At 52.8% G+C, this 252,349-nt stretch overlaps 1 protein-coding gene across 13 annotated transcripts; it reads left to right on the forward strand.

Moving 5' to 3' along the window:
* The first annotated feature begins 25,914 nt into the window (after positions 1-25,914).
* On the forward strand, positions 25,915-242,972 carry DAB2IP (DAB2 interacting protein). Of its 13 annotated transcripts, XM_058446093.1 has the most exons (18): positions 109,635-109,700; positions 125,614-125,987; positions 127,305-127,451; positions 136,764-136,867; positions 157,625-157,758; positions 214,508-214,661; positions 216,413-216,511; positions 217,397-217,951; positions 221,031-221,175; positions 221,261-221,405; positions 224,025-224,261; positions 225,951-226,152; positions 228,064-228,242; positions 230,161-231,049; positions 231,816-231,968; positions 233,744-233,937; positions 238,902-238,989; positions 239,790-242,972. In XM_058446093.1, exons 4-18 carry the CDS (start codon positions 136,832-136,834, stop codon positions 239,955-239,957), a joined length of 3,378 nt encoding a protein of 1,125 aa, XP_058302076.1. In that variant the 5' UTR covers positions 109,635-109,700; positions 125,614-125,987; positions 127,305-127,451; positions 136,764-136,831; the 3' UTR covers positions 239,958-242,972. The 13 variants fall into 13 exon arrangements, with proteins under 13 accessions (XP_058302075.1, XP_058302074.1, XP_032020922.1 ...); XM_058446092.1 differs by lacking the exons at positions 109,635-109,700; positions 125,614-125,987; positions 127,305-127,451 and adding an exon at positions 25,915-26,069 and having other exon boundaries at positions 239,790-239,860; positions 240,988-242,972; XM_032165030.2 differs by lacking the exons at positions 125,614-125,987; positions 127,305-127,451 and having other exon boundaries at positions 109,432-109,700; positions 239,790-239,860; positions 240,988-242,972.
* Positions 242,973-252,349: the final 9,377 nt, after the last annotated feature.

The raw sequence follows: 252,349 nt of genomic DNA on the forward strand, positions 1-252,349 counted from the left end.
TTGAAATGAACAGGACTGCTCCGACCAGCTCACAGAAGGGGAAGTGGATGGCACAAGCACAGGTAGGGCAGCCAGGGAGCAGAGATTCTCTCGACACCCCCAAATCTCCAAATCAGGGTGCCCTGGGATGCAAATGGCAAAAATCCCAAGCTAACCTCGAGCAAAAGAAGGAAGAGGAGGAGGTATTGGCTTATGCTGACTTCAGGTACTGCTGGATCCAGCACTCCATCTTGCTTCCCTCATCTGCCTCCTCCCTGCTCATTCAACGTCTGGCTCATTCCCACCCTCTCAGCTGCCAGTGAGCAGTTTTTCTCTTCTTATCAGTTCTAACCATGGTCCCAGCCAGACACAAGTCTCACTGAGCCAGATGAGGTACCCAGCCCTTCTCTGAACCAATCACCACAGACAGAGGGAAAGAATTACACTGATTGCCTAGGTCTGTGTCTCCACCCACTTCTAGGCAACTCAATCCCCTAGACTAAGGTTTTAGGAGTTCCTTAGGGAAAATAGACATCCAGAAGAGAGGCTGATAGGCAGAGACAGATCCATCCTTTCTATCCAGGAAGCCCAATACCTCTGGGCTCCCAGAGCCAGGGAGCTGGTGGGGGGCTGAGGTGGGCCCTGCAGGGCTATGGCATTCTGCTTCTCTCCTGTGCCTTTCCTCTCCTTTCTTTGGTGGCCCTTCTATTTCCCCTCCTAGTTCCTAGTCTGCCAATATGGAGACCCAAGCCACCCCAGGGCCAGGTGACACAAGCTCATGGAGTCAGTCCATCTGGGTTTGAATCCTGGCTCTGTGTTTCTTAGCTGAGGGACTTGGGACACTTCACTTCATCCGTCTGAATCTCATTGTCCTCCCCTGCGAAGTGGGCCAAGGACAGGGCCAGCCTCGTGGGTGGTGGCTGCCAGAGCTTCATGAGATAAGGCATTAAGAACATTTAGCAGAAGCTGCTGTGGAAAACAGTCTGGCGGCTCCTCAAAAAGTTAAACATAGAATTACCATATGATCCAGCAATTCCACTCTTGGCTATAGACCCAAAATAATTGAAAGCAGGGACTCAAACAGCTATCTGCACACCATCATTCATAGCAGCATTAGTTACAACAGCGAGAAGATGGAAATAACTCAAGGTCACCAACAGATGAATGGATAAACACGATATGCTAATATTGACAGGGCCCAGGGCAGGACACCCCCGATATGGCATCTTGGCTTTTTTTTTTTTTTTTTTTGAGAAGGAGTCTTGCTCTGTCACCCAGGCTGGAGCGCAATGGCATGACCTTGGCTCATTGTAACCTCCGCCTCCCTGGTTCAAGTGATTCTCCTGCCTCAGCCTCCTGAGAAGCTGGGATTACAGGTGGCCACCACCATGCCCAGCTAATTTTTTGTATTTTTAGTAGAAACGGGGTTTCACCATGTTGCCTAGATTGGTCTCAAACTCCTGACCTTGTGATCCACCTGCCTCGGGCTCCCAAAGTGCTGGAATCACAGGCGTAAGCCACTGCGCCAGGCCCATCTTGGCATATTGACTATTTCAAGCTGAAGGAATTTGAGAAATGGCATGTTCAGGAAAGACTTTCTGACCTTTCCCTGATCAGGTTATAAGACCCACTTGTGAGAGGTGCCCTCTCTCTACCCGGAGGAAAGGAGCCTCCTAAACTCTGAAGACGAAAGGATGTCAAGAGGAATCTGAATGAACAGGCCTCGGTAAATTTCCCCCAGCTGATTACACTCAGCTCTTTGTCTATCCCATTCTTCCATGACTTTCTGCTCTTCGTCGAACCTACCATCAAACCAGCCTGGGCAACACAGTGAGACCCCCATCTCTACGAAAACACAAAAATTAGCTGAGTGTGGTGGCACACATCTGTAGTCCCAGCCACTATGGAGGCTGAGGTGGGAGGATCACTTGAGCCCAGAAATTCAAGGCTGTGGTGAACCATGAGTGCGCTACTGCACTCCAGCAGACAACAGAGCAAGACTCTGTCTCAAAAACAAAAAATAAAAAACCTAGCATAAAAACAGTCAGGTTTAATGGCTTCTTTGGGTCTTCATTTCTTTATGAAAGCTCCTGCATTACGTAGAACTTACATAAAACTCATATGAAATAAATTTATATGCTTTTCTCTTTTTTTTGAGATGGAGTCTTGCTCTGTTGCCCATGCTGGAGTGCAGTGGCGCAATCTTGGCTCACTATAACTATTGCTTCACGGGTTCAAGCAATTCTCCTGCCTCAGCCTCCCAAGCAGCTGGGACTATAGGCACAAACACACCACCATGCCTGGCTAATTTTTGTATTTTTATTAGACAGCGTTTCACCATGTTGGCCAGGCTGGTCTCAAACTCCTGACCTTGTGATCCACTCGCCTTGGCCTCCCAAAGTGCTGAGATTACAGGTGTAAGCCACTGCACCTGGCCCTGTTTTTTTGGGACAGAGTCTTGTTCTGTCACCCAGGCTAGATTGCAGTGGTGTGACCTCGGCTCACTGCAGCTTCTGCCTCCTGGGTTCAAGAAATTCTCCTGCCTCAGCCTCCTGAGTAGCTGAGACTACAGGTGCCCGCCACCACACCCGGCTACATTTTTCTATTTTTGGTAGAGACAGGGTTTCACCATGTTGGCCAGGCTGGTCTCGAACTCCTGACCTCAAGTGATCACCCTGCCTTGGCCTCCCAAAGTGCTAGGATTACAGGCATGAGCCACTGTGCCTGGCCAGTCTCTTAACTTTAACATATCTATCTATCTATCTATCTATCTATCTATCTATCTATCTATCTATTATCTATCTATCTATCTATCTATCTATCTATCTATCTATCTATCTATCTATACACACACACACACATACACATACACATACACACATACACACACACATACACATACACATACACACACACACACACGCAGACATAAATTCGTCAAGGTTCTCCAGAAAGAACTAGTAGGATACGTGTGTGTGTGTGTGTGTGTGTGTGTATATACATATATATATATGAGTTTATTAGAAAGATAAACTTTCAGTTTAAAAATCAGGAAAGTCCTGGGCAAGGTGGAGTGCTTGGTCACCTGGCCTGCTGCTCAATTCTCTTGGTTTCCCAATTCCACAACTCAGCGGGATATTGGTTTGGTTCAGCTCATTTTTCCTAGCCAAGTCACTCAGGTCACTAACAGACCTGCAAGGGTGTCCTTGGGGCAGGGGCTCGCCCCTGGTAGGGGGTCTAGGGTCACTTGGTGGGGAGGGGGGTCCCTTTGAAGGGCCTGTGGGTGAAGCAGAAGCAGAATGGCTTCAGGGTAAGACCCCACCTGGGGAGGTTGGTAGCCACTGACCTCAAAGCTAGCACTTTGGAAAGCAGCCCAGTGGCGAGGGCAGGGGGACATCAGGCTTTCTATCTGCCCGGCTCAAGCCTGTGTTCCTCAGCCAGGTGCGGTGGCACCTGTCTGTGGTTCCATTTACTTTGGAGGCTGAGGCAGGAGGATCACTTGAGGCCAGTTAGAGACCAGCCTGGGCAACATGAGGACACCCCGTCTCTACAAATTTTTTTGTAGTAATTATCTGAGAATGGTGGTGCACACCTGTAGTCCCTACTACTGGGGAGGCTGAGGTGGGAGGATGATAGGATCCCAGGAGTTTGAGGCTGCAGTGAGCTGCTACACTCCAGTGTGGGGGACAGAGGCAAGAGCCTGTAAAAAAAAAAAAAAAAAAAGGCCAGGTGTGGTGGCTCATGCCTGTAATCCCAGCACTGGGAAGCTGAGGCCAGCGGATCACTTGAGGCCTGGAGTTTGAGACCAGCCTGGCCAACATGGCAAAACCTTGTCTCTACTAAAAATACAAAAATGAGCCGAGCATGTTGGCAGGCGCCTGTAATCCTAGCTACTTGGGAGGCTGAGGCGGAAAATCGCTTGAACTGAGGTGGAGGTTGCAGTGAACCGAGATGGCCCACTGCACTCCAGCCTGAGCAACAGAGCAAAGACCCCGTCTCAAAAAAAAAAAAAAAAAACATGTTCCAATTCGTTTACCGGTCCCTTCTCCCACCCTCCTTTGCCCTGATATCACAACTTTGCCCAGAAAGGACCCAGAGACCCCGCCCCTGTACTTGGGCGTGACAGTGCCCTGGTGTGAGGGGGCATCTTCCGCTGACCACCCGACTGACCGCATCCTCTGGTCCCTACTGCACGCTGTGAGTTACAACAGAGACCATGACCATAGGGCCTGCTATGTGCAGGGTGCTCAACAGCCCTCACATAAGTGTCACAACAGTCCTGGAAGGTCCCTCACAAGCGAGGAAACTGAGGCAGGAGCCACGAGATCACTCGCCTGTCTGTGGCTGAGCCAGACTTGAACCTGGTCTGTCTGACTCCAGAGCACGTGCTTTTTCCCACTTCCTGCCCCCCAGAGTCACCCCACTCCGGAATCCAGGCTCTGAGATCCCAGGGCCTCAGGGACGGGGCACCCTCCCCGCCAACCACCGCCCAAGAGTGGGCGTTTCTACAGCCTCCTCCGTGGGCCTGCCACCCCCAGTGCGAGGGGAGGGCCGCTGGGGGCTCTGGAAACCCCCTCTTCCGTGGGTGCGAGGTGAGGAGCTGAGGCGCAGCGCTGGGCTGGGCCCAGGCCAGCTTCGCCCACACGTGGGATGGAGGCAGAAGCGCTCCGGGTGTTCTGCAGGCGGGCGGCTTTCCCACGCCCCTGGCCCCTCACGTCCGCGCATGCTCATGGGATCCTCACGAGGAGCCCGTGAAGTGGGCTCCATTCTTACTCTCTCCCCTGGCAGGAGGCGAGCAGAGGCTCCGGACTCCACAGGTGGTGCGTGGTGAGCAGCCAAGATTAGCTCAGGGAGCCTCTCCAAAGCAGGGGCGCTAACCCGGCCACCTCTCAGGCCCTGGCCCCCCGCTGGCCCTCTCCACCCCTGCCCGGTCCCTAAGGCCACATCTCTCCCTCCTCCTCGGCCAGCTCAGCCCAGGCCGTCCCTCCCTACGCCCGCCAGGGGGAGTGCGAGCTCCTTGCAAAGACCTCAGGAGGCCGCGGGGGAAGGTCGGGACAGGCCAGGCGGGGCGGGAAGCAGGTGGACCCGTGGGTCGGGGACCGGAGCCGCTGGGAGGCCGCCCAGCTTGACGTCCTGGTTCTGCCCAGGCCTCGCCAGGCCCCGGCCCTCCGCAGGCCTCAGTTCCCTTCTCTATAAAATGGGAGGTGGGGCCATTGGGAGCAGAGCTGCTCACCTTTTAAGAGCATGTGAATCACCTGGGAATCTTTTTAAAGGCAGATTCTGATGCAGTGGGTCTGGAGTGGGGCCTGGGAAGCCGCATTTCTAATGAGCTCCCAGGTAAGGTCCATGCTGCTGGATCCTGGATTCATCTCTCTTTTTTGTTGTTGTTGTTTTGTTTTTTGAGACGGAGTTTCACTCTGTCGCCCAGGCTGCAGTGCAGTGGCGCGATCTCGGCTCACTGCAACCTCTGTCTCCTGGGTTCAAGTGATTCTCCTCCCTCAGCCTCCCGAGTAGCTGGGATTACAGGCGCCTGCCACCATGCCTGGCTAATTTTTGTAGTTTTAGTAGAGATGGGGGTTTCAGTGTGTTGGCCAGGCTGGTCTCGAATTCCTGACCTCAGGTGATCCACCCGCCTCGGCCTCCCAAAGTGCTGAGATTACAGGTGTGAGCCACCGCGACTGGCCTCTGGATTCATCTCTAAGGGACCTGCCAGCTCTGATGACAATTTGGTTTTTTGGGTTGAACGAGGAAGACCTACCCGTGTCCCAAACCCTTCTGAAGAAGTGGCTGTTGATGTGGTCATTAACTTATTCCCTCATTCATTCATTCAACAAGCAACCTCTGAGCCTCTCTCTGTGACAAGTCCCTGCCTGGTGCCAGGGATATAGAAATAGACAAGATCCTGTCCTGCCCTTGAGGAACTCATGGACACAAGAACCAGAGATTAGCACCCAACGTGATCGGTGCTGGGGGAGAAAGAAGCCCAGGGCAGAGGCGCGAGAATACCAGAGGAGCCCCTCACTAGACATGTGAGGAGGTCAGGGAAGGCTTTTGGGGGAGAAGACCCCTCCCCCTCCATTGTTTTTTATTTTTGAGAAAAGATCTCACTGTCACCCAGCAATCACTGCTCGCTGCATCCTCAACCTCCCAGGCTCAAGCTCAGCCTCCTGAGTAGCTGAGATTACAGGTGAGTGCCACCACACCCAGCTAATTTAATTTTTTTTTTTTTTTGTAGAGACAGGGTCTCACAATGTTGGCCAGGCTGGTCTCAAACTCCTGAGCTCAAGGGATCCTCCTGCCTTGGTCTCCCAAAGTGTTGGGATTAAAGGTGTGGGCTCCACCTCCTCTTGATGAATGGGCAGAAGAGCACCAGGCAAAGGGGAGGGGAGGGAAAGGGTTTTCCAGCAGAGGAATGGGCATATTTGAGGCCCTGAGCAGAGAAAGCCAGGCCGTGGGGGTAAAGTGGTTATGCAGTGAGAGGGGCTGCACACAGACACACAAGAACACATAAACCCCTCACACAAAGCAAACACACAAACACATCAGCACATACATACACCCCCTCAGAGGTGCAGATGTGGGTAGGAAGCCGCACCCTGAAAGAGAAGAGAGTTCTTATTCGGGAACTTCAATGAGCTCCGATTGGAGTGGGTTGTTGTAGGATGGTTTCCTTAGCAACCCCCTGCTCTCCTCCCCAAATACTCTGCAAGGATGGCTTCCAGCGCTCCTTCAGCTCCACGGCTGAGGCTCCCCCGGCTGCCAAACTCCAGAGTCTACCACTGCCCCATCTCCCTTCTCCACTCCTATTCTCAACCCCGGGCCTCCAGCTCTGAAGAACTGACCCCAGGGAGTGTCCTGTCACATACGGGCCCACTCCCATCCCCACCCCTCTCTGCCCCAGTAGCTACCTGCTTTTCCCTACCCCTGGCCCCATGCTGTCCCTCCAGCAACTTTGAGGGGCAGATCTGATTTGCACCTTTGTTTTTGTTTTTGTTTGAGATAGGGTCTTGCTCTGTCACCCAAGCTGTAGTGCAGTGGCGTGATCTAGGCTAACTGCAACCTCCACCTCCCAGATTCAAGCAATTCTGCCTCAGCCTCCCAAGTAGCTGGGACTACAGGCTTGCGCCACCATGCCCGGGTAATTTTTGTATTTTTAGTAGAGATGGGGTTTTGCCATGTTGGCCACGCTGGTCTTGAACTCATGACCTCAGGTGATCCACTCACCTCGGCCTCCCAAAGTGCTGAAATTACAAGTGTAAGCCACTGTGCCTGGCCTAGGCCGCTGGTCTTACTGTTTGTTTTCTATTTGTCCCACTTACACTGTTACTTTTCTCTCTTTTCTTGCCTTCTCTTGCCAGGCTACACCAACGTACCCAGCAAAAAATACTCTTCAAAAACAAAGGTAGCCTCTTCTAGAAGATCTGATTTTATAAAAAGAAAAAGAAAAAAATTTTTTTTAATTCAAGTGAAACCGAGACATTTCATACAAATAAAAATGGAAAGAATTTATCACCAGCACATCCCCATCAAAGAATTAGCAAAGGGTGATTTTCAGGCAGGAGAAAATGGATCCCAGATGGAAACTTGGAGATTTGGGAGGAAATGAAGGCCAATGGAGAGAGAAAATATTTGGTTAATCTAAACAAATATTGTCTGTATAAAACAATAATAATTAGGTCTTGTGGAGTTTGAAATATATAAAGGATTCAAATAGCAGATGGTAACAGATGACAATAGCATCCAAGTCAGGAGGGGGTAAATGGAGTTTTAAGTGGTCTAAGCTTCCTGCATTTCCCTACGAGCAGTGAGAGTTTGTCTGTAGCAGACTTTAATAAGTCAAGGATACGCATTATAATCTTTAGGATAGCCACTAAAAGAAAGGAGTACTAACAAATTAATAAAGCAATGACATGGATTAATTAAAAGTACTGTATCAGTCTGGGCTCGGTGGCTCATGCCTGTAATCCCTGCACTTTGGGAGGCCAAAGTGGGCAGATCACTTGAGGTCAGAAGTTCAAGACCAGCCTGGCCAACATAGTGAAACTCCGTCTCTACTGAAAACACAAAAACTAGCTAGGCGTGATGATGGGTGCCTGTAATCCCAGCTACTCAGGAGGCTGAGGCACGAGAATCGCTTGAACCCAGGAGACGGAGGTTGCAGTGAGCGAGATCGCACCACTGCACTCTAGCCTGGGTGACAGAGCGAGACTCTGTCCAAAAAAAAAAAACCCACCAAAACAAACAAACAAAAAAACCCATATCAATCCATAATAAGGTGAGAAAGGAGGGAAAAATATATATTTTTAAAAGAAACTTCAGGGTAATTAAAATGTTCTTAAATTGGACGGTGGGCACACAGTGTCCCACTTCAACCTGATTCATATACCGCACATATATTAAATAAATTTTTTTTTTTCCAGACGGAGTCTTGCTCTGTTACCAGGCTGGAATGCAGTGACGTGATCTCAGCTCACTCACTGCAACCTCCAACTCCCTGATTCAAGCGATTCTCCTGCCTCAGCCTCCCGAGTAGCTGGGATTACAGGCACATGATACCATGCCCAGCTAATTTTTGTATTTTTAGTAGAGACAGGGTTTCACCATGTTGGCCAGGATGGTCTCGATCTCCTGACCTCAGGATCCGCCCACCTCGGCCTCCCAAAGTGCTGGGATTACAGGTGTGAGCCACCAAGCCCAGTCTAAATAAATATTCTTTTCTCCAAACTCCACAGTTGATAAAAATGTTTAAAAAGCAAAGCAAGTGGCAGAACATTAGGCATATGCAATATGACCTCATTTGTGTGCGTGTGAATATATAAATATATATATACATTATATATATATACACATTATATATACACATTATATATATATACATTATATTCTGAGCTGGGCATGGTGGCTCATGCTTGTAATCCCAGCACTTTGGGAGGCTGAGGCAGGAGGACTGCTTGATCTCAGGAGTTTGAGACCAGCCTGGGCAACATAGTGGGACCCTGTCTCTACAAAAAAATAATAAGAAGAAAACTACCTACATATGGTGGTGCGTGCCTGTAGTACCAGTTACTTGAGAGACTGAGGTGGGAGGATCAGTTGACCCAGGGAAGTGGAGGCTGCAGTGAGCCATGATCGCTCTGCTGCACTCCAGCCTGGGTGACAGAGCGAGACCCTGACTTAAAAAAAAAAAGAAGCCAGAAAAATAATCTGAATCCTGTTTGCCAAAATGCAATCAGAGATTGTGGTGGGGATGGAATTTTGCAGGGAAGCTGCCCATGCCTGCCTTTTTCTATAGACTATGGAGTTTGCATGTTATTTTCAGTAAGTATATTATTACTTAATAATTACAAGTCACAAACAGGCCGCAAATATGCTTCCGTTTTGAAAAAATTAATTTGAAACTATGTGATGAGAATAGGATCGATGATTGCCCTGGGGTCCCCAACGCCTGCCGATCCCTTGGTGTCCTCAGCTCTCCCCAGCGCCAGCACCTCCAGCTGAGCGCCCCGACCACCTGCCGTCGTGACCCGCCTCGCCCACACGGTGGCGCTGCGGGGACGGCTCAGCCTCTCCAGGCTCCGAGGGCAGGGGACTGTCGTGGCAGGGAGGGGGCGGCGCGTCTTCGGGAATTGATTGATTTCTTCGGCCTCCCGCCGACAGCCTTACCAGGTGGCATCCGGAGCGCACGCTCGCAGCAAGTCAGTCGCCTCCGTCGGTAGCTCCGGAGCATTCACGCGGTGGTGCCACCCAGCCCACCTCGCCGCCCGGAGTCAAATGGGCTCGTGTCTCCCGGCGACAAGACTGGATTCCCAGAGCAGGCCTGGAGGGCTCTCATGGCACTTGTTAGGACAGGCTTGGGGCCTGCCTCCAGAGGCCCTTAGGTTCGAGTCCTTGGGGGAGTGCAAGCCGTGTTGACCCACCTCACGCGTCAAGGGAACTACAGAGGAGGGAGGGGGGTCTTGCGTGGGTCCCTCTGGGCTGAGGTTGGGTGTTTCTGATCTGTCTCTGAATTCTCCCACATGCAAATCTGAGCAAGCCACTCCCTGCCTAAGACACTCAATGGCTCCCTATCGCCCTCAGGAGAAGGTCCAAGTCCCTAAGCCTGACTCCTGAGGTTCCTTACCACCGCCAACACCCAGTGCTCCATCTCACCTAACCCCTTCATTCCCTTCAAACTGTCAGGCGCTTTCTTACCTCTGAGGTTCCCACAGCGGTTCCCATTCACTCAAACACCTTTTCACTCCTTTTTCTTCTTGGCTAACTCTGACTCATCCTTCAGACTTATAGTTTAAATGTTGCCTCCTCCCGGAAGCGCCCCCCCCGCCCGCCCAGCCCCCAAAGGTCCCCCAGGCTTCCCTTTCTCAACGTCACATGGAGTCTCGCTGTGTCACCTAAGTTGGAGTGCAGTGGCACGATCTCTGCTCACTGCAACCTCTGCCTCTCAGGTTCAAGCGATTCTCCTGCCTCAGCCTCCCAAGTAGCTGAGATTACAGGTGCGCATCGGCTAATTTTTGTATTTTTAGTAGAGACGAGGTTTTGCCATGTTGGCCAGGCTGATCTCGAACTCCTGACCTCAAGTGATCCTCCTGCCTTGGCCTCCTAAAGTATTGGGATTACAGGCATGAGCCACCATGCCCAGGCTTCACACTTGATTCTAATGATGGGTTTATTGCCTGCCTCCTTCACTGGACAGGGTCTGTCTTCCTGGGTCATTACTGCTCTCTCAGGGCCAGGACCATGCAGCACTCAGCAGGTGCTCCATAATTTGCTGTGTCATGAGCAAATGTTCATGAGCATGCATCTCCTGGTGGCGGGTGCTTGAGGGATGTGCAAAGACACTCTGTGGCCTGTGGGTGGGTGGAGGTGGCAGGGATGAGGCACTGTTACCACAGCCTGTCTAAGGAACCACTGGGCTTCCCTTGGACTCCTGCTGTCTGGAGAGAAAAACCACAATGACTGGTGGTTGCCAGGCCCCTCCCCAGCACCCAGAAAGTGGCTGGACACAGGCTGACCTCAAGCGGCACCAGAAAGAGATGAGCATGTGGGTCCCTTCACCCAGCCCTGTCTGTCCTCCTCCCTGTGCACGCGGTCACCTCCCAGACTCGATGCCCAGCCTTCATGCCCAGCTGATGATGGACATCGCCTCAAACGTCCTCCAGCATCCTAAAGTCATCTGAATTCTCATCTTCCTCAAATCGCTTCCCTTCCTGGTTCCCCATCTCAGGAATGGCTCCACCATCTCTCTAGCCACCAGCCCACTTTCCTCCCTCTACCGTCACCCACCCATCACCAAAGTCTGGTCTCTAATTGAGGACCCCACCATCTGCTTTGCTGATCTCTCCAGGGTTCTAAGAATAACACCCTCGCCCCACCCCTGAGCCCTCCTGAGCCCCATATCACAGCCAGGCTTATCTACTTTCAGTTCCCCAAATGAGCTGTGCCTGCTCTCTGCTCCTGGCCTCTGTCTGTGCTGTTCCCTCAGCCTGGCCTCCCCATTTTTACCTGGGGAATGTGTGTGCACCCCTCAGGTTTCTGCTTAGACATCCCTTCTTCTAGGAAGTCCTCCGTGATTGGGTGCCCCTCCTTGGGGCTCCCACGGTCACCTGGGCTTCCCTGGTCTCTGCCCTCATCGCACTGTGTTGCTGTTGCTTATCATCTGTCTTCTTGTTGCCAAATCTTGGGTCAGCGGTCAGTCCTCAGCACACACAGCTGCTCAGCCTTGCCTGACCCAGCCGGCCACGCCCTCCTTGCTGAAAGCCCTCCTCCCATGGCTTCCAGGTCACTACTGTCTCTGAGGTCTCCTCCTGTTGGCTGGCTGCTCCTACTCAGTTCTCTTGGCCGGTTCTTCCTCATCTCCTGCCCCTAATGTTGGTGTCTCCCAGGACTGGCCCGGGACCTCTCCTCTCCTCTGTCTACCCTCCTTCCCTTTGCGCCAGCCTTCAGATGCCTGAGTTTCAATCCCATTTGCATGCTGACAGCCCCTGAATTCTGTCTTCAGCCTGAACCTGTCCTCCGGCTGCTCCTCACCTCTCCACTCGATGTCTAACGGACGCCTCCAGCCCAGCAAGTTCACATCCAGCTCTCTGCTCGAACCCCTTCCTCCACTGACTCCTCTTCTGGGACCCTCATCCTTCTGTTCAGGAAGCCAAAATGCTTGGTGTCATCGTTCACTCCTTTTTCTCACCCCACGTCCAATCTGTCAGGAAAGCCAGTAACCACCTTCAATATACACCAGAGTCCCACGCCTTCTCACCACCTCGCCTGGACCACCTGGTCCAAGATCTCTTGTTAAGGCAAGTGCAGTGGCCTCCTGGTCCCATCACTGCTTCAGCCCTGGCGCCCTGCATTCTATTCCCAACTGGCGCCTGGCCTGGAAGTGAGGCCACGTTCACCCTCAGGCCCTACCTCATTTGGAGTAACAGCCAAGCCCTTCCCTGTCTACGAGACCCTCGGGGGCTGACCTGTTCTCCCACCACTGCTGGCCTCAGAGCCTTTGCACTGTCTGCTCCCTCTCCCTTTGAAACTCCCCCCATCATATCTGCACAGTGCCCTCCCTCTTGCTCTCATCTCTATTCACGGAGGTCTCCCCTGGCCAATCTGCATGCAGATCAGGTCTCCGGTACTTCCCATCTTAGACATGTGTTTATATGTTCCTCATCTGTCTCCTCTACTAGAAATAAATCTGTGAGGGCAGGAATTTCTTTCTCCTGTGTTCCCTGCTGTATTTTCAGTATCTAGAACGGTATCTGGCATGTAGTAGACCCAGATAAATATTTGCTAAATAAATGAATGAATGAACAAGTGCCTCCTTCACCAGACAGTGAAGATTAAAATGGCAGACACATGATCGTACTCACCACCATAGCCCGAGTACTTGAGCCTAATCAGGGCTCAGGAAATACTTGTTGAATGCATGGGCAGATGGATGGATGGAAGGATGGATGGATGGATGGATGGATGGATGGATGGATGGATGGATGGATAAACTGTCCCCAAGGGTTGCTACCAAGACAGGTACCCAGCCCAACTTTGCAGGAGGAGGCAGGTCTGTCCACCCTGGTGATGCCTGAGCCCTAGAGTCTCCTAGGGGCATCTGAGACACTGAGGTCCCAGCTCCTGACCACCCCATAGGACTTCTCCAGGCCCCAGAGGGTTTGCAATGCTTGTTCCTGGCAGCAAGACAGGAAACTGCTACAGGATGCCACACTGATCCAAAACTTCAGTTCTTGTGCCCTTTAACACAGCACTTTTGCTTCAGAGAATCTTTTTGGCTAAAAGGCTAGCAACAGTGCACAGAGTCAGACCGCATGTTGTAGGGTCACAGCAGCATGGCTGGTAATTGCCTAGAGAAGGTAGCAGCCTGGATGCCCAATGGTAGGGGACCGCCTGGGTGCAGGGTGGCACAGCCTGCCACGTGATGCTTGGTGGCCAATACAAAGATCAAAGGGGATGGATCCAGGTGCTGAGATGGGAAGACACAGGGAGTTGCTAAGTGACAGAAGCATGTCACGGAACCGTCGTGTGGAATGAGCTATGTGTGGTGTGAATAATGAAGCCTGTGGGTGCATGTATGCCCACGTATACATGTCTGTGTGCATTGGAAAGGGGCTGGACTCACAGTCACCCACCTCCTAATCAGGTCACCCCTGGATGGGGAGCAGGATTTGAAAGGACACTTCCACTGACTGGCCTAGATACTTTTTTTTTTTTTTTTTTGAGATGGAGTTTCGCTCTTGTCGCCCAGGCTGGAGTGCAATGGTGCACTCTCGGCTCACTGCAACTTCTGACTCCCAGGTTCAAGCGATTCTCCTGCCTCAGCCTCCCTAGTAGCTGGGATTACAGGCATGCGCCACCAGGCCCAGCTAATTCGTGTATTTTTAGTGGAGACGGGGTTTCACCACATTGGCCAGGCTGATCTCAAATTCCTGACCTCAGGGGATCCACCTGCCTCGGCCTCCCAGAGTGCTGGGATTACAGGTGTGAGCCACCATGTCCGGCCCTTTCCTTCTTTCTTTCTCTCTTTCTCTTTTTCTCTCTTTCTTTCTTTATGGAGACAGGGTCTCACTTTGTCACCCTGGCTAGAGTGCAGTGGTCTGATCTTGGCTCACTGCAGCCTTGACCTCCCGGGCTCAAGCAATCCTCCACGCCCGTCAGCCTCCTGAGTAGCTGGGGACTAAAGGTGCACACCACTTTCCTCGACTAATTTTTGTATTTTTGGTAGAGAAGGGGTCTTGCTATGTTGCCCAGGCTGGTCTCAACCTCTTGAGCTCAATGGATCTGCCTGTCTTGGCCTCCTAAAGCCCTTTTTTTTTTTTTTTCTTTTCTTGATATAGTGGCTCACTCTGTTGCCCAGGCTGGAGTTCAGTGGTGTAATCATGGCTCACTGTAGCCTTGACCTCCCAGACTCAAGCAGTCCCCCCATGTCAGCAGCCTCCTAAGCAGCTGGGACTACAGGTGCATGCCACCACACCTGCCCGACAAATTTTTTGTTTGTTGAGATAGGGTCTCATTATGTGGCCCAGGCTGGCTTTTTTTTTTTTTTTTTTTCCAAGAGACAGAGTCATCCAGGCCTTGGAAGACAGTGGCACAATCATAGCTCACTGTAACCTCAAACTCCTGAGCTCAAGGGATCCTCCTGCACACACCACACCTGAGGCTCACTTTTTTATTTTTTGTCCAGATGGGGTCTCACTATTTGCCTAGGCTGGTATTATTAGTATTATTATACCAGGGTCACAGAGTGAGATGGAGTCTCACTCTGTAACTCTGGCTAGAGTGCAATGGTGTGATCTTGGCTCACTGCAATCTCCTCTTCCCAGGTTCAAGTGGTTCTCCTGCCTCAGCCTTCCAAGTAGCTGGGACTATAGGCACACATCACCACACCCGGCTAATTTTTGTATCTAGGCTGGTCTTGAACTCCTGGCCTCAAGCAATCCACCTGCCTCAGCTTCCCAAAGCTCTGGGGCTACAGGCATGAACCAACACACAGGACCTGTTTTCACATTTTTAAATAGTTGGGGGGAAAAAATCAAAATAATACTGTACTGTTTTATGACACAAGAAAATGACAGGAAATTCAAATTCAGTGTCAACAAATAAAGTTTTATTGGTACACAGCCATGCTCATTCATTGACATATTGTCTATGGCTGCTTTTAAGCTACGGTGGCGAGTTGAGCAGTCGCATCCATGACTACATGGCTTGGAGCACCTAAAATACCACCTGGCCCTTTACAGAATAAGTTTGCCAACCCCGACATATAATATCCTGCTTGGGGCCAAACAGTAGCTCTGTGGCCTGTCTGGCTTTTTTCTCTTGTGTCCACCTATCCTAAATGCCCTCTCTGTCACTGGGAAATTACCTACCCTAAAGGATCCTTTCAAACCCTCCCCTCCACCAGGTGGGCTCACTTTGCTGATCCAGCCCCCTCCTGGCTGATGCCTCGGGTGTCCCTCCCCACCCTCCCAATCCCCATGTGAGTGGACAGCCTCACGGGCAGTGACTGACTGATTCATCTCTGTGTCTCCAACACTTGGCATAGTCCCTGGTGAAAGTTTGCTGAATTGCATGAACTGCTGTCATTGCCGGGTTGGTGAAATGCTTCCAGGCTTCTTGAGGTTTATCCTGACTGACCACAAAACCTGAAAACTAGCCAAGAAGCATGGGGAAGGGTGGCTGGGGAGGAGGGTCAGGTGGAATGCAGAGAGCTGAGCTCATGTGGGGAGTTCTGATGACCTCAGGGGCTTCCCTGGGGCAAAATCACTCCCTGTGACCACAGAGAATAAAACTAGGATGAGAGATTAGTTATTGAGTAAAATGGATGTTGTTCACATGATGGATACCCTGTAAGTATCCCTGACTTGACCGCTACACAATCTATGCATGTAACAAAATTGCACATGTACCTCATACATTTGTACAAATGGAAACAAAAAAGAAAAGCTAGGGCAGGGTGCAGTGGCTCATGCCTGTAATCCCAGCACTTTGGGAAGCTGAGGCAGGTGGATCACTTGATGTCAGGAGTTCAAGACCAGCCTGGCCAACATGGTGAAACCCCATCTCTACCAAAAATACAAAAATGAGCCAGGCGTGGTGGTGTGTGCCTATAGTCCCAGCTACTCAGGAGGCTGAGGAAGGAGAACCGCTTGAACCCAGAAGGTGGAGGTTGAAGTGAGCTGAGGTTGTGCCACTGCACTACAGCCTGGGCAACAGAGCAAGACTCTGTCTCAAAAAAAAAAAGAAAAGAAAAGAAAAAAAAGAAAAGCTAGGACCAGGTTTGCCTGGAGGTAGGGAGCTCCCCATTTGGGGAGGTAATCAAGTGGAGTTTAGCTCAAGGATGTCATGGAGGAGACAGCTGCTCTGTTGGAGGGTTTACTGGATGAGATCTCCAGTTGCTTCCAGCACAGAGCTCAGGAAGCCTGGGGTTCTCTTGGATAATGGCCAGGCCCTTGTGCCAAGGCCAAGCTCTGGGGGCTGGGAAAAGGGACAGAGAGCCCTATTCCTGTCAGCTGCTGAAGATCCCACTCCATCCACACAAGCCTGTGTCTCATCCCTGCCTTGACCTCCTACAATTGTGTGCCTGCTACGGGAATCCAGGGAACAGCTTCCTGGAACACGAGGCAGGGCCATGGGACCCAGCAGCCGAGACATCTCAAGTCCAGCCCCATAGTTCATCATGAAACTGATGATTTCCAGGAACTTTGAGGACCCTAGACCATCATCTCCGTCCACTCAGCCCTGGAAATCCCCTAACTCCAGGCATTTATTTATAGCTCGCCTTCTTTCCTGGAAAGGTTTGAGGTTGTTTAATAATTCCACCTCACATTTGTGCGGCACTAGGAGGAGGCCACAGGGCATTGTGGTTGAGTCTGGGCCCTGGAATCAGCTGTGTGTTGGGGGGAGGGAGTGCCAAGTTATTTAACTTCCCCAGCCGCACCACAGCGGAGGACTCAAATTTCTAACCCAGCCCCAAAGCGTGGTGCCTGTCACATCCTCCCTCTGTGAGGCCGATTAGCCACTTCCTCCTCTGAGGCCGGGTTTCCTTGGGACAGTTGGGATTCCCTGAGGGGACGTGGGAACTCACGAGGACCCTAGGCAAGCACACACATGGGGCAGCTGGCTGGCTGTGGCCCCTGCTTGCCCTGGGGAGCCGATGACAGGGCCGCCGGCAATGCACCCTGGTCCCCTGGGGCTGGCTCAGAACTCCTAAGGCGGTGCCAACCCTTGGTTCAAGGCCTTTGGATGAGTCAAGAAAGCCTCTGTAGAACAAACCCTTGTGACATGAGTTTACCCGTATAACACATCTGCACATGTACACCTAAACCTAAAATAAAAGTTTACAAAAATAATAATAAAGCAGAGCCCACCGCCTCCCTAAATGCAGGGGCTGGAGAAGGACAGTTGCGGGAGGGGCCCGGGATGTCAGGTGAGACCACCAGGGAGCAGACCAAAGCATGGCTCAGACATTCCTCTTTGAAGGCCCCTTCCCACCTCCGCACCTCCCTGCCACCCCCACCCAGACATACTTCTGCCCTCCTTGGCTAAGAGGCACTGGGTGTTTACTGGGGGCGAATAATGACTTCCTGTCGGGCGGACTTGGATTCAAACCCCAGCTCTGCTGCTTCTCAGCCCCTTGAACGCTTCTCAGTTTTCCCATCTGTGAAATGGGGCTCAGAAGACCTTTTTAGAAGGTTGATATGTGAGGTGCATGGAGAGTACCAGGCCTCTCTGAGTATAAGACCCTCTGGTCTCCCTCCTCCCATTCTGGCCCCCGGGTAGCAGCCCTGAATGAGAAGTGGGGAGGACCCAGTCCAACCAGAAAAGCATTAAGATGCAGGGAGGGCCAGGCACGGTGGCTCACGCCTGTTATCCCAGCACTTGGGAGGCCGAGGTGGGCGGATCACTTGAGGTCAGGAGTTTGAGACCAGCTTGGCCAATGTGGTGAAACCTTGTCTACTAAAAATACAAAAATTAGCTGGGTATGGTGGCCCGCACCTGTAATGCCAGCTACTTGGGAGCCCGAGGCAGGAGAATCGCTTGAACCTGGGAGGTGAAGGTTGCAGTGAGCCGAGACTGTGCCACTGCACTCCGGCCTGGGTGATAGACAGGGAACCCAGTACCTCAATAAGGGCGCCTGGATGGAGTGCATACAAGGCAGGAGGGAGTGGGGAAAAAAATAACAACTCAGCCAACGCTTAGTCATTCCACAAATACTTTCTTTTTTTTCTTTTGAGACAGGGTCTTGCTCTGTCACCCAGGCGGAAGTGCAATGGTGCAGTCATGGCTCACCGCAGCCTCAACACCCCAGGCTCAAGTGATCCTCCCACCTCAGTTTCCTGAGTAGCTGGAACTACAGGTGTGTACCACCAAGCCCGGCAAATGTTTGTATTTTTTGTAGAGATGGGGTTTTGCCATGTTGCCCAGGCTGGTCTGGAACTTCTGGGCTCAAGCGATCCACCTGCCTCAGCCTCCCAACGTGTTAGGGTTACAGGCATGAGCCACCACACCCAGCCAAATATTTTATTCAATACATGTTTATTGGGGGCCGACTGTGCTGAGCACTATTCTAGGTGCTGGGGATACAGCCTGGAGCTTCCATGAAAGCAGGGGCTAGAGAATGATACACAAATAAATATATAAATAATGTCAGGTGGCATCTGAAGGGCCAGGAAGAAAACTAAAGCTGAGACAGGGGCAGATAGAGCAATGGGAGGGGCAGGGATGCAGGGGTCATGATGTCTTAGAGAGGGTGATCAGGGGAGCCTCTAAAGGAGGCAGCATATGGCCAGGACCTGAACGTGGGGGAGGGGCTCTCACCCCAAGCAGAAGAAATAGAGGGACCTGTAATCCCAGCATTTTGGGAGGTGGAGTTGAGCAGAGCATCTAAGGTCAGGAGTTCCAGACCAGCCTGGCTAAAATGGTGAAACCCGTCTCTACTAAAAATACAAAAATTAGCCAGGCATGGCGGCACACACCTGTAATCCCAGCTACTCAGGAAGCTGAGGCAGGAGAATCGCTTGAACTCGGGAGGCAGACGTTGCAGTGAGCTGAGTTTGCACCTCTGCACTCCAGCCTGGGTGACAGTGAGACTCCGTCTCAAAAAAAAAAGAAAAAAAAAGAAAAGAAAAAGAAAAAAAGAAATAGGGAAGCCCTGAGGTGAGATGCCCAGGGCAGTGCAAAGAAAAAAACTGGGAGGCCCGTGTGGTTGGGAGAGCGAGGAGAGGGAGAGGGAGAGGGAGAAAGGAAAAGGAGAGAAGGGAAAGGAGGAGAGAGGGAGGGAGACAAGGACAGAGGGGAAAGAGATGGGAGGAGGAGGAGATGAGGTGGTGGGCAGATTTTGCAGGGCCTGGCAGGCTGTGCTATGTGCTATGGATTTTAGATTCACTGAGCACCTCCTCTGGTCCAAGTTCTATTTTTTTTTTTTTTTTTTTTTTGAGTTGTAGTTTCACTCTTGTTGGCCAGGCTGGAGTGCAATGGTGCGATCTCAGCTCACCGCAACCTCCGCCTCCCGGATTCAAGTGATTCTCCTGCCTCAGCCTCCTGAGTAGCTGGGATTACGGGCACCCGCCACCATGTCTGGCTAATTTTGTATTTTTAGTAAAGACGAGATTTCTCCACATTGGTCAGGCTGGTCTCGAACCCCGACCTCAGGTGATTCGCCACCTCAGCCTCCCAAAGTGCTGGGATTATAGGCATAAGCCACTTCTCCTGGCCCCAAGTTCCATTTTAAGTTCTACCTGAATTAACTCATTAGTTCTCCTAACGGCCCTCCAGGCATGGCCTATTTTTATCCTCGATTACAGATGAGGAAACAGAGGCACTAAGGAGTGAAATCATTTGCCCAGGGTCATCCAGCTGGAAAATGGGGAGCTGGGATTTGGACCCAGGCAGGCTGATGTCACATCCTGAGCTCCAAATCACTAAGCTCTGCTGCCTGTCTTCGGGGTGAGAAACCCAGCCGGGAGGCACTGGAGCCAGAGCCGATGCTGGATTACAGCCCACATGGGTCTGGCTAAATGGCTAGGGTCTGTGTCCTGGAGACAGGTGGTGCTGGGTTGAGGAAAGTGCCCCAGCCTTAGGTCAGTCTTCACCCTGGCTCAGAATCTCAGGAAGAGTAAGACACTCTGAGCCCTCTACGGGTTCCATTTGGCCTTCAATAGCAGGATGTAGCTAGGAAATCAGTGGCTTACATCTGTAATCCCAGCATTCTGGGAGGCTGAGGCAGGCAGATCCCTTGAGGCCAGGAGTTTGAGACCAGCCTGGCCAACATGGTGAAACCCCATCTCTACTAAAAATACAAAATTAGCCAGGTGTGGAGGCGTGTGCCTATAATCCCAGCTACTTGGGAGGCTGAGGAATGAGAATTGCTTGAGCCTGGGCGGCGAAGGTTGCAGTGAGCTGAGATTGCGCCACTGCACTCCAGCCTGGGGCACAAAGCAACAGTCTGTCTCAACAAAACAAAACAAAACAAAAATCAGAACTCACGGCAGGAAAATAACCTGAAAGCATACACAGCCAGGCTGTCACACATTTGCATGCCTTGATACATAGTAGTGCCACATGCCCGTCCTCCTCTAGTCTGCCTGCTGAACTCCTCTTCATCCCTCATAGTCCAACTGGGCTGGCCCCTCCTCTGCAAAGGCTTTCTGGATCCGGCTCAGCAGATCACTCCTCTCTCATGCTGCTCCTTTACCCTAGACCTGTCTTCTTACAGCTTGTAGGCCCCTGGGTTTTGGTTTCAATTATTCCTTTGTGTCTGGCTCCCCCATCTCCACCCAGCCCAGGCCTTGGCAGGGGCAGAGAGGGTGAGTGGGGCAGATGCCACATCTCGCTGTGCCACCCTCGATGGCCGCATCCTCCCCAACAGGGCAGCCAATGAACAAGCTGGCCACCAGGTGCTGCTGTCTCTCCCTGATGCCCACTGAGGGACCCTGGTCCACCCACTCCTTCCTGCTGACATCCCTCCACGCAGCCAGACTCGGGGGGCCAGCTGCCACCAGTGACTCCTCAGCTCCTCCCTTTACATGGAATGACAGGTCATGTCTGGAACCTGGGAATTCCTGCTGCTGCTGCTGGAACAGAATCATGCAGTGGGCTGGTGGGAGCTATGGCTCCCAGATCTATGCCCTCTGTCCCCACCACTCCACTGAGCTCTGATCCCGCAGCCAGTAGTGACCTGCCGGACATCGCCACATGTCTGTCTACATTTCTCAAACTTAACGCCACCACAGCAGAGTTCCCTCTGCCCAGCCCTACCCCTCTCCTTCTAGCCTCTCCCAGCTCCATGGACCAATCCAATTGCCCAGACCAAGAGACCCAGAGTCTGCCTGGACACGTTTCTTTTTCCTTCCTCCACATCTGTCAGGCTGTGCCTGAGGTCCTCACATGTATCTTTATTTATTTTGTTTTTTTGAGACAGAGTCTCACTCTGTCACCCAGGCTGGAGTGCAATGGTGTAATCTCAGCTCACTGCAACCTCCACTTCCTGGGTTCAAGCGATTCTCCTGCCTCAGCCTCCCAAGTAGCTGGGATTACAGATGCCCACCATCACGCCCAGCTAATTTTTGTATTTTTAGTAGAGACGAGGTTTCACCATGTTGGCCAGGCTGATCTCCAACTCCTGACCTCAGGTGATCCGCCTACCTCGGCCTCCCAAAGTGCTGAGATTACAAGCGTGAGCCACCGAGCCCGGCCCCCACATGTATCCTGAATCTGTTTACTTTTCCCCACCTTTGCTACCAACACCCTGGTTGAGGTCTTTCTCCTTAGAGACCACAGCAGTGTCCCACTGGCTTCCTGCATCCTCTTTGGCCACTCCTCCGGCCACCTTCCGCTTGTAGCCAGGGAACCTCTCATGTCACTCTCCTGCTTCAACCTGCAATGGCTCCCACATCTCCTGACCCACAAGGTCCTTGGAGAGGTGGCCTTCCCCTCTTCTCCTGGACTACTCTTCCAGCTGTTCCCAGCCCTGGCCATGCTGGCCATCGTTCCTACCCTCCTGCTCAGCCAGCTCACTCTCACCCCAGCTTTGCAGCAGCTCTGCCCACTCCTGGATGCTTGGCCCCTGAACTCTGCATAGCTGGCTCCTGCTTGCCTGGCAGGTTGCTGCTTGGATATCACCTCCTCTCTTGTGTGGCCCCCATTTAATTCTCTGAATAGCACTCCTTTCTACCAGACAGCGTGCATGTCTCCCCCCGGCTAGAGTGGAAATTCAAAGCAGCAGGGACACCCACCATCCCAGGCCTTCTACAGGGCCAGGCACAAAATCAGACTCAATAATGGCTGGTGGAATGAATAAAAGAACAGAGGGGGCTTGCATGCGCTTTGCCGCCACACTGGGAGTTTTGCAAACACAGGCGCCTTTTGACCCAGCAAGTTGGCGTCTAGGGTTTTCCCCTAAGGAGATCAGTAGACAGATGCGCACAGAAGTACAGTCCAGATAGTCCTTGCAGTGTTGCTTGTCATCATGACGACTGGCAGCAATGTAGGTGTCCATCAATAGGGGACTGGCTCAAAGCAGGTGTGGCACAGCCAAAGGGTGGAAGGTTATGCAGCCACTAAATAGATGGGTCTCTTATCACAAAGGGAGGGAAGCAGAGCCTAGTGCCCAATGTTCAATATGATTAATCCCTGGAGGGTAGGAGCTGTGGTTGTACTTAAACACGTCTAATTCATAACAAGAGGGAAATGGATTGGGAGGTGGGAACTGTCAGGGTCGTCCAAGTCTGTACCTTGACTGGTGAAGAAAGTGAGGCCCAGGGAAGCAAGACCCTCTCCCTAGGTCACAGCACTGCCTGGAGGCACAGCCAGAGTTGGGGTCCAGATCTTCCTCCCACTAAGACCTACTTCTGTTCTCAGCAGGTTCTGGGGGTACAGCCAGCCAAGTGAAGGGTGCATCCTGAGCCTCCATGTAGACCCTCAAGTTGAGTCTTTTCTTTTGGAGCCTCAGTTTCCTCATCTGTAAAATGGGCCCGTGTTCTCCCACGCTTCCTTTACTAAGCTGTGGAGATGATAAAATTTGTATGAGGAAGAGCATTGCCCATTACTGAGTGCTTAAGACACACCCAGACCTGCCCTAAGGCTTTGATGCACATTACCCCATTTCATCTGCACGACAACTGTCTGAAGTAAGGGCTCGAGTAGCCCCATTCTGCCAAGGCGACTCACAAGAGTTGAGTAACTCACCCAGTGGCACCCAGCTAGTTGGTGGCAGAGCCTGGATATAAATCCAGATGGTCAATTTCAGCCCCATCCTGCTAACCACCACACTCTATCTGAAAAGAGACCACGTGTGCATATGTACAAATGGGCACGCAGATCCCCTGGGGCCTTGGAGGACTAGGGAGACCTGGACCTGAATCTGTCCACTGGCTAGTGGTCCAAGGACCTGATTTCCCCTTTCTGCCTCCTCAACTCCCAGCCTGCCCTACCCACTGATTAGAGCCAGGGAGCCTGGTGCCTGCAGCTAGCCTGGGTAGGGCCAGTCTCCCTGTAATTAAGGCAGCGGGAGGTTGGGAGCTGGGATCCCTGTCATCCGAGGTGGGGGAGGAGGGGTGACGAGTGACTGAAGGAGCCTCCCTGTAGCCAGGCCAACCACGTCAGCAGCCACTGGCTGCTCTGGGGGCCTCTGGGCAGCAGTGGGTGGCCAGGAGCAAGCCCGGCGGGTTCTTACCTCCCTGCCACCCCTGGCCCGGACCCTCCTGTTAGCCTCCTGCCTTCACTCCCTGTCTCCCTGTATCTCCCTTCTCTAAATGTCTCCTCCACCCCAGCACCAGAGCCATGTCTCCAAAAACCAGGTCACCAAGGCTGGCTTCTAGTGTTCCAGCCATGCTGTGGGGACAGTGGATTTCTCCTGCTCTCAGAGCAGAGCGTTAAGAAGGCTGTGGGGAGCCGCTTGCAGGAGCTCCCAGGCAGCCATTGAGAAGGAGGTCATTTCCCTGGAACAAATGCCTGCTAGGGCTGTGTGTCACCCTCTGGAGCACGCCCACACCCCCAGGCTGGCACTCCAGGCCCTTTCTTGATCTTGCCCAAACCTGCTTATCAGCCCTGACGTCCTCCCAGTCACCTGTCATTTCCATTGTGTGTTACCTTCTTGCCTCCACGCCTTTGCTTGTGCCATTCCCTCTAACTGGGACGCCCTCACTTTTCCCTGCTTGGCCCATCAAATTCTGCTCTTCTTTCTCTGCCCAGCTGAAACAGCTCCTCCTCTCGGCAGCCTTCCCTGATTGAACCCAAATGAAGCTGTCTCCCATAAGCCCACGGTACTGCCCTGTGGCCTGGGTGGGCTTGTGGGAGAGGGAGATGCAGATTTTTTTTTTTTTTGAGATGGAGTCTCGCTCTGGTGCCCAGGCTGGAGTGCAGTAGCACGATCTTGGCTCACTGCAACCTCCACCTCCCGGATTCAAGTGATTCTCCTGCCTCAGCCTCCCAAGTAGCAGGAATTATAGGCACACACCGCCACACCAGGCTAATTTTTTGTATTTTTAGTAGAGATGGGGGTTTCACCATGTTGGCCAGGCTGGTCTCGAACTCCTGATCTCAGGTGATCCACCCGCCTTGGCCTCCCAAAGTGCTGGGATTACAGGTGTGAGCCACCACACCCAGCCAGGAGATGCAGATTGAATGCAGATTGATTGAGATGCATCTTTGTCCTCCCCACATCCCAGCACCAAGGCTGTGCCCTCTCTGGGGTCCAGGCCTGCCCTGGTGGTCACTCCCAACTGTGGCCTTGGTCAAGTCACATCACCTCTCTAAACTGCATTGTCCCCATCTGTAAAATAGGAGAACCAGAGTTTCTCCTGGAAGGGACTATAGTGAGGAGTGTATGAGACAATGTGGGCAAATACTTGAAATGGTGCCTACCTGTAGCTCCTGCTTAATAAATAGCACCCAGGGTTCCTACAGCTGTGGCTGTGGAGCTTGCATCTCCCTCTCCCCTGGTGGCTTACCCTCTTTTACAAGGTCACCAGGGAGGCTTTCCCAGAGGACAATCCAGATCATGTCATTCTCACAGACCCTCCTCCGGGCAGGCCTGGAGCCATCCCCAAAGGCCCTGTCCAACCCACTCCTGCCTCTCTCCCTGGCACCCCCGTCCCATCTCTCACCAGCCCTGGCATCATTCACTCTACTCCAACTACCTGGAACTTATTCGGGGGGCACTGAACGCCCCATGTACCCTTTCACCTTAGGGCTATTGCACAGGTCACTCCCTCCTTCTGTACCTGGCTAATTCCTGCTCATCCTTTAGGCCCCAGCTTATGTACCCATTCCTCCAGGAAGCCTTCCCTGACCACCTCTTCCATCCAGGTGAGGCGCCCCCTCTCTGTGTTCCTGCAGCTCTTGCACCACACACTGCACTGCAATGACCTGTTTTCCTGTGAGCTCCAAGAAGCCAGGCACTGTGCCTCACTCCCTGCTGCAAACTCAGCACCGGGCACGGTGTCTGGTGTGGACTAGATGCTCAAAAAATATTTAGTGACTAACTGAATGGATGGATGAGTCAATTTCTGCATCCCCCACACTGCGGGAAATGTCTGTAGAACAGATTTGAGTGGGAGGTTCCAGAAGGGCCTGGGAGAAGCCCCTGGGGTTTGGGCACTGGGGGTAAACAGAGCAGACCCCCCAACCCCTCCCCTGGGGGGCTGGGCTCCCTGCTTCCTGCAAACCCCCAGGGCCCCACAGCCGGCTTCCAGATGCTAAGCCCGTCTCAGCCTCACCTCTTAGCTTTTCCATCTGCACAGCCGGGCCAGATCCCCGCAGCCAGCATCACGGGCAGCCAGGCCAACCGTCCCGGCGTCTTCCTATTTTAGACATCTCGCTGCCTCAGTCCCTTCTAATGTTTCCAGCCAGGCTGCGGGGGGAGGAAAAAGAGGTTACTGCTACTTTAAATGTACTGTATGAAGGCGAGGGCTGGAAAGGGGCCTGCTTGCAGGAATACCCAGTCATCTAGTTGGAAAAGCCGCCAGATGGAATACAAAAGGAGGAACCCAGACGCTCATGGAGACAGCCTCGGTTCATAAATCAGGTGGGGCCAGGGGCTGGGGGCCCACGTGCCATGGAGCCCGACTCCCTCCTGGACCAAGACGACTCCTACGGTAAGACAGTGCCGGCAAAGTGCAGAGTTGGGGGTTTCAGCCTCTCTGCTCAACGGACTTTTCTCTGCTATAGGAATCTGAGTTGAAGTGGGGAGGCGGTCAGGCATCTGGGCACTGTCTGGTCTTGGGACCCATGGGTGGGCATGGGTGCCTTGGACTATGAGGCTCAGGGCTGGAGGGTCCCTGGAGCGGGCAGCACCTCAGACTCCAGGCATTGACAAGGTCCAGGGGAGAGAGAGAGAGTTTCTCAGCTGCTTCTGTTTTGCTCCTGGCCAAGAAGGAAAGGAAGGAAGTTTTGCAGCCCCCCTGCCTGTCTGCCTGCCTCGCTGTTCGCCAGGCCTGCCCTGTGCTGTGGGGAATTCAATTAGTGCGATCCTGCAGATAAATATAGATGGAAGAGGCAACAGGAACATACCTTGTAATTAAAGGCCAGGGCTCATGCTGAAAGCACTCCCCGTGTGACAGGGCCCCAGTGGCTGCCACCGGGGAGCTGCCCCCGTGCAGCTGCCTAGGTCACTGGAAGCCCTGCATGCGTTATTGGGGACAAGTTGCTTGGGACAGAGCCCATGCAGAGTCTGGAACAGGGATTTATAAGACTGGGAAGGGTTCCTTCGTGGCGGTTTCTGCAGGCCTGGGGCTCCAGGGATGCAGTAACTCAGCTCCTGCACTGCTCAGCCTGGCCAGAGAGCTCACCTTTGGCTGGGATGCCCCGCACCGCCTGGCTGTCTCTGGACAACCAAGCAGGGACGCAAGAGTGCAAGAGTGTGGCCGAGGGACTGAGGCTGGGCATGGGGGGGGTGGGGCAGCAGGTTTTAGGACTCACCAGGGAGAAGGCCTGTTGGCCTCGGAAGAGGTGGTAATTGCAGGGTGACCTCATCCCAGCTTGGGTCAGGTCAGCCTTCCAGGGGCTCAGGTCCTCCTGAGATCACAGTTCTACTAAGAAAACCAAGTTCTTGTTTCTCTGGACTTTCCCCCACTCCATCCAAGCCTGGCTGCCTGGCACAGATTCAAGGCCAAATTTCCTTCCTCCTGCAGGAGCTCAGCCCTTTCCAAGGAGAGGGGCCCTTTGCCACGTTTGGAGCTGCAGCCCTCAGGGAAGCTTGGCAAGGCCCAGCCCACAGACCTGGCATCTTTGGGCCCGGGGGCAGGGGGGAGTTGATGTATGCAGAGTGACCTCCATGTGCCAAGCCCTGTGTCAGGGTCAGGGGTGTGTAGGAATGAGGAACTCAGTCTTAACAAATAGTTGGTGCTTAGTGGATGGAAGGAGGAGGAGAATACAAAGGGAGGAGAGAGGGAAAAAAATAGGGAGAGCAGCCCTTGGCCTGGAAGAGTTCCCAGTCTGGAATGGGAGACAGACAAACGATCCCAGACTAAATTCAGAGTGATGCGGTCCCTGGGGAAGCCAGGGGCAGACAGCCTGAGGGTGTGGGACAGGCCTGCCTGCCTCCAGAGCTGTTCACTGGAAGCTTGGCATCGGGATGCGTATGGGCTCATTGGATGTCTGGATGCTCCCCTAGGGAGGGCACTGACCTTTGAAGAGGCAGGTGAGGGGGTGGGGAGGCCCAGCCCCAGCCAGGGATATCTCAGGAACCCACAGTCCTCACTTGCTGTCCTCCAGATTTGCTAGTAGCAGCCTCTGGGCTGGGCAAGGCTGGAAACTGAGGCTGCCTCCACCCTCATGGAAAGGCCCCATGCACAATCAGCTCCTTGTCCTGGCCTGTCACGAGGCCGGTTGCTGATCTCCTGGAAGCTGGCCAGGCAGGGAGGTAAGAGATTCAAGAGGAAGAGGAAAGGGACAGAGGGGGCCTTAGGAAAGGGGCGGGCAGGCATGGAGTGGAGCCCAGGCTCTCTCTGGGAGCAATCCCAGGCCCAGCTGGAGAGGGGTCGGCCTTTTCCAGCCAAGGTCTCCCACCCAGCCAGCCTCAGGGGTCCAGGGCTGAAGGAGGCCATCCTGGGTCAGGGCAGCACAGGAAAACTGCGGTCTCAGTGAGTCACTTCCCCAGTCTGAGCCCTGGTTCTATATTCATTCATTTAACACTTACTTTCAGGTTCTGGACTGGGCTTTGGGGTTCAAGAACAAATCAAACCTTGTGACATTCCTAGGCTAATCTGAGAGAGAGGCAGGTGCTCTGATGGGGGAAGTCAAGGCATGTGGAAGCCCTAACCCCATACTTGGAATCCAGAAAGGCTTCCTGGCAGAGGTGACTCCTCCACTGAAGAAGTCAATGATTCCCTCTATATTGGTCAGCTCAGGCTGCTATAACAAAATAGACAAGGTGACTCACACAACAAAGGTTTCAGAAACAGAAATTAAAACAGAAGGCTGGGCACAGTGGCTCATGCCTGAAATCCCAGCACTTTGGGAGGCTGAGGCAGGTGGATCACTTGAAGTCAGGAGTTTGAGGCCAGCCTGGCCAACATGGTGAAACCCCATCTCTACTAAAAATACAAAAAATTAGCCAGGTGTGGTGGTACATGCCTTTAATCCCAGCTACTCTGGAGACTGAGGCATAAGAACCACTTGAACTTGGGAGGCAGAAGCTACAGTGAGCCAAGATCATGCTGCTGCACTCCAGCCTGGGCGACAGAGAGCGAGACTACGTCTCAAAAATAATAATAACATTTTGCAGTGATGTGATCAAAGGTCACTGCAGCCTTGGACTCCTAGGCTCAAGGGATCCTTCTGTCTTAGACTCCTGAGTAGCTGTGATGACAGACGTATGCCACCACACCCCACTAATTAAAAAAAATTTTTTTATGGAGATGGAGTCTTGCTATGTTGCCCAGGCTGGTCTAGAACTCTTGGGCTCAAGCAATCCCAATGCCTCAGGGTCCCAAGTGCTGGGATTATAGGCGTGAGCCACAGCAATCAGCCCTTTCCTCTCTCTCTTCTTTTTTTTTTTTTTTTTTTGAGATGGGGTCTTACTCTGTCACCCAGGCTGGAGTGCAGTGGTGCAATCTCAGCTCAGTTGCAACCTCCACTTCCCAGGCTCAATCCATCCTCCCACCTCAGCCTCCCGAGTAGCTGGGACCACAGGTGCACACCACCATGCCCAGCTAATTTTTTGTATTTTTGGTAGAGACAGATTTTCACCATGTTGCCCAGGCTGGTCTCGAACTCCTGAGCTCAAGTGATCCACCTGCCTCAGCCTCCCAAAGTGCTGTGATCCTTTTGTCTCTTCTTATAAGGACACTAATCCTACTAGGGCCCCATCCTTATGACCTCATTTAACCTTAATTATTCCTTAGAGGCCCCATTTCCAAACAGAGCCACATTGGGAGCTCAATATATGACTTGAGGATGGGAGGGACACACATGTTCAGTCCACAACACCCTCCTTTTTTATTGAGACAGGGTCTCGCTCTGTCACCCGGGCTGGAGTGCAGTGGCATGATCACAGCTTACTGCAGCTTCGACCTCCTTGGTGTAAGCAATCCTCCTGCTTCAGCCTTCAGAGTAGCTGGACTATAGGTGTGCACTAGCATGCCTGGCTAATTTTTGTTTTTTTTTGTAGAGACAGGGTTTGCCCACGTTGCCCAGGCTGGTCTCAAACTCCTGGGCTCTCTCAGTCTGCCCACCTTGGCCTCCCAAAGTGCTAGGATTACAGGCATGAGCCACAGTGCCGGCCTGGCTTCTGGGACAGGCTGCTCTCGGGGTTTCCTCCAATTATCTCTGGCTGGCGCCTTCTCCTGGGGCTCTCTCTGGCTGCTCCCCACAGGGTCTCCTCTCTGCTCCTTCATGATTGAACTCTTCCTCCTTCACCCCTCACTCTCTCGCTTCCCGCCATCGGATCTGACCTTCCTCATGCCCCCAGGCTGTCTCCCCTCAGGGACTTTGAGCACCCTTCCTCTTTCTCTTCCCTGAGCTAACTCCTCCTCCTCCTCTTCCCAGTATCAACTGAAAAGTCACCTCCTCAGAGAAGCCCTCCTTAAACCATGTTCCCCCAATGCGTCACTCTCATAGCCCCTCTTTTCCTTTATGGATGTGTTCGTATGTGCACTACACATTATTGCATGCTGATGTATTTCACCTGCATCTCCTGTGAGTCTCTAAGCAATCTGGATCCCCAGAGCATAGTTCTCCACCTGTCAGGAGTAAGCATCCAACAAATGCTTGTTGAATGAGTGAGTGAACAAATGCAGCTGGTGCAGGCAAAGAGGCGAGGAAAGGCATTCCAGGGCAGAAGGAACAGCAGGTGCAAAGGCATGGAGACTGGTGATGCTTTGGAGCATTCTCTGATACTGACAATCTTGGTCAGGGGTTGGCAAGCTGAGCTCCTTTACGGGGCTCAGGAACACTGATGGGGATGGGGAAGGGTTGGGAGCTGCAAAGCTGGGGGTGAGGCTCTGGACACCTCTCCCTGCTTCAAGCTGAGCAAAGCGCCTTTCGTCTGGTGAGGATCCCAGCTCCGATAGCATCCATCAGGTGTTCAGAGGCTGAAAGGGTTCAGCCATGGCATGGTTCCACAGTCACTGGCACTGAAGTTCTGGAGGCCTAAGCCTCTTAGCAGGCAGAACTGAGCAGAGCCCTATTGGGTGGTCTGGCGGTAGGAGCCCCTTAGAGCAAGGCCAAGAAGGGCTCAGACACGGCTGCAGCGAGCAGCAGACACGGGCACAGAGGTTCCTTTTACAGGACAGTCAAAGGCAGGAAGGTGAGGAGAAGAGAGCTTGGAAACTCGGCACTAACCCCTGCAGAGCCCTTGTGACTGGCCTTACTTTCCCTAGGTGTAAATTGGGGTGACGGCCAGACAAGATGTGACTGTCCCCCTCTGGTGCCAGCTCCTTGGAGCTGTGTGAAAAATCCAGCTTAGAGAAGCATGTCCTTTCCATCTGCCTTGTGATTTCCAAAGAAGGGGGCAAGAGGGAGGCCTGTCAGTGGCCAGCATAAGAGAAAAAGCCCTGCCCTGCAAAATAGACTTTCTCCGGGTCCTCTTGGAGTCCTGCTGTTTCTCTACTTCATGGGTACCGTCCTCCCACCAGGACAGCTCCTGGGGCTTCCTCCGCCAGGGTGTGTTTTCATTGCCTGCTCACTGGCCTGACTCCCACATGAGACTATAAGGCCCTGAGGGCAGGAGCTGTATCTTGTCTGCCACTGGGTTCCCAGGGTGTTGCACAGCACTGGTCCTGAGAAGGTGCTCAATACATACTCAGTGGATGAATGAATGAATGAATAAGTGAGCGAGAGTGAGTGAATTAATGAGTGGCATGAGCTGGATCCTGCCCTTAACTTGCTCTGCATCCTTAGGCATCCTCCCCGGCTCTGGACTTCTGGTTCCTTGGCTGTCGGCTGAGGGTGCTGGACCCCATGCCCCAAGAGAGCAGGCCTGCATCTCATCCCAGCTCTCTCTGTTATTGGGTGGCCTGGACCGAGTCCCTGCCCTGACTTAGCCTCAGCTTCCTCATCTGACAAATGGGCAGACTCAGCCCTGCCCTGCCTGTTTTCCAGGTGGTCTTGGAGCTCTGGAGGAGTAAGGAGGCAAGAGAGTGTGAGGCTGGACACCTGTTAGGGGAGTCTGTGACTCATACAGGAAGGAGTTGGGCTCAGACAGCCCGCTGGGATAAACCCTCCAGAAGGGGGTGGTTGCTTTGGATATCATGGAGGTGGAGCAGGCAGCTCAAAAGCTCAGAACTTTCCATTTCTTCCTGATGACAACCAGCATGGGCATCTACCCCAGGGTTGTTGGGAGATCTCAGCAGAGAAGCAGGTGGATGTGAGTTTGTAAACTTCCAAGTGCTACTGCTGTAATAACCAGTACCATTCGGTAAGCACCTACTCCATGCCAGGATCCAAAGACACTTTATCTGCACTGTCTTCTGTTTTGGTTTGTTTGTTTGTTTGTTTTTGAGATGGAGTTTTGCTCTTGTTGCCCAGGCTGGAGTGCAATGGCACAATTTCGGTTCACTGCAACCTCTGCCCCCTGGGTTTAAGCGATTCTCCTGCCTCAGCCTCCCAAGTAGCTGGGATTACAGGCATGCACCACCAAGCCCAGGTAATTTTGAATTTTTTGGCAGAGGCGGGGTTTCTCTATGTTGGTCAGGCTAGTCTCAAACTCCCAACCTCAGGCGATCCAACTGCCTTGGCCTCCCAAAGTGCTAGGATTACAGACATGAGCCACCGTGCCCAGCAATTTTTTGTTTTGTTTTTTGTTTTTTGAGATAGAGTCTCGCTCTGTTGCCCAGTATAGAGTACAGTGGCACGATCTTGGCTCACTGCAACCTCCACTTCCTGGGTTCAAGCAATTCTCCTGCCTCAGCCTCCTGAGTAGCTGGGACTACAGGCATGCAACACCATGCCCAGCTAATTTTTCTATTTTTGTAGAGATGGGGTTTTGCCATGTGAGCCAGGCTGGTCTCAAACTCCTGACCTCAGGTGATCTGCCCACCTCAGCCTCCCAAAGTGCTGGGATTCAGGTGTGAGCCACCGCATCTGGCGTACATTGTCTTCTGAATCCTTGCAATACACCTGATGGGTTGCAGTTAGCCTCATTTTCCAGATGAGAAAATTGAGGGCCAGGGAGGTTACATGACTGGCCCTGATCACACGGTGAGTGCACTGATTCGAACCCAGCTTGCTCCAGCTACAAAGCCTGATGTCTTTATTTTGCTGCAGTCCCGAGAGCCATTGTGTGCCAAAGCTGCCACCTGGAGGCCCCTCCCTGTGCCCGTGGAAAATCCTCTCTCCCGGGGAGCGTTCACTGAAGCAGCTCAGAGATGTGGCAGGAGCCATGTCAGCTCAGTTGGCCAAGGCGAGAGGCAGACTCAGCTGTGGGACAGGGATGGTCTAAAGAGAGGACAATTTGAGGCCAAAATAGCCTGATGTCATCAGGGGGCCTGATATCATGACTCCCTGGGCCTTCCTTTGAGAGGCAGAGGGATTAGCTTCAACTGGTGACAGATAGATAATAATTGTAAAAAATAACAGCTATGTGTCCAGCCACTGGCCTCCCATTCATCATCTCGCTTCCCCTGCTTAGGCCTGCCCTCCCTCTGAGGCCTCCTCCTGGCTCTGCCACTCGGCTCACTCAACAGGTGCCAGCCAAAGACCTGGGCTCTTGTCAAGCCTCCGTTTCCCCATCTGTGAAACTGACACCAGCCTAGCCTGCCTGGAATGGGGAAGGGATGCCAGAATCTAGATTCCTTCCATGTTGTTCGAGGGCTCTGTCCTAGACCAGGCTGCCTGGGCCTCAGAAAAATTAAGGAAGAGAAGCCACATTCATACCTGGAGCCCTTCTATAAGGGAAATAATTAGGCCAAGGAGGCAGAGCTGGGGTCCTATTTATGAGCATTTACTGTGTGCCTGGCTCCCTGCTAAATATTCTCCATTGACTCCTCACAGAGGAAGGAACAACCCCACAGCTCAGATGAGACAATCAAGGCTTAGAAGGGCCCTGCCACACAGCGAGTGAGGAACACTTGTGATTCAAACCCAGGACTCCCAGACTCCTGTGCGCTTTCTCCACTTTGGGCTGCTCCCACCACCTCCCTGGGTCTCCTGGCCCCCAATCCAGGGCCCTTTCCCATGCCCAGGGGGGCCTCAGTTCTGCTGGCCAGCCATGCGGGGGGCTTCTGAACTTGCCCAGCTGGGCAGGTGGATGAGGGGTAGAGCCACACGCCCCCTCCCCTTGCCCTGAGACTCTGGGAAGAGGCTCGATCAGGAAGAACAGACAATAAAGAACAAAGAGGCCAGCTCGGGAGGGGCTTAGGTCATTTCCACACACAAGCCTGAGCAGCTGGCCTCATAACAAGGTCAGGGGCTGAGGCTGCAGTTGGGGGTGGCTGGTGAGGAGGGAGCCCCTGTGCCTGGAGCAGGGCGGGGAAGAACCAGGATAAAGCTCAAGAGAGGAGTTGGTGTCCCCAGAGAGAGGGACAGGGAAAGGGAGGGAGCGCCTGTGTGCGTAGGACGCGGACATTTCACTTCCCATAGGCTCCTGGAGAGCCCCTCCTGAACTGCACTTAACACCCCCAGGCCTGTGCTTCTATCTGCTGCGCCTCCATGTGACCTGTGAGCCAGGCCAGTTGATTCTCAGAGCCTTGGAGGGATGGGGACAGCAGCAGCCACTGCGCAGGCTCCTCTCTTGTGAGGACTAAGTAGGATAGATCCTTCCTTCTTCTGTGGTCCTGGACAGCCACTGCCTCAGGCTGGCTCCTCCGCCACAGGACCTGGTGCAGAGTCGCAGATCTTTAAGTCAATCAGTAGCATGATCCGGGTCCCCTAAGCTTTCCTACCACCGAATGTGTTTCTCGGTATATTGTTCAATTCCCATTTTACAGAGGAAGAAACTGACACGCTCGCTTGACTATTGGTCCTTCAGGTAATGGGGCCTGACTCATGCTCGGGTTGCTGGATGGCTGCCGCAGCCCTCCTTATTCCAAAGAGGCAGGTGGACCCCACACATCAGGTCCAGTGTGTCCCCAGCTTCCCCTCACTGGCCTCCCAAGGCTGACAGCAGGATATCCAGAGTCCAGCCCTCTGCTCCCACTGTCTAGTCCATTCCTTCTGCTGGGTGGATACGCCCTGGGCTGCTGAGCCCACCCTGGGCCTTCCAAAGCCAGAGCTGTGGTGCTCCCAGCTGGGATTCCTCCCAAGGTCTCACCTCTGGAAGCCCAGGGAGGCTGGAACAGATAGCAAGTGGCTAAGGTGTAGGGAGACCCAAAGGGAAGGGTCTCTTGAGGTCCTCCTGTCCATTACCTGTCAATCATGGGAAGATGGAGGTCAGAGAAGATGAAACCAGGCCCACTTACAGTCCATGCTACCTCCTAAGAGGTCCAGAGATCCAGCCCGACTCTCCATCTCCAGCCCCCACTTCAGGCCAGACCTCATCTTGGACACCTGCACAGCTGTCTTGCCACTTCCTGGGGCCTCTCCATCTCTACCTGTCCCCCCAACTCATCCTTCGTGCACAGCCAGAAGGGGCCACTCATAGGCATTCAAAAAACTTCACAGGGCCCACCGCTGCAGCAGAATAAAATCCAAACTAATTAACAGAGCTTAAGGCAGTTCATGGTCTGACCCTGCAGATACACTTCTGCTCTCATCTCCAAGCCACACCCCACTTTCTTGCCACTGCCATCATCATGAATTAATTTCTGCCTTGAATATGCCTCTCTCTCTCCCTCACCTTTGCACTTGCTGTTACCCCTGCCTGAAACACTCTTTCATCTCAGCCTTCCCTACTGCCCCTCCAACCTGGTCAATCCTGCCCATCCTGAAGTCTCAGCTCAGGTCACCTCCTCCAGGAAGCCTTCCCTGACTAGCTTGTTTGGGCTGCCTAGGCTCCCTGGGCTTTCTGCTATCCCACTGCACTTTGATGAGTAAAGTCCATTTGCTTTACTGCTTGTCCCCATCTCTGGGCTGTGAGCTGCTTGGTGAGCCACAGTGAAAACTTGGAGGAGAGGCTGCGTGGGTAAAGAAAGGAGTCAGGATAACCCTGATCTCTGGCCTGTGTGGCAGGAGATGTTGGTGTCCACACTGACAGGGGGACCTGGGTGGAAGGGCAGATTCTGGGGGGGAAGGGGGAACAATGTTCTGGGCTTGCTGTATCTGAAGGGCCTGCAGGGCCATCCAGTGGCTATCTCTAGAGAAGTTGGTGACGGTCACCTTTGAGAGAGGCCTGGATTCCGGAGGGGAGGGAGGGGAGCTGCTGGGGCCTTCCCAGCGTGTGTCAGAACCACTCCCTTTCCCAGGCTTGCAGAAGCCCTCACTCAACTGCCCAACCAGGGTCCTGTCACCTCCCCCAGGAAGCCAGCCTGGCCCTGACAAAGCAGTGCTCTGTTCTCCCCCTTGACCATCACTCGCCTCTGGTCTGAGGACATCTCTCAGGTTCTGCCTTAGAACTCTTCAAGGTGGGAGCCACATCCCTCCATGTCTTGTAGACTCCGCGTCGCCCACCACAGGGACAGACACAGAGAAGAAGCTGCATGGACAAGGAGCCCTGTCCCCTCCCCTGGACAGAGCCCCAACCAGTGGGATTCTGAGGGGAAGAAAACACAGGCCCCGAGGAGCTTTGGGTCAGATTGTCTCGGGAGAGCGGGGGAAGAGGCGGGTGGAGGGGGGTGGATTTCTGTCCAATCTGGAAGCCTGTGCTGGATGGCCGGATCACCAGCACCCCAGGCTCGAAGCGTTTCAGCCGGTGACCTACATTCCCAGGGCGCCTCTGTATGTGCGCACACGGGCAGGCGTGCGTGAGTGCAGGAGCTCCACGGTGCGCTGCCAGTGGGCCTCTGTCTCGGCAGGCTGTCTCCTCAGGAGCCCGTGAGTGAGCACGTGAGGGCGTGGGGGGCCCACACTCCCGCTCTGGGGTTCCACAGACTGCACCAGAAAGAGCTGGTCTGTGCCCCCAGAAAAGGCAGGGCCAGGGACTGCAGGGACTGACATGGTTGGGGGTGTCTGTTTCACCCGCAGCCCTGCCCAAGACCCTCTCTCTCTCCTCCCATGCTCTCTCTGTGACAAATGGCCTCACACCGCTCTTTGCTAATGGTGGGGTGTTAGGCATGGAAAATAGAGGGCACAGCTCTTAGATGGCGGTGGAGGGCGGGGACCTCAAACCACAGCCTGAGGCAGCCAGATGGCAGCCAGAGGTCAGTAGCGTGGGTGGCTCAGCAGAGGGAGCAGACACCAGGCTCTAGGCCTTGCAGCCCGAGGTCAGGGCGTCACTCAGGGGTCCTTGGGGGCTGTCCCGGGTCAGGATTCTCCTGCCTCCAGGCGGGGGTACAGGTGGAGACCTCTCCCTCCTGGGAAGGCCTGTCCTTGACTGAGAAGCTAAGCTGACTCTATGGTCCTGAAGCCAGGGCATCAGGGAATCTGGGGAGTGGGTGCTCTGCTTGGAGGCCCTTTAGTCTCTCCTTTGCCAGTTCTGTGGTGGGTGGGGTAGGAGTGGCTGTCCCCCAAATCCTTCTGAGCCTCTTCTTTCAGACTTGGTCCCTGACAGCAGGGAGGGGATGGGCAGTCCTTTCAGAGACTCTCTCTGGGTCTATCTCTGTCTCTTTCTGTCTCTCTATCTCTGTTTCTATCTCTCTCAGTCTTTCTGTCTCAGTCATCTCTATATATCTCTCTCTGTATCTCTGCCTCTCTGTCTCTCTCTTTCTCCCTCCTGCTGGGCTCCCCCTGGTCCCCCCTTCCCTCCTCTCCCCCTAGTGACTCCTGCAAAGCTCCCTGTCCCCAGCAGAAGGGGGAACACAGACTTGGCCGAGGGCCTACTGTGCCCGGCAGCAAGAGAGAAGTGAGACTCAAGCCCCCGACAGCTTCTCCGGGGCCCTTTGAAGCCCCAGGGGATTTTTGCTTCAGTTCTCCTCTCCCTCCGTCAATTCCCCAGCTGAGGCCAACCTTGCTCCCTGGGATCTGCACCTCCTGCCCACCCTCCTGCCTGTATGAGGACCCCCCCCCCATCGACCTCCCTTGCTGGCCCTTTCTCTGGCCCTGCAATGAGCCCAAGTCTCTCCCATCCCATCCTCACTGCCTCATCCTCTCTGGCCTATGTCCTTCTTTTTCTTGAGAAGAAGTCTTGCTCTGTCGCCCGGGCTGTAGTGCAAAGGCACAATCTTGGCTCACTGCAACCTCATCCTCCCAGGTTCAAGCTATTCTCCTGCCTCAGCCTCCTGAGTAGCTGGGATTACCAGCCCATGTCCTTCTGATCTCTGCTTCCCCACTGGCATTGTGCAACTCAACACCACTCCCTGCCCCAAAGCTGCTCTGACCGGGCCCACCAATGGAATACCAACTGCAGAATCCAGGGCTTTCTGTTAGGGCACCATCTTACCAGTCCCCTCGGCTGAGGGTCTGGTGGGGGGTAGGTCAGGGCAGGGTCCCTGGAGCCCCGCACCATCAGATCTCTGCCCCTTACCAGGGGAAATGATGTAACGTCTCTGAATCTCAGTTTTCCCACCTGTGAGATGGGATGGTTACCCTGGTACTCCTGTCACAGGTTATTGAGAGGAGTAACAGTGTTCATGCTTATTTTAAAAATTCTGAGAACTGATCTAGCAGAGAATGAGGCTTCAGTTGATCTTGGCTGTTGTTGTAATCATTTGTGTTTGCCATTGCTTGAATCTCTCTCCTACCCCCCCACCCTGAGGACCCCACAGTCTCCTCTCCTGGGTTTCCTCTCGCCTCTGTCTTCATCCCTTCTCGGTCTTTCCTGCAGGCTCCCAGCTAAGCCACCAGGTGCCCAGGCTAGGCCCTCTGCAGTCCCCACCGTCCCTCCTCACATCTATGTGTCCTCACACCCCTGCCCACTGCAGGACCAAGTCCACCTCTGCCACCCGCACCTTTGCCAGCCCCTACCTGGACCTTCTGCCTTGCCGGTACCACCCAGACCAGGGGACCTCCCTAACATAGGCTCAATACCCTCCTCCTCTGTGCCCCTGACCAGTTCTGCTCAGGGCTCTGGGGGCAGCCCTGTCACATCTTATGGCCTTGTTCATCAATCTGTCAGTCCACGTGCCTGTGTCTGCCACACATCTTGGAGCTTCATCTCTGTGGCCCCGGCACTTTCTGCTGCATATTTGTTGAATGAATAATGAATGAACGAATGACTTGATGCAAATCAAAGTACTTTGCAACCTATGAAGCGCTCCTCCAATCAATGCAACACACAGTGGGGTATTAAGGAGCACTCAAAGCCTCCCGCAGGACTTGGCCTCACCTTGCCTACTGCACCTGGGTCGGGGGAAGGAGACCTGAATCTTCCAGAAAGTTCTAATCCTTGATTTGCCTCAGGATCATTCTGGGTAGGAACGATGCCCAGCCTCACCCTAGAGATTTGGATTCAGTTTAGTGTAAAGGAGGCCTGGGTAATGGAATGTCTAAACTCCTCCTCCTTTTTCCCCTCCTCCCCTGCCCCACCAGGTGACTCTAAGGGGCAGCTGCTGGAATTAGAGGAGGAGCGTTGGAGGCCTGGTCTTTGCTCCCTGCCCAGGTTCACTTCTTTTAATTTGTGCCTTCTCTGTGCTAGCTCCATGCTGGGTGCTAGAGGGGAAGCACGCACCCAGGGAAGCATGAGGCTGGGTCTCTGCTTTAGGGAATAGCTTAGAACAGGCACTAAAGGCTCCAGTGACATCCCGAGGTGGAGAGGCCTCTGGGGGTAGGTGGGAAGGAGAAGATGCTGACCTTAAAGATAACCGGAGACCTAAGGCCAGGTACAGTGGCTCGCACCTGCTATTCTAGCACTTTTGAGAGGCCAAAGGAGGAGGATCGCCTGAGGCTAGGAGACCAGCCTGGGCAACACAGGGAGAGCCCATCTCTAAAAACAAAGCAAAACAAAACACCAGAGTTTGGCCTGGTGGATGGAGGTAGTGAACAGGCAGAGGGAACCACAGGGGAAAGGCCTGGAGTTGAGAACTACAGAGTAGCCCATCTAAGAACTATTTTTTTTTTTTTTTTTGAGATAGAGTCTCACTCTGTCATCCAGGCTGGAGTCCAGTGGTGCGATCTCAGCTCACTGCAAGCTCTGCCTCTTGGGTTCACGCCATTCTCCTGCCTCAGCCTCCCGAGTAGCTGGGACTACAGGCACCCACGACCACGCCCAGCTAATTTTTTTGTATTTTTAGTAGAGACAGGGTTTCACTGTGTTAGCCAGGATGGTCTCAATCTCCTGACCTCGTGATCCACCCACCTTGGCCTCCCAAAGTGCTGGGATTACAGGCGTGAGCCACCGCGCCTGGCCGCCCATCTAAGAACTTTGAGTGATTCAGTGAGGCTGCACTCCAAAATCCAGGTGGGCAGGCCTGGAGAGGTCGGCTGGGCTGGGGTAGCGGCCTCAAATGCCGAGATCAGGAGATTGGGCTTTATCTTGCACCGGGAGGAGCCATGAATAGTTTTAGGCAGGGGAGGAACAGGGTTGTACTGGGTCTCCCTGGAATTCCTAAGACCCAAACCACCCCTGAGCCAGCTCAGGTGAGGCTGGGTGGCTGCCCACCTCTGGGAGCTCACAATCCCAGCAGGAGAAGCCTAGCCCAAGGAGGGAGGCCAAGAAGACCCAGAGCCAAGGGGGCAGTGGGGTTCCTGGACTGGCTACCCCCCCAGACCTGCTCAGCCTCCAGTTCCCTATTTAGTGGCATTAAAGGTCTCCATCCCCCAATGTCCTTGGCAGCCCAGTGCACACTCAACTTGTGGAGGAGCAGGAGGAGGGCAGCTCTGACTATCTTCCTTGCACCTTGCACCTTCAGGAGGGGAGCCAGCCAGACTCTTAGGGAACAAGAGAAAGGGAAGGGAAGGTGCATGAGCATTTTGTGCCAGAGCTCCTAGAACTCTGGCTGGAAAACATAGCCCCATTTTACAGGGGAGGAAACTGAGGCACACAGAGATTTGTGATTTGCCCCTGGTTGTACTACCAGGAAGTGGCAGAGTCAGGACTTGAACTCTGGTCCTGCTGGCTTCAAAGCTCGCGTGCTTCCCACTGTGTGCATCCCTGCTCTGAGTCTGCACTGAGCAGCCCACGTGCCTAATCCTGCTCCAGGGAGAGGCAGGAGAGGCTGTGTGAGCGCTACAAGGAGCCTGGGGTCTCTGCTCACCTCAGCAGTCCCAGTAGAGTAGGCAGGAACCATGGGAGAGATTTGAGCAGGGGAGGGACAGGTCCAAAGCTGCAGCCAGAAATCGCCTGTGCTCCAGCCCTGTCCCCAGCCCCTCAGTGCCAACTCCCCATCCTTCAGCTGACCCCGGGCTCATTAAGTGCTAGGAAACTCCACCAGCAGCGGGTGCAGGGCTGAGGGCCAAGCTGCCGGTTGGAACAAAAGAGCTTGTGTTGGGGATAGGACCTCCCCCTCCCTCACCACGGTTGGGGGCCGTGGGGGGAAGTGAGGACAGTCATCTGGGGCCAAGAGGGGCTGCAGGGCTGGGGAAGGGGCTTGTCAGAGCCAGGATTCAGATAGAAAGGGCTGAAAGGGGGTTGGAAGCTAATCTGCCTGAGCGTCTCAGCACAAACGGGCCATTTTCAGAGCGCCCAGAAATCAAAACATCCCAGCTGGGGGAGAGCAAGCTTTGAACTTTTCCTGACTCGCGGTCCTGGAGGTGAAGAGGTCAGGGACTGACTTGAGGTGGGGGCCAGGCCAGGGTGGGATGAGCAGCCGGCAGCCCAAAGCCCCCTTCTTCTGTCCCCATGCTGAGTCTCAGAGGGAACCAGGGCTGCTCGGAGCATTCAGAGGAAGGTGCGGGCTGTGGGGGGTGAGAAGGAAGGGAAGCCCCATTTTCACTGTCTCCTCACCCCCAACTGTGAGCAGCCAGGTGCGCCTCTACATTGCAGGTCTGGCCCCACATCCCCTGCTGCAAACCTCCACTGGCGCCCCCATGACCCTAAGGATCTGTTCCCAGCTCTGGAACAGGCTCTCCCGACACCTGGCCACCGGCACCCTGGGCAGCTTCCCTTGTCCCACTCCTGATAGCCCCCCAATGACCACTTTATGCCTCAGCCAAATCTAGCTGTTGACAGCTCCTCAAACGCTTGGGCTGGCTAAGCCTCTACAGTTTCCATGACTCTCTTCTGAGCCAGAAACACCTGCCTCCTCCCTACGTGCATTCATTCCCGCCCCCGAAACGGGACAAACTCCGACTCACGTGCTAGTGCCCTTTTGCTCACCACTGCCTCCAGAAGCCTTCCCAGCCCCTGTGAATGAGTTCTTAGTGCAATGGTGGCCACAGTCACTGCGAGATGCAGCTGTCTCCAAGTGAAGGCTCTGCCCTGGGGGCAGCCCTCATGTTTGTCTCATTCCCCTGTAGCCTTAGGCTTGGGACAGAAAGCTTGAGACCAGTAACCAGCGAGCATTTGTTGAAAGAAGGAGAAGGGGAAGGAGAAGGAGCCATGAAAACAGAACAAAACAAAACATATTTTTAGAAAAGGGAGAAGCTGGTCGGCCGCGGTGGCTCACCCCTTAATCCCAACACTTTGGGAGGCCAAGGTGGGTGGATCACTTGAGGTCAGCAGTTCAAAACCAGGCTGGCCAACATGGCAAAACCCCGTCTTTACACAAAATACAAAAAAATTAGTCGAGCATGGTGGCAGGCGTCTGTTGTGTCCCAGCGACTTGGGAGGCTGAGGCAAGAGAATTGCTTGAACCTGAGAAGTGGTGAGCTGAGATCACACCACTGCACTCCAGGCTGGGCAACTGAGTGAGGTTCTGTTTAAAAAATAAAAAAGAAAAGGGAGAGGCCAAGAAAGAGAAAACAAATGGGTAACAGGGGTAGGGGAGTAGCCAGCTCTTTTGGCCGCTGAGGAACACAGAACAGACAGACTGCACACCCTGAGCATCAGAGCAGATACTGTTTCTTTGTGGCGAGACCCCTGGACAGCTCAGTGCCCCAGAGGCAGCGTCCTGGGCACAGGCTGGCTTTGCTGGCAGGCCCCTCTGCAGTTTAGCCAGCAAGAAAGAACAGCTGTTGGGGGGATGTCTGGGGGGTCCCAGGTGGGCATTTAGCTGCCCACATAGCACTTCAGGCATCACCTGCCATCCGTGGATCCCAGATTCCTGTCTCTAAGAGCCCCAAGAGACTATAGGCTCTGTCTAGACCAGTGGTTCTCCCGTCTGTCCAAGGAGAAGCTCAGAAATTGGCATGTAGGAGACACTTCCTTCCTTGAACCCAGCTTGGACTAGAGCAGCTCACCAGCATCTGATACAATACAAACATTGACGCCGGGCGTGGTGGCTCATGCCTGTAATCCCAGCACTTTGGGAGGCTGAGGCGGGCAGATCACAAGTTCAAGAGTTTGAGACCAGCCTGGCCAACATGGTGAAACCCCGTCTCTACTAAAAATACAAAAAATAGCCAGGCGTGGTGGTGCGCACCTGTAATCCCAGCTACTCGGGAGGCTGAGGCAGGAGAATCACTTGAACCTGGTCCCACGGAGGTTGCAGTGAGCTGAGATCGTGCCATTGCACTCCAGCTTGGGCGACAGAGTGAGACTCTGTTTCAAAATAAATAAATAAGTAAAAACTTTTTTGAGATAGATTACAGGCATGAGCCACCACGCCCAGCCTCAAAATAATAATAATAATCATAATAATAATACAAATGTTGGGCTTGCCCGAAAATTTTCATTTAAGTGATGGTTCTGGATCACTTGAGCCCAGGAATTTGAGGCGGCAGTGAATTATAATGTGATCGCGCCACTGCACTCTAGACAGGGCAACAGAGCAAGACCCTGTCTGTAAAAAAAAAAAAAATAAGTAAATAAAATGAGAGTTCCATGGCTCAAGTAGTTTAGAGAACACTGGTCTAACCTCTTCCCCTTGTCAAGACAAGGCCTAGGGACAAATAGGTTTCATCCCAAGTGCCCAGGGAGGACAGGGTGACAGGGCTACCTCTAGCTCCTGGCCCCTCCTGCTGGACCACACAGCCCTCTGTTGAAAGTATAAACATATGAGAGAATGATCAGGAATCTGAAAGTAGGTTTTGTTGGGTAACAGGGAATAGCAACAAAGGACACTTGGTTTCTGGGGCAAGGCGTGGGAAGTAGAGAAGAGCACCAAAGTGGGAAGCGGGGTGCAGAGTGGCTGGAGTGGGGTTTGTGGGAGGACAATCACTGTGCACTTAGTTAATTAATGATAGCTAGGCTGCTGCCAAAGCCATTCAAAAACACGTCATAAATTTCCCAGCGTTGGACAAGGCAGCACTAGGTTTATTTTTATTTATTTTTACTTGTTTTTAGAGGTGGGGTCTTTCTGCATTTCCCCAGCTGGAGTGCAGTAGCTATTCACAGGCACAATCCTAGCCAGCTGCAGCCTTCAACTCCTGGCCTCAAGCTGTCGTCCTGCCTCAGTCTGCTGAGTAGCTTGGACTACAGGCGTGTGCCACTGTGCCCAGCAGCACTAGGCTTAGAATCAGAATCTCAGGGTTCAAGTCCCAACTCCTCCATTTATCTACTCATTGCATTGACCTTGGCCAAATCAATGACATCTTGAGACTCAGTTTCTTCCCCAATAAAATGCGGCTAAGAACACCTCTGTCCCAGAATGGTGAGGGGTCAATGAGAGCACAGAGTTGAGGCTGAACAGTTCCTGGTGGGCTCAGGATTCTTCCTTGCATAGGAACTTGGGGAAGGTTCAAATCCCAGCTCTGTCCCTTACTAGATATGTGATTTGAGGCAAGTTTCTTAACCTCTATGCCTCAGTTTTCTCATCTGCAAAATGAGGATAATAGTAGCAACCACCTCCCTCATAGGATGTAATGAGTTGATACTGATTAAAGCACTTAGAACAGGGCTGCACGAGGGTTCATTATCATTATTTGGACTCTATTAATAACTGCAAAGATTAGGTCTTGCCAAGGAGAGATGGTAGAAACGGAATAAAAGAATGCACAAGATTGGCTGGGCGCGGTGGCTCATGCCTATAATCCCAGCACTTTGGGAGGCCAAGGTGGACAGATCGCTTTGAGCTCAGGAGTTCGAGACCAGCCAGGGCAGCAAGATCCCTGTCTCTACAAAAAAATACAAAAATTAACCAGGCATGTGGTGCATACCTGATGTCCCAGCTACTCAGGAAGCTGAGGCTGGAGGATTGCATGAGACCAGGAAGCAGAGGTTGCAGTGAGCTGAGATCGTGCCACTGGATTCCAGCCTGGGTGAGGGTTAGGGATTTAAAAACAAAATAGAATGGGTTAATGAATGAATGTAAGAAAAATTAGGGTTCTACCAGGAACCCTAGTTATGAATCTAACTTGACCCGATCCTAACCCATCAGTCTTCCAGTCATTCCTCTGGGCTGGGAGCCCACCCTGGCTCCCTGTCGCTGGGCCTCTCCCTGCATTTTTCTGCACACACATAGAGGGAGGATACCATTGCGCCCCTAGATGACTTTGGGTGATAAAGAAGTAACTTCAGCCTCCTTGAATTGAATCTTCTATCCAGAACGTGTAACAAACCTGGAAATTGGAATTGCCTTGAAGCTGATTATTCTGGGAGGGCAGCTCCTGGCATTAAAACTAAATTAGATCAAGGTACCTCTGTTATTAGCAAAATAATTCCCTATGATTACCGAACACAGCCATGAATCCTGATGGCAGATGACCTTCAGGTGACTTGCTTGAGACAAATAACTGTGCGAAAATCACAGGCTCATCGAATCGCTTCTCTGTAGCGTTGCAGTTGGGTAATTATGCTAATAGTTATAAGAAATCATCCTTTGTGGTCTGGGATTGGGAGGGCTTGAGATGGAAATGTGAGTGGCAGATATTACCTGCTTTGAGTTGGAGAGACTGGGCACCATGTTTGGGTCCAAAATGGGCCCCTTGCAGGGAGCTGGTTTGTCCCCTGTCTACAGGGGAGAAACCTGTTATGCAGCCTGAATTGCAGTGGCCTGGCACTTTGGGAGACTGAGGCAGGCAGATTACTTGAGCCCAGGAGTTCAAGACCAGCTTGGGCAACATAGCAAGACTCCCTTCTTTACAAAAAAAAATACCAAAATTAGCCAGGCAAGGTGGTGTATGCCTTCAGTCCCAGCTACTTGGGAGGCTGAGGTGGGAGGATCACTTGAGCCTGGGAGGTGGAGGCTATAGTGGGCCATGATTGTACCACTGCACTCCAACCTGTATGACAAAGTAAAAAAAAAAAAAAGAAAAGAAAATTGCAGTGGCCTCATTAAGCATCCCTTTTCAGATGATCTTAATACAGGAAATTGAATTTGTCCAAATTCCACTGTTGGGCATGGTAATTCCAAGAAGCAAGTTAAACTGTAAAAGCTCAGGACCTCTGAGTCAATTTGATTCAACAAACATGCCTCTGTGCCCACTGGGTGCCAGGCAGTGATCTAGGCACAGGCAGGGAGGGTGTCAGCATTCAAGGGTGTGTCTGATGGTTTCTTAACAGTCTCTTGTCCCCTCAGTAACCTGATGAAAGAGACAATATTGTGCCCATTTTAGAGACAAGGAGATGAAGGCTCAGAGAAGCGAACTGGTGCTACTGCTGCTAATCAGCGGAGATGACTACTTCCATCCACCCACAGGGAATCTAGATCTGGGAGACTTCCTGGAAGAGCGGATTTGGGAAAGTGCAGTGTAGGCAGAGGAAACAGCTTGAGGAAAAAACCCGGAGGCAGGGGATTAAAGTAGGGGTTCAAGAATGGGGTTGAGGCCAGGTGCAGTGGCTCATGCCTATAAATCCCAGCACTCTGGGAGGCTGAGGCGGGCAGATTGCTTGAGCCCAGGAGTTCAAGACCAGCCTGACCAACATGATGAAATCCTGACTCTACTGAAGAGACAAAAATTAGCCAGGCATAGTGGCACATGCCTGTAGTTCCAGCTACTTGGGAGGCTGAGGTGAGAGAATCACCTGAGCCTGGGAGGTTGAGGTTGCAGTGAGCCAAGATCTCATTATTGCACTCCAGTCTGAGCAATCAGAGTGAGATCCTATCTCAAAAAGAAAAAAAAAAAAAAAAGGAATGGGGTTGAGAGGGTAGCCGAAGGTCAAGAAACAGAGGGCCTCAAATGACCAATTGAGGGTTTGGACAATGGGGAGCCACCAGAGGTGGCTGAGTAAAGGAGGAGTAAGATGGAACCTGAGAATACCTGGGCAGGAGTGTGGGAGACCCACTGGTAGATAAGGCTGCTTGCAGGGAGGGGGCCAAAAGAGGATAAAAAAATGGATAGTTTTTTCAGTATAAGTGTGTCCCAAATATTGCATAGGATATACTTATACTAAAAAAATTCATTGTTTATATACAATTTACATTCACCTGGCATCTTGTATTTAATCTGGCAATCCTACCCCCATCTCCTCACATCAGTGCCCAGCTAGGTTCTCTGCCCATGATGATTTTCCCCTGTGGGCACACAGCCTGGTAAACTCCTATCCATGCATTGAAGCCCCGAACTCCTTACCACTGCTGTGGCAATAATTATCATGCACTACGGTGATTACTTTCTTAGGTAATTGTTTTACTATCTGTCCATCCCCTCAGCAGCAAACCTTACTTCTGGCTGCATAGGGAAAAAAAAGTCAAGACCGTGAGTCCTTCCATTTCCTGACCTCCTCCCCACCCCAAGTTGCTTCCAACTTCTGCTTCTGTCTCAAGAGGAGCCGGCCTCTCCACCCCTCCTGCGACCTTGCCTGATCCCTTGAGTACTGTACACCTCTCTCACTGGCAGCCCCAAAATCAGACATTCTGCTGGGTCATTCCCACCAGCTGGGCACCTAGCGAGTGCTTCCCATCCTCCTCATCCCCAGTGGGGTTCCCCAGGAGCAGGCTCTGAGAGGTATTCATGCATAGGAGATTCATCAGCGGCTGCTCTCCGGCTCAACACCTGTGGAAGGGAAGGGAAGGGAAGGGGGAAGGGTGAAGGGGGGGAAGGGGGAAGGGAAGGGAAGGGAAGGGCAGGGCAGGGCAGGGCAGGGAGCAGGACTGGGCAGAAGGAGGAACTGAGCTTCCATGCAGTCAGTGCAAGCCTCAACCTACCCTACACCTGGAGATGGGATGGCCCTTCAGAGTCATCCTAAGCAGTGCCAAGCTTTTATGACCCTGGGTTGGTCTGTCACTGGATGTAGGACACCCCAGGAAGGAGGTGTCATCTCTGGGGAGGTGGCTGTCTTCAGCCGAGGCAACCCCCAAGAGCTAAGCACTGAGAGACTACTTCTAGCAGCCTCCCCATACCTAGGGGAGTGAGACCTTTACTCCTGAAGAGTAGATCCGGGTTGCACATCACACCCCCTACCTTCCACCAAACCCAAGGCATTCCCCTCCAGCAACCATCCAATCTCTTATCTTCCTTCTGACCTAACCCTTCCTGTCCTCCCTTCCCTGCCTCCTGCTCACTCCCCAGATTTTTGTAAAACTCACGAGTTGGCTCTGTCCCTCCCGTGGGGTGATATGATCGCATCTGTGCTTTGAAAACCTGATAAGGAGAACTAGTAGACATGAACCCACATGGAGAGGGGCCAGTAAGATTGCTCAGTAGCCCCCTCAAGGTCTCTCAGTAGCTCCCTAAAGGCCAAGTTCCTGTGCATGGCATGTAGGGCCCCTCATGGTGCAGCCCTGCCTCTTCTCCTGCCCCCTCTCACAGCTGCTCCCCTCACTTGAGGCTCCAATAATACTTGACTGTAATTCCCCGAGCACGCTGGCTGTTTCATGGTGCCGTGTTTTTTCATGGGCTGTTTCCTCTTTGCCTGGCTAACTTTTCTGTCTCGCTTCCTTAAAGACACACTCAGAGGTCATCTCCTTGGAAGCCTTTCCTGGAGCCATTCCTGCCCTGCTCCCAAGGCTGGTAGCAGAGCCGCATAGCTGCCTACCTCTGTCTCAGCCATTACCAGCAGTGCTCAGCAGCATATGGGAGTGTCCTGCTTGGGGACAACTTGATGACATTGTTACCTGTCTCTTCCCCCTGAATCTGTGTCTCCAGCACCCAGCCCAGAGGCTGGCACAAAAGGAACAAAATGACATTGAGTTAGGCACGTGGAGAATCCATGGACAGCCACCTCCCCAGAGGTGACACCTCCTTCCTACACTGGTGTCCTACATCCAGTGACTGACCAACCCAGGGTCATAAAAGCTTGGCACTGCTCAGGATGACCCTGAAGGGCCATCCCAGCTCCAGATGTAGGGTAGGCTGAGGCTTGCACTGACTGCATGGAAGCTCAATTCCTCCTTCTGCCCAGTCCTGCCCCCTCCCCTCCCCTCCCCTCCCCTCCCCTTCCCTTCCTGGGGTATGAGAGAAACCGCGGAGGTGGAATCAAAGCATCTGAGAATGATTAGACTCAGACAAGGATGTGCCCCTTCAGAATAGGTCTTCCCTGGAAACAGCTGTTCTCCTGTTCAGTATCACCTGGTCCTTCCTCCATGCATAGTATCTGACATCATCTCATTCTCTCTGGGTATTGAATTCTCAGTGCCTCAGAGGCAGAAGTGAGGTGTGTGCATTTCTACTATTTATGCTCCGTGACCGTCATGCCCCACATGCACATTAGATCGGAGCTGCTCTCTCCTCCTGGCCCCTCCTTCCCACTCCTCCGCTGTCATTCATACCATCCCTGCTCCAGGGTCTTGTGGGCCTGGGTCTTCATCCTATGATGCTTCAGTCACTGCGGTTTTGAGTTTCACTTCCATCATGAGGTAAGGACCCACCACCCCAGCCTATCTGTGAAAAGGGTGTCGTGGTTACAAAACCCAGGATCTAGAATCAAACAGATGGGGTTTGAGAACAGGCTCTGTCATCTACATGCTGGTGATCTTGTGCAAGTTGCTTAAACTGTGAGCCTCAGTTTCCTCATCTGTCAAATGGGAATAGGTACTAGAATCTTTTCAGAGGCGGTCATAAGAATTAAATGAGAGAGCATCTGGCAAAGCACTCAAACTTGCATTCATAGCAATGGGCAGAAATGTAGACATTTCTAGCAACAAACAGTGTCCAACAACAATAAACAGAGCCTGTTGATGGATGTGGGCAAGCAGATGTGCCTTCACTCATTCATTCAACAAACATTCATTGAGCACCTACTACATGCCCTTGCTGAGGGTAGGAGGGGATACAACAATGAGGAAAACCAGGCATGATCCCTGTGTTCAGGGATGCCCAGCCCGGGAGCATGACACATCCATCCAGTGATCACACGATGAAGATGCCATCACCAACTGCAATGGACACCATGAAGGAAAGTGACTTGAGCCATGGGTGTGTCATGTGGGAGGCCGGGGAAGCCTTCCCTGAGGAAATGACATTAGGCTTCCATTGGGAGAAGTTAACTGGGCCAAGGAAGGGAGAAAAGTGTTCTGAAGAAGGGAAACTGGTATGCAAAGGCTGTGTCGTGGGAAGAAGCATTGCATATTTGAGGATCTGGAAGTTGGCTGGAGTGGCTGGAGACAGAGAGGGAGGGGGAAGATGGCAAGAAATGAGGCTAGGGCCAGGCATGGTAGCTCATGCCTGTAATCCCAGCACTTTGAGAGGCTGAGGCGGGTGGATCACTTGAGGCCAGGAGTTCAATACCAGCCTGGCCGACATAGTGAAACCCTGTCTCCACCAAAAATACAAAAATTAGTTGGTTGCAGTGATGCATGCCTGTAATTCCAGCTACTCAGGAGGCTGAGGCACAAGAATCGCTTGAAGCCAGGAGGTGGAGGTTGCAATGAGCCGAGATCGTGCCACTGCACTCCAGCCTTGGGCAACAGAGTGAGACTCTGTTCTCCTGCCAAGAAAAAAGAAATGAGGCTGGGGAGATGGGTAGGACCTGACCACCCAGGATCTGGGAGGCCACATGATGGCAACAAGGAACCACTGAAGCTTTGAACAGAAGTGAGGGTGATATGATTGGATCTGTGCTTTGAAAACCTGATGAGGAGCACTAGTAGATAGGGACCCACATGGAGAGGGGCCAGGTGGATGCAGGGAACCAGCTCAGTTCTTGGTGAAGTCCAGGCAAGAGACCACAGTGTCTGGACTGGGCTGGAGATAAACATTTGGGAATCATTCGCATAAGGACAGTGGTTGAAGCCACGGCCTGGGTGTAGTTCAAGTTGCCTGTAGAGAGAGTCTAGAAAAATAAGAGGGACTCAGACAGTCTCAAACTCCAACTTTTACAGCCCAGTGGAGTCAGATGAGGTAGCCAAGGAGGAGAAGTGACCAGAGAACTAGGGGACCAACTGGGAGAGTATGGTAAGATGGAAGGGAACAGAAGTTTCTGTGGGGTTAAGTATTGCCAAGAGATCAGGAGAGATGGAGTTGGAAATGTATCCTATGGTGTTACCAACAAGGTGGTCATTGGTGACCTTCCTGAGAGCCATTAGGAAATACTGCAGATCTGGCCAGGTGCCAGTGGCTCACGCCTATAATCCCAGCACTTTGGGAGGCTGAGGTAGGCAGATCACTTGAGATCAGGAGTTTGAGACCAGCATGGCCAACATGGTAAAACCCTGTCTCTACTGAATACAAAAATTATCTGGACATGGTGGTATGTGCCTGTAGCCCTGGCTACTTGGGAAGCTGAGGCAGGAGAATCACTTGAACCCGGGAGGTGGAGGCTGCAGTGAGCCAAGATAGTGCCACTGCACTCCAGCCTAGGTGACAGAGCAAGACTCTGTCTCAAAAAAAAAAAAAAAAAGAAAGATGCCAGATCTTAAGCTAGTCAGCTTCCTGCCTAGCTTGGCTGTTTGCATGGGACAAAGTGCCCCAGTGGCTAATGTCCATGTCACCAGGATAATATTACATTGTCCAGAGAGATCTGAACCAAAGAGGATTGGCACATTAGCTCAGAAAATCTCATCGGAACCCTTGAAGTACACGTTGTTCTTTTCCAGTGACCATATAGCCCTGTCAACTTTATATATTTGTTTGCTTGTACAACATGTGACATTAGGCAATTCATCGTCTAGAGTCTGAACCATAAGCAATTTGCTATCCTGTATGTTGCCTTGATGGAAGAACTCGACAAGTGGACATATGTGGATTTTGTAGATATAGTGCAGACGATGCCTTTGGTAAATCACTCCAGACGCGTCCCTTAGGGAAGGCGCTGCAGGCTCTGTCGCCCCTACAGATGGAAGCTGGCAAGGCAAAGACAGGTCCAGATTGGAATCCCTGGGCTACATGCAAGAACAGACTGGAGGGAGCCAGAGCGGATGGGCAGACAGAGAGGAGGGTCTTTAGTTCTAAAGTGTTGTACAGCGCCTCACCCAGGGGGTGGGACAAAGGACAGGAGGAAAGAGAACCAGAAGCACTAACTTCACGCATATTTTTGACCTTCTCATCTCCTAGGCCAGCCTCCATGGGTGTGTTTTTGTTCAGAACTGGCGAACGCCCCTGAATTTTTTAAATAATTGAGACAGGGTCTTGTCTGCTGCCCAGGCTGGAGTGCAATGGCATGATCACAGCTTATTGCAGCATCGAACTCCTGGGCTCAAGGGATCGTCCTGCCTCAGCCTTCCAAGTAGCTGGGACCATAGGCATGCTCACCACTGTGGTTGGCTTCTCTTGGAATTTTGTTGTTGTTGTTGTTGTTGTATTTTTTGAGATGGAGTCTCACTTTGTTGTCCAGGCTAGAGTGCAATGGCGTGAACACGGCTCACTATAGCCTTGACCTCCTGGGCTCAAGTGATTCTCCCAACTCAGCCTCCCTAGAAGCTGGGATCACAGATTCATGCCACCATGCCCAGCTAATTGTCTTTTCATTTTTTGTAGAGATGGGGTCTTGCCATGTTGCCCAGGCTGGTCTCGAACTCTTGGGCTCAAGCGATCCTCCTGTCTTGGCCTCCCAAAGTGCTGGGATTACAGACATGAACCACTGTGCTCGGCCCCCTGGAATTTATTAGCCTCCCACTTTCTTTCTTTATTAGTTTTCTTTTCTTTTTTTGTGACGGAGTCTCGCTCTGTTGCTCAGGCTAGAGTGCAGTGGCATAATCTCGGCTCACTACAACCTCCACCTTCCAGGTTCAAGCGATTCTCCTGCCTCAGCCTCCCAAATAGCTGGGACTACAGGCATGCACCACCACACCCAGCTAATTTTTGTATATTTATTAGAGATGGGGTTTCACTATTTTGATCAGGCTGGTCTTAAACTCCTGACCTCAGGTGATCTGCCCACCTTGGCCTCCCGAAGTGCTGGGTTTACAGACGTGAGCCACCGTGCCCGGCCTTCCCACTTTCATAGTAACCTGATCGAGTTCCTCCCATCCTCCCCTGCAAACATCTTCCTCTTGACCATAGTCATATAATTGTTACCTGTACCAAGAACGGAGCCACGCATTTTGCCACTATGATCTCGTTGAATCTTTGTAATAACCCCTTGTGATAATCTCTAGTCAATGTTGGCTGTGTAAACCCAGCAACAGGCTCAGAGGGATGTAGTACCATGCTCTAGGTCACACAGCTGGCAAGCGGGTCAGCCTGGATATGAAAGCAGCACTTTTTTTTTTTTTTTTTTGAGATGGAGTCTTGCTCTGTCACCCAGGCTGGAGTGCAAATGGTGCGATCTTGGCTCACTGCAACTTTCACCTCACAGGTTCAAGGGGTTCTCCTGTCTCAGCCTCCCTAGTAGCTGGGATTACAGGTGTGTGCCACCATGCCCAGCTAATTTTTGTATTTTAGTAGAGATGAGGTTTCACCATGTTGACCAGGCTGGTCTCAAACTCCTGACCTCAGGTGATCTACCCGCCTCGGCCTCCCAAAGTGCTGGGATTATAGGCACCGAGCACTCTTTGACTTTGAAGTTCACATTCCCATCAAGAACACTCAATGAAGACCAAGCAGTCAGTCCAGCAGGTGGTGGGGTTGCTTTTTCCTTTTGACGGTTTGGAACGATCCCTTTTGGTTTCTGAGTTTTGGAGTCACTCAGTCCTTTTCTTCATTCAATAAACCTTCCCGAGGCCAGGCCCCGTGCAGGTGGTGGGGCTGCAAGGTTTGTGACCTGGAAGAGCTCACAGTCTGCTCCAGGAGACAGACCCATAGCTAGGTGCAACAATCTACAATATGATAAATATAGATGGTGGAGTGGGTGGATTCTGTGGGAACCCTCTGCTTTCCATGGGCTGGAATGCCTGAGCTGGATTATAATAGGAGAAGTAGGCACTGACTGGGTAGAGATAGGGAGGACAGGCATTCTAGGAAGAGTAAATAGTGTGTGCAAATTCCTGGGGCATGATAGAGCTTGGGGGACTTGGGAGACCTGGTTGTATGGTGGTGCTTGGGCAGGGGCAGTCTCAGCTGACTGGGACTAGGGTGTGAAGGACCCCAGTGAAGATTGAAGACTGGGCTATTCATGTTCTTAAGATTTTCTGAGCACTTCCTCATGAGCCAGGCTTTGTGCTAGGTATTTCCCAGAAAGGATGACCATGTTATTAAAATAAGGAAACTCAAGTTCAGAGTAGGACTGGGTTTTATGTGGCCTCCCACCATGACTCTCTGCACCTTAAAAAAAAAAGTGACGAAGAATAAAACAAACACTGTGTGTCTCCTATCCTGGTCAAGAAATAAAACCTAGCATGAGCACTGTGGCTCACCCTGTAATCCCGGCAATTTAGGAGGCCGAAGCAGGAGGATCGCTGGGGCCCAGGAGTTTGAGACCAGTCTGGGCAACATAGTGAGACCTTATCTCTACAATAAACAAACCACAAAAAAAATTAGCCCACCATGGTGGCACGTGCCTGTAGTCCCAGCTACTCAGGATGCTGAGTTGGGAGAATCCCTTGATCCTGGGAGGTTGAGGCTGCAGTGAGCTATCATTATGCTACTGCACTCCAGCCTGGTTGAAAGATAGAGATGCTGTCTCAAAAAAAAAAAAGAAAGAAAGAAAGAAAGAAAACCTTACTAAGATGTGTGAATGTATGAAGCTCCTTCCTATCGAACATCTCCCTCTATCCAGAGGTAAAAACTTTGCAGAATGGTGTATTTATCATTCCTCTGAATGTCTTTATACTTTTACCGTATCTGTGCATTCCTATGGAATATATGGTATTCTGTTTGGCATGTTTGAAGAATCTATATGAAGGCTGGGCATGGCGGTTCATGCCACTAGTCACATAGTTTGTGGAATTACAGGAATGGAACTTGAAGCCAGGGTAGGCACAGTGACTCACACCTGTAATCCCAACACTTTATTTGGGAGGCTGGGGCGGGAGGACCACTTGAGCCCAGGAGTTTGAGACCAGCCTGGTCAACATAGAGAGACCCCTCTCTCTACAAATAAAAAAATTAGGCCAGGCACGGTGGCTCATGCCTGTAATCCCAGCGCTTTAGGAGGCTGAGGCAGGTGGATCACCTGAGGCTGGGAGTTCGAGACCGGCCTGACCAACATGGAGAAACCCCATCTCTACTAAAAAATACAAAATAAAACAAAATTAGCTGGGCAGGGTGGTGCATGCCTGTAATCTCAGCTACTTGGGAGACTGAGACAGGAGAATCGCTTGAACCCAGGAGGCAGAAGTTGTAGTGAGCTGAGATCGCGCCATTGCACTCCAGCCTGGGCAATAGGAGTGATACTCTGTCTCAAAAAAATAACAAACAAACAAAAAACTAGCTGCATGTGGTGCCACCGCACCTGTGGTCCCAGCTACTCAGAAGGCTGAGGTAGGAGTATTACCTGAGCCCAGGAGTTCGAGGCCGCAGTGAGCTATGATGGCACCACTGCACTCCATTCTGAGTGACAGAACAAGCCTCTGTCTCAAAACAAAACAAAACTATATGAATGATATTATAGAAATTTGATCTTCTGCAACATGTTCTCCCTCCCCTCATTTAAGATTTGAGATTCATAATGAATTTCTAATCATTCATTTTTGCTGCAGTGTAGAATTTTGCTGACTACCCCACAATTTGTTTATGCATTCTTCCTCTGATAGGAATAGAGGCTGTTTCAAATTCCTTACTAGTATTATCATTATTGCAATGAGCAAGAGGTTCTCTATGTCAAGACCCTGGGTCACTGGGATATGTGCACTTCAACATTTCTAGATGCTGCCAAATTGTTTCCCAGAATGGCTGTATCCATTTCCCCTCCTGCCTGCAGCACAGGACAGTTCTCCAGACTCCAGGTCCCTACTGTCCCACTTCTTTGTTTTTGCGCCAATCTGACAGGCGTGAAGTGGCACTTTACTGGGGTTTTGTTTTATATTTCTCTGATTACTAGTGAGACCGACCATCTTTGCATATGTTTATTGGCCATTCACGTTTCTTTTTCTGTGAATTGCCTGTTCATATATTTTGCCCAATTTCCCATTGCCTCTTCAGCAAATTGGTTTGTGGAAGGCCTTTGTATATTTTGGATATCATGTTGTAAATATCATCTTTTGATAAGCAGAAGTTTTGAATTTTAATTAAATGTATTGAGGTTTTTCTTGAGGATTTATGCTTTTGAGGTCTTAAGACATCCTTGACTATTATGAGTTTTTTTGTGTGTGTAAGTTTTCAGTACACCTGGAACTGATCTTTTATGCGTGGTGTGAGGTAGGGATTCAGCTCATCTTTTTCTAATATGGACATTTGATCGCGCTAGCACCATTTATAGAAAAGTCCACCCTTCTCCCACTGACCTGCGGGGCCATCTCTGCTACATATCAAGTTTCCATACCTGTATGGGTCTATTTTTGCAGCCTCTATTCTAGTCCACTGGCCAATTTATCTATCCTTGGGCTAATACTGGATGCTGTGATTGTACATTTTGGGGTCCTTAGCACCTCCTCTCTCGAATTAGAAGAGTGCTAGTGACTTTCTGAGAGTAGAAACTTGTGTTCACCTTTGCAGCTCTCTCATCACGTTTTACATGAACATCTACACAATGCTTTTGTTTACAAAAGGATTTCTTGCATACTATCTCTTGGAGTTCTAAAACTCCCTTTTTGCAGAAGATAAAACTGAGGCAGAAGATAAAACTGAGAAGATAAAACAGAGGTGAGATGATTTGCCAAGGTCGCACAGCCAGAAAGTGTTGGATTAGGGGTTCTATAAGATTTCAAAGCCACCCTGTGCATCCATCGCATATGCTCCGAAGACTTCCACTGACCCTAGTATCGGATTTCACTCCTTCCTGCCTTCATTCAACAAGTAGCTCCTGAGTGATGACCGTGCCAGCTTCTGGCGGGTGCTGGGGCTGAGACCCCATTTCTGGGAGGTTCTTCGCAGTGCTGGAGACCGGTGGGAAGGGTGAGACAGTAGATGGACATTTTATGGGGACATCGTCTGCGGCTTGGCATCAGCATCAAGTCCCGCCAGGTTTCAGAGCCAATTTAAAGAGCCCCATTTTTGGCGTGCAGTTGGGCCCAGGCGCTGTCTTCAGAGAGGACGCTGGCTTCCCCCTGGAATTACAGGCGTCCTCCCGCCCTCCCGCCTCGAGAGGCAGGAATGCGAAGCATCAGCTTTCAGCAGAGCTGCGGCTGCAGTTCGGGGAGTTCACCGTGCAGGCCCGTCCCCAGCGGTCGAATTAACTGGTTCTGTCTGTACGACTGGGAGAGCAGCTCTCGCTAAAAATAGCGCCCTGCCCAGCTCGACCTGCGCGCCGCCGTGGGATTCTGAGCCGGGACAGCTCGAGGAGCCCGGGAGCCCTGCACACTCCTCACCCCGGGCCTGGCCCGGGACCGACCCCGGAGGCGGAGGCCGCGGGCACCGCGCTGGCCCCACAGGTGCCGCGGAGGGTGGCAGGCCCGCTGGCCGAGGCACCGCCGAGGCCGTCCGAGATGGGAGCCGGCGGTGCCTCCTTCCACGCCCTCGCCTGGGCCTCCCTGCCCCTGCTGGGGCCTCCAGCCTGCGCGCTCTGCGAGGACACGCTCTGCTGCGGAGGTAAGGCCGTGCGCCTGCAGGCGCGCCCTCGCCCTACCCGGGCACTTGCCCGGGGCCTGTTTCTCCTCCTCGGCCGCAGATCCGCGACTGGCGGCAAGGTGAGGACGAACACAGGCATCAGCGTAGGGCTGAGAAAGGGAGGCAGGAGCTCTCAGCAAACCCACCTTTAGCTGGAAAACGTCGCTGTCCCGCCACCACGGTCCGAAAAGAGTTCGCCCCGCTCTGGCCTCAGTGTGCCTATCTGGGAAATGGGTCGATAAGATAGTCACGCTTTAATATTCAGTCACGCTTGCTGAAGCGGGTCGCAGACGTTCGCAGGACGTTCCCTCCAGCCAGCTGGAGTCCTCGGGAGTTTCTGTTGGTGGGAGTGCGGGGGTGCCTTCCCTGTGACACCCCGCACTGTCCCCTTGCAAAGCTCTAGTTCCCCCCATTAGTCCTCGGCTCCTGAGGTTGGAGATCCACGCAGGGCGCACAGAAAAGTTTAAGGGGTCAGCGGATGCGGGAAGATTCTAAAGGGAAGGGGAGCTATAGGGTGGAGGAGAGATAAGTAAAGCAAAGTCGCGGCCCACTCCTCGGTCCCGTACCCTCATAGCGCCGAAACGGAAGCAGAGGTTATCTCTGGACTCCTGGAGGCCTGGGGACTCCGGGAGGGGACGGGGCGTGTGGTCCCGCCGGCATCTGGGGCCCGCACCAGGCTGGCGAGCTTGTGTTGGGAGCGGAGGGCCTCGGCTCTGCCCAGTCCGGCCTGGGCGGGGCGGTGGTGGGGAGGTCGATTGACCAAACAGGTGCGCCCCCGCCCCTCCGCTCCCCGCCCCCTCTGGGTCCCGGGTCTGGCGGGCGGAGCTGTGGGCGGCTGGGCCTGCGATTGGCAGGGTTGGGCAGGCCGGGTGGCCGCGGGAGCCCGGGAGCGGTAGAGCTGCGGCGCCGGGGGAGGCGCGGAGCCGGCCGGAGCGCGCTCCTGCCTGGCCAGCCGCTTACTCTGCCCGCCCCGCTCCACTCGGCCCAGCTGGCGCGAAGGAAACTTTCCTGCAGCCGCCCGGCGACTCCGCGACTCTGCCGCTTCGCAACCCTGGCCCTGGGCCGCTCTGGCTCCGGAGCCTTTGGGATGGCAGCGCCCAGCGGCCCGGCCCATGAGTAGAGGTAAAAGCTGGGGGCCGCGGCTCAGGTGGAGGGGGGCTGGGTGGTTTGCCGGGATCCGAGCGGCATCCCGGGTTCGAGAGGATCCGGGGGCTCCGATGCGAGGTGTTGGGGTAGGGGACTGAGGAATGGGCGGCGACTTTGTTTTATTTACCCCGCTTTTCCCTACAGTCCCCTCTCCCGCAAGGAAATCTGCGCGATGCATTGAGCCTTTAAACTTTCCTGTGCGCCCTGCCCAGATGTCGACCGCCGGGACCCAGGGCTGGCGCTGGGTTCTTGGGAGAGTACAACACAGGGGATCGCGAGGAAGGCGCCCCCAGCTGGGGCCCGCGGGCGGCGGGAGTTGGGGGTGGGAGGTGCCAGCCTACCGATCCCCAAGGCTTCCAGCGGTCTCCCAAACTTCAGACCTTCCTCAGCTCACCCTGGGGATCGGTGATAGGGCAGCCAACCAAACCTCTCTACCCAGAGCCAGGCACCCCCTGGGGCACCCAAGTTTTGGGTGTTTTTGTTCAATCCTAGCCAATCCTAAATTATCAGGGAGGCGATTGGCAGGGCTGGGTCGTTGAAGTGAGGTCTCTTTTCCGTTTCCTGGGCTGCTCTGGACCCCACCTTCCGTGAAAACACCTTGGGCTAAGCAGAGTGGGAACAGGGACCAACGCCACCTGGTTCCAGTGCTCAGCCTGGTGGGAATGACTGCAGGGTGTTCTGGTCTCAGGATGGTCCACTCTTGAGCTATCCGGTGTGAGCCATATGGAAACTCCTCTCCCTCTGGCCCCTTCTGCTATTAAGGAGGGAAATTTTACCTTAATTTTGATTGTGAGTGGGCGAGTAGGTAGCTTGTCACCAATAAGGACCAATCTTTAACATTATTCCTCCTTAATGTTAACTCCTTTCCGTGTTTTACTGACCCAGGACAGAACACGCAAGAGTAAAAAAATGGAACCAAACACCTAGCTCTGGAGCCCAGGGAATCTGGGTTCCAACATCAGCCCCTGCTGCTCACTAGCTGTGTATCTGTGGGCAGGTTTCCTAACCTCTCAGAGCTCAAGGGTCCCGTCCAAGGGGGGGATATAGGGAAGTTTTTTCGAGGTGAGGCGTAGAAGGTGCCTGGCTCGTAGGACAGCCATCTTAAGTAGCCGATCTATACCCTGGAGCTTGTGCCCTCTTGCTGTCTGAGAGAGCCAGCGTCCTCGTGCCTCAGTTTCCTCTCCCCCAGAAAGTTGGTAAGGACCAGCCCCTCTTAATCAGCCGTTTTGAGAAAAGTGCACAGATGCACACACCCACAATTTTAGTGGGTTTGTAGGCTCACATTTAAACAGCCGCACACATTCTTATCCCTGCAATGAATTATTCAGAATGTACAAGGCTTTTGTCTATCTTGATCTTTCCCCCTTTCCCCACCCCTTTTAGACACCTGGAGGTAACTATTGTAAATGGCAAGGAAGAGCAAATGAACTAAATAACCAGCATGATGGGGAAAAGGGCTGACCTGCAGAACCTGGCCCAAAGTCACCTTCAGGATCACCTGGCCCTTCTATCTCCCCATTCTTCCTTCCCTGGTGCTGTGTCCCACTTGGCGAACATCTAGTCTTTTTTGCTGGGATCCTCTAGTGACGGTGAGTTCACTAGACAGTTAGTTTCATGATTGGGAAACTCTTGGTTTCATGATTGAGCAACATTCTTCCTGTTTGGGACAGAAATCTTTGTCTCTATGACTTCTATCCACTGGTTCTGGAACAACCCTTGGGGCATCTCTTACTGTCTCAATTATTCACTGTGGTCCCCTGGTTGCCTAGCATTCTGTTCCGTCCCTTCAGCATTCAACACACGGGCACTGAGATTGGTAATGATCATAGCACTATTTATTGAGTATTTATTATATGCCAGACCCTGCCCTGAGGACTTTACACATATTATTTTCTTGCATCCCTAAAACAAACTCATGAGGTTGATTATTTTCTTATCCTCGTTTTGCATATAAGAAACAGGTTTAGAGAGGGTAAGGGACTTACCCAAGATCCCACAACTGGTAAGGGGCTGGCTGGGCTGTGCACCAAACTCAGCATCTGTATCTGTCTTTAGAGCACATGCTTCGATTTTGACCCTTGCTTGCATACGTGCCTTTGTGTGTGTGTGTGTGTGTGCATGCGTGTGTGCGCCTGGGACTGGTGTGTGCCAGCAATGCTTTTATCACAGGCACCTAGAGCACCTGTTAAAATGCAGATTCCTCATCTCTACTCCAGGCCCTGGGATCTGCAGTTTAAACCACCTGCCGCTCCCACTCCCCCCTAACCAGGCCATTTTCCTGCAGGTCACAGTTTGAGGACCATAGCACTAAGGTACTCTTAGGAAGAGAACGTGGAATATAGTTTTCAACAGATCTGAATTTAGTCTTGGCTTCACTCTCTGGAGCTGGTTACTCTTCCTTTCTTGGGCTTTCTCCCAACTTAAGATGGGCATGCTGTGGGTGGAATGGAGCAGGCCCTTGGCTGACGGGAGCCCTGGTGAAGTTTCTCCTGTCACAAGTAGATGTACTTGCGGGCAGACCTGTGGCACCCCCAAGATCACTGGCCTCTGCTTTCTAGGATTGGTGTGCCTTAGATGAGGCCCTCATGCTCAGATTATTATATTTTGGAGACCGGGTCTCCCTCTGTCACCCAGGCTGGAGTGTAGTGGTACTATCATAGCTCACTAAGTCCTCAAACTCCTGTGCTCTAGTGATCCACCCACCTCAGCCTCTTTAGTAGCTGGGACTACAGGCACATGCGACCATGCTCAGCTAATTTTTTAATTTTTTTTTTTTTTATTTTGAGACGGAGTCTCGCTCTGTCACCCGGGCTGGAGTGCAGTGGTGTGATCTCGGCTCACTGCAAGCTCCGCCTCCCGGGTTCACGCCATTCTCCTGCCTCAGCCTCCCAAGTAGCTGGAACTATAGGCACCCGCCACCACGCCCGGCTAATTTTTTGTATTTTTAGTAGAGACGGGGTTTCACTGTGTTAGCCAGGATGGTCTTGATCTCCTGACCTCGTGATCCGCCCGCCTCGGCCTCCCGAAGTGCTGGGATTACAGGCGTGAGCCACCGCGCCCGGCCAATGTTTTAATTTTAGTAGAGATGAAATCTTGCGGTGTTGCTCAGGATGGTCCTGACCTCCTAAGTTCCTGATGCTCCTGCCTCAGCCTCCCAAAGTGCTGGGATCGTAGGCATGAGCCACCATACCCAGCCTCTGCTCAGTTTTTTCACCCAGAGTGGTGAGGACCCTGGAGGGGTTGGCAGAAACCTCTCCCTCCCCTCGACACCTTCTTCCTCCATCCTCTGACCGTGGCCTCTGGCCCTCCCAGCCAGAAGGTGCTGGGCCTGCATCTCGTGGGGAGAGGAGTGGGGTGGTTCTGTTGCGCGTCCATCTATGTTTTCAGTCTCCATCCCTTCCCTTGGAAGACTGCTCTGTGGGCCATTGGGCAGCTCTGGGGAAATGTCTGGCCCGAGGCTGCCTGGCCTGGGCTGACTCACTAGGAGAGATACAGGGTAAAGGAATCGCTTGCCTAGACCCCGGCTGTATCACAATTCTGGCCTACCACCTGTGCTGTAGACAGGGTGCTTGTTCTGCCTTGGACCTGTTTGATCCTGCTGAAAGCACAAAATTATTAAACACCCATTTTATGAAAGAGGTCACTGGAGTCCAGGAGACTGCAGTGACATGTCCAAAGCCCTAATGTGTGTATGTGGGCAGGCGAGGGAGTGGTGATAAGAGTCAGGACCTGAATCCAGGTGCCTTGACAATAAGGCACTCTGGCCTTTTATGCAGTCTATTTCATGCCTCACTATTTTTCTGCCCTATCTGGTTGTGGCTTTGGTGCCAGAGCCCTCACCTGGAAGCTTGAAGACCTGGGCCATGATCAGGCTGTGTGACCTTGGGCAGGGCTGGTCATCTCTTAAAACGTTAGGTTTCTTTACTGTAAAGGGCTGAAGGTGGGGCTTTTTAGCCAGATCTCTGAGGTTCTTTCCCACCTTGACGTTTACAAGTTGGACTCTGTCTGCATTTCCTGTCTGCATTTCTAGGGAGAGGTATTCATGATGGGCTCAGGGCATGGGTGAGGGGTTGAGTTGGGCTGGAGGGCAGAGTGCTCCATGGGAATTACTATGAAAGGGGCCGGAAAGGCTCTTATGGGAATGGTGGCCAGTGGGTCCAGGACACCTGGGGGCAGTCCAGAGGGGGACAGGTAGTGGAGGAAGCCCAGGGAAGGAGGAGGTCACTTACCTTAGAATTACACAGTATTTTGCACCCTGATCCTTGCAAGAAGGTGATGGTGGGAATGACTGGGGGTCAAGGGCAGGAGCCAAGGGGGACTGTGGGGGCACTAGGGCCAGCCCCACTGCAGCCCCTCTCAGCCCTGGGTACTCTTGATCAGGAGACAAGGGGGACATATAAGGGCCTTGTCTCCCTTCCAAGCCATCACATGTCTCTCCTCTGGGCTTCCTCAGCCTTTGCTGAATCTGACCTGAATAGTTCTAACCTCTCCCTGGGGTGAGCAGCTGGCTGAGGGTGTCCAGCTGCCTGTTTCCCATCCCAGGTGGGCCTCCAGCAACCCGGCTTCCTACAGTAGCCCTTGGTAACTGGTAACCACAGCCTCTGCTGGCCACTTACTGTCATGTGAGTGGCTTCCTGTTAACCACGAGATCAAAGCTGAGCTCCCTGGCCTGGCAAACACAGCCCCATGGCTGGCTCCAGTTTTCCTCCCTGTCTCTTCTTTCTCTGCTCTTCAGGTTTTATGTTGCCTGGACTTTGTCTGTAACTTCCAGAATGCCCTTTTCTCTCTGCCACTGCTTACAGCCCAAATTCTTCCTGCCCCTCTGGGTGTAGCACGAGTTTCACCTCCATTTGGTCTCATTGCCCCTCTAAAGGTGAGCCGTTCCCTGCTGAGGTCCTGGCTTGTAGCTCTTTCTTACTAACTGCCCTGCTTTGCCTGTCGTTGTCGCTTGCCTGTCCCCCGTGATGGGCCCTGGGCTTTAGAAATTGCTCTAGTAAATGCCCTAGTGAATGCTCGGAAAGCTTTGTAGAGTTGGATTAGCTTTGAATCAGGCATGATTTTTCCACTCCTGCTCCAACTGCCGTGCCTGCACCCCGCTCCTCAACAGAATCAAGTGCGGAGCCTCGCAGTCTTCTCTGGGCAGGGCTGGCTCTAGCAAGGGACAGACAGAGAGATGCCTTTGGTTTGCAGAGAACTTCTCTGCCTCTTTTGGATTGTTCTTTTTTTTTTTTTTTTTTAATTGAGACAGGATCTCCTTCTGTCGCCCAGGCTAGAGTGCAGTGGCGCGATCTTGACTCACTTCAACCTCCACCTTCCAGGCTCAAACGATCCTCCCACCTCAGCCTCTCAAGTAGTTGGGGCTACAGGTGCTCGCCACCATGCCCAGCTAATTTTTGTATTTTTTGTAGAGACAGGGTTTCCCCATGTTGCCCAAGCTGGTCTCAAACTCCTGAGCTCAAGTGATCCACCCACCTCAGGCTCCCAAAGTGTTGGGATTACAGGTATGAGCCACCATGCCCGGCCCCATCATTTGGATTGTTCTTGATCTGCTTCTTAAAAAAAAACTTTATTCTGGCTGTGTGGCATCAAGGGGGATGGGCCTAGAAGCAGGTTAGGGAAAGCCACTTGTCAGTGTCAGTCCCCATCTGCAGGCTGAATTTCAGGTCTCAAATGAGAATAGCCAAATTCAGCCACTTCTTTAGAATTATTATTGGTTTTTTTGAGACAGGATCTCACTCTGTCACTCAGGCTGGAGTGCAGTGGCATGATCTTGGCTGACTGCAGCCTCTACCTCCTGGGCTCAAGTGATCCTCCCACCTTAGCCTCCCTAGAGTATTTGGGACTACAGGCGCACGCCATCATCTCTGGCTAATTTAAAAATTTTTCTTCTTGTAGAGATGAGGTCTCACTGTATTACCCAGGCTGGTCTTGAACTCCTAGGCTAAAGCAATCCTTCCACCTTGGCCTCCCAAAGTGCTGGGATTGTATGCATGAGCCACCACACCCGGCTTTTTTAGAATTTTCTTAAGAGTGTTTAAAATGTACTTGTGAAGGCCCTGTGAGGGTCATTGGGATTGTGTCGGGGGCCCACAGACATGGTCCCCACAGACATGGACATCGAGGAATCACATGGCTTTTCTAGGGTTGCACAGTTATTTGTAGCCAGAAAGTCTACAGAAACATCTGTCCCTGAGTTCAGAGGGGGCTGTTGAGCCTCAGAGGCCAAAAGGGAAAGAAAAAAATGAGGACCAAGAATATATACTAAGGCTGGGTGTGGTGGCTCACGCCTGTGATCCTAGCACTTTGAGAAGCCAAGGTGGCGGATCACCTGAGGTCAGGAGTTCAAGACCAGCCTGGCCAACGTGGTGAAACCCCATCTGTAATAAAAATACAAAAAAAGAAAAAAAAAAAAGAAATTAGCCGGGTGTGGCAGTGCATGCCTGTAATCCCAGCTACTTAGGAGGCTGAGGCAGGAGAATTGCTTGAACCCAGGAGGTGGAGGTTGCAGTGAGCTGAAATGGCACCACTGCACTCCAGCCTGGGTGACAGAGTGAGATTCTGTCTCAAAATAATAATAATAATTATGCTAAAACACAAACCATTTATATCACACTTTCTGGTGTGCAAGGTGCTTTCTGCAGAGGGTCCCCTCCCAGTCCCCCTGTGACTTTCTGCTGAGGAAACCGAGGCTCTGAGGAAACACAGCTCAGCTCCCATGGCTGGAAGGACGCAGCTCAGGGCTTCCCTGACTCCCTTCACTCCAGGTCCAGTGCTCACGGCCAGGGCTCGGAGTGGGTGCTGGAAGGAGGCTCTCCTTATTGACGGCTCCCAATTCAGAGTGAGGATTTTTATTTTTCTTTGACATTCTTGTGTTGGGATCATTTTTCCTGTTACCATCATTGGATGAGCGTGAACTCAGGCAGCAGGGGGTGAGGGAGGTGGGACCAGGGAGAATGGCAGCGTTCTTTATTATTTTTTTTTTTTTCTAGAGATAGAGTCTCTCTCTGTTGCCCAGGCTAGAGTGCAGTAGCATGATCTCAGCTCACTGCAAACTCCGCCTCCTGGGTTCACACAATTCTTCTGTCTCAGCCTCCCAAGTAGTTGGAACTACAGGTGCATGCCACCACGCCTGGCTAATTTTCATATTTTTAGTAGAGACAGGGTTTTACCATATTGGTCAGGCTGGTCTCAAACTCCTGACTTTAAGTGATCCACCCGTCTGGGCCTCCCAAAGTGCTGGAATTACAGGCATGAGCCACCATGCCTGGCCGGCGGTGTTCTTATGAATGTAGCGAACACCTGTGCAGATGGGTCAGGTGACCAGGTCAGAGATCTCTGTCCTGAAGTAGGAAGCCCCCTCTCCTTGTAGGTGACAGTGGCTGATACCTAATAAAGACTCATCTTGGAGTGAGGTCTGATGGATGCTAGAGTACTGGAGGGAGAGGAGAGAGATTGATGATGGTCTGGTTTTATGTTCACATACTCCTATCATTCCTTTGGGTTTTTCTTATTTTTTTGAGATGGGGTCTTGCTCTGTCACCCAGGCTGGAGTGCAGTGCCACAATCATGGCTCACTGTAGCTTGAAGTCCTGGGCTCAAGCAATCCTCCCATCTGAGCCTCCCAAGCAGCTGGGACTGTGGGCAAGCACCACCATGCCCAGCTAATTTTTTTTATTTTTTGTAGAGATGGGGTCTTGCTGTGTTGTCCAGGTTGGCGAACTCTTGGCCTCAAGCAATCCTCCCACTTAAGCAATCTTCCCACTTTGGCCTCCCAAAGTGCTGAGATTACAGACATGAGTCACCACCCCATCGTTCCTTTGTTACTTCCTGTCCTACTTACTGTTGCCTTATCAGTTTATCTGCCTCTGCCCCTGCCCCTGCCCCTGTCCCCAGACACAGGCATCCTAGCACAGGTGCCTCATGGTTTTCCCCTCTGGGTGACCCTAGACCAAGACCCGCCTCTTAAGAGGGGAGGGGAGGGAATGTGAATAAGTAAATAAATAAGCAGATGAATAAGGGACTCCTCTCAGCATCTTTGGTGACCCTGTCTGACTATCACTGGCTGTAGAATGTGTGACAACTGAGTCCACCAGGCAATGGCTGTTTGCTGGGAGCAGCAGGACCCAGCCAGACATAATGGAAGCAGACCCTGGCGGGAGCAGGGACCTCAGAGCCTTTCCCGGCAGAGGGAACGCCATCAAAGCTGGCGCTGCTTCCGGGAGGAGAGAATTCCCAAAGGCTCTGTCAGCCCCTCTGATAGGGATCTGCAGGGTGTGTGAGAGATTTGTTTTTCAGCCAGGATGTGGGGAGTTAAAAATAGACACCCTAATCCCTTGAGTTCGTGTCACACTTGACGCTGTGCAGAGCCCTATGGCTCCAGTATCTCACTTGAGTGGCTCGGCAGCCTTTGACGTGGGGAGAGGTTGCACTGCCCGCTTTATAAATGAGCGTGTAGAGGTGTGCGCCCAATTTCTCACTTGAGACTGTACCCCAAATTCAGTGGCAGAACCAGTCTGATCCCCAGCCCCTGAGGTCTGTGTTTTATATTCTTAGGAGAAGCCAGATGAGAGTCAACAGGCTCCAGGAGGGAAGCGGGTTGGTGGAAACAATAGGGTTAGATTTTTAAGCAAAGCAGCAAGGATGGCAGGGAGACTAAGAATGAATCGAGATCCCAGGGAGCAAAGGCTCATGATGGGCTTGGGGAGCAGCCGAGCACTGTAATTGGTTGGAGCAGGAGTTGAGGGGGTAAGGTATTGATGGGAATAAAGCAGTAAAGTACCATCAGGACCCCAAATTGAGGACCTAGAATGCCATAATAAGGATAGTGACCATAAAGCTGTAGGCAATAGGGAGCCATTGAGGATTACATGCTGTAGCTTCCTGCTGTAACAACCATGCATTGCAATGATGTGCTAACTGGCTTTGCTGTAGGTATTACTTTATAGTGTTTGACAGAATATATATTTTTTAAACCCTCAGAAGACACCTGTCCATCCTGACCTCTCCTTATGGAACCTTGTATCATGCTTGGGGGAGGACCCCGTTTTCTGCTGCCTCTTGGTTTGGGGAGGAGCCCACTCTGGGGCAAAGTCTGTTACTAGGTTTCTCAGCTTTTTCTAGTGTTTGTTTGTTTGTTTTTGAGACAGCGTCTCACTCTGTCACCCAGGCAAGAGTGCAGTGGCACAATTTTAGCTCACTGCAACCTCTGCCTCCCAGGTTCAAGCGATTCTTCTGCCTCAGCCTCCCCAGTAGCTGGGACTACAGGTGTGTGCCACCACGCCTGGCTATTTTTTTCTTTGTATTTTTAGTAGAGATGGGGTTTTGCCATGTTGGCCGAGCTGGTCGTGAACTCCTGACCTCAGGTGATCCGTCCGCCTCGACCTCCCAAAGTGCTGTGATTACAGGTGTGAGGCACCGCGCCCAGCCTTCTAGTTTTTAATCTAGGTGCTCCTGGTTGTCTGTCTTCCCCACGGTGGGAGGAATTAAGTAACAGGGAGGAGGTAGTGGCTGAAGTTCTAGAGGAAGGCTCTTCCTCTCTCCTGACTTGACTCATTGAAACTTTTACAGGCTGTCTAGTGCATCTGACACCCTGCCACTGACAAGCTCCCAGACCACCAGGATCAGTTTTCTCGACTTCTCACTTCCATCCCTCCCGCTTTGGGACCCCCATTCGGCTCCCAACTTCTCCAGGCAGCCTGCACCGATTGTTTCAGCAACACTGACCTTTTCTGCGCATTTTAGTGCCCATTGCCCTCTAACTTGTACGTTTATTAACTCTTTGCTCCTTCCCTAGCTAGGCCAAGGCCGCTGGTGGGCAGGACAGGAGCTAAGCAAGATCTGAGCTGGACAGACCATCGGAAATCTTCTGGTGCAATCCATCCATTTTAGAATTAGGGGGACAGAGGCCTGGGTTTGCCTAAAACTTCATGACAAGTTCCTGGCAGAGCTGGGATTCAAACCTGGATCTCCAGGGCTATCTTGGTCCTTGGCTGCAACATCACCCACTTCTCAGAGCCACCCTGCTTCTCAGCCCCAAGAGCCAAGAATTCCCAGCTCTGCAAGAATCCCAGTTTTGCAGCCTTGGCTCCTCCTGGGGCTGGGAGCCAGCAACGCCAAGCCCGCAGGTTCCCAGAGAGGGCTCCTGGCGTCGGTGTGGCTTAGTCACAGGGATGAGATCACTACTCACCTCTGGATAGGGGAGGATGCCAAGGTTTGGGAACTTTCACTCTGAGCCACTTGATTTTGTGTGTATGTGTATAAGAAAAACAAACCTGTTGGTTGGGACTTTGTACTTGGCTCATGAATTGTGGGCTTGGGGAAGCAGCTGGGCCATGATAAGCACTTGTACCGTGCCATCTCACAGCTTCCCAGGAGAGTGGCTCGGTGTCAGGAAGGAGCTTGGACCAGAGCCAGAACCTGGTGTTAGCATTTGCTCTGCCTCACATTGGCTGTGTGACCCTGAGCACGGTGCATGACCTCTCTGGGCTGTAATGATAATACCTAGCAGCTCACACTTTCTGAGTACTTCCCATGGGCCAGCCACTCGGCTTAAGGCTTTCTAAGCATCAGCCCATTTAGTTCTCACAATAGACCTGTGAGATCCTGTTTTCATCTCTGTTTTTCAGATGAGGAAACTGAGTCCCAGAGAGGAGGAGTGACTTGCCTAAGGTCACCCAGCTGGGAAGGGCAGAGCCAGGGTTTGAATACAGGTCTTCCCAATTCCGAAGCCTCTCGTGTCAGGCACTCTGCTGCCCTTTCCCCTAGGTGCAGGGCTACCTCCTGAGGGATTGTGGAAGTCTAAGTATGGAGAAACCAGGTGTAATTAAGCACGTGAGGGATGGGAAGGTGATGGATGAAGGGTCTTTTTCTACACTGATACCGTTCTCCATCTCCCCGCTGTCCTTGAGTAGTCCTGTCCTTGAATAGTCAGAGGGGGGCGCAGAGGAGAGCAGGTACAGCGGTATGCAGGCTCCATGAGAGGAAGGGCATATTTGAAGATGATTTCACAGACCGCCAGTCCTGGGCCCATCTCTTTCCACCCCCTGTAGGTCACTGGCTTTGTGAATGTTCATTGTAATTCCTTTCCCATCCTCCCCTAGAAGGTACCTTCAAGGCAGGGGCTGGCTAAAGGATTTCCTTTGGAGTGGAGTGACCATAAGATTTTTTTGTTTGTTTGTTTTTGAGACAGAGTCTCACTCCATCACCCATGCTGGAGTGAGTGGTGCAATCTTGGCTCACTGCAACCTCGGCTCACTGCAACCTCCACTTCCTGGGTTCAAGCAATTCTCCTGCCTGAGCCTCCCAAGTAGCTGGGATTACAGGTGCCTGCCACCACGCCCGGCTAATTGTAATTTTTAGTAGAAACTAGATTTTGCCATGTTGGCCAGGCTGGTCTCAAACTCCTGACTTCAAGTGATCTGGCTGCCTCAGCCTCCCAAAGTGTTGGGATTACAGGCATGAGCTACCATGCCTGGCCTTGACCATAGGGTTTTGATTCAGATTTGGAACAGAAATCTGTTGATGGCCACTGAATCCTGGGCTTGGAGTAGGAGCTAGGGGAAGCACCAACTAACTCGTTCCCACCCCAAGGAAGCTGAGTACAGCAGACAGGCTAAGGGGGTGTGTGTGGTCTAAGGTCCATCAGACAGACCTGGCTTTGGGTTCTGGCTGCTCTACCTACCAGCTGTTTGACCTTGGACAAAGTTATGTTATTTCTCTGATCCTCAGTATTCTTAACTATAAATTACAGATAATAATACCTATTTTTTAGGGCTGTTATTATATATTTTTTTAATTTTTTGAGTCAGGGTATCACTCTGTCGCCCAGGCTGGAGTGCAGTGGTGTGATTTCGGCTCACTGCAACCTCTGCCTCCTGGGTTCAAGTGATTCTCCTGCCTCAACCTCCTCAGTAGCTACACACCTGTAGGTGTGTGTCACCACGCTCAGCTAATTTTTGTATTTTTAATAGAGACAGGGTTTCACCATGTTTGCCGGGGTGGTCTTGAACTCCTGGCCTCAAGTGATCCACCTGCCTTGGCCTCCCAAAGTGCTGGGATTACAGGCATGAGCCACTGCGCCCGGCCTAGATTAAAATTATACATGCGGAGAAAGAACACAGTACGGTGTCTGTACATCATAAGCATTTAATAAATGCTACAGTTTTGTTATTACTTATTATTTGCATTATTATTACTGATGGTCTTCTTAATGCACTTTGCAGCAGTCTTGGGATCCTCTGGCCATACCCCTTTCCAGAACTTACTGCCTTTGGCGAAGGTAGTTCTGGGTAGGGGAAGGTCTGAATTAAAGAGTCAATCTACCAGCCTGGGAAACATAGGAAAACCCTGTCTCTACAAAAAAAAAAAAAAAAAAAAAAAAAAAAAATTACCTGGGGCTGGTGGTGTGTGCCTGTAGTCCCAGCTACTCTGGAGGCTGAGGTGGGAGGATCGCCTAAGTCCGGGAGGTTGAGGCTGCAGTGAGCCAGAGCCATGATCGTGCCACTGCACTCCCACTTTGGTGACAGAGTGAGACCCTGCCTCAAAAAAAATTATTTTTAATGTGAATGATTTTCTCTTAGAGATACACAGGGTCTCAAATTGGCCAAAAAACAGTGTCTGAACATGGGTTTTTAAGGGAGCTGCTTTGATGAATAGAGAAAGGGGATAATAGAGAAAAAGATTTCTTTAAGGTGCTTGAAATTTATCTTTTGCATGCTATCCACATTCCCCTGTGAGCTTGTTTCTGCTGTGTAAGTCACCGGGGTGAGTGTTTGTTGAAGCAGGCATGCTGGGTGAAGGTGGGGCAGGGTGGAACTCCAACAAGTCTCAGCTGCTGCTCCTCCCTCCCTCCCTCCCTTCCCAGAACCACCAGGGTCCCCCTTAGAGCGAGAGCCTGCTCAGCCTTTGGGGAAGCCACAAATTGGTGAAGTTGCTGTAGACAGCAGTGTGTGTGTGTTTGTGTGTTGTGTGTATGTGTTGGTGGGGGGAGGTGAGAGGTCAAGGGGGTTTCCCAGAGGAAGAAAGGCTAGAGCCAGGCCCAGGAGGACAACTGCTCAGGTTTCTGCAAACATGATTGCAAAATCACTTTTCCCGAGCTTACCCAGTTCTCCATCGGAGTCTTGCAGCCAGGTCAGCTGGGAGCCCCCAAGCTTGGCAGTTAGGATACTTGGGGAGGTGGGGGAAAGGGGGATGTCAAATCCTGCCTCAGTTTCCCCATTTGTCCTGGCTATTCCTAGAGCCCCATTTATCTAGGTCATGCTTTTGGACAGGAAGCAGAGGGATGTGGAAGGAGAAGATGCGGGTTTGGGATAAGAGTTGAGTCTGTCACTTCCCACTGTGTGCCCTCAGGCAGGTCCTTCCGCAGTTGCCTGGGCTCCTCAGTGTTTTGAGGCTTTGGTGAGGTAATGTGTGTAAAGTGCTTAGCACAGAGCTGGCATGAAGTAGTGTCTGTAATTATAAACCACCTTGGCCACTGTTGTTTTTAGCTTGGGACCCACCTTACCCCGACCTGACCGCCCTCGCCTCTTGCCTCCCCCGGAGTTCCTGTTTGTTGTTGACATCCTCCTCACCAACTAGTGCAGAGATTTTTAAAGTATTTATATCCTTGCTGGAATTTCTCTTTGCATTGTTTAGTTAATTACCAAATTGAATTACGGCAAATAATTTCACTTCCTTTCCAGTGCTAGGGCAGGAAGTGGCCCGGTGCCTTTTTTACTGTGATTGAGATGATTATTGAAATATTTGATGATGATGATGTCTCCTTCCCCTGAGAGGTTTGCTTCCTCTTAGATCAGCTCCGTGGGCCCCATAAATCAAGCAGCAGCAACGTGCTTGGAACATAAATCTTGTTGAGGATGTTGATGCGTTTGGCCACATGTGGTTTTTGGTGTTTGGGCAACTTCTCGCAAACTCACAGAGGGATAGTTGAAAAGACTCCCTTTAAATATTCAGAACAAATGACCTGTGCACTTATTGGAGAAGTGCTGGGATAGTTGAAAAGACTCCCTTTAAATATTCAGAACAAATGACCTATGCACTTATTGGAGAAATTCTGTCCAACGGCATACAAATTAAAAATCAAGGCACAGGGAGGAGGCTTCAGATGGTGAGAAATCAGTGGCTCTTCTCCACAGCTTGATAATGTTACTGGTGTTGGCTTTTGCCCTGTCCCTCATGGCTCTAGGGTGGAGAAGCAGATTAGATAAAGACATGGGGTTGAAACTGATGTGCTGGGGGGCTTCAGATCCCTGCCCTGCCACTTAGTAGCTGTGGGAATTAACTGCGGCCACTTAATTTTCCTGGGTTCTAAAACAAAGGATACAAGAAAACTGGCTTCATAGGTCTATGTTGTAATAGTTTTGCTTCACACAATGCCTGGCACATGGTAAGCACTAGTAAGCAAGCCATTACTTTTAACTCAGGGATCCTCATCATGTTCTTTACCCAAAGACCCTTCCCATCCTACTTTTCTAGCCTTGACCTCCTTCTTGCAAGATGATAACCAGGACCTAATGTGTCCAGGACTCTCCTACCTCTGCACTTCTGTTTTTTCTTTTCTTTTCTTTTTTTTTTTTTTTTTTTTTTTTGAGATGGAGTCTCGCTCTGTTGCCCAGGCTGGAGTGCAATGGCACGGTCTCGGCTCACTGCAACCTCTGCCTCCTAGGTTCAAGTGATTCTCCTGTCTCAGCCTCCCAAGTAGCTGGGATTACAGGCATGTGCCACCATGCCCGGCTAATTTTTGTATTTTCAGTAGAGATGGGGTTTCACTAAGTTGGCCATGCTTGTCTTGAATTCCTGATCTCGTGATCCACCTGCCTCGGCCTCCCAAAGTGCTGGGATTATAGGTGTGAGCCACCGCGCCTGGCCCCACCTCTGCACTTCTGTTGTGCAGTGTCTACTATTTGGAATGTCGCCTATTTGGTCTCTGCCCATAGAATCCTTTCTTTTTCTCTCTTTCTTTCTTTCTTTCTCTCTCTTTCTTTTCTTTCTTTCTTTCTTTGTTTCTTTCTTTCTCTCTCTTTCTTTTCTTTCTTTCTTTCTCTCCTTCTTTCTTTCCCTCTTTCTTTTTTTTTTTTTCTGAGATGGACTCTTGCTCTATTGTCCAGGCTGGAGTGCAGTGTTGTGATCTTGGCTTACTGCAACCCCTGCCTCCCAGGTTTAAGAGATTCTCCTGCCTCAGACTTCTGAGTAGCTGGGACTATAGGGGTGCACCACCGCACCCGGCTAATTTTTGTATTTTTAGTAGAGACGGGGTTTCGTTATGTTGGCCAGGCTGGTCTTGAACTCCTGACCTCAGGTGATCCATGAGCCTCGGCCTCCGAACGTGCTGGGACTACAGGCGTGAGCCACCGTGCCCGGCCTCTTTTCCTTTCAGAAGTTATCTCAAGCACTGTGCCCTCCATGAATTTCCTGTGGCCCCTCAACCTTAACTGCCTTAGTGTATCCTTGTTACGCCTTATGTCTGCAACAGTTGTCGACCCAAGTATGTTCCATGGAATGGTAACCTGGTAAGATGCTTTGTAGAAAAGAAGGTTAAGAAAAGGCTGCTGAATACTTTATATACCTGTTTTGTATAGTACCAATGCACATGAACAATTTTAAAGGTTCTGAGAAATCCTGCAGTAAAGAAACCTGCTGAGATTTGTTTACTCCAGAACTTTCCAAACCTCTGACTGTAGAACACTTTCTACTTGGAATGCCTATTGATAAGCTTTGTGACACTCCTGGAGAGGTGGCGTTGTGGACATCTATATAACAGTTTGATGCTATCTCCCCTTTCAATGAAGGAAAGCAAAGCCCAGAGAACTCAGTGACTAGCCTCAGGTGAATCCCAGTGTCTACCACTCCATCACCTCTTGGGTCAATTGGCAGGTCCTTTATAATGAGTGTCCAAGGCTGGGTGGCAAGGAAGGGCTGGACATGGCAGCCAAGGACCTGCTTTCAAATAACTTTCTTTTTTTTTTTTTTTGAGACAGTCTCGCTCTGTTGTCCAGGCTAGAGTGCAGTGGCACAATCTCAGCTCACTGCAACCTTGGCGTCCCTGGTTAAAGCGATTCTCCTGCCTCAGCCTCCTGAGTAGCTGGGATTACAGGTGTGCGCCACCATGCCCAGCTAATTTTATATTTTTAGTAGAGACAGGGTCTCACCATATTGACCAGGCTGGTCTCGAACTCCTGGTCTCAAGTGATCCACCTTCCTTGGCCTCCCAAAGTGCTGGGATTACAGGTGTGAGCCACTGTGCCCGGCCTCAAAGAACTTTTGGCCTTGTGGAGGTGGCGAGATGGACATATGGAATAGAGACAGATTAACTGCTAATCTTGTGTCCCTGGGCCCATGTGTAACAGGATCCCTGGGACCCTATTGTGTCCCTGCCCAAGAAGGGACATGAGAGTCAAATGTCCTTTGAGAACCCAGCCCTGCCCCTGGGCCTGGGACCCCAGAATTTGACCCCACCTTCCTCCCACCCTGATCCCTGGGGATTCCTGTGGCCCTATGTGGTTGCCTCCTGCAGAATGCAGGCGAGGGAGGGGCGGGAAGGCTGCAGGGAAGAGAAGAGCCTTCTGTTTATTGAGGCACAGCCTTCTCCTGCCTTTCTGGGGGAAAATGCTCTCTTTTAGAGTCCTCTTTTTTATCTGAAATTCTCTGGGGAGCAATTACCTGACAGTGGGAATTATCTGCTGTCTTTATTCTAGTGCGTGTCTGCCTGAGTTCCTTCTTGGAGTAATTGATTTTGGTAATTCAGAGCTTCTGAACGTTTCTTAGGGGAAGGTGTGGGTGCAGAGGCAGGGGGATACCCACAAAGGCGTTTTTAAAGGCGTTGGCGGCTAGCGGCTCTGCTGGTGGTGGTTGGTGACAGGGATGGAACAGTGACTAAAGAGAATGTATTTTTTAGCTTTGAATTTTTCCTCACTTATACGGAAGGTGTGTGGGTTGCATGGGAGCGCTCCTGACTGTGGAACTGGGGCAGGTTTGCTGAAGGGAAGTAAGGAGTTGAAAGGCAAATTGTCAGGTCTGATGGGCTTGATCACTCTTCACCACAGGCAGGTCAGTCCTGAGTACCGGTCCTGGCCCGACTCTGGCCCTCACCGTCACCCATTGGTCTGCCAGGAAGCCTGGCAGGTGGCAGAAACTCCTTGGACAGCCTTTAAAGAGAGCAGCGGCTCCCAACTGGCTTGACCTTTCTGCTGGGCAGACTGAGGTGCTGGCTCCAGACCCTGCTGCCCCAGGCACTGCTGTCCCCTGGGAGAAGAGGGCTGGCCAGGGCACCTGGCTTAACTGGGGGGCAGAGAAGGTCATGAAGGGTGGACCTCAGTGTGAGGGGCCTGGGTGACTGGAGAGGTTTATCTGCTCAGTGAATAACAAGGGAGTAGGGTGGCCGGGCACGGTGGCTCACGCCTGTAATCCCAGCACTTTGGGAGGCCGAGGTGAGCAGATCACCTGAGGTCAGGAGGTCGAGACCAGCCTGGTGAAACCCTATCTCTACTAAAAGTACAAAAATTAGCCAGGCATGGTGGCACGTGCCTGTAATCCCAGCTACTCAGGAAGCTGAGGTGGGAGAATGCTTGAACCCAGGAGGTGGAGGTTGCAGTGAGCTGAGATTGCAGTAAGCCTCCCAGGTTTAAGCGATTCTCCTGCCTCAGCCTCCTGAGTAGCTGAGATTACAGGCGCCCGCCACAATGCCTGGCTAATTTTTGTATTTTTGGTAGAGAGGGGGTTTCGCCGTGTTGGCCAGGCTAGTCTCAAACTCCTGACCTCAGGTGAGCCTCCCGAAGCGCTAGGATTACAGGCATGAGTCACCGTGTCCGGCCGAATTCAATGGATTTTTGTAGAAACATTTTTTTTTTCTCTCCCAAAAGGAATTCACGCTGTAGGCGTGACATCCAGGTGCACATCAGCTCCTATAACTAAACAGAGCAAGCCCTGTGCATTGAGAAAGATTCTGAAACCACATCTTGGCTCAGCAGAAAAGAGCATCATAATCAGTTTAATTATTTGTGCCTTTGCCTTGGTGGTGGGGGTGGCGGGGCAGGGGCTGTGTGTACGGCATCCCTAATCTGGTCCCAATTTTGGTGTTATAGAAGTACTTTTTTTTTTTTTTTTTTTTTTTTGGAGGGTGCCTCCTTTTTCCCCCCTGGGGGGGGGTGCGGGGGCCCAACCCCCCCCCCCCCCGCCCCGCCCCCCCCGTTCTTTTTTTTTTTTTTTTTTTTTTTGAGACGGAGTCTCCCTCTTTCACCCAGGCTGGAGTGCAGTGGCGCAATCTCAGCTCACCGCAGGCTCCGCCGCCCGGGGTTCACGCCATTCTCCTGCCTCAGCCTCCTGCGTAGCTGGGACTACAGGCGCCCGCCACCTCGCCCGGCTAATTTTTTGTATTTTTGGTAGAGACGGGGTTTCACCGTGTTAGCCAGGATGGTCTCGATCTCCTGACCTCGTGATCCGCCCGCCTCGGCCTCCCAAAGTGTTGGGATTACAGGCGTGAGCCACCGTGCCCGGCCAGAAGTACTTTTAAGAGTTGAAAACAATTGGATTGGAACTAAATGATGTTGCAAGATTTCCCCAGACCTTAAACAGCCAAATATACGTGGTTGGGAGCCCTTTCTGACCAGCTGTGATTCCATCCTAAGGACTGACAGGTAAATTATAATGTGGAGGCCGTGATGCAGGGTGATTGTTGGAAGGTGTGGCTCTTGGCACTCTGATGGCTCCAGGGAGAGCTTCGTGTCCTTTGTATTGTTTTGTTTTGTTTTGAGACAAGATCTTACTCTGTTGCCCAGGCTGGAATGCAGTGGCGTGATCTCAGCTCACTGCAACCTCTGTCTCCCAGGTTCAAGCAATTCTCATGCCTCAGCCTCCTGAGCAGCTGGGACTGCAGGTATGCGCCACCACATCCCGCTAATTTTTGTAATTTTTGTAGAGATGCGGTTTTACTATGTTGCCTGGGCTGGTCTTGAACTCCTGGCCTCAAGTGATCCTCCCATCTCTGCCTCCCAAAGTGCTAGGATTACAGGCGTGAGCCACTGATCCTGGCCTTCATATCCTTTAACTGTGACAAGAGTGAGCTGCATGGCCCCTGCCTGTGCTAACGGTGTCAACACATATTTATTCAGTGCCTACCATGTATCAGGCACAGTTTTGGGGCAGATTGAGATAAATTTATCCCGGATTATATGTCAAACTTCTGAAAGAGGAGATGTTGGAAAAGGAGGTAGCTCTTGAGATTTTTTCCTAGTTGAGCCTTGGTAAGAATTGAAAATGTCCTTACACTTGGGTGGAGTCTGTTGTGATCCCAGTAATGATTTCCGGGAGTGCTTGTAAACCACTTCTGGTGTCTGAAATTCCACCATTAGTGATTCATTCCTTTGGGGTAAGCGTTGCCGTTTCTATTAATAGCTTAGGTATTAGATACTAAATAGGGATCTCATTCATCGCTAAGACCTCCTTAGGTAGGAAGTTATTCTTTGTTTTTTCTCCCATGACAAGGCCCTAAGAAGAGAACCCCTATTTGGGTGGAAGTGGAAATGGAGTTAAACTGGGATACAACATTGGGTTGGTGGTGGAAGCCAAAGTATGTGCATTGTAAGACGTGGTGCCTGCCCCACCCAGAGTGCTAAACTTAGCAACGGTCAAAAATTGTCATCATCAAATCACTTTTAGTGGTCATTGTTCTCCAAGTTTGGATCCTGAAGGCAGAACAAGAACTAAAGGTCTTTCCCGACTCTGACCCCCTGCTGCAGCCTTCCGGATCCAGCCGCTCAAATGGGCAGCTCCGACTCCCGCTGCCTGGGCCAGCTGCTGGAGGAAGTTGCTGGAGCCCTGGCCAGGCCCCCCTGCCCTCCCACCCTTCCCAGCTGGAGGTGTGGCTGTTTGCTTCCACCTGTTTACCTTCTGGCTTCTAGCAGCTCCTTCCACACTGAAAATGCCAGCCACTGACCGGTCCACAAACGCTGACCATCCCCCTGCTCCACATACAGTGGTTAAAGGTGTGTGTGACCTCTGGAGTCTGAATGGGTTTAGGATGAGGCTTGACCTGCTGAGTAACTGAGCTGCTCTTTGCTGACATTCCCATCTGTAAAATGGGATAACAGTGCTAACCCCAGTAGGTTCTTGGAAGTATCAGTGAGGTAGCTAATACATATCAGGTCCCTGGTTAAAGACTTGGCATGTAAAAGGAGCTCAATATATGTAAACTTTGATATTATGTTATTGCTTGGGGCCTTGGTCAGCCACCCTGGGGGGGTCCTGCCCCTCCAGCTGCCCTCTCTTGCCTTCCCAGACACTGTGCTCTTCTGGTGTCTCAGATGTATCTCTATTGAGACTTCTCTGTTGACACCGCCTGACCCTCTGAGGTCCTACCCTGGGTACCCTCCTCTTCTCACCTACCAGCTCTTACCTGGGAGCCCCACACATGCCCAGGGCATTAACAACCCCTGAACCTGGGCTACTCCCAACACAGACTGTAAACCTCCCCTGAGCTCCAGATGGACAGAAGTGCTTTTCACTGGCTGCTCTAAAAGCACATCAACCGGTCCAACATGAAAGGCCCTTCCTTTCTCCTAACAACCACTTCCTCTCTCGCATTCACTTGCTCCCCCAGGCCCCAACTTTCCTCTTTGAGTGGAAGACCGCACGGGCCAGCCCCTGGGACAGGGAACCACATCCAGGTGTTTCCTTCCTTCCCTTCCCTTTTTCCTACCTGCAAGTCTGGTGGTTCCCCTTGGGCACCATCTCCTGCACCCCATCCCTGCCCTCACTGCCCATTAGGAGACAGCCCAGCCACAGCCCCATCTGGTGCGGCTTCCTGTTTCCTCCACGCTGCCTCCAGGGGGAGTCTCTGGACCTTGGTCTGAGGGGTCCCTCCCCTGCTCAAGGTATAATCAAGTCCCTGCTTGAGGGACTCCCTATTTTCCCTGAGATATAATCCAGACTTCTCAGCTCGGTTTTCAGGGCCCTTCTTCCAAATTCCAGTAGGAGCCTCCTTGCCGACAGTTGCTTCCTATGTGCCCAGGAGCTCAGCTGACTGAACAGCCCACTCCGTGGCCTCTACCATGGAGTTAGACTGCCTTGCCTGTATTTCTCAAAGTTCCCCTGTCTGGTGTGCCTTCCCCTCAGCCCCGTGCCTGCCTGTGGATCTGATCACATTCACAAAGCCTGCAAGGGACGTAGGTCCTCATGCAGTCCAGTCCCCTGTCTCCCATCAGAATAGCATGGCTGTTTGTATTTCTTTTTTTCCTTTTTTTTTTTTTTTTTTTGAGACCAGTCTCATTCCATTACCCAGGCTGGAGTGCAATGACGCAATCTTGGCTCACTGCAACCTCCACCTCCCAGGTTCAAGCATTTTTCAAGCAATTCTCCTGCCTCAGCCTCCCAAGTAGCTGGGATTAGAAGAGCATGCCACCACACCTGGCTAATTTTTTTTTGTATTTTTAGTAGACATGGGATTTCACCATATTGGCCAGGCTGGTCTTGAACTCCTGACCTCAAGTGATCTGCCTGCCTTGGCCTCCCAAAGTGTTGGGATTACAGATGTGAGCCACCATGCCTCACCCTGTTTGTGTTTCTTTTTCTTTTTTCTTTTTTTTTGAGATGGAGTCTCGCTCTGTCGCCCAGGCTGGATTGGAGTGCAGTGGCACGATCTCAGCTCACTGCAACCTCCGCCTCCTGGGCTCAAGCAATTCTCCTGCCTCAGCCTCCCGAGTAGCTGGGACTACAGGCGTGTGCCACCACACCCAGCTAATTTTTTGTATTTTTAGCAGAGACGGAGTTTCACCGCGTTGGCCAGGACGGTTTCGATTTCCTGACCTTGTGATCTGCCTGCCTCGGCCTCCCAAAGCTTTGGGATTACAGGTGTGAGCCACCGCACCCGGCCCTGTTTGTTTCTTACCCTCCCCTTGGCTCCTTCTATAGAAGCAATACCTTTTGCAGCCTGGGAATCTCTGGGGTCTACAAGAGAGGGATCTGCCTTCTAGGAAAACTGCCTCTTAGGGGCAAGATGGCTGCCTCCAGAAGTGTGTACTTTGAGGAGGCCAGGATGGGGACCTCCAATACCTGACACAGGGCAGAATTCTATTCCTTGTGACTCACTGTCTCGAAGGTTACGTGGGTTTTGTCAGATACACTGGGTTCCATGGCCGGGAGCCCTCCACTGCCCTCGTGTCGGGGCTCTGCTTCCCTATCTCTCTGTCGGGAGGTAAGATTTCCACTTCTCAGGGCTGGGGCTGCCGGGTGGATTGAGCAATGGTGTGGGTGAAAGCAAAACAGAAGTACACAAACTAATAATTAACAGATGTCAATTGTTAATAGCTGAAAAATACCACCACCACCCCACCCCCTGCCCCCAGGAGGGAGGAGAGCAAATGGTCACTTGACCCCTTGGAGGAGATTATTTCACAGCCAGCTTGGGGCAGGTTTGGCCAAGACAGTGACAAGTACTGTGGGGTATATGGGCAAGGGGGATGGGAATAGTGCCACTGCCAGCGCCACCAGGCTTTGACTTACTTTGATTCCCTTGTTTAATGCTCACAGCCTTAAGAGTCAAGGGCGGAGGCATTCCTGAGAATGAGCATGTGGGTGCCTGCGGCGTGCACTTGGGGCGCCCTGGGTCCTATCTGCCGAATCTGAGCCTTGCGCCATCTCTCTTAAGCAAGTGAGATGCTTGCTTAAGAGAGCAATTTTGCTCTCTTTCTCACCTCAGTTTTGCAGATGACATTGGCTTGACATGCCTGAGGTCAGCCCCAGATTGCCAAGCCAGGGTCCTCGCTGTGACACCGCATGGCCAGTCCCTACCCTAGACCCAGGTGGCAGCCCCACCAGATTTAACATCCAGGGGTGGTGCAGGGCCAGCGGAGACTTTACCTAGCTTGAGAGGCCTCCTCTTTGAGGCAGGGCAACCCCAAGGGTAGGTTTTAAGCTTTCAGGTTAAAGAGTTCAGATTTGTTATTGTTGTTGTTCTTTTGGTGGGGGGAATAGGGTCTTGCCCTTTTGCCCAGGCTGGAGTGCAATGGCATGTTTACTGCTCACTGCAGCCTTGACCTCCTGGGTTCAAGTGATCCTCCCACCTCAGCCTCCAGAGTAGCTGGGACTCCAGAGTAGCTGGGACTACAAGCATGCACCACCACACCTGGCTAATTTTGCTATTTTTTGTGGAGATGGGGGTCTGGCTATGTTGCCCAGGCTGGTCTTGAACTGCTGGGCCTCAAGTGGTCCACCCACCTGGCCTCTCAAAGTGCTGGGATTACAAGCATGAACCACCATGCCTGGCCAGGGTTAAGGTTGTTTTGTTTTGTTTTGTTTTTGAGATGGAGTCTTGCTCTATTGCCCAGGTTGGAGTGCAGTGGCGTGATCTCGGCTCACTGCCACCTCCGCCTCCTGGGTTCAAGTGATTCTCCTGCCTCAGCATCCTTAGTAGCTGGGATTACAGGCACACACCACCATGCCTGGCTAATTTTTGTATTTTTAGTAGAGATGGGGTTTTGCCATATTGACCAGGCGGGTTAAGGTTTTGAGTTTGCTTCACATCTGTGATCTGCTTCTCTCCTTCCTTTGCCTCCATGTTTGTACATTTTCTCATGAGAGAAACCAGCCATTTGTTCTCTCACCTGCCTTGGGCCCAGCCCAGTTGGTTCTGTCTGGACTGCATTTCCCACCCCTCAGCCCCAAGACTTGGAGTTACCTTAGATTCACTCCTGGTGCCACCAGCTCACTACCTACCTATGCACCTGTTGGCCCTGGCTCAGGTGTCACCTTCTCCGTGAAGCAGCTTTTCCAGGCAGAGTCTATGGTTGTCTGTGCCACGGACCCAGTGGGGCTGCCCAGAGGCAGGAGCTGGTGTTGTTCCTGGTGTCCCCAGGACTGACCAGGTTAGCACCTGGCAGCTTGTAGGAATCACAGAGGTTCAGAATGGAGTGGTGGCTGAGATTGCTGAAATAGCCTACGGCCAAATCCAGACCGTGCCACTTACAAACCAGCCTTGGACAAGTCAGATCACTTCTCTGAGGCTCAGTTTGCTCATCTGTAAGATGGGGAGGTAAAAATACAGTCACGTGGCACATAATGATATTTCGGTCAAGGACAGACTGAGTATATGTTCGTGGTCCAATAAGATTTAACACCATATTTTTACTGTATTTTTCTATGTTTACATACATTAATATTTACAATTGTATTACAATCGCCTACAGTATTCAGTATAGTAACATGCTGTACAGGTTCGTATCCTGGGAGCAGCAGGCTACCCACCATATAGCCTAGGCGTGCAGTAGGCTACACCATCTAGGTTTGTGCAAGTATACTCTATGATGTTTACACAACAACAAAATCGCCTAACGACGCATTTCTCAGGACATATCTCCATCATTATGCAACACACAACTGTACCTACCTTCTGGAATTACTGAGAAAGTTAAAAGACAGGAACTTACATGAAGCATTTAACACGGTGCCAGGCACGTAAGTCTCAATAAGTATTCATTTCTGTTGTGGGGATTTAGGGGGCTGCGAGAAGAGCACGCTGCTATTAACAGGCCTTCCTGGGCCAGAATCTCGGAGGCTAAGCACTCGCACTGCCTGCCCCATCCAGGGCATGGATGGGGGCTGAGATGGGGAGGGAGGGGCCCTGCTTTGGCAGTCAGCCCCTCTGTGACGTGTCCACATAACATCCATAGGAAGTTATTGTTTTTCCCATATTTTACAGAGAAGGAAGTAGAGGCTCAGAGAGGTGAAGTCATTCACCCCTGTCACACAGCTGGGAGCTGCAGAGCCAACACATGCTACCAAAGTGGCTGGGCCTTTTTTTTTTTTTTTTTTTTTTTTGAGACAGAGTCACTCTGTCGCCCAGGCTGGAGTGCAGTGGTGTGATCTTGGCTCACTGCAGCCTCTGCGTCCTGGGTTTAAGCGATTCTTGTGCCTCAGCCTCTAGCTGAGACTACAGGTGCACACCATCATACCTGGCGAACTCTTTTTTTTTTTAAATTTTAATTTTAATTTTTACTTTTTTAGTAGAGACAGGGTTTTGCTATGTTAGCCAGGCTGGTCTCAATCTTCGGACCCCAGGTGATCTGCCTGCCCGGGCCTCCCAGAGTGCTGGGATTATAGGCGTGAGCCACCACGCCTGGCCAATGGCTGGGCTTTGAATCTCCCTTTGGCAGTGAGGTTTGGGTTCTGCAGGGAGTAGGTTTTGGAGTTTGGGCTGATGGGATGGTAGGATCAGGAGAGCTTTCTGCTTTTTTTTTTTTTTTCCAGTGATGCCAATTCTGAACTGTTGCTTCCTGAGGCACCACAGGCAGGGAGTCTGGGCCAGTCTGGCCTTCAGCCCTATTTGCTATGACCTGTATGGTGTGTGTTTATTTTAATATGTGATCTAGTTGTCTCCATTGAACAATCAGGATTTTACATCCAAATCTGGTAGCTTCTTGTAAACTTGATCCTCTGGCCGTCGTGGGCCCACGTTCCAACAGGACATTGTGGGCTGGAGTGTGTTCCCCATTTAGCCTGGCCAGGCCTGCTTCTCTCCTTTCCTTTCCCTCCTGGCTCACACTGGCATTTGCGTTTGTGATTCCTGAGCCAAGTGGGCTGTAGGGCTGGGGCACATGTGGGGTGTGGGCCCTAGGAGCCCCCTCTGAGGAGCTCCCTGCTAACAAGCGCAGGCAGAATTATGATTCAAGACAAGACGAGTGGCGACAGAGAGATGTCTAGACAGTGCTTGGGGCTTTCAGAAATGTTAATGTGTTCAGAGGAGGGCATCCCGTGACTTGGCATACGTTTAATGAGCTCTTGCCTTGTGCCTGGCACTGGGCATCCCTGGAGGCTGCAGAGATATATTCAGGACACAGACTGTCCTCAGAGAGCCTGTTTCAGGGGGTGAGGGCATCCAAAATGGGCTTTCATGGAGAAGGATATTTGTATCGGTAAAAATGAAGATGTGAGGCACTCTGGGCAGACCAGACGATGCAGACAAAACTTCAGAAGAGAAACCTTTTATTTTTTTTTTTTTTGAGATGGAGTTTTACTCTGTTGCCCAGGCTGGAGTTCAGTGGTGTGATCTCAGCTCACTGCAACCTCCACCTCCCGGGTTCAAGTGATTCTCTTGCCTCTGCCTCCCGAGTAGCTGGGATTACAGGCACCTGCCACCATGCCCAGCTAATTTTTATAGTTTTAGTAGAGACAGGGTTTCACCATGTTGGCTAGGCTGGTCTCAAACTCCTGATCTCAGGTGATCTGCCTGCCTCAGCCTCCCAAAGTGCTGGGATTCCAGGTGTGAGCCACCGCGCCCAGCCAGAAGAGAAACCTTGACAGCACTCCCTGGTTTGAGCTTTCGGAGAGTGGCTCTTGCTCAAGAATGACGAAGGCAAAGGAAGATTCAACCTGGAGAAGCACTGACTTTGGAGGAAAAGGTTCTCTTGTGTTTTGAATTTCTAAAGACTTTTAATCTATTTTAAAAAAAATAGCCTTTAGTTTTTAGATCAGTTTTAGGTTCACAGCAAAATTGAGCAGAAAGTACGAGATCCCATCTACTCTCTGCCCCCTGCACAAGCACAGCCTCCCCCACCATCAACGTCTTGCACCAAAATCTGCTTCTTAGTCTATAAAAATGGCATGTCATGATTTTGTTTATTAAAAATAAAATCAAACATTATAGACTGAAAACTAAGCCTTTTTTCTTCACCCACACTCAACACACACACACACACACACACACACACACACACACACACAAGCATATGTAAGAATCTATCCACCCAGGAGATCATCCCACATATCCTGAAGTATCCCATGCATTTTCACCTCGAAGTCCACGGTGTCGGTATACACATTTCCACCTCGTGCTGCAGAACGGTCACACAGGATTCCATTTTCAGGAGAGACTATAATTTATTCAACCAGGCCCCCTGTGACGGACACAGACGTTGTTTACAGTTTTGGTGCGTTTTTTTTGTTTTGTTTTGTTTTGTTTTTTTTGTCTGCTGCTTCAAACAGGAGTGCATAAACATCCTTGTACATCTGTTCTTACACGCTTGTGAGAGTTTATCTGAAGGATAGCATGTAGAAGGAGAATCTATGAATTTAAAATGGACGTTTATGGATTTTTAACTTTTGATCCATGTTGCCCACTCACCCTCTGCAAAGACTGTGGCTGTGTACTCTCCTGGCAGCAGGATGTGAGAATCGGTGGGTCATGATCTTCCCGTGTATCAAGAGTGGGGCTGGGCTAGGGCTGGGGCAGAGTTGGGGTGGGCTCTTGGCAGCAAAGTCTAGCCAATGCGTGGGAGGCATTTGGAGGGCATTTTTCTCAGTGCTGCCTTGCACTTTCATGCACATGTATATATCCATAGAATAATATGATTCTGTTTAAATTTCTTTTTTAAAGTCATGTATCGTTCTGCAACTTGCTGCTTTCGTTCAGTGAGATATTTGGACACGTTTTTCTAGTTCAGCTGTAGAATTCCACCTCACTGTTTCTATCTGCTGCGTAGAACTTTCTGCAGTATGTGGTTGACTTAGCCACCCCTCCGTGGGGGTTCTGCTTCAGGGAACATCCTTTGTGGGTCTCGTCAGGCTCGGGTGCCAGCATCCCACTGTCTGCAGGAAGCACATTTATTAGGAAAGTGGTCATTGCTAAGAACGACACTGCTGTTATTCCTGCCGTGCACCTGGAGCAGAGGTTGTGGTTCTTGCCTTGGCCTTGGCCTTGGGCCTGGCCCTTCTCTGAGTTTTCTCAAGCTCCATGTGGGTGCAGTGAATCTGCTGACTTTGTTCCTGGAGCTGAGTGGAGATGCTGGCTCAGGGCTTCTCCTAGCTCAGAGAGTGGCTGTGATGTGATTCCTAGCACCCCCTTAGTCATCCTAGCAGACTGGATTAGGTGGGCCCCTCCTCATCCTGGTGATCCTGAGGCAGATGCCCCCTGCCCAGGTGTGAACAGACTGCCTCTGGGTGGAAGGTTGGCACAAGCCATGGGGTCACCCATTTATCTTCTAGCAAGATCTTCCTCCAGGCTTAAAAGAAACCCTGTAGGGCACCTGGGCCTGGCTATGGGTGTGGTGGTTGGAGGTGATAAGGAAAGAACTTAGGTGCTGCTGGTGGCCACTGTTGACAGCTTCTGCTAAGGGTGGGAGGCACTGGAAGACTTTTGAATCTGCAGAGTGTGGGCAATCAGGGAAGGCTTCCTGGAAGAGGTGGGACTGGGCCCAGTGGGGGTTTTAGAATGAAGAGGCAGGGTCTCTGGGCTCCAAGGCAGCCCCTGGGCAGGGGCAAGGGAGGGAAAGAGGGGCATGCAGAGGGCCTGGCAAACCTTCTTTAGAGAGACTCTTTGGCTACCTGTGGTTGCAGGATGACCACTTGATGTCCAGAAAGCTACTAAAGGGGAGATTTGGAGCTGGACAGACTGGGCTCAAACCCTGACTCTGTTGTTACCAGCTGTGCCAGTCACTTACCCTCTCTGAGCCTCAGTTACCTGGTCTGTAAAATGTGATGATAACAGTTCCTTCTTCACAGGGCAAGTGGGATGGTGGCTTGAGCTCCTGTTTGGAGAACGGTTGGCACCGACCTGCAAAAGGTGACAGGTGTGGTCACACCTGAAGGTAACCCAATCACTTGGGCCTGGAGTGATGGCTAGAGTTGGCCATGGTGTGTGGGTGAGGCCAGAGACACTTCCCTAGTAGAACCCCCCGGACTCAGTGATGGACACAAGGTGCTGGTGAAGGCGACAGAAATGATGGGATAGATTCCCTTTCGCTCTTGGGTCCCACCCCAGGGGCCCACCTTGGGGCCCTACCTGCAAAAAGCAATCCCTCAGGGACATTGGACAGGTGAAGAGGCTTTGAGGGCAGGACCCAAGTTGGAAGGCGCCCTGGGGTACCTGGGGAGGAGGAAAGCCTGGCCGGCTCATGGCAGAGGGTGGTGGGGGTGACAGCCAAGCTTCAGGCTTGGTGCTTCTCTCAGAAAATGCGGCCAGAGATGATGTCCCCAAGCAGCATTGGGCGCATCCTCACGGTGCCCTTTCTTCCTGGGTAATTAATGGTGTTCTCATCCCCCTGAGAGGGTGGTGGTGGGTATGGCGGGCTGGCTGGGCAGGCGCCAGGCAGACAGTCAGAGCCCACTCCAGCCCTCCTTGGCCATTTATTACCTGTCAGTTTTACTCTTTCTGAACATAAAATAAGTGCCTGGGAGGCAGCCAGGGCCCCTGAAGCCCTGAGCTGGGCTGTCTGGGGCACTCTGGCTCCAGGGAGTCATTCCCTGGAGGCTTCTGCTAAGCTCATCCCACTGAGGGGCTTCAGATAAGCTGGGACAACCAGGCTGTGGGCACAGGCTGGGTTTGTCTGTGATGTGACTGAGGCAGGTGGGTGGAGATGCAGAACTGGAGAAGGTCAGGGCCTCAGCAGCCAGCCAGAGGCCAGAATTTGGGTTCTGAGACAAATCCTCCTCTTTTCCCTAAAACCCCCGCCTCTCAGCCAGGGCTTCTTAACTGGGGCTTCCGGGACCCAGTGAATCTCAGGATGGATTCCAGAGTGCCCAAGAACTGGAATAGGAAAAAAAGAATCCCACTGTTATTTTCAATAACCATTAATTAGAATTACAAATGGTAATTCCTGCAATTATAAATGTAGATGATCAACCACAGTGGCATTAGCCATTCTATGATGTTGCAGAAATCATAGGAATTGCAGAAATTCTCATGTCCTATTATCGTGGACATGATAATAGGACATGAGATACCCAGTTGTCATGGGTGTCCTAAAATAACATTTTTGTTCACCGTACTTCAAAATTACAATAGTTATTAGCCCCAGATCTTGTTCTCTAAGGCATTAATAAAGAAGCACATATATTGCTATAGCACTAAAAATATTTTGGGAGGTGGAGGCAGGCAGATCACAAAGTCAGGAGTTTGAGACCAGCATGGCCAACATGGTGAAACCCTGTCTCTACTAAAAACACAAAAAATTAGCCAGGACCCACTACTTGGGAGACTGAGGCAAATTGTTGAACTGGAAGGGGAGGTTGTATGACCAAACTGTCCACTGCACTCACCTGGTCAAAGACAAACCACTAAAATTTTTTTTTTTGATAACCAGGCATGCGCCACCACACCCGGCTAATTTTTGTATTTTTATTTATTAATTTTTAATTTTTATATATATTTTTGAATGGAGTCTTGCTCTGTTGCCCAGGCTGGAGTGCAGTGATGCAATCTTGGCTCACTGCAACCTCCGCCTCCCGGGTTCAAGCGATTCTCCTGCCTCGGCCTCCCGAGTTGCTGGGATCACAGGTGTGCACCACTACACCCAGATAATTTTGGTATTTTTAGTAAAGACAGGGTTTCACCATGTTGGCCAGGCTGGTCTCGAAATCCTGACCTTGGGCAATCCACTCGGCTTGGCCTCCCAAAATGCTGGGATTACAGGCATGAGCCACCGCGCCCAGCCTGTTTTATGTATTTAAAAACATTTTTCTGAGAGGGGGTCCTTAGACCTTACTAGAGCCCAAAGGGCCCATGGCACCGAAGAAAGGTAAAGGACTCCTGCTGAGGCCCAGGGAGGGGCCCTCACAGGCTGGGGGCTACCCCATGCTGACAGGGACGAGGTGTCCGACTGTCGAATGGACTGGGCAAGGCTGCTCTTTGTACCCAGCTCTGTGCTGGCCTTTGGGGGAAAGCAGCTCCTGGTGAGAGAGGACCTTGCCCTCCAGGAGCTCCTGGCCTGGTTGCGGGAGGGGGCAAGGCACACAGACAGCTGAACAGCTCCCTGCACTGTCAGGAATTCAGAGGAGAGAGAAATCACTTCCACCACTGGGACCTGATTGGCCATCCTGGGAAGGCTTCGTGGAGGAGGTGGCACTGGATTTGGGCCTTGAAAATTTTGACGTAAGATACAGGGGAAAGCAGGTCAGGCCGAGAGGGACCAGACTAAGCAAAGAAATGGAGACCAGAAGGCTGGGGCATGAGTGGTGCCCAGGGAGGAGCAGGGTTCAACTGGAGGATACAGGAGACAGCAAAGGGAGGTGGGAATGGAAGTCCTGAATGCAAGGCAAAGAAGCTTGCGGCCGGATGTGGTGGCTCACGCCTGCAATCCCAGAACTTTGGGAGGCCGAGGTTGGCGGATCATGAGGTCAAGAGATCGAGACCATCCTAGCCAACACGGTGAAACCCTGTGTCTACTAAAAATATAACAATTAGCTGGGTGTGGTGGTGCGTGCCTGTAGCCCCAGCTACTCGGGAGGCTGAGGCAGGAGAATCGCTTGAACCTGGGAGGTGGAGGTTGCAGTGAGCCGAGATTGTGCCACTGCACTCCAGCCTGGTGACAGGGCAAGACTCTGTCTCAAAAAAAAAAAAGAAGAAGCTTGCACTCTGCTTTTGGCCCAGGGAGCCGTGGCAGGGCTTTCAGCAGGGAGCAGGGCAGGTTTGGGTTTGAGGACAGACCCCCTGGTTGCTGTGTGGAGAGACGATGGGAGAGGATGGGCAGGAGGCTGGGTGGCCATCGTTGACACCTTGCAGTCATCTGATGGGGAATGTGGAGAGCTGAACTGAGCCCAGGGGCCGTCCCAACCATGGAATGAGGTGGAAGGTCAGGAGGCTCAGACCTCTGGGGCTGGAAATGACCGCCTGGATTTGAATCCTGGCGTCTGCGGGTTACCGGCTGCACGGCCTCGGGTGTGTTTGTTATGCTTGCGAATTCATTTGCTCATCTAAGACGCACGGTGATAGGAGCGCCTATCTTGCAGAGTTGCCGCAAGCGTAAAATGTGACAAGGCATTTAAAGCTCAGCGCAGTGCCTGCCACAGAGTAAGCACTGGACACGCCATGGCTCTGGCTGTGTTTATTACCGGTGATAAAACAGATGGGTCCTGGTGACCCGGTGGACTGGAGGACGTGCAGGGACAAACGAGGTCAAGCCTGAAGTTTCAGATCAGCACCAAAGCCCGGGTCTCTGCAGCTGGTATCTGAGCACAGACCAGGTCTCCAGCTGCTCTCTTCCCCACTGACCCTAAGGGCTGGGGCCCGGACACCCCCTCCCCTGCCCTCACCTCCTCTGTCCAGCTGTCCCTTAGCAAGGCCTCCTCTGGCCCCTCCAGTATAGACTCCCACCCCTCAGGAAGGGTCAAACACAAACTCCATCTCATTCCAACACCTGGGGCCGTCTAACCCCATTCTTTTCCTCCAGGAGTTCCCAGGGTCAGGAAGGTGCAGTGAATGAGACAGGCCTCAGAGAGTGACACTGGGAGCTCCGCTTGGGTTTCCAAGTCTCAGAGCAGGAAGTGTCTAGACCAGCGTCCCACTGTGAGTGAGCGCTGGAGCCTCCCTGAAGAGGGATGCCGTGGGCAAGGTGGCGTGACAAAGATGGGGTCTTTGAACGTGGGATTCTGCAGGAGCAGCTTCACCTCTGGGCCTGCTCACGCTGGGGCTGATACTTGGGGTCCTGGAATTCCATATGCACTTTCCCCTAGACCCTTGCAGGGGGCTCCCCAACCCTGCTCAGCTTTCCTCTCTCCCAGATTGAGGGGTTCCAGCTGCTCCGGGCAGTGGGAGCCCACTGCTGCCGGAGAATAAATTTGCTGTGTTTTGTAGAGCATATGGAAGCATATTTGGGGGGCTTAATCTGCTTAATAAATTGTTCTCAAATTGTGCACTATTAAACTCCTGGAAAATTCATGAGCACGCTGGGAATAGAGACCTCATCGGGAAGGTTTGACATGAACAATACAATAAACGCAGCTTCTAAATTGGGTCAGGGAAGCCTTCGAGGCCCAGAGAGAGGACATTCCCACTTGACCCTCCCCAGGCCTATAAATTAATCATGTGCACAAAGAGGGCCTTGTTCTCTCTTGTCAGAGCCGGGGGTTGTGTCTTTGCCCACTGACCCTGCCCCCCCGCCCCCCACCAAACCACCTCTGCTGCAAACAGAGTGCCTGGTGAGGCCGTTCAACGTCTGTGCTTTGTTATTCCTGTGTCTCCAAAGCAAGGTGGGTGTACGTTTCAGCAAGAGAGATGTAGGTTAGATACGGGGAAGAACTTCCTGGCTGACTGTGGGGTGGTGTGAAATCCTGGAATGGGCTGCTCCGGGAACTCGAGGAGACTCTTTTCATTAGGCTTTTAAGACCTGGCAGGCTCTATCCCCCCTGGTGCTCTGAGGCCATTGCCCAGAGACAGCAGTGACCAGGACAGACATTGCCCCAGGGTTTGGCCACAGGAGCTGGCCTGGATGTGCCTCATTCTGGACCATTGTGGGAGATTTAAGGCTCAGCTAAGGGGACATCAGGACAGCATCCTCTAGGCCCAAACCCTCACCATGGTCTAAGTACATGGCATTTGGATAAGGGAAGTCAAGTTAGGTCTCTGCCATGGGTCTGGGGCTGCTGCTCTCTTCCTCAACACCCGCAGCCTCTTGGAGTCCTATTCAAAGGCTTGGCCCAGATGCCACCACCTCTGTGAAGCCTTCCTTGATTTCTCCCTGCCTGTCAGTCAAAATTAGTTACTTCCTCCCTTGTTCTCCCTCTGCCTTGGGCCCTTGTTCGAGACTCTCTATGGAAGCCCGTGTGTCCCACCAGACTGTCAGCTCTCTGAGGACAGGGACTGTGTCAGAGCCCTCTTAGGACACAAAGGGACACAGTTCTTGGAGGGCCCTCCAGAGACCACGCCACGACTTGCATTGGTTTTCACATGCCAGGTCCTAGGAAGGGTCCCCTATGCACCCCGGGGTAGGAGCTGAATGGCCTGGCTTCCCAATGTGGGAATCCTGTGCTTTTAAGACAGGAGTAGGGCCAGAAAGAGGAGAGGTGGAGGAGGCAGAGGCCCCGGCCGGCCACAGTTGACCCTGCCTTTACTCTCTTAGTTCTGACGTTTCACAAGTCTTTGTTTTTTTCTGAATCTGCTCAAAGTCCTTCAATCCTGCAGGTCTTTGGAGGAGGGTGAAATGGCCACCCTCAGTGTACACAAGAGCCCCACCCTGAGCCAATGTGGCCCCAGGTGTCCCCTTGTGCCTAGAAAGCAACCTCACTCCAGCACAAGCCTGGGCAGGTGCAGCGTCGGTGCGCAGTCTGGAAGGGGTGACACGCAGGTCTGAGAATGGGTGGGCAGTGGGGGTGGAGTTCACTGTCAGCGCCAAAGAGGAAGCGGGGAGGCCCTCGTGGGAGTGTGGAAGAGGAGCACCTTTCTCTGGGGAGAGCACTGCCGGGAGATGTAACTGGGTAGCCTACCCAGACCCCGGTCCCTGGTGGTCCAGCCTCTAAAGGAAGCAGACGGTGGCAATAGGAGAAGGCAGTGGACAGCCCCATTGGTCCTGCCCCCGCCCCAGCCACCACCTGTGGCTAGGCTGGGAGGAAGGTGCTCTTCCACTCCCACCCTCACCCCATGGGCTCCGCTACTCTCTGCTGACTTGTACCTCAGAGGCACCCCCAGCCCCCTCAGCCAGAACAGCCAACACCAGGCAGGTTTGATGCCTGATGCCACGGGGCCCTCTGTGTCAGTGCGGCCCACCCAGCCTCAGACCTGCGTATGTGTGTGCGTGTGTGTGTGTGTGTATGTGTGTGAAGGGGAAGCTTGGTAGAGGGGTGACTATGGCGTGGGGGGCTGGAGAGGCCAGGCCTCCGTGTGCCAGTCAATGCCTCAGGAGGTCAGCAGGTGGAGAAAGAGAGCCGCGTGTGGGGTCAAGGAGACCCTGGGGCTGTTCATTGGACAGCACTAATTCAACGCCTAAAAATAACCTCGGAGTTGGTACAGCACTTCAGAAATTTCCAGGCTCTTTCAGACCCCCCACAAACTCATTTCAGTCTCCAACATCTTGTGAGGAAGTTAATTCCATCCTTATTTTACCACCAGGAGCACCAAGTTCTGGAGTAAATCTGTGAAGGGCTCACAGTTAGCTGGTGGTAGAGCTGCAACTGGAACCCTGGTCTCTCTGGCCGTAGGTTCAGGGCCACGTCCTGTGGACCTACTGTGTGCTTAGCTCCCTGCAGGGGCCTGGGCATGGAAACGGAGTGAAGGAGGCACTGGCTTTGCTGCCAGCATGGCCTGTCTGCAGGGAAGAAGGCCACCTGAGAGAGAGGTTAGGAAGCACCAGGGCAACCACAGGAAGGAGGGGCGCTGAGATGGGAGCGAGGCCTTGGACAAGAAAGGATTTCCAGAGCTAGAGAGGGTGGGGCTTGAGGGTGGAGGCCATTCAAACGCAAAGCACTCTGGGTGAAGACAGGACATTGGGGAGCGGGTTTCGGCCCAGCCCCACACAGAGCCTTAAAGACGCAGCCGTGGGCATCCCCTGCAGGGCCTGGCAGGCAGTCTGCCCAGGAGAGTCACATTTGAGGGACCCTGCTGCGGAGGACCTTCCCAAGGGATAGTCCCCGGGACTGTCTTTTTTTTGGGGGGCGGGGGGGCTGTTCAGATGTCTTTATGGGGGGGGCTGGGGGGATAGAATCTTGCTCTGTCTCTCCAGGCTGGAGTGCAGTGGCACGATCTCGGCTCACTGCAACCTCTGCCTCCCAAGTTCAAGCAATTCTCGTGTCTCAGCCTCCTGAGTAGCTGGGACTACAAGTACACGCCACCATGCCTGGCTAATTTTTTGTATTTTTTTTTTTTTAGTAGAGATGGGTTTCGCCATGTTGCCCAGGCTGGTTTCAAGTTCCTGAGCTCAGGCAATCCACCTGCCTCGGCCTCCCAAGGTGCTAGGATTACAGGCGTGAGCCACGGTGCCCAGCCTCAGATGGCTTTTAGGGGTGGAACTAGGGCTGCACTGCGGAGGTCACCCCCACCCCTGGCCCTGTCACTCTCCATCCTCTTCCTCCTGGCCAGACCTCCTGCTCTGGCCTGCTTTTATTCTCCTTTTAGCGTAAGATGGCAAAGTGACTGAGAAGAAGAAAACAATCAAAGGAAGAGAAGTGGTTGCCACGGAAACTATAAAGTGGAAGCAGAAACTTTCAGGAGCAGGAGGGAGGAGGGAAGCAGACCTGGTGGCTGGGTGGGAGGAGAGGCGGGAGGCCTGGCCTGGGCTAGCCTGGAGTGCCCCTACGCCCAGTCCTCGCTGCCCTCCCCAGCTGAGCAACGCTGGGACCTGTGCTCTCGGGAGCAGGAGGGCTGTCTGGTTTCTCCCAAGCCTGGGCAGGAGGTGGCTGGTACGAGAGTGAGGTAAGCAGCTTGGCCTGTGGGTGCATGGGGCTGAGGAGGAGCCCTGTCTTCTGCCCAGATTCCCACATGGTTCTGAACCGCCAGTCCCATGTCTGCCTGGAGGAGTCTTTGCATGTCTTTACACCGTATCTTGATTCCTCCGTTCTAACAAGCCAAAATGACACAGTGCAGGACTGGGCAGTTTACCAGGCAGCTTCCTGAGTGCAGTCTCATTCAAGTCTTGTGACAGTTCTGGGAGGATAGTATTCAGATTCTACAAAGTGGGGAGTTTGGGCCCAGAGAGGTTAAGGAACTTGCCCTAGGTCACAGAGCTGAGAACCCCCAGGGGTAGGATTTATCCCCTGGACTGTCAGATCCTAAAGCCTTGAGCTCTCCTTTCCTTCTGGACACTTTGTTTCGTAATGCAGGGCTCTGCATGAAGCCATGAGTTCTCTGTAGCCTCCAGCCCCTTCTCATCCTTCATTCCAGTGAGACTTTCCCGCCAGGGAGCTGCTATTTGCTTCCTGGAGGAGCCTAGGGAAATTTCGTGTCTCTGAGGCTTGATTTCCCCATCTGTAAAATGGGCATAATAGCACCTTTTCCCTCTGAAGGCTTTTGTGAGGATGCAATGAGACGATTCAAGTCAAGCACTGGGTGCAGTGCCTGGCACAGAGGATACCCTTGAACTCTCTGCTGGCTGAGCCTAGCAAGCACCCGTGGAGTGGGCAGGGCTGGGGCAACCTCCCTGTATTTCAGAGAAGCTACTTCGTCTGTGAAACGGTTCCAATGGGTTCCTGCCTTGCTCGGGGAATTGGAAAAGTAGATTGAGATCATGGCTGTGGAGCGTGAAACCAACGAGTCTAGTGGGGGAAGAAGCAGGGTCTCCCCTGCTGTAAAACTGGCCACTAGAGCTCCAGTGGACATTGAGACGTCTCTGCCAATGGTCTCTCTGTTGGAGGAAGGGAGGGGAGAGGGATTGGGACCCTGCCCAGTTAGCCCCTGAGTAGGAGGCTCAGATCTGCTGAAGGTTTGGGTCTGAAATGAGCCCTTGGAATTCCGCGTTGCCTGCCCCCGAATTGCAGCCAAGCCTTAGATTTCTCCCGGGAGAGGCCCAGCAAGCCAAATGTATTAATAAATGACAGAGAGGCCGAGCGCTGCATGTGAAAGATAATGGGGGGAATTTATTTGATGGGCTATAAATCACAGAATGAGAAGCCCTGCAACCTGTGGGGAGGAAAATTAAGAAGTCCTGAGCAGTGACTTGTTTGGGGTGGGGGCGGAAGGCATTCGGCCCTGTTTTGCTGTGAGCCTGGCAGGTTCATGATGCACGAGGTCCGGGGTCCGAGGGGCTCCGATGTGCACACTTCCTATGTACTCGGTGGTGACACCCCCCTCCCCCCATTGGCAGCTGCTGTGTGACAATGCCAAGCTGGGCACTGGGTTATGACCCTCAGGGAGAGCAGTGTGCCAGGAGGACAGATGTGAGATGAATCATCAAAAAATACGCAGTCGGCCCTCCGAATCTACGGGTTCTGCATCTGTGGATTCAACCAACCCAGGATTGAAGATAGAAAAAAATTGCATCTGTACTGAACATGTACAGACTTTTTCTTGTCATCATTACCTAAACAATGCAACTATCTCCATAGCATTTACATTGTATTAGCTATAAGTATACTAGAGATGATTTAAAGTATACAGGATGGTATGCATATGCTATATTTTAATGTCAGGGACTTGAGCATGCTTGGATTTTGGTATCTGATTGGATTTTGGTATCCTGGATCCAATACCCCTGGGATACCGAAGGATGCCTGTATGGCATTGCACAAAGCAGTGGGCTCCCTGGAGGAAAGGCACAGGGAGCTCAGAGAGAGTGTTGCAGGAGGGCTGTGGAGGAGGCGGTGAATTGGGAGACGGGAGTGGTGGTTTTTCTGGAAAGGAAGAGTGAATGTGAGTCAGCCAGGTGGCTCAAGAGAGCTGTGGCAGGGAACGTGAGCCAGAAAGAGTGGCCAAAGGCCAGCAGGGCCAGGGCAGCTAGGGCAGGGGCTGTGTTTCAGATTTCACTCTGGCTGTTTTATGGAGAACCACACTGAGGAGGCAGCGGAGGATTTGGGGGGACAGTTCGGGGGGATGGAGGTCCCCAAAGGTAGAGATGGCAATGCCCTGGTTCTGCGAGATGTCAGTGAAGGTGATGAGGTGGACAGCCTCAAGCTGGAATTTGGAGCTCAGAAGAGCCCATTTCACAGAGCAGGCTCCAAGTCTACAAAGCCAGCCCCATGTCCCGTATCCTAGGAGGTGGGAATCACGGGAGCAAAGACACAAAGGAAAGAAGCAGTGGAGGGCTGGGGGCCAGGGTGGCTGGGGAAGGGATAGGAGTAGGGTGTGGTAAGAGGGAAGATAGGAGTAGCGCTGGGGCCGTATCCACTGACCACTACCCCAGGCTAGGACTAGAGTCAAGGCTGTGTGGGATCGAATCCTGTCTCTGCCACTAATCAACTCTTGTGCCTGTAAAATGCGAGAGTAACAGGATTCACTGCTTTTGGTCGTTAGAAGGACTCGCTGAATTGACACTGCCTGACAAAGGGGAAGCACTGAATTGGGATTAATAAGTATGCACTGAGTGGCCTTGGGCAACTCTCCCCTCTCTGAGCTTTGCTTTCTCCTAGCAGGTCTCTGCAAACCCTCTAGGTCAAAGTCCTCTAATCTCCCTGTGCTAGCAGTGTGCAGCTCCCAGGGGTGGTCAGAGCACAGCGGCAAGCTGGCTGTACTGCCTCAGATGGGACAGTGTCCCTCTCTGCCCTGTAAGGGGATACCATGCCTATCAGAGCTGTAAGGGGATATTTTAATCAGCCCAGGACCTGCTGAGGTCAGAGGGCACAGGGACCAGGACAAAGGGTGCCAGTCACGGCTGCTGCCTGGCCCTAGATGACCTGCTGGGCCCCAGAATCCAGACCACATGGGGAGCCTGCAGAGGGAGGTGGAAGCTGGGGGCTTCACTGTGGGCCAGGGATTGTTCAAACTGGGTGTTCTCCATTTTGGGCCTCAGTTTGCCCATCTGTACCATGAGGTTTATAACCCCTCCCTGCCTCCATCCCCCCGAACTGTCCCCCCAAATCCTCCGCTGCCTCCTCAGTGTGGTTCTCCATAAAACAGCCAGAGTGAAATCTGAAACACAGCCCCTGCCCTAGCTGCCCTGGCCCTGCTGGCCTTTGGCCACTCTTTCTGGCTCACGTTCCCTGCCACAGCTCTCTTGAGCCACCTGGCTGACTCACATTCACTCTTCCTTTCCAGAAAAACCACATGCGATGCTGAAAAAAAGGAACAGGCTGCAGTTTGGACAAAGCAGATTCAGGTCTTTACTGGGGGCTGTGGTCTCAAAGCCTGAGAGAGAGTAACAGGTGGGCGAGTGAGGCTCAGTGCGGCCCACGGATGACCTGCTTTGGAATGACCTGTGGGCCCACTGCCCACTGATGAAAAATGCAGACTCCTGGGCTGTTCCCCAGACTGGCTAACTTAGACTCTGCTGGATGGGCCCAAGTGTCTGCACTTTAACCCACATCCCAGGGGACTGGAATGTCTTAAAGTCCAAGATCTGAAGTTCTGGGCATCCCCTTCCTTGCATCAGGGGATCAGGGGTCCAGAGGGCATGGGGTAGGCTGGCCCAAGTTGCTTAGGAGACTGGAATCCTATGCCATGCCACCCAGGGGTCCTCCGTGGGCATAGCCCCAGGAGCCCTGGGAGTCCTGGGTGATGCGTGGGGCAAGGGGGACTTTATCCTAGGGCTCCATAACCCAGCAGGGGGCAGCACAGATCAGCACCTGCTGAGGGCTCCCGGCTGCTGTGTGGGCCTGGGCTGGGCAGTGGGGATCTAGAAAGAGCCCACCATTCGGGAGAGGTAGGTGTGGGCCTGGGTGGGAAGACAGGCCTGTGTGTGCATGGGAGCCTGTGTCAGGGGGGCGACAATGAGAGAGGGAGCACCAGGAGGACACAAGAAATGCGACGTCAGAGAAAGCAGGCCCAGAACATTGTGAAACTTCCTCCAGCTTCCCGGGACAGAGGCTGCAGGGGAAGAGGAGAGGGCCTCTGTCACCCAAGCTGCCTCCCCAGGACTCTCAGTGGGATTGGGGTGACTTCAGGCTTCCTCACCTCCCCCCACACCATGTCCTCTGGGCTTTTAAATGAGGATCATTCAGAGGTCGGCCCCTCCCCAAGTCCAGCATCAGAGTCAGGAGGGACTAGGGGTTGGGCTGCAGGCTAAACTCTAGCCCCAACTCTCCAACTGGCCCTTCCTTACTTTGCCTGCTACAGCTTCCTCTGCTGCTGGGAACCTGTGGGCAGGCCTACGGTGTGGGGTGGGGCCAGTTCTGAGCCTCTTGACCTCTAACTTGAGAGTGGGCTGACCACTAGATCTCTTGAGGCCTTCTGCAGTTCCCAGTTGTGGAAAGGCAGCTTCACTTTCATACCTTCTCAGGACAATGGGGGGCTGGTTTGGTAGTGAGCTCCCTGTCACCAAAGGTATGCTAGACAAGACTAGGTGAATTTTGCTTCCTCTTAAGCCTTTGGTGACAGGCTAAAGGGTGGGTCCTGGGCCATCCCCTCTGTGTACCCCATCTGTCTGTTAATCATTAATCACCAAGAGAGCTCCTCCTGGGATGGGGTGACTCCCTAGCTATAGGGGATGCTGATTTCCAGGATGACCTTGAACTTGTTTTTCTTGGCCCCAAACTTTCTGCTACTTCCTGTTTGAGCAGGTGCAGAAATTATAGGGACCCAACCCTTCCTCGTTTTCCTGGTAGAATTTCCAGACAAAATGCTCTTCCCAGGATGGGGGCAGAGCTGGGATTGTTCTCGCTCCCAAGGGGATTTGAGGAATGACGACGGCAGAAGCTCCATTTAATTCCCACCTACCTGGCCTTAGGATGCCAGCTATGGGCTAGGTGGGATCCTCAGGAAAGGCCAGTAAATGTGAGAACCGTGGCTCTGGCAGTGCTTGCCTCTCCTCTAACACCAGCTGTGGCTCCCATTTATGTTCCAGATTGGACACAGAGGCTCTGAGTGTCGATACCCAATGGCCTTGAACACCCACCCAGGCCAACCCCATTTTGTAGGAGGGGAGGCTGGGGCTGTGAGCCAGAGGAGCCTTGTTCAAAGGCACATAGCAAAGTGAAGGCATTTATTCATCCATTCATTCATTCACCGAGTGCAAACTCTGTGCCAGCTCCTTCATGGTCAGGATTTGCACCCTGGCCTCCTGACCATCCTCAGCTGCCACTCAAAAATAAACTTTCCAGCCTGCCATCCATGTGTCACACCAGGCCCCGAGAGGTAGTAGGTCACTTGTTCCTGGTCCCACAGCCAGCCTGCCTGCCTGCCTGCCTGCCTGCCTTCCTTCCTTCCTTCCTTCCTTCCTTCCTTCCTTCCTTCCTTCCCTCCCTCCCTCCCTCCCTCCCTCCCTCCCTCCCTTCCTTCCTTCCTTCTTCTTTTTTCTTTTTCTTTTCTTTTCTTTCTCCCTTTCTCTCTCTCTTTCTCTCTTTCTTTTTTTGGACAGGGTCTTCCTCTGTTGCCCAGGCTGGAGGAAGAGTGACACGATCATAGCTCACTGTAGCCTCAACCCCCTGGCTCAAGCAATCCTCTCACCCTCCCAAGTAGCTGGGACTACAGGCACACACCACCATGCCTGGCTAATTTTTATTATTATTATTATTATTGAGACTGAGTCTCACTCTGTTGCCCAGGCTGGAGTGCGGTGGTGCAATCTCAGCTCACTTCAACCTCTGCCTCCTGGGCTCAAGCAATTCTCATGTGTCAGCTTCCAGATGGGATTTCACCATTGCTGGCCAGGCTGGTCTCGAACTCCTGACCTCAGGTGATCCACCTGCCTCGGCCTCCCAAAGTGCTGCAATTACAGGTGTGAGCCACCGCACCTGGCTTTTTTTTTTTTTTTTTTTTTTTTTTTTTTGCGACAGGGTCTCACTATGTTGCCAGGGCTGGTCTCAAACTCCTGGGCTCAAGTGGTCTTCCTCTCTTGGCCTTCCAAAGTGCTGGAACCACAGCTTCTTTTCTAAAAAAAAAAAGAATAGGGGCTTTGAGCCCAGCTCCCTTCATTCACCCCGTTCATCACACATTTATTGAGTGCTATTCTATGCACTGGGCATATGGCTGTGAACTGGACTCACAAGGTTCCTGTCCTCGTTAAAGTTTGGGGAGACAAATTAATGAACATCTGAATACACAGATTAGATAGTTTCAGGAAGCACTACATGGAAGAAAATAAAACAGGGCAATGGGATATCATGGCGATTGGGGCAAAGGCACTTGAGATAAGGCGTCCAGGGAAGGTCTCTGAGGGTGTGATATTTGAGCTGAGGCCTGGATGACAGGAAGGAGCTGCCCATCTGAAGATCTGGGGTTTGTGGGAATGAGGTAGCAGGAACCAGAGATGCAAAGATTCTGAGGTGGGACCACGTTTGGCACATTCAGAGATTGAAAAGGTATCAAGCTGAGTCCAGAACTATCTTAGCCAGTGGCTCCCCAAGAAAGCCACTAGAAAGCTCTTTTAAGAATACAGATTCCTTGGCCCTACCCATCAAAATCTGGATTCAGGGATGCTGGGAGTAGGGCCCTGGAATCTGTTTCTGAATGCTCCCAATGTAGTTAATGGCATCCAGTCCAGCCCCACACCTGTAAGCCTGCCATATGGAGCCAGCCCCTTCTTTCATGGTTGCAGAGGGAGGATCAGAGAGGCACTGTGACTTATTCAAGGTTGCACAGCCACACAGTGACAAATCTAAGCCTCAAACTCAGATCTCCCACCAGAGTTCTGTCCTTACCACTTCTCTTTTTCCCCTCTGGAGAAGCTGCCTGGGCCTCACCCCAACTTGGATCTATCTCCCTGTCTCTTCTCCCTGATCTCACCCCTCACATAGCCTGCTCCCCAGTCCGCACTGTATCCTCTGCTCCAGCCTCCTCATTCTACCCACTGTCTCCAGTACATGCTTTGCTCATTTCCACCTCTGGGGCTTTTCTCTCCCTCCAAGAATATACTCTTCTGCTCTCTACCCAGTCAACTCCTACTCAGCCATCTAGCTCCATGCCAGTGTCTCCTCTTCCAGGCAGTCTTCCAGGACTTCTCCTTCCTCCAAATTCTCTCAGTGCTGACTCCAGGTCAGATAGGCTCAGCCACTTTTTTCAAATGTTGCCATCATCTTTCCCAGTGTTGCTAAGAGCCTGCTCTGGGCCGGGAGCTGTACTGCTCAACTCTGGACTGTCCTCTCAACGAATCCACAAATTTGTGAGAAAAGAAATAGCCAAGGCTAGGTGTGGTGGCTCAAATCCCAGCGCTTTGGGATGATAAGGTGGGAGAATCACTTAAGGCCAGGAGTTCGAGACCAGTCTGAGCATCATGGCAAGACCCTGTCTCTACCAAAAAGTTAAAAAATTAGCCAGGCATGGTGACATGCGCACCTGTAGTGCTAGGCAGGAGGGTTGTATGAACCCAGGCACTCGAGGTCGCAGTGAGCTATAATCCCACCACTGCATTTCAGCCTGGGCAACAGAGTGAGACCTTGTCTAAAAAAAAAAAAAAAAAAAAAAAAGGAGGAGGAAGGAAAGAAGGAAGGAAGGAGAAAGGAGGGAAGGAAGGAAAGAGAAAGAAGGAAAGAAAGAAAAGAAAGGAAGAAAAGGCTGGGCGCAGTGGCTCACACCTCTAATCCCAGCACTTTGGGAGGCTGAGGTGGGTGGATCACCTGAGGTCAGGCGTTCGAGACCAGCCTGGCCAACATGGCCAAACCCCGTCTCTACTAAAAATACAAAAATTAGCCGGGCGTGGTGACACACGCCTGTAATCCCAGTTACTCAGGAGGCTGAGGCAGGAGAATTGTTTGAACCTGGGAGGCAGAGGTTGCAGTGAGCCGAGATCACGCCATTGCACTTCAGCCTGGGCAACAAGAGCAAGACTGCGTCTCAAAAAAAAAAAAAAAAAAAAAAAAAAAAAAAAAAAAAAAAAAAAAAAAAAAAAAAAAAAAAAAAAACAGAGAGAGAGAGAAAGAGAGAAAAGAAAAGAGCCAGGAGGGGAAGCTGCTTGTCAGTTTATACACAAGGCTTTGATCCACTATGTTATTTGACTCTTCCACAACCTCACAAAATATTCGTATACCCCTTTACACCTTAGGAAATGGAGGCACAGAGAAGCGAGGCAGTGATGTGGGGTCACACAGTGAAGAGGGGAAGGCTCATCACTCCAAATCCCCCACCTGAATGGTGGCTTCCTAGGAGCTGACTACAGGGCCCGTTCAGCTGTCCTCCTCTGTGGGCTCTGCAGGAGTTGAGCAAGGCCCTCCCCTGGAACCCAGGCCGGTGCCAGCCATGAAATGGTTCACAGATGACCAGGCAGGCCTGCTTGAGAAGGGAGGGGTCTCCCTGACCTCACACTGGGACCATATGCCACCCCCTCTGGTTCCCCAGTGGGTGTGGAGCTGTCTGGGCCCATACTGAAGGGGGAGGAAGAAGCCCAGAGACCTGGAACCTCAGCCCCAGGCCTGGGCCAGGGAGAAAGGAGGGGCTGTGGGCCTCACTGGGGCCCGGGGCCCACCTGGAGCTTGGCAGCGTTTCTGGGTCAGGGCAGGGAGAGGAAGTACACAGAGAGAGTGGCTCCAGGCTTGGCCATCTGGGCTGAAATGCCGGCTGCTAGGGTTGGGGTGAGGAAGGAGGGCTGGGGCTGGGGCCTGGAGAGTGGATTAGTCTCCCCTGGGCCACAGGATTGGAGCCCTCAACTTCAGGGCAGCCAGTGTGGAGTGGAAGCCCAGGGGTCCTGTGGGCAGAAGGCAGCAGGCGTTCTGGGAGAGGTGGTCCAGGCTCTCGACAGTGAGAGGTGGTCTTGGCGGCTGTATTTGTGTTCCAAGGTGGAGCCCACCCTAATCCCCAGCCCCAGGTGTGACCTTGGGTGAGTCGCTCCCTCCCTTGGCCTCACTTCCCCATCTTCAGGAAGAGATGCTGCCCCACCCTGACTGCTCTGCGTTGGGATGAGACAGCCAACCAGACCCTCGGTGATTGCAGAGTTGATGCCAGATCCCGGTTTGCCATGGGTTAGGGAGGGTCCTCTGGGCAAGCAGCTGATTTTGAGGGCCTCAGCTTCCCCCGTTCATCAGTTTCCCTCAAAGTTCCTTCTATCTTGGACATTCCGGGGCTTTATGACAGGCTGTCGACATGTACGAGGGAGATGTGCGTGTCCTCTTCTCTGGGCTTCTGGAGGACTGGAGGGGACCTGTAGGTGGCTGTTTGGGGAATGGGGAGATTTTTAGATCCTGATGGAATTTCTGGGAGGTGAGCTGAGCAGAGCTGTCTCATTTCCATTTAACACGTGGAAACCTGAGACCCAGAGATATCACGTGGTGACCCCCTCTTAGAGCCCCGGCCTCTCCCGAGGGCTCTGCCCTCAGCCCAGCCCTGGGTGACTTGATTGGAAAAACACTCACACTCCCCGAGGCTCTGTCTGTGTGTGTTCAAATGTCCACGCTTGATTGGTCCCCCACTTCCGCCTGTGCTGAGAGGGGCAGAGCCATCCAAGCCTGGGGTCATCTCGTCCCTGACTGCACCGTTTTCTGCAAACGATGTCATTAAATATATCGGTGGCTTTTGGGAGGAAGTCTGGGCGGCGGTGGCAGTGGTGGTCGCCTGGCTAGCCTGGAGTGCTTTAGTGTGACCTCTCGGGGCTTGTCTATGGTTTTCCCTGAATGGGGTGACCTGGCTCCAGCCTCCCCCGTCTTCCTAGTGAAGATCCTGCTCCTGGTCCAGCCTTATTCCCGGATGAACAGTGGATGCAGGAAGTCGTCATTGCCTGCCAGACAGGCCACCTCCTGGGGCAGAGGCCATGACCTTAACCACAAGTGTCCTCCGTCTCCCCCACCCCCACCCCTGCCCAGAGCTCCAGAGACTGAAAGGTTGAGACTGTCCTGGGAGGCGGATGTGTGCAGGCCTGCCTGGCTGGGGACTTCCCCAGTCACCACCACCCACCCTCATCCCAACAGGAAACCTGACAGGTCTGAGCCTTCCAGACACCCATTGTGTGGGGCCTAGTGTGGGCTCCGATGCTTCCCCTGTCAGGACTCCTGTCGCCCTTAGCCTCCTCCTGTCCCTTGACAAAGCTGGCTATTAAAGAAAGTTCTACACTGTTTCCACTCCCCCATCTCTGCATTCAGTACTGCTCAACCTTATGATCATTGCTCCTTTCAGCCCCCTGGGTTCAAATCCTGCCTCCTAGTGCAAGCCCTGTGACTTTAGGGAACTCACCTACCCTCTCTCTGCCTCTTGACATTTCTTCTGGAAAAAGAAAGAACCATCTGCCTCCTAGGATTATTCTGAAATTAAATGAGATGGTGTGGGTAGAATGCTGAGAACAGGATCTGGGACACAGTGCATGCTAGATGCAGTTCAGCTACCATGCTTAGGATTAAACCCAAACTCCACCCTCAAACAAACCTCTTGAGGTCAAACTTGTAACCCTCTTCTGTTAAGAAGCCTTGGGTTTCTGTGGTGCCCCATGCACGAGCATCTCTCCTCCCCTGGGGGAGGCTGGTGTTTGAAGATAACTGGTTGTGGTTGCTGTTGTCATTCCCCCTGTACAGCATGGCCCATCGATGAAGGCTGTGCTCTTCTGTTTTGTGCTTAGCTGCAGAAATGGGTGATCTGTCTTAAGACTGGAGGAAAAACTATGCTTTATAGGCAGTTAAAGGCTTTTCAAAGGTAATTTTGGCAATATGCTTTTTTTTCTCTCTTTTCTCACTGACTTCAACCCTGACACCCCAGAGGTACTCAAGACTGCCTTGGGCTAGCCTCCCTCCCCTTCCTCTTGGGCCCCTGCTGACCCAGCCCTGGCCCGGCCCATGATGTACTTGGACTTTCAGCCCAGCTCTGATGCTACCCACTGCTTCTTTTCCAGCAGGGATGCTGATGGTTTTCTGCCTAGAGGGGAATTTTTTGGGTCCATCCCTCCCTGGTCTTCACAAGTAGCCTCCTGTGTCCCCATTATTCAAACTGACTAGTGGGGTATACCAGGAGCCAGGAGGGGGATGTCTCTGCTTGGAATCAGAGTAGATTTTTTTAAGGAGGGGATGCTTCAATTTGCAATTGCAAAAATGTATATATATACACACATATATATACACATATATATACACACATACACATTATATATACACATATACATGTGTATATATATGATGGAATACTACTCTGCCATACAAAGGAATGAATTAGTGGCATTCCCAGAAACCTGGATGGGAATTGGAGAATATTATTCTAAGTGAAGTAACTCAGGAAAGGAAAACCAAACATCATATATTCTCACTCATAAGTGGGAGCTAAGCTATGAGATGCAAAGGCAGAAAAATGACACAATGGACTTTGGGGACTTGGGGAACGGGTGGAATGGGGGGGAGGGATAAAAGACGACAAATTGGGTTTAGTGTATCCTGAGTTACTGCTTGGGATATGGGTGCACCAAAATCTCACAAATCACCACTGAAGAACTTATGTAACCAAATACCATCTGTTCCCCAAAAACCTATGGAAATAAAAAAAATTTTAAAAATAAAAAAATAAAAAAATAAAGGAGGGGACGCTTGAGCTGGGTCCTGAAGGGTAAGCAGAAATTCACCAGGTGGGTGCAGAGGGAAGAGCTTGGTGGCAGCGGTCCAGGTCCCACCTACAGGGCGAAGACTGGTGGTGGGAAAGAGTGTCTGGAGGATGACCAAGGGGGCTGAAATGGGTTGGGGTACAAGCAGGAGGTGATCGCTTTGTGACACAGCTTGGTCTCTGAGAGTTCGCCTTGGGAGGCTTTTGAAGGGAGGGTGAAGGTGCTGGTGGTGGGGTTGGGTCAGATCTGATTTAGCCAGCCCCAGTACCCACACCCCTACTTACTAAACACGTATGTTTCCAGGCCCCATTCAGACCCACTGAATTGAGTGTCTTGAGGGAAACCCAGAAATATGCCTGTTCACTGAGTGAGGGTGATTTGGGAGCTGCAGCCCCGTCCCCCACATGGGAGAGGTGGGAGATGGGCCTATTCAGGAGCCCCTCTGGAGGTGGGAGAATAAGACCAGAACTTTAGCCCTGTAGGTACTGAGGCTCTCACGTTGGCAGGGCTGGAAAGCCCGATCTGTTGGTCTGTCACAGGAAGCAGTGATGGTGGTGGTGGGCACTGGAAGCAGGGCTTCTCCTGTTCAGAGGGAGAAAGCCACAGGGGCAGTGGTGGGAGGTGGGAGCAGATGGGGGGCCAGTTCCCCAGCAGGATTGATTCCAGGTCCCCTGCTGGGCTGTACAGGGAGCAGCCTTTAACTGCCCCGGTCCTGGGCAGGAGCTAGGAGGGAAAAGGAGCCTGGGCTCTTTCTCTCCTAGCTCCTGCCCTGCCCCCTTCCCACTCAGTACCCGGTGAGTACCTGCCCCAGACCCGTGCAGATGCTCAGCTCGGCCGGCTGGTTGGCGATGCCCGTTCCCGTCCCAAGGTCGGAAATGCACAAGCTTCCTCCATTTCACTAGCTGACCCTCCTTCCTCCACAAGGCAGATGGATTGGGGTCCATACGTTCTCCCTATAGGTAGGGAAACTAAGGCACAGAGAAGGACTTGAAAAGCTGAAGTGGGGAGACCATGCCAGACCTTTGGAGCCCAACTGTGCTTACAGATGAGGTCTTGAGTTCCAAGTTACTGCCCTCTCTCCCCTCCACACACACTCCTCATACTTCCTGTTGGGGGCCCAGGCTAAGACCACTTGCCCACACCACTGATAACAGTGAGTTGACTGTGAGCCTCCCGTCCTCTCCAGGGAGGGCTAGAACCTGGCTGATCAGAGGGTTCCTGCTTTGGGAAACAAAATGGGCCAGATGAACTCAGGCCCTGGGAGCAGGACTGTTGCCCCCGCCCTGAGTAGGACTTCCTGGGAGTCCCTCACCCCCAGAACCCGTGGACCTGGCTACGGAGGTTAGTCATGCCTGGAAGTGCCAAGGTGTGGACAGGTGGCGCTCGGAACCCCACCTGTGTGAGGAGGCGCTGAACTGGGTTCTGGCAGTTTGGCCAGAGGAGGATGCATGCTAAGAAGGCCCCCAGCTTGCCTGGGGACTAAGTGACTGCGTGTGCACTTTGTCCAGGGGCTTCTTTTTAAAGACGTTCCTGCACCATGTCTGCTGTCAAAGGGAAATAGGGCAATGCCTCCAAGCTTGTCCGACCTGCAGCCTACAGGCTGCATGTGGCCCAAGATGGCTTTGAATGCAGCCCAACACAAATTCATAAACTTTCTTAAAGCATTATGTGGTTTTTTTTTTTTGTTTTTTTGTTTTTTTGTTTTTTTTTAGCTCATCAGCTATGGTTAGTGTGAGTATATTTTATGTGTGGCCTGACAATTCTTCTTCTTCCAATGTGGCCCAGGGAAGCCAAAAGATTGGGCACCCCTGGCCTAACCCAAAGGAGGCTAAGGGTGTCCTCTTGGGCACCCTGGTTTTCCATCTTCCCGTGGGATTGGCCGGTATTCGGGGAAGAGGGGACCACGGCAGCTGATGGCTCTGGACTCCTCAGACTGGGTTTGGTGTGGTAACACCCCTCCTGCCCCTCCCCCCTGGTCAGGGAAGGCGCCTGGCTTCCAGCTGTGAGACAGGCTCCGCAGGACTGGGGGCCCTCCCCGCTGGCTGAGAGAGCTAGGGAGGGGGCTTCCCCTGTGAGGTGCAAAACCCGGCCTGGATTTCTGCCCAGACGGCCCCGCCCCCTCCAGGGCCCCACCTTTCCCACTGTTCCGGAGGAAGATCCCCGAGCCGGCCTCAGGCACTTGCGGTGACTCACACCCCCCACCCCTAAGTCTGAATGTTAAGAGCCCCAGGCTAAGACCACTTGCCTCTGCCACTTTCCATGTGACTGAGGCAAGACCTCCTTGCCAAGGCCTCAGTTTCCCCCTCTCTACTTCAAAGGAGGCAGCTCAGGCAGGTGTCTTAATAATTTAAACGACGAATGTTGCTAAAGAGGTAAGGGGCAGGGAGAGAGAGAGAGCACTGTGGGCCATGGTTAGGGAAGGGTGGAGGAGCTGTGTCCTGAAAGGGTGGACTTTGGTCGGGTGGAGAAAATAGCCAAGAAGGCAGTCCCTGCTGGCAGCACAGCAAAGAGAAGTGAGAATTAGGGGGAGCAGAGGTGAGGCTGGAGGGGACTTTGGTTGGGGCAAGATTATTTGGGGTCCAAATAACAAGGATGTTTAGACGTATTGCCATTGTGCTCTGGGGAGCCACGGAAGGTTCTTGAGCTGAGGAGTGACTTGGGAGAAAGCTTTTCAGCCAATGCAATAGAGGGAGTTGGCACCTTTCCTTCTACCAGCCTGAGTTTCTGATCCTTACAGTAGGGCAGGGATTGTTCTGCCCTGCCTTCAGTGCTTTGAGTGCTTGAAACAGACACCGTAATTTTAATTATATAAAAATGATACGTGTATCAGAGGGGACAACCTTTAAAACGTAAAGAAGAGGCAAGTATCCTGCATCACAGGGCAGTCTTTCAACCTGGCTGGACCCGGGCCTGCGGAGGAGTGAGGGTCGTTTCTCAGCCCAGCGAGCCTGGGGCAGGAACGGACCCTAATTGAAGGTGACCGTCCCCAAGCATGCGTCCTACCCCGGGCTCCGGAGAGCGCACAAGCAGGTGTGCACCGTCTACCCGCGCTGGGGGGATTGGGTGCCTGGTGCTCCCTCAGGTCGACGGTCGAACCCTCGGGCGCGGGGGTGGGAGCCAGAACCCTCGGGGGGACCCGTCTGGGGTCCCGGAGAAACTCCGGGCCGCCTCGCCCCGCCGACTCCAGGCCGGGATTTCTCCGGCACTGACTTTCCGGGCCGGTGCCAGCCCGGCCTCCGGGTCCCCGGCCCCCGCCGCGGGGCCGGCTGCTCGGGGAGCGGGAGGGGGCAGGAGGCGGAGGAGGAGTTTAAGAGACTTTGTGGGGCAGCCAGGGCCTCGGCGGCCGCTCGGGCGAGCGCGGGAGAACGCGGGGGCGCCCGCCGGGCTGTCCGGAGCGGCCGATGGGGCCCGTGTGAGCGCGCCCAGGCCCGGCCCGGTGCCCGGCGGGCGGCAGCATGTCCGCGGGCGGCAGCGCCAGGAAGAGCACCGGGAGGTCCTCCTACTACTACCGGCTGCTGAGGCGGCCCCGGCTGCAGCGACAGAGGAGCCGCTCCCGCAGCCGGACCCGGCCTGCCAGGGGTAGGCGCCACCCCGACCCCTGACCCCTAGACCCTCCTAAGGCCACTAAGCCACCTGATGCCCTGGGATGCTAGGGACCGGGATCCTCCTTCCAGCCATTTGCCGGGGGTTTCCTCATCCGCCCCTTCCTGAGTCTGCCGGACCCCCCATTCCCCCAGCTTCTGCCTAGTCCTCCTCTCTCCGGGGGAAGCCGAGGCTCTAGGGTCTCTTAAGCCACGGACAGGGAGAGGGGAGCCTGGAATCTTTCTCCGCATCTCAGATCAGAGCTCCTACCCCACTGTGCCTCAGTTTACTCAGCAGCCGGGCAATAAAGTAACCCAGGGTGGGTCTGAGCTTTCCCACACCTTGCCTTCCCAGCCCAGGCCGCGGACTTCTTTCTTCCCTTTCCAGGAACTTAACGGGCTCCCCACCTCTTGGGTGCTAGGACAAGTGGGTGGACCTCAGGGAAGGAACCGGGACCCCTCGAGCGGGTGGGCGCCAGCTCCTTTGCAAAGTTTCTCTCCATCAAGCTCAGGAGGCAGGACGAGACGGAGGGGGAGGTGCGAGCAGCATTTTCTTTTTCCAGTAACAGGATCCCCTCGGCTGGAAATGCGTGTGATCCCGGGGGCTGCGTTTGGGCGGGTGGGGGCCGGGACTTCCTTCCCTGGCTGAGTGGGAGGGAGGAAAGCCCTCTGGGAGGAGGAGGCCTTCAAGGGGGCTCTGGGGAGGCTGGAGTCCTAGGCAGAGGTTCAGGCCCACCGAGGGTGCCCCTGGGGTGAAAGGGAGGAGAAAGACGGCTCCTTAGCAGGGACCTGGGCCGAGTTGACACCATCAGGTTATCTTGAAAGTGGGAAGCCGGGCCCTGTGCCAACAAATGCCATGCAGGGAATCTGGTAGACCCAGAGGGGCCACATTCCCACCCTGCAGGTTGCCGTTGTGTGACCTGGGCTGAGCTGCCTCTGAACTTCAGTTTTCTTGTCAGTGTGAGAGTAAATGAAGCAGGCAGGCAGTGTTCGTTTGCTTCCTCCAGAATGGGGAAGACTTTTCCCACAGTCAGGGCTGAGTAGCGATGTGCAGTCCAGGGCTTCCTCAGGAAGTAGTGAGTTCCCTGTTGCACAGAAGGGTTCAAGCTGAGGCTAAGCGTGTGCACAGGTGTGTGCTGGTAGTTCAGTCCTCAAGGGTCTCTCACAGCCTGTGATCCCCCCCACTGCTGCCTTTCCTGAAGTCTTAGTAAGTACAGAATTAACAGTACTAAGTTACTTATAAGTACAGAATTAATACTACTAAGCCTTTGGTACTCCCTCCCCCTGGAGGGAGTACTAAAGATCTGGGGAAAGGCTTTATCTCCGTGGTTCAGGTTTTGGTTCTCCTATCTCTGTCCTTCTATTTAATTCTGTACTTTCTAAGACCTGGGAAAAGGCTTAGTACTATTAATTCTGTACTTGCTCCCTCCCCCTGAACTTGGTCCGGGAGACTGGGAATCTGGGCTCAAGCTTTGTGACTTTGGGCAAGTCATTTCCCCTTTCTGAACTTAGTTTTCCTGGTTGTAAAATGGACCTGCTGTATGTGGAGGATTCAGTGAAGAAACTGAGGAATGGGAGCCGTGAAAATGCCCAGTACTGTTCAGATCACCCTGGGGCCTCTCCTTCTGCACGCACCTCACGTCACCTCACCCACCTGCCCCTCCTTTGCCTCAGAAATGCCCTGCTTGACCTTTTCCTCTTCTCACCTCAGCCCAGTTCCATCCCTGACTGTAATGGGAGTCGCGCTCCTGCTCAGCTGACCGGGCAGGGGATTATCAATGTGTCAGGGGCTGTCACCTGAGCGCCAGCTCCCGGACCCCCACATGCACAGGATCACTGCTTTGTGTCCCAACCTTGAAGGAGCTCACAGCCTGCAGAGAGTGGGGAGGAGACTGTCTCTGAACAGAAGTTATATCTGGGGAGATCAGGGAGAGCTTCACAGAGGAGGTGACATTTGGATGGGATCTCACAAAATGATTAGGATTTCCCTTGGCAGAGGGAGTGATTGAGTCAGATCTGGGTTCAAGTCTCAGCTGTGCACACAACTATTCTTCAGCCAGTTACCTCTCCTCAGTGACCTTGTGTGGTTAGAGGGGCTAGCAGTGACAGGGTCATGTGAAGACCAGAAGCCAGTGCCTGGGACTAAGGCTGCAGCTGAGGGTGAGCTACTGTCCTCTCTCTGGACAGAATGAACAGACTGCACAGTCAGGGAGAAGGAAAACGGCTTGGGTGTTGAGGATACAGTTCCTCCTGGGGTTGGGGAGGGGAGTGGATTGGGAAGGGGGCTGGGTGGGTAGGTGGGGAAGAGCAGGCAACAGTAGTTTGGATTTGATAAAGGGCCTTGAACTTTGGGAGGCCAAGGCAGGAGGAATCCTTGAGCCCAGGAGTTCAAGACCAGCCTGGGCAACATAGCAAGACCCTGTCTCAATATTGTTTTTTGGTTTTTTGTTTTTGTTTTTGTTTTTTTAAAAAAGGCCTTGAGTGATGAGGCGTTAGTTAGAGCTGCAGCCAGGGTGTGGGGTGGAGGCTAGAGGCACCCTGTCCTCCTTGGTGGGAGGCAGCTAGGGCAGCCATTGCCCTCCCTCCACTAAAGCCTCAGACACCTGACTCTGCCCCAGAGCAACAACCACCACCTGAGGGCAGGGCCCCACCCAGGGAGAAACTCAGGCTGAGGAAGCCACCCTGTGGCCTTTGAGCCAGTCCCTTCTGACCTTAAACTTCAGTCTCCCCATCCACATGGGGGCTTGGTCCCATGGCGTGGTAGCATCAGACCTCAGAGGAGTGGGTGGTGCCTAGCATCTCAGCCTGGATCAGACTCTTGCCCCCACACCCTTTCTGGCCTCTGGCACTAGTATGGAAGGAAAGTGACCAAGAACTCAGGCTGTGTATTTGTTCAGAAACAGAAAAATGCAAGGAAGAGTTGGTTGCTGCTGGGTTCTGCAGCTGGCCAGGCTGGGGGAAGGGAGCAGGGCTTCGTCCCTGGTAGGGCTGTGTGTGAGGGACAGTGTTTGCAGTCTCCCTCGTTTGACCAATAAGGGGCTTAGGTTCTTCCCTTCTTTGGGCTTCAGTTTCCCCATCTGAAGAATGGGCAGAGTGAGACCTGCTGTGGTGGGGGATAGAGCACGAAGCTGGAGGGTAGCTGGAGGTGGGGTAGAAACAGTGACCTTCGGAGAGGGAGGGCCATTTATATTTTCCCACTGTGTCCCTGACTCCACTTGAAGGCTGGCCATGCCCCATGGATTTGGGGGGATCCTGTCCCCAGAAGGGTGTCATCAGCAAGGTGCCACCCCACCTAGTCACACCAAAATCAAGAACAGTTTTGTCTCTGACCCCTCTGTTTCCCCAGGGCTACTAGGAGAAACAGAAATTTTCCTCTAGCCCTAGATAAAGTTCTGACCCATTCATTCAGCCAGTCAGCTCCTCTTAAGCACCTACTATGTGCTGGGCTTCAGCTTGGGCGCAGGGGCGCATGGAGATGAATCACACGTGCTCCCAGCCCTTGCCAGGTCCCCAGTCTGTTGGGGAGGCCAGCTTGTTGGGGTGCACTAGGGCACAAGGCTCTTTCTAGGGGACAGAGCAGTGGGAGGGGACAGAGTTAGTGGGAGGCAGGGGCTCTAGTTCCAGCTCAGCTGCGAACTAGTTGCATGACTGGGCACATCATAGGGCCTCAGTTTCCCCATCTGTTGAGGGGGGTTAATCCTGCTCTGCTGCCTCTTGGAATGCCTATACCCATAGCCATGAGGGGTTTTGATTATGTTATTCATGTTTTCATCTGAGTTTTTCTAGGGGTCCAGCCACCTGCCAGGCCCTGGCTGGGAGCTGGGGGTTTTGCAGATGTTTTTCTCTTGAGATGGTCGGGTCCTCCTCCATGTCTGTACGCACCCCTCTTGCATGCCTCTGTATCTTGCGCACATGGTGGGGGAGGATGGTTTCACACAACTGGTTCCTAACCAAGAGAAGAGTTAGGTAAGGACCTCTGTGCCACCATGGGGGGTGGGTAACTTCTCTGGATGGATACTGATATTATCCTCATTTCATAGGTGAGGAAACTGTAGCCCAGAGAATGAAAGCTTTGCCCAAAGCCACACAGCTCAGAAATGGTGGAGCCCAGCTCTGCCCACCTCCAGGTCCTGAGATTCACCTTGTGAAATCCATGGGCAGGCAGACCTTTCTAAGGTCAGACCCCGGCTTTGAGAAGGCCACCTCCCTTCATAGCCAATGACTTTACTGGGTGTTCATGGCAATCGTCTCTCATAGTCTTGGTCAAAGCTTGGGAGGGAGGCAGGGGAGTGGCCCCGTTGGCATGTGGTTGGCTTTTTTTTTTTTTTTTTTGAGACAGAGTTTTGCTTTTGTTGCCCACGCTGGAATGCAATGGCATGATCTCAGCTCACCGCAACCTCCGCCTCCTGGGTTCAAGCGATTCTCCTGCCTCAGCCTCCCGAGTAGCTGAGATTACGGGCATGCACCACCACACCCGGCTAATTTTGTATTTTCAGTAGAGACGGGGTTTCTCCATGTTGGTCAGGCTGGTCTCGAACTCCCAACCTCAGGTGATCCACCCGCCTCGGCCTCCCAAAGTGCTGGGATTACAAGCATGAGCCACTGTGCCTGGCCGGGACCCTGGCTTTGATAAGGTCTGCAAGAGGCCTCTGGGGCAACAGCTTGGACTTCATGAGTTGGGCGAGCCTGAGAACAGCCCTGAGGTGGGGGGGTTTTGTGGTTCCCCAGTATTCAGATGTTGTGTTTTGTGGTTCCCCAGTTTTCAGATGTTCCCCGCAAGGGCCCTAGGCCTGGCTCTCTGCCTCCACCTTGGATGAGACCTGTGAAATCATCATTATGCCCTTTTCTGCTTTGTCTCTTCTTCTGTTTCTGCTGAGACACAATCTCTCATTTGGGGCTTGGCCCTAGCCTTTCCAGTCCCTCCTCTCCCTTACATACCTCAAGGATTGGGGAGCTCACTCCCTCTCAGGTCATGTAATGTGGGTAAAAATGGCTCCTTTTTGTTACGGCTCCTGTGTGCTGCATGCCTGCTCCGTGCCTGGCAATGAGCTCAACTCTGAACTTGCCTTGTCTTATGCTGTGTTCAGAACAACACTGTGAGATGGATACTGATATTATCCTCATTTCATAGGTGAGGAAACTGTAGCCCAGAGAATGAAAGCTTTGCCCAAAGCCACACAGCTCAGAAATGGTGGAGCCCAGCTCTGCCTACCACCAGGTCCTGAGATTCACCTTGCGATATCCATGGGCAGGCAGACCTTTCTAAGGTCAGACCCTGGCTTTGAGAAGGCCACCTCCCTTCACAGCCAATGACTTCACTGGGTGTTCATGGCAATCGTCTCTCACAATCTTGGTCAAAGCTTGGGAGGGAGGCAGGGGAGTGGCTCCGTTGGCATGTGGTTGCCTCCTCCACCTGCCTGGGATAGCTCAGGTGGGACCTCCCCGGCCTGCCCCTGCCCCCGGATCCTGCTGTCATTCATGTCTTGCCAGCCATGTCCTTTCCCAGGGCATGTGACAGGTCTCAGGGCCTCAGCCGTGTTTCTCCACCAAAGCCCTTAGTGCTGAGGGTTCAGAGTCTCCTGCTGTGAGGTCCCTGGAGCCTGGCAGACAGCTGAGGCCTAATCCCCAGAGCTCTGTAGGTCCTCGAAGGAGGCCACAGGCCCCAGTGAATCTGCTGGAATGTCAGCCTCTTGCCCTTGCCTTTGTCCTTCCTGACCCACCCTCATCACCTTTAATAATCAGGAAGAGAACAGCTCCCTTTCACCAAGCTGAATGTGTTCCTGGCCCCATGCCAAGAGCTCCCCCTTATTACCAAATGTCTCATCTCAGCTCTCCAATCCTCCTGCAGGTAGGGGTTATTGTCACTTTCCTTTGCCAGGTGAGGAAACCCAGCTCTGGGTGTGATATTTCCCTTGCATTTTCCTGTCGGGGTGGTGAAATAACTGGTTTGAACCCAGGCCACTGGACTCAAAAGCTCATGCTCAAAAGCCCCAGGGCTCCGTCTAACTTTCTTGGTTGCTGCAACTCAGAGAGCGCTGGAATGGACCCAGGGCGTGCTCCTCATCTCAGTGGTTCAGGTTTCGGTTCTCCTGTCTCTGTCCTTCTATTTAATTCTGTACTTACTAAGATCTGGGGGTACAGGCAGGGGCTTGGAGCCTATTTGCCCAGCTACTGAATGGGGAGGTTGGAGGGATGGATACTTGTGGCTCCAGTACCAGGAGCCAACTGTTCCCCTTGACAGCTGGGGAAACTGAGGTCCACAGAGCCAAGGCCACTTGCCCGTGGTTACCTAAAGATGTTAACGAGAAATCCAGGTCTGGAACTCAGATCCCTTTGTATCCTGTTTCAGTGTTGGTGTAGTTTGTTTCTTTCCCTAAGATGAGCCCAGACAGGGAAACTGAAGTCCCTGAGCTCCTGGTTGGGTCTTCTGCGGAGAGAGAATGGCGATTCAACTCTCGTGTACTGTTGAACTTGACACAAACACGCTCACATCCCGGGCTGCATACGTGTTTTGCTTTAGAAATGACATGAAGCCTTTTGACTATTTTTAAGAGAAAGGCAATGGCTGTGATATTTCCCCTGCACCTCCCTCTCCGGGCCACTTGGTTAAATGTCAGGAAAGGGAGAGTATTTCCTGGTCAGGAACATTCAGAGCTTGCTGGGAGCTGAAGTTTTGTTTTCCATTAAGTAGGTATTCGGGGAGTCTATTTCCCTCCGCCTCCTCTGCTGTTTCCCGGGAAGGTTGCGCTTGACAGTTGCAGGGAGGAGGGGTTTGAGAATGAGCAGCCGAGATGCCCATGTATCGCGTGCCCGCTCTAGGAGTGGTGGGGTGGCTATTTTTAGCCATCCCGATTCAGTAGAGGCATTTCAGCGTTTGTTCAATATTTAATTATCCATCTGAAATTGGCCCATGTGGCCTTCAGTTTGGAAGCAGCTCTCTGTGCTGTGATTTCCCAGTTGCATAAATAAGGAAGCAAGGGGAATCTCAATAGCCCTCCAAATAATAATAATGAAAAAAAAAAAAAAAGAGTAGACTCAGTACTCAGCAAAGACAGGCTTGGTTCCTCAGTCTAGACAGACCACCTGTACGTTAGCAGAGAAGCGCCACCGAGGACGCCCATCACGCCCTTGGAAATGCGGCAGTGCTCAGTCTCCGAATCTCAGATCCACAGCTGCCTGGGTTTTATTGGGGATGAGTTTTCCTCCCTTTGCCAGGTTCCTGTGTTGACTTTGACAGCTGCTAGGTACCTGAGAGGTGGTTTGGGGATTTTGCTTTTGGATGTCTTGTTAGCTTTTATTTCCCTCTTCTCTTCTCCCTGACAGACAGGAGAGTACTGTCGGCATCTGGGCTGTGCTATTTCTTTTTCCTTGGCCTTTGGAGGCGATGTGCCGACACAGCTGTGAGATGAAAAAGGCAGAGCACAGGGAGGGAGATGTGGGGGCCATGAGGCTCTCCCTGCCTTCCCCAAGCCCCTGGCTGATGAGGGAGACGGGAGAAGAGGAGAGAGTGGGACCCAAGGGTGCTGGGCAGTCAGAGATGACTCCTTCCTAGTGTCCTGCTTGGCATGGGGATTTGTGGACTTTGGGTTTGGAGACTGGAAACCAATAAATTGGTAATCTGGAATAAGCTTGGTTTTCTATCCATTTACACCTCTGTTCTGGGGACACAGAGTTTGGCCTAGGAGCGTGTACAGAGTCCTGACTAGGTCATAAATGCTGTGTGACTGCAGACAAGTCACTGAACATCTCTGGGCTCAGAAGCACATGTAACAGATAGATATGACACAGCATAGGGTGTCATCATAGGCTGGGAGAATTGTGATTATTAGCTGTTCACCCAAAGTCTGAGGGGTTGCTTGCAAATCAGTTAGGGCTGATCTAGAAAGAAAACGTTTGGGAGGCCGAGGTGGGCGGATCATGAGGTCAGGAGGTCGAGACCACCCTGGCTAACATGGTGAAACCCCGTCTCTACTAAAAATACAAAAAAATTAGCCGGGCATGGTGGCGGGCGCCTGTAGTCCCAGCTACTCGGGAGGCTGAGGCAGGAGAATGGCATGAACCCAGGAGGCTGAGCTTGCAGTGAGCCGAGATCGCACCACTGCACTCCAGCCTGGGTGACACAGCGAGACTCCGTCTCAAAAAAAAAAAGAAAGAAAGAAAAAGAAAACGTGATGCCAGTGGGGATTGGACCCACCTAGGTGGTTTCTCGGCATCCCTCCCCTGAGAGGCTGCCACAGGTCTCACTGGTACTTGTTCAGAGCAGCAGAGCTTTAGCGAGCCACCTAGTATGTGTGACCTGTGTGCCAGGGGCTGCCACAGCAGATATAGCCAGCCCCCGCCCTTGGGAGCTCAGAGGCCAAGGGGAAAGTAGTCTTGGCATAAGGTTAGCAGATGGTGTGACTGGAAAGGTAGGCAGGGCCTTGAGTGGTGAGCAAAGAGGGGAGAACAGCCCCTGGCAGGCCAAGGAAGGATTTTGAAAATAACAGGAATGATAACAGTGATCGCCACGTCTTGAGCACTTACACAGCGCCAGGGGTTCTTCTAAGCCCTTTACATGCATCCTGCCTTAAATCGTCATTCTCCCAGGTGGTGTTATCAGCTCCACTTTGTAGATGAGAAAACTGAGGCTCAGACTGGTTAAGCGACTTGCTCAGTATCACCCAGCTACTGAGTGGCAGAGTCCAGGATGTTTAACCCTCATATGCTTACCAGAGCTGTGATTTAGGAAAAGAACTCTTAGCAACCCGCAAGCTAGACTGGTATGGTGCAGGGAGAAGAAAGTGGGAAGAGGGAGCAGGGAGGCCAGTCCGCTTCCTGGAGAATCTTGAAGGAGGCCGGCAGGTGCAGGATGGGGGAAGGCAGAGGGCAGGTGGAGAGGAGCTGGGAAGTTTGGAAGGGCTGACACAGGAGACAGGCTGCCTCCATCCGAGGGCCAGTGCTGGGCTCCTGCCACGATCTCTCCCTGGCCTGCGGTGAAATGAGGACTGTAAGGGCATTGCAGCGAGTTTCCTATAACATCCATTTCACTTCAGTAACCCATTTTGGTGCCTCTTTTTTATTCTGAGATGATGGTCTTTGGATTCTTTGGGGTTAGAACATTCCTTTTACGCAATGCATAAATGTCTAGTATGCACCATACTAAATGGTGTTCATTTTTTTTAAACATCTATATTTGGCAAGAAAAGAAGTCAGTGGTTCTATGTGGCCCACCCTCATATTATGCTACTTCATAGTTTTTATTTATAAACATTGAACTAGTTCCTGGAATTCCCACAGGATGGTAGGCTGACACCCACGAAGGAGAAGTGCAGGGGTCATCCTTACAGCGAGAGGAGTAGGAGCTGGTGGCGGGATAAGGTGGTGGGATAAGGCCCTTGGAAAGGCGTGAAGAAGGGGGAGGATGAGGTTCAGTGAGGGCTGGGGTGGGGGGTGCCTGGCAGGCTGTGGACATGGCTGATGGGCCTGCCTTGGATGCTGATGCTGCAGGGGTTGTGGCACAAGACCGGGCAAGGGACTCTTCAGGGAGCAGCTTCAGGAGAAGGCGAGAAAGGTGCTGGAGGCTGCAGGGGATTGATTATTTGGGGGACAGGAGGTGTGGGGTGCAGAATAGGACAGGATTGGCGAAGTTTGGTGAAAATGGGGGTGCAAGAGAAGCTTGGATTTCCCATTAACTGTCGATACAGTCATGGTTCCACCTGGTATCTAGAAACCTGTTCACAATTGTAGATTTAGCAGCAAACAGGGTGGGGTGAGTGTCTCTCCCCATCAGCAGCAGCCTCTGAACTCTCCTGGGACCCTGAGCTTCAGAGGACCCAGGCTGTGGCCCCCCTCCCCCACTTTAGCAATGCTGTCTGCAGAGGGAGGGGCAGGTTTTACTAGCACAGGGAGTGCTCCAGCTCCTGTGTGTCGGGGGACATTCTGGAAGAGGCTCTCTTCCAGAAGCTATGGAAGGCGCTCTCTTCCAGAAGTTATGGAAGGCTCTCTTCCAGAAGCTATGGAAGGCTCTCTTCCAGAAGCTATGGAAGGTCCTCAGGAGACAGACCACCAGTTTGGGCTAAACCCCTCCATCTAAATTAAACAACAACAACAACAACAATAATAATGTTGATGGCCAGGCACCATGGTTTATGCCTGTAATCCCAGCACTTTGGAAGGCTAAGGTGGGAGGATCACTTGAGGCCAGAAGCTTGAGACCAGCCTAGGCAACATAGTGAGACCCCATCTCTACAAAAAATTTTATAATTTTTTGTTGTGGTGGCACAGGCCTGTGGTGTTAACTATTTAAAAGGCTGAGGTTGGAGGATTGCCTGGGCTAAGGAGTTCCAGGTTGTGATGACCTATGATCACACCACTGCACTCTGCCCTGGGCAACAGGGTAAGACCCTGTCTCAAAAACAAAACAAAACAAAACAAAACAAAACAGGAAACCCCAACTCCTAAGATTACAAAAAACAGTAAATATCTATTACAGAACAGAAGAAAATAAAAATCACCTTTAATCTAGCACCCACCAATAAGCTCTGGGATCATCGAGGGGTTATTTCCAGCCCTTCCCCTTCTTTTCTTTAAGTTTTTGAAAATTCTAAAATATTTGAAAGTAGTACAGAAAAGCATAGAAAATAATATTGCAGACACCCACCTCTCAGGTTGAACAAACCTTAGCATTGCCATACCTGCCTCTCTTCTCTTTTCTTTCTATCTTAGAAATAGAAATGATTCAGGTCCAGAAGGAGTCAGGACAGTGTGGTCTACTGGCCAAACCCCGCCCCTCATCTGTTTCTGTATGACTTGTGAGCCAAGAATAGTTTTTACATTTTTAAAGGGTTGGAACAAAAAGTCAAAAGAAGGAGAACATAGGGAATTATATGAAATTCACATTTCAGTGCCCATAAATAAAGTTTTATTGGAACACAGCCATGTTCATTCATTTGTGTATTGTCTATAGCTGCTTTCACACTACAGTGGCAGAGTTGAATAGCTGAGACAGAGACCATATGGACTTGTAAACCTGAAATATTTGCTATCTGGCCTTTTATGGAAAGTTTGCTGACGCCCGAGATACAGCTAAAGCCACCTACTGTCTCTCCAGGGATAACTGGCCACCCAAAGGTGGTGGGTATCCTGCCTACATGTGCTTTCTGCTTTACATAGAAGCCTATGCGTATGCTTCCAAGTGTGTCGAATTGCATTGTGTGTTTAAAAATGGATATGGTGAAATTGCACATGGCAGAGAGGAGCAAACACATATGGACACCCTGAGACCTCCTTAGTTTCCTGAACTCCAGCAGCACAGAATAAATGCCAGCTCTCTGCCGGCCCTGGAATGGGCCCTGCAGCTGCAGAGAAAAGAATCGTGGGAAGAAAACTCCAGAAGAAAAAATGGGGAAAGTGACACTGCCGACTCCAATTACTAGAAATTGTCAGAAAGTAAAAAAGGAAAAAGAAACTCAGGGTTAAGAGAAGACTTTGGGCCGGTAAATTCATCCTTGGAGTGTTCAGGAAATCCAGAGATTTTTGGAAGGCTGGGAATTCTTTGGAAGTGAGGGGTGTCTAGAGATAAGGAATAGGAAGCATGGGCTGTCAAAAGCAATTGTTAGGGAGCTAAGTAGAGAAGCAAAAGGAAAACCTGGGGACAAGGTCGACAGATGCTGAAAACCTTGTAGGATTTATACTAGGCTACACCAGACTATTAACGCGGCCAACCAGAGGCCAACGAGCGAGCAAACCCTTGCACTGTCCTTGCGGAAGGGTCCTACCCAGCATCCTGGGATGTAACTGGGAAGGATGTCTCTCATTAGCTCCTCTGCCCCACCTCTGGAGTACCAGCTCCAAGCCAAACTCGTCCCCTCTGAGGAGCTGCTGTGCCCTGCCCCCGAGTGCTCTATGTTGCGGATCCTCCGGGCAGGAATGGTGGCCTGGATGCTGAGCCCTCTACAGTTGTCCCCATGTCCCTCTCCCACCAGAGTCCACTCCCCAGCAGCAGTGGGCAACCTCCTCTGACTCTGAACCACCTCCTGAGCTTAGAGACCATTGGAACTCGATCCCAGTTCCCTTCGGGAGACAGCAGGCTATCACAATTCCATGGCCTCGGGACACTGTACCTGTACCGCCTCCAAACTCAACATCATAAAAACAAAATGTGAAATCAACATCCCTCATCTTTGGGTAGCTGGGACTGAGCTGGGCCCTGGGGACATAGAGAGAGGCCAAGGGCTGGGTGCAAATTCAGCTTCCTGAGTGACTTGGGACCACTGTTTTCTCACTCATCTCTGCACAGTGCTATTCCTTTCCCACATTGGGGCAACCCTTAGATTCAGAGATATTCGGGCTTGAATCCTGTTTTCAACATTTCCTAGCTGTATGGTCATGGTTTGAACTTCAGTTTCCTCCTATTAAAGGTGGAACTGATGTTTCTTAATTCAGGAGTCAATTTTAGGATAAAAATACAAATACATGGCACAGTCATTATCTCTCTTAGATCTGTTTCTCCACATTTCCTGGTGATCCATTTTTATTACATAGAGATAACTAGTTGTTTTAGAACTATTTGTTGAAAAACATCATTTCCAGCATCAATTTACCTCGGCACTGTTTCTGAAAATCAGTTGCCCATGTATGTATGGGTCTATTTCTAGACTCTATTCTGTTCCATTGATCTGTATGTCTATCCTTATGCCAATACTACATTGTTTTGTAAATTAGCTATATTTCAAGACCAAAGTACTTCTTGAGACCAGGTAATGTAAGTCCCCCAACCTATTTCTTCTCTCTCAAGTTTGTTTCGCTGTCTAGGTCCTTTGGTTTGCCATCTAAATTTAAAATTCATCTTGTCAGTGTCCTCAAAATTTTTATTTTGGATTTTGATTGGGATTACATTGACTTTATGGATCAGTTTGGGGAGAAATGTCAGCTAAGCAACACTGAGTCTTCCAACCCTTGAATGTGGTATACCTCTTTATTTAGATCCTTAGTGTCTCTCAGCAGAGTTTCTGAGTTATTAGTCTCTTATGTGTTAAATTTATTAGTATATTTTAGTGCTCTTGGCTAATCACTGAAGTGGCTGAGATTTTACTCTACCTGCAGCTAACAAGTTAAACAGGTAGTTTCATGAGTGCTGGCGGAAGACACGAGACACCTGGGTCAGAGACAAAGGACTCTATGATCCATGGCGTAGCAGACAGAATAAGCTTCAGGTTTATATCAGTTCCCCTTCCTGCTGACTTCCTAGGGCTATTGTAGAACATAAAATCATCTATGCTAGAACATAAAATCATGATCTATTCTAGAACATAAAATGATCTTCTTTGTAGCTTTCCCAAATTATAACCTCATGTCCCTTACAGGATCTGATATACAGTCTGAGCCAACTGTTCTAGAGGCTAAAAATTACACAAAGGACTGAAATTCAGTTTTGCTTTAGTATCAAATCATTAAATTAGAACTTTGGAGACAAGTTAAAATTTGACTTCCAAGTTGTCAAATACAGAAAAGTAAAGAAAGTTTCAGAATTACATGGAAAAACCAATATGTACACACTTAAAACTTTATGCCTGTTTATATTTGTTAGAAAAAAATAAGCCTGTTATTTCATATAGCCATGTTGTTCTAATTTAATAATATAGATTTTAAGTAAACATGAGTTAGACATGGTGGCTTATGCTTGTAATCCCAGCACTTTGGAAGGCCGTGGCTGGAAGGAGGATTGCTGGAGGCCAGGAGTCGGAGACCCCCTGGCCAACATAGTGAGACCCCGTCTCTAATGAAAATAAATAAAGAAAAGAACAAAAGTGCGGAACATTACTAAGGTGGAAATTTTGGGGGAAAATAGTTTACAGTTAATGAATGAAATGAAAAATAAGATGAATTTAATAATACATGTGGATATTTAGGTTTTGATAATCATGGTTCCCTCTGGAGTGCTATAATTAGAACTTATATACCCTAAAGGAGTATTACAGATGTACTTAGTACCTATACTAAAGGTAAAATACACAGAGTGTGGAGTGACTGTATGAAAGGATAATGTGTACAGATGTGAAAACATCTCCAAGCTATATTATGAAATAAGCAACCAAGGTATCCTATATTTTTATGGTTTTCAAGCTCTATTGCATATGTCTTTTGAAAAAAAGTGCATTATGGAGAAAGAATAAAGCTGACCTTCTATGGGAATAAGTGTGATATTTCTAAAAGGAAGCTCTTCTCTTTCATTAAGGCATTTGTAGATTTGAAAGAGGAGAGATGGGAGCCCTTGAAAGTCCATAGTCCTGAATCAGCCGATGATCTGAACCTCTATCCCTCTATCTTTCCTTTAATGTAACTAGAATATGTTGAGCCTGGATCCATGGATGTATTAGTGCCTGTGGCTGCTGTAACAAATTACCACAAACTTGTAACTCAAAGCAACAGAAAGTTATTATCTTACCGTTCTGGGGGACAGAAGTCTGAAATCATTTTCACTGGGCTAAAATCAAGGTGTCAGCAGGGCTGCATTCCTTCTTCAGGCTCTGGAGAATAATCTATTTCCTTGCTTTTGCCAGCTTCTGGAAGTTGCCTGGTTCCTTGTCTTATAGCCCCATGTCACTCTGCTTCCGTCATCACATTGCTTTCTCTGACCTGCCTATCTCCTTCTTGTAAAGACCCTTGTGATTATTTTAGGCCCACCCAGGTAATCCAGGATAATCCCCTCATCTCAACATCCTTAAATTAATCACATCTGCAAAGTCCCTTTTGCCACGGAAGGTGACATATCACAGGTTCTAGGGATTAGGACGCATGGTTCCTTGGGGAACATTAGTCTGCGTAGCACAGGTGGGTAAGGTTTAGTAACCTCCAAGCAACACCTCTCCTCCCTGTCCCAGAGAGGCGTGCCTGAAGGCCGAGCTAGAAAAAGTGTGCAGTGGCATGTTCTCAATCATAAGTGAGAGTTGAACAATGAGAGCACTTGGACACAGGGAGGGGAACATCACACACTGGGGCCTATCGGCGGGTCGCAGGGGCCAGGGGAAGGAGAGCATGAGGACAAATACCTAATGCATGTGGGGCTTAAAACCTAGACAACAGGATGATGGGTGCAGCAAACCACCATGTCACATGTATGCCTATGTAACAAACCTGCACATTCTGCACGTGAATCCCAGAACTAAAAGTAAAATTAAAAAGAAAAAGTGTACAGTGAGAGCCAGGAGAGCTGCCAATTTATCAGTGCATTATTTCAGCAAACTCTTTATCTGGCTTCATCCCCCATCCCCAGCCCCAACACACACACACACACGCGCACACACACACACACACACACACACACACTTAAATAGACATACACAGAGGCATAAGCTGGACAGCTCTTTGTCTGGAAAGTTCTAACAATCTGAAGATTCCATGACTTGTTGCATGGTGTGTTTTGTTTGTTTTTGAGACAGTCTCGCTCTGTCACCCAGGCTGGAGTGCAGTGGTGCCATCTTGGCTCCCTGCAACCTCTGCTTCCCCGGTTCAAGCAATTTTCCTGCCTTAGCCTCCTGAGTAGCTGGGATTACAGGTGTGCACCACCACGCCCGACTAACTTTTTATCTTTTTAATAGAGACCGAGTTTTGCCATGTTGGCCAGGCTGGTCTCGAACTCCTGACCTCAAATGATCCACCCACCTCGGCCTCCCAAAGTGCTGGGGAAAAGCACTTTGGGGAAAATTACAGGCGTGAGCCACCACGCCTAGCCTGCATGGTGTTTTTTACCTTTGGCTTCCTGCTGAGTTCACCTGGCCCCTCCCTCGGGGAGCACTAGCCAGTTCACTTTCCATGTGGGAGCTATGTTTCCCCACCCACAGGTATGTTCCTGATTTCTGATCTTTGGGCTTCTCTGATCCACTTTTTCTTTCTTTCTTTTTTTTTTTTTTTACGTTTTCTTTTTTTTTTAGATGGAGTTTTACTCTTGTTGCCCAGGCTGGAGAGCACTGGCAGGATCTCGGCTCACTGCAACCTCTGCCTCCCAGATTCAAATGATTCTCCTGCCTCAGCCTTCTGTGTAGTTGGGATTACAGCTGTGCGTCACCACACCCAGCTAATTTTTCATTTTTTTTTTTTTTAAATACAGATGGAGTTTTGCCATTTGGCCAGGCTGGTCTTGAACTCCTGACCTCAAGTGATCCGCCCACCTCAGCCCCCCAAAGTGTTGGGATTACAGGCGTGAGCCACCACGCCCGGCCAGATCCACTTTTTCTAACTAGCCATTTGTATTAGTCTGTTTTCACGCTGCTGATAAAGACATACCCAAGACTGGGAAGAAAAAGAGGTATAATTGGATTTACGGTTCCATGTGGCTGGGGAGGACTCAGAATCATGGCAGGAGGTGAAAGGCACTTCTTACATGGTGGTGGAAAGAGAAAATGAGAGAGATGCAAAACCAGAAACCCCTGATAAACCCATCAGACCTCATGAGACTTATTCATTACCACCAGAACGGTATGGGAAAACCGCCCCCATGATCTAAATTATCTCCCACCGGGTTCCTCCCACAACATGTGGGAATTATGGGAGTACAATTCAAGATGACATTTGAGTGGGAACACAGAGCCAAACCATATCACCATTTGAGCTGTTGTTGATTTTTTTTTTTTTTTTTTTTTTTGAGATGGAGTCTTGCTTTGTCACTAGGCTGTAGTGCAGTGGCACGATCTCCACTCACTGCAACCTCCGCCTCCCGGGTTCAAGCCTCGGCCTCCCAAGTGGCTAGGAAGACATGCATGCATTATCACACCTGGCTAAATTTTTGACTTTTCTGAGAGATAGTGGCCTCGCTGTGTTACCCAGGCTGGTCTTGAACTCCTGGCCTCAAGCAACCTTCCTGCCTCGGCCTCCCAAAATGCTAGGATTACAGGTGTGAGCCACTGCACCCAGGCTGTTGTGAATTTTAATTTGTTTTGTTTTGTTTTCTGATTTTGTATTTTCTCTTCCTTCTATTCTTTTCTCTTCAGATGTATTCAGCGAGTACAATTTGTGCTGAGTCATATCACCTATTTATATTTTAATTTTACTATTAGTTTTGGGAAGTCTAATTATTTTTCATTCGGGAAATTGTACAGTCATCTGTTTCCATTCATAGCCTGTCCCCTTCTCCAAAGAGAACGTCTGATAAGTTTTTGGCTACTGTGTGATATGATATTTTTCTATGTAAGTGCATGCACATGTAAACAAAGTAAAACATCATATTAATCACATAGACAGTAAGTGTAATTCAGCTTAAAGGGTCCATAGTAAGGCTTACTTTTTTTTTTTTTTTTTTTGGAGACAGAGTCTTGCTTTGTCACCCAGGCTGGAGTTCAGTGGTGTGATCTTGGCTCACTGCAACCTCCACCTCCCAGGTTCAAGCAATTCTCGTGCCTCAGCCTCCCAAGTAGCTAGGTTTACAGGCATCCACCACCATGTCCAGCTAATTTTTGTATTTTTAGTAGAGACAGGGTTTTGCCATGCTGGCCAGGCTGGGTGTTGGCCAGGCTGATCTCGAACTCCTGGCCTCAAGCAATCCGCCCACCTTGGCCTCCCAAAGTGCTGGGATTACAGGCATGAGCTACCGCGCCCAGCCAGCCTTACTTTTTATTTTGAAATATAGATTGACAAGCAATTGCAGAACCAGTACAGAAAAGTCCCAAGAACCCAGTTTTCTCTGATGGTTGTATCTTACATTAACTATAGGACGGATCCTCCAGCTGCAGTTGCCCTCTAGCCAAAGACCCACCAAGAGCATACCTCCAGTTGAGTAAGTTGCGTTTATTACTCATTGCAGTGAGGGAGAGCAGGCACCATGGGGCATCTCAGTAAGAGTGTGTTAGGAAGAACCTAGTATAGGATTTGGGTTTTGGTTGGGTGACTTGGGGGAGGTCAAAGGGAGTGGGATTCACACTAGATGAATTGCATCTGCTGTCAGAAGGCAGAGGCAAGTCTATAATTGCGTAGCTTGAGTCCTATCTCTAGGAAGAGGAGACTGGCATTGGGGGCTAAAGCTGTGACTGGTAAAGTAGCGGCAGTCACTGATTTCAACCAAGAGAGGGTGATGGTTGGTATTTTGTGGGTGGCACAGTGACCTTGTCTTTATGGGTTACTTCAACAAACATTAGGTAGTGACCTTGTTTTGTCTCACTTCATCATGGCCTCAGAGTAACCTTGTCTGAGGTTGTGTCTTTTGCAATTATGCCTAAAAGGAGAATAACGTGGCATAGTCGCGCATGCCAAGCCAGCTTCCCGATGTCAGGGGCTTTTATTCCAGATCTTTTGTGTACATTGGTACCATGCCTGCGTATAGTTCTCTGCCATTTCATCATGTATATAGATTTGAGTAACCACCACTGCAATCAGCATCCAGGACTATTCCATCACCACGAAGATGTCGCTTGTGCTCCCCCTTTAACATCACACCCACCTGCCTGCCCCACCGCCATCCCTAACCCCTGGCAACCACTAATCCGTTTTCCATCTCTATTGCTTTATCCCTTTGAGAATGCCGTGTACATGGAATCATACACTATGTGACCTTTTGATACTGGCTTTCCTCGCACAGCATAATGCCCAGGAGATCCATCCAAGTTGTCGTGTGTATCCATAGTGTGTTTCTTTTTTAGGGCTAAGTAGTATTCCGTAGTGGTGTGTATTTGTTTTCTATGACTGCTGTAACAAGTTAAAACTTAGCGGCTTAAACAACACAGGTTTTTAATCTTATAGCCCTGCAAGTCAGAACTCTGGCATGGGTCTTGCCAGACCGAAATCAAGGTGTCAGCAGGCCGAAGGCTCTAGGGAAAAACCCATTTCATTGCTAATTCCTTGCTAGGGGAATTCAATTCCAAGTAGTTGTAAGACTAAGGTTTCTGTTTTCTTGCTGGCTATCAGCTGAGGGCTGTTCCCAGTTTCTAGATCGAGGCCACCCACATTCCTTGGCTCGTGACCACCTCTGTCTGTGTCAGAGCTGGCAACAGCAGATGGAGTTCCTCTCAGGCTTAGAATTTCTCCTGCCTCTTTCCTCATCACATTTCTCTGACTCACCTTCTTGCTTCCCTCTTCCACATTTAAGAATGCATATCATTTGGCTGGGCACAGTGGGTCACAGCTGTGATCCAAGCACTTTAGGAGGCCGAGGCTGGCGGATCACTTGATGTCGGGAGTTCGGGACCAGCCTAGCCAATATGGTGAAACCCCATCTCTACTAAAAATACAAAAATTAGGCCGGGCGCGGTGGCTCAGGCCTGTAATCCAAGCACTTTGGGAGAACGAGGCAGAAGGATCACGAGGTCAAGAGATCGAGACCATCCTGGCCAACATGGTGAAACCCCGTCTCTACTAACAATACAAAAATTAGCTGAGCATGGTGGCACACACCTGTGGTCCCAGCTACTCGGGATGCTGAGGCAGGAGAATTGCTTGAACCTCGGAGGTGGTGATTGCAGTGAGCCGAGATCGTGCCACTGCACTCCAGCCTGGCAACAGAGTGAGACTCCATCTAAAAAAAACAAAAAACAAAACAAAACAAAAAACAAAAATTAGCCAGGCATGGTGGTGCACGCCTGTAATCCCAGCTACTTGGAAGACTGAGGCAGGAGAATTGCTTGAACCCGGGAGGCGAAGGTCGCAGTGAGCTGAGATTGCATCACTGCACTCCAGCCTGGGCGACCGACCTAGACTGCATCTCAGAACAACAACAACAAACTCGTATCATTAGATTATTCTCACCTCGATAATTCAGGATGATCTCCCATCTCAAAATCCTTAACCTCAACCACATCCGCCAAGTTCCTTCTGCCATGTAAGGCAACATATTCACAGGTTCTGGGAATTAGAGTGTGGACTTCTTTGGGGGACCGTCATTCTGCCTTACTCATTCTGGATGCAACACAGTTTGTTTAACCATTCATCTATAGAAGGATGTTTGGTTGTTTCCAGTTTTGGGGCTATTAAAAATAAAGGTGCTGTGAACATTCTTGTAAAAAAAAGGTATATAAGTGGATTACACATCGTTTCCTTTTGCAACTGATTTTTTTCACTTGACATCATATTTCTGAGTTGTATTCATGTTGATCTCTGTAGCTCTAGGTCCTTTGTAGTGCCATTGTGTTCCATGTGAATAGTGTCCTCCCTTCCTTGCTGTGTAATGTTCTATTGAATGACTGTTACCCTATTGATGGACATTTAGGTTGCTTCTAACTTTTTGCTGCTACAAAGAGTGCTGCGGTGAGTATCTTTGTGCAGATCTCCACGTGTGCAGGATGAAGCAGTTTTCTTGACTGGATGAGTAGGAGGGAAGGTTCTGGCCCTAGCACGTATGTGTTGTTGGTTCCTACTGGCTATTGTGTAATTGTTCTTCAAGCCCTTTTCACTCCACCAGCAGTGATGAAAGTGTTCTGTGCATCTCTGCCAACATTTGGAGTCACAATTCTTTTTAATTTCTAGACTGGTTTCTTTTTCATTTCTTTTACTTAATTTCTTTTAAATTCTGGACTGGTCTAGGACCTTTCCAAAAGGTATGAAATGGCATCTGAGACTTTTAATTTGCATTTTCCCGATCACTGCCGAGGACACAGGGACACCCCTGTCCAGCACCTCCTCGTTCTACACCCTTGCCGACTTCTTTTCTCCTGACGCTAGCGTTAGAGGTTGCTGCCTCTACCTGCTTTTAAGCATTAAGATCTGGGCAATGCAACCCGACAACTGAAATTTGGTGTCTTGTCTGAAATTACAGGATGTTCCTCAGGCCGCCGTGTTTCCATGGGAACAAGTAACAGTCATCCTTCATGATTAGGTGGTATCCATGGCAACCAAGCCAGCAGCATTTGAATGAAACTGATTTTATTTTATTTATTTTTTGCAAACACATGAAGGTTAAAATGCATTTCTCCGGCTGTGGCTTCCAAGAATAGGAATAGGAAGACAGCCTGGTGAATGGAGACCCTTTCAACCTCCTAGCGGAAAGGGGATCCAGGATCAGCTGGTCCCATGGCCTAATTTTGCAGACGAGGTGACCGAGAGGTCACATAGAAGTCATACAATGAGTTTGAGCCGAGGAGGAAAGACTGCTGGATCATGCTGGAAGGTCTGGGGCGGACTCTTAAGAGATCGGCTGGGTCTCCCTTCCAGTGATCTAGCCCTAGGAATGCCACTTTCATACTGTGTGATCTTAGCAGATTCACTTCACCTCTCTGGGTTTCTACTGGCACCAGCTGTGGTGCTAGACCTATGGGACCATGAGGCCAGGCTTCCCAGTGTCTGTTTGCTCAAATTAGAAAAGATTTGCTACAAAATGAAAGGCCAAAGGCAGCATGCTGGGGCCTAGGACCCCGAGGCTGAATCCCCAGGGTCCAGAGTTAGGACTCCGGGTCAGTTCCCCGCCTTCTTTTCCTGTGTAAAATAGAGGGTGTGTGTGTGTGTGTGTGTGTGTGTGTGTGTGTGTGTGTTTACTTGGTGCCAAGGACTGGAGATGACTACTGCTCTTACTCCCTGACTCACTGGATTGATGAAATCAGCTCAGAGAGAGAAAGGGGCAGCCATGGAGTCACACAGCCGAGTCAGGGTTGAATCCAGGCTCCTGGTGTCAGCTTGGCTCCTCACCCGACCCCATGCTCCATGTCCCCTCCATCTTCTCTGGGGCTGGAAGTGTGGGTTTTGGGGGCAGTTTAAGGGACTCTCAGCATATACTCTTGCTTCTTCCCTGGAGGACTTTTAGAGGAAGTCACTTTTGCTTCTCAGAACTTCAGTTTCTCCATCTGGAAAATGGACCTCACTATAGAGCTGCCCAGGTCGTCCTGTGGGATTACATTTGAAAGGGTCCAGAACATGCATTCTCAGCGGGGGCGAGATTATCCCTAAGTGGGCAAAAAGTTGGTTCTTGGGCTAGAAGATGAAAAAAAACCTTTCTGTACAAAGCCCAGTATACACACAGTACATAAAAGATACTGTATGTCTGTGATATTAAAATTTTATGGAGGGGAAATTAGGAAAAAAGTGTCTAGGAAGACTCTTAAGGGAGAATGACAATGAAAAAACATTGAGAAACGTGGTTCCAGAACCCAGCGATCCATGTCTTTATTAACTTTGTGTTTAGAGCTTACAGCAGGTGGCTGGCTCCGTGGGGAAGGTGTGTGGGGTGTCAGGTCAGGAGAGAGCCTGGCCTGGCCCAGACTCTGCCCTCAATGTTCAGTGTGACCACGGGCACATCACAGCTCCTCTCAGGGCCCAGTTTCCCCATCTGTGGGTAAAGGAGGTCCCATCAGCTCCATGGGTGACTCCTAGGCAGTTGAGCTCCCACCTGGTGGATCAGTTTGGGGTCTGGAGAATAGCAGGTGGTGCTTCAGACTATGGTGATTAGAGGAGCGTTTGATAGAGGGGCTGCTTATGAAGGTGTGGGCAGGCCTCGGGAACCACAGAGGCAGTGCAGGACCCCAAAGCTAGGGACAGCAGGGGCTGCTTCCCTGAGGCCCCACGGAGGAGGGGAGAGCGTAGTTGCTGGGAGGCAAAGGTCCAGAGGATAAGGTCATCCTGATGGTGGCTGGGACCTTCCGTGGAGGAGGCAGGCAGCCCAGACGACTCTCCCTCCTCCCCTCATCTCTTGCCAGGGCTCCTCTTTGGCCAAACCACATGGAAGTTGAGGGTCTGGAAGCTCAGATGATAGAGTCCATACAGGCCAGGGCCCTGGAGCAGAAGGCAGTGCGCAGAGAGGTGGAGAATGGAACTAGGGGCCACACAGGAGATACCTGGGAAGGTGCCCCAGGTTCCCCTCCAGCTTCGTATGGAGTGCAGGCCTTGCCCTGGGTGTGGGCTGGGAGACTGGAGAGGTCAGGCAGGAGAGCCAGCTGCCCTGTGCAGGAGGGAGAGTGGGCCCCTATCCTCCCGCCCCCTGGGCTCCTTGCTGGCCTTCCTACCTTCTCAGGTGGAGGGGTGTAGCCAGGGCTTCTGAATGGAAGTTAAAGACTTTTGGGAGCACTCTTTGCTATAGGCCTGTTGTTGAGGGATCACACACACGTTTCTTTTCTTCTGGTCTCAGCTTCATCATCTGTCGAATGGGAGATTGGACCAAGCAACCTCTGAGAGCTTCCTGGCCCAGACCCAGGAGGCAAGAGGCAGGATTCTGGGCATTAGTGTTGGTCTCAGTGGAAAGACGTCCTCACTGGGCACCCAGTGTTCTACCAGGGGACTCCATGCACCTCTTTCCTGGAGTGGTGAGGGCCCACCTACCCAGGAAAGTGTTAAGCTGTGGCCAGGGGTGTGTGTGTGTGTGTTTGTGTGTGTGTGTCAGGAGAGGGAGGGTAGTTCCTGGAAGCTCCAGCTCCTGTCGTCCTGGTGATCCCAAGACCCCTGTGGGGCAGCCTGACTCTGCCAACCAGATTCCATAACTGCAGTGGGTACCCCGTGTTTGTTGGTTTGATGGATGAATCTTGACTAAGCACTGCAGGGTGCCTGGCTCTGGGTGGGGGTGGGAAACAGACAACCCATCTTCCTGCCGAGACGCCAAGTAGCAAGTCTGCAGGGCTGACTGATGTGCGGGATTGTGAGTCATTCTGCCTAAAGTGATCTGGGCGCCCCCAGCATTGCCCCAGAGCTCAAAGGATGACAGTTCCCGCAGGAGGCCATTCCAGGGAAGAGAATTCTAGGGAGGGGGAGAGCATGGGTAAAGGTGTGGAGGTGGGACATTCCTGCATTGTGCCAGGTACAGCAAAGAGGGTTAGCAAGAACAGAAGCCAGAGAGTGTGTGAGGTAGAATGGCCTTGGGTGCCAGGGTGAGGAGTCCCTTCTTTCTGAGGGCATTGAGAGCATTAGAAGCAGTTGGGCTCAGGGTCCTGACTGTGCCTGGCACTGCCCATCTCCCACTTCTACCGCTTTCCCTAGAGAGGTGGCTGAACCCGGGGGTCTGCCTCTGGCTAAGGTTTGCATCCCGAGACTAAGCCCTGAGTACCTCCTATGTGTTGGCCCCTTGGCTGGGCGTTGGGACACATGGGACTTAGGGCTGAAGGAGCCATGGACTCAGTCCAGACACACTGGACCCTCATTCCTGCTCTGATGCTCAGTAGCCCTGTGACCTTGGGCTGGTGACTGCACCCTGAGCCTCAGCTTCTGCTCTGGTCATTGGCAGCTTGGCTGAGTATAGCAGATGGGACATAGGTTATGGGTGACAGCCTCCCAGAGGGAGGTGGCATGTGCTGTCACAGAGCACAGGAGGGTGCTCCAGGTGGGTGGTGCGAAGGGGTGAGAGATGAAGGCAGACAGGAAAGCATGGGAAGAATTTTCCTAGCAAAACCTCCAGAAAGAGTGGTTATCCCTTGAGTGTGACTAGAGAGATTGTGGAGGAGGAGGTCCAAGGAAAGTTCTAAGCAGGAAGCACCGTGCGGGAACAGCAAGGGCCTTAAGAGACAGATGGCGCCAGGCTGAGGATGAGCCATGTGGGAAGGGAGCTTTTCTGGAAGAGGCGCCTGGGGCTGGATGGTCTGAACCTGGTGTCAATGCCTGCCTCAGGCCTGCCTGGAGGTCAGTGGGCCTGAACCAGTCTCAGGACAGCTTTGCCTGCTTGGCCATTAGCCAAGGCTCAGGATGAAGCCTGTGCTTCTGTGGACTCCTGTCCATGTGACTGTGTGGAGGGAATGGCCTGGAAAGCGCACAGCGCCCCAGCATCCTGTTCTGCCTTCTGGAAAGCCTGATCCTTGTGTGAACCCCATGTCATCTGTCCTGTGTGTGTGTGCGCACGTCCCCTGCTCAATGTGTACCTGGGGTGGGTCTGGGAGTGTACACATTGGAGTATCTGCATGAGTATAAACATGCACGTGTGTTTGTCTGGGCATTCCCATCTCACTCCACACCCCTGTGTGTTCACACCTACCAGGGGAACCTCTGCCCTGTCCTTTTTCTCCCTTGCGAGTCAACAGGTCTTTCCCAGGCACCCCCCACGCACCAGGCTCCATGCAGGGTGCTGGGAAGGTGGAGATGCAGCCAGCTTAGGCGTAGGTGTTGGGAGTTCTGCAGACACACACACACACACACACACACACACACACACTCACACACACACACACACACACACACATACACTGCAAATGAGAGCATTGATAGGAGACTCAGGTCTAGTTATTGCTGTAGGAGCCAAAAGCGAGGCAAGAGCTAGAGGTAGAGGGGGTCACCTAGGACCTCCTCTAGGGCCTGCAGTATGGACCGGGCTGGGGAAAGGGAGCAGGAAGGGAGTCCTCTGTTGGGGGCCACCTCTGGAGCAATGGCAAAGAGGCAGCTGGTGCCACACTGTTGTGGGGGAACCAGTGAGGAAAGTGGCCAGGTTGGCAGGTTGGACAGACTCAGGAGGTTTTATGTAGGTGTGCTAAGGCCGTGACTAAAAGTTTTCAATAAGCTGCCACCATTTAAGAGTCAGAATACTTCATATTTTGAAAAACCCAGATGATCAGCCTCTCTTGACCCATGGAAGCTATGGCTGCCCTGAGCGCCTCCTGGTGATGTAGCAGTGACCCGTGAGCACCGAGTGGCTGGCTGCTGTCCTGGATTCTGGATTTCCCACTGGCCTCTCTAGGCCTCCCAAATTTAAAGCCTCTGGAAAAGAAGGTCTGAACTGGAAGCCAGCAGTCACAGATTCTCATGTTTGAAAACATGGGGACTGACATAGTGGCTGAGCCCTGTAATCCCAGCACTTTGGGAGGCCAAGGTGGGAGGATGGCTTGAGGCCAGGAGTTTGAGACTGGCTTGGGCAACAAAGGAAGACCGCATCTCTACAAATTTTTTTTTTAATTAGGTAGTTGTGTTGAGGTGCTCCTGTGGTCCCAGCTACTTGGGAGGCTGAGGCAGGATGATTGCTTGAGCCTAGGAATTCTAGGCTGGGTGAGTATGATTGCATCACTGCACTGCAGCCTGAGCGAAAGAATGAGGCCCTGTCTCTAAAACAAATAGAAAACTTGAGAAGTCATCCAAGCTCCCCAAGTGTGGCATCCCAGGAGATGGCTCAGTTATCTGTCTGCTTGTATGCCTCCAGTGACAGGGAGCCCACTACATTACAAAGAGTGGGGGTTTTGGGGAAACTTCCCCCTCTTTTTTTTGAGACAGAGTCTCACTCTGCTGCCCAGGCTGGAGTGCAGTGGCACGATCTCGGGCCACTGCAACTTTCGCCTCCCGGGTTCAAGTGATTCTCCCACGTCAGCCTCCCGAGTAGCTAGGACTACAGGCACACGACACCACTCCTGGCTAATTTTTGTATTTTTAGTAGAGACGGGGTTTCACCATGTTGGCCAGGCTGATCTCGAACTCCTGACCTCAGGTGATCCCTCCGCCTCGGCCTTCCAAAGTGCTGGGATTACAGGTGTGAGCCACTGTGCCAGGCCTTTTTTATCCCCCTTTTTAAAAAATTGTGATAAAATATGTAAAACATAAAAGTTATCATTTTAACTAGTTTTAAGTGTACAATTCAGTGGCATGAAGTCCATTTGTAATGTTCTACAACCATCACCACTATCCATTCCTAAAACTCTTCATCACCCTTTACAGAAACTCTGTACCATTAAGCAATAACTCTTTGTTCCCCTCTCTCATCAGCCTCTGCTAACTTCAAATCTACTTTCTGTCTCTACCAATTGGCCTCTTCTAGATATTTCATATAAATGGGTGGGATCATACAAAATATGTCCTTTTGGGTTACTCAGTGTAATGTTTTCAAGGTCCATCCACGTTACAGCTTAAATCAGAACGTCATTCCTTTTTAGAGCAGAATGGTATTCCCTTGCATGTCAGTACCATGTGTGTGTGTCCATGCTTCTGCTGATGGACACTTGGGTTTCCACTATTGGGCTGTTGTGAACATTTGCATACAGGTATTTGAGAACTTGTTTTCAATTATTTTGGGTTATACCCAGGAGTGGAATTGCTGGATCACGTGGTACTTGTATTTTTAATTTTTGGAGGAACTGCCAGACTTTTCCATAGTGCCTGGACCATTTTCTAGGGACCAGTTTGTCTGTTGTCCTGGCTGGGATGGGAGTGGCAGGAGGCCCTAGCTGTGTGGCCTTGGCTGTTCTTGTTCAACCTCTCTCTTCTCCTCTGTTGGCAGAGTCGCCTCAAGAAAGGCCGGGCTCTCGGCGCAGCCTGCCCGGCAGCCTCTCCGAGAAGAGCCCCAGCATGGAGCCCTCGGCCGCCACGCCGTTCCGGGTCACGGTAACTATCTCTGCGTCACCACCACCGCCACTGCCACCACCATCACCACCTCGCCCGGGGTGCTGCTCTGTGACCCCGCGGCCCCCCTTCCTGGAGCCTCGTGGACCCGGAGAGCATCCGGCCTCCCTTGCTCTAGGTATCCAATCCCTCAGCTGCTCCCATCTCCGTGGCTCAGCCCTGGTCCCGGTGGCCACATGGGGGGTCCCATCCTGAGAGGGAGGGGGCAGGTGGAGGACAGACAGCACCGAAGGCTGTGGGGCCCAGCGCTGAGCTGGCCCGGGAAGAGAAGAGGCTCTTGTTAGTTTAGATAAATGTACCCTTGAGGGCGCGCACACACTGTGCTTCTGCAATCCTGAAAAGATGCACTATTTTTGTTTCCATATATTTTAACACCTCTCATGGCATACCATAATTTAAATCTTTCTTGGTGGTACATAAAATAATGCTATATCTTACAACTGATGATGGCTTAGAACCGACAAAACAGAATATATATCGTAGCTATTGAATTGAGTGGTCCCCACCAGCACACAGACTTTTTAAAAATTACAAACCTAAACAACTTTATGGAAACAGAACCCAATGACCCTTAACGTCTGACTGTTCATGCCCTTCTGCATTTCTGCGTGTACACACACACACACACACACACACACACACACCAGAGTTCTGGGTCCCTTCACTCCCTCATTCAGGAGCATTACTGTGTGTACCTCTCTCCAGGGCTGTGCCAGGCACCAGAAACGTAGCGATGACATAGACACATTCCTTTCTCCAGGAAGCTCAGGTCTGTAGGGCAGGTGGGTGTTGGATGGTTTGTTCATCCATTCATTCACTCATCAGTTTTTCTGGCATGCCTGCTGTGTGCGAGCAGAGGAAAGAAGGTTCTGGGTGGCGGGAACAGAGAGTGTGCATGCCTGGCTGTCACTGGATAGCATCATATAGGGGCTCCAGGGGAGCTGGAAGTGACTGGCTATTCCCAGTGGGTTGGGAGGGGGTCCCACGGGAGCTAGCTTTTGAGCTGCGTCTTGAAGGGTCTGTAGGAAATGGCTAGGCAAGGACAGAGAGAGAGGGGAGGATTTCCAGGGAGGGAGAACAGCAGTTGCAAAGGTATGGAGGCACCCTAGAGATTTCCTCTGCTTGCCTTAGGGCTGGCTCCTCATCCCTTGGGCATCAGCTCAGATATCAACTCCTGACCACACCACCTCAAGGAAGCTCTCTTGGTTTTCCCCATCACAGCAGCCTGCTCTTCTCTTTCCTAGTACTTAGTGTCAGCGTGAGAATGTGAGCTCATAAGGTCAGGGGCTGATGTGTTTGTGGCATGCAGAAATGCTTGGTGGAGCTGGAGCTGAGGGGATCTGGAGGACGGGGTAGGAGGTAAGGCTGGGAGGCCTGGCTGAGTCAAGATCACGTGGAACCTCCAGTACCAGGCCAAAGGGATGGGGCTTTCCCCAGGGCCACTGATTCTCTCCACTGTCGATATGTTATAAAAATGCCTTAAAAACTAGCTTATTGTCCTTCTTTAAGATTTCAGTCCACTGGGCCAGGGCAGGGCCTGGGAATCTGCATTTTAACAAGCTTTCCCCAGGAGGTGATTCTGAGTACCCAGCTGGGGGTTGAGCCTGCGGGCAACGAGGAGGAAGCCTGTGCTGAGAGGATTCAGGGTCATGGCCCTGAGTTTTGCCAGGGGGTCTCAGGAAGCTGGTCTCCAGCCTGCAGGGAGCGCCTGGAGGCTGGGGCAAGGGTGACCCCCATCAGCTGGAGCAAAGACCAAGTTGTGATCTCTCTGGATCCCTGGGGCCACAGCAGGCAGGGTGGGCCTTCAGGGGGGCCCTAGGGAACGATGACTAATAATAATTAGTAATAGTAGCCGCCTCCATTGATGAAGTGCCTACTGTGTGCCAGACACTGGGCTCACTGTCCTACATCCCTGATCTCTCTCTCTCTCTTTTTTTTTTTTTTTTGAGGCAGAATCTTGCTTTGTCGCTCAGGCTGGAGTGCAGTGGTGTGATCTTGGCTCACTGCAACCTCTCCCTCCCGGGTTCAAACAGTTCTCCCACCTCAGCCCCCCGAGTAGCTAGGATTACAGGAGCCTGCCACCACCCCGAGCTATTTTTTGTATTTTTAGTAGAGACGGGGTTTTGCCATGTTGGCCAGGCTAGTCTCGAACTCCTGACCTCAGGTGATCCTACCACCTCGGCCTCCCAAAGTGCTGGGATTACAGGCGTGAGCCACCACGCCCAGCCTACCTGATCTCTCTTCATCCAGGAAACACACTTACAGCTGAAACATTGGTTACCGCATTTCCCAGGTGAGGAAACAGGTTCCGAGAGGTAAAGTCACTTGCTGCCTAAGCTCCAACTGCTACTAAGTGGCGGAACCAAGATTCGAGCCCAGGTCTCTCTGACTGCAGGGCATGAAGCACACCCATCCTCAAGCTAGGAGGCGGATCCATTGCCCCACACCCTCCCAGCACCCCATCAGCATCGCTTTTCCCGCTATTTCCCTTTCCTGAGTTGCTCTAATAGGGGTATTATCACGCCTTAAAGTTTTTATAATTTGCAGCTCTTTAAGTGACAGCTAGGATCGGTGTTTTCCCTGTAGTGGTGTCTTCATTCTGTCTCCCAGGGTAAAAACCACCTTCGGTTAGAGCCAGCCTTGGGAACCTCGAGCTGCCTGGGACTCAACTCAAGTCCCACCTGCCCGGTTAGGGTCTGCAGGATGGAGAGCATGTTCAAGGTGGTCGTTCTGCCCACTTCTTATGGCAACCCTCTAGGGGAGGCACTATTAGTGTGCCCATTTCACAGGTGAGGAAACTGAGGTTCAGAGGTGACATTCTTTAGCTGGTGTCACTCAGCTCCTGAGTCAGGACTGCCGGACATCTACGTTTTGTGTCCTTTCCAGGGCACCTTGGTCCTTAAGGGATGTGATTTGAGATTCTTTTTCTGGGCTGGGTGCTGGGAGCTGGGGGGACTGGAGAACTCGGAGGTGGGGAACTGGGTTCAAATCCCAGCTCTTCCATGATCCATGTGATCTCGGTAGCCAGTGAGCCTCGTGTTCTTGACAGTAAAATGTGGAATGACCGACTTTGCTTGGACTGTGGACTTGGTAAATGTGGTCGCCCAAGTCTGACCCATGGTAGGTGCTTCAGGGATGAAATCCATCATTAACATCCAAATCGGGTTTCCATTTTTGGCTGTAAAACATCAGTAAAGGTCTAGGAGGGTTGGAGTGCAGGCAGAGGACAGGGTGTTTGGGGAAAGGTCAGAGGTAAGCCTGGCCTGGGCCTTGGGGACAGTCCCTCAGACAGACCCTGTGCAGGGCCAGAAGCACCTACTCCCTCCCCTAGCCCGTAGCACACACTTGCTCACTTACAGGCTCCCAAAAGCTATGTCCTCACGTGCTCAGCTGACTTCTGCTCTGTGTAGACCCTCAAGGGAACCCGGGAAACATGGTTTTGCCTCGGGGAGGCAGGGGAGACGCCACAGGACGCACTGGAATAACTGCCACCTTCACTGCCATTTCAAACCCAGATGGCGGGCTGTCAGCATCTCTTACAGGGGTGCTCCTTAGGGAGAATCAATGAGTCAGGGTGTAAGGTCTACAAGGCTCAGCCTGTCCACCTTCTCCATGGAAACTGAGGCCTGAGAAGGGCTTGTCAGAGGTCGCCACCCAGCTGACAGCGGTTCAGGAGCCTGGGTTGTTTACACCCTCACATGCCACCCCTCCTCATTTTGTGAGTCAGCCGAGGACCTGCAGCCACTCTGCAGGGTGTTGAAGGCTCAGTGCTAGTCCCGCCCCTGCCTCTTGTAGACTATATGACCCTGGGAGAGCCTCAGTTTCCCCTTTTGTGAAATGTGGGGGATGGACTTTGTAAGGCAGCGTACAGTTCAGGCATAAATAGGTGCTTAAATGTTCTGGTGCAGTAGCTAAGAGAATGGGCTCTAGAGAGTTCCCCGACCCGGGTTTCAGGCCCTGCACAGCCTCATACCAGCTTTGTGGCTTGGCCAGGAATGGAAATTTCTGCCCATCTGGGACAACTCCCTCCCTCCTATAGGGAGAGTTGGGGGGTAGGGGAGTGGCTCTTCAGGACCACACAGTGCTACGAGGCTGGTATGTGCCCTGCAAGTTATAGGGGGCCCTGAATGAGGGTGGGGGAAGGGGCCTGGGAGTAGATGACCAGAGAGGCTTCGTGTGCATATGTGGCCATCAGCTCTCAGGCTCCTGAGATTCAAACCCAGGTCTGTCTGCTCTGTGCCAGTAGCGTCTTCTGGAAGGGAAGGAGGGAAGGGTGGCAGGCAGCAAGCTGGGGCCCTGGATCTGCATAGACCAATGGTCAGGCTGGGTCTGGGGGCTTTGCATGTGCCCACCCAGCTTCCCCAGGCCCTGGTCCCCTTAGCAGCAACAGCGTGCTGTTCTGTCTCTCCTGCCACTCCATGGCAGAGGAGCCGTGGTTTGATTTGGGAGGCAAAGAGCTGATGACTCTTCCTGGTCTCCCCACAAGCTCCTCAGCCTGCCCCCTTCCTCAGCCCCATCCTTCCCTGTTGCAGGCTGGGTCCTTCCTCCCTCCCTCCTCTGCCCCCACCCCCTCCCATCAACCTTGAGGATGGCTGGCAGGCCCGGGGTGTAGGAGGTGGCAGAGGCTCTGGGAAACTTGACAGCCAATTGATTCCTCCTCGGGAAGTTGAAAGTGGAGAGTCGTGTTTGAAGGTTTAGCTGAAATTAGGTCTCAGGGCTATTTTTTGTGAGATGGAGAAGGAGAAGTGTCAGGAAGGGGAAGGCCCAAGGGGCTGGAATAAACTGCAGATAAACTCAACACTGGGTTGATTGTGGATGATTCTAGGAGCAGGTCTTTGGTTTCTTTCACCAACTCACTTTTACTGGGTGCTTGGTTGTGCACACTCTGCATAGGATGCTGTGACAGAACAAAGAACAGTTATTTCTGGCCAGGAAGGACAGGGAAGAATTCTTAGAGGAGGGACTTTTGGGGCTGGGCTTTGAGGGGTGCATAGGAGTTCGTCAGGAACCAAGGGAGAAGAGTATTTCAGTTACTGAAGTGAATAGAAACAAGCTAATGGCCCTGTGTGATTGGAGTGCTGGATGGGTTCAGGGCCCGGAGAGAAGAGTGAGAGACCTTGGTGGGTGAGCTAAAGCCTTTGGACTTCCTCCTGCAGGATACAAGAACTACAGTGGATGATGGCTGTGAGTGGAGCTAGCAGTAGACCTCTGGGCTGTGGACCTCAGATTTCCCAGCTGCTCACCCCTCTTCCCACTCCTATAGCCTCCCTGCACCCTCCCCATGTTTCAGCTGTCTTTCTGTCACACAAACACAAGAAACATGCATGTGAATACAAATATGCAAGCTAGTGGGTGACCCTCCCGCCCATGTCACCATGGAAAGGCTGTTGGAAATTAACTGGTTCAACCCTTCCCTATACAGAGGAGGGACTGAGAATCATAAAAGGGAGAGTCCTTTCCTGAGGTCACACAGCATGTCTAGGGTAGGGCCTGGAATTGAGCCCAGGTCTCCCCTGCATCCAGTGGTCCTCACCCCTTACTCCTTCCTGTCCTCTCCTCCCAGCACCTGGACATCAGCCACCCCGTCTCAGCTGAGCCCTTCTCCCAGCCCCCATCACATTTCCTGGGAGGAATGGGTGTTCTTTGGTCCAACTGCCCTTGGAGCTCCCCGACAGCTCCCTCCCGCTCATCTGCACACTGCCCCTTCCTGGCCACCAGGTCCCAGCCCCAACTGTAGAGGGACCCGAAGTTTGGGCTGGGGGCTGCCTGAAGGAGGAATGTGTGACTTGAGGTCCAGGAGGGGTCATTCTCTGCTCCCTGCAGAGTCGGCCTCGCTGCCCCCCATTTGTGCCCCTTCCAAGCTACGGAGGCTCCAGGTGGCTGTTGGGGTGGGGAACAGAAAAGCCAGCCAGGCTCACAGATCAGACGAGCCAGATCTGTCTGAGGGTATATGGGGAAACTGAGGCCTAGAGAGGAGCAGCTTGCCCAGGATACTTGCTGGGGCTCCCTCCACTGGCCCAGGCTGCTGTGGGTCTATCTCAGATGGTCGTTCACTTGGGACATATTTATATTTGTGGCCCATCAACCAGCGGAGGGATGTCAGCCACGCGGTCCTGGCTGTAACAGGGCGGTAGTGCTGGACCCCTGGGTGGGGTCCCACCATGGGTGCCCCAGTTTTCTCCTTGAAGTATAAGAAATTTGCTTAGTTTCGCTCTGTGAGTCAGTCTCCTGACCCAGCATCCAGCGTGTATTCAGTAGATGGGCGGGGTGGTGGGAGAGCAAACCCTGCCCCCTCCGCCCCCTCCACCCTCACTCCCTCCATCCCTGCCCTTCACGGAGCCTGATTGGTATTCAACTATTCAAACCCAAAAGGAGCATTACTGTCATTTTGGTCTGTGTCTGCCTTCCGCGGGGGGCGTCCCCCTTTTCTGCAGAGGGAGTGTTGGAAGGTGGGATTCAGGAGTTGTCCAGGGTGGCCAGGGTGGGGCAAGGATGGTCTTCGGGGCAGGAGTCTGAGGACAGGGGGTCTTGGAGCCTCCTGAATCCAAGACCAGGCTAGTCTGAGGCCTGGGACAGAGGTGGGACTGCTGCAGTATTGGTAGGGTTGGGAGGCTGTCGCCCCACCCCATTAATACACAGGAAGGTGGTTTCATTAGCTCCATTTTACAGTTGGGGATCCCAGGCTCAGGGAGGAGAAGGGCCTGGCCTCAGCAGGTCTACAGCTGGTGGGTGGCAGGGGCGGGAGCCCAGCTCTGGTCTGCGAGTCTTGCCGCGGTGTGAACGAACTTACTTTCTTCTCTCCTTTTGCCTTTCTTTATTCTTTCTTTCAATAAATTTGCCATCACCACCAACTATGTGTCAGGGCCTATGCCGGTCATTGAGGATACAAAGAGGATGAAAACGTAGTTGCTACCTGCAGAAATACAGAAGGGCCAGCTGGGGCTTGGTGAAGTAATTTCCAGGCAGGTGAAGGGGAAAGGACATTCCAGGCAAAGGCCAGGACATGGGAAACAGCATGAGCAAATGACAGCAGGAACTGAGAGCAGTTTGGGGGCTGAAATGTCGGGAAGTGGCTGGAATGGAAGCGAGAAGAGATCCGTGGCAGTGAACAGAGCAGACAGGATCTAAGGCCATATTAACAGGAGTATGAGGTCCTCAGCAAGGGAGGTGAGGTGGGCCAGAGTAGGCCAGAGCGGACATGGAGTGCAGCATACTTGACCAGGCTAGGAGAGTCTGGAGCTCCTTCAGTGGGCAGAGACCAAGACTGGGTGGGGATCCAGCATGGGGTTGGGGGGACAAGCAAATTGCTTTTCTCAAGCAGGTTCTCAGGAGCCTGTTCCAACCCCCTCTCCCCCCGCAACATCTGTGCTCAGAATGCCCTTGGGCAGGGATAGGGGGAAGAGCCCACTTCAAGGATCCCTGGAATCTCCTGCCTCATCCTGGCAAGTGGCAGCTTGGCTTGGGCAGTGTGAGTGGAGAGGATGGAAGTGAAGGGAACAAGCCAGCCTCAGTACCCCCTCTTCTTCCTGCCCTGGGGTCTTCCAAATGCATCAGTAGGCCATCCCTGTAAATTCCATTTCCCCAGCCCTGCACTTAAGCCTGTTGGGCAGCATGGAATCAGATGAACTGGTTCCCATTAAGGTGTAAAGGCCACCACCCCAATCCCTGCCAGGTTCAGTAACTGGCAGGTGGAATGCTCTGTGGGGGCCTTTCTTCCTCTCTTCACACCCACTCAGGGTCTTGGGGTACAGTGCTGGCCTCTCCCAGGGATAGTCCCCCCAACCCAGGGGTGGAGCAGGATTAGAATCTTGGCCACTGCTCCCTTCTGTGGGATGGCTCAGGCAAGTTGCCCCACTGTCTTTCCCTGTCTGTAAACGGGCAGGAACCCCTCCCCACAGAGTGGCTGTGAGGGCTCAGTGCCTGGCCCAAGGGAGCATTCCCCACACCTGTTCCCTTTGCTTGTGTGAGGGATGCACCTCCACCCCACATTTCCTCCAGAGCGCCAAGTAACTGGGCAGACCCCTCTCCCTTCCATACCCTTCCGTCCCGGCCCCAAAGCAACATCACCCCTGACTGAACTTCTAGGGCTCAGCCTTGGCAGTAGAAGGTGGAGAGGGGCTGGAGGGGTTCCTAGGGGACCAGCGACCAAGTTCTCAGGTGGTGAGTTCAGATGGAGATGGAGGTGTCTGCGCAGGGCGGTTTCCTGCCAGTTGGGGGCAGCAGAGGGTAGCAAGTAGACTTCTGGGTGGCTCCTCCCAGTGAGTGTTGAAGTCCCAGGGGTTTGTGTGTCGGGGCCACAGGGAGCTGGTCCACTGTGCTAAACAAGGTGTAGAGTGCACTGCTGGGGCCTGGGAGCAGCTCAGATCTGGGAGCACCTGTCAATGACTGGGCCTGGCATGACTGGCTGTACCAGCTGGGCCTGGGTTGACCAGAAAGCCAGGGGTTCTGAAAGGGGACCCTGGTCAGGGACACTGGATGGAACAAGGTCTGGGACTGAGACAGCTGTCCACCAAGAGGAAGGGCACAGGGTGAGGTGGACCAGCATGTGATCTGCCAGGCAGGGCTGCTGCACTGTGGTCACCAGGCTGATGCTGACAGACACTCAGTCACTGCCAGCCTTCGATGGGTTATAGGCACCTGTTCCACCTACCACTGCTTTGAGAGGGGGTAAGGCGGGCATTGTGGGAGAGGCAGGGTGGTGGTCAGAGCTTGCACTCCAAGTCCCACTGGCCTGGGTTCGAATCCCAGCTCTACCACCTCTGCTGTCTGTACGATGGGGGATTTTGAATCCTGTTCTACACAGTACTCTGGGTCAGGCCCTGTGCTGAGCACTTTCTAAGTATTGTCTCATTTAATCCTTACAACCCGAGGCTCAGATAACACAAATCTTACCCTTAGAAGGTGAGAAAATCAAGGCAGATGGGGAGTGAAGAGCTAGCTGAGGATGGCTCCGCTCATGGGCCTGGATCTTGAACTTCTCACAGCTCCTGGCCCATAGCACGCAGCCCAGTGTTTGCTCGTCAGTGCTGTTTTTCTCTCCATCTTATGGACGAGGATGTTGAGGCCCAGAGAGGGGAGGTGCATTGTCCTGGGCCACACAGCTTGCAGGGACAGAGCTGGGATTTGGACCCAGGCCTCCCCATCTCTCTGCCTTATCTTGTCCTGCCCCTGCTTTGAGCAGGCCTGACCCTAGGGGTCAGACACCCCTGGGATAGGAGAGAACTGCTCTCCTCTTGCCATCCTGCCCTGTGGCCCTGCAGGTCCTCCCCTTTCCTGGGAGGTGGGGGGGCCTGCATGTCAGGGGCAAGGCTCAGACGCCTTCATTTCCCCACCTCCTCATGCTACGAAAATGAGACGATCAAGTGGCATTTTGGTGGGATTACAGACATAATTATATCTGAGTTGTCGAGCAGCAATTGTTGTTTCCAAAGCCAGGAGGCCCTCTGTGGAGGTGGCAGCAGTGACATCTGTTTCTAACACAAGGCTCTGCATCGGGATGAGTAACTTCTCCTGTGGAATTGCTTAAAGAACGTCTAAAACGAGCTGAGCTTGTTACTCCCCTGCTCCAGCACCTTAGATGGCTCCCAGCAGGGTGGGGGATCCGGCTCCCAGCCTGGCATTCAAGCCCCCCAGGCTGTCCCAGCTTCTATGCCTTTGTGTGGGCGGGTCCTTCTATCCACAATTCCTCCTCATTTCTGTGTCTCCAGAGCTCACTAGTGCCATCCAGGGCTCTGTCCAGGTTGCAGAACACCCCACCTGTACATGCTCCCTCACGGACTCTGTGACTTCATGATCCATCACTTCTGTCTCTCCCACCGGACAGTGGTCACCTTCTCAAGGACAGGGACTGTTTCTGATTTGTCTGAACTCCCAGGACTGGCGCAAGGACTCACCTGTGGCAGGCTCGTCAGGGGCTTGTGGAATGAAGGTGCACGAGACAGAGACAGGGACTAAACGAATTAAATGGAGTAAGTGCAGGGTGAGCAGGGAAGAGGGTGAGCCGTGACCTCTCCACTTCTGCCAGCCCCCACACTGTGTGTCTGAGGCCAGAGTGGCCCCCTGCCTGGGGAGGACAGGTCAAGACAAGTGACCCAGCCCACCAGAGGCCAGCAGGACACCAGCCCTTGCCTTGAAAAGTGCCAGGGGTGGTGGCTCATGCCTGTAATCCCAGCACTTTGGGAGGTCGAGGTGGGTGGATCACCTGAGGTCAGGAGTTCTAGACCAACACGGTCAACATGGTGAAACCCCATCTCTATTAAAAACACAAAAAATTAGCCGGGTGTGGTGGCACATGCCTGTAACTCCAGCTACTATGGAGGCTGAGGCAGGAGAATAGCTTGAACCCGGGAGGTGGAGGTTGCAGTGAGCTGAGATCGCGCCACTACACTCCAGCCTGGGTGGCAGAGTGAAATTCCGTCTAAAAAAAAAAAAGAAGAAACTGACCTTGACTCCACCCCATACCCATGGGCCTTCTGAGGCCAGGACTCCCAGGTGAACCTTGGCCCGCAGATGGTAAATCACCCAGGAGGAGAAATAGCCTATAAAATCCTCTCCCAAAATGGTGCATTTTGTATTCTGTAGTGAAAAGGGCTTTTAAAAGCACTGCTTGCTCGGGTGGATTTATGGCGTTTCCCCCGCCCCTCCCTCCCACTAGTGTTTACTGGTCCTCAGGCCTGGAGCTCCCTGGGGTCCTGTTGTTTCCTTGGTGGCTCTTGGTCCAGGGAGAGAAACAAGATAGCACTTCTTTCCTGCCTTGCTGCCCTGGGGCCACCCGGGCCAGCTGGGTGCCTGGAAGTGCAGGGGAATCCTACCCAACAGAAGTTCCCTGTGGCCCAGCGCAAGCCTGAAAGTCCCACCATTAGTGCCCCTTTGTCCCCAGGAGATTCCCCCCCATGCGTTGTCACCTGCAAATGGGTCACCAGGGAGGCACAACCAAGCTGGAAAGAATTTAGCGATCAGCTAGACTAATCCCCACGTTGTACAGCAGGGAAACTGAGTCACAGAGCAGCTTAGGTGCTGGCTCAGCGCGTCAGTCTGGTAATGGAATTACATGAGAGCTTTAGCTCTGGAGCAGCCTGTCTGTTGTGTTGAACCCAGCTCTGCCGCTTCCTGGCCGTGCGGTGCTGTGCAAATTAGTTGCCCTTTCTGAACTTCTGTTCTCCCATCTGCACACTGGGTTGTGAGAATTAAAGAGAAGTCATGGGAAGCTCTAATACAGTGCCTGAAGCTTAGACAGGGCTTACTAAATACATCTGACTAATTCTCAGCAGCGTGTTGGAAGAGCCCTCATTAGTATTAATAGCAGAGCTGGGTTTTGACCCCAGACTTGTAGACTCCAAACATGGTTTTCTTGCCACTTATGCAGTGCACAGAGCACAGGATAGGGGAGTTTTGCTGGGGAATGAGCACTAAAGTCAGCAAGTGGCCCCGGGAGGACTGGCTGGGACCTCAGTGATAGGACGTGCAGGCAGGCGGAGATAGTATAGACCCTGCTGCAGGGGTGTAACTTCCTGGTGGAATCGGCTTCCTTGCAGCCATGAGGCCCTGGGTATCCAACTCCCCACCCCTTGGCCAGGGCTGGCTGAGAGCTTAAAGAGCTGATGAGGTGTTTGTAGCCATCCAGACCTCTCTGGGACAGGCTTATTATGTTAAGGCAAGTGTCAGCTGGAGGATTTATGGGACAATGAGTCACTCCCTGGCTGCTCTGGGTTGTCACATCCCAAGCTGGGACCTTGGGAATGCGTAACTCGTTTCTGTTCGCTGATGCCCGCCCAGTCCTGGGCACTGGCAGATATCAGGAGGGCCCTGCCGATGTCCTCAACTCCCCTCCCAGCTTCACCTTTACCCTCTTCAAATCTGGGCTCCCCTCTTTTTCCTCCGTTAGACTCTCAGTGTTCCTTAGGGTTCCCCTTTACTTAGGTGTCCTCTGCCCTGGGGAAGGGATTACAAGCCCAGGCTCAGGTGGTGGTGTGTAACTTGGAGGCTGGAGGGACCTGTGATAACTCCAGGGGCCTCCCAGGGCAGCCAGACTCCCCGCTGTCCTACCTGTACGCCTCTGCTTATACTGTGAGTCTGCCTGGAATGCCTGTATGTGCCTATCCTGCCCCAGCCAATCTCAGCAAGCCCACCTGCTGTCCCACCTTCAATGTTTCTAAAATGCTGTCAAGAGCTGCCTCCTCCAGCAAGTCTGCCCAGATTGCTCCCAAGTGAAATCTTTTTAAAAAGCCCCACAGGGCACTTTCTCTTTTTCCTTTTATATCATTAAATATTTGTGAATTCATTCAGGAATTATTGAGAGAATACCTGCCAGGCATCCAGCACTGGAGACCCAGGTTGCCATGGCCCCTGCTCTGGAGGCTTTACAGTCCAGTATGGGGTGGGGGAGGCAGTAAACAAACACACTTTTTTTTTTTTTGAGACGGAGTCTCGCTCTGTCACCCAGGCTGGAGTGCAGTGGCGCGATCTCGGCTCACTGCAAGCTCCGCCTCCCGGGTTCACGCCAATCTCCTGCCTCAGCCTCTCCGAGTAGCTGGGACTACAGGCGCCCGCCACCACGCCCGGCTAATTTTTTTGTATTTTTAGTAGAGACGGGGTTTCACCGTGGTCTCGATCTCCTGACCTCGTGATCCGCCCGCCTCGGCCTCCCAAAGTGCCGGGATTACAAGCGTGAGCCACCGCACCCGGCCAACAAACACACTTATGATTACAACTGTGGTAAGTCTACAGGGAGACTTGGCCTAGTGTGGGGACATCAGGGGAGGCCTCTAAGAGAAAGACTGAGGAGGTACCTGAAGGGTGTGGAGGGTCTTCCTTCCCAGGCAGGAGGAACGGCCCAGGCCTTTCTGGCTAACGGCTGGGCTGGTCTCTGGTGGTCAAAGGAAGTGATAGCAGTGAGCTGAGATCGCGCCACTGCACTCCAGCCTGACAACAGTGAGAGACTCCATCTCAAAAAAACAAACAAAAAAAGAAAACAAAAAAACTATGACAATGAAAGTGATCATGACCGCAATGATAGCAGTTCGTATTTATTGTATGCAGGGAAATGGGCTAAGTTTCTTCCATGCGTGATCTCATTGAATCTTCACAACTACCTTGTCCCCATTTTACAGAAGAGGACACAGGCATAGAGGGTTAAGTCATGAGCCCAAGGCCCCATAGCCATTAAGTGGTGGAATCCCCTGCTCTCACCCTCTTCCGGAGGAAGGATGAAAATTATTTACATTTTACCTGGGGATTCCTAGAGATCGAATTACCCTTAGGACCTAAAGAGGTGTGTCAAACGGTGGAATTTCAGGTGTGCTGATGGGCAGGAGAAATGTTTAGGGCAGGGACCTTCAGCTCTTGCCAGGGAACAGAACTCCAAAAGCCACAGGTTCCAGGAGCTGTAAAGGCAAGCTTTCTGAGTGTGAGAGGAGCAAACAAGTTGTTGTCCTCAAAGACTGCCACAAAGTGAAGCCCTGTGAGAAAAGCAGAGGGGGTCATCTTGGAAGCCGTTAAGAGCTGTTTTCTTGCCTTGGTCCTGAGATCTGGGCTCCCAACTCTGGAGCTTCCTGGGCCGCTTGCCCTTCCTGTCCTGGTTGTTAATTTGAGCACACGTGGGCCCATGTGTTTAGCTTGTGTGTCTGCACAATTCTGCGGGTGCCTAATGATAGCTGAGTACATGTGTATATTTATGGACTTGTTTCAGTGTATTTGTATGTTAGCTTGTATGTTTCATGGCCGTGTATGTGTGTATTCGTGTGTGTGCTGATCAATGCGTACGTGTTTGTGTGTGTCTGTATGTGTGGTGGTACTGGGGTACTTGTATGCTTACACATACATTTCTTTGTGGGATGCCTTTCCTGTGTGCATTTGTATGCATGCCTGTCCTTGAACTTGTGTATGTTTCTGGCCCTGTATATTTCTCTATGAGAACATGTTTAAGTGTGTTTTTCCAGGCAGTATTTTAACACAACAGTGACCCTGGAATGTCAGGGTCCAGCCTTTTCCTGGGGCTTCCCTGAAGGCTCTCAAGGCCTATGAATTGGTTTTCTTTGTATGACTTAAGTAGTCTGGCTACCTTTTCTAGGCAGAATATGTGGCGATCTCACTGGTATGAGATTGTAGAGGGTTCTGTGGGCATAGGGTGGCCTGTGAGTAGGTGGCCACCAGGAAGGCACCAACTTAATCCCAGCTTAAGATGCCTCCCCTCTTTCGCCTGTCACAGTGTCTGACATTCCACGTTAGTGAGTCATTCTCCAGCTGGAACCCTCTTTGATGGTGCATACCCTTGAGGGAAGGAGGCCAGAGAAGCCAGGCGGCCTGCTGAGGGTAGAGACCGGGGAACAGGGAAGGGGAGGGCAGGAGGAATGGCGCATCTGAAGGATTTGGGCAAAGCCAGAGAATTCCCTGATGCTGTTAGTGCCTAGCCTGGGGCGGCCCAGGCAGCCTGGCCCTGGCAGCTGCTCTGACTTTATAGAATCATCAAGTATCAGCGCTGGAAGGGAGCTTGGTGATCACCCAGTCCAACCCCTCGTGTTGTAGATGGGAAGACTGTGGCCCAGAAAGAGGAAGTGTGGGCAGCCTGGGAGGTTCTTGAAGCGTGGATGCTAAAGATGCAAAGAGCACTGGGCAAAGAGCAGGGGACCCAGGTTCTAATGGCTCCGCCTGATGATGCTGAGCAGGTCCCACTGCCCTCTGGGCCTCAGATGTCTCCTCAGTATCACTGGCCTGGCTGCCCTCTGTGGGCCCTCCTGATTCTCACCCTGTGACTCTGGAAACAGGACCCCCACCACCCCCAGCCCTTTTCTAGTGCCCCCACCAGCCTGCCGCAGTGTCAGGTCGGCCTGCCAGCTCGTGCACCCAGCATCTCTCCCCTCCTGGAGCTGAGAGAGGTGGCAGGATCTGGATGGGATCTTCTCTTCCCTTTCCTGTTTATTTAGATGTGCTTTTGGCATTCGGGCAAAGCCCCAGAAAGATATTGAGAGACATGCCTGTCAAAACAGTCTCCCTTCTCCAAGGCTGTCTCTTTGGGGATGGGCCTTAGAAACTGCCATGGGAGGAACTGGGCCTGGGTGGAGGGAGGGCCCGCAGGGTCCTGCCTCCATCCTGAGTACTGTCTTGGGGTTCCCCAGTGGGCAGCTGAGGGCTTAACAGGCAACAAAGTTCTGCCAGGCCCACCTGCCCATCTGTACAGCCCAGGTCAGTGTGTTGAAAGGGGAGAGGGTGATGAAGACAGGCCTGGAGGAAGAATGCAAGGACAAATAGATGCTGGGCTTGGGGGAAGGAACCCACCCTTGATTGAGCACCTACTGTGTGCTAGGCATGTTGCTCAGTGCTTCGTATTCAGGTGAGAAGCAGTGCCTTTGAGACCATTGGTGACGTGGGGCTCCCGGGTGTCCAGGTGGTGGTGCTGAAATGCAGATCCCTGGTTCCCCAGGGGCTGCCTCCTCGGCTGGGAGTGAGGCACAGACAAGGACAGCACTGGGCAAGGTTCCCCTCCCTGGGGGTGGGAAGCCTCCAGGTCTTCACTGGGAGCCCCTGTGGGACAGCTCTGCATCAGGGAGTGAACGGGCCTCCCTTTCTTCCCTCCCGCCTTGGCTTTGGTCCCTGAGGCCTAGTACAGTACAGTGCCTGGGGCTGAGTGTGGGGAGGATGATCAGAGCTGTTCATTCTGTTTCCTTATATGGGGGAGTCCCCACGCTGCCCATCCCAGGGGCCAGAACTCTCTTGGTTACAGTCCCAGCTCTGCCACTTTCAGCAGGTGACTTAACTTCTCTGAGCCTGCATTCCCCCACCTGGAAATCCAAAACATCCTGAATTCTGAAGCTCTTATCCTCCCAAGGATTCCTGATAATGGGCATTGGGCGCTCCTAGGCATCCTCTCCTAGGGTGGGGGTGATTCGTCAGAACAGAAGCTTGATTGCTGGTAATATATCATCATCATCACGTGGAATTCATTGAAATGAGTGAATGAAGAAATCACGTGTCTTGAATTCTGAAAGGCCTTTGAGAAAGTCGTTCAGGACCTTCTGGAGAAGGAGCAGGGTTGTGGGCCAGATTTCAGGATGGTGGTGTAGTGGCAGGAACTGGGGTAGTAGAGCTGCTTAAGAACTCGCATCCTTCCAGCCAAAGACCCCCCAGGCCTCTGACCCCCACTCAAACTGCCCTGTGCTTTGGTCAGTGATATGATGGAAGCCTAGGGCCTAGGGGATCAGCTGGCATAGGAAGGGTGTCCAGATGGGCAGTGGGCCATCCACAGAGAGGGGCGGGGGCTACACAGCTATCCACGCCTAGCCGTCAGGGAATGAGCTGGGGAGGTGGCACCAGGCAGCAGCCTTGTGCAAAAGCCCTGGGGCCTTGGTTGACCTCAGCGCTGTGGCACAGCTGCCTGACAAGTAGATGGGGACATGGGCTGCTTTAATAGAGACAGAGTGCCCCATCTGGGGAGGGAGCCGCGGGTCCCCGCAGACTGTGTAGGCTGCTTGCTGAGCTTTAGACATCAGTCCTTGCTCCAGTGAATGAAAGCTGAGGCCTCCACCTGAGCAGCCCTGCCTGCCCCGTGCACTTTGGACATCGGGAGTCTCTGTGAGGTTGCTTTAGGAAAAAAAAAAGTGCTTGTTTAAAAGAGTTCAAAACTACCAAACTGGATGACATTCTGTGGCTCCAGAATCATTTTGCAAGCCTGTTCATTCATGTCCCTGTCCCCCTGCCGGGCGGCCCACAGCCTCCTCGGAGAGCCCAGACTGACTTCCACCCTTGGTGGCCATTTATCCATTGGGGCAAAAAGAGGTGGTGGTGCTCAGCCAACATCAGTATGGGTTGCAATAAACCTACTACTGTGTGTAATTGCTTAATAGTTACTATCTTTCTGGCGACATTGTACCTCATTTCATCCTTCCCAGGGTCCCATAAAGTAGGTATTATCATCAGTTTATTTTACACATAGGGACACTGAGGCTCAGAGCGGTCCAGCAATCGGCCCACAGCTTGTCTGAATGAAGACTTGAGGCCAAGCGATGTGAGGGGGCTAAAGCTGCCCAGTGGGAATGGTCAGCAAGGGTGGGCTTCTGTGGTCCAGCGCCATCTGCAGAAGTGGGATACAGCCAGGCCTTAGGGGGTGTGGCTAGGGGGTCAGAGTCTGTCCGTAGGCAAGGGAGTGGTTATGGGGACCACCTATAATCCTTGCAGATGAGCTAGGCCCGACACGTCACTACAAACGGAGTGTTTTTAACAGTCCTGTACATGTATATGGGAATTCCACGTGGCTTTTGTTGAGCACTTACTGTCTGCTACACTCTGAGCCTAAAGCTTTATCAGTTTTTTGTTTTGTTTTGTTTTGTTTTTTGAGATGGAATCTCGTTTTGTTGCCCAGGCTGAAGTGCAGTGGCGCAATCTTGGCTCACTGCAACCGCCGCCTCCCGGGTTCATGCGATTCTCTTGCCTCAGCCTCCTAAGTAGCTGGGATTATAGGTTCGTGCCACCACGCCTGGCTAATTTTTGTATTTTTAGTAGAGACGGGGTTTTGCCATCTTGGCCAGGCTGGTCTTGAACTCCTGACCTCAGGTGACCCACCCGCCTCAGCCTCCCAAAGTGCTGGGATTACAGGCATAAGCCACCGTGCCTGGCAGCTTTATCTGCTTTTATCTGCCAATTTAATCCTCACTGCAGCCCCCCACCCATTTCACAGAGAGGCAAGGGGCCTTAACTGTCTTCTCTTGCAGTGAGGGGTCTGTGGAGCTGGGTTTGACTTGGTTCTTAGCCACTGGGCTGTCAGTGGGCTCCACATGCGGTCCGGAAAGTGGGTATCAAGAACCCTGTTTGACTGAATGATTTGCCCACTGCCCCTCAATTAAAGGTTGTCTTGGGTCTAGAATAAGAGTTTCTGACTTGAAGACCAGTTAGCCCCTCTTCCCTAGTTCGGGCCTGTAGCTGCCTCCAGAAATCAAGTCCCAGGAGCTGCCTCTGAAGGGACAGCAGAAAAGGTTTGCCTCCCTTCATCCGGCGAAGAGGGAGAGGACGCCCTTGGCCCTCCACCCCCATGAAGGAGAGCAACAAGCTGTCTGGCTGGGCAGAGCAGAGGACTGGAGTCCACGGTCCTTGATTAACCTTGCTTGTGACCTTGGGGAAGGCCCTTCCCTACTCTGGTCCCCAGTCACCCTGTAATGCAGCCTTTGCATCTGAGTCCCCTTCTGGCAGTGGCTTTCCAAGATGATGAGTATTTGTTAAGTCTGTCATATGCAGGGTCCTGAGCTGAGTTATCTGGGGGACACAGGTCTCTAGGTGGATGTGTGATATGATCGGTGGGTGGGTCCACGGGAACACTCTCTGTTCCCTGGAAGAATCTCTTTTCTCATGATCTGAGCCCCCTGACCTCTTGAATATGCATACACTGCTCACTCCATAATGTTCATGGCTATCTTGGCCACTGTGTCTAGCACATAATGGCTCTCATTAAGGTGAAAGAGTGAATATGACAGGGTATTAGGAGTCCCCAAGGTCATTGTCAGTTTGGGTGGGGGAGGTACCATTCTGAGTAGGCTTTAAGGAGGAGGCTGCTTGTCAGAGGAACATTAAGTAAAGTCACAGGGGGTGGAGTGGGGAAGAGGAAGTGGCACATGTGCATCAAACCTCCTAGACGGGAGAAAACTTTTTTTTTAAACTCAGAAATAGGATAAAGCCATCAATATTGCTCCAGAATGAGCTACATAAATTGTGAAACATGGTTCTATGTTCTTCGTACCTCAAGATTGCAAAAATTGTGAAATTTTCATCAGTGTAGAAAATAAAAACCAAGAAAAGGTACAAGCCCACTAGGATAACTTGCTTGACCACAACCCTGGGAGAAGAGAACCCATCCAAATTAGCCAGGTGCAGCCCCCTCCTCTATACCTGGCAAGAGGCAGAGGTTGGGAGAGCTCAGAGCTCACGCAGAGGTGCAGGCCTCTGCCTCCATGCCATGTGTCCTGGAGAGCCTAGTGGTCCCCTGACCTGCCACCATTTGCGGTCCCTCTGCATTAAGCATTGCCTTGTCTATGGGTCATGCCTCTGGAGAAGGGTCCCTCCTGCAGCCCCTAATACCTAAGAGATATTTGTGGCAGCTGATTAGAATACCCTGATGGATAATTCCAGGCTGCAGAGGTGAGAGGCATTTGGACTCCACTGCCTGAGATGGCCTTCTGGTGAGGTAGCATTTCAGCTGGGCCTTGAAGGACACGCAGAATCCCAACAGGTGGCCACAGGGGTAGGTGTCCTGTGGATATGAAAGGCTGAGGAAGGAGGAAAAGGCAGAGGGAGAAAGATAGGAAAAGGGAAATCTTGAAAGCTCTCAAATTAGCCAGGCCGGGAAGCTGGGTGTCCTTGGGTGAGTCACTTTACCTGTCTGAGCAAGCTTCTTCATTTGCAGTGAATGTTTTTCTGTCATTTTCTGTCTGTGCGGGTGACATGAGATGACTTGTACAGCCCATGTTTGACCTTGTCATGTTGAAGATGGACAGATACAGCCCAGGGCCTGTGGCAAACATCCACTGCTCCTCTTGGACACAGAGAGGGCTGCCAAACTGACCATTTATTTTGTGATGGATGGAATGTGGTATTTGGATTATGTACATTAACCTGAAATTAAATTAATATCTCACTTGCCACCTGGAATTGAGACTGGGGTGGGTGAGCCCCCAGAACCCCCCCTCTTTAGAGGACTCCCCCTCCTCCAGTTTTTCTCTGCCTCAAGCTGCCTGTAGTTTCCAAGCCCGGCAGGACCCAGGCTGTGTCCCCTGGGGCCCCCACATCTATCCCGTCACCTGTAAAGGGAAGATTGGTTCGACTTGTGTGTATTGAACGCCTGTCTCCTCTGTCTCTTCCATTAGACCAGGAGCTCTTGGGATGGGGGAGGTGGAGGATTAAGCTCTGTTTTCAGTCAGTGCAACCTGGTAGGTGGATAAATGGCCTGAATAAGGTTCCCCAAATCTTGAAGCTTTTAATGGGGATACTCAGCAAACCCTTCAGCCCCTCGGGCACCTCCCTGAGCTGGGCACTAGGGATCCCGTCCCCCAAGGTGGTTGTCCTTGCTGGGGTACATACAACGGTTCCGGGGAGCGGCCCCACCCTGACATCAAGCTACTGCCGCTCTGGGAAGGAAAGTCGCCCGGAATCGGGGTCTAGGTGACCAGGGCACTGCTAGGCGCAGGCCAGCCGGCGCCTCAGCCGACCACGCGCCCGCTCTCATCGGCACCACCGGAGCTGAGAGCAGCGACCTCGCAGCGGAGGAAGGCGCTTTGTCAATCCCCGACGGGGTGGGGGGCGTGGATTCCTCCAGGTGGCTGGGGGCGGGTGGTGTGACCTCGCGCCGGGGAGGACAAGCTCGGAGGCGGCGGGTAGGTGAGCTGGGCGGCCGGCCATGGAGGTCCCCGGGGGTCTCCGCCCCTCCGCAGCCCCGCCCCCTCGCCCCGGCGCCAGGGGGGCTCGGGCAGCCTCGGCCGCGGTCGGCGCGGCTCGGCTCGCCGTCGCCAAGGCAACAGCGGCTTAGGGGGCGGGGGCGACGTGGCGGGCGGGGTGGGCTGGGCCGCGCTGCGCGGGCCGGGCCGTCGGCGCTCGGTCGGCGGGCGGGCGGCGCGGGCCGCGAGCTGCTGGGGCCGAGCCCGAGCCCGGCCCGCCCTCGGCCGCGCGGCCGCCCAGCAAGGGTGCGGGTCCCGCGCGGGTCCCGGCCCGCCGCCGCCGCGCTAACCCCGCCTCCCCTTCCCCATCTTGTCGCCCCGTGCGCAGGGCTTCCTCAGCCGCCGCCTCAAGGGCTCCATCAAGCGCACCAAGAGCCAGCCCAAGCTGGACCGCAACCACAGCTTCCGCCACATCCTGCCGGGGTTCCGGAGCGCCGCCGCCGCCGCCGCGGACAATGAGAGGTGAGCCCGCTGCCGCCGCCCGGTCCCCCGCGCCGACGCCCCGGGCTGCGCCCCTGAGGGCGCGGGGACAAAGCGCGAACCCGGCCCGGGGCGAGCCACACGGCGGTGGGGGGACCCCACGCCGCCCGCCGGGAACTTATGGGGCCACCTCGGCTGGACTAGGGGGCCCGAGGGGAGGACCCTGCGCCTCCCTCCGGTGTTAGGTGAGTAGAGGAGAGGAGAGCAGAGGGTGCCCGCGGCGGCCCCGGGCGAGGCCGGGCGCGAAGTGCCCTCGCAGGGAAGTCCTGCCTCGCCTGTCCGAGGTCATTGTTTCCCGGGCCGTGCGGTGCCCGAACCGGGGACGGAAGTGGCGCCTCCGCCCCCAGGACCCATCCCCCTGCCTCGGGAGCCCCTGGGTATCAGATACAAAAGGCATTTTCGGCCGGGTTTGGCCGAGACCAGGCGCTGCCCGTGGTGACGGGAAGGGTGAACATCTGGAGGGGAGGAGCAGGGGGCTGGGCCACTTAGGGGGCACATCTGCTCTAAGTAGGGCGCGTGCTCCGCTGGGGGCTGGCGCTAGCAGAGCGGGCAGTGCCCAGGCCCTGAGCTGGGGGCACAGCCTGAGGCTGGGGAGCCAGGGCCGTCTCCTCTCCAGCCTAGGCAGCTGCTTCTCTCCCTCCCTCACCTCTCCACTTTCAGGGGTGTCTCCTGCTTTCTGTTTCCTTCTCCTGGGCCAGCTGGGAGCAGGTGTGGAAATTCCGCGGGGAGGTGGCTGGTGGGGCAGGAGGGGAGAGGGAGGAGGAGGTGGTTCAACCTGCCGGGAGACGCTGGCAAGGGAGCAGGCTTCAGCTCGCAAGGGCAAGCCATCCTGTCCTCCAGGGGGCACTGGGCGGACACAGCCTCTCAGGGCCCAGGTCCTCCTCGAGTGGTGCCAGCCACAGGCACCTTTCCACTTAGGCACAGGCATGGCGATGGATTCCAGTGCCAGTTAGAACATGTCCCTGCCCAGCCTGTGGAGGTGAAAGTACGGGCAGGCACCGAGGAGCCTTTTCAGCACTGAGCCCGAACGTCACAGACCACTGGCATCTGCCTTCGTAGGGCTGTGTCCGTGTGGGCACTCCCTGTAGGGGAGGCGTAGGTAGCATGAAAACGTCTCTCCCCTCCCCCTTGGTTCTAGCGGGCAGAGGAGTACAAGTTATAGCCCAACTCCTGCCCAAGGTTGAGTGACTGTTTAACTGACCCCTAGCATCTTCCTGGAGAGTAACACTCCCACCTCCCAGTAGAATGGCTAGACCTTTAATTTCCATCAGTCCAGAGCCGCGCTCTCCAGTGCATCCTCACCACTGCCTGCAGCTGGTTTCCTGCCCCAGCTGCCAAGCCCAGCCTGAGGCGGGACCCTCAGCCTTTCTCTGATGGCCCTGGTGCCCCAGGGGAGCAGGCGTGCCCTGGCAGGAAGATGCAGCCAGGCCAGAGCTCAGCGCTGGGTGCAGGCACTGCGTCTTTGAAAATCTCGCTTCCCATCTTTGTTATTGTCTGGGCGGCAGGCCACCCGGTTTGCTGCCTTCCTCCCTCCGCCCGGCCCCTGCCTTCGGCTGTCTTCCCCAGGAACATGCCCTTCTCCGCGCTTTCCTTGGCGGGGGCCAGGACCCTCTGCACCCGCATGCGGGGGCTTGTGTACGTACCCCGTTTTGTGTGCATGTGGTGGTTGTCCGGGGAGCAGGAGAGACAACAGGCAATCCGGCCTCTGAGTGTGTCTGCTCTCCCGGGAGCAGGCGGCATGCATGTCATGTTTACCTCCTTAAAGCGGGAAGCCTGTACCTAGAAGCTGGCAAGTGCTGGCTGGCCACCCTAGCCAGAGGTCGGGGCATGGCCAAGACGACCTCGTGCGGGTCCTGCCCCGCTTGGCCTCAGGTCAGCCTTGCCACATGCTGAAGGGGCGCAGAGTGGGGGTTGGGAATGAAACTACAAGCCTGTTTCTGGAAACGGTAGGAAACGGTAGCGGTTGGAGCAGAATGTCACTGGCAGCGGTGTGGAATTGTCTTATTAATTTTCTATAAACAAAATCTGGCTTGGTGGCTTCTCTGGCACAGGAAGGGAGCCTAGATTTCCCATGGACAGGCAGAAAGACTGAGTTTGAAATCCCTCTACCCAGCCTTGGAGCTGAAATAGGCTTTCCCAGGACTGGGGTCTCCTGATTTGCTGCTTTGCTTAGGAATAGATTCGTCGGCTGCTGCTGGGATGGATGGGCAGAAATTTCTCTGGGGCTGTCCTTGGAGTCATCCTATTTGGAGTTCAGTGAGTAAAAACAACTATGGTGACCCCGCCCGCCCCCTAGCTCATGGCCAAACCTGGATGAGTGAAGCGGTGCCTCTCCCTGCTCTGATGTGGTGTGGTTGTGCTGTTGAAGGCTGGGAGGGCAGGATGTGCTGCCTTTGGCTTGGTTTAGCAGCACGGAAAGGTTGTGTCCTGGCTCCATGGGACCCCCACTGGCTGCCATGCCTCTGGCTGGGGAGAGGGTAAGTGCCAAGACGCTAGCCTCAGTGAGTGGGTGGGACACGAGTGGGAAGGATGGTGGGGACTTCTAGGGTGTCGAGCGGGAGCCCTGGTCCCCATGGCCTTCCCATGTAGATGAGCAGCACAGGACACTCTGGGGCGGCCACTTGAGTTCTGACTTTGGATGAATCTATCTGGTTTATATGGCTGCTGAAGAGGCTTTGTTGAATGCTGTCTGTGTGCTCAGCAAGCTGCTGTGTTGGGGAGGTGGTTTTTTTGCGCTGGAATTCTCTCATCTGGAGGTTGGAAACCAGTTGGTTCTGTGCTGGGATTTTTTTGGCTCCCTGGAAAAGGAGTCGGTTTCAGGGGTGGGGATGCCGAACCTGGCTGGTTGGGATTGAGGGTTGCTATCTGGTTGTGAGGCTGGGGTCAGGCCAGGCAGGGCTTGGTTGGCACAGCTGGGCTCTGGGGGCTGGGGGCTGGGGTCTGTAGGACAGGCTTGAGCCTTCGGACTTATTCTTCTGAAATGGCCTCAGGGGAGGTTGCCAGCTGGTCTCCACAGTCTCTGGGTCCCTCAGACACTCATTTCTTCTTCAGAGGCTTTGGCAATAAGCACCAAGGACAGGTGATCATCTCTCCTGGATAACAGAAATACATGCTGCTTGGAGCGCTTTCCAGGTGAAAGGTGTGCTGGCAAAAGCATTTTCATTTTGCAGACTGGAAATGCTGCCGCTTCATTTACAGAGCTGTTTTAATGTTGGTAAAAGTGATATAGAGGATGTGGTTCTGTTAGCCCAGAGGATAATTTCCAAGTCATTCATTTATTTATTTATGTTACTGAGGAGCTAGGAGGGTCAGTTGGCAATATTATGCTCTCCTCATTCCTTCTCTCTCCTGATGCTGTTTCTGGGTGACTCTAGCCCTCCACACCTGCTGGGAATATGCTTCCTTTGGCATGCTACCTGTCTAAACTTACCACAGTAGTTACTCTAAAGCGTCTGTACCCCCATCAAGCTCTTCCCAGTCATCCTGGTGCAGAGCTTAGCTCATAAACGCAGGCAGCTGTGGTGCAGGTAGGCAAGGCTGCTATGTGTGGAGTTAGGGATCGATTCCCCCTTCCAGAGTATGTGTGTGCTGGCTGGCATTCCCACACCTGAAAGTTACTAATGGTGGAATTCCAAGTGATATGGGACTAGGGAGGGAGATACAGTACTTGGATGTTGGGGATAGCAGCTTCCAGGGTCCCTCACCTGGACCTGGGTAGGCAGGAATCAGTTCTGCCCCTTCTGGTGAGACAGTCCCTGGAGGAGGGAGAGTGAGGAAGGTTGATGAGGAACAGGGGAAATGGAAGTTAGGGTCTATTTTCCTGCTTTGGTTGCTGACAGTAGGTACAGGCAGGGCTGGGCACCCAAGTCTGGTGTTTCTTGCCCTTGTTCCCTCCCCTGCTATAGACAGGGAGGGCCTGGTCCTTTTTTGGGGGACTAGTCTGTCTAGTGTGGTGATGTCAAGATGATAGTGCAGTTTAGACAATTGCCAGGAGTAATGGGATGTATGTGATCTTTGGATTTGAAGCCAGGCATTCCTGGGGCAAGTCACGTAAGCTTTCAGAGCCTCAGTTTGCTCATCTGCAGAATGGGCATCATGATAATCATGTTGTTGAAGACATTAGCATTAATACATTTAGCACACTTTTCATAGAAATTGTCTGGTTCAGTGCTGTTTCCTTAGCATTTAACACTAGGTCTTGCACATTTCTTAAATGTTTCTAAAATTTAATTAAGTAATGTGTGAAAGAGGTTAGATTAATATGTCATAGGTTTTCAATTAATATTGGTAGGGTTAAGTCACCTCGTCTTGGTAAGCCTCAGTTTTCTCATCCACAGTGTGGGAATAATAAGCAATCATGTGGCCTCATCCTGAGGTTCAAGAGATAATAGATGTTGCTGTGCCTGGTAAAGTGATTCGAGCTGTAAGATGGATCATTATTGCCTTAAACATAAGAAACAGCCATTATTACCTAGAGCACAGGACATTTTCCTACGGATTCGTGCTTACACCTGGGAAAGCAAAGCTCTTGTGTGTTTTAATAATCAGTTTTAAAAGTTCATTGTTCCATCTTCTGTTTGGGTCATACTTGTTTTTAATCATTTAGGCATTTAGGTTATGTCTAGGTTTTCTTTATTAAAAATGACACTGGGATTTAAATCCTTGAATATTTATCTTTGCCTACATTTCTGATTTTTCCCAAAGGATGAAGTCTTAGAAACAGAATTACTAGGTCAAAAAATATGAATAGTTTGAGGTTTTTCTTAGAAAAATGTCGCCCACTGAAAACCTGTAATAATTCATACCCCTCCCCAGTGATTTTTGACTGTGCTCACCTGTTTCCTCACACCCTTCAAAACATTGGATGTCATCATTAAAACAGTCTTTGTCATTTGGATAGGCAGGAAAAGGGCATTTTTGTTGTTGTTATTTGCATTCATTTGCTTGTTGGTGATCGAATAGTGCTTTCCTGAGTTTCATGGCCAGTGGCAGTGCTTATTTTGAGACTTGTCTATTCCTGTCCTTTGCCTGAGTGTTCTGACAAGCCTCTTGCAGGATTCTTGGTTGCCCTGTTTGGTCTTCCTCAGCTCCGAGAGGTCCCATGTAGGTGGATCCTACACATTAAATGAGCCTCTGCCTTCCAAGAGATATGACAAGGAATTTATTAATTACCTGTAAGGAAGGCTCACCTGGCTCTCCCTTGCTCCTCCTCCTCCCTTCTTCTTTCCTCCTCTCCTCCCATCTTCTCCTCTCCATAAGGAAATCAGGTTTAATTCCTAATCCCATCATTCATAAGGAGGCCCTGTATTTACACAGCACTTTAAGAGGTCTTCTGCACTGTAGGGTAGGTAAGCAGTGAAAGGGCTGCTCTATGGCTGGGAAAACTGAGGCACACAGTCAAAGGCATGGAGGTGGGGCCTATGCAGAAGCCAGGCATTGGAACCAGATCCCCTCTCGACTGCAGCATTGTACTTGAGCCTCATGGGCACCTTTGGGGGCAGGGCTGACTGGCACAGGAGCACATGATTCTGAGTGTCATCTCTAGAGAGGAAGGGGAAAGCCACAGAATACGACCCAGACGTATAGAAGAATCAATTTATTTTTTGCTTTCTCATTTTTACTACCCTCCTTTTAGATCTGCAGCTCCCTCGTGTACCTTCCCAAGATCCGAGCTGGGCAATATTTTTAGGAACGGTGGAAATTAGCTAGTGAGAATGGGATCAGCAAGGCCGGGGTTTCAAAGGCTGAAGAAGCCTTTCTTTGCACAAGCATATGTATGTCTGTGTACGTTTTTTGTATGTGTTGCAAGTGTGCACCTGTCCTCATGAAGGTGTGTGTACATTATATGTTAATGTCCTTGTACATGTCTGTGTATTTAATTGAGTTAATACAGGTGAAGTATTTGGAACAGTGCCTGGTACATCATATGGGGTGAGACTGTATAAAGTTGCTGTTTTGGGAGGCCAAATACAGGCAATTGCATATGATTCAATCTATGTGTTCAGTATAAGTGTTGGCTACTATTGTTATTATCGTGTGTTTTCTTCTTGGGTATACATCTATCAGTTGTTTGTACATGTCTGTGTGCGTATACCCTGTTGTGCCCATGAGTATAGTGTGTTCTCTGAGCACTCACGTGCATACCTGTGTGCATGTGTGCACTTTCTGTCTGGGTGCATGGATACTGAGCTGGCCGGTGTGTGAATAAGCTCCCCACCTTCTTGGGGAGAACTTCCCAGAGAGCAACTCTTTGCCTCCCCTCTCACCTTCAGTTACCAGGCAGAGCCCAGGCCCAGGTGCCAGGCCTGAGGGGTGCCATGGGACTGCTTCCATTCTCCTCCAGGTAGCCCTGCCTATTTCCAGGCCCCATATTAGAATATGCAAATCTACTCTTTAATGGAATTCCTTTGCAAAATATTACTTGAACCAGTAAGTTAATTACCAGGCTCTAATTAATGGCTATTTTAGAAGGCCATAGAACAAAACTGGAGGAGATCATAAAAGACCAAAAAGGCAAGAGGGAAAAGCATCCAGCTCCCCCAGCCGGCTTGGTGACTCCTTCCAGGGTGGCAGGGTGCGCTTAGCTTCTCTCTGCTCTGAGCTGCCAGCCCGCTCCCTTGTGGTGATTGGCTGTAGGTGAGTGAATGCTCCCCTTGCATGAAGAACCTCTGGTGGTTCTAGTCTCTTGGCCATCAGTGCATCCATCTGCGAGGTGTGTCCAGGGCAGCATCTGCCTGGGGATGGGGTGAGAAGGTATGGATAGCAAGCCCGGGCTGAGGTGGGGCTGCACCAACCTCAGAGCAGCCGGCTGACATGCCCAAGGCCTGGGCTATGGGAGGGACAGTCACTGGCCACTCTGCTTTCCCACCCCTCCAGGGGCCTGTGGGCTACTGCTGCAGGGAAGCCGCCCCCCAGTCAGAGCCTGGGAGCCTGAGGCAGCTTCCCACAGTCAAATCTCCACCAAGGGCCCAACTCCCTCCCCTCCGCTTCTCTCTGAGCTCACGGTGGAGTCACCTGTGGCCCATGTGTGACGTGAGAGCTTGCTTGCACACCCCTTCCTTGGGCTCTTGGTCAGGCCCTGCCTCTGTGTGACTATGGGCAAGCCGTGGTTCCTTTCTGCCCCTCCTTCCACTCATCCATCAAGAGGAGTGATTATACCCGCCCACCTACCTCAAAGGGCTGCCTGGAAACTCGCAGGAGATTATAGTGATGGAAATGATAGGGAAGTTTCCCCTCCCAGCTGGGGCGTGCCTGGGTTACCATCCCCTCCTGAGATAAAGGGCATCTCTGTCCTCTGTGAGCATGTGGCTGTCCTCCCTTGTGTATACAGGCCATGGCACCTGCCACCTGGGCATGCACACATGCACGTCCTTGTGGAAGCCACCAGCATGCAGCAGATATCCCCTCTGGGCCACAGGGACGATGGGGTGAAAACCTATGGGAGGGAGAGGGAAACAGGGTCCATCCCCACCCACAAAGGTTCCTGGCACCCTGCCTGAGAATTGGGGAAGGGCTAAGAAGTGACCCCAAGGCTGGAGGTCAGGCCCCATCTTGAGGGCAGGCCAAGGAATAAGACCTCCCTTCCTCCCCTCCCTGTGTTGGCTTAGGAGCCCTGCATTCTGCAGACCCCTAGGGTCATCCCCTTGTAGACCTCAGCTGATGACAGTGCCTTGGCAGTGGGCTGCTTGGAGGCACTAACAGAGCACTTTGTGCCCTGTGCCAGAGGCATTTAGAGTTGGCCTGTGAATAACTGAATGTGCTTAAATTTTTTAAGAGGGATGGACTGGTGGGCAGCCTCAGACTGTACTTTTTAGAGGTGCCGCAAAAGGCAGCCTGAGTAGGTTTTTCCACCTCCACCCTTCTGCTGCTCCCCTCAGTTTTCCCATCTCTCAGGTGGGGCTAGTGGTACATTACTGCATCAGATGCTCTGCCGAGTGAGTTACTCCTTGGCACAATGATATCCCACCTCCACTTTTCAGTAGGCAGCCCCCACAGGGGACCAGAGCAGCCCTCCTCCCTACTGTCCCGGGTAACCATCACCTCCTGCCTGTCGCCCTGACCTTTCCGGAACAAGCAAGGCCCTTGTTTTCAGGCTGGGCCTGATTGTAAAAGACTGCACTGGGGAGAGATAGAGATGGCACCAGGGTAGCGTGGGCCCTAATTTGATGCGACGTTGTCATGGGGAGTTTTCATACCAAGGGCAGTGAATTAGCGTAGTGTCTCCCTGTGCCCACTGACTAAGGGGAAGTTAATTTCATCCTCTGCCTTTTTGACATTCATAATCAGAACGTTGTATTGCAGCTACAGATTGTTAGCAGGTGAAGGATGTGTGAGCCTCAACAATTACTGTTTCTGGCTTGGGAGGAGATTGATTAATAGATTGTTCCCAGCCCCACCCCCTCTGCTTCTTACTCCCGTTTGTGCTTTCTTTCCCTCTTTCCAACTTCCCTACATTTCGTCAGGAAACTAAGTGGCTATGACTAAATCCCTACTCTTGTACTAGAAACCCAGGGCAGAGGAGGACCTGTATGAGGAAGAATTGCCTAGGACACCTGATAAAATGCAGATTCTTGGACTCCACCCCAGACCTTCTGAATTAGACCCTCTGGGTGGGGTGGTCTTGCTTCCCCAAAGTTTGCTTCTTTTGCAGAGGGGCAGGCATTGTGCCCCAGCTGTGTGCTGGTGACTTGCCTAAGCACTTCCTGTGCTGTACTCTTACTGATTTCTCATAGCAAGAGGGCTTTTTGTTTCCCATTTCACCGATGTAGAAACTGAAACCCGATGTGTGAGTGGCCCAAAGTCACACACTGGAGGAAACCCAGTAACCAGGCAAGTCCATTCCCTGGTTGATGTCAAGATCCCACCAGTAGCATGTCATGTCCTTTCTCATTAAGGCTGTGATGCCTTTTGAAATAAACCCTCTCCCTCCTCAGAGGAGTAGCAGTAGCCCCCTTCTGTGCTTGCACTAGGTTACCATTGTGAAAAGCTCCTGCACACCAGTGCCCTGGGTCTCCTGAGGGTGCTTGGAACAGTCAGGGCATTCATGACTGATCTGCATTTTGCAGCTGTGGTGGGTGAGGCTCAGAGAGGTGAAGGGGCAGAGGCAAGGGGAGCTAGAACTTGTCTCCTAACTCCAGGTCCAGTGCTCAGCCCACCTGTGCCACCAAGGCCCGCTCTTCTCACTGACTTCCTGGTTGCAGGTGGGGAAACTGAGGTTCAGGGACGTGTACCCATTTACTTAGATTGAGCGAGCGGCAGTAATGCAATTCAAGGTCTGCCAAGTCAAGTTCCATAGGACAGGACTAGTCAGCATTTTAGGGCTGGATCATGTACCCTTGGCTCCTGCCTGGGAGTGGAAGTCTTCCAGACCCCTTGGAAGGTCTCGGCTCAGGGAAGAGAAAGACTGTCTTTGGAGAGACTAGGCCAGGTGGGGTGGGCTGCACTCCCAACTAAGGAGGCCAGGCACCTGCTAGGGTTGTGGGAGGTGATGGGGGATCTGGGCCTGTGAGGCGGGCAGCTGCAATCTGAACCTAGGGCTGCCTTACTCTAAAACCCCGTCCCCCACACCGCCAGTTGCCATGGAGGTTAATAGCAGGCGTTCCTGAGTCAGTCTCCCAGAGCTGGTCCAAGGCCCAACTCCACCAACTGCTTCCCTCTGAGCTTCAGATTCTCTATTTCAGTAAAGCAAAAACAAAAACAGAAACTAGTGTCTCGGGGCCCAGGATTCCTGGCACAGGGCTGGCCCAGTCTTTCCTGGGCTTTGGTTTACTGCATTCAGGTCATGAAGCCCCTGGAGCTGTTAGAGAATGGAGCCATCGCAGCGGGGTGGGACGGAGAAGATGCCTTTCATCCTGCTCTGTTCATGGCAAGCTGCTTCTGATGCTGTGATAGCCCCACCCACTGCCCTTGAGTGGCCACTCAGGATGGGCCAGGCTCTGTGCCTGGTGCTTTCTCGTGCATTTGCTCAGCTCATTCTTACTATAGCCCTTTGAAGGATATGTGCTATTACTGTCCCCATTTTACAGAGAAGAAAATTGAGTCACAGAGACTGGGCAGCTTGTTGAAGTCCTACAGCTCATAAGTGGCAGAGCTGGGTTTCAAACCCAGGCGGTTGGCTTTATTATGTAAGGCCCCCGTCAAGCACTGTTCTACATAGCCTCTGCTCATGTGCTCTGTTTCACATTACGTGTTCTGTCAATAATCACATGATAAACCACCTGGTCACTTAAGAAGCACCTGTGTGGCAGGTATTATGCATTGTATATGCGTCATCTCTGATTTTCTTGACTACCCTCATTTTATCCTTCCCCCATTTTACAGGTGAGGAAACTGGCCTCAGAGTGTAAAATCACATAGCCAGGATTAGCCTCAGGTTGCCTTTAGAATCTGGATCTCTTTGTATCCACAGCCAGGGCCCTCTCTAGTATATTAGCTGACATGGCTGGGCACATCCTATGCGCCAGGCCCTGCTCTCTGCACTTCACTGAGTTGAACTCACTTCACCCTCACAGCAGCCCGTGAGATATATACTGTTGCAGTCCCTGGTTCACAGCCAAGGAAGCGTGAGTTGCATGGCCAGAAATGGCAGAGCTGGGATTAAACCCAAGCTGTCTGGCTCCCACATCAGTGTTTTTAACCACCCCACAGTACTCCCTCTCCCTAACTTACAGGTGAGGAATTTGAGGTTCCAAGAGGTAAAAGTCACTTGCCCTGAGTCGGACAGCAGGTGAGTGGCATAGACAGGATTTGCATCCAGGTCTTTCTAGAATGTTTTTCTGTCTCCCAGGTGAGAGAATGCGGCTGCTGCCAGGCGGTTTGGAAGTATGTCCCAAGGGCACCAGGGGCTCTGCTGGGGGCTGCTGTGGGTGCCCAGGTCCTGAGGTGGTAGGGGTGGCAGTGGAGGCAGGCCTTCAGATGGAGTCATCAGGATGTGAGGGCAGGCTCGGCTCAGTGACTGCCCCTCCTATTTGCAACTTATCACTTATTCTCAAGCGTCTTTTTCTGTGGCTCCCCCAGGGTTCTGGGCTCCCATACCTCTTTTCATCTGGGCAGAGCTGATGAGCTGTAGCTGCATTTAGATCTGTTTACTTATAATGCCGGGTGAGGTGGGGCAGGTAGAAGAAGGGGTAGTGGCTAGGCTAAGTGGCCTTCCATAGCACTTCCCTTCCTCCAAGGTTGGAACATAGAGGTGACTTTCATCACTACCAGGAGGGTGAAGGCAAACAAGGTGATGATGATGGTGTCCAGGGACTCCGCCACCAGCCTCTGCTCAGGATCTGTGGGAAGATGGGTGAAGCTGGCACTGAAACCCCCAGCCACCCCGGGAAGTACTACAGCAGACTCACCAAGGGAGTTGCCTATTGTGCTGAGGCCACATTGCCCTGGTGTCACCGCCTTCTGTGGGCTGGACGTGACATAGGGAAGTGGTAGTGCCAGGGCCAGATATTCTGCCTGGAGCCCATCCAGCCTGCCTGAGGTGGTCTTGCTCAGTTGCCCTAGGATCATAAAGTCCACGAATTTGATGGTTGTTTATGAGGATAGTGAAAACCTACTCCAGAGAATTTCAGAATTAAGGAAAAATGGAGCTGGCAGAGAACATAGTCTTAGAGTCTGTACAAGCCAGGGGTGCACTTGAAAGGCCTTGTTGTCTTTCGTACCTCCGCTGCTTATTGTTCAGAGCACCCATAGGAGTGTTTTCCTGAACTGGGTTCCATGGAACACCAGTTTCCCGAACTGGGTTCCATGGAACACATTCTTAGAGATGTTAATGGGCATTTGGGATGAGAGAATTCCATAGTCCAAACAGGACTGGGGAGCAGTCTGTCCAGAGTTTCTCAACACTCAGTTCCATAGGTTCTTGATGGTGAGACTTGATGTTTTACTCCAGTGGGGTGATTGTGCGCTCAAATACGTTTTGCATCCTCAGATGTTGCTTCCTCATTCTTGGGAAATCATTTGTGACCCAGGAGATGAAAGGCCCTGAGAGGTCCTGCAATAAAGAAGTCAGTTTTGCTTTGTTTAATCCAGGGTTTCCTATCCCCCAACCCCAGGAGCAGCTGTTAACATCTGTGGAGCAGTTGTATTTTGCAGAACATTATTTGGTAAAACATTCTTTTGAGGTGTTATGTCTCCTCAGAAGCATGTTTTGGAGGAAACTCTGGAAGTGTTCCCTGCCGTTAGTACCTGCAGGAATAAGCCTTGAATGATGGCATTGCTGGCTCAGCAACAGGTAGTGGGTCATATATATTTGGAAAAAGTCATCCTAGGTCCTCAATATCGTTCCTCAAAGCAGCTACCAGCTCTCCTGTGTGTGGGATGGGGCCTGGCTCTGGTCAGAGAGCCCTCTGTGGGGAGGTGGTTTGTCTGGGACCAGCCTAGGCCTAGGGTGTAGGGGTTTATTCCCTTTTTTGCAGGCTGGGTGGCTTCCGTGTACCTGGCAGCTTGGGCTCTGGGCCTCCCCATCCCCCTCTAGACTCCCTCTGCAGAAGGCAGTGGTCGGGCAGAGGCTGCCCACAGATTTGCATAATTGCACCGTTCCCTGAATAATTAATAAAGCTCTGTCCTTGCTGGGAGCAAAGTCTGCACCATTATGGATGGGTTTGCCATGGATAGGTTTGCCAGAGCTCTTCCGGGGGAGCCGATGGTTCCCGGACTCCTCTGCCTTTCCTGGCATGGAGCCCCCAGAGAGAGGAGAGGGCACTGGGTTGGGGGCCGGCTCTGGTGTGTCCACATGGCTCCCATAGCATGATAAAGGGCAGGTGAGGGGTAGTGTGTGCTTTCTTCCAGGATCCACACGGGGGTTTTCTAGCACACAGATGGTTTAGGATTCTTAGTCTTCCTGCTTTCTGTGGTCCCACTAACCCTTTTTCTCTGAAGTGTGATCAGCTGTTGTGGGGCTTAGCCCTCTTTTCTGGCAGCCCAAAGGGAGCAATGCTTATGCAGCGGGTAAGAGCAATGAGGGCCAGTTTTCAGACAAGTAGGGGAGGGGGAGGTATTTCTGCTTGGGGCCCTTCTTCAATCCCTCCCAGTTTCTGGGCTTGTTAAAGTCGGAGGTAGCCTGGGAGTGATTCCTATTTGAGACTTCTAAATCCCTTTTGATGGTGTTTCATTGACGTGAATTTTCCCTCTGACGCATGGCCTTGTCTCCCTTTCATGCTAGAAAGGAGAGTAAGGGGTGGGCCTGCCCCCGACATGTAGTTGACATTGGGGAAAGTCCTAGAGTCTTGCCACGCCATGAGTACTCTTGAAAGGCCTTGCTCCAAACCTTCTGTAGGAGTATTTCTTAAATGGGTTCCACTGAACATATTCTTACAGATGTTAATGGGTACTTGGGATGAGGGAATTCCACAGTCCAAACAGGTCAGGGCGGCGTCCAGTGAACCAAGTCAGTCAGTTTCTTTGATGCATGGCTCCTTAGAGGCTTTAATGTGCCAGCGTGTGTCTGAGCCCCTGGGAGGGGATACAGGATGCTCTGCTTCCCATCCACACCGGCACTCCAGCGTGTTGGCACATCTCCAGCAATGGGGAGCTCTTTCCACCTGGAGCGGCCCCTGCCCTTGGAGGACGGTGCCAACTCTTGGAAACTTCCCCCTTTGTAGAACTTCCCCAGCCAGCATTTATGTGGCATCCTGTCATTCCCCACATGGCCCTCATACCAGCTAGGAAGGTGGCAGGGCAGGGACATAAGGTAACTGAGGCCCAGAGCGGGTAATTGTCTCACCCAGGGGCACACAGAGTTGATATTTAAACCCACGTCTGCCAGCTGGGCCTTCAGCTCTTTCCTCTTGGCCACCAAGAAACCATTTGCTCCCTGGATAAATGTCAGTATGTTGCCTGGGGTGGGGCCTTAGGACCTGTTGCTCTGACAGCCCCCTTCCCAGCTTGCTTGGAGTGTCTAGCGGGTGGAGGCAGGAGTGAGCAAAAGCCTTCCTTCAGGGTTTCCAAACTGTGGGGCCTGACTTTGGAGCCATTTGTAGATAGGGGCCTAAAACTGCCAGATGCCTGCTTATCACACCATTCCCGACTTTCACCCTTTTCCTTCTCCTGCCGTCTTGTTATAGGGTGGGGATGTTTGAGGTGCCCCAGGAACTGGGTATGCACTCGACTTCGGCCAGTAGTGGTGGTGCAGGGGTGAAGGAGCAGGGCAGGGGGGTCCAGCTGGCTTATCTTTCTCCAGGCCTTTCTGAGAGTTACTGGACAAGCCTAGTGGATGGCCAGGGGAGCCTGGGGTGAATTTGTTCACAGCAGCTGGGCTTAGAGGCTGCACCGGGGCTGAGCTGTGACTTCAGGACTTGGGCCAACTGTTTTATATCTCAAAAATCTTGGGTTATACCATACAGCATGAAAGGTACTGCATTGCCACACCTGACACTTCCATTCTGGTCCCAAAGCAAGCCACACGGGGGGTCTCTGATGAACAGAGTCGTGCTCTGCTGACACATGTACCCAGGTCCAGATCCGACGCCCCGACTTCCTCCATGATCTGGGACAAGTCACCTAATCTCTGAACCTCTGTCTCCTCATTTTTAAATGGGCACCATGATCGTGGGGCTTACCTCCCAGGGTTTTGAGGTCTACATGGGATCATGTTATATGATAATTTGATCGTATTCTGTCATCACACACACATACTCACATTCTCACACACCATGCTTTTGCTTTTTTGTTTGAGATCCCACAACCTGCCAGCACATCCAACCCAGTCTTCCCGGGGTCCACCTCATCATACAGCGAGATGGCCCAAGACAGACATGAAGTGATGTTTGTGCTGACATTTCTCCCACTTAGAAAATCAATATTCTGTGGTCTGCCTAATTGCTCTCTTGCTGCTAAATGAGTCATTATGGAGGGAAAATAGCAAATGCATTGTGAGATTAATGGGAGGAAATAGTTGGCAAATGACTTTGGTTTGCTTCCGAAACTCTGAGAAGGTGTTACTACGTGAAATCTGCAGAGCCATGCAAGGCCGAGTCCTGAGCAGCAGGGAGACAGGCAGGCAGCTATTGGCGCTGTAAGCCTCCCTTTTAGGGCGGGGCACCGATTCAAATATTATAGAGGCTGTACTCAGGAGTTACTGAGTGATGAAGTCAGGAGCCAGCAATGGGACAGGCTCTCTGACAGCCTGGTCTCAAAGGAGAGGATACTCTTCAGTTAGAGCCAGTTACGTGCCAGGCATGGTGCTAAGCTGAGGGATGCAATGGTGAGCAAAACCAGCCCCAGCTCCTCCCCTAGTGGAGGACACAGGCTGAAGTGCAATTGTCCTACAGGTAACTGTGTAACTGCAATTAAGGCATGTGTCCTGAAGGCAGTGAGAGCCCAGATATGAAGGGTTTCACCTGGTGGGGGTGGTGGCAAAGGCCTCCCCCATGACAAAAGGAGTAAGCTGAGCTCTCAGGGAAGAACCTTCTGGGCAGTGGGAGAACTCGTGCAGTCCTGGTGGGTCTTATAGGAGGGGCTGCCAGGGGACCTCTATGGCCTTAACCCTCCAGCCATCCTAAGAAATGGATATTTCTCATTTCACAAGCGAGGAAACCGGGACTGAAGATGATTAAGATACTTGCTGGAGGTCATAGAACCCTTAAATGGCAGAGTCCAGATTTGAACATGGGGAACCCATGCCAAGGGGCATGCCCCACTGCTCCAGGGGAGCTGGCCTTGGCACTTGCTGCCCTGAGGGTGTCTTTTTAGCTAGGGTTAAGGACCTTGCTCCTGCAGGGCAGGGGGCTGCATGCTGGTTGCCTGAGAGTCTTCGGAGAGAGAGGGTTATAGGACTCTAGAAAGGGGGAACCCTCAACAGCCACAGCCAGGCCTCTTTGCTTTCTTGGGTCTTTGCTTCCTTTTAATGACAGCGTGACTTGGGTAGTTTTCTTTTTCTTTTCTTTTTTTTTTTTGAGACAGAGTCTTTCTCGGTCGCCCAGGCTGGAGTGGAGTGGCGGGATCTCGGCTCACTGCAAGCTCCGCCCCCCGAGTTCACGCCATTCTCCTGCCTCAGCCTCCCGAGTAGCTGGGACTACAGGCACCCGCCACCACGTCTGGCTAATTTTTTTGTATTTTTAATAGAGACAGGGTTTCACTGTGTTAGCCAGGATGGTCTCGATCTCCTGACCTCGTGATCTGCCTGCCTCAGCCTCCCAAAGTGCTGGGATTACAGGCCTGAGCCACCGCACCCGGCCATGACTTGGGTAGTTTTCCGATGATCAAAATGCCAGGTCAACTAATGACTCCTCTTTCAAAAGGCTATGTAAATAACACACTTCTCTCCCCACGAAATGGGTCGGTTTATTCCCTGCCTCTAATCCCTGCTGGCCTGTCATCAGGTAGGGCCTATCAGTTGTCTGCAGAGGTGGGTGGAGGTATGGTCACCTGAAGGTGCTTGTAAGGAAGGTGCTTGTGAGTCCTTGTAAACTTCCCAAGGTTTCAGGAGTGGCAGCAGCAGATAAGGAGAGTCCAGGCACTTCCTGTGGGCATTATGAAGGAGCACCAGAGGCATCCCACTTTGTCTTGGTGCCTGGTTGTAGCTGAGCATCATAGTGCCATGAGAACCTGGTAAAAAGATTCCGGAGCCCCACCCTGGGAGGGTCAGGGTCACAGGTCTAAGGGGGGCTCTGGAATCTGTATTTCTCACAAGCCCCAGGTGGTTCTGAGACCCACTCAAGTATTGAGATCCCCAGTTAGCAGCTCTGGATTCTTCCCTCTCTGAGAGGGTCACAGGCCTCCAAGAGATGGTGGTAGTGGGGTATACTTTTATCTTCCTGGGCTGGATGTAACACTGCCTGCTGCCAGCTCGGGAAACCAGGCCACACTGTGCCCATAGGGCCACTTATAAGGCAGAGCCTGGTGCTCAGCTGAACCCCAGGTGAGGCAGGAACTTGGCCTGGGATGCTTTGCTACTGCTATTGGCCGGAAACTGAGTTTCATCCCAAACTCAGGTCTGATTGGCTGTGCCCTGTCCCTTGCGAAATATAAACTGCAGCCCTTCCTGGCGAGAGGCTAAGTGTTTATGTGGGCTCGTTGCAGAGCCCAGCTCTTTGTCCTGCTCAGATTCCATTTCCAAAATAATTCTGCTTAGTTCTTCACATAAACAGCAGGGCCCTGAGGGACTGGCCCTGAGAGTATAGAGGGGATCCATCCCCGTCCCAGCACCCCAGTGTGCTGCCAGGAGACACCAGTGGGCATCCTGGGGTTGGTACCCAGAGTTCTGCTTTCTGCTCTTGCTCCTGCCTCCTTGGAGGCCAGGAGCCACATTCCTGAGGCCCAGGAATGTGATGGGGAAATAAGTTTCCCAGGTTGGCCAAAGACCAAGATGGGAGCCATTGGGCCAAGGTAGGCGTGGTAATTCAGTGCCACGCATTTCCCATGCTCAACCCTGCAGTCTCTTCCTGCTAATTCAGAGTGTCCACTTTGCTGTTGTCAGGTTATTTGGTGAATTTCTGTAGCCTCTAATGATGAGTAGTGAGTGGGAACTCTGTCTCCTTTGCTCCCAGCATCTACCAGGAAGACTGTTTCAGTGAAGGCAAGTCTCATACGGAGCTGGGCCTTGTGCATGCATGTGTCATAGCAAGCACTCATGAAGATGGGCCGGGGTCTCTTGTGAGCCTGGGGCAGCCCCGGGGGAATCTTGACCTCAGAGAACTCCTCAGAGAAGCACTTTTCACCATAGATTCACCCCTAGGTGATGCTATGCAGTCGTCATGGTAGGAATTACCAACTTCCACATCAGCTCAGGGGCCAGGATCTTCTAAGTGGCGGGACTTCGGGTCAAGCAGAATTCTGGACTCTGAGTGACTTCCTAAGAGTTGGCCTGCTGCGTAGCCTGAATCTTAGGGCAGGTACAGACAGGATGGCGGTGCCCACAAGCCCTTTTTATCCGGCTTGCTAAAAGCCACTCTTTGTACTAGCAGAAGCACATTTCTACACATGAGAGGAAACACTGCATCCTTTTTGGTGCAGTTTTACAGAAAACTATTTAACGCGCTTGCTGTAGCTACCCCTGGCACGTGGATCCTGAGAATCCGCCCCTGGGTAGGTTCACTCGGGTCACACACGTTTATCACACGGTGTGTAATTGACCTTAGTATGTGTGCATATGGACAGCACACCACTTAGCAGTGCCCTGGGCATCCTGACCTGCCCCTCCTGGCGTGTTTACTCCTCCCTACCCATAGTTGTGGCTGCCGTGCCTCACCCTGCCGTGTGGCAGCCACAGGCCGGGCACTGAGAGGAGGCCCGGGTGAGAGTCCAGTCAGGGTCCTGCCTTCCTGGGACCATTCTCCTTTGAGCACCACGTCCCCCTTCTTTCTCTCTTCCCCTCCCCTTCCAGTCCTGGACTTCCTGCTGTTCCTGGTCCAGGGGGAGGGCAGGTACCACACAGTGATGGGTGTCCTGCAAGCTGAGTCTGGGTTGTTGAAACTCCTGGCCCAGAAGCCTCTAGCCTCCAGCCAGGGTCCCTGTTTGGGCCGCGTTATGACAGTCTTGTTTCCGGCATGTCAGGTGTGACCATGCCTTCTGTCTCGATGGCTTTCCTTGCTGGTGGTCTCCCTGCGGGGCCGCTGTCCTTATGTGTCGAGGTATTAGAATGGCCAGGCTCTTGGTGGGGGGGCCCTGGATGGACATGCTGGTGGCCCAGGAGAGAGCGACCCATCCTCAGTCCCTCTGCCTGTGAAGGCAGACTCTCCTGCCTGCCCTGGCAACAGCTCTGCGCCAGCCTGTCTGTGTGGCTGCCGGCAGCCGCGGCTCCTGACTGGCTGCCTTCTCCCAGCTCCCTCACGCCCTCCAAGGCTCGCTCACTCACTCACTCGCTGGCTGCTCGCAGCAGCTCAGGCAGCATTCAGGCAGATGGTGCAAAGGAGGTGCGGGCGGGGGTCCTGGGACTCTGCTTGCACACCGCCATGTGTGGGTGAGGTCACCCCCAAGGGATGTCATCAACATACGCTGAGATGGGCTGGGTGCCATTCAAGATCTATCTGCAGGGACAACAAAACCCGACTTTGAGGTCTTAACAAGTCCCTCGGGAGTCTCCAGACTCGAGTCCTTACACTGCATCACCCGCTCCCCTGAGCCACCAGGCCCTGGTCTCCTCTCTTGACCCACAGGACACTGCAGGCAAATGCTGGGTTGAAATTCCAGCTCTGCCACTTGTCAGCTGTGACTTTAGAGAACTTAGCTAACTCTGCAAAATGGGGGATAGTATCAGTTCATAGCATTGTCAAGAGGAATAAATGGGATTTGCAGCTAAATGCTTAGCGGCACCTGGCGAAGAGCAAGCGCAGGAGATGAGTTAACTGGGATTGTGTCATGGAGTTCCCCGGCTCGTGTTGTGTCCTCTCTGGAATGCTGCCTTCTCTTTCCCCTGTGATTCCTGCTTGGATCATACCTGTCTTTCAGATCCTAGCTCCTTCTGCTTAAAGCTGGCTCTGCTCCCCCTTCCCCAGTCCCCGGCGGACTTCAAGGCCTTCACTTTGCTCCTCATTTTTTGTGCCTGATTTCTGTGCTTCACTTTTGGGTCCACTCCACCTGGTAGCAAGGGGGTGCTTCACGAGGGCACTGGATGGGATCTCTTGACATATACATGTCCTGCCCTCACTGGTAGAACAAAGCAAGAATCTAGCTCCTTCCTAGCTCCCCAGAACCTCCAGGCAAACCTGGCTATGGTCCCCTTACTCCCTGCAAAGTAGAGCACATGACCAAGCCCATTCCCAGGGCCTTAGGATGAGAAGTCATAGTGATCCCTTTACAGATGGACAGCTGAGGCCAGGAATGAGGAGGGGATGTACCCAAGGACACGTAAGAAGTTGGAGACCCTGGCCTGCTGCTTCTGTGCCTCTCTGCTGGGGGTTGGGGAAGGAGTCGGGCCATCTCTCAAGGAATCCGGGAGGACTTCACAGAAGAAGTGACAGGAGTTGAGGCTTGAAAGAGGGTGGGTTCATCACATAACCAAGGCAGGGAAGGGCATTTAGGCAGAGGGAACCCCATGAGCCTAGTGCTCAGAGGATGAAAACCTTACTCTCTTCCTGGGACAGGCATTGAGACTGCAGTGAGAGGTGGGAAAGGGCCTGGAGCATTGGGAGAGTGAGAAATCATTGGGACGGGCAGGAGCCAGCATTAAGGAGAGGCAGAGATAGAGAAGGTGAGCTGGTGAGAGGCTTGGCCCAGACCCGTGTGTGTGCCAGATTGGACTGGGGGAGGGAGGGCCCAAGGATAAGCATCCCTTTGTGCCAGGTGCTTCATCTTTTGGTGCTTACAGTGACCTGAGAGGTGTGCTTGTTTTAGAGATGGGAAAACCAGATGCAGAGAGGTTTGTTGGCTTGACCAAGGTCTCATGGGCTAGTAAGAGGCAGAGCCAAAATGTGAACCACCAGCAACATGACTCTCAAGTCCTCTGGTGGCCACCACCTGTTTGGGATGGGGTGGCAGCTCCTCTCAGGGCAGGTGCCCTGTAGTCTACTCCCCAAGCAGGTGTGGGGGCCACTAAGAGAGTGTATGGCCCACACAGGTTCATTGTTAGGTCCTGGGCACATGTCCAGGTGCACATAGACACCTTCAGTGAACCAGATTGTTCACCAAGCCTGGCAACTCTCTTCAACTAGGCCCTATTGGAAAATGGGTAGAATGCCAGGCAGCCTACAGTTGGGCAGCTCCAACTCTGGCCTCTGTTGCCCAGCAGCCAAAAGGTGGGGCTCTTGTAAGACCTGAGTCCCTCACCCCGTGTCTGGGTCCCATAGCCTTTTGGTCCTTACTTCCTTGCAGTTCTCAGGGTGTGGCAGTTGTCTGTGTGCCTCATTGAGTGGCAGATCTCTGGGCCTCTGGCACCTCCTCTCTGGGCCTCTGGCACCTAGCATACAGCCTGGCCCAGCACAGGTGCCCAGTAAATGTTTGTACCATGAACAATACATTGAGTACCTACTGCGTGCCAGGTACTATGCCAGGCCCTGGAATAATTAACTTCGGCATGGCACTTTATGATTCACAGAGCTCCTCCTGGTCCCCTTAGGAGTCTGATTGTCTCAGATCAGGTATTTATTTCCCTATTTTCCAAACGAGGAAACTGAACCTCAGAGAAAGGAGGGCTGTAGCCTCAGGTCACATCTGTCAGCCAGGGAGGGGCAGAACCAGCCCCAGCCACTGCCCACTCCCTGCTCCCTGGGCAGTGAGCACACCCTGAAGGCTGACAGCTGTTTCTTTCCAACCCCTGCGAGCAAGAGATAGAGCACCCTAGCTGGTAGGGAAGCCAGGCCAACAGAGAATCCGTATCCCGTGAAGCAGGGCTCCTGGGGGGCTACAGTAGGCACCTGGCTCATCTTCAGGGCTCCACCCAGCAGGAGCAGGGGCCTCCTCTTCCACTACCAAGGACCTGTTTGCTGGGGACAGTTGTCCGTGTCTGGGGTAAGTCAGAGGCAGGAGAACAAAGAGAACCCTTCCTGCCAATGCGACTGACCTTGAAAACCCTGTGGGGTTTCATTTACTCGAAAGAAAACGGGAAGAGTTGGTTACCAGCTTCAAAGAGGGGCAGACCTCCTGCAGGCAGGCATTGAGGAAACCTTGGCTTTGTGAGTTATTGCTGCCAAATTTCTCCTCTTCAGTTTAACAGAAGTCCTGGGGATCACTGTCCATGGGCTGGGGAGGAATCTGGCCACCTTTTTTAGAAGGCAGGAAGGTGCCAGGATGACTGTTCTTGCTTTGGCTGGGCTCTAGGTGGCACAGCTTGTGATGTAAAGATCAGATAACAATAGGGAGATCTGGATGCAGCCTGAAGGCTCACCCCAGTGTCTTGCTGCAGGTGTGCCCAGCTGTGGGACCAGGACCCCGGGAGGGAAGGGCATTGTTCTGTCTCTGCTGTGGGAGTCTCAGGGAAGCAGCATAGCACTCAGGAAATCCTGGGCACCGTGAGGGGCTGTGTATTTATTCCTTATTCCACAAACAATAAGCAAGTCCCTGCTGTGTGCCAGGCACTGGGGGATCCTGGGAGAAGGTTTGATGTGTTGTGGGTCCTGCCATGTCCTGCCTGCCGTGACAGTCCACCACTGTAGTGGCATCTGTGGCCATCTGGAGAGTACATGTTCTGCTAAGGGGGGCAGCAGCCACTGCACCATGGCACTGGGCATTTGGTGGCAGGCCTTTGGATTTATAAGAGAAGCCAAAAATCTAGAGGTTTTTTTGTGACATTTTAAAATTTCACATCTTTAAATGTTGGCATTTGATTCAAAACTTAAAAACGTCAACACTGTGTGGGCTAAACAAAACGTGAATGTTGACCAAATACAGCTCATACTCTTTAGTTAAAGACCTTTATCTTAAAGGTTGGATAAAACCCAGATGGGCAGAGGGCAATAGGCAAGGTCTTCCTGGGGAGGGGGCACCTGGACAGAGGGGTGGTGGTGGGAATCTGCCTGAGCATTTTCAGGGCAGCTGGGGACTGGGAAGTGAGGGTCGGAACTGATGGGGCCCCGCCCAGTCATGAAATCCTTGCATGCCCTGGACGTGCAGATATGCTGCAGGCCTGACCCAGGCTGCCCTGAGAGCCTCCAGCTGTGTCCATCCCTCCAGTCAGCAGCGTTTACCCAACATCATCACATAAATGAGGCTTTGGCCAGGCAAGAGCTCAGGGAAGAAGGGTCATGAGTATTTAAGAGAAACCTCCAGGACACACAATCCTGATCTCCAGGAAAGCTATGGAATGGGGGCTGTCGATCTCTCCGATCTCTCCAGTGTCCACGCATGCATGTGACCTCCCCTGCCATTTGCATTTGCTCTCCTGCTGGCCAGCAGCTCCTTCAGGTTCTGGGCTGGTCCAGGAGGGCTTTCGCAGGAACACCTAAAACCCTTGGAAAGGGGCTCTTCCCTTCTCCTCCTCTTCCTGTTCCTCCCCTGCAGGAGTCCTGCATTCTTCAGAGGGTTTGAACGGCTCTGGCCAAAGCCTGTCTGGGTGTCTTCCTGTTCGGGGCCTGCAGTTATGACTTCTCCCTTTTTCTCAGTTTCTTCCCCTGTCTGCCACTCCCCTCATGATCCACATTTGAGTTTCTTCTAAATGATCACCTGCAGAAATGGTCCTTCAGATTGTCCCAGAGATTTGCCCAGGAAACTTTCATCGAGCCCCTGCTGTATGCAGGGCCTTGGGCCAGAGAGGTGACCGAAACCCAGGGCTCCCTCTGACTGGTAGAGTAGACAGCCACACAGACAGCCAGTGGGTTTGAAGAAGAAACTCAAGTGTGGATCATGGGGGGAGTGGCAGATAGGGGGAAGAAACAGAAAAAAGGAAGTTATGACTGCAGGCCTACCTGGGAGGCTGAGGCAGGAGTATCCTTTGAGCCCAGGAGTTTGAGTCTAGCCTGGGCAATATAATGAGACTATGTCTCAAAACAAGGTAAGTTAAAAAAATTGCAAGTATAGAGTACCAAATTCCAGGCACTATAAAGCACAAAATAACAAAACTTCTATGCCACTCCCACCATAGAATCTCTTACTCCACCAAAAGCCACGGTGGACTGTTGGTCGGGGACTTTTTTTGCAGACTTTTTTCTGTGGCCAATGAAATGATCTTATCCACGTCCCTGTGCCTGGAACAGGCCGCCCAGCCTACTCCTGCTTCCTTGGCCTGCAGAAGGACTGAGGGAGCCTAGCTGCCATGACCCAGAGCCCTCTCCCCCAGCACCCACAGCCTTTAGTCCCATAGCTATGGTGCTGGGTGGCCCTCCATGGACTGAGTCTGCGGCTGTGGAAGGAAGAGGGCATGGTCTTTTCCCAGCAGTGCCACACAGACCCAGGCCATGGGCTGCCTCAGCCAGCAGAGAGGGAGGCAACAAGCAGGCTGGCTGGCTGAGGGCTTCGAGAGCACACAGGGCTCCCCTAAGGGATCCTCGGGATTGAGTTATTTCTGTTTTTGCTCACCTGTGCCTGGCCCTGGGGACAGAGACAGGAATCAGCTGCAGTCCCTGGCTCCCTGGAGGAGCTCCCAGTCAGGTGGGAGAGGTGCCTGCCACCCCTGATGAGACTGTCTCTACCTCGGGTTCTCCCTGCTGCTCAGAACAGGGGACAGCCAGGAGCCAGGTCCAGGGAGGCGTGTGATCTAGGCTCAGGGGAGCCCTGGAGGAAGTGGGTTGTACGCTAAGATTGGGAGGAACTCTCCCTACCCTGGTTTCACCTGATGGGGCTTGCAGCACCTCCTGCTCAGCAAGCAAGGAACTGGATGGGAAAGAACTGACATCTGTGCAATGCAGACACTTGGAGCTGTTGTTTCATTTAGAGTACAGTGTTTTCCCCATAGAGGCCCTGTGTGGATGAAGACACAGCTGGTTGAGGATTGGGCCCAGGGGGTAGGGTGGAGAGGAGGGCGCATGGTGAAGATTTGTCTGCTTAGGCTGGGGAGCCCACTCGAGGTGGAGCACTGGCTTAAGGCACCTTGGCCTGCCCATTGCTGCTGGGGGATCTTGATCAAGGTACTTCATCAGTAGTCAAACGGGGCAGAGAGCGCTGCCCACCTCCCAGGGCTTCTCTGAGGGTCTGCCTGACAGTCTTTCTGCCTTGGGAGCAGCAGAGCCCAGGCCCATGTTGGGGATGATGAGGATGTTGATGGTAATGAGGATAGTGACAGGGACAACATGGCGGATTGTTTACTGAGGATTCCCTCATGCTGGCGCTTGAGGTGACACACCCTCATTGTGTGCTGTGTGTCCTGCCATCACGGCTCCCCACTGGACCCTGCACCGAGCCCTAGACTTGTCTCTCCATATCCACCCTTGCTCCCCTTTCAGTCCGTTCTCTGCCCAGGACTCACTTGTTATGACTCAGGTTCCTTCCTGTGGACCCTAAATGGGCAGCACCTGACTACCTTTCCCATTGCACTTCCCCCACCCATCCCCGTTCCCTGCCCCACGAGTGCTCCAGCATACATCTTTGTCCTTGTTCCCTCTTCCTCTCTTCCTGGAACATTCTTTGTTCAGATACCTGTGTGGCTTGCTCCCCCGCTTCATTCAAGTGTGAATCCAACCACCCAAACACAGCCCCCTCCCATCCTCTAGCCTGGACCTGGCTCTGCATTTGTCCCCAGCTCTTGAGTTCAACTGATGTTATTACATACATCGTGTACTTTTCCCACACTAGACTGAACGCCACATGTGAGTAGACCATTTATGTCTTGTACCCTGATGTGTCTCTGGCACCTAGAATCGGGCCTGACAGAAAGTTGGTGAATGAACAAACAAACATTTAATTGTACCCCATAATGTGGACACATTGCTGTCTACATTTTACAGATGGGGAAACTAGGCTCAAAGAAGAGGTGAATTGACTAGCCCAAAGTCATACAGCTGCAGTGGGACAGAACCAGGATTTTAGCCCAGTGTCTGGCCTCTTAGCCCTGTCTCAGCCAGTAGACGCTCCCACCTCCCCAGAATCTAGGATGGACAGGAATGGGAGGGGGCCCAAAAAGGTGGGTAGGATTTTACCTTTGGGGTTGAGGGTTGAGGCCAAGGAGGGGATGAACCATGAGGGTCTGAGAGGGCCAGGGGCAGGTCGGGGACTTCAGTGAGGGGCAGGACGGGGAACCCTTGCAAGACAGTCTCTGAGGAGAGCACCCCCGGCACCAGCCACTCCCAAAGACCAGCTGCCTCCAGGCTTCTTGTGCTGGCTCTGGTTCCTGGCATGATTTCTGTTTCCCAGAGGAGCTCAGGCCTGGCCCGGCTTCCCAGGGTGGAGAAACACATGGTGAGTGAGTGTGTGTGTGCGCGTCTGTATGTGTGTGTGTGTCCAGCCTTGCTGTTTGCGTTGTCGTCACGTCTTCTTAATCAGCCTATTTCTGGGAGCGATGACTTCATCTCCTGTGATTCTCGACACAGCCATTGTCAGGCGTCCATGGAAAGATTGGGCCTGGCAGTGTCCATATTCCCCTAACGAGCCAGGTTAGGAGAGCCAGTTGGCGGGCCCTGGTCTGACCTGGCTCGGGGGCTTATGCTCAGGTCTATCTCCAAGAGATTCCACTGCCCAGGGTCACCCTTAGATTTGGCCTCTTTGACCCTGGGGTACCCAGTGCAGCAAATTCCAGCCATTGTTTCCTGTGTGCCTCCTCTGTGTACGCTCTGCTGTGGGCAGGGGGCAGGGGACACTCACACCAATCTCTGCCCTCAAGGGCTCCTGCTGGCTGAGAATGCAGTTGGGTCAACAGACCTCACCTTAGAGGGTCTGTGCGTGAACAGAGAAGGGAGTGAGGACCCCACCAGGGCTCAAGGAAGCCTCCACTGAGTTGGTGGTCGGGCCACAGGGTGAAGGTGAAGGTTGCCTTGAGGGAGGGAAAGGGCTTGTGGGCACGCCAGGTAGTTGGGTATCACTGGGCACGGGGCGGCTATGTGTTGGGCCTGGAGAGTGCAAGGAATAGAGGGGAAGGTAGCAGGAAGGCAGCAGGGTGTGGACTTGATCCTGAAAGTAGCTGGGAAGGATTTTAAGAAGAGATGGGACCTAGATAGATCAGCGATTTTAGAAGCAAGTCCTTGGCTGTGTGTAAGGGTAGGTATGGAAGGGCGTGACATTGGGAAATATATACAGTATTTGGTTTCTTGGCACACAACTCCTGAAATCCTTAGATTCTCTAAAGTGATGTCTACTTATTTGCTAATGAGTTGACTGATGGCTGGCAGCCCCTAGGTGGCTTCAGAAAGGGGTCACAGAAAAGACCAAGGCAGGATTAGAGGGTTAGAACTTTCAGCCCACCCCATAGCCCCTGGGGCAGGGAGACAGGCTGAAGGTTAAGTTAGTCGCTAATGGCTAGTGCTTTAATCAATCATGCCCATGAAATGAAGCTTTTATAAAAACCCAAAAGGACAAAGCTTGGGTAGCTTTCAGATAGCTGAATGCTCGGAGGTTCCTGGAGGGTGCCTAGGGAGGGCATGGAAGCTCCACACCCCTGCCCACATACCTCTCCCTGTGCATCTTTTCATCTGTATCCGTTTATAATAAACTGGCAAACAGAAGTAAATATTTCCCTGAGTTCTGTGAGCTGTTGCAGCAAATTAATCAAACCCAAAGAGGGCATTATGAGAAACCCAGTTGATAGCCAGTCGGTGGGAAGCACTGGTAAACCAACGCGGGGCTTGCAATTGGCATCTGAGGGATGAGGGGATAGTCTTGGGGACTGAGCCCTCAACCTGTGGATCTGATGCTATCTCCAGGTAGATAATGTCAGAATGGAACAAAATTAGAAGACATCTGGGCTGGTGTCTGCTGCCCAACTGATCGCCTGCTTGGTGTGTGGGGACCACCCCTCCCACCCCCACCACATCTGGTGTTGGAAGTATTCTGCTTTGTGAAAGTATAAAAGGAGAGAGGAGAAACTGAGTTGGGTTTTTTCTACAGAAGGTGTCTGGGACGGGGAGGAAGAAGCTGGCGACTGAGGGCTCAGCCTTGTATTCCCCTTTATCTTCAAGGGGAAGGGTCTCTTTCCCCTCCCTACTCCCTCATATTGTATTTCAGGAACTGGTGCCAAGGCCAGCTGAGCTCAGCCAACTGCTAGGAGCTGAGTTCCCCACCCTGGAATGCTGGTGGGCTGGGGATGGGAGGGTGGAGAGGAGTAGGGATGTGGGGTGGTCTCTCAAAAATATTTTCCCGGACTTACTGCAGGCTTATGTATAGCTTTGCCTGGAGGCAGGGGGACAGTTGAATGAGTGCCAGCAGGATAAAGCGCTCTGAGGGGTGATACCTTGTGTCCTGCTCTTGGCCTGGACACTCGTTACCCCCTCACCTCCATTCCCCATCTGGGGATCCCTCAGGCCCCACCTCGGAGCAGAGACACTGATGTAACAGTTCAGGCTCCTGAGCTGCACTGCCTGCAGTGAACCTGCTTCCCAGCGTTGTGGCCTCTAGCAGGTGACTTGCTCTGTCATGAGTTTTAGTTTCCCTCTCTGTCAAATGGGGACAAAAAGTGTAACCATTTCCTAGGATACGTGTGAGGATTAACATATATTTTAAGAGGGAGGCTTAGCAGAGTGCCTACACGTAGAGGCGCCAGCGTGCCTTAGCATGGCAGTGGGTTGTGGCAAGGGTGAGGGCAACTGTCTTCACCATAATTGCCAAGGCTCCCTTAGGATTCAAAAAGCCAGGGATCAAGGGAGTGAGGAGGTGTGATGGGAGGGCCCAACAGGAGAGCCTGTTTGGCGGAGCAAGAGACTGGGCCCTCCTCTCCACCACTCCATGACCTCATCTCTCTGAGCCTCAATTTCTGGGCCCAAAGAAATGGTGAGAAAAGGAATGTTGGGGGCCCCCACTGCAGGGGCAGGTGAGGAGCTAATGTATCTGTTAACACTTGTGTATTTCCTTTTCCCTCAAAGCCGAGAATCAGCTGCTTGCCTCTCTCTTGGGCAGGCATCCAGCAGGGAAATACTTTGAAGAGAGCCTTCCCAAGCTGAGGGTAGCCAGTCTCTCCCACCTCCATCTCCTTCTCCCACACAGGGCTGTCTGCCTTCTCCCTTGTCCCTGAGCCACCCACCCATCATCTTTGGCATGCCTTCGCTGTCCCAGCTGCTCAGTGTTGTCTTTTTTTTAATAAGAAAACAGTCCAGTTCAGCAAACAATTTCATAAGCACCTGTCGTCTGGTGCTTATGAAATGGCATGAGGCCCTGGGTTCTAGGCCCTTGTTCTCCTTTCTTCCTGTGGGACCTTGGGCAACTTATGGTACTTCTCTGAATCTCAGTTTCTTCAACTCAAAACCCAGGTCAGTCTGTTGATGCCCCTGGTTCTAAGAGGCATCCTGTGATCAGTTTTGGAGTAACACTCTGTGGGCTCATCAGTTAGAGAGGTCTGTGGGAACTCCAGTTTCAGGCCATAGTGAGAACAGCAGACCCCAGAGGGCGGAGTCTGATCCAAGTTTGAGTCCTGTTCCACTGCAGCTTTTGCTAGTTGTGTGAATTTGGGCCTGTTCCTTAACTCAAAGACTGGGTTTTCTCAGATGTAAGGTAGGCATTGTGATATGCCTGCCAATAGGGAACTCACGGGTCATATTAATGCTACTGAGATCCTGTTCTCAGATACAGGGCCTGCTCCATGCCAAGAACACATACCCAACCCTCCAGAGCTCCTTGTATCAGAGAGGGGCATTAGTGCCCAACTTAAGAGGAGCCAGTGAGGGTGGGGAGGCCTGCAGCTGGCCCAGGAGCTCTAGAATAACTCCAGGTGGGCTGGGCAGGGGCTCCTTGATTTCAACGTGCACTAGTGTGGAATTCTATCTTGCTTTATGAAGAAAATGTTTGCTAATGTTATTAATAGTGTAAATGAGATTTGGTGAGGGGGGGACAGCCAGGGGAAAGGGTTATTTAAACACACTTCAAAGAACACCCTTCTCCAGTATTTAAGCAGCATCATTTGCATATGTAATAATTGTGCTAATTACAGGTGGCCTCATCTGTTAACAACAAGTTTGCCTGGTTGAGTTACATTATTGTAATCACCCAATCATAATTCTCTGGCATGCTTTTCACTAAAGATAACAACAACAATAGTAATAATGCCTGTCATTTTTTAGTCCTTTGCTCTGTGCCAGGCTTCCTCCCAGGTACTTGACAGTCATCAGCTCATTTAATCTTCACAACACCTCTGTGTCCCAAAGACTCTTATCTCCTGTGTACAGAGGATGAAACTGAAGTACAGAGAGGTTAGGTAACCTCCCTGGGCTCACACAGCCAAGAGCCAAGGGGGAAATGCCAGCTCACAGGCTCTTTCCACCAGCTGGCACTACTTCTCTGGGGACACTTGACATGTGTTCTCACCCTTTATCTCTAAGCCTTCTCTTTCTTATTTGGTCCTCTCAGAAGCCCGCATTTTGCCGAAGAGGAAGCTGAGACCCTAGGAGAGAATTTGGGGCTGGGCAGGAGGTGAGCCCAGGTCCCCTTAACTTTATGACAAAACCAGCCCCAGCATACCCACCTGCCTTCCTGCAGTAAGGGATGGGGGGCAGCAGTCCCTCTGTGTTCTCCTCTGAAGTCTTGAAGGAGTCCAGCCTTGAGGAGGAGGGTGCACCTCACCTCTGCTATCAAGCTGGCTAGGCCTGGCCTCTCCATGAAAGAAATAAGTAAACAGGTGGGAGGACTCTAGCACGTCATTAATTGCTTTACATATGTTGTCATTAAATCAGAGAGAGTATATGGATGGCTGGTGGCCAGATGTAGCCCACAGAACAGGTCTCATTTGGCCCGATGGGGTGGAAAGTTTTTATTTTGTTTGTTTGTTTAAAATCAGTTACCAACACTAAAACATTTACCTTAAACATTCCCCTGAAAATCTAGATTTCTGGCTTCTATTTTAAAACAGATGTGGCTTCAGTGGGCCTATATTCCTATAGGGCAAATAATTGGTTTCTTCAGTTCACCTCAGACTCCTTTTCTCCCTGGAAGGCTCCTCCCAGCAACCTTGGGAGGTGTGTGGGTGTGTGTGGGGTTGTAGTGTTCCCCTTCTACAGATAAGGAGCCTGGGGCCCAGAGGGGACCGGCTGGGCCACTCCACAAAGCTGTTGGTAAGGTCAGGACTTGAACCTCAGGACTCCACCTCACTGCCTCCCAGCCATGTCCAAACCCCACTGGCCGCCAAGGAAAGAAAGAAACTTTTCACAGGCCTAATGACTCAAAAATAAGCAACAGTAAGCCTGAAGAACTGTTCCTATCTCCCTCCTCTCCCTTTCCACCCTTCCCAAGGCCGGAGGGGACATAGGAAACCTATTCATTTAAACTCAATTATTTTGTCGAAGACAGAACGGAACTGAATTGGGTCAACAGCTATATTTGCTGTGCTCAGCTGTTTTCCTGCAACAGCATCACCCACCGGGTCTGTTGCTGGGCCCTGCACTGCCAGGCTTACCAATTATAGCTCCATATTGGTAGCCATTCCTTGGCAAGCTTGGCTCAGGAGAAGAGCCAGTGAATGGAACCTATCACCCTCTCCTTTTTCGCCCAACAGGCTGCAGGAGCAGGGTCCCTGGGCCAGTGTAGTTCCAGGCTCCGTAACTGTGTGGTCAGCACCTCCAGGGACTTAGGCTTCAGGTATTCGACATTTAATGTCCAACACCCATCTGTAGGGAAGCTGCATCTACAGCAGAGTTTCTGCAGATGAGGAAACTAAGGCTTAGAGAAATGAAGTGCTTGTGGGAGAAGCAGACCTTAGAGTCAGACACAGCTGGCACCTTCTAGCTGTGTGACTGGGAGCAAAGAACCTGACTGCCTTGCTCCTCTGATCCCACCTGTGAAGGAGGCATAATTTGACATACCTCACAGGGCTGGGCTGTCCTGTTATAGATGGGTTGCAGCGTACATGCCAGCAGCCTGCCCAGGGTTAACCCTCCTGGCAATGAGAAGTGTACACCGTGTGCCAGGCACAGAAGTTGGTGGGGACACAGATCTCTGAAGAAGGATATGCTTGGACATCCTTCTCTCCAGATACCTTTCCTGATTCCCTGCTCCCAAACTGGAAATGCTCTTGCAGTCTCTCTAGGTCCACTGTTGGGCCAGGCCCTGCCCTGGACACTTTTCACCACGTCTTCTGGGCCCACAGCCTGTTATATATATTTTTTTGTTTGGTCTTAATATTTGTGTACCTTCCCCTCTCTACTAAACTGCCAGTTTCCTGAGGACAGACCGGGTGTCTTGTTCACCTCTTTGGTTCCTGGTGTCACTGTCTTCCCAGCTGGGTGGCCTTGGACTGGTTGTTTAACCCTGGTGTACCTGTTTTCACATCTGTAAAATGGGAACAGTGATCTCTCTCCCTCTGTCACATGTCATGGCGAGGAGGTTAATATCACACATGGCAGCACTGTGCCAGATGGCTGTACAGAATGGAGTCTAGAGAAACATTGGGAGGAAACCAAAGCAGAGGCTGCCCCTCTGCCCTCCTTGAAGTAGGGAGTATCTAAGGGGGTGAGGCATAGTGGTTATAAATGCTGTCTTGTTATAGAATTGCTGTCTGGTTACATGGGGAAGTGGGAACAGGGTGGTGGCCAATGGGCCTTTCCTTGTCTCCTCCAGCTTCTTGCTGCAGAGGGCTGGGCTTGCCCCAAGAATGGACCGCTCTGGCCTCACGGTAATCTCAGATTGCCCAGTGGGGCTGGGGCTGGGGCTGGTTGGGACCTACCCACAATCGCTGACCTCAAGGCGCCCGGGTTACAGTACCTGGCATTAGATCTCTTCTTTTGGGGTCTGGGTGTAGAGCAGGATCTCCCTGCACTACCCCACGATATTATTGCTGATCTCAGGGTTGGGGAGTGTTTAGGGAGGTTTGAGTTCCCTGACCTTTCAGGAAGCATGTGTGTGAACTTAGGCCTCGGACCTCGTGTAGACATGGTGTGGTGATGGCTGGGCCCTACTCTGGTGGAGTGGGGACAGGACTTGGGGACTAAGCAGCAAGTGACCTAGCCACAGACACAGAAATGGCTCTGGTGGGAGCCCAGCTAGTGGCACTGGACTCTCTGGGGGCCAGGGCTGAGGGGACTGCCCAGGTTGATCCCAGCGTCTTACACAGTAGAACCAGCAGTCACAGGCTCATAAACTGTAACTGTCCTCTTTCCGTTGCCTCTTGGTAGCATTCAGCCCCTGGAACACTGCTGGGTGTTGCCTAGTACTTGGCACTGTGACAACCAAGAAAGAAAAATGCTGACCATGTCTCACTGCTTGTTCGAGTAAATTTACTCCGTATTTTTTAGAGGTGTCGCATGGGTGCGAATTTACTCCCACCAAATGTTTTGATGGAAACATTCCATTTTTCGAGTGAACATGTGTCAACATCACTGTGGAGAAAAGGTTCCAGGATTCTCTGCCAGCCAAAGTCATCACCATAAGACACTGGTTGGGGGCCTGGCAGGCGGAGGTGATGCGACCAGGCTGGTAGTGGGGCAGAGGTAGCCAGATGGGTGGGAGTCTGGCTGGCTGGTCTGGAGGGAGAAGGGGGTCTGAGCTGGGGGAACTGAATAGGTGGTGAGGAGGAAGGGAGTGGGGAGGCTGTGGGCTGACGACGTACATTAACCACCCACACAGCTCAAAACTAGGTGAGTGGGGAGCTTGAGGGGCAGGAACAGCGAGCAGAGGCTCTGAAGTGTTGAACACTGGCAGCTCAGACCCGAGGGACAGGCTGGGGCCAGATTGTTGAGGGTCCTAGAATCCCAGCTCCCACCAGTAACTAGTGATGTGAGCTTGGGCAACTGTTCCAACCTTTCTGTGCTTCTGCTTCATTTTTAGTAAAATGTAGCATGGATACCCACAGCTTATGGCTCTTTGGAGAATTAAAGGAGATAATGTCTGTAAAATACCTAGCGCTGGGCCTGGCACATAGCAGGTGCCAGGACACATTTGCTGTTTGTTGGTGATGATAAAGCCACACAAGTATAGATGTACTCACATAAATTAATAGCTGGTGCACTGAAACTACTTCCTGAGTTGGCCCTCAATCTAATACCAAGTTTGTTTTCTCACCTTCAGCTAAGTACAACTGGTCTCTTCAGAAGCCCTTGTGGTCTCTTGTACCTTGTGGTACAACTGTGGTCTCTTCAGAAGCCCTTATTCATGAACAGCCAGGCCCTGGGCTGACTTTGCTACAGGGCATCCCTCTCTCTACCTGTTTCTGTCCTACAGACGGATCCTGAGGCAGTTGGTGGGTTTTAGCAGCACCCTCCTTCAGAAAGAGCCTCTGTCATCTGCTCAGTCTCTAGGAAGAAGAGATGTCTCCTCTCCCAGGATGCTACATCTCTCCCCACGGGAGGTACAGGCATTGCCTGGAGGTATTCCTTGACAGTCGTGGCCCAGACTCTCTTGTCACTCAAAGAAATGGGAAGCTTTTTGAGGTGGGAGGGTTTCAGACTCCCCCAGAGAGCCTAGCCCAGTTGCTGAGGACATCTTCAGATCTGAAAGAAGATAAGACAGGAGCATCCTGAGCTCTGGGGAGAAGACGGCCTGCAGTGTGTGTTTCTCCATCACTCATGTATAGAGTCCCTTAGGCCCTGAGAACCAGAGATGAACAGACCCCAAGGAAGGCCTGGCAGGGCAGGCAGCAGTAGCCAGGAGAAGGGAGTCAGACCAGGAATTCAGGCAGAGAGAGGGAGAGATTGTGCACTTTCCTGTGCCCGGGGCCACGGGGAAGGCTTCCCTCAGGTGAGGGCAGTTGAGCTGGGCCTTGAAAGGTGAATGAAAATTAGAAATGGGGGCAGGAGGGTAGCCTCATGGAAGCAAGTGTGTGACTGTGAGAAAGGCGGGGCATGCACTGGGAAGAGTAAAAAAGGAGGCGGGCTTTGTGACTGTTCCCTGTGATAAGCTCCAGGTATAAAGGTGAGAGGAGTGTGCAGGGACAGGTAGGACCTATTGATGGGCGAGGCCCAAGGCTCTGGGCTTGTTCTGTGGCCACAGGAGATGCTGAAACCAGGAGTGACTGGATCAGGGCAGCCTCTGAAATTCCCCCAGCTACACGTGGCCAGGAATGGTCACTGTGTACTCTGTACTTTTATGTGTTACTAAAGATGTTGCTGAAAGGAGCCTGCAAGCGGTTATACAGACCTCTGAGCAGGGGCTAGGAAGGAGGGCACCGGAGGAAGCAACGGCAGACAGCTGGTGAGGGTAGGAGACCCACTGGAGATGGACATATTCTGACCTTCAGATGCAGGCTCATTTCTTGTTAGCACCTGACTCCTTCCTATGAGAGCTGTCCTGCAGAGTAAAAGGCCCTGTTATGGGGCCCTGTTTTCTTATAACAAGATATTATAACAGTGTGGATGACTCAACAGGGGATGCTTCTTGCCTGAGGGAAATCTAGGAAGGCTTCCAGGAGGAAGGAGTATTCAGATTGAGGGGGGAAACAAGAGGGGACTAGTAAAAGGTGCAAAAACAGTTGTCTGGGGGTGAGGCACGCTTTCAGATGTAGTGGGGTCAACTTGAGCAAATGACTTGGCTATTCCAGACTTGATTTCATCTATAAAGTGGTCGCAGTATCTGCCTTGCCTGTTTGTTGCCATGATCATGAAATCAGTGGGAGCAGACCTGGCTTGGAGCCTGCACCCAGGAGGGAGGTGGTGCTCAGAGGATGCACTCTGCTTTCGCCTTCCTTGTTGGTTTGGCTGCTTTGGAGCCAAAGGAGGCTTCTCTGGCCCCAGGACCTCTCTGAGACTCTATCTTCACCTTTCCCCTGCTAGGAAATTTTATTAAGACATTGGATAAACAGATGACAACTCTGAGGAAAAAACTTCTCAGAAGGAAGGGGACACTAAGTGCTCTTCTGGCTGGGAGACTTTTAGGCAGTAGGGGGAGCTGGGTAGCTCTTTGGGCTTTGGAGGTGTGGACTGATGCAAATGTGGGCAGACGGGGTGGTGTTGGATCGCCTGACCTGTGTGCACGGCAGAGCTGAGCCTGGAGCCTAGGGCCCAGCAGGGGATGGAATGAGTCAGGGACTTTCCAGGTTGGGGACTGCTGCTGGGGGCACAGTAAAACCTCTTCACCAGTCCTGCAATAACCCCAGACAGTATCCTGCCTGCCTGTACACAGTAGGTGCCTGACACAGCCTGCAGCTTAGTAGGAGCTCAGTAGTTATTTGCTGAAACACTGGAGCAGGCTGCAACTGCCAAGGACTGACCTGGGGTCTGTGATGCCTTAGGGTGGAGGATGGGAGGAGCTGGGCAGGACCTAGGTGAGACTCCAGCGGGTGGCTCTTGTTCTCCCACTGGCTTCTGTTCATATTTACATCAGGAGGCTGTGCAGCCTCGGGTTCCTGGCCTCAGCTGGATTAGCACCTCTAGCTGGTGGCTGTAAGGGAAGGAGGTGTGATGGTATGATACCCTGCATGTGGTAGAGACTCAGTAAGTGGATACCATTGCGGTGGCTTCTCTAGTGGGATGGGAAAAAGGGTGACCCCAGGCAAAAATACCTGGTTGGCTGGGTGTGCCTTTCCCCTAGGGGTTTTTGTTCCATGTTTAAATGACCCAAGGATGAATCTCCAGGCCAGCAGGTGGGGCAGGGGTTTGTCTGCCCCCAGGCTTCTGGGTGCAATCAGGAACCGGGGCAGCCTGTCTCCTCCTTCCCTGCACCCGACCTTTGCCTTCTGTCCTGCCGGACTAGCCGGGTGCTTTCCAGAAGAGAAAACCCGGCACTGCTGCCTGGGAACCCAGTGCCCTTCTCAGCTTAGGCTGTCTAGACCCAAGTCGGGGTGGGGAGTCGGGTTAGGGGATCATGGTAGGCAAACCCCTGGCCTTGTCTGGACCTCAGTTGTGTTCACTTGTTAAAATGTTTGAATGGAAATGTGGGGAAGGGAGAGCGTTTGCCTTGGTTAGGTCTGTGGGCTGCGCTGGTCTAAGCCCGACGAACCCGGGGTGGGGCCAGCGGGCCGAACTAGAATGCGCCGCGAGAGCCGGGCCGCGGGCGAGTGAGGGGCTGGCGGGGCCGGTGGGGACCCAGACTCGCACGAAGGTGGGGAAGGGGTTGCAAGGCAGAGACCCCCGAACCCCCGCTCCAGGGCCTGCGCGTCCCGCCCGCCCGGCGTACCGAAGCGCAGCGGCGGGTCGCTAGCGGGAAGTGGCTGCAGCTGGAGGCAGCTGGCCGCGGAATGTCACCCGCTGCCGGGCCTGGGAAGGGCTGGGCCTGCTGCTGTGGGGTGGGTGGGCGGGCCCGGAGGACTGGGGCTGGGGCTGGGGCTGGCCGCTTCCGGGCTGGAGAGGGTTTGGGGCGTGGCGCAGCCCGACGTTAGTCCGGAATGCTCTGGGAGCAGCGCTCAGGGGAGGTTACCTTGGCGCGCCCCCAAATCGTTTGGTTCCCCCGCTCCTGCCTTCCACTGCTCTGGCTGACCTGGCTCAGACCAGCTTGAAAAATGCATTCATTCATTCAGTACATCTGTCGAGTGCCTACTTTGTGCCAGGCTCTGGTTCGAGATGTGCTGGGCTTACCGGGGCGTGCAGGTAGGTCCCTGTTCTCGTGGACCGGACATTTTCATGGTGGGTAAAAGACAGAAACAAACAGGATGACTTCAGGGTAGTTCTGTGGAGAAAACGAAGCAGGGTGATAACTTGGGAGGTGGGAGTTGCCCCTTTAGCTAGAGAGTTGAGGGAAGGCCTCTTGCTGGGACGGGACTTTGAGTCTGAGACCGGAATGAGGAGGAACCAGCCTTGCCCACGGAATGGCAAATACAAAGGCCCAGAGGCGAGGCTTGAGGCAGGATATGACCTTGGGCGGAGTCAGTATATCAGGGGAGGAGCCTGTAGGGACGGCTCCTCCCTCTTTCCTGACCCAGAGCTCTGTGCTCTGGCCTGCACCCTGCCCAGAGGCCCTTGGAGGGAGACTTGCCATGGCTGGAAGCAATAGTTTGCTTTCAGGAGTGTTTCTCGTCGTCTTGGACCTGGAGGTTGTGCCATGTGGTTACCTGTATGGAAGACTGTAATTTTCCACTTGTTTCCTGAAGGACACGGAAACCTTTAGATGTTGTCATCACTGTGTTTAAGTCATTTTTGAAATTTCAGCTTGGAAGACACAGATTCAGCACGTGCCTTTCAGGAAGGGGAAGCCCTCCTAGGCTCACCTCTTAGATGCCAGCCCGGCCGAGAGGCCCCCTAATCTGTCCAGAAGAGGTGCCTGGGTGAGCTCCACCCTTGGGAATGGGCCTCTGTGGCCTTGGACTTCTTAGTGACAACTTCGGCAAGATCCTGGGCCGGGCCGGAGGGGCTGCTCACTGGAGACCTGGCCATCTTCGGAAGCCAGATCTGGCTCCAGAGCCTCGGGGGTTGCAAGTGCCCAGAACCAGGTCAGCAGAGAGGCCTGCTCTCCCACCACAAAGGTCTGTTTGAAGTTCTGTGGGAGGGAGGACAGACACCACAAGGATACTTCCTCCCCAGTGGGTGGGTCTCCAGCCAGGTATGGGGTCAGACAGGCTTTGGTGGGGCTGGAGGGTGAGGAGCTGTTTCTCCAATGAGGCCTGGTCCCAGGACTGAGTCCTCAGTGGGCAGGGCTTGTTGGTGTGCTGTGAAAGTGCAAGGCTTGGGGGACTGAATGGGGGACTCCCTCGGACTTGGGAGGAAGAGTGAAGGTGGGGGCTGGGGTTGCTAAACTGGTTCCTCCTCCAGGGAAGCAAGCCCTGCCCTCCTGGAGCTTCCAGCGTGGAGGTGGGGAGGTGGGCTGGGGGGAAGCTTTAGGGTGCAGCTCAGAGAAGGCCAAGCAGGCAAGGTTGTGGGGCACCTGGAATGTGGGCATCCAGTGGCCTGGCTGCTGACCTAGGCTCAGGGAACCAGCATTCGGTGGGTGAGCTGTGAGGAACGGGCCTTGACCCTAGGCTTCGGGGCTAATGAGGGCCTTTAGCCAGAGGCTCCCAGCACAGGTGAGGGGGAAACTGCCAGTGCCCCTGTGCCCTCACGCTCTCCCAGCCCTGCCTCTCCAAGACAGATTTAATAATCCGCGTCTGTCTCTCTCTCTCTCGCAATTAGTATTGCAGGAGAGAAGCTTTACTTCTAAAACTTTTATTGATCCAGACACTAATAAAAAGTAAAGGTGTTTTTTTTTCTTCTTTCCTGCTAGAGCAAAGAACATCAGACATCAGAGCCCTAAAACACAAATTCGTTTTCCTCCTCCCTAGATCTGGGAGGGAGGTGTGGGTTGGCCTTGTTCAGATCTAGCCTCTTCAAGAAGCCGCCCTCACTTCTCAGGCCTGCAGTCATCCACGTGTTCCCCAGCAGTTAAACGAAACTGCCCCATATGCCCGTGTCTGACCCCAGAAGGCTGGGCTGTCACAGAAGCTTTCCTTCTCACCTGAGGCCCCCAGGGCTAGGGAGAGACACCATGGGAGGCATTCAAGACCTGGCTCTTGATTTCTTGTGTCTCTCAGGGTTTGGGGTTTGGTTCTTTGGCTGCCCTGGTCTTTGTTTTTGCATCTTGATTTCATCAGGACTTACTGAGCTCTTACACCGTGTCAGACCCTCTCTTAAGACACAGAAATACAACACGTAGAGCTTGGCCACACACAGCTTACCTTGTGACGGGAGAGGCAGATAAGAAATAAGCGGAGAAACAAAGTGATTCCCGATCGAGTGAAGTTTCCCTACTGAAACGTGAGTCAGGGAATTTCTGTCTGCTTTGTTCAGCACCTGTCTTCCCAGTGCCTAAATAGTGCTTGGCACATAGTTTGCACTTAAATATTTGCTAGCTGCATGAGCAAGATGCTATGAAGGAAACAAGCCAAGTGTTCCACTAGGGAGTAATGGGGGCAGGGCAGGACCTGTTGTAGATGGAGCAGTCAGGGAAGGATTGTGTTGCAGAAGATGCCGGAAGCCTGCCAGTTTGCTGTTAGAGTGTGCTGGAGCAAGAACTAGCCTAGGGAGCAGCAAGTACAAAGTCCTTGAGCAGGAAACAGAGACTTTGGTGTGTGTGGTGGGGGCGGGGGGCGTTGGGTGTTGCTGGATGAGGTCAGAGAGTAGGTAGGTCACGACTGCCAACATCTTTCACCTGGGGAGCAGTTCCGATTTATTCAGTGCAGTGGGGAGTAATTGAAGGCTTTTAAGGTGAGGAGTTCAGTAATCTGATTCGAATTTCTGAAGGGTCCCTCTGACTCCCCCGGTAGGGGCAAGGGGAAGCCCAGTGGTTGGGGAGGCTGCCTGGACAGCAGGCTGCCTGGGGAAGATGGAGAGGAGTAAACAAGTATGAGGGATTTCAGAGGGGGTAGCAGCAGGATTTGTGTTGGATTGGATTCCAAAGGCCAGGGGAAGGAAGGGCTCCTGGCTTTGCTACTGAGGCTCCATGCTGGACATTTCAGACATGAAGCTCTGAGAGGTGTCCCGGAGGCGCTGTCAGGCAAGCATGGAGACACGTGGGTCTGGAGCTCAGAGGAGGGAAGGGCTGGGGATACACTTAGGAGTCATGAGCATGCTGGAGGTATTTAGAGCTATGGGAGTGGATACAATCACCAAAGGAAAGTGTTGTGCTAAGTAAGAGTGTCTCCGAAACAGCCCTGAGGAGCTCCAGCACCCGGAGGAAAGGAGGTGAGGTGCTAGCAGCCTGTGAGAACAGAGGAAAGCTGGAGCAGGGTGGCCTGGGTTCAGGGGCTAGTAAGGCACAGAAACTGGTTGACTTTGGCAACATGAAGGCCTTTGGTGTCCTCAAGGAGACCCAGTGGGGTCGGAACAGACAGGTGTGTTGAGTAGGAAAAGGAGGTGAGAAGGTGGCGGGGACAGCAGTGAGCAGAGAAGTGCATGAGGACCTAGCTGGCCCAGGATGTTGAGGAGGGGAGGGCCGGGGAGGGGCCTGAATGTTCTCTGTCCACAGCGTAGGTTTACCAGCAGCAGCTGACCCAGTGGATCTCAGCCTGGAGATTCTGATTCAGGAGCGCCCATAGGCCCCCCACAGTGATCTTTCCCAGCTCTCTGAGCCCTCTCCACCCACTCTCTGGAAGGCTTGCTGACTGTGCCCTGTCACGTTTTTGGACTCAACACTGAGTCTGTTGACCCTGTGTTCCCCCCATCAGCCCCTTTCCTTACCCCAGTCTCTCTGGGTCCACGGCCCCTAAATAAGAGTATCCTGGAGCCTGGCTTACCTCAAGTGTCTTTCCCAGAACAGAACTAGACTTCCTTTACACCAAGGGTATTTCTCTGGAAGGCTCCTTTATGTGTCTGGCTTCTGGAAAAGTTTGAGATTTTTTACACAATATTTTGGTGGCCAGGAGCTCTAACCCTCACCCCCAACAACCCTACCCCAGGACTTTCTGCTGGCTCTGGTGAGGGTTCAGAATGCATCGGCTTGAGGGTGCAGGGTTGGCACACAGAGCTGGAGATAACCTAATGTCTGCTGGACCCCTGGTGGGTTTCAGTGTCTGTTGAATGAATGGCACTCAGATATTTGAGTTTGGGGTTGTCAGTTGCTTTGTTAAATGCTTTTCCTGGTTAACCAGTGTTTTTACATCTGTTATCTGCAGGGGATAGTGTATTACCTCATTTTATACATGAGGAAACTGAGACTCAGGAAAGTAAAAGGACTTGTCCAGGGTTCCACGGTTGCTAAATGACACGACCAGAATTGCAGCCTGGGCCTGCAAAACCCCTCAAATCGGGCCTCTTCTTACTGACTAATCCTGGGGGTGAGGTAGTAAGGGTGGAGGTTAAGGCACCCAGGTCTCCTACTACCTCTCAAGAATAGTGGCCAGATGTTCTGCCAGGGCTCCAAGGCATTCCTCCTGCCTCCCACCCACCTGTTTCCTCTGATGCTCGACACCCCCTCCTCTCCCCACATGCACACCGGATGCATTCGGCTCCAGAAAGATAGGATGAGGCAAGCCTTGAACCTTGTCTAGCCTTGGGGATGCTTGCGGCAAAGCCCGTAGCTTTTGGGGAGGCTGTTTCTGCAGCAGGCGTGTAGGGTGGCCCTGTGTCTGATGCAGAACTCCCCATAGGTAAGGTGAGCTCAGCCAGATCACATGCCATGACCACACATGAGGAGTGGAAGACAAACCCAGAGAGGTGTGGAGGCGGGGCCCCACCTGGAGAGGCAAAGCCTTATGCTCCCTCCTGACAGCCTGTGTGGCTTTTTAGGCTCTCGCTTCCCTCCTGCTCTGCCCCTCCTACCCACCCAGCAGACTTGCTTAGCCTGGGCCTGGGTAGCCGAGGCAGGCTGTTTTCAGGCCTCAAAGGATTTGGGCCACAGCCCAGCCTTTCTCAGTGTTTCTCACCTTCTGTCCTTGTCTCCTTATGGGACGGAGCAGGCATCTGAAAGGTGGCAGAGGGGTGGTCCTGCCTGGAAATCACTGAGGGTCCTTTTATAGAAAGAAACAGGCTGAGAGAAAGAAATGACTTGGCCACGGTCACTACCCAAGAGGCTGGTTTCCTGTTTGTGCCTCCAGCTATCCTGGGGCAGCTTCCTTCACCCCACCTGAAAGCAGGCTTTGTTCTGTATCCTCTCAGCAATCCTATGAGGTAAATAATATTATGTCCATTTTTGAGAAGGAAACTGAGAGAGGCCTAGGGAGGTGACTTAACCTGTCCAAGACCACACAGGTTACAAGTGGCAGAGTCCAGGTTTGAACATAGCCTGGCTTCAGAGCTCATCTTCTTTACCATCAGGCTACACATTCTGAAACTTATTTGACTTCCAGGCATCATAGAAACAGAGTGAGGGTGCTAAATCCTTGAATGACTCAGCCCCTGTGGAGTTGGACCTGAAGATGCCTCCTGGCCTTGGCTTTTCTGACCAAAGATAGCCACACTGGGCAGGGCACGATGGCTCACACCTATAATCCCAGCACTTTGGGAGGCCAAGGTGGGTGGATCACCTGAGGTCAGGAGTTTGAAACCAACCTGATCAACATGGGGAAACCCCGTCTCTACTAAAAAAAATCCAAAATTAGCCAGGTGTGGTGGCCCATGCCTGTAATCCTAGCTACTTGGGAGGCTGAGGCAGGACAATCACTTGAACCTGGGAGGCAGAGGTTGCAGTGAGCTGAGATTGTGCCGTTGCACTCCAGCCTGGGCAACAAGTGTGAAACTCCATCTCAAAAAAAGAAGATAGCCACACAGCACCTACTGTGGGCCCAGCCACTCCAGGTGCCAGAATGGCCCACGCTTCTCTGAGGGTACCGTAGACCAGGTGCTGAGACGCAGACAGTCAAGTCTCTCTTCCCTTCCTCTCCCCGTCCCACTCCTATTCCGGTAACTAGGCAGGCCCTGCCCACCCTTGCCCCAGGAGAAGCCCCACTCCTGTGTACAGTGGAAGGGCCTCAGCCAGCTTGCCTGAGTCCTGGGCTTGGAAGGACTGTTGCCCCCATCTGCCTTGGTTCCCTGCACCTGCCTTTTCTTCCCCCCATCCTCCCTCTGACTCCCCGTTTTTCTCTGCTTTCACCTTCCCTTAGTGTTCCTCTCCTTTCGTGTTTTGTGTCAGAAGTCATGATTTCCAGTCTTCTCATCTGGAAGATGGAGGAAAAGATAGACCCGATCCCACAGGGTTCTGAGGCTCAAACTGAAAGCCTGGTGGTGGGGCACCTGTGACAGGTGAGACTCCTCATCTCGCCCCCTTCTTTCTTCATCATGGAGAGACACTGGAGGATGTGGAGCAGTTGGGGCCTGTGGTCCAGGTGGGATGGAGCAGTCAGGGCCTCGTGGAGGGAGCAGGTGGGAGGAATACTCTGGCTGGAATGGACCTCACAGGGTGTGGCCCAGCTTTGCAGCTGACTTGCATGAAGTCCTGGCGAGCTGGGGAGCCCTTGCACCCTCAGCTTCCTCATCTGAAAGATGGGGCAATGGTAATGCCTGTCTGTGGAGTGGTGAGGAACAAATGAGACGGGGCCACAAAGTACCCAGTGCTGTGCCCAGCACGTAGTGCCCGAAGAGGGCTGCTATCCCAGCTCTTATTCCTGAGGTTTAGCTTCCTTGTTTTGTTTTTGAGCTCTTTGGGACCTTCGTGGACTTTGAATTTTTACTATTGTTCATTGTGTCTAAAATCTTCCTCATAAGCTGAGGGCCTCTAACCTGATCATGAATTTTGGAGTTTTGTTTTTTGTTTCTTTCTTTCCTGTTTCCTGTATAAGAAAAAGGGACCTGTACCTTTAAGACCCCAGCAGGCCCAAGTAGGACACTGGCCCTTTAAAAGCACATTACAGAGAGTTGGAACATAGCCTTTGTTGAACTAGCCATGATTAGTCCCAGCGGACAGGGCTGGAGTGGCATGTCTGGGAGCAGGGCGGGGCTAGGCTGGCTGGGGCCAGCCAGGAGCAGCAGACAGCAGGAAGGCTCGCCTGGCCACTCGGCTTCCCGAGCCTGGTGGCTGTGCTGAGGGATGGTGAGTGGCCTGAGCGGAGCTTAGAACAAGAGAGGCTGGGAAAGCCAAGAGGGAGGCCGCCTCAGAGCCCAGGGAGACCTGAATGAGCTGGGTGGCAGCAGACACCCTCAGTGAGTGACTGTCACAGGAGCTGGTCCCAGGAGGGACTCCAGAGCACCCTGGGATGCCGTCTCTGCCCTTCTACGCAGACATCCACTGCCGGCCCAGAATGTAGAAACGGTTAGGAGGGACCTGCGAAAAAGCGGGACACCAAGAAGAGCACTCTTGCTGTTTTTAGTTTTTAAAATGAGAGGAAGCCCAGTGTGAGTTGCTCCGTCCCCCAGGCGCAGTGGCCCCTGAGGTGTGCTCTGTTGAGAACCGGGAAATGCCAGGGACTGCTGACAAGTTTTCTGAACTGAGGAGCTTGGCCTTTGCTCTGAGTGGCCGAACCCTTGGCTGGCTGGGTGGGGCTGCACTGGGGTTTGGGGGCCATGGTATCTCTGCCCCAGCTCCTCAGCAGAACTTTCTTTTTTCTTCTCCCTTCCTGCTTCCGCTCCCTAGTCCATAGGGCCCAAGCCCACTGGGTGGGGTGGAGGCGGGTGGGAGACTGGGAAGACTGTGTCTGGGCCAGGGGTGTGTTTTGGCTCTGCTTGAATATTTGAAACAGTTGTCAGAAGCCAGATCGCTTTGGTGTGGTAGCGTCTTTACTGGGCAAATACCCATTTCTGAAAAAAGTCAGAGGAAGGATTGGGCTTGTTACAGCCAAGTCCCAGTGCAGGTTGGTCCTAACCACCTTCATTGCCACGGCTGGGGGCGGATGAGACTGCCTGCCAGTAGGTGTCCTCACTGTTTTACTGACAGCCACCCAGGAGGTGACAAAGGCAGGGCTCAGTACATTTCTGGTGACCCAGGCTTCCTGTAGTTACTTAAAAGTTGGTGCATTTGGTCATAGGATTTTTGTAGGTTTGGTGAAAACCTGAGGCATTGATGGGGAGTGAAGAGAGTTTGGAGTTAGAGCCCAAGTGCCAGGTGTCCTGCACCACCCTTGTGCCTGTGAATCGTGACCTCAGGCAAGCTGCTTGACCTCTCTGAGCCTCTGCTTCAGAGCAGAGGGCGTGTGCATAGGCGCAAACCCTGGAGGGAGTTGTCAGTTCTGGGGGAGGCTTTGTGGAGGTGGTGGCCTTTGAGCTGGCCGTAGATGGATAGGCTGCTGGAGTGCAACCCGTTGAGCAGAGGCGTGCAGTTTAGCACGATGAGCCAGATAGGGCCAAGCAGGGCTGGCATGGCTGGGTTGGGACCTGGAAACCTTGGGAAGCTGGATTCTAAGTACATTGCTTTCTCAGTTGGAAGGCTGTGGGCCAGATGGCAAATGACAGGGCTAGCTTAGCCTGGATTCAGCCAGTGTGAAATGTGGGGGAAAAGGGCAGACCGTGAAGTCTGACACACTGGCCTTGGGAAGCCCCTGGAGGTGTCAGAGCCTTGTACTTTGCTGCTGTTAGCTGTGTGAGGGTCAGAGGTGCAGAGCCAGTGCCCTACGTGCCCTTCCCAGGTATGTGGGCTCACTGTGGTGTGGTGGGTGAGCAGGTACTTGAGAGCCACAGGTGGCTTTGGTGCATGGTCACTGGCAGCAGGAGGAACTCAGCAGCCACACTCCTGGTTTTCTTTGACATGGTGTCTCTGAGTTTCTGCCCGTGTCAGTGGCCTGGAACCCTGTGCTTACTGACAGCCACTTTCCTGCTGTCTTGCTGCTGCTGAACACTCCTGGCTGTCTCCTGCTAGTTACAGCCTGAGAAGCAGCTGCTCTGGTGCCCCACGCAGACTTCCAGACCTCAGGCTTTGGGAGGAATGGGCAGCTGACATCCCTAGGCCCATAGCCCCACATGCTCCTGCAGACATAGTGGAGGTGCTCAGTGGCTGTGCTGGTGGCTGGATCAACTCTGCCCAGGATTGGGACGGGGCAGGGGTGGGGGGGGGTGCCTTAGCATGATACATCTTCAGCAAACTGTGTCAAGAGGCAAGGGCAACCCACTTGACGGGGGAGGAAGCTGAGGTGCAGGAGAAGCCCATCCGAGGTCCACACTCCTTTGACCCAGCGCTCCTTCCCTTCACATCTTCACCTCTTCTGTCTCTCTGAGCTCAGGCTGCTAACAAGGAGGGAGCCTCTGTCCCAAATGGTGGCTGGAATTGAAGAGATAGCTGAGCTGGAGTGACCACTGGGGCTGGAGTCTAGGGTGCCGGCATTTGTTTGTAGATTTTTCCATCTCTTCTTAAATGGGGGTCTCAGATTCCTGCTTAAAGTGACCTGTACTCTGGAGCCTGCTCTTGAGGTAAGGGGGTGGAGCAGGTGAGGTGGTCTGGGGTCAGTTGGCAGAGAGGCTTTTTGAGAGCTCAGCTGTGGGGAGAGTCAGGAAGGATCTGCTGGGCAGAGCGAGAGACAGATCTTGGAAATGTCCTGGGCCCAGGAAGAAGCCAGGAGCATCCAGAGAAGTGCTGGCGGGAAGGGCATGCGGGAATGGACAGAATGTCCCAGGAAGGCAGTCTCAGCCCAGCCTGGATGGTCATGGGGGCAGCCAGGGCTGATTACTGGGGCTGTGTATGGAGAGCTCGCTGCAGGTCAGTTGAGCCCTACAGTCAAAGGTGGTGGTGTCCCTGTTTTCCAGATGAGAAAACTGAGGCACACAGGTTAATTAATTTGGCCAAAGTCACAGAGTTGTGTGTGTGTGTTTTTAAGGAACCATGCCTGTTTACCACCTTCAACCAGCATAGTGCCAGGAGCTGGGGCTCTGTGGACAAGTGGGTGGTCCTTGGTTGAGGCAGGAAACCTGGCCCTCAAGGATACGGGAAGGAGGCCATCCCTAGATCACCCCAACATGAATGGCCCACATGGTTCCAGGAAGTAACGTGGCATGGCGCCCAGGTCTCGGGTGCAGGAGATGAGATGGAAGAAGATGCTGCCTCTGCCCCTGCATTCTGCAGGGGGGCGCAGCATGAGCTAAGGAGGGCTTCCTGGATGTGGAGAGCTGGGAGGAATTAGATAAGCCAGAGGGGAAGCACTTCCTGGAGAATGGAAATACTCGCTTTTCAGCTCATTTATTCTTTTGTTTCATTATCATTTCCCACTTGGGTCTTGCATCCCCAGGACCCTGAGGTGGCTGATTGGAGGTATTTCTGGTCCCGAGTGGGGTGCAGGGACCAGTTAGAAACCAGTCCCACTCCGGCCATGATGCATGGGTGTGTTCACGTGTGAGGAGGAGCCAGGCACAGACTGAGCTCAAGGAGAGGGAACGCATGGGTCAGGGCCTTGAAACATTCTCAGGAGTGGTGCCAAGTGGAGAGATTGGGGGAGGGCAGTGGGCTAGCACATTTGTGGTGGGCTCTAGAGCTTGGGAGCTTCAGAGTTGCTGCAGTTGTGGCTAGGGTTGGAGCCCCAGGTGCTGTGCAGGGAAGTTGGGCTCTTTTCCTGGGGCTGGGGGTAGGGAGACTGTCACTCTCCCTAAACTTTCTGAGCGGCCAGGCCAAGCCTGATAGTTGTTCCTACAGGTCAGGGAGGGCTGCAGGGTTGTCCCTGCTCAGAAGCAAGAGGGGCAGGGGCAGCTAGCCCACAGCTCACTCTTGATTTGCCCACCACTCACCCTCGTCAATGAGTGTTCCTTAGATGCTCTTCTTTTAAAATTCAGGGCGCTTCGCTGTTCTACTGAGGTTTATGAATGTTTAAAAACTGCTTTGCGGTCCCCAAAGTAATTTGACAAGTCTGACAGCTATTGATTAAAAACCCGAAATTATTCAGGCTGCAGGATGACTTGGGGGATTAGATGGAAAGTTTTTTGTTTCTTCTCTCTCTCTCTCTCTCTCTGCACCTCCCCTCCCCCGCAAAAAAAAAAAAAAAATAAAAAAAAAATAAGATGCGGAAAGGTAAATGTGTTCCTGAATGTTTTTTGAAAACTCCATTAGGCTTGCACAGTTTATACGGGCAGAGGATGTTGAAGGCTGCCTCTCATTCAGGAGCCGGTACCAGCGCCCTCTTGAATCCCTGGTCTCTCCTGAGCTTTGGCCCAAGTCACCCCAGGCAGCAGTGAGATGTTACTATTATGTTATTACAGGTGATGGTAGTGGTGTTGGTAGCAGTTGTGATAGTTTGTGGTCCCTTGTGTTCTAGGGAGTTGACATAGGATTTTTGTGGCTTTCTCTGAAGTAGCTCAGCCTGTGAAGAAATGGCACCTAGAAAGGGGAGGAAACTCGTTCAGGGTCTGTGATAGACCTTAGATACAGCTGGGATAGAGACCAAAGACTCCTTCAGGGAGAGGAACTGGCCATTGCTGGGGTGCTGGGCTGATTGGATGCCTGGCTTCCAGGCCTGACCCACTGTGAGGTAGGTGCCAGGAGTGTCCCGCAGAGGGTGACCAGGCTATTAGAACCCCAGCTTTCACTTCTGGACCATGTGACCTAGCCAAGCCACTCCCTCTCTCCAAGCCTCAGTTTCCTCTTTAGAGAACGTCCTAAAGCTTCCATTAAACCTTTTGGATTAACTTGGTGTGTACGGGAAAAGTTGCCCCATGAGCCAGGGCTCGTGGGACCTGAGCTTGAATACCTACTCTCCCTTTCTTCTGGGGCAGTGCTGCCTTTTTTGCAGAGTTGTTGGGAGAAGGCCATGAGATGATGTGTGTACTTTGGTAAGAATACCTGCAGCTGGCACATGGTAGGTGCTTAGTAAGTGGCTGTTAGGTCCAGGCTGCCACAGTGTCATTCATTCAGTCAGCCTATATTGGGCACCACGGGACACCAGACCTCACAGCAAGCATGAGCTGTCCCATCCTCCTGTTTTGGTTGCAGGGTGTGGACCCTCCTCTGCCAGCTCAGCCCTGTGATGTGGGGGGAAGCACAGGCTCCCAGGGGTGAGGGCAGAAGGCCAGGTGCCTCCCTGTCTCCCAGCCCAGGGCGCTCTGTGTGTATGGGGCATCACAGCTGGGTCTTGGTGACTGCTAGGACCTACCCCTTACCTTGGCCTGAGGGAACCCTGGGCTGAGAGGGACCACGCCTCTGGGCCCTGTCATCCCTGGAAGACTTCCCAGGCAGGGCAGCCAACCTCTCTGCCTTTTTAGGACAGGCTCTGTCTCTCCAGGGCCCTGGGAGCCACCAGGCGGCTGCATTCCTCTCCTCTCCCTTGGGATCCCAGCTGGGCCAGGAGTGAGCACTGGCCTTCTGAGCAGCCGGTTCCCAGGCCAGCGGGGCAAGGCTGGGCTTGGGAAGAGAGCTCTGCTGGATATGCTAGGCAGGGCACTGCCCTGTTTATGTCCTGCCGCTTGATTCCCAGCAGGTCAGTGCATTCATTCTGACCATGTCCAGACTCTCTCTCCTTCCAGTGTGGGCAGACGCTTCTAGCACAGCCCCTGGACCTGCCTGGCTATGACAGGCAGAAGCATGATTGGCATGTTCTGACCTGATCAGGCCTAGAGAGTCTGCTGAAGTCCTGACTGCAGAACCATCAGGTCCTGCCAGCCTTCGGGTGGGCACCAACTCTGTGGAGACAAACCTTGTCCAGGATTTCTCTTCCTTCCAGACCTGGTTAGGGTAGTGGACAGTGGCTTGGGACCACACAGGCTGGTGGGCTGGAGACTGGGGCTGGAGATGGCTGTGCTTGGGAGTCCCAGGCAGAGGGGCTAAAGGGGCCTCCTCACGGGAGTCTACTGCCCACTGCTAGGCACACCTTCTTCTCCTTTCATTTCGCCTCAGGAAATTAAGGGCTTTTTAAAGAAATTTGAGGCATCCCAGAGCATTTGGGCAGATATGATTGATCCCTGTTTTGCAGATGGGGAAAACTGAGGCATGGAGAATGTAAAGAGTTTGAGTCGTCAGGGGACAGGAACAGGAAACAGCCTGGGAAGTCCATATCTTGTCATTCCAAATTGTCAAAAGTATGACCTATCCCAGAAATGTCAGCCTTGATAGCAGCGTGTGCATCTTTCACCAGTGTTGTTCATGGCTGTGTCTCCAGCTCCTGACATTGTGGCTGGCAATGAGGTGGGCGAATGGAACAGACCAAAGAGGCATGAACAGTTACGAGCAATGGATGGGAGTCACTGACACCCCTGCCCTCCTGAGCCTCCTGCCTGCATGGTCTCATTTGATCCTTAGAGCAACATGTGAGGAAGGTGTGTCGTTATCCTCACTACAGATGGGGAAACTGAGTCCTAGAGAGTTGAATGACTTGAAGTATCCAAGGTTGTATGTTTCATAAGGAATAGAGACTAGGTTTGCTCTACAGCCAGGCACCCTTGACACTAGGCCCTCTGTCCTCCTGCCTGCTCGCAGCTGCAGGTGCATTTCTGTAGTATTCACTTGTGTGTGTGTGTGCGCGCGCACGTGTGTGTGTATGTTTAATCCCAGTGCCCACTGCACTGCCTGCCTTTGTGTACTGCCCAGCCCATTACCGTGGCAGCCCTAACCATGCAGCATGTCTTAAAGGGGCCCCCCAGCTCCTGCTTGCACACTTTCAGAGACAGGAGCCCACTCTCTCTAAAACCAGACGAGCCCGGCCCATTCAAGGACAGCTGTGACTGAGCTGGAAGTGGCCTCTCCTGGTCCCAGCCTTGCCCTTTGGGGCCACACAGGGCACCTCCCTCTGAGCTTTCGAGATTTGGAGGGTGACCCTGAGCCCCTTACTTTTCCGACCAAACAATCCCACACTCAATTCCCCCCATCCAGTAGCTGGGAACACCCTTGCTGTGCCAAGTAGGGATTTTTAATTACTGTAAGTTTTGGTTTGGGGTCTTTTCCCTCCTTGGAATAATGAGTTTGCTGAGCTTCTGTGTCACCGACCTTTTAAGAGAAAAAAGGATCAGAGTTGAAAAACAGCTTGTGGGTTGGCTGGAAGGCTGTCAGATAAGGCTAGGCCCCAGGAGCCAGGACAGTGTCCCCATTGTTCTGCCACCAGCCCTCACAATGAGCTGCTGTTGGGCCCTGGCGCTGTCTCTCACAGCAGCTCTCCGTGCCTTGTGCCCACGTTTCCTGGGCCCTGGGCAGGGGCTGCCCCATCCCTGTATCCCCCGGTCCTTCCTTCCCCACCTGGAGTGAGTGGGTCACAGCTAGTGGGTTAGCTGGCTGCGGACCTTTCCCTGCTGCCCAGTTGCTGTGGACCTTTCCCTGCTGCCTGGGTGCTGTGGGCCACCCCTGGACGATGGAAAGGCCAGGCCAAGGCTGGTGCAGTTAGTCTTGAACTCCACTGAACTGTGTTCACATCTGACTTGGCCACTTGCTATGCATGTGATCTTGGGCAGGTCACCTCAACTTTCTAGGTGCACCTTTTTAGTCCTGACAGGATTGTCACGAGAATTAAGTGGAACAGGTGGGAGATTGTGGCCCTGAGCCGGGCTTAGGTAGCGTAGTGTGAGCTGTCTGTCTGGAGAGACCAGGGACCGCTTTGTGGTGGTGACATTGGGCTGGCCCTTGAAAACTGAGGAAGGACTTTGTTTGGCAAAGAAGTGGAGGGAGACGCAGAATGGACAGGCTCAGGAGACTGCTTGGACATGGACCCCTGGAGGGTAAGAGTTTGCAGCTTTGTCAGGAAGTAGCTGGGGAGGAGAGTCCAGGTCACTTGGCCAGGGTGTAGTGCGAGGGGCCTTTCAGGAGGGCTTGGACACCAGCTTGAGGCATCTGGGACTTGATTATCTTACAGGCCATGAGGCGAGAGAGGAGGGACAGGAGTGAGGCCATGCCAGGTGGAGTGGCTTGTTCAGTGGAGGGTGCTGCTGTGGTCTAGACAGGAGAAGGCCAGTGGAACTCCCATTCCCCTCTGCCCTCCCATGCCCTGGCCAAGCTCCTCTGTAGCAGCAGAGTCCAGGGCAGGTCACCCTAGCCATGGCCTTGGCTGTCCCGTGTGTGACCTGGGTGTCATGGTGCCACCTCCTTCGTGGGAGCAGTAAGGATTCCACACCATCGAGGACAGGTAAAGGGTCTCTAGTCCCTGGAGCGCTGTCATGGGGCTAGTGATCTCCCATGTTTAGAAGGGTCTCAGGGCTGGGGCCGTGGGGAGCAGGGTGCAGCCACAGAGGGTATGATGAGCCTCCTAACCCTTGAGAGGGATGGGGGAAGCGGCCCATCCTTGGACAGGGCCAGGGCAGGGGCATTTCCCGGAGACTGTGGAATGAACATTGGAATGCTGCTCTTGGGACTTGGCCTTGAACAGGCAGCTGCCCTGACGACCCACCCTCAGGCCTTCTTTATCCCTCCTCCAAGGGAACAACCACGTCACCAGAGTTTGCAGGCTGAGGGAGGACTGTCCTTATCCCCGCTGACCTCCCGTTCCCTCTGAGCTTAGCTGACCTTGGCTGCTGGCGTATTGGGGTTTTGGTCCAGGAACTCTAAGGCTCTGGACCTTGGAGCCAGCCAAACCCAACACTACCCACAAGGAGCCCCCTGCCTGACAAGGAGCCAGTTCTGTGACAGACCTTCCCAGCACAGCCTGGATATGGCTGTCTGCCCAGGGGAGCCCAGGAAGGCTTCAGGGAAGAAGGGGCACTGAAGCTGGGTGCTGAAGGTTGGATAGGAAAGGGGAAGGACAGCATGTGCCTGGGGCCCGCTTCCTGGGATGGAGGGGCCCAGCAGGCAGGCCGCTGCGAGAGTGAGCCTGGTCAGGTGGAGCAGGCAGGTAGATGCCAGCCAGTGGCTCAGAGTGCCAAGTTCTGGGGCTGGCATTGAATCCCTTGTGGTCTCAAGAGGGGATCCCTTCACCCCCACAACTCAAAGGGCTGGGAAATACCTCCCCCAAAGGCGCTGTCTTCACAGCACTTTCAGCGTGTGCCGGCTGCCAGTGTTTTCTGGGTGAAGCAAGCCTCCTTCCTCCTTTTTCAGATGAGGAAATGGACCCAAAAGGTTTGGGTGTGGCAGCAACACTAGATCAAAGATGGGATGCTGGGAACATCTCTTGCCCTCCCTGGCAGGCCTCAGTTTCTCCCCTGTAAAGTGGGATGAGGTCAGCATCTGCCTCTTGGGCTCGTGGTGATTCTGTGAGGTGACTTGTGTGGTGGTTCATGTGACGCATGGCCCAAGGTAAGCCTGGCCTGGGGCTGCCAGCTCTGCCGTGGTGAGAGGCAGGCAGTGTGGAGTCCACGCCCCGGTTTGAGACCTCTTCTGTATGTAGTAGATGTGCGACATCCTGGCAGGGTTGTTGTAAGAAGTAGCTCAGACCTGGGCCATGGAAGTGATTTGCAGGGCTGGAATCCCCATGTGAAGGCCTTTTGCCCTCCTTGGTGCCACCTCGCCTAGGGGACCAAAGCTCTAGTCTCCAAGGACCACAAGAGGTCAGAAGGGAAGGCCGTCATGAGACTGAGCTAGGCACAGGGTCGGGAGGGTGCTGTGGGCCATGCAGTTGGGCCACCTTCTCTTCCACCCCAGTCTTGGGCAGCAGAGAGGGACTTGACCCAGGGCTAGGGGACGGCAGAAGCCCTGAATACAGGGGCATCAGCCCCCAGATACCACACCACATAGGGCAGCTGTGGGCATAGCTCCTGGACTGACCTGGTTCCTATCCCAGCAGGGGGCCTTGGGCAGCTCAAGTAACTGCTCCTCCCAGACCCTGTCATACCTTTCTGTAAAATGGGTAGATAAATACTCCTGGCAGGGCTGTGTGCAGTTGAAATACGAAAAAAGGGATGTGCAAGTGACCAGCTGGGTGCTCACCCTGTGCTGACTAGAGGTGGGTGCCTACAAGCATCCCTTCCTGGGAGTGGAATGAGAGTGAGGTAGAGACCAGTGCCTGCTCCCCTCCTTTCACCTGAGCGTCCCGGGTAGAGAAGCTGAGTCTACCCCTGCCCCCTTGGAGTCTGGGCAGTCTTTGGTACCCATCTTCTGCCCTGCTTCTGATGCACCGCTTCCCTAGCTTGGCAAGGCAGAGGCTGGAGGTGAAAAAGGAAGTGGCCCAACAATGCCAGCATGGGATGAAGCCAGGGTGGGGGAGAAGCCTGCCTTGGGTGACTGATGGAGCAGGCAGTCCCTGCCGTGAAGTGGCCAGGGACTGCTGCAGGCACAGGACAGGGCTGGCTTCCCAGAGAGGCGGTTCTTGGGCCTTGAATTGGTCCTGCTGGGTTCAGGAAGTGACCAAATGACCATTTTTCCTTCCTGAGCCCCCTCATCTTATCAGCTACCACCATGGGCACACCCTGGCAGGGTCATAGCAGACCATCTCCCTCTGGGCCCAGATGAGGGAGGGACCGAGGACACTGTGTGTCAGGGCCTGTAGACTCCAGGCTGGTCAGGAAGGAAATGCATAGGAACATGAGTGAGAGAGTACGGGTCCACTGGCCCTGCCTCCACCACCCGCTTGCTGTACTATCCAGGAAGGAATAGCCTGGTAGACCTTGCGGGAACCACTTGGGGCCTCCCTGGGCCTGCCCTGCCCCTGCCCTGCCCCTATTCCTCTTCCTCCCAGAAAGCTTGGGCTGCAGGGATGGATGCAGCCTCTGCTTTACATCCCACCTCGTGCAGAAGCCCCCAGGGAAGCGGGGAGGGTCATGGCTGCCCAGGTAGGCCGGGCCAGTCCAAGGTGTCTTAAGGGCCTTGAGCTTCCCTACAGCCCTCTCTTCTGCCAGGATCCTTTCCAGGTCAGCCAGAGCATGCTTGTGGGACATGGTGGGGAAGGAAGGGGAGGGCTCTGCAACCACCGACTCCAGGATCTGGCTGTTTTGGGGTCTGGCCTGGGCCTGCTGGGCTCCTGGGTTGCAGGACCAGGGTCTCTTTGGGTTTCCCTGGGCAGGCCCAGCCTGCTGAAGCATGCCTCGCCTCTTCTCTCCACAGCCAGCTCATTCATGCGCCCCAGGCAGGAGGCGGCCTTAGCTCACCAGCTCCCCGCTCTGTATTTCCTGGATCCCTACCCCACCCTCCCTGGCTCCCAGCATCCTTACCTGGCAGAGATTTTCCAAGCTGGGCCAGGAAGCAGCCCAATCCCAGCCTGTGGGCTGGGTTTTGGGTTCCAGACGTCAGGCCTATGGGGCTATGGGTCCCAGCCCTTCCCAGCCAGGGTGACTTCCCTACTATCAGGCAGGGCGTCCTTTCCACTGAGGTATGAAGCCCCATGTGGGAGGGAGGCCTGGAGTCCTCCCTGGGAGGTGGGCAGCTCAGGTGGAATCTCAGCCCAGGGAGGGCAGGCCCACCCACGGCATTGGTCATTGCCGTGATGGGGAGGAGGCCAGGCTGCTCGAGCAAGGCCTTGAGGGATTATCAGGAGAAGAGGCCTCTTCCAACACAGCGGTGTGACAGTGTGGTGGTGTGGCGTGGCAGGTAGGCCAGTGCCCCTTTGTGAACTGGGCCTCCCGGGGAGAGTGCCTCAGAGGAGCAGAGGCACATGCTGGGCTTGTCCACGGGCTTAGGCCACAACGGGAAGCCCCAGGTGGGAGTCCTTGGGGGAGTTGGGGAGGGTTCCCCCCTGTCTTGAACTTGTCTCACAGTTTTCCTCTGGCTCTGCCCATTCTCTCTGCTTTCAGAGGCCAGCTTCGTGCTGGGTGTGGAGAGGCAGAGGGAGCCGGTTGACTGGGGCTCCTGGGCTGGCCTCTGTGGGGTATCTGAGGGTTGGGATTCCCTCAGCTCTGACTCCTTACGGCGTCTAGCATGCGACTCCATGTTGGGGAGGGCTCTTATGCTCAGAAGGCTGTTGCCATGGAGATGTGGAGCTTGGGGTGGGAGGGTGGCTACTGTCAGCCTGAGTCCCTCTTAGCAGGGCTCTTCCTGCTCACCTCTGGATTCTCGAGCGCCCACGGAGTGGGCCTCAGCCCACTGACCCGGGGCAGTCGCAGAAATGAGTGTACAGGGTATGCACCCTACAGGGAAGTGTCTGGTGGCTCTGCCAAGCTGCGAGCCCCTCAAGGTCAGGGGCCAAGCCTCAGCATGGCCCAAGGTAGGGGTCTTGGTTTGGTGAGGCAGGGAGAGAATGATGGACTGAGCACTTGGACCATTGGAACGAGGAGCCAAAGGGCATAGGGCGTTGGGGGTAGGAGGTCCATGTGGGCTAAGCCTGGAGTAGGTTTTTCACCAACCCCAGGGTTTGAGCCCTGGACACAAGCAGGGCTCAGCTTCTGCACCAGAGGTGGTCTTAGCAGGCCCAGCCTGTCCTCACGCTTTTCCTCTGTCCCACCATGGGGACTGGGGGCTCTAGGAGGACATTGCTCTGTGCTGCTGACTTTGGAGAGACTTTACCTAACCCTAGAGCAGGTGTCGTCTGCAATGCTTTCCATGTGATGCACTGAGGAAACAGGCTCAGAGGAGAACGATTTCCCCAGGGCCACACAGCAGGGGAGCAGTGGGCCCAGGTCTGGTCTGCGTTTGCGTGCCAGGTGGCATCAGCCCTGTGCTCTTTGTGCCTGTGTCGGAGCCACTGACCTGGGCCCTGAGCCCCAGCATGGGGACCCCGATGGAGTGTGTGTCTTGGGTACCGTGCAGAGACTGCTGCATCCCTTCTGCTTCGAGACTCGCCTCGCCTAGCTGTCCTCATCTGTAAGATGGGAGCAGCAGGGTCCCTGTGGCTCTCCCTCGTGTGGGGCTGGTGGTGTGGGACAGCGTATGAGGAAGGGCTGTTGGCAGTGGTATGCTGGATAAATGTTGGGACAGAGTGACTGCTCAGTCTTGGACAAGGACCAGTGCAAAAGAGAGGGGAAATGGGAAAGGGCCCAGAACTGCAGACAGCTGCCTGGGTCAGGCAGGCTTTCCTTGGGTCTCTGAGACTTCTCAGGAGCCAAGCTGGCCCCAGCCCCGCAGTCTCACTTGCTAATATTAACCCCGGAGTGGCCCCCTAATCCTCACCTTCTTGCTCTCTGAGAGGCTGAGCCCCCAGCCAGACTCCTGCAGTGGGGAGGAGGTTCCCACCAGTCTCTGTGACAGCCCTGCCCCCAGATCTGTCTTAAGACAGAAAGGAGAGAGAGTGGAGAGGAGTGGCTGCCTGCTGGAAGGGGCAGGGCCGGGGCAGATGGGTGGGACGTGGCAACCAGCTTGACCCGGGCTGCAGGGGCCCAGCCTGACACAGCTACTGCCACCCCAGGTCCCATCTGATGCCGAGGCTGAAGGAGTCTCGCTCCCACGAGTCCCTGCTCAGCCCCAGCAGTGCGGTGGAGGCGCTGGACCTCAGCATGGAGGAAGAGGTGGTCATCAAGCCCGTGCACAGCAGCATCCTTGGCCAGGACTACTGCTTCGAGGTGGGTCCCATCACAGGGGTTGGGGTGGATACCCCATCCTCTCCTGGCCTGGCTGGTCTCCTCCAGACATCCTCTTGGAGTCCAGTCTGCTGTGGCCTCAGCAGGGGCCAGGGTCTTGGGGATAGTGGCCAGGCTCTTGGGGACAGTGGCTAGTATTTACCGATAGCTTTCAGCTCCTAAGAGACCTGGTGGAGCTGGGGTGGAGGCTGTCCTTCCTACTCTCTAGGCTCTCTGGAAATGGGCCAGCACCTGTTCTCCATGCTAGCATGAAGCTGCTGGGGCCCCCAGTGGATGACAGTGAGTAGGGGAAAAGCCTGAATTTCTTAAGCACCAGAGCCCATGTCTTAGAGCCTGCTCACCTCCCAAATGCAGTGTGGATAGCAGAGAGTCTCTCCTTGTCTGGGCCTGTTTCCCGCTGTGAACAATGAGAGCCCAAATCTGTCCTGCCCTGGCATTCTGCGACCTGAGGTTTGAATGCAGAGAGCCAGAGACCCACCTGGGGATGACCTGTCCAGTCCCTCATAGGAAATAGGGGATCTGAGGCCCAGAGAAGGCACGAAGACATCAGAGGTCACACAGCAAGGCTGAGACCAAGCTGGGAGCAGGGTTACTATTGTTGCAGGTGTTCCTGGGAGTTCCTGATTGCTTCTGCAGTTATTCATATTGCTTCCTACCAGTTTCTGGGAAGATTCCTACCCCCAATAATCATGCATAACTAGGAGAGCTCTCTGGTAGAGGAATGAGCCTGGTAATGAAAAGCAGCCACTTGGGGACTAGTGTGACAATCTCCTGGTACCCCCAGCCCTGGGGAAAAAAACAGAATGGTGCCTGGCACCTGCCCCATACCCTGTGCCCACTGGGGACCATTTCTGGTTCAGGACTCCTGGCCGAGCCAGGCTTGATCTGGGTTCTGACTTCCTTGCCAGGGATAGGGTGAAGATGGCCCTGTCTGCTGGTTCACAGCAGGGGGTTCTGAGGAGGGTACAGGCCCTCGAATGCCGTGTGAGGAGTGTGCTTCCCCTGCAGAGCCCCGGGTCTGCTGCTGGGGGCAGTGGGAACACACAGCAGGAATTGCCCAGACTGGCTCCCTTACCTGGAGGAGATGTCTAAGCTGGACCAGAGGATGAGTGAGAGTCAGACAGGGAGGGAAGGAGAAGGGTCAGGGACTGGGGACCCTAGGGCCTGGCACATCCAAACAGTCCGAGTCTCATTTCTCCAGTCTGGCATAAAGAATATCAGGCTTATATTACCATTGTTGTCACTGCTGCTTGACGGAAGAGAACCCTCAGAGATGTCAGCTGAGGACTGAGGGGATTCTGGTACCTACCTTTGGTTGTCTCCTTGGTTCTTGTGGTTCCGTCTTTAGGGAAAGTACGCTCGGGTTAAGCATTGCCCTCTGACCTGGGCAAGGTCTTTGTTCCTTCCCTCTTCCCATCTCAGGGAGAGGGAGGTTAGAGTTAGGAAGGTGCTTTCCTATTGGACAGAGGGCACTGAGGGACGAGTGAGGAGCCTGCTCATGCAGGACGGGGCCACTCTCCAGCTGCTGACTTGCCCTGGGACAGTGGCTCTCAGTGTACCACCTGCAAAACATGAAGTAGAGGCAACATATGAGCCTTGTCCTGGCTCCTTCCTGAAGCTGTGATGCAGACCTGATGGCCAGAGTCCCCTGAGCCTCCAAGGTCTTCTTCCATCACTGCCTGCCCTTGCTGTGGTCCCTTCCCTCATAACACTGTCTTGCCTGCTCCCCACAGGTGACGACGTCATCAGGAAGCAAGTGCTTTTCCTGCCGGTCCGCAGCTGAGCGGGATAAGTGGATGGAGAACCTGCGGCGAGCAGTGCATCCCAACAAGGTAAGCCTGCGCCCTTCTCACCAAAGCATGGGGGATTGAAGGTAGGCTCAGATATGAGGAAGCAAGAGAGACGATCTCTGGTGTGGGCTGGGGTTGGGGGTGGTTAGCCTGCATGGAGGCAGGGCCCGAGTGGACAATATTGGTGGACTCTGAAAGGGACGTTTGAGTTGACCAGGTTGAGACAGGTGCTTGTGTGTGTCTGTTTTCTAAGCTACACGTTGAGGCTGGGCTGGGGAAATGAGTGCTGGACCCTGGGGTCCTTCTGCTGGGATCCCTTGTCCCTACTCCCCAGCCCCTGGCCGACTTCTGCTCATCTTCCCATTCCAGCTTAGATGTCTGCCCCTCCTCCAGGTGAGGACCCCTGTCCCAGGCTGGTGCTCTCTGTGTTCCCACTGCCCCTGGGCTCCCGCATCAGGTCCTGAGAGCCCCCACTATAATCCCTGCTTCTGTATCTGTCTCCCTAGCCAACTTGAGGGCTTGACCAAGTCCTGGTCACCATAGCTGCCTCTTAAGTGACAGTACAGACCAGCATATTAAGGAAGAGTTAATAATGGCATAGCCTGTGATGCGCGAGGCGTTGTGCTGGCCTCTCTCAGTCTCGCCCTCTATGAGATGGGGGTTTACCTTAGTGCTGTTTTATAGACAAGCAACCCAAGGCTCCAGTTAAGTCACTTGCCCGAGATGAATGAGCTTCTGTGAGGTCGACCAGAGATCCAGCCCTTGTCCATCATGCCCTGCCTCATCCTGACTCAGGGCCTAGGCGCCCACTGCCGCCTCCACATTCAGAGCTCCTCCTGGGTCTGAGGACTCTCTCAGGCTCTGGGCTGGTTGGGGGTTGCACGTGGCACTCCCAGCTGACCACCCTGGACTCCCGTGCACATACAGGACAACAGCCGGCGTGTGGAGCATATCCTGAAGCTGTGGGTGATCGAGGCCAAGGACCTGCCAGCCAAGAAGAAGTACCTGTGCGAGCTGTGCCTGGACGATGTGCTCTATGCCCGCACCACGGGCAAGCTCAAGACGGACAATGTTTTCTGGGGCGAGCACTTCGAGTTCCACAACTTGCCGCCTCTGCGCACAGTCACTGTCCACCTGTACCGGGAGACCGACAAGAAGAAGAAGAAGGAGCGCAACAGTTACCTGGGCCTGGTGAGCCTGCCTGCTGCCTCGGTGGCCGGGCGGCAGTTCGTGGAGAAGTGGTACCCGGTGGTGACGCCCAACCCCAAGGGCGGCAAGGGCCCTGGACCCATGATCCGCATCAAGGCGCGCTACCAAACCATCACCATCCTGCCCATGGAGATGTACAAAGAGTTCGCTGAGCACATCACCAACCACTACCTGGGGCTATGTGCAGCCCTTGAGCCCATCCTCAGTGCCAAGACCAAGGAGGAGATGGCATCTGCCCTGGTGCACATCCTGCAGAGCACGGGCAAGGTGAAGGTGCGTGCAGGCCCCTTGGCTCCTGACACAGGCTGGGCGACAGTGCTGGGTTACCTGCCCTTCCCCACATCCATACATTTCAGGCCTAACGGAGGCCTTGGAGGCACCGGTCACTACCAGATGGGCTCCCTAAACCCAAAAGTTCTGTCGCGGGCTGGGGGTTTTGTACTCCTGCTCTGTGGCTGGAGCTGATCACTGAGGCCTGTGTGGAGCCAGTGGATGGGATTGCAGCTGGTAGTGAGGGAGTGGGCTTGGGTTGAGGTGCCTTCCACCACTGCTGCAGAGGACCGTCCCCCTGAGCTGCCAGGGGAACAGGCCGGGTGGCCACGGCTCTCCCAGCTCACAGGTCCCACAACGCCACCAGCCCCAGTGAGCCAAACACACGTCCCCTGTGGGGTATGGAGTTTGGCAGACCTCCCCAGCAGGATGCACAGATGAGCCTCCCTCACAGCTCTACCTCACCCCACACTCTCACCCAGACACACAGATTCTCACACAGGTAGACGCAGTCAAAATTGTACTATTCGAGGGTTAGCCAGCCCCACCCCAGAGCCTCACAGAAGGGGGAATCGTCGAGACCCACCCAGGCAAGTCCTAGTTCAGGGCCAGAGGTGCTCAGTGTCCATCTCCATGACCCCTTTCACCTTCCGCTCCCGAAGATGGGCCCAGCAACCCTCCATGCAGGCCATGCCTCAGGCCCACCTACCCGGTTTGGGGACAAATGGGCTCCTGGACCAGGGTGCCCCTAGGAAGGCAGTAGAGCATGGTCTGTGGGCCTCGAAGGTGACCTTCTCTCTTTACATTTGCCACCTGCCATTCAGGAAGCTGGCCAAAGAGGGTGGGAAACAGGGTCTGGACTTGAGGCCTCTGCAGCATGGGTGGACACTGGTGCTGGGCTAAGGACTGGGCATCTGCCCTCTGGACAGTGGTGTGTTGTGAGCCAAGTGGCAGGTGGCTGAGGGGCACCCTGTGTCAAGGTCCTAGGCTCTTAGCCCTGGGTCGAGTAGGCACAGTTGGGAGCCATACCCCAGGTACCCCAGGGCAGAGTCCAGGGCACAAGACTCGTGGAGGTCCCTCACCCTCTCACCTGTTGCTAGAGGCCCTGGAAGGGGAGGCCATGGCTGGAAGCTTCAGCAGCCTCTGCAGCCCCCCTCCCTCTTGAACTTGCTGTATGCTGCAAGTGCAGGGCTGGGGCGGGGACCTCCTCCCCCTGGACCTGCGATGGGGAGCAGTTTTCCTCTGTAGTGCTCAGCTACTTCCTCCCTCACTTTCTCCCCCAGCCTTCAGACTTGGCTGGCTAGGCTGCACGTTGGGCCAGCTCTGACTGCCCTGTCCTTAACATGCTGGTCAACACTGGGGACGTATGCTGGGAAACGGAATGAATCAAGTACCCATGGGCACCAGAGAGGGAGTGACGGGGGCTGCAGAGGCTGCACTGTTTTCTGCAGTTGTGTCTGATGTTTCAGTACCTGGTCCCCAGGGCTGGGCTGGGGCTGGCCTGGGAAGCGGATTCCTCCCTGAAGCAGCCTGAAACGATAGGTGTGTCCAGGTGCTCATTGTGGAGGGAGGTGAAGCCAGGGCTGCAGCCAACCCCAAAGGCCCTCAGTGAGGTTGGGGAGCAGTGGATAGAAGCATAGAAAGTAACTTGTGCTGCTGGGGTGACAGGTACCTAAGCCCCCACCCCTGGAATATTTGGGAACTAGCCCCTCTTCTGTCTCCACGACTAGAGGAGTAATGGGGTCTGGGAAGCAAGGGACTTGGACCAGATCTGGCCCCAGATGGCTGTGTGGCCTTGGACAAGTCATTTTCCTGCTGTGTGTGCATTGGTTTCCCCCTTACTGGGTCCTGGCTCTCAGGAAGTTCTTCTCATCCCAGCACTGGGGCCTGGCTGTCATTGCAGGAGTTCAGGAAGGCTGCGGTCCTGAGCGGGAGCCCTGGGGGAGCCCCAGGGGAGATGCAGCTCTGACCCCCGCTTTAGTATATTCAGAGAATGAGACCCTAGAGGTCGCCTGTTGGTCAGGAAGGGGTCCTCAGGCCACTTGATCCCCAGGAAGCCAATGACAGCTTCCCCTTGGCCCCTGCTGTCCCTTTGTGCCTCTGCTGTGCAGCCTGGGTTCCTGTGTCTAGATCTCAGTTCTGTTTTAAAGGACCCCAAGGTTGTGCATGTCGGAGTGAGGAATTTCTTGAGCACAGATGCCTGGGTCTACCCCTCCTGGGCGCCTCGCAGGCTCTGTGCTAGGTGGCCCCCTGCCCTGACTGTCACCTTCCCTTGAAACTATGACAGTTTTTCCTATCTTCTTCCCCTCCCCCAAGCCACAGGTTGGTTGTGAGCACAAGGAGGTGGGGGCTCCTGAGGGAGGGAGTTAGTATCTGCATGGTTGCTAGAGTGGGGGGAAGGTGTGGGTTCGGGCTTCTGTGCGGGGGTTTTCCCACAACACTGTGTGTGGGACCTGATGGGCCAGGGGCTGCTACCCCGGATTGCCAAGTGGGCAGTGGCGCCTCCACCTTCCCTCTCCAGCCAGTTGCACATCACTTCCTGCTCTCACCTGCCTGAGCATGGTGGCTCACGACCTCCCTGGGCAGTGGGGCTGCACAGAAGGCATCTGTGTCCGGTGTGGGAGCCCCCACCAGAGTCATAGGTGGATACTGGTGGCCATTCTTACCATGAGACAGGGCAGCCTCATTTGTCCTCTTTGGCACTGATGGTGGGGGGAGAGGCAAGTCCTGCTGTGGTCACCAAGCCAGGCCTGATCAGGGCTGTACATGGAAATAAGTCCATTCTCTGTGGTGGTGGGGGCTTGTGGCTCCATGTGGCATGCTCTCATTCAGGCTGCCTCCATCCATAGACCCGGCTCTACTGTCACCAGTTCTAGGCTCCTACCCTGGCTGGGGGCCCCTGCCCTGCCCACACTCCCCAGCAGCCCCCAAAGGTGAGCATACTGTTCCTCTCCGGGACCCCCGCAGCTTGGTGATGGAGCAGCCTCAAAATGCCAGGACTTCTCTGGCTGGGTCTGGAATCCTAGGGCCCTCCGTGCCAGGCCAGCTCAAGTCCCGCTCTCCCCACCTCCTGCCTCCCCAGGACTTCCTGACAGACCTGATGATGTCAGAGGTGGACCGCTGCGGGGACAATGAGCACCTCATCTTTCGGGAGAACACACTGGCCACCAAGGCCATCGAGGAGTACCTCAAGCTAGTGGGCCAGAAGTACCTGCAGGATGCCCTAGGTAGGGAGTGGGCCAGCAGCAGGGCAGAGGGTGGGGCAGGGCCCGCCAGGTCCTCACTCCCCACTCCCTGCCCCCTTGGCCATAGGTGAGTTCATCAAAGCACTGTATGAGTCAGATGAGAACTGCGAAGTGGATCCCAGCAAGTGCTCGGCCGCTGACCTCCCAGAGCACCAGGGCAACCTCAAGATGTGCTGCGAGCTAGCCTTCTGCAAGATCATCAACTCCTACTGGTCAGTGCGGTGCCCAGGTCTCCCCACCCTGTCGCCTTCCCCATCCTGTCCTTCAGTGTCTGGCACCCGCAGTGTGCCTGGTGCCGCCTGGCCCCTGAGTTGTACTGACTTGCCAGTCAACTGGCAAGTCCCTTTTGAGCTCTCAGGTGGGGCAGCGTTCAGCATGTTGCTGTGGTTTCTTGATGGAAAGAACCTGGACACGCCAGTCCACCATCTCTGGTGATGAGGGAGCGCCCTTCGTGTGCCAGGGGCTATTGGGGGTGCTTGGGCTGCAGTGGGAGTGAGACTGACAGGCCCTGTGTGGGCCCCCACTTGGGGTGGGCAGATGGCTTCACCTGAGGCTCCTCACCTGTCCCTGGGAGCTAAGGTGCTCATGTCACAGCCTTGTGATGGGGCCAAGCAGGGGCATGTTGGGGGCCTGAGCACCAGGCAGGCCTCTTGCTGGGACTAGAGAATAAAGAGAAAGGACTAGATTTTGAAGTAGGACGGGGTCTGCAGGCTCTGCCAGCCCCAGAAAGCAGCAGGGCATGCAGCAGTGGGCTGCTCAGACAGGCCCCTCAGCAGGGCCAGAATCAGTCCCGGAGAAACTTGCGGTAAGGCCGACTTCACGGCCACCGGCTTGCTCCTGGGATGTATGTGTGCGGTGGCCAGCCAGCCTGGTGCCGAGTATAGCCTCGTTCTGTGGTGGCACACAGGACTGTCCGGGAGGGCCTTGCTGTCAGCCCAAGCAGTGGGTTCATACTCGCCCCAGAGGAGCTGCCCAGGTTTAACCCGTGTCCCCCTCCAGCCTCAGGGCTTACAGCCCCCTCCCACCCATGCCTCCGTCCACAGCCTGTTCTGACACCACTCTCTCCCTGGCCTTACCTCACTCCTTGTTAGGGTCGTCTCTTTCACTTACCTGCACCTTCACCTGCATACACTCCTGCCCTTCCTGCTCTGAGGCCACACCTAGGTACCCTCTGTCGCAGCCCTGATCCTATTAGGATAGGGTTGTGTCTGTGCCTAAATATCTCCTGCGAATGCCGGGGCACCCTGGGGACAGGTGAGCCCATCAGCTCAGGACTGGGCACGCAGGAAGGCCAGGGAAGTGTTTGCTGCTCCCCAAGGACAAGAAAAGGCAGGGGGAATGGGCAGGGCTAGAAGGGTTGGCACTCAGGGACTTAGCCCCTGGGCTATACAAGGTGCTTGCCTGGGCCAAATGGGCACCTCAAGATGGGCCACAAATGTGCAGCTTTCCACACCCCTGGGCCGGGGGGAGGAGAGCGACTACAGGGCCTTGAACTCTGGGAACACACTTCCCATTCCCAGCTGGGCTATGCTTTCCCCCCTCCCCCCTCTTCCAGGGGGGGCTTGGCATGTGACTCAGGGAAAACATATTTGTGGACAGTGATTTTCCATTTCCTCTTTCTGGCATTTGTCAGAGGCACCTCTCCATTCTGGACAAGACCATTGATAGATGTCACCACTCAACACCTGCCCCCTGTCCAGTTCTGTGCCAGGCACTGTGAGAGCCATGGCTAAAGGTGGCTCACCTTCATTACCCGCTAGGCGTGCCCTTGATGGGTCAGCCAGCATGCATTGCGGGAGAGCCTGCTGAGCAGGCTGCTGGGCCTGTGGGGAAAGAAATTTCAAGTTGGTCAAGCCTATTATAGCCTTGGGGTTTTAGCCTTACGATGGCTCGGTGAGCTTGGCAGGGCAGGCCTTGCTCTCAGTTTAGGGGAGAGAAAACCCAAGCCTTCCAGGAGGGCTAGGGCCTTGGTCAGATCACCCTGAGGTCATGGCAGAGCCAAGTGTAGACTGAGTTCAGGGACCACTGGGGCCTGGCCTGCCCCAGGCTGGGAGATGCATCTTTTAGGGAAAAAAGATAGGAAACCCACTTAAGGGTTGTCCAGGTGGGCCTGACCACAGCAGGCCAGGATGCCCAGTGGAACCAGGAGCCCCATTGTCTAGGGCCAGCTCTGCCGGCTCGCTCCATCACCCTGGGGCAGTCACTACCTCCCTTTCCCTCCCTATCTAGAGAATGGAGAGCTGTGTTCTCCCACTGTGTTCAGGGGTAGTCCCATCTTCTTGATCTTTCTGAGCTTGTAGGAAATCCCAGATATCTATGACATTATTCAAGCAAAGGAAATTAGTCTCAAAGCCAATGATGGGAACCCAAGGAATAGTGGTCTATTCCTGATTTCCTCACTTCCCCGTAGACCCAGATGCCTGCTGTTTGGGTTGAAAAATGAAGTAGACACTGGCAGAGAGGTGGGGAGGGCCCAGACCAGAAGCTGGAGAGGCGGTTCAGCACTGGCCCTTGGCAGTTAATTCCAGTTAGGACGGAGAGCCAGCTCCTCATGCCTCCTCCCATCCCACCTGCCCGGCCCTTCACTGATAACCTACTGCCCAATGGGAGCCTGGGTCTCCCCACTTCTCCTCCTGCCTGGGCACTTGCTCCAGCCACCCTGTACTGACTGCTCTCCCCAGCTGGCTGTGTCCTCAGAGCTCAGACAGCGGGGCTGATCTCACGCAGCTGGCGGGGTAGAGCCAAGGTTGGAATGCAGGTTCCTGCTCTGTGCACTTCTGTCCTGGGCCCCTGCCTGACGGCCAAGCCCACCTTTGTCTGTCCCTACACAGTGTCTTCCCACGGGAGTTGAAAGAGGTGTTTGCCTCGTGGAGGCAGGAGTGCAGCAGTCGCGGCCGGCCGGACATCAGTGAGCGGCTCATCAGCGCCTCCCTCTTCCTGCGCTTCCTCTGCCCAGCCATCATGTCGCCCTCACTCTTCAACCTGCTGCAGGAGTACCCTGATGACCGCACTGCCCGCACCCTCACCCTCATCGCCAAGGTCACCCAGAACCTGGCCAACTTCGCCAAGTGAGTGCCTCCTCCCTCACCAGGCAGAGTCGGGCGGGGCTGGTGTCCACAGGGCAGGCCCTGGGGGTGTTTCTGCCCCCAAGCTGAGCAGAGACCACAAACAGGCCCTGGTTTTGTCCCTGTCATCCTCAGTCCTTCTCCTTCCCACTTTTTAAAAAATAAAATCTCCACACCCTATCCTTCTACTCAAGGTATATGTCATTTTGGTATGTTTCTTAATTTTTAAAGGTGACGACATGAGACATTTTTTTCCTTCTGCTTTTTTGAATTAGTGTATTATTATAAGGATTCTCACATATCCCTTAACATTCATTAAGCCCTGTTTTGAAATAAATGACTAATATTCCTCCAAGGGGGACTGGCCCATATTTCCTTAACCCATTCCCTGTGCTTGGGCACCACCATCCTGGTGTCAGGCTATCAGGATGTCTTTCTTTGCTGATAAAGCACTGTTGGTGTTTTCGGCTGCATCCTTAGAGCAAGTGGGCAGAAGTAGAAGGGCTGGGTCATCTCACTATTGTTCATTCTCAAAGCGTGGATTGAGCCCCGTCCTGGGGCCATCTGTGTGCTGGGCTCTGACGGTACCAAGATGAATCAGCCCTGGTGGCACTCCAGCCAGGGAGATGTGTGGAATGAGCAGGAGAGCAGGGACAGACGCACACGAGCCTCTTAGGAGGGCTCTCAGCTTGTTGGGAGAGGAGACAGGAAAGCCTCCAGGGTGACATGATCCCCCAACTGCATGTCAGGGTGAGGCGTTCATTGTCTCAAGAGGAGCAGAGGCCGGGCATCCCAGGGAGGGCCATGCACTGTGCCAGGTCAGGAGAAGCAGGCGATGAGACCTAAGAGGACAGCAGGGACCTGAAGGCCAGACAGGGCTGTGGGAGCCACCAGAGGGTTTTAAACAAGGGAGAGGATGGCCTTCCTCTGTTCTGGATCCTGAAAAGCTCACCCTGACAGCAGTGGGCAGATGGGTTGGAGGGAGCAGGATGGTAGCCAGGAGACCTGAAAGGAGAGCATAGCCGTGGTTCCAGCAACAATAGCAGAAAATTCACAGGGAGGGGAGGGGGTACAGGAGGCAGTGGCTGCAAGGGACAAGGTTAGCGGTGATTAGAAGGCAAAATCAGTGGGCCGTGCCATTTGGGAACGAGGAAGAGGGAGGAGTTGACAACTGCCAGAGATTCTGGCTCAGGTGTATCTGTATGGGTAGTGGGGTCTCCACTTAGGGTAGGGAGCTCGGGAGGAGGGCATGGGTTTGGGTGATGACGATGACTTCAGGTGTGGCAGGCTGAGTAGGAGGGACTCCCAGGGGAGGTGCCTGCGGATATATTAATACATGTCTGAAAGCTCATTGGGAGACCTGGGTTGAGCATGGATTGAGCATCATCTGCATACCAGGGCAGTGAAATCTGGAGGAAAACCGGAAGGACACTGTTAACAGGCAGTGTATGGGGGACACACACAGAACATTCCAGATCCTGAGATAAAAGGTTCAGAAAAGGATTGCTGGACTTACCATGAGCAAGAAGGGCTCTGGTGACCTGGGTCCGAGCATATTCAGCTGACTTGGGGAGTGAATGGAGTGGGAGCCGGCCACAGTGGGGAAAGCGGGTGGTGGTGTCCCAGTGGAGGGAGTTCCTGGGCAGGGCCTGCCTGGGCCCAGTAGTGCTCACCCAGCTGCCCTCTCTCCAGATTTGGCAGCAAGGAGGAATACATGTCCTTCATGAACCAGTTCCTAGAGCATGAGTGGACCAACATGCAGCGCTTCCTGCTGGAGATCTCCAACCCTGAGACCCTCTCCAATACAGCCGGCTTCGAGGGCTACATCGACCTGGGCCGCGAGCTCTCCAGCCTGCACTCACTGCTCTGGGAGGCCGTCAGCCAGCTGGAGCAGGTACCTGTTGCTGTGGGGCGGAGGTGGGGCCAAAAGCTGCCATCGGGCTTTTAGTGTTCCCCTTTCCAGAGTTACCATGGAGGGCAGAGAGTTCGCCCATGTAGCATGATCAGGCCAGGTCCTGTCAGAACACACTGGGGATCTGTGGGCCCCATTTTCTCCGTGGGCAAATGCTGTGTTCACTTGGCAGTATCTGCCAAGGCCGCCCCACTCTGGGTACTAGGGCTGGGGTGTTCCGCATGCACTCAGCCTTTAGTGGACAAGCGCCACTGTGCTGCCTGCCAGAGCATGTGAGAAATAGAATTGGATCGTGAATCCACCTGTATGAAGAAGATGACTCAACACCCTGTACCTCCACTTGTCCAGCAGGAAGTTGAAAACCTTTCTAGGATTGCCCTGGACCATCAGTTGACAAGGTTACTCCCTAGACACCTCTGACACTGCTGCAGTCACCTGAAGTGAGCCCTCCCTAGCCTGAGACTTCACTGATCCCCAGCCTTAGCCCACACAGTGAGCAACTAGTTCTTGGACTTAAGGGCTGGGTCTACCAGGAACTACTTCCCGAATATCTGTTGCTTTCTAGGGCTCCAAGGGACCAGCTTACTTTTGTAAGGCGCTGAAACTGGCCTGGAAGGCCCTTCATGCCTCCTGGTCCCATTCCCTAGAGGTGACCGCTCAGAGCACTGGTATGCAGCCTTCTGGATGCGATCTGTGCATGTGTAAGCGCACACACACGTGCAGGCGCACACACATAGAGCTCCTTTCCTTTTTCAGTTTGTTTTAAAGCAAGAACATACTGTGTATGCTGCTGTGTGCATTTCTTACCACTGTATTGTGGGCCTCTTTGCTTGTCCGTGCAATCTGCACCACCGCCAGGGACTTTTTATGACTGCATTGTATGAATGCTATTTATTTCACCAGTCCCCTATTGATGGACACTTAGGTTAGTCCTGACTTTTCACTAGAATTAGGTGCTGTTGCAATCAAAGGCCATCATTTTTGCTCATTTGTATCCACTTGCCTTTGGCTGTGAGAGACACAGGAGGGAGAAATGGAAATGAGGGCCGAGACCCTACATTCCACCAGTTCTAGTCCCTGCACTGCAGCCAACACTAGTCACTGTCACTGCCACCACTTACCTTGCCTCTGTGCTGTCCACGTTTCTGCACAACCAGGCAGGAAGAATAGAAAGTGATCAGTATTGTCACACCGGTGATAGGGTGCAACAGGGATTTGAAACACAACTGTTTGCCTCTCAATTGTGTGCTCTATTGCCTGCATGAGTTTTCACACTTTGTTTTCTCACAGAGACCTCTGTGGAAGCTTGTGCATAAACAGGTGAAGGCAGTGTCCCCACAGCCTAGAATCCTCTGCCCCTTAAGTCCTCTAAAGCGTGCCAGCAAGGTTCAGATGGGTTCAGGCACTGCCTTCTGCCTGACCAGCACCTGAGGGTGCCTGCTATGTGCCCGGACCATCTCCACTGGGGCTCAGGTGCCAAAGTGGGTCAGGCCCCAGCCCATCCCGTGGAGTAAGTGATATGAGAGGGGCTGTCACAGAAGCCTCTGGATGGAGAGGTGGAGGTGTGGAAATGCTGGGATTCCATGTGTGCTTTCCTCTCTGCGGAGGCACCAGGGCAGGGCAAACCGAAGGAGAGGCTTGCACTAGGTCAGCATCTCCCCCTGTGGGCCTCCCACTCCTGCCCCAGAAATGTCTGGGAGCTGGTTAAAAATGTAGATTTACCAATTCCTGGGCTCACCCCCCTCCCAGACCCAGTGGCTCTGACTGGCAGCAGGTGGGGATCTGCACTTCTGACAGGCTCCGCGGTGGTTTTGAGCCATAGTGGCTGCAGCACATACAACCTACCCGTGTGGTCCCAGGAGGTCACACCTGCCTCTTGCTGTGCCTTTACAGAGCATAGTATCCAAACTGGGACCCCTGCCTCGGATCCTGAGGGACGTCCACACAGCACTGAGCACCCCAGGTAGTGGGCAGCTCCCAGGGACCAACGACCTGGCCTCCACACCGGGCTCTGGCAGCAGCAGCATCTCAGCTGGGCTGCAGAAGATGGTGATTGAGAACGATCTTTCCGGGTAAGAGCTGCCAGGCATGTTGGGTGTGGTGGGTGCGTGTGCAGACTAGGCACAGCCCATCTGTAATCTCAGATGGGAAAAGAGGATGCCTACATAGTGTTTATAAAACAAGCCTGGCAAGACTTGAGTTCTATAGGTCCTAAGTGGTGAACCTCCATTTGGGGAAAATCAGGGAAGCCTTCCTAGAGGAGGTGATGCTATAGGTTTTTTTTGTTTTGTTTTGTTTTGTTTTAGGAAAAGTAGCATTTCCATTGGTGGAAAAGGCATTCTAGGTAGAGGGACAAGCACAAGCAAAGACATGATGAGTCAAAGAATAATTACTGGTCCCAAATACCCCCAGCATTTCCAGATCCGCTGATATTTGTTAAAAATACACATGTTCCTGGTATTTCCTGAGCCTGAGTCAGAATCTCCAGAAGTGGTGTTTAGCTGGGGGTGTTTTCAATAGGAGTTTGGTGGCTCTGCCAGGCTTTGAGGCTGGGAACCCCAGATAACATAAAGTGATGCTGAGACCCAGTCCTGGGGTCTGCTCTGCCTAAATAAGACACACATATGGCAGAGTGGGAGGCAAAACGTTCTTGTTTAAGTCAAAATAGGGACATTTCTATCAGTTCATGTTGAAGCATTTCTGCTCTACCCCTACTCTCCTCTCTCCCGCCAGGGATCCTTCTTACCCCAGCATGTGAGGCTGCAGCTGCAGCAGCAGAGTTGGGAGGATGGTCTCCCCAAGGCGGTGGCAGGGCAGGCTTTTAAGCAGGGGAGGGTGCTGAGATCAAGAACCTGCTGAGATCAAGAACCTGGGGTTAGGGGAGCCCAGGAGGGGCCACAGATGCGGGCCCGCTGAGTCTTGCGTTGGGTCTGTTCAGTGAACGTGCCAAGCGAAGACAAGCAGAGTCACATGCCAAGAGTTTGGAGTGGGGGGTGCAGTAGACAGCCCTTGAGCGGCTGAGAGGCAGCCGAGCCCGTGAGTTCCGAAAAGACTGACCTGGTGTGTGGCCTGGGCAGCCAGGCCCCCACTGTTCTCCGTCTTTCCTGGCTCATCTGCTGCTCTAGCCAGCTCTCCCAGGCCCACGAGCACTGCAGCCCATCTCAGGGAGTGGTACTTTCTCTCCATCTGAGGCTAAGCCAACCCATTCCCCATTCCAAGCCATATCAAGCCCCCCAAGTCCTTGCAGCCTTCAGTTCCCCCTGCCCACATTCTTTTCTCCAAAGCCCGCCTGGCCCCCACCATAGTTGTGCTTTCTTCCAAGGAGCTAGCTTCTGGGGAGGGGCCACGGAGAGGCCAGAGAAAAGCGTTGAGTGAGGAGGAGGCCAGGGCAAGTGCAGCCCTCCCCCCGAGTCATGCTCTCCACAGAGCCTGCTCTCATTCCTTGTTTTTGCCAGGAACTCCAGCCCCCGCCTGCCAGTCAAACAAGGGAGCGGCAGCAGGAGGCTGGGCAAGAGGAGGTTTCACCAGGCCCCCACTTCAGTTACCAGTCTGATTAGGAACAAGAGGGAAGAGGCAGAGGGAACCCAGTGACTCTGAAGTTGGGGTTCTCAATGCAGGATCCGTGGATAGCAGAGAGCCACTGAGTTGTGGCTTAGGGCTTAGCTAAGGAGGAGTTTTCCAGAGCAAGCCAGGCCCCAGTACCCATTGTCCCAAGATGCAGCTGAACAGGGAAGGGGTCTTCCAGGCAGCACGGCCTGAAATGTGCAGTGCTGGCCCCTAAAGAAGAGGTTCTGTGCAGGAGCAGCCGCCTCAGCCTCTGGTCCCCGGATTCTCCCACTCCCGCCACCCCAGCGCAACCATCTCCCTAGCGCTGGCTCGGGCTGCCAGGCCCCGGCAGGTTGGCGGGTGCTGTTGGTTTGGACCCGCCTTGGCTGCACTCACAGTTCTTCTTTTCCCCTTCTTTCCCTGTGTGTGCTTGTCTCCCTGCAGTCTGATAGATTTCACCCGGTTACCGTCTCCAACCCCCGAAAACAAGGACTTGTTTTTTGTCACAAGGTCCTCCGGGGTCCAGCCCTCACCTGCCCGCAGCTCAAGTTACTCGGAAGCCAACGAGCCTGATCTTCAGATGGCCAACGGTGGCAAGAGCCTCTCCATGGTGGACCTTCAGGACGCCCGCGCGCTGGACGGGGAGGCAGGCTCCCCGGTGGGCCCCGACGTCCTCCCCACAGATGGGCAGGCCGCTGCAGCTCAGCTGGTGGCCGGGTGGCCAGCCCGGGCAACCCCAGTGAACCTGGCAGGGCTGGCCACAGTGCGGCGGGCAGGCCAGACACCAACCACACCAGGCGCCTCCGAGGGCGCGCCAGGCCGGCCCCAGCTGTTGGCACCGCTCTCCTTCCAGAACCCTGTGTACCAGATGGCGGCTGGTCTGCCGCTGTCACCCCGTGGCCTTGGCGACTCAGGCTCTGAGGGCCACAGCTCCCTGAGCTCACACAGCAACAGCGAGGAGTTGGCAGCCGCTGCCAAGCTGGGAAGTTTCAGCACTGCCGCGGAGGAGCTGGCTCGGCGGCCCGGTGAGCTGGCACGGCGACAGATGTCACTGACTGAAAAAGGCGGGCAGCCCACGGTGCCACGGCAGAACAGTGCTGGCCCCCAGAGGAGGATCGACCAGCCTCCGCCCCCACCCCCGCCGCCACCTCCTGCCCCCCGCGGCCGGACGCCCCCCAACCTGCTGAGCACCCTGCAGTACCCAAGACCCTCAAGCGGAACCCTGGCGTCAGCCTCACCTGATTGGGCGGGCCCCAGTACTCGCCTGAGGCAGCAGTCCTCTTCCTCCAAGGGGGACAGCCCAGAACTGAAGCCACGGGCAGTGCACAAGCAGGTCAGTGCTGCTAGTCAGAGGGCAGGGCTGGGCACTTGGGCCCAGCTGGGCTGTCATACCCCATACCATGCTCCTCCTCTCGGTCATTTCACCTCCACCCGCACCCAGCTGCCATCCCATCCCATCCCACCAGCCTGCCACATGTGCCACCACCCCCTCCCCCTGGCTTCCTGAATCCTGTGAACCAAGGACACTGTAGCCTTGGGGAACTCCAGGCCCCTCTGTCAGTGCCCCTAGGGGCAGGCTGGGGTCAGAGAGAAAGAGGAGGAGAGTGCATTCATCTTCACTTCCAAGCCTGTCGAAGCCCCCACCCAGCTCTGGCCCCACACTCCCCTCCCAAAATGTTTTCACAGGCTAGACAGGCCTCCAGGCACAACCACCTGGAGCATGGATGACCCTGTCACCCAAAGGCTGCAGGCGGTGTCTGGAGTGGAGGTGCCTTGGGCTGACAGCCCAGCCTGGCCCTGTCCCCCTCTCAGTGCAGCCTGCCCCGCTGCCCCCAGTGGCAGGGTCACTCGCTGTCCCCTTGGCAGCAGAGTGTGGTGCTCAGGAGGCCACCTGGCACCTGTCGGCTCTGCCTTTGGCTGCCGTCTGAGAGACAGTTCCCGGGTGGGGACTGCTCGGTAGGCGCTCAGTCAGCTGGAGGTCCCCTGTCTTCCCACCGTGTCCCAGAGTTGCTTGTCCTTGTGGCTCACCTGGGCCACTCCCGCCCCTGCTGCTTGCCCTCCACCTCCCTCCAGCCCCTCACAGCTGTGTTTCGTTGTAGGGCCCTTCACCCGTGAGCCCCAATGCCCTGGACCGCACAGCCGCTTGGCTCTTGACCATGAACGCGCAGTTGTTAGAAGACGAGGGCCTGGGCCCAGACCCCCCCCACAGGGATAGGCTAAGGAGTAAGGACGAGCTCAGCCAAGCAGAAAAGGTAAAGCTGGACCCTGGCAGCTCGGGACAGGGTGGGGCTGCCTCCCGGCAGCAGCTGGTAGGAGTCTCTCCCCCAAGTCCCCCAGCAACGGGTGCTGCTGTCCTTGTGAAGGGCCCGTCACCTCTGAGCCCCTGTTCCCTGTGAGAATAGCAGTCAGTGGGGTCTGGAAGAAAAGCAACAAGAGGGATGGATTAGCAGCTTAGACCTGAGGCTTCCCATCTGCAGATTGAAATCACCAGGGAATTGTCTTGGATACAGACTCCTGGGACCTCTGGGAAGGCTTCTTAGCCCGGGCACTGAGGCAGTTGAGCTTCCTGAGGACGTGGGGGTTGAGGGCTGAGGGTGCCCAAGAGACATATAGAAGCCCCCCTGAGGGTGCCTGGTACCTGAGGAGGCAGAGGCATGGGTCCCCAGGATGGCTGGGAGAGCCACCCCAGCCTGGCCCCCAGGGTTTGTGCCTGCCCACGGCCTGGCTGTTCGCCCCTCTGGTCTCCACCAGGGCCTGGGAAAGAAACAGCAGTTACCAGCGTGGGGGGTGGGGTCAGGCTGCCATTGAGATGTTTTCTTCCCCACCCCCCGGGAAAAGAATCTATTCTAAAAATTAAAATCTCACCCTGCCACACACTCTACCATCTGCTGGGGCAAGGGGATGCTTCGTTGGTCTCCCAAGCCTTCCAGCTGTGGCAGCTGCTCTGGATCTGGGGGTAGTTTTTGTCTCCTACTGCCAGCTGCAGTCCATGTAGACGGAGGAACCAGCGCAGGCCCCAGAACGGCAGGCGCTTCTCCACTCCCCTCTGGATTCTCTCGCCCCCCTGGGCCCTAGGAAAGCCTGTGGCAACGTCTCGAGCAAGGGTATTGAGGTCAGAATGGCAGAACTCCTTCTCCCCGGCCTCAGGCGAGGCCCGTCTCCATGCTGCATCCTGCCACTGCCACCATCCCCGGTCCGCTACATCCACCTGCTTTCACCATAGTTACATGAAGGGGACCAGGGGACAGCGGACAGTGCCCCCAGAGCCAGAGTTTGGCTGGGGAGCGAGGAGGCCTGGCCTCACTTTAGGCTCTTTGCATCCCTGTGTCCTCAGGGCGTGTGGCCCCTCTCGATCCCGGCGTTGCCTTTCCTCGCTCAGTGCAGAGCACCTGGCTCCTCTGTGCAGCCACGCCGCTTCCCAGCCTCATCCACATCCCTGCTCCTCCCTGATGGTTGGGGTCTGTGCTGGACTGAGGCAGATCCAGAGCCTGGACCACCTGCCTTTCAATTCTCTCTCTCCATTTCCTCATGCCACTGCCACCCCCTGGCTTTAGATTCAAACAGAGCCTGGGAAGCTGGGATCTTACCCTGCTAGTCAGTCGCTCTTCATGTGACATGGTCACCTTGTCTGGGCCTCAGTTTCCCCTCCTGCAGAGCTCCCACCTCTCTGGGTGCTGTCACATGTCCTTCACATATCCAAGGGTTTTTTAACCTTTGTCATAAAAAGTTCAAAGCCCCAGTTACACCCTCACTCCTGGGATTTGGGTTTGAGTCTTCATCCCTGCCATAGCTGTACAGGTCAGGCTGGGAGCTTGGAGTGGAGACCCCTGGGTGGGGCACAGGCACGCGTCTGGCTGCAGCCCCCGCCAGCTGGGCTCCTTGGGCATCTTGCTATGTGAAGTGGGCGGGTCACAGCCACTGGGGCCTTCCAAGTGGGGTCCCTCCTACCCTTCCTCCCACTCGGGCTGACGAAGCTGTGCTCTCTGTGTCCTGGGTGCTGTGCCCGTGGACGCTGCCCTCCTGGTAGGACCTGGCGGTGCTGCAGGACAAGCTGCGAATCTCCACCAAGAAGCTGGAGGAGTATGAGACCCTGTTCAAGTGCCAGGAGGAGACGACGCAGAAGCTGGTGCTGGAGTACCAGGCACGGCTGGAGGAGGGCGAGGAGCGGCTGCGGCGGCAGCAGGAGGACAAGGACATCCAGATGAAGGGCATCATCAGCAGGTGGGGCCCACACCTGCCTGGCCTGGCCACAGGCAGGGCAGCCATCGCTGCCTTCAAGGAGGCCCCTGGTCGGGGAGCCTCCTCAAAGGATGAGCTGAATGTGGAGAGAGGAGGGAAGAGAGTGGCTGGGCAGTGGGAGCAGCGTGAGCACAGGCCTGGAGGCAGGAGGTGGCCTAGAGGGTGGGCAGCCCATGCAGAATACAAAGCTGGGGATGAGGCTGGATCAATGACAGCTGGCTCCCGACGGGCCTGAGCCCCTACAAGGAGCCACGCCATCTTAGTAAGCACTCTCAGGGGCGCTGAGAAGCTGGATTGGGGGGTGCCAGGAAAGACAGTGAGGACGCAATACAGGGTAAGAAAAGTGGGAATGAGCGTCAGTTACGTATAGTAGGTGAAGGTGGAAGACACAGCATAGCCCCCAGATTCCTACCAAGAGTGTCTGGGTGTGGGCGTATCAGGGTACCAGTTACTGAGCTGGAAACTGTTAAGAGGAGTAGTTTGGGTGGGGAGGGAGAGGGGGATGGTGCCAGTCTGATATCCTGAGTTTTAAGGGGCCTGGGTTATCTGGGAAAGGGCTTCAGAGGAACAGCGGGTTTTAATGCTGACTCTCATCTTTTTGAAGACTTACGTCAGGCCCCATGTTGACGCCTCCATCTCTGTCTCTGTCTCTGCCTATGGGTAGGGCATCCCTACCTTGGTGTCAGGCAGGGAGTGCAGTCAACCCCAGGGTCCCAGTCGTGGAGTTTACTTCCTTCTCAGTAATACTAGGCACAGGAGGAGAGACAGTGTGTCTTGTTTGAATTGGCTTGGTCTAAGACCCCATCAGCTGGACAGACCAAGCAGGTGTGCAAGAGCCAGGACGGCCTCTGCTCCATGCTTTGTCCATGGCATAAGCCCTTCCCGGATTCCTCCTTTTTAGACCACTTGTTTCTCTGTTCCTGACTGTTGTTTGCTTCATTTACTTATAGTTTTGTTCATTATGAAATAGTTAACATGAGTGAAACCAGGGTGACTAGAAACCTGCTGTTCACTTGATTTCCAGCTCTGCTCTTGGCTCACCTTGTGTGTGTTTCCAAGAATGGAAACGCTTTTCAGTTTAACTGCCTTCTCCACATTGTGTGTATTCTCTGATATTTGCATGTTCTGAATTCAGAGACTTGCTTAACACGTTCGTTTCTACTAACCAATCCTGGAATATTTCCTCCTTAATGTAAATGTCAGGTAGATAGTGTTCAAGTATTCCATATCCTTACTGGCTTTTCTATTTCTCCCTTCAGTCCAACTGGTTTTTGCTTTATGTACCCTGGAACTATTCTTAGGTGCATACACATTTAGGCTATTTATGTACTATTGTTGAATTAACCTCTTTGTCATTATAAAATCACTTTATCCCTTGGAATATTCTTTGCTCTGAAATCTGCCTTGTCTGCTATTAATGTAGCCACCCCAACTTCCTTTTGATTCGTGTTAGTATGGTATAGCTTTTTTTTATCCTCATGCGTTTAACTCATTGTCTTGGTCCATTCAGGCTGCTATAACAAGATACCTTAGACTGGGTAATTTATAAACAAGAGAATATGTATTGCCCTCAGTACTAAAGTCTAACATCAAAATGCCAGCAGATTCAGGGTATAATGAGGACTCTCTGCTTCATATTATAGTGCCCTGTTGCTGTGTTCTCACATTGTGGGGGGGTGTGAGCAAGCTCCCTTGGGCTTCTTGTATAATATAAAAGCACTAATTCCATTTTTGAAGGCAAAGCCCATATGATGTAATCACCTCTCAAAACCCCTACCTATTAAGATAATCGCCTTGGGGGTTAGGTGTCAACATACAAATTTAGACGGTGACACAAACATTCAGAGCATAGCACCCATCTATATTTATGAAGTGGGTTTATTTTACAGGCACCATACTGTTGGGTCTTGCTTTTGTCTAAATGGTTCTGCCTTTTTATTGGAGTGTTTTGACCATTTACATTTAATGTAATTATTGATATATTTAAATCTGTTGCCTTGTTTCCTATTTGTACCATCTGTTCTTTTTTTCCTACCTTCTTTTGGACTATTTTTTTATGATTCCATTTTGTCTCCTGTTGACTTATTAGCTTTATCTCTTTGTTGCTCTAGGGCAGGGATTGGCAAACTTTCTACAAAGGAGCAGATCAAAAGTATTTTAGGCTTTGTAGGCCATATGGTCTCTATTGCAACTGTTCAGCTCTGCTGTTACAGCAGAACTATTTGTGTGAGATGGCTATTTACAAAAACAGGCAATGGTCCGGATTTGGCCCTCACCCTGAGGCTGTAATGACAGGGAGTCTGTCATTGTCTTTGTTCCTCTGTACTTTATGTATCTGTTTTCCCTGGCTATTTATAAGATACTTTTTTTTCTTTAATCACTGGTTATCATCAGTAGTTGGATTGTGATGTTCATTGGTGTGGTTTTCTTCTAATTTCTTGGGTCTTGGATTTGTATGTCTGCAGTCCTACCTCCCCCTCCATTTCTTTCTCTGGGATTCCTAGTACACGTGCATTAGGCTGACTCATATTATCCTGTATCTCACTGATGCTCTGTTATCTTCTTTCTTCATTTTTTTTTCTGTTTCTTGTCTTTGATAGTTTCTATGACTATGTCTTCAAGTTTGCCAATTATTTCTTCTTCAGTGTGTAACCTATTAATCCAATCCAGTATTTTTGCACTGCAGATAATATTTTTCACCTCTTAGAATTTCATTTTGCTTTAAATTACATCAGTTTTAATTCTCATTGTGCTTTTACTTCTATTTTCTGAAACATGTAGAATGTATTTATAATACCTTGTTTTCATGTCCTTGTCTAATTCTATCATTTGTGACATCTGAGTCTGTTTTTACTGATTTATTTTCCACCTGCTTATGAGTTTTCCTACTTCTCTCTGTATACTTGGTAATTTTTGGTTGCACGCCAGGCATTGTGAATCTTACAGTGAGGTGCTGAATGTTTTTGTGTTCCTTTAAATCCTTTCTGGGGGCTTTGTTCTGGGAGACAGTGAGGTTACTTGGAATCTGTTCAATCCTCTCGGGGTTTCCTTTTAAGTTTTGTTAGGCTGCGTCCTGCAGAGCCTTTAGTCTCGGCCTAACGTGGCCCTGCTCCGAGGGGGTTTCCTTCCCCGGGTCCTCTGTGATTCCCAGTGTTAGTGCGTCACTGCACTCTCGCTGGTACAACATGAACTGCTTCTGCGATTGTTTTGTGTTCTCCTTTCTAACGGTTCTTGCCTAGCCTGGTAATTTTCCCATCTGCATTCAGATATTATTCAGTCAGAGACACAAGGGGAACCCCCACTCGGGAGCTATGTGGAGTTTCTCTCTGCCTCTTGCTCCTCTCTGGCTGTCTGCCCTGCAACTCCCACACCTTGACCTTCCTGACCTGCCTGTCTCCTCAGCTCAGTGAGGCTGCTGACTCCACCTTCCCTCTGCTTCCAGGCCGTTCACTGAGCTTGCCTTGTTGGTTTCTGTTCTCCTAGAAATTATTGTACTGCATTGCCTGTATTGTGTCCATTTTTCTAGTTTGTTTGGTTGGTTGGTTTTTGATAAAGAGATGGGGGTCTCGCCATGTTACCCAGGCTGGTCTTGAACTCCTAGCCTCAAGTGATCCTCCCTCCCTGGCCTCCCAAAGTGCTGAGATTATAGGCGTGAGCCAATGTGCCCGGCCCTATTGGTTTTTAAGACAAGAGAGTAAATACAATCTCCTTCCAATCTAATTTTCCTTAACAAAACTAATACCCTCCCACCACCCCACTCCCAGCACAAGCTTTCCTCAGACTGATACCTTCCTGTACTGGGGAAACTGCCCTGGAGGGTCCCCCCGACTGCCACGGCTCCTCCTGGTTAGTGCTGCCTGAACTACTACCCTGCTGCCCGCATTACAGTCCCGTGCAGAACTGGCCCCTGCACTGTGGCTCCCTGTGTGTCTTCTGTGAGTGGGCCAAGTGCTTGCCCAGTGTGCGGTGGCTGCTCTAGGCTGGAGGAATTAAGAGGGCAGGGAAAGAGTGGGAGTGGAGGGCTTATCTGAGAAGAGTGTGCGGAGTAAGGAGAAGGGAGGCTGAGGCCAAAGCCCTGTGGAACCCGCATGTCCAGAGGCAGACAGGACAAGGCATCTAGGAGACAAGCACACCCAGAGAGTGTGGGGTCTCCAAGCCAAAGGACAGTGGGAAGGTGGGAGTGCCCAGCAGTGAGAGTGTCTCAGGAACCAGCCAGGTGGGGCCAGGAGGGCTCCCAGGCAGGGAGCAGCAGGATGGAGCCAGCCTCCTGCCCACTGAGCTTCTGCAGGTGGTATGTCCCCCAGCTTCTGCTCATTGTCCTGCCTGCACACCTGTCCTTCAGATGTCTCCTACCGATGTGTGACCTCCCAGCCCACCCTCCAGGAAAGGTCACCGCTTCCTGCTCTTTGTTCCAGGGACCTGAGCTTTCCACTAGCGCAGCTGCTCCGTGCAGGGCGTAGTTAGTTACTCATGCCTCCTGCCTTGTGAACTCCTTGAGGGAAAGGACTAGAGTTCATTCATCTTGGCACCTCGAGTACAACTTCATGAAGATGGTGGGGGCAGGGTGGAAAAAGTTCTAGAGCCGTTCAGGGCCTTCATCGTTCCACCACCAGCCTAGCTCTAGGGGTTTTGAAGATCTAACACCCATTCCCACCCATCTTGGCTCCTGGAAGAACATCGGGAAATGGGCAGCCCAGGGGCCTCTGGGGCTTTAGGAGCAGTGAGTGTGGGACGTGGAGGTGAGGAAGGAGGCCCAGCAGTGTCAGTTGCTGGGAGTCGGCTGGAGGGCCTCTGCCCTAGGCAAGTATGGGAGGCAAGTCTGTGACCCAAGGAGGGGCTCTCCTAGTGTGTCCCTGCTCTTTGTGGGGGTGATGGGCTTGTTCCCACACCCTCCCCACCTCTGCTGCCTCCAGGGCCAGTCTGACTGTCCCTGTCTCTGGCTATAGGTTGATGTCCGTGGAAGAAGAACTGAAGAAGGACCACGCAGAGATGCAAGCGGCTGTGGACTCCAAACAGAAGATCATTGATGCCCAGGTGGGGGCTCTGGCCCTTTGGTCAGCCACAAGAGTTAAAGGGCCTGGGATTAGGAGGGGGTGACTAGCCTCTCCATCCTCAGTCATACCTCACTGCAGACACTGAGGGGAATAAGAAACCAGAATCTCTGCCCTGAGAAGTCAGACCTGTGGTCTTAGTGGGCCACAAGCTCACTAAGACAGGCTGTGAAAGGAGAGAGGCAGCTCCTCCCTTGCCGGGGCTCTTGGCAGGCCTTGTCTTTCACCAGGACTGCTGACCAAAGAGTGGAAGCCACCAGGAGGGCAGTGGGGATAGGAGGGAAGGCAGGCTGGTCAGAGGGAGCAGTGGGGCTCTCATTCACAGCTGTGGCATCCAGGCTGCATTGAGGGGAGACATGAAAGGCTCTCTGGCCCCAGCCTCCTTTACTCAGGGCTGCACCGCTTTCCTTTCACTCGCCCAGGAGTAGGCCGGGCCTTGCTCAGGCTGTAAACTGCACAGACCAGGAGCTGTGACCTCTGGTGTGTCACACACACACGTGAGCAAGGGTGCCTGCCCTAGGGACTGCAGGCAGCCCATAGACAGCACTAGAGCTGCTCCATTTGGGCTGATAAGCAGGCAGCGAGGCTGTGTCCATGATGCTGCAGAGGCCTCTGCCTGCCTTCTCTTGCCAGCTGCTCACAGCCCAGAGCCTGCCTGCCCCCCCTCATCTCCAGGCCACCCCATTCCCCGCTTTCCCGATGCTTGTCGTAGGTGCACACAGCCCTAAGGAGGCCCCTGAGGAGCCTGTCCCATGACCCCCCTCACATCCCCGTTGTCCACAGGAGAAGCGCATCGCCTCGCTGGATGCCGCCAATGCCCGCCTCATGAGCGCCCTGACCCAGCTGAAAGAGAGGTACAGCATGCAAGCCCGTAACGGCATCTCCCCCACCAACCCCACCAAATTGCAGATTACTGAGAACGGCGAGTTCAGAAACAGCAGCAATTGTTAACCTGCCTGAGGAGGGAGGAAGCTACCCAAGGAGAGGGGGACTATGGTGGCCAAGGGCAGGGTCTTGGCCTGGGGAGGCACCCACGGTTGCAGCCCCAGCGTGGGTGTCAGGAGGCCGAGCCTCCCCTCCCTGCCGCTGTCCAGGAGGCGGCCGCAGAGGGAGCCGCCAGAGACTGAAGCAGCGTGAGGCGAGGTCACCAGCCGCTCCCTGTGGGGTGCGGGCAGAAGAGACTGCACGCTGGGGAGTGGGGACAGCCTGGTGGGGCAGGGGGCTTGCCAAAAATATGTCTGTTGGTTCCTGAATGTGGTGTGTCCTTGTCCTTCTGGATCTGGCCGAGTGCATGTGTCCCACCACCCGTGCCAGGGAGGGGGCTTCCTGGAGGGGGGATTCAAGAGCTAGGGGCCTACACCTGTGGCTTCCCCTCGCCTCCTTGGGGGGGCCCGGGACTCCCTGGCAGCCAGGCCCTGTCCTGGGGGACCTGGCACTTGGCGGATCAGTTGGCAGGCAGGAAGATAGGACACAGAGCAGGAGGTCAGTGTCCCCTGCCTGTCTCCATCCGAAGCACCTGCCACTGCATGCGGTCTGTTGGGACCTTCCTGGCTGTGAGGAACTGAGGATTCCTACCCACCCGCCCCCTCTGAACCTGTCCCCAGAGCACCACCTGCCACCTTCCTTGCCTTAGTCGTATTGCCAGGTAGACCCAGTGAGGGCCATGGCTTTTTCTTGTGAGCTCTTGTCCCTGTGGGGAAGACCCACAGCTTCCCATACTTCCCACACAGGCCCAGGCTGATGCTCAAGGGCTCCCAGAAGCCAAAGATCTGGGCGGATCTGGCCAGATGGCTCTGAGCACTGTACCTGCCTTCTCCTGGGGCCCAGCACACCCAGGGCACAGTGGCCCTGTAGGGAGTGCCACCTGGTGCTCACCCTGAAAGAAAAGGTGATCCTTCCTCTGAGTGATGGTTTAAAAAAAGATTCTAACGCCTGCAGGCCCTGAGAAGGTGGATAACTGTGATTTTTTTTCCTTTCACAGTATGCATTAGAAACAAAAGCCCGCTTGCTCGCTTGCTGGAACACAGGGGCCTTTTAAGTTGAGCGTGCGCACTGCATGGGAAATAGCGGCCCTGGAGGATGTTAGACTTGCTCCCTCTCCAAGACAGCAGCAGCCTGCACCCGGCCCCGTGTGTGCGGCCGGCCTCCTCCTCACCCTTCCCGGCCCCCGGCCAAGGACCCAGGCGCTGCATACAGGGGAGGGGCGCACCCCACAGCTGGGGCCGGTTTTCCTCAGCTCTAGGCTGTTCTGTAGCTTATCTGCCCCTCCCCCACTTTCAAGACAGATGAGCAGGAGCTTGGGTCTCTCTCAGCCCGTCTGTTCCCAGCCCCTGCAGATTCTGAGCAAGGGCCCTGGGTAACAAGGGTGGGAGTGGGGCCTTTGCCAGCAGAGCCAGGGCAAGGCGAGCTGCAGGAACCACCCCTCTGCCCCTGCAGCTGGAATGTGCCACAGAGGCCCCACCTGAAGGGTGGATGTGCTGGAGGGGTGGCCCAGAGCCATACTGCATCCACCCTGAGCTCGGGGACAGGTGGCAGTGGCTGCTCTGGGAAGGGGCTCTTAGATGTAACCTACAATTCAGTTAGGCTAGAGACAGATGCTGGTGGAGGGAGGGCTGGGCCACCAGGGATCACAGACCACAGGAAGATGGGAGGTGGGAGCAGAGGCCCTGCCCCCACCCCTTCCTGTCCCACTCCCCTGTCTTGTCCCCACTCATGCGCCTTTGTGCCTGAGACCAGGGTGGCCACACAGGCAGGGCCTGGCTCCGGTCTCGTCCTCCCACTGCCCAGTGAGCCCTGCTCTCCTCTCCCCAGCCCCCTCCCACCGCTGCCTCGTAGAGTGACCTCGGACAGAGCCCCCCTAGCAATACAGGGAGGCTCCCAGGGCCTGGACAGGCGGGCTCAGAGGCCACCCGCTGTGGCCAGTGCCAGCTGCCCTTGCAGGGTGGGTGAGCTCTCAGGCCGAGAGCCTTATTTACCTAGTGCAAAAACTGTAAAAGTGTACAGACTCTTCACAGATTTTTATCTTAATTGCAAGTCTGCCGATTTTGTAAATGTTCTTGGTGTTTGACTGTAATGTAACTATCTCACCTAATGGTTGTACATATCCTTTGGTCCTGGTGCTGCCGAGGGCTGGCCGGGACTGCTGCTCTCCCAAGGGTTTTATTTCTGAATCTAGAGAACAGTATTGGGCAGGAGGAAAAGGCTTGGTGTCTGCGGGGGGTGTTTTCCCTGCCTGTGGCATTTATGTGTTGGCTTTGCAGCTGCTGTTTGGGTAGCGGCTGCTGGGGTGCCTTCACTGGGCCAGTCAACGGGGGCTCCTGCCCGGGCCACAGAGAACCTGAGTTCCTGGGAGCTGGGCCCTGCCTGCAGCCAGGGCTGGGGTTGCCAGAGGCCCTGGAGGGAAGGACAGTCCCTGCTGGGGAAGAACACAGCCCCGGGGGCCTCCTGGTCACCGAGACTCAGCCTCTGCTGGAGAAAGCCACGCCCTCCCTGCTAGCACAGAGGCCTGACTTTTTTGCTTAACTTCCATGTTCTGGGTGATGGAAACTGCCAAACCTCCCGTCAGTGAGGACTCTTTCCGACTGCCCAGAAAGTGGGGGTGGAGGACCGAGGCTACAGCTCCACACGCCCCGGTCCCCCGGAGCATCTGCCCCAAGTACACCTCCCCTTGTGCCCCGTGCCACTGCGGGAGCCAGACTCTCCAGGGAAACAGCCCCTCTCTTTTCTACACACTCAGCCACAAAGCCCCCCAGCCCCCACACCGCATCCCAGCTCCCCTCTTTTGTAAGTATGTGAAAAGGAAAAAATGCAAACGTTGGAGTTTGGGCTGGAGCTCCTCCCTCCAGCTGCGACTTTTAACTATGTAATAATGTACAGAGGAAGCTGTTGGTGTTCTAAGACTGTGTGGCTGTGCAATTTCTGTACATTTGCAATTAGAAATATTAAAGATTTATTTAGCTATTTTAAGCCCGACTCGTGTCTCCATTCAGCTGTGTGATGTTACAGGGGTGACCCTGAGTCTGGAGCGGACACTGGCCTTTACCAAGGGGACCCCAGCATCTGGTTCACTCTGGTGGCAGTCGTGGGCAGGGGATACCCCTAAAGCAAGTGGTGGTGGTCTGGCCAGCTTGGCTCACTGGGTGATCTGGGATTGCCCCCCTCTTCTCCTCGGGGTTGAGGAGTCTCTGCACCAGGGAGTAGAGCAGTTGTCCTCTTAAAGGCTCTTCTCTGGCTCTGACATGTTTGGAAGAAAAGTCCACTGGTCCCACCACCTCCTGGGAGACAGGGCAGTCCCAGCACCTTCACTGCAGCACACACTGGCTCTTGCCAGGCCCTGCATTAAGCACTTTCTCATCCACTGAAATCTGGCTCTGGGAGGGAGGAGACCAGGGAGAAGAGGTTGGCTCAGGTCCCAGCAAGTCATGGCAGGGCTGGACTAAACATTTCCAAGCTTTCAGACTCAGGCTCTCCCAACACAGACCCACCTGCAAGGCTGAACCCAGGCCCTTGTTGGGAAATAACCAGCCCCCAAGCCCCTTCAGCTGCACCTGCACAGAGAACCTTGCAGCCCTGGGTCCTGCCCTGCATCGTCAGCATCTCAGGATCTGGTCTTCTAGTGCACAGTAACTCCAGATGCTCCAAGGGACAGGTCCTGGTCCCAGCCCTAGCCCAAACCCCTCAGAAACCAGACACTGCCTGGGCCGAGCTTCTGCTGGGGGCAAGGATACCTCTGGTCAAAAAGCCAGATGGAGCTCCGGGTCTGTCACCTAGACAGGTGCCTCTGGCTGCAGTCAGGGATTGGGCCCCAGAGAGAAGCCTCAGGCCTGTCCCTGTTCTTGCCCCTGCAGCCAGCTGGAAGCAAGTACAGCAGAGCCACACACCCGAGCAGGGCTGCACCGTCACCCTCACCAGTGGCCTCTGTGTCCCACCTCCCACCCTCCGGCACCCTGGCTGCTCAGGCTGTCCATCTCTAGTCTCCTGTGAGGACCCCTTTTGAGCCAGCCACTCCTGGGGCCCACCCTGGGCTGCTATCACCTCTGACCTAGGAAAGTGTCATCCATGCTGCTCACAGCAGGCACAGCTGCCAAGCCTTCCCTGCTCATCCTCCACATCAGCACCGGTCTGCAGACCGGCCCCTTTCCTCCCCAGCCTGTGTGTTCTCTCTGCCTTCCCCCACCAAGCCTAGACCCTGTGGGCTCCCTCCTCAGCCCCTGTCTTAACAATATTCCTTGACCACTTCGGTCCAGGGTCCACCCAACAGCCGTGATCTCCAGGCCACCAAGCACTGCAGGAGAAAACTAAAAAACACCCCAGTTCTGACTGCCCTGTGGGTCTATTCCCATCTCCATTCTCAGCTAGGTCTTCTTCTCTTATTCTCCACCCCAGTTAATCCAAACTTGTACCTCTTTTCAGATCTCCCAGCCAGCCAACTGGCCCTTCTCTGAGCCCTGCCTCCTCCCACACTGGAGGACCTCCCCCTCCACCGCCCCCTCTTCTCAGGCCAACCACCAGCATAGCTACCCCAGCTCTCAGCAGCGGCAGGAGAGGAGGCAACCTGTTTCTTCCCAAGGCAGCCCCTAGCCAATTCCTGCATCCCTGCCTCTTGCTGCCTTCGTGGCCTCTAAACCTCCAGCCTCCCCCGCCCCCACCCCACTCTTTCCTACAGCATTTTAAAGTGCTAGGTCTCCACTTGCTTCAGGCTGTCTGCTTTTCTCCCCTTCAGCCAAACTTCTTAAATGTATACTGCCTGCAGTGACCTGCCATCTCCACAGCCTCAACCCCCATTCTCCCCCCGCCCATCAAAACCTGACTTTGACCTCCCACTCCTCCACCGCATCATTGCCTCTGCACTGCTGTCCCGTCCCTGGGCTTCAGGGACCGCCATCCCTCTGCTGGGGAGATGCTCATAAAGAACACAGAACTCAAGGAGACAGCAATGAATGGGACAAAGAAATAATTTGATGTTGATAGGAGGCATCTAATTTACTCTTATACTTGTATAAATATAAGGGGTACAGGTGCAATTTTGTTGCATGGATATATTGCATAGAGGCAGAAGCTGGACTTTTAGTGTATCCATCACTGAAATAGTGTACATTCGCCCATTAAGTAATTTCTCATTACCCAGCCCTCTTCCACCTCTCTACCCTTCTGAGGCTCCAGTGCCTACCATTTCACACTCCCATGTGTATGCATTATTTAGCTTCCACTTAGAGAAAATGCCATATTTGACTCTCTGAGTCGTTTCTGATAGGAGGCATTTATAATGAAGACACAAAAGGCATGAACTTCTATTTGTGGATAAAATAGCATCAACTGGAAAGCAAACTGCTAGAAATGCCAAGGAAGAAATTGACAGAAACAATTGCATTTGAGACTAACACACCACTAGTATTAGTTTGTTACAGATCAAGGAGGCAAAAAAAGAACCAAGAGGATTTTAATAATTAATAAGGCTTAATAACCTGGGATGCATCAAGCTCTTACCCTAGAGAGAGCACATCCTTTTTTCAATTATAATTTGGAACACCACCCGAAGCTGACTGTATACTGAGGTATGAAGAAAACCTTAGAAAGTTACCCAAAGAACCAATTCGGGCCACATTCTGTGTCTTGAAGCAAAAACAAACAAAAATCCCAATCTAGAGATTGGTAATAAATGTTGAATTTTTTTAAAACTACGATCAATAAGTTTTAAAAAATAAATATTGAATCAATAAATTCAAAAAGAAAATTGTCTTCTAATTGAACCAGGTGTTATCGGTATATTGCCCACATGCATTTATCTCTCTTTCCTCCGCAAACCACTATACTGACAGAAAAGAAATAAAAGCGTTATCCTCTATAAGGACAAAATTAATTTGGGAGATAAGAGAATTTGGAAAATTTTGGCAGATGGAAGGGGATGAAGGAAGGAAGGAGTGAAGGCGATTTAGCAGAGCAGAGGGAGAAACCAACCGGAAATGAGCTTATCAGGTCCCAAGGAACCCCCAGAGTCTCAGCAGTGGTAGGTCCCCCTGTGTGTTTTGAGGTGGGGGGCAGAGGAGGAGTCAGGGGGCAGGGAGGTACACCAGGCCAGAAACATGGGGATCAGAGCCCAGCCTCCTCCCGCTCCTCTGCACAGCCAGGAGACTACCCTTTCCCCCTCATCTCCTTGCAAAGGACTGGACGTTTAGTCTCTGGAGAAATGGAGCCAGGTATACTCTGGACTTGGGGACTCAAGGCAAAGCAGAGGGCTCTGTGAGGGTGAGGCTGCCAGCAATAATGTTCCTGTCCACCCACCGCAGCCCCATCACTGCTCCCAAAGTGCCCAGGGCCACCGGTCCAGCCCCCAGGGAGCTGATTGGAACATTCTTTGGAAAAACCGGCTCCCAGGTATTTCCCCCACCTGGGTCACTGTCTGAGCATCCCATGGTGGCACCCACCAATCAACATGCCCTGCACACACACACACACACACACACACACACACAGTACACACGCGCACATACACGCACACACAAATACACACATACACATATATACACACACATACACACGTACGCGCGCGCGCGCACACACACACACACACACACACGAAGAACACAGACAGCTGAGGACTCCCCAGACCGCTGAGGAAAGCTTGCAGTGTGAAAAGGAGAGGCCAACTTAACCAGCCTGCAAAAGGAAACAGAGGCAATGCAGGGAATAGACGAGCCTTAAAAAAATAACCCACAACCGGCTGGACGCAGTGGCTCACGCCTGTAATCCCAGCACTTTGGGAGGCCGAGGCGGGTAGATCACTTGAGGCCAGGAGTTTGAGACCAGCCTGGCCAACATGGTGAAACCCCGTCTCTACTAAAAGTGGAAAAATTAGCAGGGCATGGTGGCACGCAGCTGTAGTCCCAGCTCCTCAGGAGGCTGAGGAACAAGAATCATTTGGACCGGGGAGGCAAAAGTTGCAGTGAGATCATGCCACTGCACTGCACTCCAGCCTGGGTGACAGAGAGAGACTCCATCTCAAAAAAAAAAAAATATATATATATATATATATCACATCATATATATATCACATCATATATATATAATCATATATATCACATCATATATATCACATCATATATATCACATCATATATATCTATATATCACATCATATATATCATATCTATATAGATATATAGATACATAGATACAGATATAGATATATATGCTGGAATGACAGCCTGCCTTCCTCTTGCCTTAGTTCCAACTTTGGGGTTGCTTTTTTCCTTAATACTCCTTGACAATATGCCATAGTCACAAACCCCAAAGCCTTGGTGGCCTGGCAGGAAATGAGTGACTGAAGCAGCCCTGGTTGAGATGACACCCAGACCCAGTGTCCGGAGACATCAAGGAGGGGTGGAGACTGGAGGGAATTGAAAAGCATATGCCCTTACTAAAGGCAGCAGGAAATCTTTGCTGTGGATTTACATACCATCCATTCTCTGTTGACTCCTCCATTTCTATACCCAGCCCCACCACGCCCCAAGCTGCAGGTTCACAGGGCTGAATGCCCACTTGGATAGTTCACAGGCATCAAACCTGTTATGTCTGAAATGGAGTCCCTGGCTTTTCTGACCCCCGAACCTGTTCCTCCTCTCGTCTTCTAATCCCAACCAATCCCAAAACACTGCTCCACTCTCCTCCCCATTGCTCCAGCCAAGAGCCAAGCGTGACTTCTTGATTCTTGCGCATTAAAAAGGATTTATAGGTCTGGAACAATGTTCATGATACATTGTGGGTGAAAAGCAAGCAGTAGATCAGTATGTCCCATTCCTTTAAGGAAAAATAAATAAATTACATTACATATAATAAATTACATCAAAGAACGATGTGGACGCAGATGCATCAACCCGTTCATGGCAATTTCCTCTGGGTCGTGGGGCTCAGCAGGATAGGGAAGGAGGACTCATATTTTCTACTTTATATTCTTTAGTATTGCTTGAATATTTTACAACAAGTTTTTGTTTCTTGTTTTGATATGGAGCCATTTAAAAATAAATAAAACATACCCATATAATGAAACACTAGGCAGCCATTAAATTTGTAGAAGAATAATAAATGACATTGAAAGATGTTAATAATATATTAAATGTAAAAGCTGATAACAGAATTGTATGTGCAGGAGGATTCTAGTTTAAACTATATTTGCAAAATCAGGTCTGGATTAGAAAAGAGTACAGTGTAGAGCTTGAGCCTGAGCTTGGGGAGAAGCGGGTAAGAGCTTGAGCTTGGGGAGAAAGGGAATGTGGATGCTGAGTCTTAATGGCTGTTGATTAGCCATAGAGCCCTAGGCAAATTGTGAAAGCCTCTAAGTCTCAGTTTTCTCTACTGTAAAATGGGGATAAGAGTATCTACTATAGAGAGGTCTTCTGTAAGGATTTGGAAATAATGCTTTTCAACCCTCTACTTGGCACTGTTATTGACATATAAATAATACGTGTGACCTATAAGAGTAATAATAATTTTCTAATAAAATCATAAAACACTTTGATATATATCTCATGATATAAATCACAAATATCATAAGATATATATTTGATATGTACCTTATTAAGATACATATCAAAGTGATAACAGGACATTGACCTAGGGATAATGAGATAATAAACGACTTTATTTCTCTCTTTGCTTAATTTTTTTCATTAACATACTGTTGATTTTGTAATAAAAACACGTTAGAAAAAGAATATCTCAAGCCAATATTTATATTCAACATCATATTCAACATCATCCTTAAGAGCAAAACTAAGAGACCTTCTCAATGAGGTAAGAAACAAGACTTGGATGCAGGTCTCTGCCACATTTCAATGCAAAAAGGCAGGAAATAAACTAATTATGGTTACTGGGAAAGAGAGGCAAAAGGTGGAATTGTCTTCCTAGACTTTTCCAACACAAAAATGGCCACTTTTAGGTAAAGTGGCTGAACACACAATAAATATACAAAATTGAGATTGCTTCCCCAGATACCAGTTGGTGCCTGTTAGCGAGATTGCAGAGGGTGGGGGTGGGCTGGTGATGGCTACCGGGAGAGGTGGGTGGACAGGGGAATGAAAATCTGGACAACCCACTGAGGGTGCACACACAGTCTGGATGGTCACTAGACCCCTGGCCAAGGTAGAAAGCCTGTCTCTAGCGCACACCCCACAATGCTTCAAGACTCTGATCTTATTATCTGATGAATATTGGAATTATGCTATACAACAGTTTACCGATCGGTGGGGCCAAGATGGCTGAATAGGAACAGCTCCGGTCTACAGCTCCCAGCGTGAGCGACGCAGAAGACAGGTGATTTCTGCATTTCCTTCTGAGGTACCGGGTTCATCTCACTAGGGAGTGCCAGACAGTGGGTGCAGGACAGTGGTTGCAGCGCACCATGTGTGAGCCGAAGCAGGGCAAGGCATTGCCTCATTTGGGAAGCACAAGGGGTCAGGGAGTTCCCTTTCCTAGTCAAAGAAAGGGGTGACAGACGGCACCTGGAAAATTGGGTCACTCCCACCCTAATACTGTGCTTTTCCAACAGGCTTAAAAAACGGCACACCAGGAGATTATATCCCACACCTAGCTCAGAGGGTCCTATGTGCACGGAGTCTTGCTGATTGCTAGCACAGCAGTCTGAGATCAAACTGCAAGGTGGCAGCAAAGCTGGGAGAGGGGCACCTGCCATTGCCCAGGCTTGATTAGGTAAACAAAGCAACCGGGAAGCTCGAACTGAGTGGAGCCCACCACAACTCAAGGAGGCCTGCCTGCCTCTGTAGACTCCACCTATGGGGGCAGGGCACAAACAAAAAGCAGTAACCTCTGCAGACTTAAATGTCCCTGTCTGACAGCTTTGAAGAGAATAGTGGTTCTCCCAGCACACAGCTGGAGATCTGAGAATGGGCAGACTACCTCCTCAAGTGGGTCCCTGACCCCTGAGCAGCCTAACTGGGAGGCACCCCCCAGTAGGGGCAGACTGACACCTCACACGGCCGGGTACTCCTCTGAGACAAAACTTCCAGAGGAACAATCAGGCAGCATCATTTGTGGTTCACGAATATCCACTGTTCTACAGCCACTGCTGTTCCGCAACCACCGCTGCTAATACCCAGGCAAACAAGGTTTGGAGTGGACCTCTAGCAAACTCCAACAGATCTGCAGCTGAGGGTCCTGTCTGTTAGAAGGAAAACTAACAAACAGAAAGGACATCCACACCAAAACCCATCTGTACGTCACCATCATCAAAGACCAAAAATAGATAAAACCACAAAGATGGGGAAAAAACAGAGCAGAAAAACTGGAAACTCTAAAAAGCAGAGCACCTCTCCTCCTCCAAAGGAACGCAGTTCCTCACCAGCAACAGAACAAAGCTGGACGGAGAATGACTTTGATGAGTTGAGAGAAGGAGGCTTCAGACAATCAAACCACTCCGAGCTACAGGAGGAAATTCAAACCAATGGCAAAGAAGTTAAAAACTTTGAAAAAAAAATTAGACAAATGGATAACTAGAATAACCAATGCAGAGAAGTTCTTAAAGGAGCTGATGGAGCTAAAAGCCAAGGCTCAAGAACTACGTGAAGAAAGCAGAAGCCTCAGGAGCCGATGCAATCAGCTGGAAGAAAGGGTATCAGTGATGGAAGACAAAGTGAATGAAATGAAGCGAGAAGGGAAGTTTAGAGAAAAAAGAATAAAAAGAAATGAACAAAGCCTCCAAGAAATATGGGACTATGTGAGAAGACCAAATCTACGTCTGATTGGTGTACCTGAAAGCAACGCGGAGAATGGAACCAAGTTGGAAAACACTCTGCAGGATATTATCCAGGAGAACTTCCCCAATCTAGCAAGGCAGGCCAACATTCAGATTCAGGAAATACAGAGAATGCCACAAAGATACTCCTCGAGAAGAGCAACTCCAAGACACATAATTGTCAGATTCACCAAAGTTGAAATGAAGGAAAAAATGTGAAGGGCAGCCAGAGAGAAAGGTCGGGTTACCCACAAAGGGAAGCCCATCAGACTAACAGCTGATCTCTCGGCAGAAACTCTACAAGCCAGAAGAGAGTGGGGGCCAATATTCAACATTCTTAAAGAAAAGAATTTTCATCCCAGAATTTCATATCCAGCCAAACTAAGCTTCATAAGTGAAGGAGAAATAAAATACTTTACAGACAAACAAATGCTGAGAGATTTTGTCACCAACAGGCCTGCCCTAAAAGAGCTCCTGAAGGTTGCACCAAACATGGAAAGGAACAACCGCTACCAGCCACTGCAAAAACATGCCAAAATATAAAGACCATCAAGGCTAGGAAGAAACTGCATCAACTAACGAGCAAAATAACCAGCTAACATCATAATGACAGGATCAAATTCACACATAACAATATTAACTTTAAATGTAAATGGGCTAAATGCTCCAATTAAAAGACACAGACTGGCAAACTGGATAAAGAGTCAAGACCCATCAGTGTGCTGTATTCAGGAAACCCATCTCACGTGCAGAGACACACATAGGCTCAAAATAAAGGGATGGAGGAAGATCTATCAAGAAAATGGAAAACAAAAAAAGGCAGGGGTTGCGATCCTAGTCTCTGATAAAACAGACTTTAAACCGACAAAGATCAAAAGAGACAAAGAAGGCCATTACATAATGGTAAAGGGATCAATTCAACAAGAAGAGCTAACTATCCTAAATATATATGCACCCAATACAGGAGGGCCCAGATTCATGAAGCAAGTCCTGAGTGACTTACAAAGAGACTTAGACTCCCACACAATAATAATGGGAGATTTTAACACCCCACTGTCAACATTAGACAGATCAGCGAGATAGAAAGTTAACAAGGATACCCAGGAATTGAACTCAGCTCTGCACCAAGCGGAACTAATAGACATCTACAGAACTCTCTACCCCAAATCAACAGAATATACATTTTTTTCAGCACCACACCACACCTATTCCAAAACTGACCACATAGTTGGAAGTAAAGCTCTCCTCAGCAAATGTAAAAGAAGAGAAATTATAACAAACTGTCTCTCAAGACCACAGTGCAATCAAACTAGAACTCAGGATTAAGAAACTCACTCAAAACCACTCAACTACATGGAAACTGAACAACCTGCTCCTGAATGACTACTGGGTACACAACAAAATGAAGGCAGAAATAAAGATGTTCTTTGAAACCAACGAGAACAAGGACACAACATACCAGATCTCTGGGACACATTCAAAGCAGTGTGTAGAGGGAAATTTATAGCACTAAATGCCCACAAGAGAAAGCAGGAAAGATCCAAAATTGACACCCTAACATCACAATTAAAAGAACTAGAAAAGCAAGAGCAAACACA

The sequence above is a fragment of the Hylobates moloch genome, unplaced genomic scaffold (genome assembly GCF_009828535.3).
Source record: "Hylobates moloch isolate HMO894 unplaced genomic scaffold, HMol_V3 SCAFFOLD_10, whole genome shotgun sequence".
Classification (NCBI taxonomy): Eukaryota; Metazoa; Chordata; class Mammalia; order Primates; family Hylobatidae; genus Hylobates; species Hylobates moloch.

Bases quoted from the DNA above. Each gene is read 5' to 3' on its own strand.
- DAB2IP (XM_032165028.2), top strand. From the start codon at position 109,577: ATGTCCGCGGGCGGCAGCGCCAGGAAGAGCACCGGGAGGTCCTCCTAC. The intron at 136,868-157,624 runs GTAACTATCTCT...CCCCGTGCGCAG, and splicing joins CCACGCCGTTCCGGGTCACG to GGCTTCCTCAGCCGCCGCCT. The intron at 233,938-238,901 runs GTGGGGCCCACA...CTCTGGCTATAG, and splicing joins ATGAAGGGCATCATCAGCAG to GTTGATGTCCGTGGAAGAAG.